We start from the raw sequence: 204,789 nt of genomic DNA, 5'->3' as shown, positions 1-204,789 counted from the left end.
TCCAATTCGTCCCATTCCCCTGCTCTTTCCCCATAGCCCTGTAAATTTTTTCCCTTCAAGTATTTATCCAATTCCCTTTTGAAAGTTACTGTTGAATTTGCTTCCACTGCCCTTTCTACAGTGCATTCCAGATCATTACAACTCGCTGCTTTTATATTTTAAAAAAATTTCCTCGTCTTGCCTCTGGCTCCTTTGCCGATCACCTTAAACACCTGGCCGATGTACAGTTAACTTTCAGGTTAGCAATCAAAATAGTCACGTATATATAAAAAAAATGTAAATATTTGGCTTCGTTCAGCTACAGCATCTGTTGGTCAGTGTGAGCTTTGGTACATTGGGACAGGAAATGTGTACAAGTTAAAGGCTAGTCCATTAGCAAAGGTGGGAAAGCAAAATAAAAAGTGGCTGTGATTGTTGGCCACTTGCTGAGATCATCCAGTCAATGTGAAGCTGTTAACGCAGATAAAAATGGGGGGGTGGGGGTGGGAGCTCTGCAAGTGCTGGAAATGTCAAGTTGGCACCTGAAGTTTCTGGTGTAGCCCTTCAGAATTCTATCGTAAGCAACTTGCCTATTTTTCACTGAGGGTCAGGCTCTCTCTTGTGTTCTCGCCATTATCTAGGACATCAGTAATTGTAACTAAGAGGCTGTGTGGGTGCTCTGCTCTCAAGCATCTGCCACTGTTGCTCTCAACCAGCTACGATATGCTGAGTGAAAGCTGCCCAAAGGTGGCTTTTCCTCCAATTCCTTCTTATGAAGAAGACCTTGTCTCCCCACAACAGTGTGATTAAGATTAAGGACTCTGTTGTTTCCCTCATTGGTACTAACTTTCACCACTCTTTTTTGTTTTGTTCCTTCCTATCTCTCTCCTACTTTCAAACCTGAACAAATTATTATTAATCATCATTTCGGTTTGCGTTTACAATGATCCCAGGTCACAAATAATCTTCTCCTGTAAAATACATTTTCTGTATATTCCATGTTCCTATGGTAATTTTCTTGGATTTTAACAATGCTGAAAATACTTTGAGGTATGGAAACAATGATGTTTTTAGGAAGTTGATTTTGCTCAACAGTTTATTAAATGACAGAAAGTAACTAAAGCAAACTACTGCAGATGCTAGAAATCTGAAATCTGAACAGAAAATGCTGGAAACACTCAGTGGGCCAGGCAGCATCTGTGGGGAGAGAGAAACAGTTAACGTTTCAGGTCGATGATCAACGGAACTGGAAGATGTTAGAGGTGAACAGCTTAGGCAGAGAAAAGGGGGCAGTAAAAGAATAAAAGGGAATGAACGGTCTGATGGGGCGGAGGGCTGGATTGATTAAATGACAAAAGTGGTAATGGTGTAAGGTGATAGAGACAAGTGTAGAAACAAAAGATGGGTCCAGAGGAGGTGTAAAATGTTTCAGCTGAATAGTAGAGGTGAGGGAAGTGTGGAACATCTGGCAAAATGGAGAGGGTTGCTGTGACCTGGGAACGTGGCAGGAGGAAGGCAGATAGACCCCAGGAGTGCAGACCACCCTGCCGACTGTGTACCAATAGGAGATCCACACCCCAAACACCAGCCTACAAATCCTCCAATCCCAGTGACTCTGGTACAGCCAACCTCTACTACCGACAGCTGCTGTTGTTAGACTCGATGTTAAGTGCCTAGTGGAAAGATGACGTGCTGTTCCTCAAGTTGTGTTAAGCTTCATTGGAACAGTGTAGGAGGCCAAGGACAGAGCGGTGAGAGTGGGATGGAGGATTAAAGTGGCAAGCGACTGGAAGGTCAGGCTCTCGCTTGCGGACTGAACATAAGAATTAGGAGCAGGTGTAGGCCATACGGCCCCTCGAGCCTGCTCTGCCATGCAATAAGATCATGGTTGATCTACCTCAACCCCACTTTCCCGCCAAATCCCCAGATCACTTGATTAGAGTCCAAAAATCTATCGCTCTCAGCCTTGAATATACTCAACGACTGAGCATTCACAGCCCTCTGGGGTACAGAATTCCAAAGATTCACAACGGGGATGTTCAGCAAAGCAATCACCCATGTCAGCTGCTGGAATCAAATCTTTAGCTTTGCAAATAGCCTAGATTTGCTTGTAAAGCTGTTGATAACAGGCAGCAACATTAAGATTAAGAATTGTGCTTATAATTAGTGGTCCCCTTATTAACAACTCTGTAAAATCTCAGTCTTTGTCAGTTGGCCTTTTAGAAAAGCTCCTTGCGCAAAGGAACAAATAATTATCTCCCAGCCTAGAGGTGCATGATTAATTTGCCTAGTACCAATGATTAATTTGTCCAGTACCACCTTCCCTTACTATGCCAGTGGCAGTTATAATTAGCACAAAACAAAATTGCCAACTTTTCGGCCTTAATTCTCATTAGTTTCTTAAACATTTTAAAATGTGTGTCTTTCTGCTGATATAAGGTGTTATGCATATTTACTGATGCACAGTCCAGTAAATGTGAGTGGTTTAATTTCAGTGTATATTGTCCAAGTAAACATTCACCAAGTGAGAGTCAAGAAACGTCTTCGGATTCCCGTAGTTTGAGGTTCATGAGTATATATTATAAAACAATGTACTTGTAATCAATTATATTCAACAGCTGCTTAGTGTATCTGAGTTTACAATAAAGATATGTTTGGATATATATATGAGGGATTATTGTTCTGATATAGGATCTTCATCCTATGCTCTGGAATTCCTAGCCTTAACCCCTCTGCCTTTCTATCTCCTCATCTCCCGCCTTTAAAACCCTCCTTAAAACCCACCTCTTTGACCAAGCTTTTGGTCACCCCTCCTAATTTGTCCTTCTTTGGCTTGGTGTCTGTTCTGCTTATGTCTCTGTGAGGTGCCTTGGGATGTTTTTGCCAGAAATTTGTCTCACAGCTTGGAGCTGAACCTCACATTCATATGAATATACAGGAAAAGACCAACTGGTACATCTAGCCTGTCCCAGTTGTGAAGTCTTGTGCATCACAATAACAGACACTTCCAACCCACCCAGAGCCAAGTAATCTGGGAGAGGTGAAAAACCAGATTAAAAACCCAGGCCAATTAGGAGGTGGCGGGGGGGGGGGGGGGGGAATCTGAAAAATTCCTCTTAGGTGATCAAAACTAGTCCTGGAGATCACATTGACCCTGATTTATATTACAGGTGACCCACCTCTTGTACGAGGTGATCTCTGCCCCAGCCAGAAACAAGTCCAGCTCTCCCTTGAAGGAATCCAATGAATCAGTGTTCACCACACAAGCCGGCAACTTGTCTCACAGGTCCATTATTGTCTAGGAAAAGAAGAACCACCTAATTCTGCCCTTACGTAACTTGTAAACATGACCCCTGATTCTCCCTAGCCTATTCAGTTGAATACCTCAGCACTTCACTCTACTGCAAGCCCACGGACAACCTCACGATGCTCCACTTTTCCAGCTTCCACCCTAACCACGTCAAAGAGGCCATCCCCTATGGACAGGCCCTGCGAATACACAGGATCTGCTCAGATGAGGAGGAACGCGATGGACACCTACAGACGCTGAAAGACGCCCTCGTAATAACGGGATATGACGCTCGACTCGTCGATCGACAGTTCCGACGGGCCACAGCGAAAAATCGCATAGACCTCCTCAGAAGACAAACACGGGACACAACCAACAGAGTACCCTTTGTCGTCCAGTACTTCCCCGGAGCGGAGAAACTACGCCATGTTCTTCGCAGCCTTCAACATGTCATCGATGACGACGAAAACCTCGCTAAGGCCATCCCCACGCCTCCACTACTCGCCTTCAAACAGCCACCTAACCTCAAACAAACCATCGTTCGCAGCAAATTACCTAGCTTTCAGGAGAACAGTGACCACGACACCACACAACCCTGCAACGGCAACCTCTGCAAGACATGCCAGATCATCGACACAGATACCACCATCACACGAGAGGACACCACCCACCAGGTACATGGTTCATACTCCTGTGACTCGGCCAATGTTGTCTACCTCATACGTTGCAGGAAAGGATGCCCCGGAGCATGGTACATTGGCGAGACCATGCAGACACTGCGACAACGGATGAACGGACACCGCGCAACAATCGCCAGACAGGAGGGTTCCCTCCCAGTCGGGAAACACTTCAGCAGTCAAGGACATTCAGCCACCGATCTTCGGGTCAGCGTTCTCCAAGGCGGCCTTCAAGACACACGACAACGCAAAATCGAACAGAAATTGATTGCCAAGTTCCGCACCCATGAGGATGGCCTCAACCAGGATCTTGGGTTCATGTCACGCTACATGTAACCCCACCTGACGTAGAGTCATCCAGACTCAAGTCGTAGTTGGCTTGTTCTCCATACACAGATGCGGCCGGACCTGCTGCGATTTCCAGCAAAAAAAAGGTTATCTATTTTCAACACAAACCCCAGCATCTGCTACATTTGACCCCTTGTGACCCCACCTCAGTATTCTTGGATTTAATGTTTCCCTGACTAACCTGTTTGAACACCATCCACTCCTTTGATTGCTGTGATTATCTCTCTGCCAAGGTGTGATAAAGAGCAGTTAGAAAGATTATCTGTAATCACCAGGCATTGTTCTCTGACTATATATGCTGTGCCTAAATGCATCTCTTCACTTCACCTGACGAAGGAGCAAAGCTCCGAAAGCTTGTGATTTCAAATAAAGCTGTTGGACTATAACCTGGTGTTGTGCGACTCCTTACATTTATCCAGTTGAAATAATTGGTCCACAAAAACACAATCTAATCCCTTCGTTATTTTATAAGCTTAAATCAAATTGCCCCCGAGTCTACGCTTTTCTAAAGTGTACAGACCCAGCTCTCTGAGCCTATCTGGGTAACTAAGATGTTATAAACTAAGAATTAATCTTGTGGCCCTACTCTGCATCCTTTCCAAAGCCTCAATATCCCCCATCATTTGAGGAGACCAAAACTGGACACAATATTCTAATTGAAGCCTAACCAAGGTTTTGTAAAAGGACAAAATGATGTATTTTGTTTTCTCGTGAATTGTTCTGTGAATACAACCTAGAACCCTGTTTGCTTTAGCTATAGCTTTGCGGCATTGGTCATTCAACTTTAGAGAGTGATGTACTATAACACCTGGATCTCTTTCTTTCACCATTGGCTTCAATTCTGCTCCCTGAAGTGTGTATGTATATTTAGCATTAGACCTGCCCATGGGCACAACACTACACTTTTCAAGGTCAAAACTCATTTGCCAAACACGGGCCCATTTCCTCAACACATCGAAATCTGCTTGCTGTAGTTGAGCATCCTCTACAGTCCTAACACTTGCACATAACTTTGTATTGTCCGCAAACTTGCGGATCATCCCCTGTAACACTTATGCCTAGGTTATTAATGAAAATAGTAAAGAGCAAAGTTTCTAACACCAATCCCTACCGGACACCACTGGTAACCAGTCTCCAAGCAGGTCCAAATCCATTGATAACAACTATCTGCCTGTGGGCATTCTGCCAATTCTCAATCCACTAATTCCACAAGATTCTATCTTGTAAAGAAGTGGTTTGGAAGGTGCATGTGATGTGAAAGAAGCCTTAACGTATGATGAGGACTTCTGAACCATGTTTGGACATATGTCTTCTACGCCACAAGCTTAAACTGTATTGGGACTTTGCTGTTACTAAATAAAGATGAAGATACCCAAGGTGTCCCTTCAATGCACTTTTGTGTGATTCCAACAAACTGTGCCCAAGTTACAAATGGCATCGACCAGACCAACTAAGTAACAATACGAATCAACAATTGAGACAGAAGTGCATTTGTAGATTCCAATCAATACTTTTGAGTTCCCCACTTGAGTTATGCGAATCCATAATATCACACTTGGGTGCACCCAGCACCATGTCTTACTGGTTAACCAATTGTTTAAGAAAGTGAGTGGGAGGCATTGGATCACCAGCTGGTCCTGCCAATCACACAACCTGCAAAATGGATTGAAAGAAGAAAGAACTTGCATTTATATAGCATCTTTCACATCCTCAGGATGTCCCAAAGTGCTCCACAGCCAATGAATTACTTTTGACGTGTAGTAACGGTTATAATGTAAGCAACCACAGCAGGCAATTTGCGCGCAGCAATGCCCCACAAACAGCAATGAATTGACAAGCAGATAATCTGTTTTGGTTGGTCACAGTTGAGGGGTAAAGGTTGGCCAGGACACCAGGAGAACCCCCTTGGTCTTCTTTGAATAATCCCATTGGACTTTTACATCCACCTGTTCACAACTCTTTCAGAAATATCAGGAACAGACGCTCCGAGACTGTTCCTTACAACGCTATACAACACATCACTGACAAAGACATTGGCTGCGATAAATGACAGGACAATCTTATCTAACTCCCCTTTTGAGGAAATAGATTCAGTAAGTTTTTTAAAATTTGTTCGAGAGATGTGGCTGATTCCCGAACCCTGAACCCATGTGAATTAGTTTCTCTCTTATCTACCTTCATGCCATCTCCAAGTTCAACCACCTCCTGCTCCCTTAACCCCATTCCCACTAAACTGTAGACCACTCAACTTCCCCTCCTGGTCCCCTTGCTAGCTGACATTGTAAATGGCTCCCTGTCCTGAGGCACTGTCACCCTCCCTTTCAAAACAGTCATTTCCCCCTCCTCAAAAAAAACACCCTCGACCTTTCTGCCCTTGTAAACTACTCCCCCATCACCAACCTCCCTTTCCTTTCCAAAGTCCTTGAATAGGTCACCTCTCAAATCCGTATCCATCTTTCCCGCAATTCCATGTTTGAATGTCCCCAATCAGGTTTCTGCCCCTTCCGCAACTCCCAAACGGCTCTAACCAAAGTTACAAACAACATTCTCTGTGACTATAACCTCATTGCACTATCCCCACCATGTCCTCCTCAACCTCTCTGCAGCCTTTGAAATGGTTGACCACACCATCCTCCTCCAACACCTCTCCTCCATTCTCCAGCTCATTTGGTTCCACTCTTACCTATCTGATTGTAGCCAGAGTATCTCCAGCAATGGCTTCTCTTCCCATCCCCGCACCATTACGTCCGGAGTTCCCCCAAAGATCTTTCTTTGGCCCCGTCTCTTCCTTATCTACATGCCCCTTGGTGACATCATCCACAGACATAAGGTCAGATTCCATATGTACACTGCTTCTGTGTTGTTTGCCATCCAGTCTTGGATGAGCTGCAATTTCCTCCAGTTAAACATTGGGAAGACCAAAGCCATGAACTTCAATACCCGCCACAAACTCCGTATGCTTGCCGCCGATTCCATACCACTCCTGAGCCTAGACTGTTTGCAACTTCAGCATCATATTTGACCCCAAGCTGAGCTTCCAAACCTATATCCTCTCCATCACAAAGACCACCTACTTCCACCTCTGTAACATCACCCACTTCCTTCCCTATCTCAGCCCACGTGCCGCTGAAACTCTCATCCATGCCTTTGTCACCTCTAGACTCGACTATTCCAATACATCCCATCCTCCACCCTCTGTATACTTCAGCTCATCCAAAACTCTGCTGCTCATATCCTATCCCGCAATAAGCCCCGCTCACCATCACTCTGTCCTTGCTGACGTACAATGGCTCCCAGTACTCCAATGCTTCAAATTTAAAATTCTCATCCTTGAGTTTAAATCCCTTCATGGCCTTGCCCCTTCCTATCTCTGTAACCATTTTAAGCCCTACAACTCCCCCCCAAAGTCTCCATTCCTCTGCCTCTGGCCTCTTGTGCAACCCCTGTCCCTTCGCCCCAGCATTGGCAGCTGTGCCTCCAGCCGCCTAGGTGCCATGTTCTTGAATTCTCTCCCTAAACCCCTCCGTCGCTCCACCTCCCTCTGCTCCATTTAAGACTTTGATCACCCCTCGTAAAATGTCTTCTTCTAGCTCAGTATGCATTTTCTTGATCATATCTCTGTGGAACACTTTGGGATATTTTTCTATGTTAAAAGTGATGTATAAATGCAACTGGTCATTGACTGCAACCACGATGAAGGAGCAGTGATTATATGTCCAAGACAGGATGGTGTGTGACTTGGATGTGATGGTGTTCCATCCACATTGTTGCTCTTGTCCTTTTATTTCCTCTATGTCCTTCAATGAATCTTCATCAGACCTAGGGTTGCCAACTCTGGTTGACCATATTCCTGGAGGTTTCATCACATGATCTCCCGCCTTCAACCACCCCGCCCAATCAAACAGCCTTTTTTCCCCAAATCCAATATTTTTGTAACAAATAAACGCAAAATGTTCAGAGAAAATGAATAAAAAACAGATGCCCCTATGATTTTTCTCCCTGGGTTGCTTGCAGCAGTGTCCAGAAGATTAATTTTTAATTCCTGCGGATTCCAGGATAAATCTTGGAGTGTTGGCAACCCTAATCGTACACCAACTATAGATCATAATGCAAGACTGGGCAATTTACTCCAAGTTTGAGGAACAGCACCTCATCTTTCGATTAGACACTTTACAATCGCCCCGCCTCGACAATGATCTCAACAACTTCAGATCATAACCGCCACTCCCATTTTTTCGGACAGCAGGTGCTGGTATAGGTTCTGATGCTGTTATTTACAGCTCCTCTTTTGTTTCTTTACTTGTCCCATCACCATTCTCCTCGCCTTGCACCATCATCTCTTTTGTCACTTAATCACTCCTGCCCTCCACCCCATCTCCGACCTTCTCTTTCGTTCTTTTCCTTCCCCTCCCCACTCCCCTTTTCCCTGGCTCTGTACATGCTTATAAACTGTTAAATCTCTAACTTCTTGCTGCTCTGCTGAAAGGTCATCAACCTGAAACATTAACTCTGTTTTTCTCTCCATCTGCTGAGTGTTTCCAGCATTTGGTCTTTTAATTCTGGCCAATTTAGTCCTCTGGTTTGGATGACCTGCAGGGGGCGCAGGTTTGCGGAGCCCGACAGGCGGCGATGCGGCCCGCCGGCCGATAGGTGGCGCTGCGGTCGAGCGTCGGCGACGCGCGTAATTTCCGCTCGGCCTGTGTTTACGGAAGTACGGGTGACGTGTCGGTGGCGCAGTGGTTTGTGGGTGTGGCGACGGGCGGCTCGGACTGCGAGTCGAGGCCTCGGCTCCCCTTGTTTACGGTGCCGGGAGCGGAGCGAGAGGCTCCCGGTCAATAAATACCGGTCCAAAATGAGGAAGATGTCCACCTCGTCGCCCGAAGCCGTGAAGAAGCTGCTGGAAAACATGCAGAGCGACCTGAGGAGCCTGTCCCTGGAGTGCAGGAAAAAATTCCCCCCCGTCAAAGAGGTGAGATTGGGGCAAGGGGCCTGGGCCTGGGGCAAGGGGGCCTGGGGCAAGGGGGCCTGGGGCAAGGGGGCCTGGGGAAGAGAGGGGGTGGCAAGAGGCCTGGGACAGGGGCTGGGGAAGGGAGGGGGTTGCTGGGGCAAGGGGCTGGGGCAGAGGGGCCTGGGATAGGGGCAGAGAGAGGGGGCAAGGGGCCTGGTGCAGGGCAAGGGGCGGGGGATCTGGTGCAGTGTGGGGGGTGGGCAAGAGGCTTGGGTCAAGGGGCGTGGGGGCAGGGGGGGGGTGGTGATGGTGTCTGGGGCAAGGGGCCTGGGGGCAGGGGGCACCTGAGAGAGAGAGAGACACCCCGCAGTAGCTGCAGGGAGAGCGGGAGGGAGTCCCCCCCCCCCCCCCTCCATGTATAAACTGCAGAGGGAGGGGGAGAGAGACCCCCCCCCCCCCATGTATAAACTGCAGAGGGAGGGGGAGAGAGACCCCCCCCCCCATGTATAAACTGCAGAGGGAGGGGGAGAGAGACCCCCCCCCCCATGTATAAACTGCAGAGGGAGGGGGAGAGAGACCCCCCCCCCCATGTATAAACTGCAGAGGGAGGGGGAGGGAGACCCCCCCCCCATGTATAAACTGCAGAGGGAGGGGGAGAGAGACCCCCCCCATGTATAAACTGCAGAGGGAGGGGGAGAGAGACCCCCCCCCCCATGTATAAACTGCAGAGGGAGGGGGAGAGAGACCCCCCCCCATGTATAAACTGCAGAGGGAGGGGGAGAGAGACCCCCCCCCATGTATAAACTGCAGAGGGAGGGGGAGAGAGACCCCCCCCATGTATAAACTGCAGAGGGAGGGGGAGAGAGACCCCCCCCCCATGTATAAACTGCAGAGGGAGGGGGAGAGAGACCCCCCCCCCATGTATAAACTGCAGAGGGAGGGGGAGAGAGACCCCCCCCCCCATGTATAAACTGCAGAGGGAGGGGGAGAGAGACCCCCCCCCCATGTATAAACTGCAGAGGGAGGGGGAGAGAGACCCCCCCCCCCCCCATGTATAAACTGCAGAGGGAGGGGGAGAGAGACCCCCCCCCCATGTATAAACTGCAGAGGGAGGGGGAGAGAGACCCCCCCCCCATGTATAAACTGCAGAGGGAGGGGGAGAGAGACCCCCCCCCCCCCCCCATGTATAAACTGCAGAGGGAGGGGGAGAGAGACCCCCCCCCCCCCCATGTATAAACTGCAGAGGGAGGGGGAGAGAGCCCCCCCCCCCTGTATAAACTGCAGAGGGAGGGGGAGAGAGCCCCCCCCCCCTGTATAAACTGCAGAGGGAGGGGGGAGAGAGACCCCCCCCCCTGTATAAACTGCAGAGGGAGGGGGAGAGAGACCCCCCCCCTGTATAAACTGCAGAGGGAGGGGGAGAGAGACCCTCCCCCCTGTATAAACTGCAGAGGGAGGGGGAGAGAGACCCTCCCCCCTGTATAAACTGCAGAGGGAGGGGGAGAGAGACCCTCCCCCCTGTATAAACTGCAGAGGGAGGGGGAGAGAGACCCCCCCCCCCCCTGTATAAACTGCAGAGGGAGGGGGAGAGAGACCCCCCCATGTATAAACTGCAGAGGGAGGGGGAGAGAGACCCCCCCCCCCCCCCTGCACAAACTGCAGAGATGGGGAGAGACCCCCCCCCCCTGCACAAACTAGCATAAGAGAGTCTGGTATGAGAGAGAGACACTGGTACAATACACCCCGAGCTCCTACACAGACTAATGAGGGGAGAGCCCCCGGACGAGAGTAACTACACCCCACAGATGAAAGAGACCCCTCATTCCTTCTGAGTTGTGCAGAGCAGGTTAAAAGATTAAAAACAGGTGATGAATTCGATTCTTGCCACGGTTGTAAATTGCTGCTTTCAGTGTTTGTGAATATGTTTTGAGTTGTAAAGTGTCCATTGCCTCTGCACTTTCTGAGCTCCCTTACAGAAGAGTTTAGCTACATTTTCAGTAGAAGTTGATTTTCTCGACAATTTAATTCTACAACGTGCCAGGTATTTATGTGTCAGTGATTGTACAGGTAGCTTTTGAATGGTGAACTGGTGTATCCGGTTGCACCCCACGTTGACTGTATAAATAGGTTGGGTGATTGACTATAGTGTAAGTGGTTCAGAGAATAAAATAACTAATCGGACGGCACGTGAAATGGCATACGTCCATTTGATCTGAATGCAGAGATCTATTATATTGATGACACTGAACAGTGGCAGAAGTACTGACACTTAGTTGATTAGTTGTGTTTGTATTCTTGGGGGGAAAAAAATTACACAATCCAAACCAGCTGGGGTTCCCTTGCTTTAATTGAGTTCAGTGTCACAGTAATTTGATAGCACACTAAGAAAGCTCCGGAACAGAATATTCAATGAATCTTTTCCATTATTGATAGAATGTGCAAGTGCTGTTATTAAAATATCAAAGTTTATGAGGGTCTGGAAAGCTGCACAACACACATCAGGACTTGCGTGGGCAATTTGTAAAATATCAGTCAGTTAAGAGTTGGTGCGATCATTGTCACCATTGGAATGGTGCTACTCGTTGATATTGTTTTGTTAGCTAATGCTCTTGAGAAGCACCTTGGGATGGTTTACTACATTAAAGACACTATATAAGTGTAAGTTGTTGATAGGCAAGCAGAGTCTCTGAGAGGCATTGCAGCTTGTACCTTAGTTAGTGTAGTAGTGTACATTTCATTGACAGTATTTGGATCATCAAATAACGTGTTCAAAATGACTGACCTGTTTGACACATTACAACGTGAGTTCGACATTTCCCTACAACAGTGACTACACTTGGGGGGGTGAAAAAGTGCATCATTGGCTGTAATGCACTTCGGGACTTCCTGAGGTCGTGAAAGGCGCTATATAAATGCATGTTCGTTCTTTTTTCTGGTAGCCTGGTAGAGACAAACTATAGTGCCTTCCCGTTGATGTGGAGACGTGGTTTGTGATCGGTTTTGGTTCGCCTTCGTGCAGTGGCTCCCCTGAGAAAGTTGAGTTTTACCATTCTTGGTTGAATCCATGAGGGGGAGGGGTCACCTGCTGCTCACTTTGTAACTTGAGTGAGGTTTACTGTGGGCTGCAGCATTTTATTTTAACTAAAGAAGGATGTTGTTAAGCGAGAGAAAGTTGCATCATCGTGCAAAGTAGAATTGCAGAAAAATATTTTGTCTCCATTGTCTGTTTATAATTGTGAAAATGTTAATCTGCATAGAAAATGTACTGTAATGTGATTCTGGGGGTCTGAATAAAATGATGTACATCTGACCATACTCGCTCAGACATTGCACTCCATAGCACCTTTTTAAAAACTAACTTTTGAGATATATTTTGATCTTTTAAAAATATTTAACAAGTGAATTAATTTTATTTCCTAAAGTAAACCAGGTAACTTTTAATATCATCCCCGCCGATATTTATCCCTCCAACCGCCATCACTAACTCAGATTAACTGATCATTAATTAACTCATTGCTGTTTGTGGGATCGTGCTGTGCGCAATTTGGCTGCCACCTTTCCGACATTACAACAGTGACTACAATTCAAAAAGTAGATAATTGGCTGTAAAGCGCATAGGGGGCACCTTGGAATTGTGAAAGGCGTTATATAAATGCACGTTAGTTCTTTCCTTATTTCAAAAGCGCACTGTAATAAGGAGTGCTATGTATAAACAATACCCTGGACAAGGCCAGAGGCACTTGAAAGTGATGGAATAACCCAGTGTCAGTGTGTTGGTAGAGATTTCCTGCATTCCCCAAAGAAGTGAGGGAACACTTGCTCCCCGCCCCCACTACTGACCATTTTTTTTTCAGGAAGGGGATTGATCTTTTGGCTGCATATTTGTGAGTAAGGCTGTTGAAGTGGTTTCCTGAACTGCCAGGAAATTATCTGTGGCCAGCACAAAATCTGGAGCAAGACTTGTTTGACACAGGCCCAAAAGCTGAATGGCCATCTGTGGGTTCAAAAGGAAACTGGAGGTGAGCACCAACTTGTCATTGACTCTCACCAGGATGATACCCATCACTTCACTCAGAGCAGTTGATCAAGACCCAAGGAGATCCAACATTCTCATAGATCTCTTTTGAGATCGAGAAATTGTCTTTAGGACCTGACCTGCTAAATCCCTCTTGAAACGTAATCTTTATACTCGGCATAAAGCCAGAACCATTCAACCACTTGTGATAGCAACAGCAGAGCTGGAAGCCTGAGCCCTGTGTCCATACTGTCCCATGCTGCCCAGAGGTAGAATCTGCTGAGTTCTCAACCCAGCTTATACACCAACTATAGTATCATTCCATTATACACCAGCTATAGTATCATTCCATTATACACCAGCTATAGTATCATTCCATTATACACCAGCTATAGTATCATTCCATTATACACCAGCTATAGTATCATTCCATTATACACCAGCTATAGTATCATTCCCTTATACGCCAGCTATAGTATCATTCCATTATACGCCAGCTATAGTATCATTCCATTATACGCCAGCTATAGTATCATTCCCTTATACGCCAGCTATAGTATCATTCCCTTATACGCCAGCTATAGTATCATTCCCTTATACGCCAGCTATAGTATCGTTCCATTATACGCCAGCTATAGTATCGTTCCCTTATACGCCAGCTATAGTATCTTTCCCTTATACGCCAGCTATAGTATCGTTCCATTATACGCCAGCTATAGTATCGTTCCATTATACGCCAGCTATAGTATCGTTCCCTTATACGCCAGCTATAGTATCTTTCCCTTATACGCCAGCTATAGTATCGTTCCCTTATACGCCAGCTATAGTATCATTCCCTTATACGCCAGCTATAGTATCATTCCCTTATACGCCAGCTATAGTATCATTCCCTTATACGCCAGCTATAGTATCGTTCCATTATACGCCAGCTATAGTATCGTTCCATTATACGCCAGCTATAGTATCGTTCCATTATCCGCCAGCTATAGTATCGTTCCATTATCCGCCAGCTATAGTATCGTTCCATTATCCGCCAGCTATAGTATCGTTCCATTATCCGCCAGCTATAGTATCGTTCCATTATCCGCCAGCTATAGTATCGTTCCATTATCCGCCAGCTATAGTATCGTTCCATTATCCGCCAGCTATAGTATCGTTCCATTATCCGCCAGCTATAGTATCGTTCCATTATCCGCCAGCTATAGTATCGTTCCATTATCCGCCAGCTATAGTATCGTTCCATTATCCGCCAGCTATAGTATCGTTCCATTATCCGCCAGCTATAGTATCGTTCCATTATCCGCCAGCTATAGTATCGTTCCATTATCCGCCAGCTATAGTATCGTTCCATTATCCGCCAGCTATAGTATCGTTCCATTATCCGCCAGCTATAGTATCGTTCCATTATCCGCCAGCTATAGTATCGTTCCATTATCCGCCAGCTATAGTATCGTTCCATTATCCGCCAGCTATAGTATCGTTCCATTATCCGCCAGCTATAGTATCGTTCCATTATCCGCCAGCTATAGTATCGTTCCATTATCCGCCAGCTATAGTATCGTTCCATTATCCGCCAACTATAGATCCTTAGATACCGGAGTGGTGCCAGAGGACTGGAGAATTGCAAATGTTATACCCTTGTTCAAAAGACGGTGTAAGGATAAACCCAGCAACTATAGGCCAGTCAGTTTAACCTAGGTGGTGGGTAAACTTTTAGAAACGATAATCCGGGACAGAATTAGCAGTCACTTGGACAGGTGTGGAATGATTAGGAAAAGCAGCATGGATTTGTTAAAGGCAAATCGTGTTTAACTAACTTGATAGTGTTTTTTGATGAGGTAACAGAGAGGGTCAATGAGGACAGTGCAGTTGATGTGGTGTATATGGACTTTCAAAAGGCGTTTGATAAAGTGCCACATAATAGGCTTGTCATCAAGATTGAAGCCCATGGAATAAAAGGGGCAGTAGCAGCATGGATACAGAATTGGCCAAGTAACAGGAAACAGAGTAGTGGAGAACGGCTCTTTTTTGGATTGGAGGGAGGTGTACATTGGTGTTCCTCGGGGGACGGTACTAGGACCACTGCTTGTCTTGATATATATTAATGACTTGGACTTGGGAGAACAGCGCACAATTTCCAACTTTGCAGATGACACAAAACTTGCGAGTGTAGTGAACAGTGAGAAGGATAGTGTTAGACTTCAAGAAGGCATAGACAGGCTGGGCGGACACGTGGTGGATGAAATTTAATGCAGAAAAATGCCAAGTGATACCTTTCGGTAGGAAGAATGAGGAGAAACAATATAAACTAAAGGGCACAATTCTAAAAGGGGTACAGGAACAGAGAGATCTGGGGGGTATATGTACACAAATCGTTGAAGGTTGGCAGAGCAGGTTGAGAAAGCAGTTAAAAAAGCATATGGGATCCTAGGATTTATAAATAGAGGCATAGAGTACAAAAACAAGGAAGTCATGATGAACCTTTATAAAACACTGGTTCGGCCACAACTATAGTGTTGTGTCCAATTCTGGGCACCGCACTTTAGGAAAGGTGTGAAGGCCTTGGAGAAGGTGCAGAAGAGATTTACTAGAATGATTCCAGGGATGAGGGACTTTAGTTATGTGGATGGACTGGAGAAGCTGGGGTTGTTCTCCTTGGAACAAAGAAGGTTGAGAGGAGATTTGATGGAAGTATTCAAAATCATGAAGGGTCTAGACAGAATAGATAGAGAGAAACTGTTCCCATTGGCGGAAGGGTCAAGAACCAGAGGACATAGATTTACGGTGATAGACAAAAGAATCAAAGGTAACATGAGGAAAAACTTTTTCACACAGCGAGTGGTTAGGATCTGGAATGCACTGCCAGAGGGGGTAGTAGAGGCAAATTCAATCATGGCTTTCAAAAGGGATCCGGATAAGAATTTGAAAGGAAAAAATTTGCAGGGCTACAGGGAAAGGGTGGGGGAGTGCGATTAGCTGGATTGCTCTTGCAGAGAGCCGGCACGGACTCGATGGGTTGAATGACCTCCTTCCATGCTATAACTAGTCTATGATTTTATTGTATCATTTCATTATACACCAGCTATAGTATCATTTCATCGCTTTTGAGTAAATTCTAATGCCATGCTGCCCACTTTCCTCCAGAAGTAATAAAGATACTTAAACCCACAGATCCGATTTTAGGAACATAGGAACAAGATTAGTCCATTCAGCCCCTCGAGTCTGTTCTGCCATTCAATTAGATCAAGGCTGATCTGTATCTTAACTCCATCTACCTGCCTTGGTTCCATAACCCTCAATACCCTTGCCTAACAAAAATCTCTCAATCTCAGATTTGACATTTTCAATTGACCCCCCATCCTCAACAGCTTTCTGGGGGAAGAGAGTTCCAGATTTCCAAATATCCTTTGTGTGATGAAGTGCTTCCTGACATCACCGCTGAACAGCCTAGCTCTAATTTTAAGGTTATGCCCCTTGTTCTGGATTCTCGCACCAGAGGAAATAGTTTCTCTCTACCTACTCTATCAAATTCTTTGATCATCTTAAACACCTCAATCAGGTCATCCCTTAATCTTCTATATTCAAAGAATACAAGCCTAGTCTATACAACCTATCATAATTTAACCCTTTTAGCCCAGGTGTCATTCTGGTGAATCTGCGTTGCATCCCTTCTAAGGCCAATATATCCTTCCTGAGGTGTGGTGCCCAGAACTGAATGCGGTTCTCCAGATGGGGTCTAACCAGAGCTCTGAACAGCTGTAACATAACTTCCAGCCCTCTTGAGATAAAGGCCAAAATTCCATTGGCTTTTCACATATTTTGTACCTGTCCTCCACCTTTTGCTCTCTGCATCTCCAGATTCTCTCTGAACTGAGATTCAGGAGATCGCAGCCATCCATCTACTAAACATGGGCTCCTCAGCCCATGATGCCATCAAGGCAAAAAGCAACATTACTTAATCCCCAGTCCCCAGGTAAATTGAGCAATCCTGGGATTGTCAAAATCATTCCTCGGACTTTCAGCAGCCATGGTTGTTTGAAGAGTAAATTCTGGCGATTGCATTTGGCGCTGTGTCCCTCAGATTTAAAGAATTAAAGATATATTGGCACCAAAAGCTGGAGTGTGGGTTCAAATGACTGGTCTTGGTACTGATGATGACATTGATTAAGTTAATACCAGCATTATTAATGCAAGAATGACTTGAGGAATAGACTCCTCAATCTATCTATAGACTCAACAATCGAAGTTGATGGACAGTCAAGCTCCAGAAGGAGGAGTCAAGCTACAGACTTAAAGGAGGCTTCTCTCCAGTCGCAGTGAAAGGGATGATTGTGGCCATCTTGCTGATTTTGAGCCCTTGCAGGGTTAGTAGAGGTTGAATGTGGTGTCGAGAATGACTTGCTTGCCCTGACAAAGACTGTAATTCTTTTTTAACCGATGTCTTGGCAGACAGTGCACGGTTAATCTAAACACAGGCCAGCAAAGCACCTGGCAGGAATGCCCTGGGGAGGAAGCTACATTTCTCAAACTGCAGCCATGCCAGTCTGCTACATTAGAAAGGATCAGACTGGAAAAAGACAGGAGGTCTTTCAATGTAGAATTTTTTGTTTACATTCAAGTCTATTTGATGGGTGAATGTGTAAACCTTTTTTTATTTTAGCATTGAAAAGTTCCAAGTTCTTTTTGTAGCTTTTTATTTTAACAGCCAAACCTCAACGGTGATTATTTTTTCCTACAGTAATTTGTCAAGTCAAACATTGTGAATTTTTAATTAATTTTTCAAGTTATGGTATTTTTAAAGAAATGGAATTATCTGGCTTCCCCAGTGACCTGTATTATTCAGTGTGTAACTTACTATTCAGGCCAGGAAGACCTAAGTCTGGTCCCCAATCTGTTGTTAGCCGATTTCAGCACTACAATTGGTCTCCATGCCCCTTGGGCTCAGGAAAAGAAAATCAGCCAGTGTTACTGCTTCTTACAGGTTTGTAACACTTGGGTGAGGATTGGATTAGGCTTGGATTTGATGCTTCCCGTAATTAATTTGCCAATGCCCATCGCCTCAGCTGTCAATGGTGAAGGGCAATTTGGATGAGGTATTGGTGGGGAACCAGAGCCTGAGGAGTTGTGCCTCCAGCACCTGGCTTTGCTTTCAAAAGAGGAAGGGAAAAGATTTGGTGGTGGGGGGGGGGGGGGAGGGGAAAGAGTCCATTAGAAACCTATGGTTACAACAACTTTTAAATAATTTCCAGGGGTTTAACAAATACCAAAATTTGAATTGAATGCCACTAATCCTGGATCATGTTGACATGGCAGCAGAATCAAACAAACTGCTGAACAGTTGCTTGGTATGAGTATTTATTTGGGGGCAAGGGCCTGACTAGACTTGCGAAAGTCACTTGGGATTTTTGAAAAGTCTTAAAAATACATACACGGGACTAAACCCAATAGTTTTTATGCGCTGAACTTGATGTGAATTAAAACAGCTCATCTCGCTCTTCAAATTCTACACTGCCCTTTGGGCTACTTTAAACTGACAGCTTTAAAGGATAACATATAGGAAGAGGGTCAGTGTTGGGCTCCTCTTTGTAACAGGCTTGCCTCTGAAGGATGTAATTAAATAAATGTGTACGTTTTCCCTCAGATGTAGTTGAACAGTGTGTACTGTTTCTGGTTTTAGTGCTTGCTTTAGCCACTATTTGTTTGCACCAAAATCCTGTTTTTTTGCCAGTGTTTTCCATTTCTATTTCTTTCAAGTAAAAGTGGGATTGGAGCAAAATTGGTTAAAACTGCAGCTGGGTTACTGACAGTGTTTTTGCTTTGAGTGATTCAGGGTTGCACCGAAGGGAGAAATTAGCTTCAGACTTTGCCAGAGAGCAGGGACAACCAGGATCTATAAGTGGCTTACAAAGTTTTTCCTTGTGAAAAATTTGGGCCTGTTGTCATTTCGAAGAAAGAGCTGGTGTAAACGGTGGGCACTATTAGGATATTTTACAAGTTTAATCAGTGTTATGGTCCACCATTTGGTCATGAGAGGGGGGTAGTTATTAGGCTTAACTGGAAACCCTGATTGTATATTTTGCTTTGCTGCTGCAGAGTGTGTAACCCAGCAGACACCATTATAGAGCTGTTCCAGTATAATTGCTTTTTGACACAACTCCTGCAGTTAATCACCTGGTAACTTTGTTTGACCTTGATCCAAAGTGATCCCAAACCACTGCTGTAACAGCGCCTAGGTTCCGTTATTGGACTGTTGGTATAGTTCGTGCAATAATTCTAGGAATCTAAATCTACAAAGCAGTAATGTGCAGAGTGAAAGCAGCAATGATGGCTGAAACTTGTCCATTGCCCAGTTACTTCTGAGCAATTTTCCTCTCATCGATGTTCTGTTTACTTGTTAAATGTTTAAGAAGTGCAGCAGTGAAGTAAAGATGGAAGATGTTGTGATGACTGAATGTATTGCTCTGTTCGACTGCTTATCATAAATGATCATTCACCATGTACTAAAGAAGAAAACCGTAATACATTGAATCCAGTATTATGAATTATTCAGATATTACATTCTTGGTCAATTTCCTGCACAGTTCAGCAGACATCCAGTAATGTGACCTCAATGCTGCAGATTAGATTCTCTTTAATATTTACGCATTAGCAAATAACTCAGTATCTCATCAAAAAGGCTGCACTAGACCCCAACGGTAGTGTCGGTGCAAAACAAAACCACTCTGCACAACTCTGTAGTGTAAATGCAGCTGAATAACTATGTGCACTTACATGTTAATCCACAAATCTCAGAAGCAGCTCTGATACAAATATGATTTTTACCAGTAAAAGTCAAAACAATACGAAGGAAAATAAAGTAAGCAGAAGGGAATTAAAGCAGTGAAACAATTGCACAGCTAAACAAACAACTAAAAAGCACAGGTTTATTTTTGCACCTCTCCACCTCTTGTGGAAAAGTGTGCCGACTCGGGCAGCTCTCTCTCAACTATGCTGTGATTAAGATCTCTAGCTAGAGAGAACATAGGCCCATATCCTGCCACTCTTGTGACACACCCAGTGTGCCTTGTCAAAAGTGCTGCTCTTTAAATCTCTTTTACAGTATGCAGATTCAGTAAGAGTAATAAATGGAGAAGCGCACTATTAAAGCAGGAGATTTTCTGTATTTTATTTCATTCTTTTTGGTAATCTGTACTTCGCTTCAAAGTTCAGAAGATAACCCGTGGCATACTGAGTGCCCTTATAAAGGGCTACATTTTCTATTGTACCATCAATGTGACAAAATGTCAATTTCTGCTGTTTAGTAGTTGGTGAAACGCGTAGAATCTTTAAAGTTTTGAAATTCACAGTGTTTGTGGATTAATTTAAATCGGTGTGGTCTCTAAGTTTGATGTTGTAAACCTGTTGGTTACTGATTTTTTTTAAACACAAATTCCAGTGCCAATAATGGGTAATTAGTGCATGAGCTAGCATTCTGAATGAGTTGGTAACAGTCCAAAGATTCACTGAGCGGTTGCTATGACTGGTTTTATGATGCTTCTGGCTGAAGTTTTTTTTTGTCAGTTATGCAGTTATTAACAGTGAAACCGTACAAGAACTATAATTAGTGTTAATTTTAAACCAGATTATAATCTGTCCGGGAGTCTTGTTTTCCAATAAAGCAATGAATGATTTTGTTTTGTCAAAATCATCCAATCAGTTAACACTATTTCAAGCCCACGTATCATAAACATAACTTTTTTTTAAAGCTATTGGTGTCTGCATGTTGCAGTTGGTTAGCACTCTGTCGTTTCACATATGGGATCTAGGTTTGAATCCATCCTGAATTGATGAAAAGTCTTCTGACCTGGCTCTTGGGGTCCTTTGTGAAATGTGTTTGGACAGTCTCAACCAAGTTCTTATTGGTTGTTGGCATGAAACTGCCCAAAATTTGGCCCAAGTTGGAAATGAGACAAGGGTGCAGTCGGAGGGAAAGGCACATTGTTGTGGCAGACCCTTGCGGAATTCTCTATTCCTCATCTATCCTGAATTGGCTCCCAGTCCGACAAGCCTCAATTTAAACATTTTCGTCCTTATTTTCAAATCCTTCCATGGCCTCCCCCCTTCCCTATCTCTGTAACCTCCTCCAGCCCTACAACCCTCCGAGATCTCTCCACTCCTCTAATCTTGCCTCTCGCGCCTCCCCGATTTCTGTCGTTCCACCATCGGCTGCCACGTCTTCAGCTGCTTGGGCCCTAAGCCCTGGAATTCCCTCCCTAAACTTCTCCACCTCTCTATCTATCTCTTCCTTTAAGACACTCCTTAAAACCTACCTCTTTCACCTGTCCTAATATCTCCTTATGTGGCTCGATGTCAAATTTTGTTTGATAATGCTCCTGTGAAGAGGCTTGGGATGCTTTTCTACATTAGAGGTGCTATATAAATGTAAGTTGTTGTTCCTGACCTGGGAGTGCTTGACAGTAACATTGGATGAGAAAAGTGTTCTGTTCCTCAGTACTGGCAACCCCTGCAATGATAAATAAAGAAATTAAGTCTTCCTCTATGTGACTGGTCAGATTGACAGAAGTAAGGAAAAATATGCCTTCATAGTCTTTTACTTTCCTCCAAGTATTTTAATTGTCAAATTGAGCAATTAAAGATGTTTCATAGAGTATGATGTCCTTCTATCCACCCAAAAGTCTTTGGATTTGATATTAAGCAAATACTATAAGTGTATTTATTATGGAAAAAAACCTCGATGTAAATTAAGGTACTACATGCTGGGAGTTTAAAAAAAATTGTCAAAGTAAATTTGATTGAGCTGTTTCTTCAGGTCCTTGCCCTATCTGTGTTTGATTTGTGCAGACATTCCTCCAACCAGTGGGCGAGGCTGCAACACTGATGAGAAACATTGGGAAAATGAACACAAGCGAATGTCAGCATTGTTGCACAGTAGCCAAAAAAAAAAGTATTGCAAAAATGAAACAGTTTTATGGGCATTTGCGGATGGGGAGTAAACGTAGACAACAGGGTTTCACCATCACCAGCCTTTTTGAAAAATCAAGGCATTAGGAAGAATTATTAACTTCAGTCAGTCAGAGAGATTTCAGCACAGTGAGGCCACTTGGCCCACTGTGCCTGTGATACCCTTACATTGCTCTCTTTTTAGATAAAAACAAGATAAGCAGAATACCTCATTGAGGGAGCTGGTATGGAGTGCACATATGCAGTTACAGTATTTTTAAGTTGCAGTTAATGAGGGTGCTGTCCTTCTGAATGGGATATTAAACAGAGACCTACTGTGGACACCAAATATCCCATTGCATTTTTCATTGAAGAGCAGAGTGTTTTCTTGGACCAACATTCCTTCCTTAGCCATCAGTATGAAAGCAGATCAACTAGTTAATTAAATAACAAAGAAAAAATTACAAATCCTGGAAATTTGAAATAAAAACAGAAAATGCCAGAAACACTCAGCAGATCAGGCAGCATCTGTGCTGGGAACGGACAATTTGATGTTTCAGGCGTGGGCCCTTCATCAGAAGTTCTGATGAAAGGTCTGCACCCGAAATATCAACTTGTTGGTTCTCTCCACAGATGCTACCTGACCTGCTCAGTGTTTCCAGCATTTTCTTTTTTTGTTTCTACTGGCTAATTTGATTGATGTTGGTATGTCTTGATGTGCGCAAAATGGCTACAGCTTTTGCCTATATAACAGTAGTTGCTGTACAACAACAACAATGTCCCAAGGCTCTTCACAGGAGCGCTATCAGACAAAATTTGACACCGTGCCACATAAGATATTAGGACAGGTGATCAAAAGCTTGGTCAAAGAGGTAGGTTTTAAGGAGCGTCTCAAAGGAGAAGAGAGAGGAATTCATTGTGTGTGAAGCACTTTGAGATGTTTGACTATAAGGACTACATGTTGTTTAAATGCAAGTTTTTCTTTTATGGCTTCCAGTAGCTGGGAAATTTGTAGGCCCAGCGAGTCCAAAATCGCTTTGCTGGCCTGTACTAACAGGCTAAGCCACTTGACCTGCCAGTGGCCAGAAAACATGGCCTCTTGCGTCCCAGGCAAATCCAATTCGTTTACGTTGCCATCGGGGCTGGTGACGTCATTGGAAACCAACTCTTTGGCACTGACACAGCCTTCAGAGGCAGGAAGACCACCTCATTTACTTTACCTTGGTACTGCATTCAGCTTGAAAGGGGTAAAATAAATGCACTACTAAAGCAAAAAAGAAACAAGTATTTGTTTTTGCTTGACCTCTTTTTGTATCCAAGCTCTTGCCAAGCATGCAGAAAAAACATTAAGCTGTATCATTTGACTCCATTGATGGCTTTAATTGGTAGGCACTGGGGCCATGTTTTCCCAATGCATGTTTTGGTTCTTCTCCCACATCAGCCAATTTATTCTTGGAGTTTAACCTCCATGTGTAAATACAGAGGTGCTGTGATCGGATATTGCTGCAGCTGTTGGCAGCACCACCTTAGTCTCCAAATGTAAATACCATGAGCGACTTGCCATCGGAGGTAGAGGTGCCCAAAATAACATGGACACTGGGAAGCTGAGATTGAAGTGCTCCTGCCCACTCCTGTACAGGCAGCAACCAGTTCTGGTGTTGCTGGCCGTAATAACCACCTTCAGCTATTGGTGCAAGTACTTTATCCAAAGAAATAGATGCAAACACCCAACTTTAGATTAACTATGTAAATAGTGATTTCTATAGCAGCACGATTGGGCGTCTTCATTGGAAGACAGCATCAAGAACCTTTTTTCCAATATAACTAGGCTAACTGGCTGTTCTGTGCAGTTACCAATAAGTGTCTGATCTAACCTACAAGGGAAGTTTATCCAGAGATCAAACTAGGTCCAGAAGCTATGAAAAACTTTTGAGTTGCATTTTACTGCATTACTTTGCAAAGTCAATCTTTTTCTGGGCACGCACAGAGTACGTTAATGAAACTGTTCATGTGCCTCGACATAGTCCTTGGAGGGAGTAGTAATTAATGGCACTCGAGTGCGGGAGGGAAATCATTTATGGGACTGTAATCCCAGTTGCATTGTTGACCTCATAAATACAGTTATGCATTGGTATAAATTAGCCAAATTTTGCGAAAGTAAAGGATTAACTGCCCTGTTAAAGGCAACTGTCTAATAATGGTTTTCCAAGCTAGCGCACTGGTGTGAGAGAAGCACAGTTGTATGGTTGGAAAGAGAAGGTGGCAAGTATCTGTATTTTTTTTTAGCTGATTAGTGTTGGAATGATTGTCCAGTGGGCTATCAAAATCTTTAACGTATACCCATGCAATATAGTGACCCTGCTATCCGTTCCTTGGATCTGATGACATATCATGTATCATTTCCAAATCAATTTGAGGTTTTAAATTGTTTCATAGACTATTGAGCGTGGAATCTGGATTTTACTTTTCTGGTGTGACTCACCTAAGGATGGTAACATTGCAAGTTCCATTGGCTAATGTAGAAATGTGCAGCAAAGACTGACCTTTTGCATCATCTGATATTATCCATATTTTGCATCTTATATAAAGTCAAATTGAAGGATCAGCAGGTATGCTTTTTGCAGTTGCCTGGCGCTGGTGCACTGCTGTTTTGTATTGAAGTTATTCAGTGTTTTGTATTGAAGTTATTCAGTGTATCAGTAAAATTCAGTTTGTAATGTGCATGAACTTAATTTTTGGAATATTTGCACCGTATGTTGCAGTAATCAATATCTAAAATATATTGAGTTTCAAGAAATTAACTCATATTTTGCCAATCATGTGTGAGATTATAGCTTTTTGTCTCATTACCTAGCTACTGAAAGAAATTGCAATACAATACTTGCATTTATATATCATCTAAAAGCACTTCAAACAAATTACTTTCTGAACTGCATTGATTGTTATGTAGTAAACACAGCAGCCATTCTGTTCCAGCAAAGTCTGTCAAATAATCATGAGATAGTTGAACAATCTATTTTTAGATGGCGTTGGTTGAGGAAAGACAGGACTTTGGGAGAATTCTTAACATCGCCATGGGATCTTAAATCTCTAGAACAGGCAGTTCGGACCTCTGTTTAATGTCATATACACAGGGTGACATCTCAGTCAATTCAGTATTCCCTTGCCATTGCACTGAAGTGTCAGCCTGGGTGATGCACTTAAGCCTTGGTATGGGACCCAAGCCCACAACCTTCTGACCTAGAGGTTGGTGTATTACCAACCGAGCCAAGCCGACAATTGAGTACTCTGGTCAGCAGCTACTTTTGATAGTGCTTTTGAGATGACAATCTTGCTGTTGCTGCTATCATTCTGTAAAGATATTAGTTGTGTGATAGGATTTGTAATGTATAGACCTATAGTTGGTGTCAGCTGATGAACTGCCTCAGGGTAGCTGATAGTACAGCACAGAGGGTTCCTTTACCCTAGAACCAGAAATTCTGAACAGTGATGATGAAATTACAGTCTCTGCAGAACAGTCTAATTTCAATGAAGCATTTAAGCAGTAGTTTAAAAGCAAGTTGTGTAGGATTTGATTGTGCGAATCTGACATAATCATACCATTTGACCAAATGCAGTTACAGTACCAGAATAACCTTTTCATAATTTTAATTAACCATACTACTGAGAATATTTTTGCATTCTATCTGTTCGTTCTTTATCCTCCTTCCGTGAAACGCATGAATGGCATGGCGGAAGAAAGGTGTACCTACACTATCCACACTGGAATGGGGAAAGTGAATGGCACTTCCAGATGATTTTTTTCCTTGTCCCTCCAAATCTTGCTGTTTCTCCCAATAACATGAAGACCAATGCTCTATTAATGTTCACCAGTTATAGATTAGAGTAAGTAGATTACATTTTCAGGAATTATAGTATCTCTTTAGGCTAGTAGCTGCTTAGCCAGTTTTGAAAGCATTTTATGTTGTGGCTTAAGTAGAAGAAGTGATTGTCTAAAATCCAGCATCTCGTGGCTTCATTGGGGATATGTCATTAATTTTTGTCTGTTATATTGGTTGTTCTTTAGATTAGCTGCACGTTCTTATATGGAATAATTTGAAAACATGGGTAGTCCACTAAGTTATCTGTTTTTAAATGAATCTTTTGAACTTATTTGTGGAAAGAGAATGAATGTCTTGAGTGCATTCTGTAAAACTGCAAAGATACTAGACGAATGAATGGCTGTGGTCTAAATCCACCGAAGCTGGATTGTGACTAACTCTTCCTTTTCTCATGCCAGCATAAGGACATTCTTTGAACTCAACTTCAAAACTTTGTAAAAGATCAAGTATCTGTGACACTCTTTGCATTAAGCCAAGCCTTGTCATTGGTTATACCAAGAAGAGATTTCTAGATGTAATTAAGTTATCTCTGACTTCAGGTTTCTTCACTGAGGCAAATATGAGAACCATGCAGCTATAGGAGTTGGTGTTTCCTTGTTCCCTTCTAGTCATCCAGCTCATGTGAGGAACTTGCTGTATGTATAAACCCACATTCTTCTTTTCCATAGTGGAGCATGTTGAAATGTCACCGACACTCCGTATTACGATGACGAACAACCCAAAGATAAACAACATAGGTGGGTGGGATTATCTAATGGACACATTGGTAGGGGATGACTTAAGCTGCAAATGCTATAAACTAATTTTCCTGTAAACGATCTATCATTTTTACAAGAAATTCCTTGGATTCTCTTACTATAAATTGGTTGAAGGAAAGTCGATCCTATTCCCTCCCCCATGTCAAGGAAAAATTGTACTAAGCCACTGCACAGTATTGTAGTATGATTATAGCAGGACATCCATGCTTTAAACAAATCAAACACTGTATTTTTAAAAGAGTTCAGTATTTCTGATACTCATTCAGGTGGACCTGCTGCTCGGTTATACTCTTGAATGCATGTATTCTCGGCTCCTATTTTTCTTCAAGCAGTCTACTATGGCAAATGATATCGTTGTCGGCAAAGAGTACTTGGGTTGTTTGTTTTGGAGATTCAGTCTTGGGTGCATTTGCAATAATCCTGTGGACTCTTCCAGGTTTCAATTTGAGGTCGCGAGTTATTTTGACCTTGCACATAATTTTAAAAATAACATTTGCATTACACTATATCAGTGGTGACTGACCTCAAAAGTCACTCAAAATTGTATTTGTTCAAGAACGATAAATATTTAGGCCCTTGTATGTTATACAATCCTGTGAGTGCCACTCAAAAAGTGCAGTCAGTTCCACAGACGTTTGGTCATTACATTGAATCATACGGCACAGAAACAGGCCATTCAGCCCATCAAGTCGCTATGCACCACCATACTCAAAGATGAAATAGAAAAACATCTAGAAACTGAAAATATAATAAAGAATAGTCAGCATGGATTTCAAAAGGGAAGACCATGCTCGACCAACCTTATTGATTTCTTTGAAGAAGTAACAAAGGGTAGACAAAGGTATATAATAGATGTAATATATTTGGATGTTCAAAAGATCTTCAAGGTACTGCATAGTAGACTCATGACTAAGGTCAGAGCATGTGGAGTCGGGATAAGTAGCAGAATGAATAGCAAGCTGGCTACAAAACAGAAAACATTAGGGTTAAAGGTAGTTACTCAGACTGGCAAAAGGTGGGAAGTGGCATTCTACAAGAATCGGTGCTGGGATCACTGTTTACCATTTACATAAACGATTTGGACTCGCGGATTGGAAATACAATTTCATCATTTGCGGACGACGTCAAAATGGGGGTATGGTTAATACTGAGGAGGACATTAATAAACTTGCAGAATGGGCGTGCAGTTGGCAAATGAATTTCAATATAGATAAGTGTGAGGTGGTACATGTTGGTAGGAAGAATGAGGCCACTTCTTGGAAAATAAGAGTCTAAATGGGGTAGAGGAGCAGAGGGATCTGCGGGTACAGATACACAAATCACTAAAAGTAGTGGCGCAGGTTAATAAGGCTATTAAAAAAAAGGTTATACCTATCGAGAAAGTTTGAACAGGCTGGGGCTCTTTTCTCTAGAAAAAAGACGACTGAGGGGTGACCTGATAGAGGTTTTTAAGATAATGAAAGGGTTTGATATAGTAGACATAGAGATGATGTTTCCATATGTGGGGGAGACCAGAACTAGGGGGCATAAATATAAGATAGTCACTAATAAACCCAATCGGGAATTCAGGAGAAACTTTTTACCCAGACAGTGGGTTAGAATGTGGAACTCGCTACCACAAGGAGTAGTTGAGGCGAATAGCATAGTTGCATTTAAGGGGACGCTAGATAAACACATAGGAATAGTAGGATATGGTGACTGGGTTAGATGAAGGGTGGGAGGAGGCTTGTGTGGAGCATAAACACCAGCATGGACCGGTTGGGCTGAATGGCATGTTTCTGTGCTGTATATTCTAGGTAGTCTAATTCCACTCTCCTGTTTGCTTCCTGTACCCTTTATTATTCTTTTATAATTACTTATGGACTCAGCTTCAACAATAGTTTACTATGGCATTCCACATTCTAAACACTGTGTAAAGAGATTTTTTTTTAACTATCCCCTTAATTCTTTTTTTGATTTTTTTTTTCCCTCTTGTTTCTGTCGCGTTGATCAACAGAAACATTTATGTTCAGAAATAACCGGTCAGTGTGAGAACCAGGCATCTGCGGCCCACCCCATTCCCATTCTGCAAGTTTATTAACATCCTCCTCTGTATTAACTATACCCCTGATTTGATGCCTTCTGCAAATTTTGAAATTGTTCTTCCAATTCCTGAGTCCAAATGTTTGGACAGAAAACAGAGAGTAGGGATAAATGGGTCATTCTCAGGTTGGCATGCTGTAACTAGCAGGGTGCGGCAAGGATTGGTGCTTGGGCCTCAGCTATTTACAATCTATATTAATGACTTAGATGAAGGGACCGAGTGCAATGTATCCAAGTTTGCTGACGATACAAACCTAGGTGGGAAAGTAAGCTGTGAGAAGGACATAGAGTCTGCAAAGGGATATAGACAGGTGAAGTGAGTGGGCAAGAAGGTGGCAGATGGAGTATAATGTGGGGAAATGTGAGATTATTCACTTTGGTCGAAAGAATAGAAAAGCAGAATATTTTTTAAATGGTGAGAAACTATTAAATGTTGGTGTTCAGAGAGACTTGTGTCTCTTGTCCTCGTACAACAAACACAAAAAGCTAGTATGCAGGTACAGCAAGCAATTAGGAAAGCAAATGGCATGTTGGCCTTTATTGCAATGGAGTTGGAGTACACAAGTAAGGAAGTCTTACTACAGTTGTACAGGGCATTGGTAAGACCTCACCCGGAGTACTGCATACAGTTTTGGTCTCCTTATCTAAGGAAGGATATACTTAGCTTGGAGGCGGAGCAACAAAGATTCACTAGATTAATTCCTGGGACGAGAGGGTTGTCCTGTGAGGTGAGGTTGAGTAGAATGGGCCTATACTCTCTGGAGTTTAGAAGAATGAGAAATGATCTCATTGAAACATATAAGATTGTGAGGGGGCTTGACAGGCTAGGAGCTGAGAAATCGTTTCCCCTGGCTGGAGAGTCTAGAACTAGGGGGCATAATCGCAAGATACGGGGTCGGCCATTCGAGGCCGCGATGAGGAGGAATTTCTTCACGCAGATGGTTGTGAATCTTTGGAATTCTGTACCCCAGAGGGCTGTGGATGCTGAGGCACTGAATATATTCAAGGTTGAGATGGATAGATTTTTGGACTCTAGGGGAATCGAGGGTTATAGGGATCAGGTGGGAAAGTGGAGTTGAGGTCGAAGATCAGCCGTGATCTGATTGAATGGCGGAGCAGGCTCGAGGGGCTGTATGGCCTACTCCTGCTCCTATTTCTTATGTACTCCAAATCTTTAAATTGCTGAACAAAACTAGTTTGAAACCCCAGGACTTGTGTAATGGTTAGAGCTCTCTGTGATCTAAATTGTTACAATTTTCATGAACATTAATCGTGGAACTCTGAAATAGCTTCAGCGTGTTTATAATTGTCATCTTTCCTTGATATTCAATTTGTCCAGATGCAGCAACACATCACCTAGAAAAGCCAATTCAGAGCCCATCAAGAATCTTCCAATTCAAGGTATTAGTTGCCCTTTTCTTCCATGAATACTTACACAGGATTGAGTAATTCAAAAAAAAATGAGCAATTCCTTTTCCTCATCTGAGGGGGATCTGCATTGCTGAGCTGCTCAGTCAGAATTTTGAGTTGGTACATCGGTTTCATTGTAGCTAAAAACACGATGTGCTTCCAATTCGGATGCATTTACAGCAGCTGCTCCTGACAAGGGATGCTTGAAACTGTTCCAGAGTGCTTTACAGGCAATGAAATACTTTTTGCAGTGTAGTCACTGTTGTAATGTAGGCAATGCGACACCCAATTTGTGCACAGTAAGGTCCCACAAACAGCAATGTGATAAATGACTAGATCATCTGTTTCAGTGATGTTGTTTGAAGGATGCTTATTGGCCAGGATACGGGTTGAACTCCCCTGCTCTTCTTCAGAATGATGCCGTGGGGTCTTTTATGTCCACCTGAGGGGGCAGACGGGGCCAATAAATCTAGGGTATTGTATTGTAATGTAGTGATTATGGCCTTGACTAGCAATGCAGAGGTCAGTAGTTCAAATCCCATCACGGAAAGTTGCGAAACTGAAAACTGCCAAATTGTCATAAAAACCCAACCAGGTTCCCTAATGTCCTTCAAAGAAAGGAACCTTCCACCTCCCCACATCTGGCCTACATGTGACTCCATTCCCAAACTACTCGTTTGCCTCTTAATGTCCTCAGGACATCTAGGCATGAGCAATAAATGCTGACTTGCCAGCGTCATCCACATCTCAAAAACAAATTTTTCAAAAAAGTATCCTGACATTAATGGTGTCCCCTCTGTAGCAATGGCAGAATGTTTCTAATAAGGCAGCTCAGCCTTCTGAATAGAGACATCATGGATTCCTTGATATCCGCACCCCGGGTTTACTTTTAATGACATAATAGTATCAGACACAATATGTGCAAACACTACGAGCTGAGGCATGTCTTGAGTAGCAAGAAAGTCGGCAGAACAAGACTTATGTATGCTCATCTCTGGATGTTTGAATGTAGTTGTGCTTCAATACTACTGCTTAGATCCAAGATCCAGTGTTCTACTGTGCGATGAGACAATTGCAAATCTGAAATTTGCCATCACAATTGACTGTTATCTGGGCATAGAATAGCTCTATTATCTTCAGCATTTAAGGTTGTTAGAAACCCTACAATCCATTATAGGCAACAGGTCATGGTAAATTATCTTGGCCTTGTTGCATAGCAGTCACCTGGTTTCACTTATCACTTTGGTGCTGTTCCTCTCTTGACACTACTACCTTCTGTCTTGTCCCCACTGCCCCCTCTCGGCCCCCCCACTTTTTAGAAAATCCCGCTCTACTTGTAAAGTCGCAGTCTTGCTTGCTCCTGTCCTCCTTATAAATATCAGTAACAATAACTGAATGTTGTTATAGCGCCTTTGATGTAGAACAATATCCCAAGGCACATCCCACAGTCATGAAGAAAAAGCAGACATCGAGCCAAATAAGAGATTAGGAAATGTGACCAACTGCTTGCTCAAAGAGGAGGGTTTTAAAGATGTAGAGAGGCAGAGGGGTTTAGGGAAGGAATTCCACAGAATGGAATCTAGGTGGCTGCAAGCACCGTCACCAGTGATGGGGTGAAGGGAAGGGGTTGCACATGAGGTAGGAGTTAGGGAGGGTTGTATTGCAGGAGAAGGTTACAGAAATAGATGGACGAGACCATTGGCATTTAAACACAAGGATTGGAACTTTAAATTCAAGCTGTTGGGTGAGTGGGAGCTAATGCACGTCAGTGAGGAAGGAATACAAGAACATAGGAATAGGAGTCGGTCGTTCAGCCCCTCAAGCCTGTTCCGCCATTCAATTCAATCATGGCTGATCTATATCTTAACTCCATCAACCCGCCTGGGTTCCGTAACCCTTAATACCCTTGCCTAACAAAAATCTACCAATCTAAGGATGATGGGTGAGTGAGATTTGGTGCAGGGTAGGATACAGGCAGCAGAGTTTTGGATGAGTTGAAGTTAATGGAGGATGGGAGGTCGGCTGTAGATTGTTGGAGTAATAGTCGGGTGATGACAAAGGCTTGAATGAAGGGTTTCAGCAGCAGATGGGCCGAAGCGGGGGCAGAGAGGTGCAAGATTACAGAGATGGAAGTAGGCAGTCTTTGTGATGGAGGGCGTTTGGGGTTGGTAGCTCCGTTTAGGATGGAACACTGTCAATCTCACTCCCTTCAAAATGCTGCTGTGCTGAAAGTGGCACTTCCCGCTTCCTGAGTGCGGGACATGTGATTGCAGCTGTCCCAACAGGGAGCTGTACTGCTGTCTTATCGTAAAATGTCATAGGGCCTCAAATGAGGAATGGAAGAGCTGTATTTAGATCACCAGCCATGTGTTGGTCACCACTAGATTGTTTCTGAATGTCTCAGTAGTGTAATGAGAGTAAAATTGCTTGAGTTTGACCTGCTGATCTGAGGGTCTATTTGAAAGAAAGAAAAACTTTAATTTCTATAATCCCTTATCACATCCTCATGTCAAGTGGGTTACATTTCAAATGTAATCACTGTTATGTTAGCAGGCAGTAACTATCAGAAACAAGTTTGTTGAAGCGGACTGTTACGGACCCTTGTAATCCTGATCCTTTAAAAATCAAGGGTTTGTTTTATCTTGCATCTGCTCCAGTCTCTTAATTATAGTCACGTCCTCAACATCTTCATTTTTTTCTTTTTCCAGTGGTTGTTATTAGAAACTAGAAAATGGAGATGGCCACCAGCTGCTGGTAATAATCCTCTGGCTCTGATGCTGCAAATTACATTGCGTAAAGGGAGGAGGAGAGCGCACGTGACCTTTGTGCAGCTGATTCCCTTTAAAGATCCAGTGCACTGGTGTTACTTTTCAGACCTTGGGATTCAGACATTTGGAGTAGAGGGTGCACTCTGTACGTGGCCGTTGCTATACTCGAATGCCTATTGATGATGAATGATCCAAAGGGTGTTGAATTGTACTGTTCCCTCATTTTGATGACCTCAACATTTAAGAAATTTCCTTTTTTTTTTGAAGAAGTAAATGCTATGTTTTATTCATTTGAGTTGATTTTTTTTCCCACACGAACAGCAATGAGATAAATGACCAGATAATCTGTTTTGTAGGTGTTGGTTGTGAGGTAAATGTTGGTCAGGCCACTGGGAGAACTCCCCTGCTGCTCTTCAAATTAGTGCCATGGGATCTTTTACATACACTTGAGAGGGCAGACGGGGTCATCCGAATGATGGCACCTCCGATAGTGCAGCACTCCCTCTACTGCACTGAAGTGTCAGCCTTGACAATGTGCTCAAGTCTCTGGAGTGGGGCTTAAGCCCACAACCTTCTGACTACGAGGCGAGGGTGTGACCAACTGAGCCAAGGTGAACGCCTTGAGGACTGTCATTAAAACAGCTGCTCGTGTATTCAGGGTTTGGTGCCAACCACGATTTGGTTTCGTGGAGGCATGCATTTGCTTCTAAAGTTCTTCACCTCCAACTGGTGAAACAGGTTCGACAGTGTATGGTGTGCATCATTGCTGTGGCCAGGAGTATAGTGGCAAAGCGCTCACTCTTTTGGTGAGTTGTGCAGTTCACCATGCTGTTTGCAGAGCAACTGCTACCTGCTGTTCACCCTGGGAGGATTCAAACTGGCGCTTGTCAGTTGTCAAATGATCAACTGGTGCCTACACCCTTTCGAGGGTCTCTGGGGTTGAAATGACTAAAGGTGACATGTCTGTTGATGGACGTTTGGAACTAAGTCAGTTCCTTGTAACAGACTTGGTAATCTGATATCTGATCTAGGCGGTGTGCAGCATGGTTGACAATCCTCGCTCATGGACCTTAAAAGGATAGATCTATCACTGAGGGTTGGAAGTCTTCCCACTCAGCTTCAGATAACCCTGCAAATTAATGCCCTCACTAATGGTCCTGCCAGGACAAGTAGTGTAAAGCTTACCAATGCATTGTGCTGAAGGGCTGCGTGGTTTCAGCTGCTTAATCTCCAGCAGTACCCTTATGCGCACTTGGGATCTGTAATGCTGGACTCTACCAATCTGTACCTAAGCCCCTCTGGACTGGGGTAATTGGAGTGTGCCCCTATGGGAAGAGAGTGTGCATTCCTTATCAAGCAGACAGAAACTCCACTTGTATTGATTTCTAAGTAGCTTGATTTAGCGCCATCTAAAAATGTTATGTTTCCATAGTAGGGTAAAAATAGATAGAGGAGGTACTTAAAAGATTGGCAGTACTCAAAGTAGAAAAGTCATCCAGTCCAGATGGGATGCATCCTAGGTTACTGAGAGAAATAAAGGTGGAAATTGCATAGGCTCTGGCCACAATCTTCTAATCTCCCTTCAATATGGGGGTGGTGCCGGAGGACTGGAGGATTGCAAATGTTACACCCCTGTTCAAGAAAGGGGAAAGGGTTAAACCCAGCAATTACAGGCTGATATCGGTGGTGGGGAAACTTTGAGACAATAATCCAGAACAAAATAAATTAGCACTTGGAAAAGTATGGGCTAATAAATGAAAGTCAGCACGGATTTGTTAAATCGTGTTTGACTAACTTGATTGAGTTCTTTGATGTAACAGAGAGGGTTGATGAGGGTAGTGTGGTGGTTGATGTGTATATGGACTTTCAAAAGGCATTTGATACAGTACCAAATATTAGACTTGTTAGCAAAATTACAGCCCATGGTATTAAAGGGACATTGGCTGCGTAGATATAAAATTGGCTAGGAAAACAAAGTAGTGGTGAATGGTTGTTTTTCAGACTGGAGGGAAGTATACAGTGGTGTTCCTCAGGGGTCAGTATTAGGACCATTGTTCTTTTTGATATATATTGATGACCTGGACTTGGGTATAGAGGGTATAATTTCAAAGTTTGCAGTAGTGGTAAACAATGTGGAGGATAGTAACAGACTTCAGGAGGACATAGACAGACTGGTGAAATGGGCAGACAGGTGGCAGATGAAATTTAACTGAGAAGTGTGAAGTGAAACATTTTGGTAGGAAGAATGAGGAGAGGCAATATAAACTAAATAGTACAATTTTAAAGGGGTACAGGAACAGAGAGACGGGGGGCGGGGGGGCTCATACACAAATCTTTGGTGGCAGGATAAGTTGAGAAGGCTGTTTTTAAAAAAAAAAAGCATATGGGATCCTGGGCTTGATTAATAGAGGCAGAGTACTAAAGCAAGGAAGCTATGCCAAACCTTTATAAAACACTGGTTAGGCCTCAGCTGGAGTATTGTGTTCATTTCTGGGCACCACACTTTAGGAAGGATGTCAAGACCTGAGGGAGGATGCAGAAGAGATTTACTTGAATGGTGTCAGGGATGTGGGACTTCAGTTATGTGAAGACTAGAGAAACTGAGGTTGTTCTCAGAACAGAGAAGGTTAAGGGACGATTTGATAGAGGTGTTCAAAATCATGAAAGGTTTAGACAGAGTAAGTAAGGAGAAACTGTTTCCAGTGGCAGAAGGGTCAGTAACCAGAGGACACAGATTTTAAGGCGATCGACAAAAGAGCCAGAGGCGACATGAGGAAACATTTTTTTACGCAGCAAGTTGTAATCTGGAATGCACTGCCTGAAAGGGTGGTGGAAGCAGATTCAATAGTAACGTTCAAAAGGGAATTGGACAAATACTTGAAGGAAAATAATTTACAGGACTATGGGTAAAGAGCAGGGGAATGGGACTAATTGGATAGCTCTTTCAAAGAGTTGACACAGGCACAATGGGCCGAATGGCCGCCTTTTGTGCTGTACCTACTATGAATTGGTCAGACGTACCCAATGCCACGACAGTGCTCAGAAGGTAACCCTATAGTGTAAAGTGGCAGTGAGTCCTGAAGATCAGAAGTTCAATCCCTGGTGTGTGCTGAGTTAACCAATCTCACCTGAGACAGTAGTTGGGGTACTACAGTTGTCTTCAGTGACAAAATTGGCTAGGGTTCCTGCTCCGAATCACTATCTAGTGATCCTTGCCTGAAACGTGTGCCAGTGGATATTAACGGAGGACAAAGTTAGACTCTCCTGTGTTGTCCTCTCTCTTCCCATCTCCTTTCCTTCACTCCCCCATCATCAAATGACCTGGCATCATTCTTTGTTTAGGGTCACACATGAGGGGCAATTTTCCAAGTACACGCTAGCAGCAGGGCACCTCATCTGCCAATAATGCATACCAGAAAATTGCAGGCACACTACCCACAGTTTTCCATCCAATTATGGCATTCCTTGCTGCCAACGTGTACTGAGAAAATGACCCTTGTAAAGTATGGCCACTTGGCTGAAGTGCCAGAAACCTTCCTCCCTTGTGGAGCTGGAATACAGAATGAATTAATCTCTTCAGGGAAGAAAAATATAAAATATCTTTTCTTGATCATTGATGAATTAGGTTGAAACAAAGGCACACGCACATATGCATTCTGAGTGGATTAAAAGCAAAATACTGTGGATGGTGGAAATCTGAAATAAAAACAGAAAATGCTAGAAAAGCTCAGCGAGTGAGGCAGCACCTGTGGAGAAAGAAACAGTTAACATTTCAGGCCAAAGACCTTTCATCAGAACTGGAAGTTCTGACGAAAGGTCTTCAACCTGAAACTTTAACTCTGTTTCTTTCTCCGCAGATGCTGCCTCACTTGCTGAGCTTTCCAGCATTTTCTGTTTTTATTTGAGTGGATTAAATGTTGTCCACTGTCAAATTTATGTCTGTGCATCTACTGATTAGTAAATAAAAAATGAATAATAGACCCTGTTATATTGGGCATGTGTTCTCAATACTCATTCGCACGTACGCATGTGTACTTCAGTGTTTTTCGTGCTTTTGCTGATAAAATGGTAAGATGAAAAGCAGAGTAAGTATTTTTTGGTCGTTGAGTGCTTTAGTTCCTTGGTCATTTGAATGGTGGTAGATGTTAAGTAAATATACACATGTGAAATATATTTATCTAAAGCCTTTTCAACTAAAATTTGTGCATTGGGCTAAAACAGTGTCGTCACAACTGTGGCTAGTCAGAAATTTCTATTGGCAATTCTTCAATTTTCCGTAAGTAGGTACATTAATTGCAAATGAAATGTTAACCTGGTCATACTGCCCAAGTACCTTTATCAGTGCTGCCACGACACCACGAGAAATGTACTGTATTTCTCTATACATAACACTGAAAAGGAACAACAGTACAAAATGGCTCACAAGGAAAATATTGCTGTTTACTTTTTCACATAACAAGTCTGACTTAATTTGGCTTTCATTGTGTCATTGCTGAAATGCTTGTGTGAATCACTGCAAAAAGCTCTGTCTTTGAGGAAGAACACTGGGATGTTTTCTTGAACACCACAGGACTCTTGTGTCAAATTCTTTTTCCTGCTGTTTATGTAAAATTAACCATTTTCTAAGTAAAAAGCAAAATACTGCAGATGCTAGCCATCTGAAACAAAAACAGAAAATGCTAGAAAACACACATTTTCTGTTGACCATTTTCCAGTTTAAGATTTGACAAGTTTTACATAACGATCACTTTTGTGATGTTTAAACTGTTTGAATAATGTGTGAAATTTTCCACAAGTTCTTAACTCTTGTGCCAAACACTCTGGAACCTGGCATCTTGTGGAGAATTGAGTAAACTTAACATTGGGGATTTTCCAGATGGGCAACACTCTGCCAACTTTCTGCTCATCTTTTTACTTTACTGTGGGCAAGGTTTGCATTAAAAGTAAGGTGAAACCGATTATTTGAAATAATGTTTAACTTGCAGTCATTATTTTGCAACCCGGTACTTTGGATCACAGCCTGTTAATAACCATTTATATCTGGAAATCTGACAATGATTAAGTAAACTGGCCACCAGGAAAGCAGCAAACTACACTTATCCGCTAGAGTCAAATTAAACGCATTTGTCTCGTACATCTGGGTGAAATGTGTGCACTTTTGATCTGTTGTAATTAACCATGGGTTAGCATGTTATGGGTTGATATGACACTTCTTTATAATCAGTTAAGAAATAGTTATTGGCCATAATAAATTATTTGAAGTAGTTAAATAATAAATGGTTCTGACATTTAAATATTTTTTGAAACATTTTAACAAGGCTAAACTGGAGAACAAATTGTTTGCGTGCCCAGACGCCTATATCATATTGGAATACACAGACTGCATTTTCAAACCTCAGCCAGTATTAGTTTCCCTGTGTGGGGCCCCCTGGATTAGTTTTATTTTCTATGGAGCCATTCATTTACTTACATCACCACTGACAGCCTGAGTGGAGCCATGAAATGTTGGGTTTTCCAGGAAGAGGGAATGGAAGGTAACATGATTTTCAATACTATTCACAGTCTGAGTTATTTATTGGAACTTTTTTTTAACTTGGGTGGAGTTGAGGGTGAGTCGCACTTCATACAGACCAGGTAAAGCTTTCCAAAGGAGGGCAAGGCAATTTTCTGTCATCTTGATAAGCAACCAACAGAAAGAGAATACACCGGTCAGTTCTGCGACATTATACTTAGCAGCTTCCATGCCTGGAGGTCTTGGATTGTGTAATTCAGGACTCTGCTGTATATTTTAATTTTTTGATGAATTTTATTTTTGGTTCAAGATATGGGATTCCAATGGTAGAGGGATACATTACCTAACGTACCTTATCTCATGCTAGCCATTCGTTTTACACAGAATCATGGAATGACACAGCACAGAAGGAGGCCATTTGGCCAATCGTACCTGTGCCGGCTCTTTGCAAGAGCAATCCAATTAGTCCCACTCCCCTACCCTTTCCCCATAGCCCTGCAAATGTTTCCTCTTATCAATATGTAACTATTCCACAATAATAAAAAAAAAAGTTGCCACCTATATTAGGCACACATTTTTCATGGTGTTGAAAATTAATCTTGTATATTTGTCTACTTGTGCCTTCTGGTTGAGGTGAAAATAGAGATTAAATTGACTTGAGTATTAGTAGGAAACTCGTGCTTTCAGATCGCAAGTAGCTCCATATTTTCAATTCCAATAGGTTTTCTTTAGAAGTTTTGTTTTCATTAATTACATTTTATTCTTTTTTTATACATTATCGGAAGTAACTTTATTGATCCGTTTAAGGGGGAGCAAGATAAACACATGAGGGAGAAAGGAATAAAAGGTTAGATTGATTGGGTTAGATGAAGAGATGTGGCTTGTGTGGAGCATAAACACTGGCATAGACCAATTGGACTGTGGTCTGATTCTGTGCTATAATTTCTATGTATTAACTCCAGGAATTGAAACACTTATCAAACTATCAGGAATTTTACAAAAGAGGCACACAGAAATGAATAAGAAAGAAAATAAATGTAAACTACTTGGTTGGGTCTATTTAAAAAAGGAGGGAGAGAGAAAACAGGTAACTACAGAACGGTTAGCCTAATAGTTGTAGGGAAAATGCTAGAGTCTATTATCAAGGATTTGATAACAGGACATTTAGAAAATATCAACGGGATTAAACAAAGACAACATGGATTTATGAAAGGGAAATCGTGTTCGACAAACCTACTGGAGTGTTTTGAGGATGTGACTGGTAGAATAGATAAGAGAGAACCCATGGATGTGGTGTATTTGGATTTTCAGAAGACCTTTGATAAAGTCCCACATAAGAGGTTAGTGTGCAAAATTAAAGCATATGGGATTGGGGGTAATATACTGGCATGGATTGAAAATTGGTTAACAGACAGGAAACAGAGTAGGAATAAACTGGTCTTTTTCGCGGTGGCAGGCGGTGACTAGTGGGGTACTGTGAGGATCGGTGCTTGGGCCACAGCTATTCACAATATATGTCGATGATTTGGATGAGGGAACCAAATGTAATATTTCCAAGTTTGCTGACGACACAAAACTAGGTGGGATTGTGAGTTGTGAGGAGGATACCAAGAGGCTTGAAGGCGATTTAGACAAGTTGAGTGAGTGGACAAATACATGGCAGATGCAGTATAATGTGGATAAATGTGAAGTTATCCATTTCGGAAGGAAAAACAGAATGGCAGAGTTTTATTTAAATGGTGATAGATTGGGAAATGTTGATGTGCAAAGAGACCTGGGTGTCTTTGTACACCAATCACTGAAAGCAAACATGCAGGTGCAGCAAGCAGTTAGGAAGGCAAATGGTATGTTGGTCTTCATTGCAAGAGGATTTGAGTACAGGAGCAAGGATGTCTTACTGCAGTTATACAGGGCCTTGGTGAGACCACACCTGGAGTATTGTGTGCAGTTTTGGTCTCCTTACCTAAGGAAGGATATACTTGCCATAGAGGGAGTGCAGCGAAGGTTCACCAGACTGATTCCTGTGATGGCAGGACTGTTGTATGAGATTGGGTCGACTAGGTCTGTATTCACTAGAATTTAGAAGAATGAGAGGGGATCTCATTGAAACGTATAAAATTCTGACAGGGCTAGACAAACTGGATGCAGGGAGGATGTTTCCCCTGGCTGGGGGGGGGGGGTCGGGTCTAAAATGAGGGGTCACAGTCTTAGGATATGGGGTAGGACATTTAGGACTGAGATGAGGAGAAATTTCTTCACTGAGGGTGGTGAACCTGTGGAATTCTCTACCACAGAAGGCTGTGGAGGTCAAGTCATTGAATAAATTTGAGGAGATAAATTTCTAGACACAAAAGGCATCAAGGTGTTGACCGGAAGTCACCGGTTAACGGTTTTGGCTTAGTACACAGAGGAAGAGTCAATTCTCTCTTAATTCTCAATCTGCTTTATTAACGTTATTAGATCATGTACATACCGCTTATACGTCTAGTTAGATATAGGCATGTAGTTTACAGCAGGTTATACAGGTTTATACTCAAACTAGGATTTAAACGCACACCCACTAAGTTTCTCTATTAATACTCCCCGAGTATTAGGCTTTAAACGCACACCCACTAGGTTTTCCTGACAACACTCCCAGAGTGGTCCCAGAATAGAAAGGATATTATATTACCCGGAAAGGAGAGACGCTGCTGGCCAGGCAATTCTCCCTCTTACTCCCGACGTCGTCTCCACGTCCCCGATGCAGTCTTTACGTCCCTGACGTAAGGTATTCACTTCCACGAGGGTTAGTCTCCCAGAGTCTCCTTCACAAACAAAGACACAAACACACACCAACAAAAACAAAAACACACACTGACTCTCTCTCTTGCTCACAAACAAAAAAAAACGCACACTGGGACCAAACCAGCAATTCCTCAGTTTTTATTCCCCAAGTCTGTCTTTTCGAACGATGCTGTCTTCTCCGGTTGGCTCAAAGTTGCTGGAGTGACCGATGTCATCCCCTGATTGGCTCTGTTCCAAGGGGTCAGGTAGCATCACCGTCCCTTTGTCTCTCTAAGAAGCGGAACGAATTCAAACCGGTTCTGGCCAGTTCAGACCAGTGACTGAACTCCAGGTCACCTCATTTCAAAAGGTCAGTGTCTTTGTTAGCACTTCGAATTCAGCTCAGCAGTCTTCTGCAGCCTCTGGCCAACAAAGGGGTATGGGGAGAGAGCGGGAATATGGCATTGATTTAGAGGATCCGCCATGATCATATTGAATGGCAGAGCAGGCTCGAAGGGCCGAATGGCCTGCTCCTGCTTCTATTTTTTTTATGTTTCAAAACAGAATCCCTGGTCTTTTGCAAAACTGGACTTTTCCTCCTTTTTGCTGACTGGACAGCTGTACACGCAATGGATTTTTTCCCCTGTGTAACAGCGGAGAGCTCTTTTAATTCGTTCATGGGATGTGGGCGTCGCTGGCGAGGCCGGCATTTATTGCCCATAGGAAAGTGGTGGTGAGCCGCCTTCTTGAACCGCTCAAGTCCGTCTGGTGAAGGTTCTCCCACAGTGCTGTTAGGAAGAGAGTTCCAGGATTTTGACCCAGCGACGATGAAGGAACGGCGATATATTTCCACGTCAGGATGGTGTATGACTTGGAGGGGAACGTGCAGATGGTGTTGTTCCCATGTATCTGCTGCTCTTGTTCTAGGTGGTAGAGGTTGCGGGTTTGGGAGGTGCTGTCGAAGAAGCCTTGGCGAGTTGCTGCAGTGCATCCTGTGGATGGTACACACTGCTGCCACAGTGCGCCGGTGGTGGAGGGAGTGAATGTTTAAGGTGGTGGATGGGGTGCTAATCAAGCGGGCTGCTTTGTCCTGGATGGTGTCGAGCTTCTTGAGTGTTGTTGGAGCTGCACTCATCCAGGCAAGTGGAGAGTATTCCATCACACTCCTGACTTGTGCCTTGTAGATGGTGGAAAGGCTTTGGGGAGTCAGGAGGTGAGTCACTCCCCGCAGAATACCCAGCCTCTGACCTGCTCTTGCACAGTATTTATACGGCTGGTCCAGTTAAGTTTCTGGTCAATGGTGACCCCCAGGATGTTGATGGTGGGGGATTCGGCAATGGTAATGCCGTTGAATGTCAAGGGGAGATGGTTAGACTCTCTCTTGTTGGAGATGGTCATTGCCTGGCACTTGTCTGGCGTGAATGTTACTTGCCACTTATCAGCCCAAGCTTGGATGTTGTCCAGGTCTTGCTGCATGCGGGCTTGGACTACTTCATTATTTGAGGGGTTGCGAATGAAACTGAACACTGTGCAATCATCAGCAAACATCCCCATTTCTGACCTCATGATGGAGGGAAGGTCATTGATGAAGCAGCTGAAGATGGTTGGGCCAAGGACACTGCCCTGAGGAACTCCTGCAGCAATGTCCTGGGGCTGACATGATTGGCCTCCAACAACCACTACCATCTTCCTTTGTGCTAGGTATGACTCCAGCCACTGGAGAGTTTTCCCCCTGATTCCCATTGACTTCAATTTTACTAGGGCTCCTTGGTGCCACACTCGGTCAAATACTGCCTTGATGTCAAGGGCAGTCATAAGAACATAAGAACATAAGAAATTGGAGCAGGAGTAGGCCAATCGGCCCCTCGAGCCTGCTCCGCCATTCAATAAGATCATGGCTGATCTGATCCCAACCACAAATCTAAAGAACACAAGAAGTCGGAGCAGGACCCGGCCACATAGCCCCTGGGCCCTCTCCGCCACCCACAGGGCATTGACCGATCCGAACTCAGCTTCATGTCCAATTTCCTGCCCGCTCCCCATAACCCCTAATTCCCTTTACTTCTAGGAAACTGTCTATTTCTGTTTTAAATTTATCTAATGATGTAGCTTCCACAGCTTCCTGGGGCAGCAAATTCCACAGACCTACCACCCTCTGAGTGAAGAAGTTTCTCCTCATCTCAGTTTTGAAAGAGCAGCCCCTTATTCTAACCCCTCAGTCACTCTCACCTCACCTCTGGAATTCAGCTCTTTTGTCCATGTTTGGACCAAGGCTGTAATGAGGTCTGGAGCTGAGTGGTCCTGGCGGAACCCAAACTGAACATCGATGAGCAGGTTATTGGTGAGTAAGTGCCGCTTGATAGCACTGTCGACGACACCTTCCATCATTTTGCTGATGATTGAGAGTAGACTGATGGGGTGGTAATTGGCCGGATTGGATTTGTCCTGCTTTTTGTGGACAGGACATACCTGGGCAGTTTTCCACATTGTCTGATAGATGCCAGTGTTGTAGCTGTACTGGAACAGCTTGGCTAGAGGCGCAGCTAGTTCTGGAGCACAAGTCTTCAGCACTACAGCCGGGATGTTGTCGGGGCCCATAGCCTTTGCTGTATCCAGTGCACTCAGCCGTTTCTTAATATCACCTGGAGTGAATCGAATTGGCTGAAGACTGGCTTCTGTGATGGTGGGGATATCGGGAGGAGGCAGAGATGGGTCGTCCACTCGGCACTTCTGGCTGAAGATGGTTGTAAACGCTTCAGACTTGTCTTTTGCACTCACGTGCTGGACTCCACCATCATTGAGGATGGAGATGTTTGCAGAGCCTCCTCCTCCCGTTAGTTGTTTAATTGTCCACCACCATTCACGACTGGACGTGGCAGGACTGCAGAGCTTTGATCTGATCTATTGGTTGTGGAGTCGCTTAGCTCTGTCTATAGCATGTTGCTTCTGCTGTTTAGTAAGAATGTAGTCCTGTGTTGTAGCTTTACCCAGCTTCACCTCCATCTGTTTCTCAGTAGCGAAGTGCATTGCTCGTTAATAATTTCAAAGAACTGGCTTTTAAGCTTAAGGAGAAACTGAAAGCTCTTTAAGGGTGCATTTGCACTCCAACTGCATCGTCGTCGGTGCAGAGTTGTTTTAAAGTCAATGCAGCCCAATGAATCTGGTGGCAGGACCTGGCCTGATACTGGAATGAAGCAGATTAAAACTTCCCGGAGAAGAGCCTCTCGCTTCTCTCCTTTTTGGAATCAGTTTGGGCCTTCAGACCCAATTTACTCTTCCATGTTTAGAGTTAATGGAAAGCCATTTCGACTAACTTCCAAAAAAAACATTTCTCCCTCTTCTGACCTCATTTCCTGAAAGCATTGATGGGGCTTAACTCTCCTCAATGGCTGACTGCCCTACCAACACTCACCTAGGGATCCATAGGTACCATCATTCCCCGGTACCAAGCCTAGATGTCCTTCATTTTTAAGCCCAGGCAGTGAATGTTATTTGGGGTTATTTGATTATTGTCAGCTTTGGGGAGGGGGGTCATGGTTCAGTGCATCCTGTCCTCACCTGATGTCTAAATGTTCGCATGACAGCAATTCATAAATAAAAATGTAAGTGGATATGAAATGCTACACATGTCAATAAGACAGTGTTTTTCTAAACAAACTAATAAGGATGTATTTTATAAATAGCCAACTGTAATAGATTGTAATTGCAGTTTATTAGCTGTTTGGTCATTTTGATGTTCACACACTAGAAATACAAAAGTTTATCTCTGGACTGTCTCGCTCCAAGTTCTATAAGGGAAACCAACTCCAATGTAAAAAGAAAAGGTAGATTCATTTTAAGAAACAGTTTTTAGCATTCTGATTCTCACATGCAACTTCAAAATCCTTGTCCTCATTTACTAATTTCTCTGCAGCCTCAACTCACCCTGTCTGTACAAGCTCCTCCAGCCCTACGTCCCAACTTGCTCTTCCGACTCCTTACTGTGTATGCCCTTCCCCACCACCCATTCCACTTCACCATTGGTGGCAAAGCCTTCAGTATTGGTCGTACATTCCAGAATTCTCTTTCTAAACCCCTCTGCATTGCCACATCTCTTTTTTTCCCCATTCTTGGGCGTTGTTGGTAAGGCCAGCATTTATTGCCTTGTACTGGGAGGCTTGCTAGGCCACTTGAGAGAGCTATTAAGAGTCAACCACATTGATATGGGACTGGAGTTAAATATAGGCCAGACTGAGTAATGTGGCAGGTTTCCTTCCCTAAAGGACATTAGTGAACCAGTTTTAGTCTCAAGTTGTTTTAATCACTGTGGTGGAGTAATTTAACTTTTTATGAAATGGCAGAGTGGGAAATGAATCCATCCCATTATAGATATGAGTGAGGTAATTTTTTTTTTTAAGTGTCCTAGAAATTGATTTTTTTTTAAAAAAAGACTTTATTAATCAGGGTGGGAAAAGCAGACCATTGCAACTGACAATGATTTAAAAACTCTTGAAATCCTTAGAATTCATAGTTACCCCTTTGCTTTATAGTGCCAGATATTTGAAGTAACTCTGAGGATCCAGTCTTTCCAACAAGAATAATGTATGCATTTCCACATAACTTTCAATATACAATTTCAATAAATTGTGTAACTGGTGAATCTGCATAAGTGCCTAGCTTTTGTCGAGGAAGTTAAATCAATAACATTGCATAAAATTGATCAAACCTAGTTGTCGTGCCGCCTAGAGTAGCTGTCTTAATAAGGAGTTTGTGTGATTCAGTAATGCCAATGGCCAGATAACTATACATCTGGAATATAATGAACTGGGCTTGTCATTGTTCACAGGAATAAAATTTGCTGGGAGATGGATCTAATTGTTCATCTAGAAGTAATTACAGTCGAAGAGAAAGTGATATTAAAAAGAAATCCTTCCTTGAAAATTACCTTCAAGAATTGTGACACTGAGTAATTATTAGCCCTAAACCTTCTGCCATACAATGTATAACATTTAATCTTTCTTTCCTTCTATGACATTAGGGCAAGTGCAGTGCTAATTTCCTTACTATGGAACAAGGAAGAAGGGTGTAGTGCACACGTTAGTAATGATGAACACATTAAGGAGTGTCAAAAGCAAAATATTGCGGATGCTGGAAATCTGAAATAAAAACAGAAAATGCTGGAAATATTCAGCAAGTCGGGCAACGCCAGTGGTGAAAGAGTGTTTCAAGTCGATGACCCTTCGTCACAACGGGAAGAAGTTGAAGATAAAACTTTTTTAAGCAAGTACAGAGCCAAGGAAAGAGGGGGGAGGAAAGGGGGAGGGGAAGAAAGAACAAAAGGGAAGGTCTGTGATGGGGTGAAGGGCAGGAGTGATTAAATGACAAATGGGATGATGGTGCAAGGCACGGAGGGTGGTAATGGGACATGTAAAGAATCAAAAGATGGGTCTAGAGGAGCTGTAAATGGCAACATCGGAACCATTACCAGCACTTGCTGTCCGAAAAAATGGGAGCAGTGGTTATGATCTGAAGTTATTGAAATCATTGAGTCCAGAAGGTTGTAAAGTGCCTAATCAATAGATGAGGTGCTGTTCCTCGAGCTTCCGTTGAGCTTGATTGGAACAGTGTAAGAGGCAGCAGACAGTGAGGTCAGAGCGAGAGTGGGACGGGGAATTAAAATGGCAAACGATCGGCAGGTCAGGATCACGCTTGCGGACTGAGCAGAGGTGTTCAGCAGAGCAATCACCCGATCTGCGTTTGGTCCCCCTGATGTAGAGGAGACCGCACTGTGAGCAATGAATACAGTATCCTAAATTGAAAGAAGTACAAGTAAATTGCTGTTTCACCTGGACCCCTCCAAACGACTATCTTCGACCCCCCCAAAACGACGATCTGGCTGGCTGTCGGGCGGGAAACCTACTGAAAAAAATTGAAAGACCTCCTTACATCAAAATTAAAGTTAAAATTTACCCCCTGAATACTGGGCAGAAATGTTGAGTATTTTTAAAAATCTGTGCTGAGCTAGGTTTGTTGAAGTGGACATTTGCCTTTTAAAGAAGAAAAGGCATGTTGTACATTTGAAGTGGCTTCTTCTGCCATGAGGCTTTAAAGTATCTTATTTGACCTTGTGCTGCATTTCTTCCTGTGATTGAAAAGAACTGAAAATGATTGCCTCTGGCTATTCCTGTATTGTGTGGAGTTGGAAGGCCACAGGTTCCTGTCTGAAATTTCTATCAAGGGATAGAGACCAAATGCTTTGTTTGAAAAGAAGATGCTCAACCAGTAGCACCTTTTCCTGGGCTCATGTGACTCCATCGGATCCAAGACTAGTCCAAAGTCGTGGCCTGCATTGCAATCAGTGGAAATGAATTTAAGTTAGATATTGCCCTTGTCTCAGCAGATTCATTCTGGGATCAGTGCTTGAACCTGCATTTTACATAGATCCATCCCACCCCTTCTCCACAGTTCTTTGGGAGGAGTTGTACTTCATATCAGTTGGCTTCTTGGGGCTTGAACACCATAGGATTTTATTTATACTGTACATTAAATACATTCTTTTTAATTGTGGCTTTTGATTTCAAAACTTATGTGATAAATATTGCATGGTCTTTGTTAGCCCATGTGGTTCCATTCCAATAATGTGCTATATTATTTTCAGCTCACATCATATGCTTGCATATCATATCTGGGAAGTCCACGTGCCTTGTTACAGCGTTTGTACAGCCTGATCAGTCACAGCATTGGTTTACACAGATGATCATCAGGCTCTCTTGTGATTGGTTGATTTATGTAACTATGAAGTCCAGCAATTTTTGTGATACCAGTCGACAAGTGAAACATCACAGAATGAGCTAAATTTCTTTGTTTTTCTATTTGAGATTAAGTTTCTAAATTGAATTGCACTCACTATGCTTCTGCAGTTGAGTTTTGCACTTTATCCAGCATGTTTAAAAAGAAAGAAGGAACTTGCATTTATATTGCGCCTTTCACGACCTCAGGACGTCCCAAAGCGTTTTACAGCCAATGAAGTACTTTTTGGAAATGTAGTCACTGTTGTAATGTAGGAAAGGTGGCAATCAATTTGCACACAGCAAGGTCCCACAAACAGCAATGAGATAATGACTAGATAATCTGTTTTTAGTGGTGATGGTTGAGGGATAAATATTGGCCAAGGAGATCTCCCCTGCGCTTCGAAATGACAAACCTGATTGAATCTTTTGAAGAGGTGACTAAAGTATTGGACGGGGGAATGTCAATGGATGTTATTTATATGGACTTCCAGAAGGCATTTGATAAGGTCCCACGTAAGAGACTGTTAGCTAATGTAGAAGCCCATGGAATCGAGGGAAAAGTGCGGACTTGGTTAGGAAGTTGGCTGAGCGAAAAGCGGCAGAGGGTAGGGATAATGGGTAGGTACTCACATTGGCAGGATGTGACTAGTGGAGTCCCACAGGGATCTGTCTTGGGGCCTCAATTATTCACAATATTTATTAACGACTTAGATGAAGGCATAGAAAGTCTCAGATCTAAGTTTGCCGATGACACAAAGATTGGTGGCATTGTAAGCAGTGTAGATGAAAACTTAAAATTACAAAGGGATATTGATAGATTAGATGAATGAGCAAAACTGTGGCAAATGGAATTCAATGTAGGCAAATGTGAGGTCATCCACTTTGGATCAAAAAAGGATAGAACAGGGTACTTTCTAAATGGTAATAAGTTAAAAACAGCGGATGTCCAAAGGGACTTAGGGGTACAGGTACATAGATGATTGAAGTGTCATGAACAGGTGCAGAAAATAATCAAGAAGGCTAATGGAATGCTGGCCTTTATATCTGGAGGACTAGAATACAAGGGGGCAGAAGTTATACTGCAGCTATACAAAACCCTGGTTAGACCGCACCTGGAGTACTGTGAGCAGTTCTGGACACCGCACCTTCGGAAGGACATATTGACCTTGGAGGGAGTGCAGCGTAGGTTTACTAGAATGATACCTGGACTTCAAGTGTTAAGTTACGAGAAGAGATTGCACAAATTGGGGTTGTATTCTCTAAAGTTTAGAAGGTTAAGGAGTGATCTCATCGAAGTTTACAAGATATTAAGGGGAACAGATAGGGTGGATAGAGAGAAACTATTTCCGCTGGTTGGTGATTCTAGAAGTAGGGGGCACAGTCTAAAAATTAGAGCCAGAACTTTCAGGAGCGAGATTAGAAAACATTTCTACACACAAAGGGTGGTAGAAGTTTGGAACTCTCTTCTGCAAACGGCAATTGATACTAGCTCAATTGCTAAATTTAGATCTGAAATAGATAGATTTTTGGCAACCAAAGGTATTAAGGGATATGAAGTTGGATCACAGATCAGCCATGATCTTATCAAATGGCGGAGCAGGCACGAGGGTCTGAATGGCCTACTCCTGGTCCTATGTTCCTATGAAATATTGCTATGGGATCTTTTGCATGCACCCAAGAGGGCACACTGGGCATCGGTTTAACATCTCATCCAAATGACAGAGTTTAAACACGTTTCTGTATTGAGGCAGCGATTCTGTTCAGGAATTGCAGGGTCTATATGCATCAGCTGAAGAGGCCTTGGAGGGAGGGAGGTGGAGTATCTGGGCAGAACAAAGCATCCATCTGCCCAGTGCTGACGTCCCTGACCGTCAGGAATGGGATTTCTTTGCAGCACCTTGCCACGGCATTCACTGTCCACAGGGCTCTGGGATGAAAGGGAAAGATGAACCCCTCTTTCTGTTCGTTGCACTTCAATTGATTTCGAATGATGTATTTTCTTAATTTACATTGTTGTTATATGCCTGCCCATTTTTGTTGGACTCGTAATAGGCCAGTCCCTAAAACTACTGGGATTTGCGATGGGACTCAAAGTGGGGGTAGAACCTTGGAGGATCCAGATTTTGCTTCCCCCCCACCCCCCCCACCCCCCCACCCCACTAACATTACCCTTCCCAGCCTCAGGAATTTCAGAGCCATTAATTTCCAATAAACTCCTCTGATAGTTGTGATAGTGTTTGAAACTCGTTGCATGAATATTGCAACACAAAATACATGGATCATCTGAAATGGTTTTACTAATAGCTACCTATTTTAATATTTCTGTCTTGTCTGATTTTACTAGGCTGCTGAATCAGGAATTGTGAAGATTAAAACTATAGCAGTTCGAAGCACGGATATTTTGGCAGGTAAGAAACTTGGCCTTTACAAAAGCATTTTTGCTAAAAGTTTGTAGCCCTAGACAGCAGTGATTGAGCTTGAGGGGCAGCTGGACTCACTGCAGAGCAGAAGGGAGATTGAATGTTTCCTGGATCGTATGTTCCAGGAGGTGGTCACCCCGCGGTCACAGAGTTCAGGATAGCAAGTGGGTGACCATCCAAAAGGGTAGGAAGAGGAATTACACTCAAACCAGTCCAGTGAGGGTGACGACACCTCGAAGGAGTGCAGTCCTGAGCATGGCACCATGAAGCAAAGGACTGCACAGGGGGCACAGTGAAGTGTAGAAATGCAGTAGTCATAGTCGATTCGATAGTCGGGGACAGACAGACGTTTCTGTGACCGCCGACGTGAGTCCCGAGTGATATGTTGCCTCCCTGGTGCCAGGGTAAAGGACATCATGGAGAGGGTGCAGGGCATTCTGCGGGGGGAAGGGGAACAACCAGCAATCGTGGTCCACGTGGGTACCGACGACACTGGGGAAAAAAAAGACATGAGGTCCTGCGATCAGAGTTTCAAAAGCTAGGGAGGAAGTTAAAAAGCAGGACCTCAACGTTGATAATCTCTGGATTATTCCCAGTGCCACGAGCTAGTGATTATAGGATTAGAATAAGACAAGGTTTAAGATGCGTTTACACACATGCACTCTAAACCTATGAAGCGTGGTAAATAAGGTCGGTGAGCTGCAGGCGCAAATAGCCACATGGGAATATGATGTGGTGGCGATAACGGAGACCTAGTTCAAAAAAGGGCAGGATTGGGTACTAAATATTTCTGGATACAAGGTGGTCAGGAAAGATAGGGGAGGAAAAAAAGGAGGGGGCGGGTGGCAGTATTGATTAATGAGAATATTGAAGTGCTGGAGAGAGTGGATGTCCTCTTGGGGTCAAGGACAGAATCGATTTGGTTAGAGTTAAGAAACAATAGAGGCGCCATTACACTACTGGGTCTATTCTATAGGCCACCAATTAGTGGGAAGCATATAGAGGAGCAAGAACTTTTGAGCAGTGATAATGGGGGACTTCAACCTTCCTAATATCGACTGGGGTAAGTAATAGTGTAAAGGGCAAAGAGAGGGAGGAATTTCTAAAGTACGTTCAGGAGAACTTTCTAGATCAGTACTTTTCTGGCCCAACGAGGAATGAGGCATTGCTGGATCTAGTTCTGGGAAATGAAATGGGCCAAGTGGAGCAAGAGTCAGTGGGGGAAAATTTAAGGAACAGCGATAATAGTATCATAAGGTTTAGATTAGTTATGGAAAAGGACAGTGAACAGTCTAGAGTAAAAATACTTAATTGGAGGAGGGCCAATTTCAGTGGGTTGAGAACAGATCTGGCCTGGGTAAATTGGAATCAAAGATTGGCAGGCAAAACTGTAATCGAATAATGGGCACCCTTTAAAGAGGAGATGGCTCGAGTACAGTCTAGGTACATTCCCACGAGGGGGAAAGGTAGGGCAACCTAAGCCAGAGCTCCCTGGATGATGAAAAATATAGAGTAAGATGAAGCAGGGAAAGGGGGCGTATGACAGATTTCAGGTTGATAATACAAGTGAGAACCAGGCTGAATATAGAAAGTACAGAGGAGAAGTGAAAAGGGAAATAAGAGGGACAAAGAGAGAGTATGAGAATAGACTGGCAGCCAAGATAAAAGGGAATCCAAAAGTCTTCTATAGGCATATGAATAGTAAATGGGTATTAAGAGGAGGGTTGGGGCCGATTAGGGACCAAAAAGAAGATCTACGTGTGGTGGCAGAGGGCGTGGCCGAGGTACTAAATGAGTACTTTGCATCTAGATTTACCAAGGAAGAAGATGCTGCCAAAGTCACAGTGAAAGGGGAGGTAGTTGAGATACTAGATGGGGTGAAAATTGATAGAGGAGGTACTACAAAGGCTGGATATGCTTAAAGTAGATAAGTCAGCTGGTCTGGATGGGATGCATCCTAGGTTGCTGAGGATGGAAATTGCGGAGGTGCTGGCCATAATCTTCCAATCCTTCTTAGATATTGCGGTGGTGCCAGAGGACTGGAGAATTGCAAATGTTACACCCTTGTTCAAAAAAGGGTGTAAGGATAAACCCAGCAACTATAGGCCAGTCAGTTTAACGTTGGTGGTGGGGAAGCTCTTAGAAACGATAATCTGGGACAAAATTAACAGTCACTTGGACAATTGTGGATTAATAAAGGAAAGCCAGCATGGATTTGTTAAAGGCAAATCATGTTTAACCAACTTGATTGAGTTTTTTGATGAGGTACCAGAGAAGGTTGATATTGTGTATATGGACTTTCAAAAGGTGTTTGATAAAGTGCCACATAATAGGCTTGTCAGCAAAATTGAAGCCCATGGAATAAAAGTGGCAGTGGCAGCATGGATATGAAATTGGCTAAGTGATAGGAAACAGAGTCGTGGTGAATGGTTGTTTTGCGGACTGAAGGAAGGTATACAGTAGAGTTCCCCAGGGGTCGGTACTAGGACTGCTGTTTTTTTATATATATATTAATGACTTGGACTTGAGTGTACAGGGCACAATTTCAAAATTTGCAGATGACACAAAACTTGGAAGTGTAATAAACAGTGAGGAGGATAGTAATAGACTTCAAGAGGCCATTGATAGGCTGGTGGAATGGGTGGAAACATGGCAGATTAAATTTAATGCAGAGAAGTGTGAAGTGATATATTTTGGCAGGAAGAATGAGGAGAGGCAATATAAACTAAAAGGTACAATTCTAAATGGGGTGCAGAAAGAGAGAGACCTGGAGGTATATGTGCACAAATCTTTGAAGGTGGCAGGATAGGTTGAGAACGCAGTTAAAAAAACATACTGGATCCTGGGCTTTATAAATGGAGGCATAAGAGTACAAAAGCAAGGAAGTTATGTTGAACTTTATAAAACACTGGTTCTGCCACAACTGGAGTATTGTGTCCAATTCTGGGCACTGCAATTTAGGAAGGATGTGAAGGCCTTGGAGAGAGTGCAGAAAAGATTTACTAGAATGGTTCCAGGGATGAGGGACTTCAGTTACCTGGAGAATCAGGGGTTGTTCTTCTTAGAGCAGAGTAGGTTGAGAGGAGATTTGATAGAAGTGATCAAAATCATGACTCGTTTAGATAAAGTAACTAAAGAGAAACTGTTCCCAATGGCGGAAGGGTCGAGAACCAGAAGACACAGATTTAAGGTGATTGGCAAAAGAACCAAAGGCGACGTGAGGAAAAACTTTTACACAGCGAGTAGTTATGATCTGGAATGCAATGCCTGAAAAAGGTGGTGGAAGCAGATTGAGTCGTGGCTTTCCAAAAGAAATTGGATAAATGTATTTGAAGTGAAAAAATTTGCAGCGCTCCAGGGGGGAAGAGCCGGGGAATGGGACTAACTGGATTGCTGTTACAAATTGCCGGCACAGGCTCGATGGGCCGAATGGCCTCCTTCTGTGCTGTAATGATTCTATGAAAGCAAGCAGGCAATGGTATGGAACTAGTTCTTCTGATATATAAATGAGGCACTGGAGAGTCCGGTGTGTTCGGACAAACCAGCTAGAATCTTAGCCCGTGAACAGTTTCTATAAGCACATCATCACAGTATAGATTTAAAATGGAATTTGAGAAGTTGTAAATAAAGTGAGCTACTGCTTATTACAGGTGTTTCTGTTGAAGTGCAATTGTTGACTCAGTTGTAACGAATGTAACTGATGTAGTTAGGATTTATAATACAGTCTGGACAGTCAATCCAACTCTAAATTAATGTTCATAAACTTCATAACTACAAACTTCTTTGAGTGACGTTCTTTTTGAATGATTCTGTTATCAGCCTTGAAAGAAAACAGCTCTGAAGTTATCCAGCCACTACTCATGGGATGTGGAACCAAGGAACCCAAGATTACCCAATTATGCTTGTCAGCAATTCAGAGGCTCATGTCTCATGAAGTGGTTTCTGAGGTATGCAGAAAATCAACTGTAGAAATAATTTGATGTTTAAATGGAGGTTGTTGGTTTATTGTTGCATTTGGTGGCTAGAGTCATTTTATGGTAACTCTTTGGCAACTTGTTTATATGGCATTTAAAAATAAGAAGTGCTGAAATTTCTTTGGGTCAGCTTGGGTGTCTGACTAGCGGAAACCCATCATTGGTGGGTGTCGGTGTTTGTGCTCCACACTAGTCTCCTCCCACCGTACTTCATCTCGTCCTATCATCATATCCTTCAATTCTTTTCTTCCTCCTGTACTTATTTAGTATCCCCTTAAATGCATCTATGCTATTCACCTCAACTACTCCCATGCGATAGTGAGTTCCACTCTTGAGTGAAGAAGTTTCTCCTGAATTCCTTATTGGATTTATTCATGACTATCTTATATTTATAGCCCCTAGTTTTGGGTACCCCACAAGTGGAAACCTGTTCAGTCTTTCACATAAGCTGTTTCCAGTCAAGTGATACGGACTGCCCACACTTATAGAGCGAAGGGTATGAGAGGGGACCGTGGATTAAAGAGAGGGGTGCAAGTTAGTTCGGACCAAGGCTTCTACCCTTGCAGATCACATAAATTAAGCCAGGCTGGCTAATGAGTACTGTGAACCAGCCTGACTCCGTTTTTGGATTAACAACCCTGCCTTAGAGGAGTGATTTCAGACATCCCATCTTGCCCTTCACCGCACTGCCTCCCACCCCCTGCACCCCCCCCCCCCCCCCCGACCCCCCCAAACAAGGAAGATAGTCACTAGATAGCAATTAGATAACTGAAAGCATGAGCTTGATCCTTCAGACAGCTGGACCCTTCAGATTTCCTTCTGAGCACCATGGTGAGCGGCACAACTCACTATAAAATGCTTGGAGTGTGTTGCCACCATTCTCCTGGCCACAGCATTACATATAATTTACAGCACAGAAACAGAACATTTGGCCCAACAGGTCCATACTGGTGTTTATGCTTCAAATGAGCCTCCTCCTTCCCTACTTCATACCTTATGAGCATATCCTTCTATTCCTTTCTCCCTCAGGTGTTTATCTAGCTTCCCCTTAAATGCATCTATGCTATTCGTCTCAACTACTCCTTGTGGTAGCGAGTTCCGCATTCTTACCACTCCATGGATAAACAAGTTTCTTCTGAATTCCCTATTGGATTTATTAGTGACTATCTTATATTTATGGCCCCTAGTTCTGGTCTCCCTCTCCTCCCCCCCCCACTCCCTCCCAAACATGTTTTTTGAACACATCTGATAGTCTGTCACCCTCAAAATGCAGGAATAGGATGCTGCTGATGGAACACTATCGATCTAAACGTGTGTGTGTGTGTGTGTGTGTGTGTGTCTGCATGTGTATATACACACCACTTGAGCATGTTATCTGAATCCCTCAGAATTTCATGTGCTCAACTGCACTCATACTTATCTCCAACCAAACATTACAAGATCACAAGATAATTGTGGATGAGGAAGGCTCATCTTAGTTCATCCATTCACAAAAACTCTACTGTCCCCCCCCCCCCCCCCCAAAATGTCAACTGTTTACCTCTGTGCAACACAACCAAGGTAGACATTTGATAAATGTTTGCATCCCTGGCCTCCAGGTAATGTAGCTGATGAGGATACTGAGGATTGGAATGAAGCAGCCATCATTTCAAACCTCAATCTCATCAGTTACATAATAGGCGTCTGTGTACACTTTGAGGGTAGGCGAATAACATTACTAAATGGTGGGAGGGCGACTAATTCGTCTTTATAATATTTCTTACATATATGTCTATCCGTCAGTATTCCTCTATCGTTAGTTAAATCTCTTTTTTTCCTCTTATGTTGCTGATTTTGGATTCTTAGTTCTGTTTTTCTAATTTTTGTTACTCGCCAATCGAGTAATCAAATCCTTTCTTCCAAAACACATTCCACAAAAAAATTCTAATCAGAGCAAAGAAAGAGTCTTCAGGTTACAACTACCATGACACTCACCATCCAGACTCAGACTGAAAGGAAAGCTTTTGAAAAATATTTGAAAAAGATAATTTTAAAAGGACATGGGGAAAGGGCATGGGAATGAGACTAAATGGGTACCTTTTTCAGAGAGCCAGCACAGTCATGTTGGGCTGCATTGCCTCTTTCTGTTCTGTAATAATCTGTGCTTCTGCAAGCCTTTGACTTTATTTCAGAAGCCTGCACCTGAAGATACTCTCCATGTGCTGCACTCCCAGGCTTATTTTTCTTTCTTTTGTAAACAAAATTTCTCCCCAACCCCAAGCCCCACTACCTACCCACCATAAACCTCAAGCCCCTCACTCCAAGCCTCAGCTCTGACCCCCCCCCCCCCCCCCCGGCCAGACTTGCCATCCCCATACTTGAACCTTCCAGACACACAGTTCAACTTTTTCCTCAGCCTACTTGCAACACTGCAGAAGATACATTAGTGCACTCAAAATGTGTTCCCAAACCCTTTGGGCAGAATCTAGCCTGAACCAACCCAGCTTGTGGGTGGAATCACCAGCAGATGGTCGTATGTCATCCCTGGCTGACAGTGGGTTCAAGTGTGTCTGTGAATGGATCTGCAGGTTAGCTCATACGGTATACCAGAAGCAGCACAGCCATCGAATTATATAATCTAAGTAAGGGGAGCATTTATTTCTTAATTTTTATCCCTGAACAGTGTTGTAATATTTCACTGACCAGTCTATCTGCTGTATCCACTATTACAGATTTCTGCCAGTATAGAGGTCCAGTTTTAACATTCTAAATTTTGCAGACTGTTCTTTTTATACATTGTCATAATTTCTTGTAAGTTATATATTCCACATTTTATGAACAATATGGAAAAGGTGAAAAGTACAAAACAGAAGGTGCTATAAAGCTTCTCTAATACAATTTTGAACCCTTTTACAGCCATTTTATCTCTGACCGTATTCTTTTGCTGAAAAGTTGTATTCGGCTACTCACTGGTTGGTATACGTTTTGACAGGGTGCTGCTGGGAATATCATTAACATGCTGTGGCAGTTGATGGAAAACGGACTGGAGGAACTCAAGCTGCTTCAAACGGTCCTTGTCCTTTTGACGACTAACACTGTGGTGCACGATGATTCCCTTGCTAAGGTAAGGCTTATAAAGAAAGTATCACACACACTTCAGCAGCACTCCGAAGAGTGCTTAATCATTTTTAATATTATCAAGTGATCAGACCTAAATACACCGGAACTAAAATCTTTGATATTGTTTGATATTAAAGTGCAGTGCATTGATATCTTTAGTCATAGCATATTCTTCTGCCTCTTGCGCATCCCTGATTTTAATCACTCCATCATTCTTCAGCTGTCTAGGCCCTAAGCTTTGGAATTCCCTCCCTAAACCTCTCCGCCTCTCTCCTCCTTTAAGTCGATCCTTAAAACCTATCTCTTTGACCAAGCTTTTAGTCACCTGTCCTAATATCATCTTATGTGGCTCGGTGTCAAATTTTGTTTGATAACGCTCCTGTGAAGCGTCTAAGGACGTTTCACTATGTTAAAGGTGCTATATAAATGTAAGTTGTCCTTGTTATCATGTTTGATTATAACCTTTGCAATTCAACTCATTTGAGTTCTCCTTGAGAGGTTTGACCGAAGAAACTCTTAATTTCCAAAGATCAACTATATGACGGTTTAATTATTAAGATACTGCATTTTATTTAGAGATAAAACTTGAATTTGGGAGCCAAATTTTTCAATATCCATATTGGTATGTGAGACCCAGTGTGTTGAAACTGGGGCGGTTTTTTTTTGAAGAGGAAGGAAGAAGAATTTGCCTTAACTGGAGGCAAAAGCAGGTGGAAGTTGGAAAACGTTCACCAGTTTACAAGTGAAAGTAATTCCATATGTGATCCTCACTTGAGAAGTTCTCGACCCAGAAAATGACAAGCCACAGTGATATTTACAAAAGGAAAGGTTGTGCCTTTTCGCCAGCAAATGTTTTGTGTCCTGCAATATAGCTTCTTTGTTTTCCCATTATCTCCTGGATTACCAGAAATGAAATCGGCATACCCGTGGGGGCTTCAAAGAGGAAGTTTGTAGTGTTTCTTTCCTCATTATGTTAGTGTAAAAGTCCTATTGCTGCTTTTTGGTGTCAACTTGCCATTTAAGATCGACCACTTGCCAAAACTGCTGTGGAACAATGATCCTTTTTTAAGTTTGCGTGTCATGAAGTGACAGATTGGCGACAAAGATCTCGTGATCCCACGTTTGCCTCGACTGTAGGCTGAAGTATGTGGAACTTGGGACAGTGCCCATCAGTTCATAACTGAAAATAACTCCACATGTGATCCTCACCTGGGAAGTTATTGACTCAGCATGGTGAGATACAGTTGACACTTGCAAGGGCTAAGGTTGTGTACTTTTGGTTTTAGATGTTCTCTGATTTGACAGATCATCTATCAGGTATGACACGTGCTGGGTAAAGCAAATTTCTGCTACTAGGTGTGTCGCTTGATCACCCAAGCAAACATTCTCAAGGTCCTGGGGACTCTGTTTTGCTGACAATCAGATCATGTCCAGTGACAGCAAAGGTTCCACGTTACCTTGTGCTGTCTTTGGATAGTAATAATTTCAATCAACTAGTTCCCTGATGAAGCGACTCTCCTGTGTACGACTATAATTGTGTGCCATTTTAGACAGTGCTATGGATTCGCCATTACTGCTGTAGAATCAGAGCTACCTTTTTCTTTGGTTTGACATCATATAGCAGCTATGATATTTATTTGTGAAGTTGGTATTCTAAATTAATCATGAGGATCAATCTTATAAGCAATGTAAACGAACAGCAAAAACAAATGTGATCGATTCACCCCACTCTATGAAGATTGGGATAAAATAAGGAAAAACTACCCAAGAGATCTTTCCCCCAGGATTGGGCTACTTTGCATTGTCACCAGAGCAGTTATGAAGGGAAGAATACCCAAAATGGTGAATGTCCATGAAGCCACAAAATCAGCGACACTTTCATATGTGTTAAGATGTATTTTTCCCCCAATAGTCTGTAGGCGAGTTCTTTGACGTACTTCTATTTTTCTTCTCTTTTATTATTTCTAAAGATCAGACTAATATTCATATATTTTCTTAAAAGAAAACTTGAATGCAAGTTAATCAAACTTAGCAAGAAATTTGTACCCTGAGAAATTTGTTTTAATATGATTGTCTCCATTCTGTATTTGTCAAGTAGGTACACGGGATTACTAGTTTTCATGAACAATTTGTAACTGGGTTAGGTGATGGTGGTTTTTGCATCCTTTGTGTGTAAATGCAAATGGTATTTAACATTTTTTGACTGTTGACATTGTGCAGGCAGTATATTTTTTTTATTTCTGCAAATCATTTAAGGTAGGAACCTCAACCCCCCTACTGCAGGATATATTATTGTAATAAACAGATTTGGGAATGGAAGTGAAGAAAATTTTTCCTTGATATATAGAATAGGCTACCAGCAAAAGCAGTTGAGTCTTACAGGATAAACTCCTTCTAAAAAGGAGCTGAATAAGGACCTTGTTGAAAATGGGACTGGTGGTTATAGGAGTAGGTGTAGACTGAGATTACTATGGGATACAATGGTTCCTGTCTTGCTGGAGAAGATGGAAATGTTCGCATGGAATGTAGCAGGCAGGGTGGAGATGTGAAGAGTGGAAATTCTGTATTTCATGATATAACTTTTGGGATTCATGGAGTATTCATGCAGAACATTGCCTCAAGGGATTAAGAGCGCATTAAGAATCTGAGACTGGTAGCTACAGAAATGGTTCCAGCTAGGTGATGCCTTTTTAGCTTGCTCTAGCTCCAAGCTAAACTGTCTCAGCCAACGTACTTATTTTCATACAACGATTGTCACTAAATGTTTCAGACCACAGGTGGGAACATCCACACTCCCAAACAACTGTGTAAGTTTATACAGTGCCCATGAACTGAGCCATCTTTAATTCTGATTTGATACTGCACGAGAGTCATATCCCATTGGCCTGAAGCCAATTGTGTGATCAAGCATTCCATGTTCTAATCCCTCTGCACAAATATTTTTTTTCTAACTTTGCCCTTTATTTCTCTAGTCATGTTAAACCTGAGTGTATGACCAACTTGCCAAACAATGGAAACAATCTTTCACTATTTACCCTCTTAAAATCCTTCAGAATTTTGAAAATCTCCCTTACATCCCCCCACCCCCCTTAACCTTCTCTGTGACAGTGGAGGGGGGAAAAAAATCAATTTTTAAAGCCTTTTTTTATAACTAATCTCTGATTCCTACTAACATTCTAGTGAATCTTTGCTGTCCCTTTTGGTTGACTCTACTATCCTTCCAAAAATGGGGTGCCCAGAATTGCATGCAGTAGTCCAACTGAGGCCTAACTAATGTTTTATACAAATTCTACATAACTTCCTTGCTTTTATATTCATTGCTTCCAAATATAAACTCCATAATCTCATTTGTCTTTGTTATAGCCTTTTCTATCCACATTCTCAACCTAATATTTGCAAAAGAAAATTATAGCAGTAGCTGCAGCTCATTGGAACTCTGCCAAAGAAAAAGGAAGAGAAATTAACTAATAGAAAGTTTACTATTTTTTATAAAATGATTTCCTTTTTGTTTTCTGCCCCATCCTGATAGAGGTGGGGGAAAGAAAGGGGATTGAAATTTTTAAATGATATTGACTACTGTACTTGAGAGAACTTAATATTCACCTTAATATAGGTGCTGTACTAGGTTTTTTTTGATGATTTTACTCATCACTTATGTTTCTCTCCCTTCCCCAACACCTTGCATCATTCCCTGTCTGAGGGGGTAAGTATTCTGTAACAAAATGCCAAGCGATAACAACAGCTTGCATTTATATAATGCCTTTAGAGTAGAACAAGGGACTTCACAGAGGTGTAATCAGACAAAAATGAACACCGAGCCAGAGAAGGGATAGGAATGGGGTTGAATAGGAGACCAAGGTTGGGAACAGTCTCGTTCAAAGTGGAACAGTGGCTAGGGAGGTGGTTGGAATCGGTAACAAGGGTAGTTGTGGCGGGAGCTGAAGAGGATGGCTTCAGTCTTAATGTTTAACTGGAGGAAATTGTGGCTCATCCAAGACTGGATGTTGGACAGGCAGTCCGAAGAGACAGAGGCAATGGAAGAATTAAGAGAGCTGGTGGAGATGGTAGAACTCGGTGTTTTCAGCATACATGTGGAAGCTGACTCCATGTCTTTGGATGATGATGCCATGGTGCAGCTTGTAAATGAGGAATTAGAGGGGGCCAAGGATAGATCTTGGGGTAATGTTGTGGCGATAAGAAAAGAAGCCATTGCTGGAGATGCTCTGGCTACAATTGGATAGGTAAGAGTGGAACCAGGAGAGGACAGTCCCGCTCAGCTAGTCAACGGGGGAGAGGCGTTGGAGGAGGATTGTGTGGTCACTGTGTCAAAGGCTGCAGAGGTCGAGAAGCAAAAATGCATCATGGACGCAATCACAGAGGATGTAATTTGTGACTTTGATTAGGGTTGCTTCAGTGCTGTGGCAGGGGTGAAGCCCTGGTTGGGGTAAACATGGAGTTGCAGGAAAGATGGATTTGGGAGGCGACAACACATTCAAAAACTTTGGAGAGGAAAGGGAGGTTGGAGATGGGGCAGTAGTTTGCAATGACAGAGGGGTCAAGGATAGATTTTTTTGTTGAGGAAGGTGATAGTAGTTTTGAAAGGAAGGGGAAAGTACCTGAAGTGGGGGCAACCATCTGCAATGTCAGGTAGGATGGGGGGGGGTCAGGAAGGGAAGTTGGACGATAAGCAGTTTGGTGAGAATGTGGTCAAGGGAGCAGGAGGTGGGTCTCATGGGCAAGATAAGCTGGCAGAGGGCATGAGGGGAGGTAGGAGAGAAACTAGAGAAAGACATTGGTTCAGGGCTAGGGCAGGGGGAAGCTTTGTCATGTTGAGCAAAGGGATGGGGAGACGCAACAGATGCAGCTGAACGGGTAGTCTCAATCTTAGTGACTAAACAGTCACTGAGCTTCTTGCTCATTAGTGGAGTTGAGGGTGGAGGGGACAAAGGAGAGGGGTTTCAGGAGACAATTGGTGGTAGACAAAAGAAGTTGGGGGTTATCTTTGCTTTCCAAGGTGATCCTGGAGTAGTGGGCGACTTTGGCAGAGAAGAGTGAGGCCCGACGGTGCTTGATATGGTCCAGCCAGATGCACAAGAATGTCTCAAATCTTTTCCCCTGGGGAAGTACTATGTTTCTGCTAATCATCACACCAAGCAGCATGGCAGAGATCAGGAAGTCACTGATGAACCACAGACATGCCCAGTCTCCTGCATTAGTACACCATTACATGATGCCATTGGTTGATCTCTTCACCGGACTTAGAACCATATTCATACGTCTGTTCTCTTCACATGGGTTCTTTTGAAAATGGTAGGTACTACTTGCAAGTTTGTAGGAAAAGATGTTGTAACTTCAAAAGTCATTGTGGGTTTTAACCATACTTGACAAATAATTTCCTTTTCTCATCCCTTGAAAGCTTACAAGGAGCTTATGGCACTGGAATGTGTGTTAATGAAAGTTCAGACTAAAACAGTAGCTTGAAAAATGTTACTGGCTTGTCACTAAATTAGAATAGGGGCGCATTTGCAATATTAGTTCCTTTCATTAAATTTTTATTAATAATATTTGTGTTGTCATCAAGGTGAGGGATGTTGGTGCTGGGGAATGGAACTGTTCCCATTTCAGGCACCTGGTGTCAGCATCAAGCACTCCCAGGTCAGGTATAGTGTAATCTAAAGCTTCTTCTACTCTACACACTAATAGTCTTCCTCAGCTTCAAACTCCTGCATCAGTGTGACATCTTTTTTCCATTTCCCACACTAATCATTGGCCTCTCTGGATGGCAAGTTAGGGACAGCTTTTTGTTCTGTAGGCCAAGCCCACAAGTTCACTGCACACAGGACTCTTGTAGCCAGCAGACAGATCACTCTTTCATCTCATTATTTGGAGCTAGATTTGAACGTAAATCTGAAAGCTGAAATGCTAGTGTCTAATCTCATTTTTTACGAATTGAATGAGCTGAAGGCTGCATATATTATATACCCCTAAAAAGGCCAGAGATAAAGATATCATTAGATTTTAAATAAACTGACATCATTGGTATATATGGATTTAAGCTTCTAATGTGTTAAATTTACACTGTCATTACGTTTTAATTAAATGAACACTTTTGTTTATTCTGTGTGTTTGCATATAATGTATTCCTTCTGCAGTAATTTTGACTACATTTTGAGCGATCTTCATAATCCTCTCTATACACATGTTTTCTCTGTGGAGTGTTTGGGAATTTTTCATTATTCATTGTCCTCTATCTGCTATTGGACCAATTAAATTTGTTGGAAGTTGATTTCCATCTTCTCTTCCTCCCCAGTCTATGCTGTCCAATAAACCTGCTCATTAATAATTTTAATAGCAAATGTAGCTCTGCCTGCCCACTTCTGTAAACTTGCCAAAATGAAAGCTGAAGAAGTACACACAAGAAATCAGTCATCGTCTGAAAAAAGAAAGCTACCATGACACTTTAGGTGTTCTGATGAAGGGTCATACTTGATGCATCTTTCTCTTTCAGATACTGACTCATCGGTACATTTCTTGCATTTTCTGTTTATTTTTCAGATTTCTAGCATTTGTGGTCTTCCCTTTTTAATCCAGTGGCTCTGAACTGTCAATTATAATTGCTCAGTCCATAAGTATTTTGGGTTTGCTGGTTCTTTTTAATGTTTTTTTTTAAACCTAATCTAGTTTCCATTTATCCTTTCAATACATAAGCCTCTTAGTAAGTCCACTCACCTAAACATTAGCCAGTAGAAACTTGTTCGCAATTTTTTGTTTGTTGTAAATAAGACAAGTTAACACGCGAGCAGTCTTCAGATACAGAATGCCCTTTTAAACTTTACAAATAAATTTTCTGTCATTCACCATCAGCAAAAATTATCTTCTATAAATTCCTGATTTTAAATAGTATTTTGAGAATTCCTGCAATAATGAGCATTCTTAAATGCCACCTATGTTGAAATTTGAATATCAAATCTTTTGATTGTCTGCCAGTAATGTCACTATTTAATGTAATAATTTTTATATATTTGGTACAGATCAGATTAACTTTTCCTCTGTACACTCAAAAGCTTCTTTTTCCAATTTCTTTCAGGCAATTGTACTCTGCTTTCGGCTACACTTTACCAAAGACAACATCACCAATAACACAGCAGCAGCTACCGTGCGGCAAGTGGTTACAGTTGTCTTTGAACGAATGGATGCTGAAGATGAACAACATAAAGGTGAGTTGAAGTATTTATACATTATAAATACACGCACCATGTATTTGGGCTTTGCAGCGCAAGGTTTCTTGCATGAAAAATACTCAAATTAGATACGAGAATGGAAATGGTGAACATCTGAATCAGCAGGACTGTGCACTCCTGTTGGATGATTACAAAATGGTTGCCACATATTTCCTACATATAAAATGGATGCTGTTGGTTGGTCGTATGTCTCCAAGGACGTTGCTGGTAAACTACAAACAGCACAGGCCATGAAAAGGAAATTTAACCTCACTGTTAGAATTAAGTTGAACAATTCCAAAGTTATTGATCACAGTATACAAAGTCAAAATATAGATAAATGTGTGAATTACAAGTTGCAGCATACTGTCGGGAAAGATGCATGGCAAGTGTAATCTTCTGGTGGAGTATCGGTAGAGCTTTTTTCACTTAACATTTATTCACTAGCAGTTGTACCTTATTTAACATTGCTCACATTAACCTTAAGTTTTAGTCTTCCTTGTGTTTAATCATTCAAGGTACTCCAGAGAAGAAGGTTTGCAAAAACTTGAGAGTCTCCTTAATATCTAGAAATTCCTAAGGCCCAAAATTTAATTCAAACCTTACATGCAGAAGTTAATTAAATTTTATACCCTCAACTAGCCAATCTTCATATAAATGGGGTGAAGTTTGGGAAGTTACCATGCCCAGAAAAGACACAGTGCTAGCCATTGAATCCTGCATTCCATATCTTCAGCACTGAGCACAAATAGTATGAGTATACTGTTCTCCTGCAATCAAGCACAATTTTTGACTTTAAGAAACATTGATTCCAAGGGAAGGCAGGGAAACACAGTTGCTTGGAGTATTTATTTAATTGCGGTCCTTTACCAATGTACTGTGTCTACCAACGTTTTTGTACAACTGACATGTACCATGTTACCATAGGAGAAATTTGCTGCTTAGCTCTCCCATTGGGGCTCGTAAACAGATGTAACATCTTGAACAGCCAATCAGAATTCTGAAACGTACTTGCATTGGCTGGTGATCAGTTATGTAGCACGATTTTGAATGTGACCAGAATTCATGAGCTGTGGAACTGCAATGTAAAACTAAATCTGTAACTAACACTTTAACATGTGCTGTCAGAGTTCCAAATTGGTTAGGATTTCAAATTATAGCTAACTAATAACTCTTCCTTTTTGTAATGGGGGCACACTGAAATTGTTGGTGAAAAGTAGGGCCAGGCTTTCTCGACCATTTCCACTATTGTCCAGATTTACCAATGAGCTTCTCTGCTTGTTTCTCCCATCATGGCTTAAATGTGATTACAATGCCAAGAATGTAAATGAAAGAGACCTTGGAGAAGTCTTTCTTGCCAAGTTATTGATTTGATTGTCTGAGCACTGAAGGTATTTTTTGGGCACTATCCAATTCTTTTGATTGTCGCCTTTTAGTTGAGGAATTAACCTCTTTGTAGAGGGTGATGCCATCAGCAAATAAAACTGAGCCAAGCATGCATCGCTGAGAGACCCCTTGCAGTAATGAAGACAAATGGTTATTTATCATTACTCAATAGAAAATAAGGAGAAAATTGTTATGTGGATATAAATTGCTTCTGAGTGGAGCTGCTTGTAGCTGTTTGAGATTAATTTCAGAAAAATGGCTTCCTATCAAGCCTAGTTACGTTTTCACATTTGGGAGAGGAGAATTGTGAAAGAGGAGGAAATCCTTTTTTTTCCCCAAATGGCCAAAACCTGGATTGGATTATTAAAGTCACTTTATTAAAGACACTTTTATTTGTTTATATTTACACATTGTTTTTCTTTTTTCCCCCATCTCTTTCAAAAGACTTTACCTAACTTGAAAAATAAATATATCCTAATGCACAGCAAAACCCAGCAGGGAGAGGTTTAAAAATTGCCTGCTCCCGATCTGTGTCTACACACACTAACTGTGTGGAACTCCACGCTGACTAAGAGACCTACTCCATGAGGATCTTTCTGCCTGATGTCAGTAGAATGCACAACTTCTCCATCTATTTCAGTCAAAGGTCTGTTGCCTAGGGTTCCTTTGTTGAATATTTGTAATCAGTAGGCCATGTTTCAAATCTAACACTGCAGCACACACTGGGTGTTAAGTACTTCATATTTAAACCGTTGGGGAGTATGCTGAGTTTTTCTTGAATTTCTCTATTTGTCCCTGCATCTCACATTGATTCTTTTATCCTTTGTTGTGTTTTTCTGCAGTAAATGATATTGAAAAGTACATCGAAACTACAACACAGAAACAGGCCATTCAGCCCAACTGGTCTATGTCTGCATTTATGCTCCACACGAGCCTCCTCCCTCCCGACTTCATGTAACTCTATCAGGATATCTTTCTATTCCTTTCTCCCTCATGTGCTTATCTAGCTTCCCCTTAAATGCATTTGCCTCGACTACGCCTTGTGGTAGCAAGTTCCACATTCTTACCACTCTTTGGGTAATGAAGTTTCTCCTGAATTCCCTTTTGGATTTATTAGTGACTATCTTATATTTATGACCTCTTGTTTTGGTCTCCGCCACAAGTGGAAACATTTTCTCTATGTCTACCCTATCATTATCTTAAAGACCTCCTATCAGGTCACCCCTCAGCCTTCTCTTTTTGAGAGAAAAGAGCCCCAGCCTGTTCAACCTTTCATGATAAGGGTATCCTCTCAGTTCTGGTATCATCCTTGTGAATCTTCTTTGCACCCTCTCCAATGCCTCTATATCCTTTCTATAATATGGAGACCAGAACTGTACACAATACTCCAAGTGTGGTCTAACCAAGATTCTATACAAGCTTAACGTAACTTCTTCGTTTTTCAATCCTATCCCTGTAGAAATGAACCCTAGTGCTTGATTTGCCTTTTTTTGGCCTTATTAACCTGCGTCGCTATTTTTAGTGATTTGTGTATCTGTACACCACCCCACCCCCCCAACCTCCAGATCCTTCTGCTCCTCTACCCCATTTAGACACTTATTTTCCAAGGAGCATGTGGCCTCCTTATTCACCACCTCACACTTAACAATATTGAAATTCATTTGCCAATTACATGCCCATTCTGCAAGTTTATTAATGTCCTCTTTCATTTTGATGCATTCTTCCTTTGTATTAACTACATCTCCCCACCCCCCCCCCATTTGGTGTCCACAAATTTTCAAATTTCTTTTTTCTTCAGACTTATGTTATCTTCCCCAGATCCCTCTTCCGCCCCCCCCTCCCCCCCCGTCCGTCTTACTAGTTTAAAGTCCTATTTATCCTTTCCGCTAGAACCCTGGTCCCATTCCGATTCAGGTGAAGCCTGTCGCAACGGTACAGCTCCTTCCTCTCCCAGTACTGCTGCCAGTGTCCCATGAAATGGAACCCCTCCTTCCCACCCCAGTCTTTCAGCCACACATTTACCTTCCTGATCTGTTTATCTCTATGCCAATTAGCACAAGGCTCATGTAGTAATCCTGAGATTATCACCTGTGAGATCCTGCTTTTTAATTTAGTTCCTAACTTGTGATATTCTCTTAGGGAACAAAAGGGAGGAAGTCCTGCTATGTCATTGGTTCCAACATGGACCACGACAATTAGATCTTCGCCCTCCCTTTCCAAGTTCCCCTCCAGTTGCTCAGAGACATCCTTTACCCTTGTACCAGGTGGGCAACATACCCTTCTGGACACTCGGTCGCGACTGCAGAGCATGCTATCTTATTTTATAGAATTCCCTATGACCACAACCTTTCTATCCATCTCCTCCTACACCTCTCTCTTCCACCCCTCACCCTGGACTGCCTCTTACTCCACGGTGCCATGGTTAGCATTCTGGCTGTCCTCCCTTATCCTCACAGGTGGAAAGTACGTTGTACCGTTGGATAGGACCAGTGTCTGTGGGACCTCTTTCTCTACCTCCCTTGGGCTCCTCTTACCCTGCTGAGCTATGTGTCGGAGTGGCTCTAACTCGCACTCTAGCTCAAGGACTCTGAGCTGCAGTGACTCGAGCCAGAGACATTTACTGCAGATATGGCAATCCAGGACAGTCTCACTGTTCAGAGACTCCCACATGCCACAGTCCTGACACACAGCCTGCTCGGTCATTTCTAGTTTTTATTGATTTATTAGTATTAATTTAATTCAAGAACTAATAGAAATGCTTAAGGTCTAGATTATATTTAGTAGATCGATTTTAGCTTGATTTTAAATTAATTAGTAATTAATTCTGAATAATTTATAAACTTCCATTACTTGAGTTGTTTGGAAAATGTACATGTCAGCTCATTGGGGGGTTGTAATTATGTTTCATTTTTTTTTTAAGAGGTTTTCCTTATAGTACCAGTGATTAGGACTTGCCCCTGATTTAAAAATTAGTATCATTGGAAATTTTGACCTAGACATTTAACAGTTCGGTAATAGCGTGTTCTGGTTGAATTCTCATTTAATGAAGATCAAGATTTCCAATTATTTCATTTGCTCCTTTTGCTCTAGAATCTGTGTAGGTCCTGAAGATTGATCTAAATAACATGGAAAGCTAGATAAGCTGCACTCCATTTTTCTCTCCTATGCGATGTCATGTTCAGTTTAATTTTGTTTATGACTTAGACTTTTACAGTTTATATAATATGTGCTAACCAACGCCCACTGGAACATTTAGTGCAAGTGGCTGGAGCAACAGAATAACATTGCAATCTTTTGGGGGCAAACACAATTGCATAAGATTTATCTCCAACTTACTATACGGATATGGTAGGGTTTGTATTTGAGCCATTTTCTTCTATGATGGTCTAATGTGTGCTCTACCTGGTCTGAAATTGCTCAGTTTGTAGAAGTGAAGAGCTGGGTTTCCAAACATAGGCTATCCGGCCTCCCTTGAAATGGTTAAACGATATTCCTTTTGTTTTCAGAGCTGTGTTCAATAGGCAAAAAGCATAACATTAATGCTGTGATTTTCAAAGTTGACTTTATTTCTAAAATCAAATATGTATCTTTTCCAAAAGATCTTGGTGGCGATACTTTCCCAGGGATAATCTTCTATTTTTTTTTTAAAAGTGTTGTTACATTTTCTCCTCTGCTACTGAAGATGGTGACTCGTGCTGATATAATGTTCTCTGGGTGCCAGCAGCTCTTCAGTATCCCATCCATTGTCCATTCTTAATGCATTGAGCTTAGACAGTGAGGACTAGGTTTTCTGGATCCCCCGCTTCTCCCGGTTGACTGGGGTGCAGCACTTCTGCCCTCCATGGAGATGCATGTTAACCTTAGCTGACTTGCCAGTCTGGATACTCATTGTCTTACTAACGACATGAGTCCCACTGAAAAGAGAGCAGAGCTTTGATGCAGCAGGTGTCTGAGGTTGGGGATGCTACCGATGACTGAGGAGTCCAGCAACCTCCGAGCTACCAGAGAAAAGGGACAGTGTTTTGTTACAGGATCCTACATTACTCATGGGGCCTGTGCAAGTCAGCGTACCCAGAGAGCTTGAACAGGCCATGGCTGCCAATTTTCTACCCCCTCCATCAACCGTTGAACGTTGGAAGCCTTGACCAAACAGGTGACCCTTGCATTAACCCTTATATGCAAATCTAAAAAATATAGTAGAGGCTGTATTTCCTATACGTGCATACTGTTTACATATGCCAACCTTATATGGGTGGTCACATTTTTTGCCAGTAGGGCTGGCCTTGGAAATGGAGTGGAGATGCACAAATATGTGAATGAAATTGGAGTACATGCCCCCACCTAACAGCTTGCTGCCTCTGCCCATGATGCCCAGATGTGCCGAAAAGTGGGCAGGGAGGGGGAAAGCCTAGGCCTTGGTGTCAGCAAGCTACTTTACCATAGGGGCTGTCACAGCCCAGCCCGATCATGTTCTCACCTGATATCCACATATACTTCTCAACGTGAGTTGCTGATTAACAATTGGGAACAAGGATCCCTGGCTGAGTCTTCCCTCCCTGGCTTGGGAACACTGATGCCAGTTGTGCTGTCGTCGCAATTATTTCAGCTGACATCACTTGACTTCATACGTACCAGGGACTGAACCTAGGACTTTTCTGGTATGTATGGTTCAGTAACATAACACATGATGCATTTACCCACTAAGCCATTACCAGACCACTTTTTTTTTAATCTATGGAAATTATACCAATACTTTGTCTGTTATTTAGAAACATAGAAAATCTCAATGCTGGAGAAGATTGTGGGTCCATATAGTCCACCTCCTTGCTGTCCTAACAATTATTTCTTCAGTAAATATAAAATTTAATTACAGCAAGTCTGACTTAAAAACACAAAAATCAATGACTTATTTCCCTGAAAACCATATTGAATGAATTCTTAGACATTGAGCAGATGTAAATTCCTTGGTGGGGGGGAGGAATGAATCTATTAAATACCGAAAACCCACATCTCAGTGAAGTGTTTTGACTTCAGCTTTGTTTATTTTAGACGGTGAAGGGCAGCCTGCTGTAGTCCAAGGAAATAGCAACAGAAGAACAATCAGCACACTGAGACCATGTGCAAAAGATGCATACATGCTCTTCCAGGTAGTTACTCCTTGCAGAGTATTTTGTATTGTTAAATCAGCCAGTGAGTTTCATCAGGTTTGGTCCTTTTTAAAGTCAGTTGCGTAGAATTCTGATTAACTTCGGTATCCTCTTTTGGTTTTATCCTCCTTTTTGTATTTTACTTTTTAAAAATATCTGCGTTTAAATGGATTGTGCCAGCAGCCTCATTGAAGAAACTGACTTGAAGGAGATATTGAGCCTGACACTGTGAGGGAGCTGAATCAACATCTGAGGAGGTAAAGACTTTACCTAGAGTGCTTCGATGATGCTTCATTTTCAGTTGTTTATGTTAATTCAGCTCAGTAACCCTTCCAATCCAGTTACCTCAGAGGTCACTGGCACTCTCCATTCAAAGGTCATTGATATCACTGGCATCTTTAAATAAAAATATTCACATTAACCAAATTAGACAGGAAAAAAACTGTTAATTCTTCAATGATGAATCTCTATTATCATTGTTAATGTGGTTTTATTCTGAGGTTATGTTATTGCAGGAGCTCTCCTTTGACATCATCTATCTAATTTATTTAATTTTCCAGGACTTATGCCAGTTGGTAAATGCAGATGCTCCGTACTGGTTGGTTGGAATGACGGAAATGACCCGAACTTTTGGATTGGAACTTCTTGAGTCTGTACTGAATGACTTTCCACGAGTGTTTTTACAAGTAAAGTGTTTGTGATATAACAGTTAAAACTTTTTTTGAGATCCCGTGCCTTTATTAAAGAGACAGATTCTCTGGCTTTATGCCTGGGGTAAGATCCGCTAACTCAGCACAGACCAGGACTTGAAGCTAGGCTGAATACCGTGCCTTGGAGGTCATTTAACCACTAAGCCATGAGGGACCTCGTGAATTTCATTTGTAGAAAGCTAAAGCATCCTCTAAATACCAGTTCAAAATCTGACCGTTTCGTTTGATGGTTTGACACCTGTTATGTAGCTAACTTCACCGTACTGTGACCTTTGATCCATTATCATTTATCTGCCAATAGCAGGGGACAGAATCTATTGCCAAATTTGCTGTCTGGTTCATCTGTCCCAGGATATAGTAGCCTGTAGCTAGGAAGCGGGGGTGGGGTGGGGTAGGGGGTTGGGTGTTCCAGATTTCCACTGCTCTTTGTGTGGGAAAAAATTCTTCCTGATTTCACTCCTAAGTGGCCTAGCTCTAATTTTAAAATTGTGCTCCCCTTGTTCTGCATTCCCCCACCAGAATATCTGTTTACTTGCTGTTTGAATGGTATGTATCTTGTTATCTTCTATTGGATAATTTGGGTGAAGTGTTTTGTTGGGGGGATAATGTTGTGTACAGACACAGATATGAAGTAGACCCTCTCCATAGTGTGGCTTCTGGACTAGTTCAAAAAGTGTTATCAAATCAAATGATTTATCTCCTGTAAAGTTAAGTGTTTCCCTTTATGTTCTGTTTTTCACCTATAAAAAAGGTGCAAATGCACTAACAAATTGTTTCCATCCTTTTCTTGTACTTACTTTTATTTCTAAATATCTGATTCTATAACATTTGCAACTTTCTGTTCACTTTCACATTAGCCTCTCTTCTTGATCTTTGCTTCTTGCTACTTTTTCTTTTTCTACTTGTCCTTCCTATGTGTTATTTTCTGATTCTATATCTCCATTTTTGCTGTTTTTCACTCTGCTTTTCTCACCTTTCCACCTCACCCACTCTTTGTCTTTTTATTTTTACATCCTCTGTCCTTTGATAAGCAGTGATGATGGTTGACTTTCCAAAATGATAGTTTACTTTCTCCAGGGCACTGTGGCCCTGAATCTCTCAAACTCTTAACACATTCGTCTGAAATTCCCCGTCTTCTATTTTAGGCGAAGCATTAACCTGTTTCAAATAAATGGGTTAATGTCTCTTAAAATAGTAGAGGGGAATTTCAGACGAACGTCCTGAACGTTGGGGGAAAAAAAGTAACTTGCATTTATATAGCACTTTTCCCAGCCTCAGGAAGTCCCACAGCACTTTACAAGCAATTAATTACTTTTCAAGTGTAGTCACTGTTATTATGTAGGCAAGTGTGGCAATTAGTTTATGTACAGCAAGATCCCACTAACAGCAATGAGATAAATGATTAGTTAATTTGTTGTGGTGTTGGTTGAGGGAGGAATGCTGGCCAGGCCAGAGGGAGAGCTCCCTACTCTTTGAATAGTGCTATGATATCTTTTATATCCATCTGAACAGACAAACAGGAACACTGTTTAACATCTCATGCGAAAGATGGCATCCTCCAACAACGGAACACACCCTCAGTGATGCACTGAAGTACATAATATCCCACAGCATAATTTCAGGAACTCTGTGATGTTGTTTATATTTTCTCTAAGAATCTCTGGCCATTTCAATAGTGTCCAACTTTGTTGGAAATCCCACAGATTGGGTGACTGGGTAATTCCTTACCTGTGCCTCCAGCAGGAAGCCGATAGTTAGTTGGGAACACTTTTTTTAAAAAAAACTTCAAATGTTACTTTGTAATAGAAGCAAATGTTCCCACAGATATTTGTAATTATTGTCATTGCCTTTTGTTTTAATATAATATATTTGCACTATATACCATCTTGTCACCCCAAAGCACTTCCTGTAATGAATTATTTTTGAAGTGCAATGACTTGTTCTGTAGGCAAACTGACCACAGGACTTCCCTGTGCTTTACCATTGCCCTAATGGTACATTGATTTTGCTCTGATAATGCCAGCTTGCATGCCTTGACTCTTGCTTTGTATTTTTTTCCCTTTCCCTACAGCACCAAGAGTTCAGTTTCCTGCTGAAGGAGAGGGTGTGCCCTTTGGTGATCAAGCTGTTTTCTCCCAATATCAAATTCAGACAGGGTACAAATATGCCATCTTCCCCAACTCCGGTTGAGAAACCATATTTTCCTATCTGTATGCGTCTTCTGCGAGTGGTGTCTGTTTTAATCAAGCACTTCTATAGTCTTCTGGTAAGAAATTAAGATTTTTTTCCCTGCTTTTTTAACTGTTGAATTAAAAAGGTTTTTCTAGAGGGTTTGTGCCAATATTGTGTTTAAATCTATTGCTAAAGAAAATGGATCCTTGAAATTCTCTCGGCTATTGGGAATACATCATCCATATTTGCACCGTTCTAGGCATCATTTGGCTAAGAATGTCTTTTTAAGTGTAGTTTACAAGTTCCACTGAAGTGATGCAAGAATAAAATTGTAAATAGATCTATTCATGCTTAATTAATGTGTGACCAGTTGACTTTTGTGTTGCTATAAATATTTGACCATCTTCATGTCGATCATTGGAGGGTGCTTCTGTTATACTGCACTGTTGTTTACATCTGACTTCCTGTTCAAAAATCACTGAATTGTTAATACTTCAAATTTTATATTAACATTTTCTCTCTGTATACAATGTTGTAGTGGACTATCATGTGTACTTGGGTTCAAGTGGTTTGTATAGTCCCATAAATAACAGATCCCAACAGACTGGCCAATGCAATTACAGGGACCAGTCCCATGCAAGGGGTAAGTTTGATTGCTGGGAAAACACGGTATAGGGAAATTTTTGAGTGGGAACCATTAAAATGTTGAGTGTGCAGAAAAGAAAACATTCTTTCAGGCTCTCTTATTTAATGCTTTAATTGTGTTATTCCTACATTGAAATTTAAATAATATGAAACTTTCATTATGTCGGCTGTTTTGTGAAGTAAGTAAGATTGCAAATGTGTAAGTTCTTTGTTAGGATTCCTAAAAGTCTCTTGGCTTACTCCCATATGAATTAAGCTCTGTGCCACTATCAGAACAACCGCACACATATATTCACTTAAAATGTGCAAAACCTTGGTGCAGTGAGTGTTAGCAGGCTGTTCGACTATTGGAGCAACAGAGCTGAGACCAAACCTGTTTCCAACCAGGGCACAGATGCACTTTCCAACAGGGATCACTAAAGAGTGGCCCGGAGAAGGAACCGTGATTGTTTTTTGCTCCCTCTCCCACCCTTGTGGCATTGAGGCTAATCGTAGTGCGTTAGAGGAGATGACAAACTCAGCAAAGACCAGGGATTGCATCGGAGACCTTATTGATCTGGACAACTTAGTATCACACCATATATTTATCCAATGAGTCACAGAAAGATGGGTAGAGGATTCACCTGACTCTAATGGAGCTTCCACTGGCACTAAGAAAAATTTGAATCAAGAGATAGCACTGAACGTCAGAAGCTCACCTGAAAAAGGTTTTTGACCTATTGTGTGATCAGTTGTACAGTATAGCAGTGTACAGTGACAATGCTCACATGGAGCATAAACACCGGCATTGACCTGTTGGGCCGAATGACCTGTTTCTGCACTGTACGTTCTATGTAATATGTCGGTCCTAGTTATGTAGTCTTCGGAACTACATTGCTTCTTGGTAACTCAGATTTTTACTTTATTCTTTACTGCATAATGAAAGTCCTGGTTACCAGCTACAGATGTTCTCCTGATAAACTGGCAAAAGTTTCACCATCTTTAATCCTTCAATTTGAGCTTAATAGACAATACACTGGAACAAAAGAAAAGTGGGGGTTTGAGAAAAGGTCACTCAGGCCATCAATATTCTTATCATTTTAATAACCTAACACTCGCACTGCAGCTGCATTTTGAATGTCCCTAATGTTTTTTGTCTTTCCTACCCACCCACCTCGCAAATTAATCCAAACATTCTTTGAGTAAAAAAATTCTGTCTAATGTCTGTTGTCTGTTTAAAAAAAAACAGAATTTGGAAAGTACTTTATTTACATAGTCAAAAAAAGATTTACCCAAACTGCTTGCTGATATATTGACCATTTTAATACTACTTTTTCATTTGGCTGTTCGATTCGGTCTTCCTAATGTTTCACTTTTATGTTTGCCAGGTAACAGAATGTGAGATTTTTTTGTCTTTGCTGGTCAAGTTTTTGGATGGTGATAAACCACAGTGGCTTCGAGCAGTTGCAGTAGAATGCATTCACCGACTTTGTATACAACCTCAGCTGCTACGGTAATCATCCCTTAACATTCTCTAAGTGATGTGTTTGATGTTTCATATTTAAATGCGAAGATTAAATAGTTTACATAAGTGAAGTTGCTTGTAAAGAATGCCGCTAAGAATGGCTTCAGCTTTTATTTTTTGACCTTGCATAGCTGAAGTTTATGATCCATTTTAACTTGTGGTAGAAGATATATAACCCCAAAACAGTCTTTGTTGACATTAGAGCTTTGTTTTTCCTTTCTCTATATGAATAAGGGCAAATGAGCAGTAAATAAAAGATATAGTTACCCACTAATAAATTAGTAAAATTGTGGAGCAATAATCCCTTTTGATATGGCTATCCTCGACCATTAATTGAGTTTGTTTTCCTACTGCTTTGAAATGAGGCTGAAGGGAAAAAAATGATTCTGTCGGCCTGAAAGAAGTGCACCTGATCTTGGAATAGTGTGTTTGCTGTGCTGGGGAGATCTATGGTGTCGGAAGACCCTATGTGGGGACACAGGAATAAAGTAATGGCATTAACTTTGGTATGATATCGAAAAGCTGTAGCATACTACACATTTGTGCCTTTCCACTTGTTTTGATTGAGACTTGTAATCATCTAGCATTCGGTTACTGAACTGTTACAAGAGTGATTTTTTTTTTCTGTACTTACACAACAGCGCTATAGGTACTATAAATTACAACAAAACTTCAAGTCTGAAAATTATGTCGAGTCCCACAGTATTTGAGGCCAGAATTGTATTTGCTTGCACCTACAGGTCTTTCTGCCAGTCATATGATATGAAGCAGCACTCAACAAAGGTCTTCAGAGATATTGTGAATGCACTGGGATCTTTTATACAAACTCTCTTTATTACTCCAAGCACCGGAAACAATCCAACTGCAAATACGCAGACTGGTATGGATATCTTTACTGTGGTGTTTCACTGGTTGGTGTGAAGACTGTACTATATGCTAAACGTTTCTGTAACCACCATCTTTGATTTTTAATACAAGATTCGTTTTGTGGCACTTAATTTTCGGGTCTCTGTTCGGAGAATTTTGGACCAAGCATTTGGGCAGCAAGAATGTAATGCAAGAGGATTTGAGGCTAGCAGCTTTATCAGGGTATTTTGAGGGAACCGTATACGGATATTGACCATTACCAGACTGGTAGATATTTAGAATTGTCACTGCATGCCAGATGGAAAAAATAGTGCTGACCTGATACATTTAATCATTTCAATAAAATGTATATTTGGCCAATTATTCACCTGGTACAGGCATGAATATTGGATTCCGCATAGATTAAACTATTCCTGTCCAGTTCTTCAAAAAAAAGTACTTACGTTGTGAGAAGGCCCTAATAGTGTAAACGTGTCCTTGGTGCCTGAACAGTAGATATATGTATTAGATGAAGACTAATTTGAATGAGTTGGGTTTCTTTTAGTGATGCCAAAATAGTAATGGACAAACACTAAACACACATTTAACTGCAATGTTGTACCACTTTGTGCTGGGGTAATGAATCAGAGCATTCAGTTAGTTACTGCAAATCTGTAGAAGCTTGTTAGTGGGAATCCATCCAGTGCAAGCACAATGTGCTCCTTATCCAGTCATTCTGTTAAGCAAACACCGCAAAGTGAATGGGAAATAAATGAGAAAATTCTCCTTTTTAAATGAATGGTCCTATTCAGAGTGTTCCCATTAACTGTACTGTAATACAATTTTCAAATAGCAAAAACATCTATTGGGACAGTCCTAAATATTTCCATTTTGTTCATTATGAGGCGTTAATAAATAAAATATATGCCAACTAAACCTTCATGCAAGACTTCACAGCACGGTCCTTTAGAAACTTCCAGAATTGTTTAGACAGAATGGGGTCGATTTTAGGATGGACGAGTGGGAGTGGGGAGGGCTTGTAAAATCGGGGAATCCCGGAGCAGGTCCAGAGCCCGGCTCTAACCCGCCTCCAATTCTGGGTTCCCCAGTGACGCGTTCGGGTGCGCGCGCAACTCCCGCACGTGGGACTCCCACCAGCAATTAAAGCCGGCGGGATGACAATTTAAATACTTACTTACCTAGTTGAGGTGCTTGACAGACCTCATTGACAGGAGATTTTGGCAGGGGTGCAATTTTCATGGATCCTCAGCGTGTTTCCCGTGCTGTGGGAAACACTCCCTGTTGGAGCAGACGTGTTTCAGTCAGCAGCCAGTGGAAGATGCAAAGGATTTTTTGACAGTTGGGGGGAATACCTCATTTATTGCAGCAGGGCACGCTGTCACTTCAGACAAAGTTTTGGCTGCAACACCTTTGTCTTTCCACTCAAAATTATTAATTTATACCCTAAACTCTGCTGTGCGAATACATTTACCTACTCTATGGACTCCCTCAAACTCACACCGTCAAGATGGGGGGGCGCCATGGCTGTATTCATCACTTCATCCGAGGACGAGCAACATCACCAGCCTCGCCAGGCATGCCGTCCATCTCCGCCACGTGGAGCTCCACAACACAGTGCTGCGCCACAGGCACCTGCACAAAATAGTCATGCAGCTACACGTACACCCATTGTAGGGTGACCCAATGGGTGGCATCAAGTGTGGGTGTTCATGGAGAACCTCCTGAAAGGGACTTATTGCAAAAGCCACTTAAGAATGGCCGAGAGGTGGCAGTAGTGGTGACAATATAATATTTAATGTGAGTTGAACCAAAATCAAATATAAATAAAAACCGTGACAAACCGTCAAACACCCTTATGCATCCCCTTTGTGCTCATGAAACCTTTGCCTTACGCTTCCTACTACTCATACGTGAAGCATCCACTGTGGCTGCAGCAGAAGTAGTGGCAGGTTGGGTGAGGGTGACCGTGAAAGAGATGCATCAGAGGGTGAGTATGAGACAGTGCCATGAGACTGTATGAGGATTGGGTTGAGTGGTCGTGGTGGGATAAGTACTGGGGAGGTGAGTAAGTGCAGGTAAGTTCAGGATGAGGTTTGACTGGATGTGAGGAGTGATGTGACAGAGTAGTGTTGGCAGTGCAGAAGGAGTTGTGGGGTGGGGGCGATGATGTGGAAGACGGAGTGTAGGAGACTGAGTAAGTGTGCTCACTTGGGCTGACCTAGTTTCGTCATTGAAGCACTTCCTGCACTGTATCCAGGTCCGGGATATGTTGCTGGTGCTGCTGACCTCCTCTGCCACCTCGAGCTAGGCCTTCTTGGTGGCAGAGGCAGGCCACTCCCTCCCTACTGCCGGGTACAAGATCTCCCTCCTCCTCCTCACCCCATCCAGTAAGACCTGGAGTGAGGCATCATTAAACCTGGGAGCAGCCTTTCCCCTTGGCTGCTCCATGCTGTAATTTTGGCTGTTTGTTGCAGGAGCAGCATTGGCGGACTGCCCCTTTAAATAGGGCTCCTCCAGCTGACAGCCTGTGATGCGGGTGTGCAGTCAGCCCACTGCGCAGGTTTCAAACCCAGAAGCCAAGGTAAGTGGCTTCAAGATACTCGCGATCGCGTGGGGAACCCACCGATTTTACTGGGGGGTTACCCATGCGCCCAGTCGACCCCCTGCTGCCAACCCGCCTCCCTGATAATATCTGGGCCAATATTTCTAGTTAATACATTGCAAATCTGTTTACACAGTTCTGTGGGAGGCTCCTCTGTGGCAGCAGCATGAAGTTCTATTGCAGTGATATCCTAAATATGATTGGAATTCATCATTGAGAAGACCATGGGTTCATGACATGTTACCACTGGGGGAACACTGCACACAAAATCCACGCTGCCTCTGACCAGTATTTTTTGCTGAAGGGAGGACTAAAAACATGACTAAGTGCATAAGTATTTTCCTTCAGAATGATATGGGAATTCAGTTCAAAAATTTACTACTCAAATCTGAGATACCATTTTTACGCTCCCCAGAAATTGCATTGTTGCATGGTGTATTGGTGTCTGTAAATCACTGGTTTTAGAGATGCTTAAAATTTTACACCTTTAACAAGCATTTGGTGATGTGCAGACACTTTCAAAACATTTATACCAACAACCACATGCAAAGATAGGAGTTGCCGTGGTAATTTAATTGATAAACATGCCATGCATATGGCATAATCTCTGCAGTTAAGTACGTGGGTCATGCACAGTTTGAAAGAAACACCTCCATATGGATTATCAATAGTCTAGATTCTTCATATTTGTTGAGCAGCATTGCTGAATCAGAAAATGGTATCTCTGAATTTCCTTTTTCCTTTCTTTCATTGCTTTTTACTGTTCTTCTGACCAAGCAACAAAGTCTTCCCCCGATACCTGCAATCGGTCCCTTTTTAAATTTACAGAAACAAAGTCTGTCTTCGGTATCCATTTCACCAAATTCCCCATTCTGCTTCCAGCGCAGCTGCTACAGAGTTTGACCATCTGCTTTTCTCTTCTAATTCCTTATCACTGGGTTGTAATTATCTATTGGGAAATATCAATAGGTGGTGCAGTTGAAACTCAATTTAAAATCCAGATTCTGTCCTTCCCCATTTCTACCGGGTGGGTTAGGTATCTGGTCAGACACCCATTTCACACCCCATCTGATTTTACGCTCCATTAACTTTTTAGATGTGGAGTAAAATCGGACGGCATATAAAACGGCCGTCTGACCGGAACATGCCTCGTTCCCGCTGGATGGCTTAGGTTAAAATCGGGGCTAGTGTGTTCAACTGGCACAAATTTTGGGAAACACTCACCATTTGAAGTTTTAAAAAAAACCAAACAATTTATTCATCACTCGTGGATTATTGGAATGCAACAGTTTCATCTACACTTCAAGGAAGCAATTTCTACAAAGTTGCCACGCACAATTTAGGAAAACAAAACCTGTACAAAGACTTCAGGCAGGTGTATTATTCTGGGCAGGAGATTAATGATAGTACAGATACATACCTAAGATAATGCGTTCAGAATGTTGATCTTGTGGTCCACTTTCGAGTAAGTTTGCTTTTGTTCTGCCTGTCCAATGTATTACGGTTAACTCTTGCTGTTCTTGCAGGCACGAGTGGAGTTGGCGGCCCTACTGCTGCACAGAACGGGGCAGGGATGAGTTCCACTGTGGGACTTACCCCACAACCGGCATTTGAATACAGAGGCACATGGATTCCAATTCTGAATATCTCTGTACATGGCACTGCTAAAGCAGCCTAGTGAGTACAAATTTAGTCATGTATTGATTGGCATCCAAAGACTTTGAACTGCAAACAATTTATTGGGGACCTGGTGACAATATATTGGAAAACTGATTCCAGAAAGATATCGTCAATGGTCTGGAAGAAACTTTGCTAGTCATCCTTCTTCATAGAATGGTCTCCTTCTGCACTGTAACCATTCGGCCCATCGAGTCCTTGTTGGGGAATGGTGTTGCATTGGAAAGCCACAAAATGAGAAGAAAAAATTAATATGCGGGAGGAAAACTTAAAACATTATTCTAGCTTTTAGATCTATGATTAGAAAAAATTTCAATCGCTCTATATAATTTTCAGCGATTTTGTTTGAAGGATTTGACCGTACTGGTTACTTAACCAAATCTAAGTGTGATTCAATTTGGCAGAAAATCAGTGGCCACATGTTCGCAAAGAAGTTTTTAGAAAAAAAAATGGTTCTCTGGTCTGTGGAGAAATGGGGCATGGAATTCATCTCGGCAGCCATGGGCTATATATCAAGTCTCAAACACCTACATCTTTAAGAAGTTGTATTCCTTAGTCTAATCCTGTAGATTGTGTAGTTTGAATGTTATTTTAAAGTGCAAGAAGCCTATTCGTAGTTTGCGCCCTTTGGCATTTTGTTACTTGATGAAAATATGGTGCATTATAGACATTAACAGACATGAAATTTGGCGTGTTGTAATGCAGGAATGTTCAAACTTTTTGTCTGTGGAAACGGAGTATAATTTTGAATTTTATGGTGCAAACCTATTCTTTCTCATTTAAAACATTTTCACAGTGGTCAAAAGTACTTGTGGACATCGGGTGAGGACAGGATTAGGCTCAGTTGCCAATTTTCACTGTCTAGATTGGCATGAAAAGTAGCCGCGTGGGTGAGCTACTGGAGGTCTGCCTGCATTCATTGAATTGTACCCAGCAAGAGTCACTGCTTCAGAATAGGAGGGGAGAAAATTGGCCAAAAAACCCCAAACCACTTATCTTTGTGCCAAATTGCATCAATGTTGAAAATGTTTGAGTTTCTGACTTCAGAAACGTATAAAATTCGGTGTTTTTTGACTCTAGTTTTCTTCATTTTCAACTCATTTTCAATCAAATTTTGTTTGATAATCGATCGTGGAGCGCTTTGGGCCGTTTTACTTCGTTAAAGGCGCTATATGAATGCAAGTTGGTGTAAATAACTGTAATGAAATTCACCTGTTTAATTTAGTGTTAGGGAAGTTGCTAATATTCAAAATATAAGTGACTAGAATCGATCAGTACCGTAATCTTACCAATTTATGTATGTTGTAGAATCTTACCTGGTGTCTGAAATGTACATGATTTTGAAAATAGTTCATTTATTTATTTGAACTATGCTTTAGCCTAGAAATGCTGGACAAAGTGGAGCCTCCTACTATTCCTGATGGCTATGCCATGTCTGTAGCATTCGGTTGTCTTCTGGACCTGGTTCGAGGTATAACTGCCATGATCGAAGCAGAGTTGGGGCGCGAAGAAATTGCTTCCCAACCTGGCATTGCAAAGCAGGCGACAGACCTGCAGCCTTCAGAGCAAAAAGAGAAGCCGGCCACGTCTGAAAAGGGGGCTGGTAATACACTTGGCTTTAATGCTAGATTTCTAATCCTTTAGTATCAACTTGTAACTATATTTTTACAGCTGGTTATCTTCATAACCTGTTTTCCAATGAAAAACAAGGTTATGTTTTACCTATATTACAGATGTAGCAGCAATATTCCCCTTTAGCTCTTCACCTATATTACAAATATCATAGCAGTATTTTAGCTCGTGTATTACAGATTTAGCAGTAGTATTTCTCTTAGATATTTATCTATCTTGCAGGTATAGCAGCAATATTCCTATTAGCTGTTTTACCTATACTTTATATATAGCATTGCTTCTGGCTAAAAACATACTCTCTCAGACATAATGGACCAAATCTTGCTGAAACAGGGTATCTGGTAGCAGGCGCTGTTAGTTAGACTTTTCCTGCACCCTTCAACTCGAATACAATTTGCACCGTAACTTGCTGGAAGCGAGGGCAATGGGGCATCTGGGACCTTAGTGGACGACGGGACCAGCTGTTTATCTCCTTAACCAGTGAGATTGAAGGACTGAGAAAGAAACAGAGGAACAACGGAGAAAGGGAGTGATTCAGAGCCAAATCAGGTACAGAAAGAGAAATAGAGAGAGGAAAAAAGATCGGATTGAGAGAGAGAGAGAGAGAGAGAAAAAAGAGACAGCAAGGAAAAGTAAGAAAAAAATTTGTAAAATTTGAAATTTTTTAAATATCTAAGAAGAATTTGCTACCTGCAGGAATGAGACTCATTAGTTTAAATAGTTCCCTTTCTGGGCTGGAGAGGTTGATTGGCATAGCATTAACAATTATCACGTTGTTAAAAGGGTACTCACGCTGTTAAGTACAAGCCCCAACTTTCTGCAGCGAGTTTAATGGGCAATTAATGTGAAAATCCAGCAAGTTCTTAAAATAACGGGGAGGTTGAGAGCGAGCTGCCGTTTGTGTGAAGCAAACGGCGGAGCGGCATAAATCTACCAGCAAGTTGTGGAGATTCCCAACTCCTAGCGTATCTTTTCTTTGCCCGAACTTGCTGGCCGATTTGCGCATTAATAACAGCGTATGTCATGAACTCGCAGTTATTTTTCCAGGAAAATTTGGCCCATTAATGCTCTCGTATTGCAATACTGTCAATTGTAGGGCCGCACAAAACTTGTTATTGAAATTATCAGGGAGCTTTTCGTCTTCTGTATTACTGTCCCAGTTTATAAGATATTTTGCTTTTCAAAAAGTGTCACTGTTCATTCATTTATATATGCAATTTTAGCAATGTTTTGGAATCTTTAGTCTCTTATTCCAGACATTGGTTAGCAAAAAATAAACCCAGAAAGAGTGGTAGTTTGGCATCAACGTTGCTTGTATCTTTATTCCGTCATCCTCTTCCTGCCTGTTAGCAGATACAGCTGCCATCAGCTTCCTCCAGCTATCTTAGTCTAGCAGGACTGCTTGTGCTTCCAGTTTCACCAGCCCAGTTTATTTTGCTCTTAAATTAGGGGCGGAGAAATCAATGTAAGAGCATTAACCAGTTGATTTTTTTTTAAAGTAGGTAGTTCCTGGTCTGTGCTGAGTTAGCTGATTTGAGCTAGGGTGGTCGCGGAGGGGAAACTCAACCAGTGTTCCAACTACTGATAGTTGTCAAGTAATCCTGCAGGATGTGTGTAGATGTTGGGTGAAGGCAGGGTCCAGCTCTGCTGTCTACTCCTGCACCCAAAAGTCAAATAGCCAGCACCACTGCCAAGCTTCACACATTTATTACTGCTTACACAAGCTACCAGAGGGCAATTGGTGCTAGAGGAATCATACCCTGACAAGAAATGAACACCTTTTGGAGGGGAGAAAAATGGTGAGAAGATTAAGCCAATACTTGGGGATTTTCATTAAATGTTCAAAAGAAGCAGCCCTTTGCTCCTGTGTTACTATGCTCAAATTGCCCTTCCTGCTTCTTGAACTGTTGCCAAAAACAAAGTCTCAACCGCTTTTCTCCCCTTGCCCCATGAAGTCTGCCCAAAACCAGCAAAATTCAGAATTCTTTACCTCAACAGTATTGTAAATGTAAAACAAGTTTTCCTAATTTCCCTTTGTGTTACTGCACCTTTCGTGTGTAGGTTTTAAATGACTTGATAAATCTGATGAATTGTGGAAAATTCAACTCCTGAAAATATTACCTGATGCAGATGTACACTTTCTAAATATTTCTTCCCAGTTTCTAGAGCTGTCTGGGAGGAGATGGTTGGTGCTTGTTGGTGTGGTCTACTTGCAGCTCTCTCACTCTTGCTGGATGCCAGGTAAATACAGATGGCTTTTTTTCCCCTATGTGGCTGTGCCTTCCTACTTACTATACTGAGCCAAAACTGACTTAAGGATTCATACCAACTCTCCACAAACTCTATTTGCAAAATCTGGCATTTTTGTGACTAAACTTTAAATATCTTGCAAATGCTGTATTTAGCTTTTGATTCCAAGCAAGAAAATAGGTAAATTCTGACAAGTACAAAAGAAACTTGTGAATAAATGTTAGAATTGGATCAGAACTTCTAGATGATGGGATAGAATATTAGAATCCTCTGTCTGGCTCAGAATTTTATGGGATTAAGTGTGCAATTATCCAAATTCCACTAACAAAAAAAAAACAAATGTTCATTTTTCATTTCCAATGGATAACGCTAATGGGGGAAATTACTTGCAACCCATTATTGTAAGGATTTTTCCAACCCCGTTCCATATCCCATTAATGATGCACTATGTGGGTTGCAAGGGACAGCAAAAGTCTGATGGACGTTATTACTTTCATTCAGCTGGTCAAAAAAAGTAAATATTTGGGAAAGATTTGATCTCTAAATTTGCATCAATTAATTACAATAGTTAATCTTTTAGTCACCATATCATTACGTACCAGTGGTATTGGATGTCCAGAATGTCAGTAAAAGAGAAATTGTGATCTGCAGTCGCACCTCTAGCTACACAGTGTATAATATATATATTTGGATATCTAAAAATGGTTGAATTCTGGTAAAAATGATTGTTCTAAACGGCTTAAGATTTATTCTTGTAATTTGGCATCTTCAGAACCTTATGATGTGAAGATCACTCCCAGGTATCCATTTATTTATATATTGTAATAACAAAATTCCTGATTTCCTGAACTGGTTTGTCAAGATTGTTCCTGATATTTGGATAATTTTGTTCCAGTAACTATTCTTATAAAGACTGATGTGTATGATGTAGTATTTTTATTTCAACTTGACATTTTTTGAAGAATTTGCCCTTATTTTAGTTGCATGTTTATCCACACCAAGGGTTAAAAATTTCCCTGGTTTGACTTCCAGGCTGTTCTTGGCTTAGACTTTGAGATTAGATTTGACTGAGAGAGTATACATACACTATATTTTTCAAAATCAGTTATCTGACCTTTGCGCATGTTTCCATTAACAAACTGGAGTGTGAAAAGGGAATAAAATCCCTGAAATTCCTCTGTTCTGTGGTTGAATAAATTGCACAAGTTGGGTGGGCGGTGGAGGATCTTGGGGCAGGGTCTGGTTCGAACAGGTCTTTCTTTACCTGTTTACGTTGATTTTAAAATTCTGCCAGAAGTGGGCGCTTCTTTCATCCGCTGTCTGTGCGGACTTCACTGAAAGAGGTGCGACTGGCTGGGTGACATTGTCAGAATTCCTGCCAATTTCCACCTCCACTGCCCCAACCACAGTGTATACTTGCATGCGTTCCTGGAGAAAGTGGGGTTAGTGAAATTACAACGGCCGGTTTTGCTACACAAATCAATTGCTCCATGGTTGATTTACCACATCAAATTCAAAATTAGAGCATTCAAAAATTTTAATATCCTTAGCCAGCCCACTTACATTGGAAAATATTGCAGCTGAGGCAGGTATTCCAGTTGTGTGAAAATGATATGGTTGCCTGCCCAGAATTTGCTAATGTCCCAATACCAGAATTTAGGGACAGGGTCAGGCGCACATCCATATAGCAGGCGAAAGTCCCACACTGACCCAGATCCGCACCTGGAAGCCCTCCAGAGGAATTTCAGGACTAAGATCTTTAAGTCGGCATACTTCATCCCTCATTGCTTTCAGCAGGATAGAGAATCTGTGCGTATCCCCTCATCTAACCGACAAGGTCACGTGTGTAGTTTTCTTTCGATTATTTCTCCTCTTCCTCTCCCCACACTCCATGTTCCTTTTCAATCTCCGAGGTCTTCTGTTCCAACTGTAGGCTGAGAGGGCCTGTGCAACACTAGTCTTCAACAGGCCACTGGAACAGATATGAAAGAATAGCTGTGCTTCATATAAAAAGAGCTTGCTCCACGGAATGCTACAAAAGTGTTACAGCTCTGTATGTTGATCTATAGCTTTATATAGATTATGGAAGGAACTTGTGCTTAGTTCTAACTATAGAGGTAACCCTTAACCTAGGGCAAGAATCTATTTAATGTTGCTGTATAAGATTTCTGAGGCATCTTGAACATGTATATAGCTCAATTACAGCCTCTAGTGGCAGAAGTTAAATATCACAGCATAGTATTAAGTACACATTACTGTTTGCTTCGTAAGTGGAATGGTTTTATAGTATTGAGCTTGTAGCAGTTTGTTCGCAAAAACCGTTGCCATTTGTATACACAATCTAAGGTTTTTTTAAACTGGCTGTAAATCTTTAAAAATTTTCACGTCATCATTTAGGAGCAGAATCAATCTTTCGAAAGTCTAGTTGTGATTGCTTGTTCACCGAGTGGCTGAATGGAATGTCGCACTGTCTTTTCACCTCTGGGACAAGGGTTTCCAATCCAACAGAGTGTTGAGATCTCTATGCTAGCTCTGAGGGGTTTGTGACAAACTGAATAGAACAAGCCCCAATAGAAAATTGCTACCCAGTGATCTCTGGTAAAAAGTGCACGAATGTGGACATTGGGTAAGGGTAGGATTAGGTGCGGGTGTGGTGTGCCGCATGATTGGATAATCTGTTGTACTCGGTGATGAAGCCCGCACGTGAAGATTGGCTATTTGGGCAAGTTATCAGTGGGCCTCTGGCACTTGTGGAACTGTAACCTGCATGAATCACTGTCCAGGAAGGGGTGGGGCGTAACACAAAATAAATCTGATAATTATACAAGCTTTAGAAAGGAAGTAAAAAAAAAATGAGGACTGGTAAGAGTGAGTATCAAAGACGACTGGAGGTCAACAAACAAAGCATCAGGCAACAAATTGATTTGGAAGTGTAGTCACTATTGTTAACACTAAACATCCATTGTTAACACTAAACACTCCCAGATAAGGTATCGGATGAATTAGATGCAGATTAAAGTTCCCTTTACTCTGCCGCAGCATTGCACCTCAGAAGACCACTCCTTACCAGACTAGTATGATATTTCCTGTTCCAATGTCAAACATCCTTGTGGTGTGCCTGTGAGGTTAAAAGATAGCTTTGAACCACCCAGTGTTTCCCCCAAGCACAACACCTAACTTTGCCTCCTTGTTGATGGGCCATTGCTCAGCGGCCTGAAGTGGATAGATTTTTGACAGTTCAACCTTTCTTCTTGCCTTTCATCCTCTTCTCGGGATAGTGATTCATCCTTGAGTGTGGTTCCAAGACAGGTTCTAGGTGTCCTTCCTCAAATGGCGATTCTTCACTAGATGAGCAAAAATTTCCTCCAACTAAATATTGGGCTGACCGAAGCCATTGTCATCAGTCCCTGCCACAGACTCCATTTCCTAACCACCAAGTTCATCCCTCTCCCTGGCCACTGTCTGAGGCTGAACCAGACCGTTCACAATCTTGGAGTCCTATGTGACCTTGAGATGAGCTTCCAACCACATATCTGCTCCATCACCAAGACCGCCTGCTTCCACCTCCGTAACATCACCTGTCCCTGTCTCCGCCTCAGCTCATCTACTGCTGAAACCCTCATCCATGCCTTTGTTACCTCTAGACTTGACTACTCCAATGCTTTCCTGGCCGGCCTTCCATCTTCCACCCTCCGTAAACTTAAGCTCATCCAAAACCCCGCTGCCCGCATCCTAACTTGTACTAAGTCCTGTTCACCCATCATCCCTGTGCTCTCTGACCTACATCGGCTCCCGGTCTGGTAACACCTCGATTTTAGAATTCTTATTGTTTTCAAATCCCTCCATTGCCTTGCCCTTCCCGATCTCTGTAAGCTCCTCCAGCTGTACAATCCTTCGAGATCTCTGCTCTCCTCCTATTCTTGCCTCTTGTGCATCCCTGATTTTAATCGCTCTACCATTGGTGGCTGTGCCGTCGGCTGCCTCGGCACTAATCTGTGGAATTCCCTTCATAAAGCTCTTCACCTGTCTACCTCTCACTTCTCCTTTCAGACGCTCCTTAAAACCTACCTCTCATCTGTCCTAAAATCTCCTTATGTGACTCGGTGTCATTTTTTTATTGGAAAATTGCTCCTTTAAGCGCCTTGGGAAGTATTTCTACATTAAAGGTGTTGTTGTGTGAGCCTAGACATTAAATGTTGACAGGTTTTACAATGAGATGTCATCCCCCAACTTAATACTCCTCCAAGATGGATTGTTGGCTGATGTTTCCCTTCCACAAGCTGGAGGTTCGGAGGCCGATTTAGCAACCCCCACCCCCACCCTCAATTGCTGCCCTGACTGATAGGATAACTCAGTACAGACGAGGGACCAAACCGTGGACCTTTCTGGTCTGTATGGCTCCGTGCAACACCTAGGAACATAGGGGTAGGCCATTCAGCCCCTCGAGCCTGCTCTGCCATTTGCTAAGATCATGGCTGATCTGTGATCTAACTCCATATACCTGCCTTTGGCCCATATCCCTTAATACCTTTGGTTGCCAAAAATCTATCTATCACAGATTTAAATTTAGCAATTGAGCTAATATCAATTGCCGTTTACGGAAGAGAGTTCCAAACTTCTACCACCCTTTGTGTGTAGAAATGTTTTCTAATCTCGCTCCTGAAAGGTCTGGTTCTAATTTTTAGACTGTGCCCTCTACTCCTAGAATCCCCAACCAGCGGAAATAGTTACTCTCTATCCACCCTATCTGTTCCCCTTAATATCTTATAAACTTCGATCAGATCACCCCTTAACCTTCTAAACTCTAGAGAATACAACCCCAATTTGTGTAATCTCTCCTCGTAACTTAACCCTTGAAATCCGGATATCATTCTAGTAAACCTACGCTGCACTCCCTCCAAGGCCAATGTGTCCTTCCGAAGGTGCGGTGCCCAGAACTGCTCTCAGTACTCCAGGTGCGGTCTAACCAGGGTTTTGTATAGCTGCAGCATAACTTCTGCCCCCTTGTACTCTAGTCCTCTAGATATCAAGGCCAGCATTCCATTTGCTTCATTGATTATTTTCTGCACCTGTTCATGACACTTCAATGATATATGTACCTGAACCCCTAAGCCCCTTTGGACATCCACTGTTTTTAACTTTTTACCATTTTAGAAAGTACCCTGTTCTATCCTTTTTTGATCCAAAGTGGATGACCTCACATTTGTCCACATTGAATTCCATTTGCCACAGTTTTGCCCATTCACCTAATCTATCAATATCGCTTTGTAATTTTATGTTTTCATCTGCACTGCTTACAATGCCACCAATCTTTGTGTTATCGGCAAACTTAGATATGAGACTTTCTATGTCTTCATCTAAGTCGTTAATAAATATTGTGAATAATTGAGGCCCCAAGACTGATCCCTGCGGGACTCCACTAGTCACATCCTGCCAATGTGAGTACCTACCCATTATCCCTACCCTCTGTCGCCTTTCGCTCAGCCAACCTCCTAACCAAGTCCGTACTTTTCCCTCGATTCCATGGGCTTCTATCTTAGCTAACAGTCTCTTATGTGGGACCTTATCAAATGCCTTCTGGAAGTCCATATAAATAACATCCATTGACATTCCCCTGTCCACTACTTCAGTCACCTCTTCAAAAAATTCAATCAGGTTTGTCAGGCACGACTACTTTCACAAATCCATGCTGGCTCTCTCTGATTAACTGAAAATTCTCAGTGTTCAGTCACCCTATCCTTAATTATAGACTCCAGCATTTTCCCCACAACAGATGTTAGGCTAACTGGACTATAATTCCCTGGTTTCCCCCTCTCTCCTTTCTTAAGAAGTGGAGTGACATGTGCAATTTTCCAATCTGGAGGGACAGTTCCTGAATCTAGAGAACTTCGAAAGATTATAGTTAGGGCATCTGCAATGTGCTCACCTACTTCCTTTAAAACCCTGGTCCTGGGGATTAGTCACTCTTTAGTGCTATTATTTTCTTCATTACTGTTGTTTTACTTATGTTAATTTTATCGAGTCCCTGTCCCCGATTCAGTATTAGTTTTCTTGGGATTTCCGGCATGCTATCCTCTTTTTCAACTGTAAATACTGACGCAAATTAATTGTTCAACATGTCCGCCATTTCCCCATTGTCAATGACAATATCCCCACTTTCAGTTTTTAAGGGGCCAACACTGCTCCTGACCACCCTCTTTTTCCTAATATAACTATAAAAGTTCTTCATATTGGTTTTGATATCCCTTGCAAGTTTCTTTTCATACTCTTTTTGTAGCTCTTACTATCTGTTTTGTGACCCTTTGTTGATCTTTGTATCTTTCCCATTCGCCAGGATCTGTGCCATTTTTTGCCTTTTTGTATGCCCTTTCCTTATGTCTTATGCTGTCCCTTGCCTTTTTAGTTGTCAACGGCTGGTTTTTTTGGCAAGTAGAGTTCTTGCCCCTTAGGGGTATAAACCGATTCTGTATCACGTTAAATGTTTCTTTAAACATTTCCCACTGATCATCAGTCGTTTTACCCATTAACAGATTTGCCCAGTTTACTGTGGACAGTCTCTGTCTCATCCCATTGAAGTCGGCCTCACCCAAGTCTAGAATCTTAGCAGCTAATTCACTTTTTTCTCTTTCAAACACTACATTGAACTCAATCATGTTATGATCGCTATTGGATAGATGTTCACGCACTGTTAAGCTGTTAACTAAATCTGGTTCATTACTCATTATTAAATCTAGTACGGCTTGGCTCCTTGTTGCCTCTAGGACATACTGCTGTAGAAAACTATCCCGAACACACTCAAATTCACTACCTTTCTGACAGTTGCTAGTCTGCTTTTCCCAATCTATGTGAAGGTTAAAGTCCCCCATTAAGACCACTATGCCTTTGTTACACACTTGTCTAATCTCTGCATTTATACAATCTTGCACTTCAGAGCTGCTGCCAGGGCTCCCATATACAACTCCCACTATAGTCTTAGATCCTTTCCTATTTCTCAATTCAACCCATAAGGTCTCTGTTGGCTGCTTACCTCTCGTTATATCCTCCTTTATCATTGAAGTGACTTCATCTCTAATCACTAAGGCTACTCCTCCCCCTCTTCCATTTTCCCTATCTCTCCTGTAGACCTTATAACCGGTATATTTAGTTCCCAATCCTGACCATCCTGCAGCCATGTCTCCGTAATAGCTATCATGTCATACCCTCCAATTTGAATTTGAACCTGTAGTTCATTTAATTTATTCCTTATACTCCGTGCATTTGTATATAGAACTCTTAGTTGGGCCACACACCCTAGCCTGACCTTCAGCTTTGATGCTGGGTTAATCGCCGTACGCCTTCTCCTTTTCACTTTATCTGTAGTGCCTAAAGTACACTTTCTTTCTGCTGCTCTACACTTTTCCCTTTCACTTGTTCTTGAACAACTGTTTGTACTATTTGTATTGTAAATTTCCCCTGGGTCTTCCCCTCTCTTGCTGCTCTCAACTTTACTCCCTTCTGACTCCCTGCTCAGGTTCCCATCCCCCTGCCACTCTAGTTTAAACCTTCCCCAACAGCACTAGCAAACATCCCCGCGAGGACATTGGTCCCGGTCCTGCTCGGGTGTAACCCATCACGCTTGTACAGGTCCCACCTTCCCCAGAACCAGTCCCAATGTCCCAGGAATCTAAATCCCTCCCTCCTACACCATCCCTATAGCCACGCGTTCATCCTGTCTATTCTCCTGTTCCTATACTCACTAGCACGTGGCACTGGTAGTAATCCTGAGATCAGTGGCACCTAGTGGCACCTTTGCTCTCTTGAGCCAGAAGAGGACCACAGAATCTAAGCAATTTTATATATCTTGTGTGAGACCAATACCCACGCTAATAATCAAAAGGTGCAAAGTGATCAATTTCACCTCTTTGTAGAATTGGTATAGAATGGTCTATTCAGAAAATATATGGAAGCACAAAACATATCTTCATTCACACTATTTTTCTTCAGTCCACATCCTCCCAAAACTGTAGGACTTTAGCTCAGCTTACCTTCTGGGCAAACCACGTTTTGAGCAAATAAATGAAAATGTTGTTTGCTATGCATTTGTTCTCCTGCTGCATTGCATAAACACAAGAACATAAGAAATAGGAGCAGGAGTAGGTCAATCGGCCCCTCGAGCCTGCTTCGCCATTCATTAAGATCATGGCTGATCTGATCCTAACCTCAAATCTAAATTCACGTCCAATTTCCTGCCCGCTCCCCGTAACCCCTAATTCCCTTTATTTCTAGGAAACTGTCTATTTCTGTTTTAAATTTATTTAATGATGTAGCTGAAGCTCCAGAACCTGTGCCATTCCAGCAGTCAGTTTCCCAAACTAAAAGTTGTTTGCTTTTCACATCACACTTCTCGGAGTAGAAATTGATAAGCATTACGCCCGTTTTTGGGCGCAAAGCATAGCAGTGGAACAGCCTGCACTGGTCACACAGCGCTGGGGGCGCAGACTAACTTCTAAGCCCATGTTTCTAAATGTTTGGGACAGTGTCTCCAGTCTCTCTTTAGGAGTAGGTTAGATTAATAGGCATTAGAGTATCAAACTTGTTTTTCTCGTCTGTCTTGGTTTTTGGGTTTAAGTTTCCTACGGTATTGACACCAGTTGGCATCATGCATCAAACCTCCAGAAATTATCCTAATAGTCTGTCCTCCTCTGGACAAGCATGCAAAAGCAAAAAAAGCAACAAATCCAATGTTCCCTAGACAGTCATACAGAAAGAAAATAACCCAGACATAAACAAGAGTATTAGCATACAAGGGCAATGGCAAAAATTGGAATTTTATACTCAGCACGGCGAATGTGTTTGACTGTTGTAGGATACATCCTTCGGCACTGAGCCATCTGCCAAATTGTCTGCATGAAAACAAGTGCGTTCATTGTTGGGACAGCATGACTGTACCAGCATCTTCAAACTTTGCTCCCTATCATCAATAAAAGTTGGATATAACATCTTTGCTGTATAGCGTATTAACTGTCCTACATCGAGTCCCAAATTGATGCTTAAAGAACATTGTTACATTGTTGTGAAGTAAAATGGCTGAAGGTTTAGAATACTATTTAAGTTTTTTGGTCTTGTGTACATTGTTGGGATTTGAAATTGTTCTCTACAATATTGAATACTTATATATGCGCAGTTTTTTTGAAAAAGGTTTTTTTTTTACAGCACTGATGAAACTGCCACGGAAAACATCTTGAAAGCCGAATTGACCATGGCTTCTCTCTGTGGCAAATTGAGTCTCGTTACGCCAAGAGATGCCTTCATCACTGCCATTTGCAAGGCTTCCCTGCCTCCACATTATGCACTGACTGTTCTGAATAGTAGTACTGGTGGTTTTCATAAAAGTGAGTAGCTTTCACATATTGCAGATTTTAGATTTTCATTTAATTGATAACGTCAAGATCAGAGTGTTTTTTTGTATTTTTAGAGAAAGGTTATAGCCAAATGACTTTCACATTGCTAAAGTTTACCTGAGGCCATATATTATACAGTGGTTTTGTTAGAAATGCAACTCCAGGCAGCATTATATGGAGTGAACTCCTGTTCTCACTCAACTCCTAGACAAAAGAGATTTTGGATTTTTCCTCCAATATATGGTGGTTTTCTTCTGAGAAAGATCAATGATATCTTTTGCAGTAAAGTAAGTCACCCTTCTTGTAATTATTATTGCTGTAGCTTTGTGTAGATATTGCTTAATTTGCTAGTTTTAAGGTACAGCGTTGAATTCAGTTAGTAAATGCACCCTGTTATGGTACTGAACCATATAGTCAAGAAAGGCCCCCTCTCTGCACTGAGGCAGTTGATACCAGCTAGGGTGGTGGTGGGGGCAGTACAGTTGGTCTCAGTATCCCTTGAGCAACATAAGAGTACAACACCATGCCATATGGCCCCTTGAGCCTGCTCTGCCATTCAATAAGATCATGGCTGATCTTCTACTTCAATTCCACTTTCTCGCCCTATCCCCATATCCCTAGATTCCCTTAGTGTCCAAAAATCTATCGATCTCAATCTTGAATATACTCGGTTATAGTCCAACAAATTTATTTTAAAATCACAAGCTTTCGGAGATTATCCCCATCGTCAGATGAATGAGTGACGAAGGGGATAATCTCCGAAAGCTTGTGATTTTAAAATAAATTTGTTGGACTATAACCTGGTGTTGTAAGATTCCTTACATTTGTCCACCCCAGTCCATCACCGGCATCTCCACATCTTGAATATACTAAACAACTGAGCATCCGCAGCCCTCTGGCATGGAGAAATCCAAAGATTCACAACCCTCTGAGTGAAGAAATTTTTCCTCATCTCGGTCCTAAGTGGACAACCCCTTATTTTGAGACTATGACCCCTGGTTCTAGACTCTCCAGCCAGGGGAAACAGTCTCTCAGCACCTACCCTGTCAGGCCCTCCAAGAATTTTATACGTTTCAATGAGATCACCTCTCGTCTAAACTCCAGAGAGTATAGGCCCATTCTACTTAATCTCTCCTCATAGGACAACCCTCTCATTCCAGGAATCATTCTAGTGAACCTTCGTTCCACCCCCTCTAAGGCAAGTATATCCTTCCTTGGGTAAGGAGACCAAGACTGTACACAGTATTCCAGGTGTGGTCTCACCAGACCCCTGTATAATTGCAGCAAGACTTCCTTACTCTTACATTCTAACCCCCTTACAATAAAGGCTAACGTACCATTTACCTTCCTAATTGCTTGCTGTACCTGGATGTTAATTTTCTGTGATTTGTGTACAAGGACACTGGCCCCTGGGAGAGTTGGGGAGAAAATTGAGGGAGGGAGCACACTGGCATCTGAGTGATATGACAAACTGGTAGTAAAATATTAGTATGACAAAATAATGTAAATATCAGCATTTGGTAGGAACACAATTCGATAAATTAGATTTCATTGAGAAGTATTGGGACTTGAGGGAAAAAAAAAGAGTTGGCTGTGAATGGAGACCACCAAAGATAGCTGGGTCCAGCTGTTTGAAACCATGTATAGTTGTGTTCATGTAGACATTGTCTTGTAGGAATCCAATTGTTTCAGGATTCCTGTGGCATATTTAAAGCCAAAACTCTATTTTCTCATTGAATTAAGAAGTTGTTGCAATGATGTTGCTTCTTCCCCTCCAGACATGCCCAGCTCAGTAGCCTTCATAAGAATGTAGCTAGATTTCATTATTATGAGCAGCATCTATGAAGGCTTTGTATTTAAATTTTACTGAACTTAGGTACAATGGAATAAATATGATCATGTTATAACAAAAGTGAGCCAAGAGTCTGAGTTTCCAAGTTTCCATAAAAGTTCATTAAAATGTTGCAATTTGCAAGACATGACTACAATTTGCCCTGTTTTCCCTCATGCTTGTTTAATCAATTTGGAAGATTTCACACAGACATGTTGCTGTTGTTTTAAAAAAAAACCCTGGGCTGTTCCAAACAATGTAAACTTCCTTCAGATAGATGGCATTACTCCACTGATGGATCAGTTGGTTTAGCACTGAGTCATACAGACCAGAAGGATCCCAGGGTTTGACCAGTCTTAGTTGGGGAAGCAGTACAGATACTGCAGTTGTTCTCATTCAACCTGGGTTAAGGTGGGGAAAATCATCCCGAGTTCTTGCTCACCACTATCCAGAGACCCTTGCTGGAGGTGCATGCTTCGGGGTGTTGGAGGGGGACAGGATTGAAGTTTTTAATGTAAAGCTTCTTGCTGTTGAATAGCCTCCTGACACACACTCACTAAAAGTTCATAATTGAATAATGATCACTTGGGTGAAGTTGCAGAGAACAGTCGCTGCCTGTGGGACCATACCCCCTGCAGGAGTTAATACCTTCAGGAGAGGAAGGGAGACAATTGTTGAAGAAAATATAAAAATAATTTTTTAGAAAGGTAAGATACCAAGATAACATCGGTTTAAACACTCAGTAAGTCAGATTATTTGACCTGTAGTAATATTTGTGAACGGTTTTGTGTTGAGGTAATTTTAGACAATTTCACATGTTTTGAAGATGCATGAGGTCCTTATTTCCCCTACATGCAATGTTTTCACCTTTTCTAGCATACTCCATTCAGGGTCAAAGTGTGCAGATGATCAGCCCATCGAGTGAATCACACCAGCAGGTGGTCGCAGTGGGTCAGCCGCTTACTACTCAGCCCCAAGGCACTGTTATGGTGAGGTATCTTTTTCTCGGTTTAAAGAAAAATTACTTTGGCACAGTACATTTCAGTCATTAATTTAACATAAATAAAACCTTTCTTCCTTTCCCTCTCAAGTTGACTGCAAAGAATATTCATTGCATGCGGACATTGTTAAATTTAGCTCATTGTCATGGATCGGTGCTTGGAACATCATGGCAGCTCGTTCTGGCCACTCTACAGGTACGGTAAACCTCTTAATTCACTTCATCATGTTTTAGAATAATTAGGTTTTTATTTCATTATGCATTGGCATTGTACTGCTCCTATTTGCTTCAGTGGCTATATTGTTTAATTTTTTGCTTAAAGTATATATGACATGTAAAAGTTACCATGATGTGCATCTAGGTGTGAGGCTCACTTGCCAATGCAAAACGATGTCCTTTGGATGAGACATTAAATCGAGGTGCCATGGTTAGAGGAATGTTAACGGCTCAACACTATTTGAAGAACGAAGAGTTTGCCTGTTGTCCCAGTCAATATTCTCACCTCAGCCAAAACCACCAAAAACATGTTAACTGGTTGTTATTTGTGGGATCTAGCTGTGGCCAAATTGGCTGCCATGTTTGCCTATGTAACCAGAGTCACTGTACTTCAAAATAATTCTTTACAAGGTAAATTCAGCAATCCCTTGCTCCCATTAAAGCAGGCTTTGCAGGCTCCCTGCTGGGAGCACTGAATTTATGTGAAGCACCCGAAGCATTTATGGGAAACATACAACAATTATCTAAATGCAAGTCTGTATTATATGCAAATAATGCTAATTTTAATCCATGCTAAACCACATACATGCAAGGCAAATAAAATAGTTCTGGATTCTACAGCTAGTTTGCTGTGGTTAAATATATATTCTGCATCTTATCTCCAAGATTTTGTTAGCAACATTGTGGAACTGTAATTCAGTGCAATTTGAATTACAGCTACCAGCCATCCAATTGTTCAACATTTTGAAAGCGTTCACTGTTCACACTGCAGGGCAAAGAGAATGTGTCCAATATAAGGATGTTTTTTCATGCAATTGAAAAAAAATTAAAATGAAGGCGGTAGCACTTAAACAGTTCCATACATGTAACAGGTTTGATTTAGAAGTACTGGACAATCAGGGACACAGATCTGCCCCACTGATGGGGTTGAATTGATTTGAGGTGCCTGATGAGAGAGGCGGGTGGCTTTATTCAAGAGATGTAAAATTGCTCAAAAGTTATAATGGGAAGATTAATGGTTAAGAAAGGTGGAGTGAGACACACATGCAGATTAAAAAGGGACTGTTAGTTTTAGAGGAAGTGGAGGAATCAGATGCAGGACTTTTTTTTACACAAAGTATTTGATATATATAGCAGCACCTAATGCACACATTATCTGTACTCTGTGACAGTCACAACCTTAGGGATTGTGATTTTGTCAGTATGTAAGTGGAAAGCTTTTTAGTGAGTTTAATGTTTACAACAATTAGCACATTATTGAGAGATGTAAAAATAGAAAGACATGAGAGTATAATGTTTCTTTATCTTCAACTCAAGGACAATTTGTGTGTAGCTTTAATTTTCTCAGAGTTTGAATGAGTTAATATTTTCCGTAGACTGGGTCATATTGCCACATTTCACAGACTTTTTATTGCAGGGTACGGCAACAAATTGCACCTCAAACAGCAGAATTTAAGTGCACTAATTTTGTGATGATTAGAAACTGACAGAAGTGTAATTTTTCGATCAAATTAGTTGGATAATAGTGTTCCTAGTCTTTGGGGAAATTGATTTTGAAAAGTCAATCTCTGTCACAGGATTGACCTAGTGCTTTGGTACACCAGTGTCGTCATTATACTAACCTGTTGGCATGAGTGAGATGCATTAAGTATTGAGCCTCAGATTCGCTGTACGTGTTGTGTGCGTTCGTGCACGTGCACACTGCTTTTGATTTCTGGAGCACCCGTGGTGTATGACCAGGTTATATTGGCTGCACATAGGTTATGACCATCGACAAACGTACAATTCAAGCTGATGCTGCTATGTAGGTATTTACTTTGAATTTCAATTTACCAATTTCTTTTCAAATGTCTCAGCAAAGTTTGTGTGAAGCCTTAGGATGCATAAAATATATTTTGGGTTAATATTTCCTGATTTACAATAAAATCTTTCCAGAAACAATTGTGTGGCTCCACAGTTATAATGTGGAGATGCCGGTGATGGACTGGGGTTGACAAATGTAAAGAATCTTACAACACCGGGTTACAGTCCAACAATTTTATTTGAAAATCACAAGCTTTCGGAGATTACCTCCTTCGTCAAGTGAGTGAGACGAAGGAGGTAATCTCTGAAAGCTTGTGATTTTCAAATAAAATTGTTGGACTGTAACCTGGTGTTGTAAGATTCTTTACATACCACAGTTATAGAGCATGATCACTTGGTTTATTGTTTACATTTTTTATCTTTGTGTTTGGTAATGTTATTAAGTAATAATTTAAATTTTGAGTTATTAAGGAACTGAATGAGACTTTCTTTTCCCCAGCATCTTGTATGGATTCTGGGTTTGAAGCCTGCGAGTGGGGGCGCTCTGAAACCCGGGAGAGCTGTTGAAGGACCCAGCACAGTAAGTAACAGGTTTTTTTTGTTTGAAATTTAAGTTCACCTAGATTTCAAATCACTTGCAGAAATAAAATGTTACAACAGAAGAACCAATATACATCTCTCATATATATGACGTGTGCAGCACTCCTTTCTTACCCTGTATGTAAAAAGCCCAACAAGATAGCGCTGCTGGATCTAGTAATGGGAAATGAACCAGAACAGATAAGAGAAGTAAGCTTAGGGGAACAGTTAGGCAATAGCGATCACAAAATAATATGGTTTAAGATAAAGATTGAGAAGGATGTAAATAAGACAAAGACCAAAGTAATAAATTGGAAAAAAGCTAATTTTATGGGGATGAGAATGGAACTAGGGAAAACATACTGGAAAAGTTTACTGACCCAGAAATAGAACAGCAATGGGAAACATTTTAAAACGGTGATCAATAAAGTCCAGGAGAAATATATCCCACCAAAAAGCAAGAACAAACTAGCCAGTAATGACACACCATGGATGAATAAAGAAATAAGGGCAAAATTGAAACTAAAGAAAAAGTCATACATAGATAAAAAAGGAGAGGGTGACAATGAAGAGGGTAATATGAAAAGGTTAGGAAAGAAGTCAAAAAAGCAATTAGGAAGGCAAAGAGAAACTACGAAATTAAATTATCACTGAATATAAAAAGAAATAGTAAAGCATTCTACAGACACATAAATAACAAAACAAAAATCAGGATACGGATAGGGCCACTAAGGGATACACACGATAAACTCACAGGTAATGACAGCGAAATGGCAGAAATATTAAGCGGGGAGACTAACATGGCGGACATGTCATTAGAATAAGAGATCAAAAAAGACATAAAGATGTTTAAGATAGAAAGGGGGAGATAATTGATAAACTAATCAAACTTCGAGAGGATAAAACCCCTGGTCCGGATGGATTGCATCTGCGCACATTAAAAGAAGTTAGGGAAGAGGTTGCAGAGGCACTATTCCATATATATAAACATTCATTAGAAAAGGAAGTAGTGCCAGAGAACTGGTGAACAGCTAATGTGATTCCTATATTTAAAAAGGGAGATAGAACAAGTCCAGGGAACTGTAGACCAATTAGCTTAATGTCGGTGGTAGGAAAGATAATGAAATCCTAACTCAAAGATGTAATAGAAAAACATCTAGAAACCAAAAATATAATAATGAATAGTCAGCTCGGATTTCAAAAGGGAAGGTCATGCTTGACCAACCTTACTGATTTCTTTGAAGAAATGGATAATGCAGTAGATGTAACATATTGGGATATTTAAAAGGCCTTCGATTAGGTACTGCATGGTAGACTCATGACTAAGGTCAGAGCCAATGGAGTTTGAAGATAGTTACTCAGACTGGCAAAAGGTGGGAAGTGGTATTCCACAAGGATCAGTGCTGGGACCATTGTTGCTTACCATTTACATAAATGATTTGGACTCCGGAATCGGAAGTACTATTTCAAAAGTTGCAGACGATGCCAAATTATGAGGTATCGTTAATACTGAGGAGGACTGCGACAAAATACAGGAAGACATTAATAAACTTGCAGAATGGATGTGTAATTGGCAAATTAATTTAAATATTGATAAGTGTGTGGTGGTACATTTTGGTAGGAAGAATAAGGATGCCACATACCCCTTGGAAAATACGAGTCTAAATGGGGTAGAGGAGCAAAGGGATCTTGGGGTGCAGATACACAAATCACTAGAAGTAGTGATGCAGATTAATAAGGCATTAATAAGGCATTAATAAAAAGCAAACCAAGCACTGGGGTTCATTTCTAAAGGGATAGAATTGAAAAGCAGAGAAGTTATGTTAAACTTGGTTAGACCATACTTGGAGTACTGCGAACAGTTCTCGCCTCCATATTATAAAAAGGATATAGAGACACTGGAGAAGGTGCAAAAAAGATTTACTAGGTTTAACCTATTAGGAAAGATTAAACAGGCTGGGTTCTTTTCCCTAGAAAAGAGCAGACTGGGGGGTGACCTGATGGAGGTTTCTAAGATTATGAAGGGGTTTGATAGGCTAGATGTAGAGAAGATGTTTCCACTTGTGGGGGAGACCAGAACTAGGGGCCATAAATATAAGATAGTCACTAATAAATCCAATAGGGAATTCGGGAGAAACTTCTTTACCCAGAGTGTGGTTCGAATGTGGAACTCGCTATCACAAGGAGTACTTGAGGCCACGAGCATAGATGCATTTAAGGGAAAACTGGATAAACACACGAGGGAGAAAGGAATAGAAGGATATGTTGATGGGGTTAGAGAAAGAAGGGTCACAGGAGGCTCGTGTGGAGCATAAACACCAGCCTGGACCTGTTGGGCTGAATGGCCTGTTTCTGTGCTGTACATTCTATGTAATTCTATGTTTTCAAGTATAAACAAAAGCCGTACTTCGATTTTTAAAACAATTTCAGTTTATAAACTATACTAATATTTAAAATGGATCCTTTATATGCATAAAATATCAATTGGAATTTAATGGCTTCAAGGGATTTTAAGAAATCTTGGGATTCAGAACATGATACAGAGCTACACTGCTGTCAGGCTTTTATAGCACTATGCGAGCTTGTTAGCCTTCCTTGTTCATGCTATATATTATTGTATAGCTAACTTATTTATGGTTTTAATCCTCTCTAGGTTTTGACCACTGCTGTCATGACTGATTTACCAGTGATTTCAAATATACTTTCAAGACTTTTCGAGAGTTCCCAGTGAGAATTGTCTCTTAATAAACAAAATTAGTCGTTTTATTATGGGATATTGCAAACAGTTTGGTAACTTGTGTTTTAAATCTTTTTTTAAAGGTATCTTGATGATGTATCGCTCCATCATTTGATAAATGCTCTGTGCTCTTTATCGGCTGAAGCCATGGATATGGCATTTTGGAACAACAAGGTACAAATAGAAAAATTCAATCGTTGCTGACTCATTGTGTTTATAGATACCATGCCCATTTTCAAATTCTAGTTTCAGTATATTGTAGCTGGAACTATTGAAAACACAATCTTTGGATAATGTACAGAATTATTTGAGGAGTGTTTTGTTGAACAAATCATGGACAAAAGATAGCTTCTGGAAACCTCAAGCTTGTGATAACTACTGTATAAACAATCAACTTTTTTAATGTTTCCACCATGGAGGTTTCTATTTTACTATAGTTTTCAGAACACATTGTAAATGTCTGACGGGGAGAGGAAATCATCAGTCGTATTTACAGAAAATTCAGGACCGCGATCACAAAGAAATAAGAGCAATCAAATTTTCATACAAACTTAGATTTTTTTTGCTGGACTCTTTATTTTAAACTTACTCTGAAATACTTTTTTTTTGTAATCCATAGTTTGCTGCCTCTTGCTAACTTTCACTGATCAAATTGACCCTGTAACTTGTACCCCCCCCCTCAAGTTTAGCATCTTTACCAGATATTCATTGATAGTTATATTAATGCGAAAGAGAATGTCACAGCTCTGATCATCACTAACTGCTAACAACAATATATTCATTTTATACCAACAGGTGACCATGTTCTGGCATTACAAAAATTGAGGGAGGAACCTGAATTATTACACTTCAAAGTATAGGAATACAGTCATATCTGAAGAACTATTTCTTTGACTTAATTCACATTTTCTTCTTAAGCACTAAATTCCAACTTTACTGTGTAATTTATAATGTTTAATTCAAACTATTGGACAATTCAAATTTTTTTAGTGCAAAAAATGACTGAATTATTAAGAGTAAACTATATCCCCAAAATAACACAGCCATAATTGTTACTTTAACTTCTGCAATTCTTTGGAATGGCATTGTTACAGTGAATTTAGTGGCGAAGCACTGAATATCGAGATGTTTAAAAGGGGGCCTCTGTTTTTACTGTCAAAGAAGTGGTTTTTCAGATACACCTGCCTGGAATACAGTTTGAGGATGTCCATTTCACTAACGTCCAAATATTTCACTGAATTACAAATTATTGCTATATGTGGAAGTTGATATCTGATTTATTCTTAGGAGCCGTCCCTATTTGCTGTCGCTAAGTTGCTAGAAACAGGATTGGTGAACATGCACCGTATTGAGATTCTCTGGAGACCATTAACAGGACACCTTCTGGAGGTAAACCTTTTAATTCTTTGTGTATTTATTGTAAACTGTGGAGTATAACTTAAGTCAGAGTTAGCATAGGTGTCAGCAAGCATCTGCTTCTCACTTGTACTTGGGTTTTTTATAATATTAATATGATGTGTAGCAGCAAGTAGCTTGAGCACCCAGTCCTGATTATATCAGAAAGTGGGGAGGAAGAATCCTATTAAAATTATATGTGTTAAAAACTAGGAGTATTGTTTATAAGCAGCACATTTGAAATCTGCTAAACACTTAACAGAAATAAGCCATGTTGTCCGTAAGATTTTTTTCCAAATGAACCATTTAAGAGCCTAGATCTAAAAGGATAGGATGATGGAATGGATTTGAACACTGTAATTTCACAACTGCTTTCATATACAACTGAACAAATAATATGAACATCCCACAAAGTAAAGAGAATTTGAGAAGTCATATTTCTACTTCCAGTGGATATGGTTCCACAAGGAATTACCCTGGAACTGGACTCTAATTGGGGGAAAAAGGCATCAAGAAGGATATGGGAACAAATTCAGTACCATTCTGATACAGTAAAGTGGTTCTCTAAGGCTCCAGTTGAGCCTTAATTTTGAGTTAGTGAGGGAGCGTTAACCGAGGTGGAAATGCCTGTTGCTATCATTGGTTGTTGAGAGGAAAATATTCATTATTGGATGCTCTATCTTTGCGAGCATAAAGTTTAAAGTTTGATCAAGATGAACATAACATTGATACAAGAGGTTCTATTATGCGGGAAAATGTGTTTTGGTGGCAGATGTAATATCCAAAGACTTTGTCCAGAATATGGTGGAATTTTTTTCTCTGGTTTTGTTTTTCATGATTATTCTGAAATAGTGAAAATCTTACCATTTTAAAAATTGCAAGAAGGTGGTAATGAATCTGTAAAGATAGTGGTTCTGACAAGTTAAGAATTGGAGCATTCATTAAAAAGTAATCCGCATAAAAGTTTCCTTCACATTGTTGCCAGGTGAAGCACTTAGAATTGTTGATCTTGCTGTGTTCCTTGTAACCTGTGTCAATTTCATGCTGTCCCTTTCTGTTTTCCTTCCTATCGCTTCCTCTTGTTGTCTTTTGCAGAAGGTAAGTCCTTCCCCATTATTTAAGCATCCTTGACGCAGTTTTTTTTCCCTAAGCCTTATACTTTAGTTATCATTGTAAACACATTTTCCTCTTTGTTCTACTAACAAATTCTTGTAATTCAATGTTTTAATTGTGCGCTACATTCAAGCAGTACAAATTTGTGCTGTTGGATAATTAATTCTTGGTGAAGGATGTAAATCTGGAATGGTGGTGTGATGAAGGGGGCCCTTTGGAGTACAGAGCTGAGGTGTTGCCATCTTGTGTTGTGGGAGTCGACTTCATTCTGATACTTGTTTAGAATTCAGCATCTCTCCCAGGCTTCCATGGAACATGGAACTACACTGAGGGATACTGGATCTATCCAGAGATGGGCCAATCTAAAGGATTGCAGAATAACAAAATATCTAGTGAAAGAAATATATACTTGAAAACAAGAAATTTGCATGACTATGGGGAAAGAGCAGAGGAGTGGGACTAATTGGATAGCTCTTCAAAGAACCAGCACAGCCACAATGGGCCAAATGGCCACCTTCTGTGCTTTAAGATTCTATGATAAGTTGGTTTTATGCTTTTGTTAAAGTAACATTAAGAGTAAGAAGGAACTTACATTTATGCAGCGCCTTTCACGTCCACAAGTCGTCCCATGTGCTTCACATCCAAAATAATTGCTTTTGAAGAGCAGTCACTTGTCATGCAGGCAGATGCCACCGCCAGTGTGTACACATCAAAGTTTTACAAGTAGCAAATGAATGCATTGTCAGATAATCTGTTTGTGGTGTTTGGTGAGGGATGAATGTTAGTCAGGACACTGAGGGAACTCCCCACTCTTTTTCAAAAAATGCCATGGAATCTTTCATGGCCAGCTGAATAGGCAGACGGTTTAACCTCTGTTCTGAAACACAGCACCTTCAACAGTGTAGCACTCCCTCAGTACTGCACGGATATCAGCCTAGATTATGTGCACAAGTCCTGGAATGGGACTCGAACCCACAATCTCAGAAGTGTGTGCTGCTACACTAAATCTGATACGGAGTCAATTTTGTACTGCAGCAATTTTATGATAAAGGATATCTCACTTGTCCAAGTAAATTTTAATGCTGAGTGTGGAAGGCCCATAGTTTGAGCAGGTGAGTGAAAGCACTCTTCACACTTGCCATCATAAGTGAGCTGTTCTGTGGAAATATAGTCCTAGCTTAACTTTTTTTTTAAAAAGAAAAAAAAAATCCCCGTTTCTCCACCACGTATCGCCCCTCCCTTCCCTCCTCACCTGATGTCCAGATGCTAGGACTTCCATCAGGCTTCACTGGATAGCATTTTGGAGAAGGGTTCTGCTGTATTTTTTCCCTCCCTAACCCAGGGGTGCTGAGAGCTGTTAGTGCCTTTACTGCTGTGCCAGCTGAGATCCACTAACTCAACACCAACTGTATATGGGACCTCCTTGTGCGGCTGAACTACTCATTGAATAAACTCACTGAGCAACCAGGGGAGCTCCAAACACAACCTTCAAGTGAATCTCCGGCATGTAGATCAGTATTGCATTTCAAAACTGCAAAATTAATAAACCTTCTGTTTGATAAAATCAAAGCCAGGCCATTCAGGAGAGAAGTTAGGAAACACTTCTGGTAGAAGTGTGGAACTCTTTCTCACTAAAAGCAGTAGGTGCTAGCTCATTAATAATTTTAAATCTGTGATCGATATATTTCTGCTAGTCAAGGGTATTAAGGGATATGGAGCCAAGGCGGGTAAATGGAGTTAGGATACAGATCAGCCATGATCTCGTTGAATGGTCGAGCAGGCTCGAGGGACTGGATGTATCAGTCCTGAGTGCTGATATTAAAACAAGTCTAATCGGGGACATTTCTTTTCACTTGACATTATAACTAATGAACTTCATAACCTTGTGTCAGAATGTCACTGGTGGCATTTAAACAGGTAATTAAATAGAGCAGATTGCATGGATGATTTCAGTGTTATTTCAGAGCAAAGGTGGGAATAACAGACCCTGCAGAAGTACTCCTGAAATATAATGATCCCTATGGCCTCCTTTTAAGCAGATCAGTATTAGAATGCACCTGCTGACTGTTGCATTCTATTCCATATATGTGAAATTATTTTTGTTCTTTCATTTGCTTGAAATATCATTTCAGTGGCCTGTAAAATCATCATTTACACTCCAAATAAATAGTATATTGTACAGGCCTGTTGTAAGTGTCATAGGCACGAGAGTGTTAAACTGGCATCAATTATTCAAATTAGGAAGTCATTTAAAGTTTTCAGTAAAGTGTGATTTGTGGAACATTGGTGCCTTCGGGATCTGGTTTGTAATCAGTGACCTTTTGTTCTGTATTTCCTTATGTGGCTCGGTATCAAATTTTGTTTGAAAATCATTCCTGTGAAGCGCCTTGGGACATTTTACTACATTAAAGGCGCTATATAAATGCAAGTTATTGTTGTGTGGAGGGATACTTGGCTGTATATGGTATTTTAGCTGCATGTGTCATCTAGAGTTGGAACAGCGAAGAAGGCTACCTAACCTGATACTGGAACTTGCATTAAGGGTAGATGTACACTCCAGGTTTAGTGTTGCTGCGGATTGGTTTCCACTTTATATCAATAATAATCTTGTCTAAAGTTGGGGTGGAGCAGAGTGTGACTCTTCCCCAGGGAGTCTTTCTCCGCTTTGCCCTGGTGTCAGGTTACGATGTGACTCCACATTCAGATTGCATTTACGCTAGTACTGTAGCATCAGTGAAAGTGACACTATCTTGCTCCGACATCACAGTTGTAATATGAATGCATCCTGATCACTCCTGAATTCAGGAAGTTATGCAGGTTCTTGAGTTTAATTTAAGTTTACTAATGAGCTTAAGAAGTCCTCCTGGGAATTTTCATGGTGACGTCAATTTGTGGTGGTTGTACAGTACAGTTAATAGTTTGTGTGATGATTGCTATTTTTGCAGATGCAAAATCTTACTTGGCACTGTGAAAATAACAAGAGATATACAGTGGGAGTGCTTTGCAATGTGTTCTTGCTGGCATGTTAGTGATATTCCATTAATTTAAGAGAAAGTTGCTTTTATTTTCAAATGCAACGAAGCATCCTAATAGCACATAGAAGAAACACGAGCTGTTAATCACTGTTATCAGATTTGAATGTGGGTGGTGGCTAACATTTTGAATTGGCAGTGAGAGGGGCCTGTTAGGAGGTTCCCGGTTTGCAAAGGTCTGTGTGGGGGAAGGGGTGGGGCGAGGAAATAGCGTGTGATGCAAAGACCTAAACCTTGAATTAGTTTTATAAATTTGATATCCTGCTGGTGGTGTGCATTCAAGATATCAAACTTTTGAAAACTATATTTTACTTGGAGATCCATTAGAATTTAAAAAGAAATTGCACTAACTTGTCATTGAGATAATAGTGTGTTCAAGGTTCTGCGTGTTTGTTTTCTTAAAATGTTTCGCTCGTGCTTTATACCTAAATGTTTTTTTTTGTATTTGATTGGCACCGCAGGTGTGCCAGCACCCAAATGCCAGGATGCGGGAGTGGGGAGCAGAAGCTGTGACCGCTCTGATAAAAGCCGGACTGTCTTTTAAACACGATCCACCGCTATCCCAAAATCAGGTTAGTTCAGCATGGGAAAGAGAAGGAATGGATTTTACAACCCATTCACTTAGAGCACTGCTATTGACTAGAGGACAGAAGAGGTGCATCTCGCTCCAGGCATCATGGCAATCTAATGTACGCTCATAGTGCCCTTGTTACATTCTTATTTATGGAAGAACAGAGTACCAATCAGGCCACCTCCTTGACTGAATCCCACAACAAATCCTTTCCCATTGTAAATTTGTCATTTCAACCAAATGTAATGAAGTACCACAAGTTGCACTAGAAAAAACCATTGTTGACTGAAAGGTTTTGAGACCTGGGGCAGATTGCAGAAGGTCTTGCTGTGCACATCCCTTATACCGGCAATGCATCATTAGCCTCAAAACTGCAGCTCTGTAATCTTTTATGGTTTTGTGATGATTGTCGAACATTCTTTGCCTTAAGGAGTCATTTCTGCACAAATTATTGTAGCTGATGGCCGAACCATACTTTCGAGTTGCTGAGCAAAAACATTTAAAGTACACAAATGCAAAATTAAAGACGATTCTGTGACCCATAAAATTTGCACCAGCCTTATTTGAATTCAGTTGATTTATAGCCAGCTTAAACTTGATGGCAGGAGAGGAGGAATATTTTCCAGACTAAGAACTGTGGAAATAAGTGAATCATTTACACCATCAATTTTACTGCGAATCTGCTGAAAATCTGTATCAAGTGATCAATGCACTGCTATTTTGTCTAAGTTGGGATTTTAACACATGAGCAGCTCGGATTTATATGGGTTTTGCCATTTGTGGTTTTCTGAAATGAATCAGTTGATAACACAGTGTGCTACTGAACCATACAGAGCAGAGACCCCCAAGTTCAATTCACCACCTGTGCTGAATTAGCTGATAGCAGTCCAGGTGGCAGCAGAGGCACTAAAATTGATCTCCGTGCTCCCTATGCTAGGAAGGGAAAAATCGGCTAGGGCCCCTGCTCTTGCTTTCTATCCAATGACCCCTGCTGGAAAATTTTCGTGTGTCGATATTGAGTGCGGTCAGAAGCGGCCTTGGCTGTGATTTCCCCCTACAGTCAAATAGCCTGCAACAGTCACTGTGTTAGCTCAAACATGACTATTTGGTTGAGATAGCTGAGGATACCCAACATTCCTGGAACTGTACATCAACATGAGCCACTGCTTTCAGGAGAAAACCTACTGAACTTGCTGTTCCTTTTTCTTTTGTATTTAAAATAAACTAACTTTTTTGGCCAGAGATGTTTGTTATTTTGTAATTGAAGCATAGTTATTAAGAAACTATAGAATTTCTGATGTTCTGAAAGCTGTATCCATCCATATTTTCTTTATTCTTCATCTGTAATTTTCTCTTAAAAAAAAATTAGGTTCCTTGACGAGGTCTTGTTTCTCGATGGCTTTTTGGCTTTGTTCCCTCTGATTTCACTTTTATATTTCCACACAGAGGCTACAGTTGCTGCTGCTGAACCCACTGAAGGAGTTGTCCAACATTGTGCACCCTGACATCCGACAGAAACAGTTGGAGTCCGTGCTCCAAATCCTGCAGAACGAAGGCGACAGCCTGGGGCCTGGCTGGCCACTGGTGCTGGGAGTCATAGGAGCAATCCGAAATGACCAGGGGTCAGTAGGGGCTGTTTTTTTTTCCTCTGTCTCTTCCCTTCCACACACCATAGTTGGGGTCTGTATCAGGATTCCCGCCCTTTGCAAATTTATATTTGCCCTGGGCCCTTTTCACTACCTCCTACGACTGCCTCCCACACTGTGTGCATACTTTGCTCAAGGGCATGTAATCGGTTGTGGTTTTGCTCCTGATGTTGGCCCACAAAGCTTTTCCTTTGCAAACTTCAAAACCTGTTTACATCTGTGTTTATAGCAACATATACCATGCATTTTATTTTTTTGCTGCATTTTATCAAATTTAATATTAAGTAACTTTTAATCTTGTGGAACAAACAGAACATACAATGTATGAAACTACAAGAATCAGATACAGATCTGCTAATTTAGAAAATGGGATTGTTGCATTAAGCAGAAAATATCCATTGCAAATTTAACTTGGATTTTTCAATGTATGCTTTATGCAGTTTTAATGTACTTTGGTATGTTATTGTACTGAAAAGAGCCAAGCTTTTGGTCACCCGTCCTATTGTCTGATTACACTCCTGTGAAGCACCTTGGGACTATATAAATGCAAGTTGTTGTTGAAAAAGATCGAGAAGCTGTTAATCTGTGACAAACGCTGTTTGTAATTACTCCTGTTTTACATCTGAAGCCAAAACTTGGCACTTACTTAACACAGTGTGAGACTGATTTATTACTTTCCGATCCATAGCACATGCACTGTCTCTAGAGGATGCATATGTAATTAAGGTACAAGTTTAATTAGGATGAGTTTTTCTCCTCGTCTTTTATTGTCATGAAATATTTTCCGGAGCGTTCTTCCTCCCCCACTGGTGATGGAATAATTTAATCTTGGGTAATGGATTTTTTTTTAACTCTTTGCAGGGAATCTCTAATCCGCACAGCATTCCAGTGCTTGCAGTTAGTGGTGACTGATTTTCTTCCCACAATGCCCAGCACCTGCCTTCAGATTGTTGTGGATGTAGCTGGCAGCTTTGGGCTTCAGAATCAAGAGCTGAATATCAGTTTGACGTCAATAGGGCTGCTGGTGAGTTGTAGTCATAAATAAGAACTTCATCCTACTACGTGGCTGCAAATGGCACACCAGAGAACCCTGTCAATGCATATAGTTTTTAAAGGCAGGACTCGGCCGCGTTGTGGGTTGCAACATGGCACTTCCACCCCTCTGATCTGAGTTTCAATGTAGCTAAAACATGGGGTCAAAAGTCTCCTCCCCAATGCCAATTCTTCGATGAAATGGGTTTGGTTAGGTGCAAGTCCACAACACAAGATTGTCTATAATTGAACATTCACTCAGATGTCATAAAGGATGGTTGGTGAGATGAAGCGTTAAGCACTTCTTCAATGAGAGGTTGGATTTAAGATGTATTGTGAAGCAGAGTGGATGGTTAGGATTAATCTGTATCTGGCCTTGGCTGACACCGGGTGCCAAAGGTGGAAATGTATTCCAATCCCCTGACATTCATCACATCAGTGAGTTCCAAAACTATTCATTTTTTTTTAAAATTACATAGGTGCTTTATTGTTTGTACTTGCTATTGATGGTACTGAAGCATAGAGTTACCTTTTCCTTTAAGCAGGAGTAATTGTTGTATTCTTTTCATAAAAACTTAAGAAATTAGGAGCAGGAGTAGGCCACATGGCCCCTCGAGCCTGCTCCACCATTTAATCAGATCATGGCTGACCTTCGACCTCAACTCCACTTTCCTGCCCGATCCCCATATCCTTTGATTCCCCTAGAGTCCAGAAATCTCTCCATCTCAGCCTTGAATATATTCAATGTCTCAGCATCCACAGCCTTCTAGGGTAGAAAATTCCATAGATTCACAACCCTCTGAGTGAAGAAATTCCTCCTCATCTCAGTCTTGAATGGCCGACAACTTATTGTGCGACGATGACCCCTAGTTCTAGACTCTCCAGCCAGGTGAAACAATCTCTCATCATCTACCCTGTCAAGCCCCCTAATAATCTTATATGTTTCAATGAGATCACCTCTCATTCTTCTAAACTCCAGAGACAATAGGCCCTTCTACTCAACCTCTCCTCATAGGACAACCCTCTCATCCCAGGAAGTAATCTAGTGAACCTTCGTTGTACTGCCTCCAAGGCAAGTATATCCTTCCTTAGATAAAGAGACCAAAACTGTACGCAGTACTCCGGATGAAGTCTCACTAAAGCCCTGTACAACTGAAGTAAGACTTCCTTACTCTTGTACTCCAACCCCCTTGCATTAAAGGCTAACATGCCATTTGTTTTCCTAATTGCTTGCTGTACCTGCATTCTGACTTGGGTGTCCTCATGCAAGAAACACAAAGTCTTTCTGAACACCAACATTTAATAGTTTCTCACCATTTTAAAAATATTCTGTTTTTCTATTCTTCCTACCAAAGTGAATAACCTCACATTTCTGTACATTATACTCCCATCTGTCACCTTGCCCACTCGCTTAATCTGTCTATAACCTTTTGCAGACTCTGATTCCTCCTCACAGCTTACTTTCCCACCTAGCTTTGTATCGTCAGCAAACTTGGATACATTACACTCGGTCCCTTCATCCAAGTCATTAATTGTAGACTGTAAATAGCTGAGGCCCAAGCACCGATACTTGCGGCATCCCACTAGTTACAGCCTGCCAACCTGAAAATGACCATGCTAATATATTACCCCCAACCTTGTGTAACAACCTTTTATATTTGTAAACAATTTTACAACACCAAGTTATAGTCCAGCAATTTTATTTTAAATTCACAAGCTTTCGGAGGCTTCCTCCTTCCTCAGGTGAACGATGTGAAAAGGAGGCTTCCTCCTTCCTCAGGTGAACGATTTCACATCGTTCACCTGAGGAAGGAGGAAGCCTCCGAAAGCTTGTGAATTTAAAATAAAATTGCTGGACTATAACTTGGTGTTGTAAAATTGTTTACAATTGTCAACCCCAGTCCATCACCGGCATCTCCACATCATGACTACCATCAACCTTTTATGTGGCACCTTATCAAATGCCTTTTGAAAATCCAAATGTACTACATCTACTGGTTCCCCTTTAACTACCCTGCTAGTTACTGCCTCCAAAAATTCTAATCAATTTGTCAAACATGATTTCCCTTTCATAAAACCATGTTGACTCTGCCTAATCATATGATTTTCTAAGTACCCTGTTACCACTTCCTTAATAATAGATTCCAGCATTTTCCTGACCGATGTCAGGCTAACTGGCATATAGTTCCCTGTTTTCTCTCTCCCTCCCTTCTTGAACATTTGTTACCTTCCAGTCCACTGGGACCGTTCCAAGATCTAGAGAATTTTGGAAGATCATAACCAATGCATCCGCTATCTCTGCAGCCACCCCTTTCAGAACCCTAGGATGTCGGCCATCAGGTTCAGGGGATGTGTTGGCTTTTAGTCCCATTGGTTTGTCCGGTACTTTTTCTTTTATTGATATTAATTATTTTAAGTTCCTCACTCTCATTTACCCCTTGGTTCCCCACTATTTTTGGTATGCTTTTTGTGTCTTCTACTGTGAACAGATTCAAAATATTTGTTTAACGCATCTGCCACTTCCTGATTTCCCCATTATAATTTCTCCTGTCTCAGCCTCTAAGGGACCAACGTTTATTTTTGCTACTCTCTCCCTTTTTACATACTTGTCGAGTGTTTAGTAACTTCATACTTCAAGTGTTTAGTAACATTGCGGTCTAGAAAATGTCTGGTTTAATGATTGCAGTTTAACATTTAATCACTTGTGTTGCAGCTGGCTGAAGTCTAAGCATGTAGCAGTCCTTGTTGCTTTTGATGGCCAGGATCTGTCAATTTGATTAGGTTTCATATTAACTGCTTCAGATACAGCTGAGAACAACCTACACTGGATATCTCTCAGTTTTGTTGATACCTGTCTCTATATGCCAGTCGCATTGCTGTTCCTTAAATAAATCTGTTGAAGATGAGCTTGCTATGGATTTAATTATGGCAGTTTTTTTAAAAGGATGTTGCTTATTCAATATTTACCTTCTGTTAACAACTTGGGGCATTGTTCTACTCCAAGATCTCACTGTAAACAAACTAGAATCTTTACAACTGATGGTCCGCACTGATTGTTTCCATGTTAGGATTTATATATCTATAACCTCTCTGCCTCTCTATCTCTCTCCTCCTTTTAAGAAGCTCCTTAAAACCTACCTCTTTGACCAAGGCTGTCCTAATACCTCCTTACGTGGCTCAGTGTGAAATTTTGTTTGCTAACACTCCTGTGAAGCGCCTTGGGATGTTTTACTACATTAAAGGCGCTATATAAATGCAAGTTGTTGTTGTATATCTATAATTTTTATATATATTTATATATAATTTATTTTAACCTTTGACATAAAAGGAGTTTTAGAATCTAGAGTTTAAGATCTCCGTCAAGCAGAAACTAAATGTATGATCACTTACTCTTTACCAATAAGCGTTTATAATATCCTTTCGTGTGCTTTCTTTCCAGTGGAACATTTCAGACTATTTTTTCCAACGAGGAGAGACCATCGAGAAGGAACTAGACAAGGAAGAAGCTATGCTGCAGAAGCAGGCAGAGGAAAAGGGAGTCCCTCTAAATCGGCCATTCCATCCTGCTCCACCATTTGACTGCCTCTGGCTGTGCCTTTACTCAAAGCTGGGAGAGCTGTGTGTGGATCCAAGGCCGGCTGTCCGAAAGAGTGCAGGGCAGACCTTGTTTTCTACAGTTGGTGCACATGGAACTTTACTGCAGCACGCGACCTGGCATACAGTATTGTGGAAGGTACTAGAAAAGCCAGAATATAATTGTGTGTACTGCGTAACATCGCAGACTGGGTGAACCTTCGCCCCAAGTAGGCTGAGTAGCAATTTCAGACCTGAGCCTCGAGCCATCCCAGCCTCAGCCCTAAGTCTTACACTTTCTCTATCCTGGGCCTCATGCTTTCCCTGCCCTCAGCTCCATACTTTGTTCCCTACCTGACTGTTCCCCTCCTTGCCATGCTAATTCATGCCGAGCTACTGTAAATATTCCCTACCTCTGTGCTGTGCACTCGGGCCCTCTGCTTCTCTCCTTGTCTTTGAGCTGCCTTATGACCTGGCCACTGTGATACTTTGGACTTAAGACCTGCTTCCAGGGAACCCCTGCTGAAATATCGCTACCTCTCTGCTCAGACCCATACTGAGACCCACTGGGTGCCCCTGGCCTTTCACTCGGGCCCCGCTGTCTTCCTGTTTCATGTCCTCACTGTTTTCCTAGCTTCAGGCCTTCATACCAGATGCTCCATGCCTTTGGGGTTCATCTACTTGTTAAATCAGATTTTATTAGATTGATAAATGTAAACCGCTGTGTGTTAGTTGAACTTTCTGTAAAAGTTGAGTTAATTTCCCAACTGAATGATCTGAACTGAGATTTGTGCCTATTGATGATTTTCAGTCTGTAATATTTTAACCGGAGAATATAAAATTCAAGAGGGAGGGAAAGACCATCTGAACCTTTGTTCTGTATGTGGTACTCTAAAGCCAAAAATTCAACTCCTAAATTTCACTCTCTGCCTGCATTCCAAGTTTCCTTTACTTTGCTTCTCCAATACAATGCCGCCCCACCCCACCAGCACCCTCTCAAGTCCCCACTACCTCATCCAGCCTCTAGACCCCAACACCTTCGTCATTCTTAATAAGATTCTTCTCCCTCTCTTTTTCTATTTTTTTTTAACTGCCTCTGATCCAAACTCCAACCTCAGTTTCCATCTCGCCTGCATGTTCAGCAGGTCTCAGGTGGCTTCTCTTCCTCAAACTCCTCACCCAGTCCCCCCCTCTGATGTGTAGGCTTTCATTTTGCTGTACGCTCCAAGTTGCAAATTCATAGGCGCAGCACAGGAGGAGGCCATTTCTACTTGTGCCGGCTCTTCGAAAAAGCTATCCAATTAGTCAGCATTTGACCGAGTGTGGCACCAAGGAGCCCGAGTAAAATTGAAGTCAATGGGAATCGGGGAAAACTCTCCAGTGGCTGGAGTCATACCTAGCACAAAGGAAGATGGTAGTGGTTGTTGGAGGCCAATCATCTCAGCCCCAGGACATTGCTGCAGGAGTTCCTCAGGGCAATGTCCTAGGCCCAACCATCTGCTGCTCCATCAGCGACCTTCCCTCCATCATAAGGTCAGAAATAGGGATGTTCCCTGATGATTGCACAGTGTTCAGTTCCATTCGCAACCCCTCAGATAACGAAGCAGTCCGTGCCCACATGCAGCAAGACCTGGACAACATCCAGGCTTGGGCTCATAAGTGGCAAGTAACATTCGCGCCAGACAAGTGCCAGGCAATGACCATCTCCAACAAGAGTGTGTCTAACCACCTCCCCTTGACATTCAGCGGCATTACCATCGCCGAATCCCCCACCATCAACATCCTGGGGGTCACCACTGACCAGAAACTTAACTGGACCAGTCACATAAATACTGTGGCTACAAGAGCAGGTCAAAGGCTGGGTATTCTGCGGCGAGTGACTCACCTCCTGACTCCCCAAAGCCTTTCCACCATCTGCAAGGCACAAGTCAGGAGTGTGATGGAATAATCTCCACTTACCTTGAGTGCAGCTACAACAACACTCAAGAAGCTCAACACCATCCAGGACAAAGCAGCCCGCTTGTTTGGCACCCCATCCACCACCCTAAACATTCATTCCTTTCACCACCAGCGCACTGTGGCTGCAGTGTGTACCATCCACAGGATGCACTGCAGCAACTCGCCAAGGCTTCTTCAACAGCACCTCCCAAACCTGCGACCTCTACCACCTAGAAGGACATGGGAACAACACCACCTGCATGTTCCCCTCCAAGTCACACACCATCCCGACTTGGAAATATATCGCCGTTCCTTCATCGTTGGTGGGTCAAAATCCTGGAACTCCCTTCCTAACAGCACTATGGGAGAACCTTCACCACACGGACTGCAGCAGTTCAAGAAGGGATGGGCAATAAATGCCGGCCTTGCCAGTGACTCCCACATCCCATGAATGGATTTTTTTTTAAAAAGTCCCATAGCCCTGTAATTTTTTTCCTTTCAAATATATATCTAATCTCCTTTCGAAAGTTACTATTGAATCTGCTTCCACCACCCTTTCAGGCAGCGCATTCCAGATCATTACAACTCACTGCGGGAAAAGAAACGTTTCTTCATGTCGCATCTGGCTCTTGCTGATCACCCTAAATCTTGTTCTCTGGTCACCAACCTGTCCGCTACTGGAAACAGTTTTTCCTTGTTTACTCTGTCAAACCATTCATGATTTTGAACACCTCTATCAGATCTCCCCTTAACCGTGTCTGTTCTAAGGAGAACAATCCCAGCTTCTCAAGTCTCTCCACAAAACTGAAGTCCCTCATCCCTGGTACCATTCTAGTAAATCTTTTTTGCATCCTCTCTAAGGCCTTGACATCTTTCCAAAATTGTGGTGCCCAGAATTGAACACAATACTCCAGCTGAGGCCTAACCAGTGTTTTATAAAAGTTTAGAATAACTTCCTTGCTGTTGTACTCTGCCTCTATTAATAAAGCCCAGGATCCCATATGCTTTTTTAACAGCCTTCTCAACTTGTCCTGCCACTTTCAAAGATTTGTGTATGTGCACCCCCAGGTCTCTCTGTTCCTGCACCCCCTTTAAAATTGTACGATTTAGTTTATATTGCCCCTCCTTATTCTTTCTACCAAAATGCATCACTTCACACTTCTCGACATTAAATTTCATCTGCCATGTGTCTGCCCATTTCACCAGTCTGTTTATGTCCTCCTGAAATCTGTTACCATCCTCCACATTGTTTACTACATTTCCGAGTTTCGTGTCATCTGCAAACTTTGAAATTATACCCTCTATACCCAAGTCCAGGTCATTAATATATAACAAAAAGTGCCGTGGTCCTAATTCTGACCCCTGGGGCACACCACTGTATTAATCCCTCCAGCCTGAAAACTAACCGTTTACCTTTACTTTCTGCTTTCTGTCCCTTAGCCAATTTTGTATCCATGCAGCCACTGTCCCTTTAATCCCATGGGCTTTAATTTTGCTAACAAGTCTATTATGTGGAACTTTATCAAATGCCTTTCGAAAGTTCATATACACATCAACCGCACTACCCCCATCAACCCTCTCCGTTGAGCCAATCAGTAAAGGAGGCTGTCTGAGAAGCACAGGGAGAGTGTAGAAGACATGCAGAAGAGAGAGGAGATAAAGAAAACAAGACATTTGCAGGAAAAAAAACGAGATAGTGACAAAGAGTCAGAAACAGAGGTGTACAGATACAACATTGGTTTTCACACACTTTCTCTCATTCAGAGAAAGAGAAAAAAATAGTGACAAACAGACAAATCATCTAGCATTCCAGCTGCCTGTTGGTGAGGGACCATGGCCAGGATGCTCAGTGTAAATTTGCCACTGGTCCTGAGAGTTGTGCTCTGGCTTTGTTAGTGGCAGACCCAGGGACGTGGTAATGTTGAGGATATCCACGTCCCAAAACAACACACACCAGAACAACCCATTGTCCAAACTGCCTAGCAATGTCAAACAGGTCAGAGATACCGTGGGTTTGGCAGTATGCCCTGGACATACTGTGACATAGAGGAAAGGGTTAGTTCACAGAAGAAATGTGGGAAAAGACATTTCACCCTCAAGCAATGTGACAAGATACCCTAATTTAACAACAATTCTGTGAAGTTGGAATTTGCTTGAAGAAAATTTGACTTTAGCTCCAGTAAAATTGAATGCATTTAAAATGAGTTGTGTCACATTCAATATCTAGCCTGAGAGGTGATCAATATAAATAATGCAAACTTATAAGTATGGTTTGCAGTGACATTTCTCGCATTGATTTCATTCTGATAGCAGACATTTGTACTAAATCCTGTTTGTTCTTGGTCCATATTAGGTTTTATTTCCCCTGTTGGATCGGGTTAGAGAATCATCCACTACAGCAGACAAAGAGAAGATCGAGTCTGGTGGTGGAAATATCCTTATTCATCATTCTAGAGACACTGCTGAGAAGCAATGGGCAGAGACATGGGTTTTAACATTGGCTGGGGTGGCTAGAATCTTTAACACCAGGAGATACTTACTACAATCTTTAGGTAATTTATTTTCCCTCAAAAATGTTGATCTCACTAAATACTTCAAAATTGTGCTTTTAAAATATGACGTTTTTAGTCTTCTGTTTCTAACAGTTGAAAACCTTGGAACCTCTAATATATTCTTTTAATTTGCTGCAGGAGACTTTTCCAAAGCTTGGGATGTGTTATTGGATCACATCCAGTCAGCTGCACTGAGCAAGAACAGCGAAGTTTCTCTGGCCGCTCTAAAGAGTTGTCAGGAAATTTTACAGATAGTGACCCCTGTAAAAGAGTGCGACAAGCCAGAAGGGCTTTCTGGAGTTAATATGCCGGTTTTTGTGGGGCCGCTGATTCCTCCAGGGCCACCTAGAGTCTTGTCCAGGACGGATTCAGTGGGAGAAAGGCTAGGAAAATACAACGGAGCCGAACTGAATGCAGCAGTAGATGAGATTGAGGATTCTGCCCTGTGGTGGGCTGCGTGGAACACCTGGTACACGATAGGTTCGGAGAGCACAAAGCCACCAGCCATCTGTGATAAACTGTTCTTTATTCCTAGTCAGCCATTCCTCACCGCACTTGTGCAGATCTTCCCAGCTCTGTACCAGCACATCAAGTCGGGCTTCATCATGGAGGACCTGGAGAAGTTGGGTAGAATACTGCACGGCGCTGTGTCAGTTCCAATCAGCTCGGATGCCTCCCCATTCATTCTTCCATCGTACACTGAAGCGGTACTGACTAGTCTACAAGAAGCAGTGCTGATAGCTCTAGACGTCCTACAGAAGGTATTAAGACTCTGTACACTATACAAAGTCACCATACTATTAATGGAGAGGAGTAGGTAGTAAAAACACAAGTTGTAGACCCGATGGACAAAAATATGAAAATATTATTCATGAACAGGTATCAAAACAGTACATGCTAGTTAATGAGCAAGTTTATATAAAGGCAAACCATTGTTTTAAATGGTTATAGACAAACCAAACGAATGGGCTGTAGGAACAGTTTAGATTGGGATTGTAGTTATTGGTTTAGCAGATGCAAATATTTCAAAGTAAAGAAGTGGTCAGAGCTTCACTAACAGATTGCTAACCGAGTACTCAAACCCTTTGTGATGAGTGAGGATTAGATGTTTCGTAAAACAATATAATAGCAGAATTGTTTGACTGGATTTTACATATTAATGCGCTATTATTGACATACAAAGAATACAGCGCTAAGCAGCTCAAGGGACCAGGTATGTTCTCATTGTATTACGTAATGCAAACTTGCTGTTAAATGGGTTTTAGTGACTTAAATGTGGCCACCTGGAACACATTACTGGTAATGTGTAACATTACATAAATTTATTTGAATGATGTTTGTTTAATAGGAGCAATTGGAAAAAGGAAATGATTTTCTCTCCATAGGGGTGGTTCCATTTGGAGGCTTCTACTGTATATGATGGGGAATTAGCCATGGACCAACAATCAATATACTAAAATACAAGAGCACTTGGTGCTAATGTGTAAATTCTCCAATTTAATTATGAAGTCCATTCTACTGAATGGATGAAGGTGGGTAGGTTATTAATGGAGATTGGGTCTTTTTAGCTTTTTTTTGCCGTCCATAAAGTAAAAATGTTTAATTTTTCAATTTGATTAATTGCTGCTTCGTAGAGTTCCCATATGTTTGCAGCTAGACAATGATGGGGTAGAGTTTCCGTTTTGGGCGCAATCAGCAAATTGGGTGCAAATTACACTTGAAATTGCACTGGTCAGGTCACAGTTCAAGTTTCTGCTAAAATGCATTTGCATAATTACAAAAGTAAAATCTTCCCATGAACCAGCGCACTCTGTCAGCGTTTATTTTTTCTTTCTTTGCATTAAAAAGTATTCCTTGATGTATTTGAGTGTTAACCTGGTGCAGTTTTTTTTTAGTACAGCTGAAAATGGTTTTATCACAAACAATAAGCATTTTTAATAAGTGTGTCTAGTCCTCCACCTGTGAGTAACCTGATTTTAAATCACTGAAAATGCCTTAAAAAAAATCATACTGAACCATTTACTAGATCCATTGGTGTACACTAATCATCAGTTTCTTAGTAAATTAAAAAATGTTAATATGTTATACTTTTTTTGTGAAGATAGTTTACCCAGTTGATTGACTTTAATTAACTAATGTTCAAATACTGGTATAACTTAAGTGAAATGTGTCTCTAGTGTAGGAAGTGTCAGCTCTTAAATAATTTTTAATTTGTATTTACTTTAAATTGCAAATCCATGGCATGAAAATTATTGGAAACAATTCTGAGGGACGGTATAAATCGTCATTTAGAAAGACACTGATTAATCAAGGACAGTCAGCATGGATTTGTTATGGGCAGGTCATGTTTGACTAATTTGATTGAATTTTTTGAGGAGGTAACAAGGAGGGTCGAAGAGGGTGTCGCGTTTGATGTAGTCTACGTGGATTTTAAGCAAGGCTTTTGACATGGCAGACTGGTCAGAAAAGTTAAAAATTCACTGGATCCAAGGGAAAGTGGCAAGTTGGATCCAAAATTGGCTGTGGCAGGAAGCAAAAGATAATGGTCGACGGGTATTTTTGTGACTGGAAGGCTGTTTCCAGTGGGGTTCCACAGGGTTTAGTACTAGGTCCCTTGCTTTTTGTGGTATAAATGATTTAGACTAAATGTAAGGGGCATGATTAAGAAGTTTGCAGATGATACAAAAATTGGCCATGTGATTGATAGTGAGGAGGAAAGCCATAGACTGCAGGAAGATATCAAAGGACTGGTCAGGTGGGCAGAAAAGTGGCAAATGGAATTCAATCCAGAGAAGTTTACGGTGATGCATTTGGGGAGGGCAAACAAGGCGAGGGAATACACAACAAATGGCAGGACACTGAGAGGTGTAAAGGAAGTGAGGGACCTTGGAGTGCATGTCCACAGATCCCTGAAGGTAGCAGGCAGGTAGATAAAGTGGTTAAGAAGGCATACGGGATACTTTCCTTTATTATCAGAGGCATAGACTATGAGAGCAGGGAGGTTATGCTAGAACTGTATAAAACATTAGTTAGACCACAGCTTGATTACTCCATACAGTTCTGGTCACCACATTACAGGACAGATGTTGATTGCACATTGGAACAGAGGAGACTGAGGGTTGATTTAATTGAGGTGTATAAAATTATGAGTGGCCTAGATAGAGTGGATAGGGAGGACCTATTTCCCTTAGCAGAGAGGTCAATAACCAGGGGCATAGATTTAAAGTGATTGGTAGAAAGATTAGAGGGGAGCTGAGGAAAAATGTTTTCACCCAGAGGGGGTAGGGGCCTGGAACTCACTGCCTGAAAGGGTGGTAGAGGCAGAAATCCTCAACTCATTAAAAAAATACTTGAATGTGCATTTGAAGTGCGGTAACCTACAGGGCTATGGACCAAATGCTGGAAAGTGGGATTAGGCTGGATAGCTCTTTTTCAGCTGGCACGGACACGATGGGCCAAATGGCCTCTTTCTGTGCCGTAACTTTCTATGATTCTATGAAAAGGGAGGCTTAAAATTGACCTGACGAGGCTGAACCTCACAAAATAAACAGCACACAGCAACCTCTTTATGATGTAATTCCAATTTCACATGAAAAGTCTGTTGAGCTTTTGCTCATGTTCATTTTATTTGAAATTAGTACCTAAGGTTGATAGTTCACAAAAAAAAGGATAAAATGCAGTAACTTTTGGTGAGGGTAATTTAACAGCACGAGTGCTACAGCTGCCCCCTCCCTATGATGGCTGAATGAGCTTATCCAATGAGTAGCTACGGTGTAAAGATTAGGAAGGTCCCAGGTTCAATCCCTGGTCTGTACCGAGTTAGCTGATCTCAGCTAGAACAGTGATTGAGGTTTTAGAATAGCCAGCCAACATTCACTGTCAGACATGAATTATAGCCGCTTGGATGCAGTGCCAGAAGGTGGTGTAGATGGAGCCAATACCTTCAGGAGAGGAGTGGAGGAGGACAAAAAAAACTAGTGAGGAAAGAACATGAATGTATTCTCCATGTGCTAAAAGGAGTGGGTAAGTTAGGGAAGGTGGAGTACTTTTATTGTAAATTACTTTGATCCTTATTATTTCCTATGGAGCCACATGTGGAGATTTCAAATGGTAGAAGTTACACATACAAGACAGAAGTTTAAATTTTTTTAAAGTCAGATTTTTTTTTTGTGGGGGAGGGAGCAGCAAGAACATTCCTGCACATTAATCCTTTAAACGTCATGCATTGTTGAGCTTTAAATATACATTGGCTTTAGTGATCAAGTTTTCAATTTCCCTAGTAAAGCAGATTCTTCACAAAGTAATCTCACCTGAACACTTTCACTGTAAATGAGATTTATTCTTTGTGGGTATGTGATCATTTAATGGCTCCAACAAAGTTACTCTGTCCAGCTAAAACACTTCAATGCAGAAGTGTAACATTTTTTGTTAGCTGGGCACTGTAGGGAGCACTGTATGTATTTTTTAAAACTCCAGAGAGAAAACAGAGCAACTTACCAGGGATGGGTAAAGAAGGAAAATTGCTTCATTTTGTTCTAGCAATGCTCATGAGGTAGGGATCCCTTTCCGTGAGCAAATGAGCAATCCTGAGCTGGTTTTCTAATTGAGATGGGTTAGTAAAGTCAACAGAACTGAACAAACACAAACTGATGCATGAAGTAAAATTTATTTTCTATCAAACCTTGTACAAGCTTTTTTTTTAAAAAAAGTCTCTAACACACAAGTGTAGTCTCCAATAATTCTACACGGCACTTGCCTACTGTTATTGGCCTAGTAATCCAGAGGCTTGGGCTAATAATTCAGAGAACGTGAGTTAGAATGTACGAACATAAGAAATAGGAGCAGGAGTAGGCCATACGGCCCCTCGTGCCATTCAGTAAGATCATGGCTGATCTTCGACCTTGACTCCACTTTCCCGCCGATCCTCACATCCTTTGATTCCCTTAGCCCAAAAATCTATCGATCTCCGTCTTGACGACTGAGCATCCACAGCCCTCAGGTAGAGAATTCCAAATATTCACGGTTCTCTGAGTGAAGAAATTCCTCCTCATCTCAGTCCTAAATGTACGACCCATTATCCTGAGATTATGTCCCCTAGTTCTAGACTCTCCAGCCAGGGGAAACATCCTCTCAGCATCAGGTTCTAAGAGACCCTGTCAAGCTCTCTTAGAATCTTATATGTTTCAATGAGATCACCTCTCATTCTTCTAAACAATAGTGAGTTCATATCGCACCATGGCAGTTTGAGATTTTGAATTCAGTTTATATAAAAAAAAAATCTAAAAATAAAAAGCTGCTATCAGTAAAATTGATCATGAATCTGTTGGATTGTCGTAATGTTCTTTAGGGAAGGAAACCTGCCATCCTTACCTGGGTCTGGCCTATGTGTCACACCAACATGGTTGATTTGTAACTTCTTTCTGAAGTGGCCTCGTAAGCCCCTCAGTTGAATCAAGCCGCTACAAAGAATTGCAGCAGTTCATGAAGGCAGCCCACACCACCTTCTCAAGGCTACTAGGGATGGGCAACACTTGCCAGTGATGCCTACGTCCCAAGAATGAATAATAAAAGACTTAAAACCACATTTTGAAAACGCACACACAAAATATGAAATCATGTCTGCTTTTCTGCTGACATCTTCCTAACTTGTTTCTTCCCCCATTTAGGCAATTTGCGTAGGACTGGAAGACATGCAGATCATGTACCCAGCGATCTTTGACCAGTTACTCTCATTTGTCGAATTCTCCTGCAAGGCACCAACATATGGAAAATTAGAAACAAAGAATATAGCAAATGCAAAGTTTAATCAGGTAATCGGGCAAATACTTTTCTTAAAACAACAAGCTTATCTTTTATAATTAGGAACACAATGTCATAGTAATAGATTTGTGTGGCTGCACATACTGTGTTACCGTGATTGTAACAATAAAATCCTCTATGGTTTATTTTTATTCTTCCATATGAAACGCTTGACCTTAGCTACATTTGTTGTATCAAAAGGGTTTTTGTATTTGGCTTTGAATCTGACATGGTTGAGTCTGAAAATGACCGTATTTATACCTCTGGAATTTTTCAGAACTAACAAAGGGCGGTGGGGGGGGGGGACAGCGCGGAAGATATATCCAGCCCGTAATCCAAAGAAATGAAGTTTTTTTTATAGCCTCCTGCAATGGGTTAGTAGATATATGCAGTGTCTAGTCAATACTAAATTGTGCAGGCCAGGAATTTCCCTGTTTTAATCTCTATTTTGTACTGAGTTGGCTGATCTCAGCTGAGAGGTGACTGAATACAATTGGACTTACATCAGGGAGGGGAATATTTGGCCAAGTGTTACTCTTGGGATCACTATCAGATGACTCCCATTGGAAAGTGCAGCTATGTGGACATTTGGTGGCATCTGAATCAGGTTTGCCTTAGTTAAATAGACCAGAATATACACTGTTTAGGCTCACATATAAAGAATGTTCACCTGGTCGAGTTACTTGGGAGGCTGCCTGCGCCCGTGAAATGGTGCTAAAGCAAAAGCCAAGGTGGCTTGAGGAGGGAACGAGTGGGGAATCTGGTGGCCATGTTTTAAGGCATGCAGCATTTGGAAGAGAAGCTCATGTGCCAGTTTGCTGGCTAGTAAGATTCTGTACTCTGAAATCATTTTGGGAGTGAAACCAAAAACTGACTGAGTTTCAGCCAACTTGGAGCTCTGGCACTGCTGGCCGAATTGGGTGGTTTTAGTTTTCTAAAGAGGTACCAGGTTCCAAAAATTAGCATCAAAATCTGTTGTGCTTTTAAAATACTAAATGTGGCATTAAGAAATATTACTACTGCCAGTTTTTTTTTTGAATGTGTGCTGAAGATAGTGCCAGATAATCAGTACTGCACCAATTTTTTTGCCAATCATGTGAATAACACTTCTTAGCATCAGGTGCGTGAACACCTCCACCTGTGTGCTACAAAAAACATACGGTAGCATTTTGTTGTGCTTTTGTTACCTAATTGTAAGCATTAATGCTTGAGACATTTAATTAGCAAGTTACTGTGGTATAAAGGAGAACAGGAATTTATTTTTTGCAATAATCATTACTAAAATTTTCAAGCAAAACTGTGTGGAAACAATCATGTACAACTTGCTGACAGAAGAAAGGGAAGACTTACTGACCTTACATGTAATCCAGTGGGGCAGTCAGTGGGTATTTCCTCTTCTCAAAAAAAAAAAATCTAAAAAAAAGCACCACCCATGTCAGAGAGGTTTTGCGCAACATTGCTCTTAGGCTTTTGCTGTTGACACACATTTAGATTTTCAATTCATAAATAAATCTACTTCCACTCCCCCCCCCCCCCCCCCCCCAGCCATCTTTACCTCTTTCCAGTTCAACTTTCACTTCATCCTGCTCATTTTCTGACACCACGGTCTCCATATTTTACCTTAAGTATGTGACTTAGGGAAGATATTCTCTAACGTATAGACCTGAAGGTCGCTCCCTCATATTAAAATTCTTGAGTAAAACACTGCCATTGTCCCAAAACAAGGCAACTAATCTTTTTGCCACCAGGGTGACTGAGCACCGTTCTCATGATCATCATCATATCAGATAAGTACAGCTGCCAAGATATGTACCCTGAAATCTACAGGAATTGTAAATTCCAAGACCCGTGAAAGAGCCAAAATGGCTAACTTTTAGGCAGTCTATAGGTATAGATGAACGAGATTCTCCTTCCTTTCATCAATGCGCTGATCCACCTGGTACTGTCACCCTAAGTTGACAGCCATGCTGTGCAAAACTCTTGGTTGAATTCTCCTGAATCTTCCTGAATGTCACACTTTTCAAGACTATAAATGTAGATTAAGCCAAATCATTTGCCACCCATGGTCTTTGTGTTTGCTGATCTATTTCCCATTAAGGCAAGCTTATTTTCATTACTCTACCTTTTTATTAAGATGCAACAAAGTCTGGTTTATCCATTACTCATTCAAGGAATGCTTCATATTTGAGATTCCTTGTGTTGTCTGTACCCTTTTTAAAAAAAAAATGGAACCTACATACTCTTGAAAGATGAATTGATAGCTATGATGAGAGTATTTTTACTGGAGTTATGGCATAAATAAAGCGTTTATTTGAACAATTCCCTCTTTCCTCCAATCTACAAACCTATCAAGTTTCCCTCCTAGTAATAAAATCCTCAGTGGGGAACGTAACAATTGTGTCAATACCAAAACCTTCCACAGCAACACGCAGGAGAACCTTGGGATTTCAGCTTGACAGAAGTGCAGTGACTTTAGGGCACGTTCCTCTGGTCCTTTACTCCTAGTCACAATTATTTATTCAGGTAATTTATCTGAAAGATCACATGTCACAGCTAAAAAGCTGAGTGAGCCAGGAAATTGATGTTAAAAAGCCATCTACTCAAATTATGGAAAATGTTTTAAGCAGAATTTAAACCCATCCATTTAATTTGAATTAAAGTACCAAAGTCTTCACCAAAATACAACTGTATTGCCTATACTTTTTTCAGCAAATATTCAACAAAATGACACTTGTTTACTCTTCTAAGTAGTTTGATAATGATTATGATCTTCTTTTGTCCCGTTTATGCTGCTTCTGTACGTGACGGATATATAATAGATTCAACTATTTGCTCCGGTAAGTTTTAAGCCTCCAGTAGGTTGTTTTTGACTTGACCCATTCAGACTAGCATTAGACTAGCCTAAACCGCATGGCAAACTACACTTCAGTATACTGTTAACGCAAATGATTTGCTTCCTCGTTTTTCTGACTTTTAAAGCTGCAGTGTCCCTTTTCTGATGATCTACTTGAATTTGATTTCATGAATTTGAAATCAAATTATGCAGTTAATTCTATGATGATTTGGGTGATCTGAATTCAACATTTAAATACAACGAAAAATGAATTTGAAAAGGAAAAAAGCCGTGCATATATGTTGAGACTACATAATTTTGTGCAGAACGGTTTTTCAGCTGCACTGTTTGTGTAATAGAACTCTGAAGAGCTATCTTCAACAAAAAAAAAGTAGAGTGGTTGTATATATTCATCTGCTGTTCCATTCAAGAGTTATAGACTCTACTCTGGAAGTCTCCCTTTAAAAGTTAACCCATTAATTTGCAGCAATGGGCTGCCTGCTATAAAAGCCATCTGGCTAGCAGGAAAGTGTAGACATTTCATATGAAAGACAAAGGATAGATCCTTCACAGGCAAGGTCAAGATGTTGGACTTCAATCCATTGGTTAGTAGGCTTCAGGCTGAAGATACTTGAGGCCACCCACCTTGAAACTTAATCAGGGATCGAATGGCAGTACCTGACTCGAATTGTATGAAAGTCCACTTCTGATTCTGCTTAGTTTCTTTAGAATTTATAGACAAATTAGTGATCTTTATTATCACCCTTCACCTCTGCCGTTCAGACTCACTTTCAAATTTTGTTGCATTTGCGATTATTCTCTCCCCTAGCCTCCAACCATTTTGGTGTTTTTGATGTCCCTTGGGGAATCCTCTTTCTAACTTGAACAGATTGAATCATGGCTATCTAATCTAGTATACAGTATTCGCTATTCATGGTATGGCTTCCACTACATCAAGAAGACCAAATGTAGATGAGGTAACCACTTTGCCCAACACCTCTTTTTGCCCCCAAGACCTCTCGCCGCTCTAACTCCCTCCCTTCCCATTCCCATTCTGACCTCTCCATCTTTACCCTGCTGCACTGTTCCAACCAAGCTCAACATAAGCTTCAGAAACAATGGGGGTAAATTTCTAATTCGCCACCTGGGTGTTAACCTGGCAGAGGAGATTGCCCACCCGTTGTAAAACCCGTCCGATTTTTTTTATTCCATTGAAATCAATGGAACAAAAATTGGTTAGATTCTATAAAGGGCCAGAGATCTGTTATGCCAGATCACTGTCCAGGTGGCAAAGTTAAAAATTATCTCCAGTATCTCATCTTTCTCCTGGACACACTGCAATCCTCTGGTCTGAACATTGACTTCATTAACTTCGAGAGTTAGCTGTAGCCTCCATTCATGTGATGTTGGATGGGACGATTGGTGTCTGGGGGAAAGGGGAGGTTGGTTGACAATTTAGGGTGTAAATCCTTTGTTAGTACAGGGAGAGCAGTTCTATGCATGTGGTGTTGGCCTGTTTTTCTCTGAGACTGAGGGGAAAAGTGTTTTGCTGGTATTTTCTGTTTTAATTTCAGACCTGCAGCATTTGCATGTTTTTTTTCTGTCTATTAAATTTCCTCCATTTTCTTGTTTGTATGTGTGGCTTTCTGCCATATCTGTTCACCCTCCTAACTATTTGCATATTCCTTTAATATCATCTAACGGTTTCCTACTAAACAATGTGTAAGTCATACAACCCATTAACTCCTCTAATTAGAAATCTGTTGACGTTTTCCCCTTCTCTACCTACCCCTTTATTTCTTTTTTTCCAATTTTACTAAAATGCCTGCTTATCTGCTGAAGAATATAGACCTGAACTGTTTAAATTATTTTTGCTCTTTTTACAGGTGCTCACTGCCAACATTTTCTGTTTTTATTTGATTTCCAGCATTTGCAGTTTTTCTTTTTTTTCTTCTTCAAGCATTTCTTTGACTGAAATTAAAAGCTACTTTCCCTTCATGATAATTGATAATCTCATAGAGTAAAGAATCCTATTTTGTTGCAGTCTCTCTTTAGTTGTGATTCCACCTTCCCACATTACTTCCTTGTGTTAAGCATTTTGAATGAAGTCTCAGCTGTTCAAGCCCAGGATCCCACATGCTTTTTTATTAATAGAGGCGTTGGGTACAAAAGCAAGGAAGTTATGCTAAACCTTTATAAAACACTGGTTAGGCCTCAGCTGGAGTATTGTGTTCAATTCTGGGCACCACACTTTAAGAAGGATGTCATGGCCTTAGGGTGTAGAAGAGCTTAACTGGAATGTTGCTAGGGATGAGGGACTTCAGTTATGTGGAGAGACTGGAGAAGCTGAGGTTGTTCTCAAAACAGAGGCGGTTAAGGGGAGATTTGATAAAGGTCTTCAAAATCGTGAAGGGTTTTGATAGAGTAAATAAGGAGAAGCTGTTTCCAGTGGTAGAAGGGACAGTAACCAGAAGATACAGATTTACGGTGATCGGCAGAAGAGCCAGAGGCGACATGAGAAAATATTTTTTTACGCAGCAAGTTGTAATGATCTAGAATGCACTGCCTGAAAGGGTGGTGGAAGCAGATTCAATAGTAACTTTCAAAAGGGAATTGGATAAATACTTGAAGGGAAAAAAATCGACAGGACTATGGGGAAAGAGCAGAGGAATGGGATTAATTGGATAGCTCTGTCAAAGAGCCGGCACAGGCACAATGGGCCGAGTGGCCTCCTCCTTTGCTGTACCTACTATGATACTATGAATACCATGGTCGTTGCCTGTCATGACATCAGAGCAAAGAGGAGTGAGAGTGCCTTGAGAAGCCAGTTCAGATCTTGCCATCCAATTTATACTCTACAAGCTTAGCATTGGTGAGATACTGAAGCAGCTTCACATTGATGCTAAACTTGTACTGCGAATGTACTGTTTGTTGGAGTGAGTGGAATCTGGCTTGTAATTGGCTAGTTATCATCAAGTTCACTGGTCTGCATGGCTTGTGGCAGCAAGAGATGCACTTTCTGTACCCTACCAAACCACCATAGTCTATCACTGGGCAGATGCCTTCATCAGTGACTGTAGACCCTTAAAAGTTGTATCTCTCATACAACTTGGAAAGTAATCACCAGGATCAATTTATTTGTTGTGATGATATAGCTACATGAACTATAATGCTTCTTCTAGCAGGTACAGAAATGGTATAAGTATACTAGAAATAGTTGAATGTAGGCAGATATTTATGGGATGTTCTATTTAGTACTTAATTTGGCAGCGAAGAACTGTGTTACTATACTTTCAGGATCAAATTTGAATCTCAACACAACCTACCTTACTAACTGCAAGGTATAAAAGTCTGAAGAACAGCGATACTGCAACTTTAAACTATTACGGTTCCCCTGCTTCAGTTGTACAAACCTGTTCTTTATTTTTCCACCTCTTCAGTGATCTGTGCATGTGAACCAGGAAAATTAAACTGATAACCAATTTCTCTTCACTACAAAGCAGCCTCCATATTGCAAGATTATTAGTATTTTCACTAACTTTTGAAATTTAAATGCCATAAACTGTGTTTCCTTGCAGGCGGAGTGGGTGGCTTTGAATTATGTACCATTTGCTGAAAAATCACTGGAAGTTGTTGTGGATTTGTATCAGAAGACAGCATGTCACAAAGCTGTGGTAAATGAAAAAGTCCTTCAGAAAATCATTAAGGTAATTTATGTTGAAGTACAGTAAAATGGTTTATAATGATTACTTTGTGGATTGACTTCGGATGTTCTATAATGAAGGTCTAAATCTGATTGATCTATTTTGAGGTTGACATTAACTGATCACTATAGATGGCTAGTTGCCTTTTAGGACTGGTTTCAGCTTGGTAGAATATTGTACAGTTTAATCAACTTGAAGTTTTCAGTGCTTTTATTAATGATTTTACAATTCTGTAAACTAATTTCATAGTTATTTGAATCCTAGCCTTTTGTGAAATATTCAAAACTTAGATGATCTCCATAGTTGTGGATTCATGATTATAGTGAACTTAAGTTTGAATCTGGAAGTGAATTCTGAGACAACTTTCTACCTCTTCAATAGGATGGTAGGACTGTGGCATGGTTTAATCCATAAAATTATTTTGCAGGTACTTTTCTGTTGCACATCTTTTCACACCATTAAAAAATAATGATTTCAGGCACTTGCTGTCACAAGAGTTTTTCATTCTGGCCTTTCACCTTTGGGACCTGAGTCTAGTAAAAACCAAAGGGATTATAGTCTCATCTCTCCCAGAATGAAGGGACTTGCATTAAGAGTTTGGACAGTCTCAGCCTAGTTCTTAGCTGCAACAGACACACAGTTCAAAATTGCCCACTGTTTTGCACAAACTGACACTGGCAGAAGGTTTCTTCTGTGCACTCTAAGGAAATTGTAAACCTGTTTACAAAGAATGAATTTTCTGATTTAGTTGCACATAGCACACAGAGGAAATCTCCCCGTGTTGGCAATCTCAGTCAGGGAGCCCATTAACTGGTGTGAGAAGTGTGAAAAATTACATGGAAACACCAGTTTTTTTTTAAGTTGGGACAAAGACACATTTATTGGGTCAGAATCGAGGGACTGTTGCTCTGCAGCAGGCTGTGGTGTACCTGACAGGATTGGGTTTCATGCTGACACTGGGTGGCCAGAGTGAAAAGGTATTTTGTTCCCCAGCACGGGCATGCTTCATGAATTTAAAATTGTAGTTTTGTTTGTAATAAGACAAGGATATGCTGGGTTTGCAACCTTAAATTCCTGTAGCAGTCTATTGGTGAGGATTACATTTAATCACAGAAGTCACCCCCCTCTCTCTCCTTTCTTTCATTAGACATTGAGGATACCACTCAGTCTGAAGTATGCCTGCCCATCTGAAACTACATGGAAAATGGCTGTTTCCTCTCTCCTTAAAGTGCTTTCTATTGGACTTCCGGTTGCTAGGCAGCATGCTTCTTCAAGAAAATTTGATACTATGTGGCCAGAACTATCCAACACATTTGAAGATTTTTTGTTTACTAAAAGGTGAGTGGAAAAATTTATCTAACATTATATGTATTCTGTTTCACAAATGTTGTTGTTCTAGTATCCTTAAGATTATTCCACATACAGCATGATGAATGTATTGCACAATGATTAAACATCTGAATGGACTGGAATGAGAAACATTTTGTCTGAACCTCACTTATCTGAATTGACTGGTTTTCTGAATCAGTTGGATCTCAGGATTGTCCCGTGTCAGCTTGGCTCATTTGGTAAGACTCTTGCCTCTGTGTGAGAAGGTTGTGGATCTTCAGCCACACTAATGACCGTGTAACCTAGGCTGACACTGCAGTGCATTTATTGAGGGAATCCTTCATTGTTGGAAGTGCCATCTTTTGGATGAAATGTTAAACTGACATTCTGTCTACCTGCTCAGGTGGATGTAAACGATCCCATGTCACTAGTCAAAAAAGAGAAGTTCTCCTGGTGCTCTTGCTAGCCAGCCAACCAACACCATGAAGATAGATTGTCTTGTCCTTCATTCATTTGCTTTTTGTGGGACCTTGCTATGTGCAAATATTTGCTGTGTTTGCTTGCATATCAACAGTAACTACCAAGAAATAATTTGTTGATTGTAAAGTATTTTGATGTGTCCTGAGGACGTAATGGGGAGTTATACAAGTGCAGGTTCTTGTTCTTTGTGTATGATAATTTAGTCATGCTGCATATCTGTTTTCTTGCTGAAAAAATATCGTCCAGGAATTAACATGCAGTCCTTACCTGAATTATTCATTCATCCAAACGTTTCCGAACTGTTTGGCGAAATGAGGTCCCATTGTGTTAATCAATTTACACTGAAGAACAACTCATTAAATAATGTATGGTTGCCAAATGAACACTACATTGTCACACTAATGATTTGGTTTTACAGCACACCCCCAGATAATCTCTCCATTCAAGAATTTGAGAAAAATGAGAACATAGATGTTGAAGTGAGTTTAAGTTGAGATTTTTTTTAAGTTATGCATGCTCAGCAAACATTGAACATTTTTAAAAATTGTCTTTGTAGATGCTTAAGAATACATGCATTGAACATAGTCCAGAGTATTTGTGAAATTATCATCCATTTTACTCGTGTTTAATTTGATACAATAATACACCGCACTACAATCGCTTTTTATTCTTTTTAGGTTGTGCAGCTTATTAGCACAGATATATTGCCATATGCGAACTTCATTCCAAAAGAATTTGTTGGCCAGATAATGACAATGCTAAACAAAGGTTCAATCCATTCTCAGTCAACCTCATTTACAGGTACGTCATATTGTTAATGTATTCAAAAGTTGGGCAGAAATGGATGAGAAGCTGGAGGAAAACTTGTGGGCAAACACAGTGCATCAGTAATTTGTGAAAAATGGTAACAATTTTATTTAAATAAGAAACCCATGTAATAGGAAAAGTGATGGTATAAGATCCTAATTTTAATATTCAGAATCAATAATTAGTGCTTGTCGTTGATTAAAAGGAAAATTTTCACTTAAAAAAAAAAGGAAGGCAGTAAAATCCAACTTTTGAGACCAACTCAATAGCGAAAGCTCATGTTTTTTTAAACATGCAATTTTATTAAACATTACATCACTGTCCTATATTAAGTCTGCTATATTAAGACCATTTCATTTTTGTCCTGTGGTGTACTGGAAAAGTTTAATTATATTAAGACAGCAACAAACTCTGAACAGATGTGTGCTCACGTAGATTGAAATTTTAGAACCATTGTGTGCTGTTGGAATTTTTTTGCAGCTTTTTATCGAAAGCTGTTTTACCTGCAGATATTTTCACTCAAGGATGTGTGGAAGTAAATATCTGCAAATTATATTAGTTGGTGTGTGGATAGAGATTGTTATAATGGAATATATGCAGGTGAAGCTTTTTTTAAAAAAAAAGCTACGGTGAAGCTTTTTTTTTAAAAAAAAGCTACATCAACACATCAGGCAACAAGTTTACAAGTTCTCAACTTCAAACACATGATATTTAACCCGAAATAACCCCGAGCTATCTGCATATACTCTCCAATACAAAGGCTGCCTACATCCACCTCGTGCCTGCCTCAACCTCTACCTGTCTGCTGCTGAAACCCTCATCCAGGCCTTTGTCACCTCCAGACTCAACTATTCCAATGCTCTCGTGGCCACCTCCCATCCTCCACCCTCAATGAACTTCAACTCATCGAAAACTCTGCTGCACATGTCCTATCCCTCACCAAGTCCATCTCACCGATCATCTTTGTCCTCGGTGACCCACATTGACTCCCGGTCCCACAATGCCTCAAATTTAAAATTCTCATCCTCATGTTTAAATCTCTTCATGGCCTTATCCCTCCCTATCTTTGTAACCTCCTCCAGCTCTACGTCCCACCAAGAACTCTACATTCCTCTGACTCTGGCCACCTGTGCATTCCCTACTCCCTTCGCCCCACCATTGGCAGCCATGCCATGAGCCATCAAGGCCCTACACTCTGGAATTCCCTCTCCACCTCTCTCTCCTTTAATACCCTCCTTAACACCCACCTCTTCGATGAAGCTTTTAGTCACCCCCCCCCCTAATATCTCCTCCTTTGAATTGGAGTCCTTTTTTGCCTTATTGTGCTTCCATGAAGCAGCTTGAGACCTTTATCTATGTTAAATGCACTATATAAATGCTAGTTAAAAATGGGCACAATTTATTCAAGAAATTCTATTATCCCCAAACTTATCTCTCTGAAAATCCACCAAACAAATCTCAGCGACTCATTGACTAACTGCTCTCAACAAATATGGGTCTACATGACACAAAAGAAACGCTTCAGAATAAAAAGAAACAATATTAAAACAAACTGCAACCCACAAAATACAAACTGCCAACAAAATAGTAATTATGCATTAGTGAAGCAGTAGAGGCACAGATTAACCCAGTCAAACCACTACAGAGCGATTCCGCAATAAAACCTCTGAGGCGCAGATTAACCCACAATAAAAGAAACCACTACAGAGAGAAAGCAACAACAAAAAACCTTCCAAGATACCAAGAACAAAGAGACAACAAACATTTTTGGATCAAACACCACATCATGAGAAAAGTACCCCATCAGGATACAGATGAGCACCTCAACCTATTAATAAAGGGATTAACTCCCTGCTGTCATAGTAAGTAATGGCAAGTGCGTAGATTAAATGTTACTTTTCAGAGAAAGCTTTATTTTTGCATTTTCTGCTTTTAAGTCTTTTTTAATACTTTAATATTTAGCATATTCTTGTTACTCCCACATGTCACCTAGAGGCAGAAGTTTTAAAATCAAGACACTGGTTTTATACATGGGCTTTGAAGGGTTTCTGTTTTTGTTCAGATTGACTGAATGTGGTACAAACATTTTAAAAATGTGTAGCAATTCCATAACACTTCACAATGTGGTTATAAGTTTATCAGGATTCAACTGTGTACCTGTATTTGGTATATACATAATCTATGTGTAGATTGGCATTATCTTCACAAGATAGAGATAAGAAAGTGCCAGTTGGCTTATCTTCTTTCATCCATTCAGAAAGACCCTAAATTCCCCCGAGAAAATTTTAATTCAGATTCCAGGAGACCAGCATCCATGGGTCTGCTCCTTGCATTTACACTGATAAACTGATACTAGTTCCCTTATCCTGGCAGCACTAGTATTTGTTTAGCATATGCAGACTCGGCATATAATTCCAGCCATTTTAGAACATAGTCATCATCCGGAATGCAGAGTTCGTAAGCCAACAGATAGCGCAGTTAGTGGACATAATTCAACGATGTGGGATATGGTTTGTATTTGTCCGCAAGGACATTTTTAATTGTCACAAAGGCCCCATGGGTGAAGATTTGAGGCATATTGTCCTTGTCCAGTTTAAAAATGATTTGAGAAGCATCAAACTAAGCAGTCCTAGCTGACTGGTCGGAGATAACATGTTGATTTATTGGAGCATCTGTCTAGTCTTTACACCAGCGAGTTGGTAAAGAAAAGTCAACAGTATCAGTGAAGATTGACCACTCTCGAAGAGAGTCGCGCTGTTGTGGGTAGAACAAACCAGAGTGAATTGGCAACATGATTTTGTCATGGAGTCTATTCACCAATTTTGCTACTGCATCTGAACAACGAAGATGTAGAGGAGCAATGTTGTAGAGGACTGGTAACCACAGAATAGGTCACAATGTGCCTGACACAAGATGCATAGCACGCAGTTCAGCATTCATCAGCTTAGTGTGCACTGAGCGAGCCCAAATGGGAGTGCAATATTCTGCATCTGAATAGCAGAGAGCAAGAGCAGATGAACGTGAAGTGGAGGGGTTTGCACCTCAAACACAGCCAGCAAGTTTGGCGATTAGGGTTATTTCGGGTTTTGACTTTCCCTGCAGGTCGAGGGTAACGCCCAAGTAAACAGGGTGAGCACCGTGTTTAAGAAGTTGACCATTTAGGATGACAGTGAGTTCACGAGGCACTAGCACTGTTCAATTGAAAGACGGAGGACAGTTTTTGTGGTACTTGATTGAAGACGCCATTTCAGGCATAAGTTTCATAGCATTAGTGAGTGGTTTCCAGGGTGGAAGAGTCACAAGGTTGAGCTGCAAAGGCATGTCATCAGCAGAGATGAATTTCTGCGATCTGGTCACAGGCAGGTCGTTCATGTACACATTAAAAAGGAGTGGTGCTATGATCCCTGAGGGAGGCCATTGATTTGGTATCTCCACAAGCTGGTGCAGTCAGCCATGTGTACTCTAAAACGCTGGGCCCGGAGCAGTAATTTAAAAATAAGCAGGTGGTCCAATATGGCAGCACTCTTGATATTTAATAGAAGCATGAAAAACTAAGTCTGCACCAGGATAAGGAAGCTTTATTTGGCAATGTAAACGCTGGGTGCTAACTTCCAAACTCCAAATGAATACAGGGCCAATTGGAAAGCAGCTGTAGCTTTTCACAGTCTCACTCCTCCTCCCCTCCCCCCACCTTTGTCTTCAAGAGGCTGTGGCAAATTGATGAAACGTGTTCACAGCCAGTATGCCTAGTTCTCTCCTTGGCTGGATACAGTGTTGGCTGGGCTACCAAAATGTTAAAGCAGAAATAATTTATGTAGCAATAAATAAAATTCTATGAGTGGAAAGTGAGCAGTGACTTTGAGGAGACTGCCTTCAATAAAATGTAAGGAATCTTACAACACCAGGTTTTGTCCAACTGTTTTATTTAAAAATCACAAGCTTTCGGAGGCTTTCTCCTTCGTCAGGTGAGCGAGTGTGGGATTCCATGGAAGGTTACCACATTTATATTCAGAGAACGCATTTATATTCAGTTCTCTGAATATAAATGCGGTCACCTTCCATGGAATCCCACACTCGCTCACCTGACGAAGGAGAAAGCCTCCGAAAGCTTGTGATTTTTAAATAAAACAGTTGGACTATAACCTGGTGTTGTAAGATTCCTTACATTTGTCAACCCCAGTCCATCACCGGCATCTCCACATCATGGTCAATAAAATGAATACTGATGGTTAGATTAACACAACTTCTCTACTTCTACAGAGGCAGAAATTGACATTCGAATGAGAGAGGAATTTTCCAAAGTCTGCTTTGAAACGCTGCTTCAGTTTTCCTTCAGTAATAAAGTGACAACTCCCCAGGAAGGGTATATTTCTCGAATGGCATTGTCGGTGCTCTTAAAGAGGTCACAGGATGTGTTGCATCGGTACATTGAAGACGAGAGGTTGAGTGGCAGATGTCCTCTCCCAAGGTTAGAATGATTTACTTTTGAATGCTGAAATTACTTGCATCTCATGATAAATATTTTGAATCAAAATATCCTGAATCTAAGACAGAGAATTTATGTGATTAGGAAATGTACATATTCCTAGCACCAGTGCTCAGTATAGGACACTATTCAACTTGAATTTTGGATGTGAAGGAGGTGCAGTCAAGATCTATTTTAAAGGAATACTCCAGCCTGCAAAAAAAAAATATTTAAAATTAAAACTACACCACCCTGAATGTCCTTTTTCACCATTTGAAGGTAGTCTTTACCATATGCTACATTTAGCCCCACTTTGTTCGTTATGCTCTTCTATAATTCTGTGTCATCTGTCTGATCTTTGTCCAGGTTATGCTGTCCTATAGTTATGCATAATCTGTCTAATGCAAGGTTGGCAAAGGATCATTGTAACCAGGATAAAAGTCCATCTTTCACATATTTTCTTCATCTTTTTGTAGTAATGTTCAACCCTAATAAATTAACCAAATCCAGCAATACAGGGCATTTCAAAAATGCTAATCTAAAGTATTGTTAAACGTCAAATGTTACTGTGCAACATTATTGAAATGCAGAAACCTCGTACACAAAATTTAAAGAGGAGAGTTGAACAGGTGTATGATTGCATTTGACAAAATGTTTCATCTGCTACCATATATACAATTGTCCTGCTCTATAAATGTACCCAGTAGAACTCCCTTAACAATGAACACTGCTACTGATGTGATCATAACTGAATCAATGAAAGCATCACATTGTACTGTAGTGTTACTCAGAACATATTTCAACACTGATCCTCAGAAATGTATTAAGAAATCCAAGCTAATGTGGGGAATAAGGAGAAGAACTGCATTTGCGACCAACGGTATTTGAAGTTTTAGTACATGCTACCTCAACTTTACTTAGTGGGAGTGAAATTGGTCCTCAGTAGTTCAAAATGTAGCAAATCAGCAGCCTGTTCCACATCGCACACTTTTTTTTTCCCCCAGTGATGTCAATGTTTTTGTGTTTTTCTAATTTAATTCAGCTAACTTTATATATTGAAATTGAGACAAGTAAAGAGACTGAATCTCCATATCTAGCACAATCGCAAAAGCTTGGTAATCTTAGGATGGAAAATGCAGGAAGTGGTCTTGCTGGTGCAGTGAGAATGTTCTCTGGTAGATGTACAAGTCTGTTAATAGGCCATTTCATTGGATGCCTACATTATCTGTAGGGACACTTGATTTCATCACTGATATAAAATGGATTTTTTTCCATTTCCTTAGCATTCTGTCACTAACTTCTGTGGTGTTTTAGTGTGAACTTTTGTGCTTATCAAAGTGAAGGATATTGGTGTTGGAAATGGAATACTTTACATTTTTGTCAGACATTGCACAGCTAGGGGCAGAGTAAAACTTCCTCCATCCTTTCCCAACAAATATGCCTAAGCCCCAACCTCAGAAGAACGCAACATAGCATTACATTTTTTGACTTTGCTCACCAGCCATTCATTGCCCGTCTGTGTGAGATTGCCAGTTATGCTGTGGGCTCACGCCGGATTGAAACTGCCCAATCTCGCACAGGAAGACAGTCAGCACATTGTGGGCTGGTTAAAGGGCAGCGTCTAATCCATTCTACCGCTGCAGCCCGTGTTATCTATCACTCTGGCCAGGATGAACTATTCTGGATTTTTTTTTACACAAGCAGTCTCCCATAAACTGGTTACAGGTTGGAGTTTATGTGAGATGAATTTATGTGGTGTGCATAACAGAACATCTGTTTAAGTCTTTACAAGAGAAAATGAGGCAATGTTGCCATCATGTGGCCAATGTTTAAAAAAACAGGAATGAATATTAATATTTTTGTATGATGTTGATATCTTATTTAAAGGAGTCAAGCACGTACACTTTTATCTAAATTTTTGTCTTTTTTAAATACAGGCAACGAGTGACAGAAATAGTTTTCGTTCTGAAAGCAATCAGTACTCTTATGGATTCGCTTAAGAAAACCAAGCCTGAAAATGGTAATTTTTTAAAAAATTTGTTCTCTAGATGTGTGCAGTGCAGAGAACGGCTATATTTATTGCCTATGACTTGCTAGGTCACTTTGGGGAGCATTAAGAGTCCACCATGTAGTGTGGACTGAGTCATGTGTACACTACATTGGGTGAGGTTGCTGGTTCCTTTTCCTGAAGGGTATTAGTGAACTAGTTGTGATTTTACAACAATCCAGCAGTTTTCATGGCCACTTTGTAGCTGATTTATGGAATTCAGTTCACAATTTACTAGGGTGGGATTTGAACTCATGACCTTGTTAGTATTTGCCACTCCTAAGACATCTTTCCCATGATAAATGAGCAGAAGAGCTTTAAAAAGTAGCATATTTTGCTTTCTTTACATTAAATATATCCAACAAAATTTGATTGCAAAATGGGAGGTTGGAAGGCAATACAAGCAATGCATATTACCCCTTAAACCTGTTCTTTTAAAATTGTCCTGATTCCACTGGCTGTTCATCCACTCAAATGTACTACATCTAAACTGCTGTTGCCCATTTTCTGTTTTTTTTAATCTCCACCATACTTCCTTCACACTTCGGATTATTTTGATTTGATTTTACTGCATTATTAACACTAACTGTGTTTGTCCCCATAAATTTAAGGCTTTTGTCTAGGCTGCATGTGATAATGAAACAAATAGTCTCTTCACAATTCTGCACAAATGTGTGTTTGTGGGAGTGTGTGAATATGTGTGCAATTTCATGATGAATCAATATCTGTGTATCAATTAGTACTGAAGAGCCTTTTAGCACAAGGTTCTTTCCAGCAGTAGAGAGAGAAATGTAGTACCTCAGTGCTTTGATAAAACAAGGAAAAATGGTTAACATTGTTAAAAAGGTTTCACAACAGCGTAGACCTGCCACAGTTGTAACTTATAAATGATCTGTGGAAGCCTGGTTTCTTTTCAAGTGTTCTATTATTTCAAGAACGGCAATATTCCTCCCAAACCCACCCGTATTGGTTATTATTCACTTTTCTCGCTTGCTGTGTTTTTTGGGGAAATCCTTTAGTTTTTATACATCTATAGAAGTGTGTGGGGCATTATTATGGAGAACCATTTGACTACATTACTGATCACGTGAACTAAATTATAAATGTTACCTTTTAAATAAAAGATATTGTCAGTTATGCTCATTAAATTCAGGCAGGATTGTGCAGTCATATAGAATCATACAGAACAGAAGACGACCATTTGGCCCAACTTGCCTGTGCTGGCTCTTTGAGGAGCCAATTGCTTTTTCCCCATAGCCCTGCAAATTTTTCCTTTTCAAGTATATATCCAATTCTTTTTTGAATGTTACTATTGAATCTGTTTCCACCACTCTTTCAGGCAGTGCATTCCAGATCAAAACAACTCAACATAAAGGTGAATTTTATAGAAAATATATTTGTTTCAGTTTTCCATAAATTGATTTTCCTTGCATCAGCTTTGAGTTCAATACTGAACTTAGACAAACCACTTCAGCCTTTTTGGGAGGTTTCAGCAAGCTGAAATGCAATCTGGCATAACATAAAGCTAAGCCAACTGAAAACTGACACAACTTTTAGACAAAATGTAGAAATATGCTGTTCAGTTGTTCGTACCTATAACTACAAACTTCAATAAAAAACATGAAGTTAGAGAATAAAGGATAAAGTTAACAAATACGCATTATTTTAAATCAGCTGTTTTAATGTATTGTTGTATGAAGGAGCATAAAGTTGCTTAGTGTTGCATTGAATGTGCCTTCCTAAGACTTTCAACCAGGCATAGAACTCTGGGAAGAAGTCTTCTAGAAGGCAGTCTGTGTGCAGGTACCTTAAAAATCAGTGTACAAGTGCCACTGGTGAATTACATCAGCCAGGTAACAGAAGATGCTTATCCTTGTGCATCAGTCACACCCTCCAGATCTGCACATCATTGAAGACATATCTGGAGGTGTGACTTGTGGACCAGCTTTTACAGTTACTGCCTCAATGTGATACTATGGAATTATATGTTCTACTGGTTTTCTGTTAGATTTGAGCCCAAAGATTTTTGGTGTTGAACTTTTGAAAAAAAATATTCAATGCTTTACTTTCTATTCTGTTTTTTCTCATTACAGTTGATACCAACACCTGGTCGCAGGTAATTGCTCTGTATCCAACACTAGTTGAATGTATTACCTGCACATCCTCTGAGGTTTGCTCAGCTTTGAAAGAGGCGTTAGTTCCATTTAAAGATTTCCTTCAGCCACCAATAGCCAAAGTGCAAAATGGAGAGTCCTGACAAATATGAGACTGCCACATCATCTGGTGTACTATTAAATGTCGATTCAGGCAGTTTGCTTGCCAGAGCACACTTCGGTAAAGGTCTGGAGCATCACTGAATGTAAAGATCTACATGTGCAGAGTGGATTAAGTAACAAACAGGGGCCTTGCTTGGAAGCATCTTACTGACCATTGGGGTTGTTTAAACATACATAGATTAAGACTCACTTACAAACTTGTATAGCTGCCCCACCATTTTTTTTAGTGAAGCTGACCAGTGGGTATGTTTTTAGTTAATCAACCTAAATCTGGTGGTGATATGAAAAGTGTTTGAAGGAGGGAGGGTATATGTACAGGTTGTGTTTAAAAAAAATATTGCTGATGTAATTAAAAAAAGATATATATTTGAGAAATAGGCTGGCATTTTGTGCACTTTTTACGGTACAAAAGTTGTGCACAGAGAACTATATGCAAGTGAGTACCATAACATTCCATGTCATGTGTGACCAGCCTTTCGAAGTAAAGGGAAATTATGTACTTGTGTGTAAAATAAATTGTCCACTTCTGTTAGAGTGTGACCTTTTTCTGTGATAGCTTGAAGGGGTTCTGGTGCTTCAGCACACTGATGCCAAGCAAAACTGTTAAATGTTAAGTTACTTCAGATGGTTTCTCTTTGCCAGTCCCTGCCTCCCCTTCATGTCAGTGTTAATATTATGGACATTACATCTGATCTGACAACTTTTTTTTTTAAAAAGTGTTTATTGGAAAATACTTGCCTATTGTGCTCTTATTGTGATGTCAACTTGACTACAACCCTTTCCCATTACAGCTGTGTATTGGTCACAATTTTGGTGCTCTGAATTAAAAGTAACATGTAAAAGGAGTGGTTTAACACTCCAACTTTCTAAGAATATCTTCCAAAAGGACGTAGGCTGAGATGCTGTAAATATGATTCAAACTACAGCATTTCTCCAGCTCCTGTGAGCTGTTCACCTTTTATAGACTGCAGTGGACCTAGCTGCTTCTGCAAAAATATACTTGCAGTTTTAAAAGCTTTTTGGTATAGTACTGTTGAAAATATCTTTTTTTTTGTGTGTGAAATAATATATAGGAAGAATTTTTACAATTAAAATTACTGTTGGACTTAATTACTGTTGAGTAATAGAGTCCAAATTCCATGCCCTAAGGAAATTGTGCAATCTATATTCCCCTTTAAGGCAGTTATTTCATTAATCATGCCAATAATCCACAATACTAATGTAATTTTTTAAAAGATACAACACTGTCATATCAGCAATTCCCTGAGGAAAAGTTTCCTACAACTGCCCTTTTAAGAGCATTTCAGGTCAAGGACCAAGTGTGTTCTTCCATCTTGCACCTTATTGTATCACTGTACTGTTTTCAGTTCCTTATCTTCCATCAGCAAAAGCCACATCTGCAGTGTTGTGATCAATGCAAATGAAAAAGGCTTTTTGGTCTGTAGTCATGATTTTCATTTGTTTCTGCAAAATCTTTCTGCCGCACTAGCTAGTTTAATAACACATTTTGGTTGCGGACAGCTGTTTCTATCACCTTGTCAAAACCTTGCCTAATGCTCAGCAAATCGTGTATTCCATGTCAGGAGAAAAGCCGTGAAGATGACCTGAAGCCACCTGTATCAATGGAAATGTAGTTGTTTGGCAGAGTTACGTCATTGCCCTAGCCTCTCGTTTATCCTGTAAGGGAAAACCAGTTACCCTATGCAGTATGAAATAAAATCAAAAATTGCTGGAAATGCATAGCAGGTCCTTAAGCATCTGGGGGAAAAAAACACAATGGGTTCATGTTTTGAGTAGGACTACATATGTGTTCTCCCCACCCATTATCCTCACGGTACAGTAGGAATCTCTCCTAAGATTTCAGTCTAAACTTGCGGAATGATAATTTCGGTGAGGTGCAGTTCTTCTGTGGGAAGGGGAGGTGGAAGGATTTTTTACCCTACTCTCCCAAAAACTCTTTATTGGATATGGGTGCGGGGTGCCTTCTGGTATTTTGTCCAAGTAGCCATTTTTAACGTGTAACCTAGATAGTGATTATTGTCAGGCTATTGTACCTGAACCCAATCTTGACCTCACCTGCTGCGCACTTTCCAGTGTAGGTCACTGCATCATAATCCTTGGCTGATTTTCCTCCTCTTGATCCAGGGGCACTGGAACCAACTGTAGCACTGCTACCACTGCCATAACTGAGATCAGCTAACTCAGCACAGACTGGACATCGGAGGTGTAAATTATTAGCTTTGAAGGGAGTTCATTATTGAAGTGCATTTGGATAGGTGTTCAATTTTTATAATTATTACTTGTATGTAAGCAGTGTTTGGTGCAGAGTTCAGGGTAACACTATCTGCATTTTTAAATTAGACACCGGGGGATGGCATGCAGAGAGCCCTCGTGATGTGTGTGTACTATGATATGTCAGTCATCATGGATCCTCAACAACCCCAGAGCAACACATTTGTACTAAGTGTTGTAAAATTGAGTTTTTGGAGCAGAGGATCTCTGTGCTCGACCAGCAATTGGCCACACTTCTCAGTGTCAGAGGGGATGAAGGGTTTCTGCATTGTATTCTCAAGAATGTGGACACCCAAGAGGCAATGCTAGATAGTTCAGGACACCAGGGATAGAATAGAAAGGGAGAAGTGGGTGATGATCCCCAAGAGCAGCAGAGGAAGACAGGACTCACGGATGCAGGAACCCTCTGGAAACTGGAACTGTCCAAAAGATAGTGTTGGATAAGTATGAGGTGGACAGTGACCCAGAGAGTGGTGGTACTGGAACATTATGGCACAAACAAGCAAGAGACTGTCCAAGGAGATGAGAGGCAGGTGGACTACAATAGGAGAGTGGTAGTAGTGGGAGATTCTATAGTCTGACATATATACAGCCTTGCAGTAACGACTTTCAAATGAGACGGTAAACTGAGGCCCTGTCTGCTCTCTTAGGTGGACGTAAAAGATTCCATGGCACTATTTCGAAGAGGAGCAGGGGCATTCTTCTCCGGTATCCTAGCCAACATTTATCCCTCAATCAACACCACTAAAACAGATTATTTGGTCATTATCACATTGCTGTTTGTGGGAGCTTGCTGTGCGCAAATTGGTTGCCGCATTTCTTACATTGTAACAGTGACTACACTTCAAAAATAAAAGTACTTAATTGGCTGTAAAGCACTTTGGGACGTCCTGAAGTCGTGAAAAGCGCTATATAAATGCAAGTCTTTCTTTTGTGACTAGGGGTCCTAAATGTTTTTTTTTAATCTCCCCGATGCCATGGTGAAGGACACTGCAGAACAGGCGGAAAACTTCTGGAAAGAGAAGGACGGCAGCCACACGTTGTCCATGTTGGAACCAATGACTGACAGAAGTATGCTTGAGGTCTCGCAAAGGGAGTTTAAAGAGATAGGCTCTAGATTGGAAAAAAACGACCTCAAGGGTGGTAACCTCTAGATTGCTTCCTGTGCCCCACAGGGGACAGGTTAAGGAGATGGATTGGGCAAGAGAATGCATGGCTGCAGGATGGGATTCACTGAATTGAAGCGATTTCTGGAAAAAAGGAAAACTATATTGAAGGAACGGTCTTAACCTAAATCAAAGTGGCACCAATGTCCTTGCAGGGAGGGTAAATGATGCAGTGGGAGAGGATTTAAACTATTTGGTAGAGAGTGGGGGAATCTTAAGTTTGGAACTAGCACAAGAGCAGAATTAATAACGCTGTTGGAATAAAAGCAGAAGGCTTAGCTGAAATAAATAGAGAAAATATCAGGAGAAAGGCAAATAAAGAGGCTAATGAGAGCTGAAAATGCTGTTGTAGATAGGGCAAGGGATATCAAAAAATTAAATGGGCAAACAAGGAAAAAGAATAAGGGTTAGTATTAATTGGAATGAATGCGAATGCACAAAGCATTCAAAACATTGCAGAATCAAAAGCATTAATAACTGGGCGGATATGATGCAGTAATAACAGATACGAGGCTTAGGTTTGTACAGGGTTGGGAACAATATTCCTGGTCATAACATTTTAAGAAGAAATAGGGAGGCAAAGTGTGAGTAAAGTATTCTATTACAATACTGGATACATTCAGGACATTCTAGGGTGTTACATTAAGATGGAATTCATGTGGATAGTTAAGAAATAGGAAGCAAAGTGGTACAATTCTTGGTGTGCATTACAAGCCACCAAGCAGTAGAGATGAGATAAAGAGAAGAACTACACACACTTTAGAGAGATATGTACAAACAACAGGGTAATAATGTTGAGTGATTTTAACTGAGTAAAGGTAATGTAAGTGATCAAAGTGGGAAATATTTTGTAGAATCTAGGACTACTTCCTACATCAGTATGTTTCTAGTCCAACAAAGAAAGAAACATTGCTTAATTAGGTTCCAGGAAATGAAGTGGGGCAAATAACTGATGAGAGTAGGAAAACAATTGAGAAATAGCAATTACAACATGTAAAAAAAAATTGGAAATATCTTGGAGTCGAAGATAAGGATCCTGGACTGGAAAAAGGCGAAATTTAGCAAAATAACGAGGGATGTGGCCCAAACTGACTGGACAGAAGAGTTAGCAAACGGGTCAAAAGAGCAGCAGTGGGAAATCTTCAAATGAGTTGAATAAAGTACAAAGTGAATATATTCCTATTAGACAAAAAGGGGGTGGATCAAAGAAAAGTTCTGTACTTGAAGGTAAATCAGTGTCAGAACAGTGGGAGGCATTCAAGGGAGAGATAGTGAGGGCTCAGAGCAAATATGTTTCCACAAAAAATGGGTGGGAATGCCAAATCTAGAGACCCCTGGATGACCAGGAGCATACAGGGTAAGATAAGGCAGAAAATAGAAGCTTATGTCAGACACCGAACGCTCAATACTGCAGAAAGCCTAGAGGAGTATAGAAAGTGCAGGGGTGAAATTAAAGATTAGGAAAGCAAAGAGAGGGCATGAAAAAATACTGGCAAGTAAAATCAAGGAAAACCCAAAGATGTTTTATAAATACATAAAGAGCAAGACGCTAACTAAGGAAAAAGTAGAGCCTATTAGGGACCAAAAAGGTAATCTACGTGTGGAGGCGGAAGATGTGGGTATAGTTCTTAATGAATACTTTGCATCTGTCTTCATAAAAGAGGGGGACGATGCAGACATTGTAGTTAAGGAAGTGGAATGTGAAATATTGGTTGGGATAAACATAGTGAAGGAGGAAATATTAAGGGGATTAGCATCTTTGAAAGTCGATAAATCACCAGGCCCGGATGAAATGTATCCCAGGCTGTTGAGAAGCAAGGGAGGAAATAGCAGAGGCTCTGACCATCATTTTCAAATCTTCTCTGGCTACAGGCGTGGTGCTGGAGGATTGAAGGTCTGCTAATGTACCATTGTTAAAAAGGGAGAAAAGGATAGACTGAGTAATTACAGGCCAGTCAGCCTTACCTCGGTGGTGGGCAAATTATTGGAAACAATTCTGAGGGACCGCATAAATCGTCATTTAGAAAGACACGCATTAATCAAGGATAGTTAGCATGAATTTGTTACAGGAACGTCATGTCTGACTAACTTGATTGACTCTCCTTGTTACCTCCTCAAAAAATTCAATGAGGGTAGCACGTTTGATGAAGTCTACATGGATTTTAGCAAGGCTTTTGACAAGGTCCCACATGGCAGACTGGTCAGAAAAGTAAAAGCCAAGGAAAAGTGGCAAGTTGGATCCAAAATTGGCTCAGTGGCAGGAAGCAAAGGGTAATGGTCGACGGATGTTTTTGTGACTGGAAGGCTGTTTCCAGTGGGGTTCAGGTCTAGGTCCCTTGCTTTTTGTGATATAAATGATTTAGACCTAAATGTAAGGGGCATGATTAATAAGTTTGCATATGATACAAAAATTGGCCATGTGATTGATAGTGAGGTGGAAAGCAGTACACTGCAGGAAGATAACTGGTCAGATGGGCAGAAAAAATCTGGAGAAGTGTGAGGTAATGTGTTTGGGGAGGGCAAACAATGCAAGGGAATACACAATAAATGGGAGGAGGATACTGAGAGGTTAGAGGAACAGAGGGACTGGAGTGCATATCCACTGATCCCTGAAGGTAGCAGGACAGGTGGCTAAGGTGGTTAAAAATGGATACTTTCCTTTATTAGTCAAGGCATAGAATATAACAGCAGGGAGGATACGCTAGAACTGTATAAAACACTAGTTAGGCCACAGCTTGAGTACTGCGTATAGTTCTAGTCACCACATTACAGGAAAGATGTGATTGCACTAGAGAGGGTGCAGAGGAGATTTATGAGGATGTTGCCAGGACTGAAGAGTTTCAGCTATGAGGAAAGATTGGCTAGGCTTGGGGTTGTTTTCTTTGGAACAGAAGAGGCTGAGGGGAGATTTAATTGAGGTGTATAAAATTATGAGGGGCCTAGATAGAGTGGATAGCAAGGACCTATTTCCCTTAGCGGAGGGGTCAGTGACCAGGGGGCATAGATTTAAAGTAATTGGTAGAAGGATTAGAGGGGAGCTGAGGAGAAATTTTTGCAGCCAGAGGGTGGTAAGGGTGGTAGAGGCACAAATCCTCAACGCATTTTAAAAAGTACATGGGTGTGCACTTGAAGTGCCATAAACTTACAAGGCTACGGACCAAGTGCTGGAAAGTGGGATTAAGCTGGATAGCTTTTTTTCAACTGGCACGGACATGATGGGCCGAATGGCCTCCTTCTGTGCCTTAACTTTCTATGATTCTATGTGGATTAATAGATCAAAACCATACTGAAACTTAAAAGGGAGGCATATGATAAAATTAGGGCTAACAATACTGAAGATAATCACAAGGAATATAGAAAGTGTAGTGGGGAGGTGAAAAGGCAGTTGAGAAGGGCTAAGAAGAAATGTGTAGAAGACTAGCAGATAATGTAAAATCAAATAGTAGGACCAAACAGGGATTAAGGAGGGAATCTAATTGTAGAGGATGAAGATATGGCAGAATATTAATTATTTTGCATTAGTTTTTACATATTACATAGAATGTAAGCACAGAAATAGGCCATTCAACCCAACAGGTCCACTCCGGTGTTCATGCTCCACACAAACCTCCTCTCCCTACTTTAACCCTATCAGCGGGGTTATGATGGTGGAAGTGAGAATGTAGATGTACCAGAGGTGGATATATAACAATTGTGGGAGAATACGGTAGAAAAGGAATTAGTTATGAAAAAATTAACAGAACTCGGGGTGGTTAAGTCCATGATTGCGTACATCCTAGCTGTTGAAAGAATTTGGAGAGGAGATAGAAGCTCTGGCTATGATCTTTCAATTCTCAAATATGCATATTGTGCTGTCGGACTGGAAAAACCTTTGTTCAAGAAGGGAGAAGGATAAACCGGGTTACTTATAGACCAGCCAATCTAACATCAGTTATGGGAAAACTCTTAAAAATCTATAATTAGAGATAAAGTTAATGAGCCGTTGGAAATGCATGGGTTAATGAAGAACAATTGTGGATTTGTTAAAGGCAAGTCATGTTTGACAAATTTAATTAGTTTTTGGATCAATCAGCAAATGGATGGATAATGGAAATGCTGTAGATGTAGTGTATATGGATTTTCAGAAGAGATTCTATTAGTGTCTCACACGAGGTTTGTTCGAAAATTTCAAACTGCCTGATATTTTGTGATGTCTCTTCCCCCATTTCCCCCCCCCCCCCAGCCCCCAGCGAATGTTCTTTCATCATGCACTTTATTTGATACATAAACATAGCAACAGGAGTAGGCCCTTCAGCTCTTCGAGCCTGTTCTGCTATTCACTTAGATCATGGCTGATCTGTATTTTAACTCCATTTACCCATCTTGGTTCCATATCCCTTCATACCCTTACCTAACAAAAATGTATCAATTTCAGTTTTGACCTCATCCATCAATCAGTAAATTTTCTTCCCTCCCCCCCCCCCAAAAAAAAAATTCACATACTTAACCCTAATCGCCTTTGTTCTGGATAAATTTAAACTATTTTTCTATCTTTTTCTACACTGTTAAGGTCCCTTTTTCAGCCTTGCTTTAATTTTTGTTTTCAATTTTGAGACACAGATGTCAAATTAGATCTTTCATTTCCTCTCTCCTCCACATTTATAGCATGGAAGTGCTGCTGTACATTGGTTTTCTGAATTTGCATGTTTTAAAATCACAAGCAACTGGACAATATATTTCAATACAGCTGAAGTTGCCAAAACAGAACCTGTTGGACTTATTTTAAGGTCCCCATTGAGAACCAGATGCCTAGATTCCTACAGCCCTGAGTGGTAACCATACCAGATCTTTACAAGTTTTATTCAGTATACAATTAATCTTGCATATAATTAACACTTACTTGCCACAGTATATATTTGTTACAATGTCAGGTTTGCTCAGTTGGTAGCACTCTTACCTTTGAGTTCAAGACCCACTCCAGGATCTGACACAATCTACACTGACACTTCAGTTCAGCACTGAGGGACTGCCTGCATTGACAATTTGGCTGAGATGTTAAACCAAGGCCCAGACTGTCTGTTCAGATAGACATAAAAGATCCCATGTTGCTTTTTTGAAGAAAACCAAAGTGTCCTGATCAGCATTCCTCCCTCAACTAATATCACAGAAACACACTAACTGGCCATTCGTGTGCTGTTTGTAGGACTTTGTTGTGCAAATTGGCTGTCTTGTATGCTGAAATAACAGTGATTATACATCAAAATTGACTGTGAAATGCTTTGGAATGGCACGGGCATATGAAAGGTGCTAAAGAAATCTACATTTGTTCTCTTCATTCACTGTGGGCTTGAGGTCCACCCCCATTCTCAATGCATGTTCAGTGAGTGGACCAAGGGTGTCCAAGCTATAGCCTCAAATCCTGAGTATTCAGACAGTAACACATTTCCTATTTGTGCACTGTTCATGTGCCATTGTTTTTCTTCACTTAAATTTTGAAAAAGCTTCACTACTGCTCTCATTAATTCCGGAATACAATGACTCAACAGCACTGAGAGGATCTTTCCAACCCATCAAGTCCACAAAATTGAAGTCTGAGAAATCAGCAAGGCAAGAGGTAACACACAAATCAGGCAACTGTGGAGAGTGGGGGCAGGACATGATACCTAGCACATTGGGAAGAACAGGTCAGAGAATGCCATATCACGGTGGGGGAACAGGGGTACAGCAAATGAGCTGGGAGAGCAGACTGGACCTGCAAATCAGAGGCAGAGTGTAGATTGTGGCCAGCTCGTTGGGAGAGAATGCAGATTGACAGAGGGTCATGGCAATACACCAATTTTAAGGGTATGACATCGTTAGAGATTATCTTGAAAAGATTGGTAACAGTCTGAAAATGTAAATTAGTATATTAAATGAATTATATGAGAAACTGAAATAGCAAAAAGAATCAAATTAATATAAATTATTGGGAAATTCTTCAAGCAGGATGATAAACTAAAAGAAAATTGCTTTCTTATTAAAAATAAACTTGCTTCGTTTGCAACTGAAAATTTTACATTCTAAAATACTTCATGAATTTGGTGTTTTGTAATATAATTGTTTATATATGGCCCCGAGGCTCCATACTATGCAACTAAGTGGGTCACTAAGATGAAAAGTTTGGACATTTCTGGATTAGACACTGCCTCAATGTATGGATAAGTATCAAACATTTTCCCTCACTTGTAACTGCACCAAGAGGAATTGTATACCATACCATCATCGCTGCATCAGTACAAACAGTTGAGTATTGTCCTTTTACTGTACCCTCTGTGATCAGACATTGTCCTTCTCTTAATGTAGCGCCAGGAATCGGACCCCGCTGCCCCGTCCTAATCCACGACATGCTCTGTTCAATATTTGTTCCCTCCTCAGTACATTGTGAAAGCTTGAAACACCCCTCACTACATGGCCAATATTGGGTGCGAGATCGCTGGAACTTGGGACTGATCCAATTCAAATTGTAACTATGGGATGCAGGTGCCACCACCAGGCTCCATGTTCAGTGCAGAGAAGAAAAAGAGCATTAGCATTGCTTGCCAGTATTTAATGTTTACTGTGGGTGTTTGCTGAGCCCCAGCAGTAAAGATAGGGGACAAGGTTCAGGTTTAACAAGTGACAGCTTTGAAAACTGATGCAAATGTCTCAAATTGCATGATGCCACATGCATATAATATTCTAAGTGGGTAATTCATTATGTGCAAGCAGTATATTACCGTTGCATAACAGAACGCAATTTGGGAACTCTGCCCATTATAGGTGTAGATCAGTTAAAAACAGATACGTAATTACAGTTAACCCCTCACCATTGAGTGATAATTTGCCAAAATGGGCCTTTAGGTTTTTAATCTCCAGTTTTGTCATAAAGTATCCAATTTCTTTGTTTTTTTTTAATTCTGCACATATTTCTGAATGTCAAAATGCTCACATGCTTTTAAAGGTCATACTGCTGAAGGTATTGTAAAATTTTCCAGTTTTTCCTGTAAAAGTTTGGAATGTTTTTAGCAAAATGTTCTAAAACTGCTGATGTCAGACTCACTATGACAAACAGATCGATTTGAATTTTAACACATTTTAATTGACAAAACAAAAAAAAAATCTTTTTAACCAAGATAAATATTCAAATTTTCAGCAGAGTACATTTCAAGGAAGACCCAGGTTTAATCCCTGTTTTGTCATTGTGCTATCAGTTGGATTCAGGCAGGGCAGCTGTGAGGCTACTGCCACTGGCCCCAGCATTCCTAAGCTAAGGAAAGGAAAAGTTAGCAGGGTTCTCTGAACTGATCATTACTTAGTAATCCCTGCTGAAAAGTGCATGCATGTTAGTCAGCTTTGGATGTGACTTTACCTCTGATGCTCTTCATTATTGAATAGCCTGTTGATACTTGCTGTCCAGGCTCATACAGGACGGATGGCCACTTGGTCAATGCACCAGATGATCCTCGCCAGCTATGAATCGCCACTTTCAGGAGAAGACCAGTAAGGAGAGGGGGAAGGGGGGGAAATTAGCATCGCGCCAACTCATTTTATTGATTTTGTTACGAGTTTCAGCTTAGCTACTTACATACAAAATCCTGGATTCAGCATATTGTACAATAGTGTGTACAGCAGCACTGAACCACATTCATTAATTGGTTTATTTCATTTTCAGTCATGAGGCTGTGAATACTTGAGATCCTACTATCCTGGAGCTAAATTGTGCCCTCATGGAGAGCAAACACTATGTAGTAAGCAAAACTTGTTGCTTGAGTGATTTAGACATATGCATGGTGGGAATAATATCTACATTTGCTATCAATACTAAATTACAGGGCATAGCAAACTATGAGGAAGGATGTGGGATACTGGGAAAGGACATAGGTTAGCAAAACTGACCATATGTGGCCAAAGCCATTGAATGAAGATAAATGTGACATTTTGGAAATCTACTCGAAACAGTAAAATTCTCAATGGAATGGAAGAACAGAAAATTTAGGGATCTAATGCACAATCTTTAAAGGCAGGAATGCAGGTGGAAAATGCCGTAAACTGATAAATTGGATTCAGGTTTTTTTTTGTACAGGCATTGAATACAAAAGCAAAGTGGTGATGCTGTATCTGTACAAGACATTGCTTAGCTACAGTTGGAGTACTACATGCAGTTTTGTGCAGCTGAACAGGTGGAGTGTAGATTACATAAGAACATAAGAAATAGGAGCAGGAGTAGGCCGTATGCCCCCTCAAGCCTGCTCCGCCATTCAATAAGATCATAGCTGATCTTTTACCTCAAGTCCACTTTCCTGTCTTATCCCCATATCCCTTGATTCCCTAAGTGTCCAAAAAGCTATCAATCTCAGTCTTGAATATACTCAACGACTGAGCATCCACAGTCCTCTGGGGTAGGGAATTCCAAAGATTCACAACCCTCTGAGCGAAGAAATTTTTCCTCATCTCAGTCCTAAATGGCCGACCCCTTATCTTGAGACTATGACCTCTAGTTCTAGACTCTTCAGCCAGGGGAAACAGCCTCTCAGCATCTACCCCGTCAAGTCCTCTAAGAATTTTATACGTTTCAATGAGATCACCTCATTCTTCTAAATCCCAGAGAATATAGACCCATTCTACTCAATCTCTCCTCATAGGACAACTCCCTCATCCCAGGAATCAATCAAGTGAACCTTTGTTGCACCCCCTCTAAGGCAAGTATATTCTTGCTTAGGTAAGGAGATGAAAACTGTACACAATGCTCCAGGTGAGGTCTCACCAGAGCCCTATATAATTGCAGCAAGACAGCATTACTATTATACTCCAACCCCCTTGCAATAAAGGTTAACATACTTATTTGCCTTCCTAATTGCTTGCTGTACCTGCAATGTTAATTTTCTGTGATTCGTGTACAAGGACACCCAAATCCCTCTAACTACCAACCTTTCTTAGTCTCTCACCTTTTTAAAAAAAATTCTGCTTTTCTATTCTTAACGGAGTGGATAAAATCACATTTCCCCACATTATACTCCATCTGCCCCCTTCTCGCCCACTCACTTAACCTGTCTATATCCCTTTGCAACCTCTTTGCATCCTCCTCAGAGTTTACTTTCCCACCTAGCTTTGTACCGTCTGCAAACTTGGATACATTACACTCTGTCCCCTCATCTAAGTCATTGATATATATTGTAAACAGCTGAGGCCCAAGCATTAATCCCCACTAGTAACAACCTGCTAACCTGAAAATGACCCGTTTATTCCTACTCTGTTTTCTGTCCATTAACCAATCCTCAATCCATGCTAATATATTTACCCCATCCCATGAGCTCTAATATTGTGTAACAACTTGTGTGGCACCTTATCGAAAGACTTTCAAATACACTACATCCACTGGTTCCCCCTTATCTATCCTGCTAGTTACAACCTCAAAAAAATCGAACAGATTTGACAAACGTAATTTACCTTTTCATAAAACTGTGTTGACTCTGCCTAATCATATTATGATTTTTCTAAGTGCCCTGTTACTACATCCTCAACAATAGATTCTAGCATTTTCCCTACTACTGATGTCAGACTAACTGGCCTATAGTTCCCTGTTTTCTCTCTCCCTCCTTTCTTGAATAGCAGGGTTACATTTGCTACCCTCCAATCCATGGGGAGCGTTCTAAAATCTAGGGAATTCTGGAAGATCAAAAACAATGCATCCACTATCTTTGCAGCCACCTCTTTTAAAATCCAAGGATGTAGGCCACCGGATCCAGGGGATTTGTCAGCTTTTAGTCCCATTAATTTCTCCAGTACTTTTTCTTTACTAATATTAATTACTTTAAGTCCCTCACTCTTATTAGACCCTTGGTTCCCCATTATTTCCGGTGTGTGTTTTGTGCCTTCTACTGTGAAGACAGTAACAAAATATTTGTTTAACATCTCTGCCATTTCCTTATTCCCCATTATAATTTCTCCTGCCTCTGCCTCTAAGGGACCCACGTTTACTTTTGCTAATCTCTTTCTTTTTACATACTTGTAGAAGCTCTTACAATCTGTTTTTATATTTCTTGCAAGTTTATTCTCATTCAATCAATTTCTTGGTCATCCCTTGCTGATTTCTAAAACCCACCCAATCTACAGGTTTACTACTCTTTTTGGCAACATTGTAAGCCTCTTCTTTTAATCTAATAATATCCTTAACTTCTCTAGTTAGCCATGGTTAGATCACTTTTCACGTGGAGTTTTTTATTCCTCGAGGGAATGTATGTTTGTTGAGAATTATGAATTATTTCTTTAAATGTTCGCCATTGTTTATCTACCGTCATATCTTTTAATCTAATTTCCCAATATACCTACGTAATTGGCTTTGTTTAAATTTAAGATCCTAGTTTTGGACTTAACTACATCAGTCTCAAACTCAATATGAAATTCTATCATATTATGTTCGCACTGCCCCAGAGGATCCTTAACTATAAGATTACTAATTAACCCTGTCTCATTACACAATACTAGATCTAAAGTAGCCTGTTCCCTAGTTGGTTCCTCAACATATTGTGCTAGAAAGCTATCTCAAATGCATTCCATGAACTCGTCCTCCAAACTACTTTTGCCAAATTGGTTTGCCCAGTCTATATGAAGATTAAAGTCCCCCACGATTATTGCATTACCCTTATTACATGCTCCTCTAATTTCCTGATTTATACTCTGTCCAACACCATAGCTACTGTAATGCGGCCTATAAACTACTCCCACCAGTGTTTTCTGTCCCTTGTTATTTCTATATCCTGATTTTCTGAGCTAAGATCCTTTCTCACTACTGCCTTTATCTCATCCTTTATTATCAGGGCTACCTCCCCCCGTTTTCCATTTTGCCTTATCTTTTCTGAAAGTCAAGTACCTTGGAATATTTAGTTCCCAACCTTGGTCACCCTGCAACCGCTTCTCAGTGATGGCTACTAAGTCAAAAACCCATTTATCTCTCTTTGTGCCATTAATTCATCTATCTTGTTACAAATTGATTGTAGATTGATTGGATGATATCAGGTTGAGAAGATAAGTTATGGTGGAAGACTTGAAAAACTAGGGCTGCATTCACCACAGAGATAGTAAGGGAGATCTCGAATGCATTCAAAATTTTGAGAAATTGTGAACAATAGAAGTTTAATCCACAGAAGGAGGCCGTTGGGCCCATTGTGCCTGTGCTGGCTCTTTATTAAAGCAATCCAAAACTAATCCTACTGTCCTACACTCTCCCCATGACCCTGTATCTCCCTTCCATTTATCTAATTTTCCTTTAAAAGTTGCAATGGTCTCTACCTCACCAATTCCCTGTGGCAAAATATGCCGTCCTCCAAAAGCCCTCTGCATAAAGGAATTTTTCCTAACCTTTCTCTCCACTCACTTAGTGACAATTTTAAATTGATGACACTGTCACTAACAACCCAACTAGGACTCCCCAAACACTCTTAAGAAAATCTCCATAATTTTAAAAATGTCTATTAAATCTCCACTTAGCCTTCTCTGCTGCAGTGGAAATAATCCTAGTATCTCTTGTCTCATAAATATAGTTTCCCATTCCTGGCATCATCCTATGGCTCTACGAACTCTATGACTTTAAAATTCTTTCTATGGTGGGGCACCCAAAACTGCGCACACTACTCCAACTGTGGCCTAACCAATGTTTTCTACAAATTTTTTATTACTCTTTACTCCTACTTTGTGCCCCTATTTATAAAACTCAAACTGCTGTTGGCCTTTTTTTAATGGATTAAACTAACTGCCCTGCACTTTCAGGAAATGATATATTTGAACCCCTAGGTCTCTATTCATCCACACCCTTCAACACCTTTCCAGAATTTTTCCTCCCAAAACATATTACCTCACACTAGTGAAAGGTTACTTCCTCTGGTCGATGAATCAGTAACAGGGGGGCATAAATCTAAGATTAGTTGGTTAGGAGAATTTTTTGCACAAGGCGTAATAATATGGAATACATTACAAGGGACTATTCATGCCAAGTCAATCATGGTACAGTCCTCACCATTTATAGTGGACGTGTTGGGGTCAACGCAATTAGCCCGCTATAAGTGTTGGATGGTGTATCATTTTTTAGAGACACCGAGAGAAGACAGGAACAGAGAAGGAAACAATCCCCGCGGTTATTAACAAAATTTAACATGGGTTTTCCCATGTTCCCAAATTACTGATTGAAGAATCGGGATCTGGGGAAATGGAGGAGGGACAGGATTTCTTAAAACTCTGCAGCAGTTATCGGTGATTGAGGCACGGGTGGGATACTAGTTCAGAACGGGTGATTGTTAACAATGAGAGAGACCATGGGCTCAAAACACAAGACACAGAATGATCATTGGAGGGATTTAAATACAAATATGATAATGAGGTGTGAAGAACAGTTATGTGGAAAGACTATAGAAGCTGGGGTTGTTCTCCTTAGAGCAGAGAAGGTTATGGGGAGAGTTAATAGAGGTGTTCAAAATCATGAGGGGTTTTGATAGAATAAATAAGGAGAAACTATTTCCAGTGGCAGGAAGGTCGGTAACCAGAGGCACAGATTTAAGGTGATTGGCAAAAGAACCAGAGGTGAGATGAGAATTTTTTTTACGCAGTTAGTTGTTATGATCTGGAATGCACTGCCTGAAAGGGTGATGGAAGCAGATTTAATAATGGCTTTCAAAAGGGAATTGGAGAAATACTTGGAAGGGGAAAAATTTGCAGGGCTATGGGAAAAGAGCAGGGGAATGGGACTAATTGGATAGCTTTTTCAAAGAGCCAACACAGGCACAATGGGCCAAATGGCCGCCTTCACTGCTGTATTGTTCTATGATTCTAGCTTATTGAACTGCTCGAAATAGCCAGCACGCTTAACGTCATAAGTGGCACCGTTGTAATTGACTCCAGTGGTACTGGCAAATGGTTAGCGCTATTTGCCTGATATATGCGGTTGCCCATGATAAGCATGGATGCTGTAAGTGGTGGGGACTGTACTTAAGAGGGAATTGGATAAACACTTGAAGAATAATATTAGTGGCTATTGGGAAAGACCAGGCAAATAGGATTAAAGTAAACAGGTCCAATGTGAAGCTAGCACCACCACAGGTACAATGGGCCAAATGGCTTCTGTGCCGAAATTACAGAACGGAAAAAAGTCTGCAGTAAGAAAAGCTCACTCGGTCCATCAAGCCAATATGTGATTTTCTATCATGGATTTCTTCCAACCACATGTTTTCCAGTAATGAACACTAAAGTTCCTTCCCCTATATCCCCATTAAAAAGATCAAACAGTACTGTTAATATCTCCATAACTCTCAATAACCCTTCAACAATTATCAATCCTGCTCCTTTTTAAAGAAGTCAATTTACCCCAGATCTCTGGGAATCTCTTCTACACGTCCACTATCCTGTGTGAAAGTTTTTTTTTCTAATCTCTGACTTTGCTCAAGGCTTGTGAATTTTGTACTTGTGTCCTGTGCTCACTGCCCAAGTCAAATAGCTTGCTTATTTCAACCTTAATCTATACTTTATTTAAAAAATGTGTATCATGTTTCCCGTCCGTCCTTTGTCTGGCAAAAATAAGTTTAGTTGCTTTAGCCTTTCTTCATCCCCAAGGTCTGGAATCATCTTGTCCTTTCCAATGCATCTGCATAATTGCTGAGGTAGGGTAACTAAAACTGCATGCATTTAGCCTCACCATTGATTTGTACAATGTCAATGTAATTTATTCTGACTTTAATACAATGTTTTCTAGATAATCCCAGCACCCAATTAGCTTTATTAATAATTATCACACTGCACAGTATGATCAGTATCACTCCCAAATCTTTATGGCTTCTGCTAGTGGTGTTTTTATTTTAGTTCCCATTTCTTTTTAAGTTTGTTTTGTTTGGAAACAAATTTGGGTGGGCCATCCCTCACTGAAATTTTATTGCTGTCTCTCTTTTAAGGTGAGGCACCTGTCAAATTCGATGGGGGCAGGCTTTGCCCATTCCCTGTCCTAACTTAGAATAGAACATATTCTGTTGCATTTTCATAAATGCACTACCTAATATTTATCCATGTAAAATAAACATTTGCTACATCTTAGCTCAACTACATAATTGGTCCAAGTCTCACTGCGGATAATCTCCATTCTACTTGTTACTTGCCCACGTAGCTTTGTCATGTCAGCAAATTTAATAATGCTATATATTACAGACACCCTGGTCCATCTCATTCACAAACAGGAGTTCAAGAACAGATCCCTATGGGTTCTTTTCCTCAGGTAGAGCATTTTCCATTTATCATCACCCTCTGTCTTCTGTTGATAAGCTAATTCTCGATCAATCAAGTGGCAAAGATTTATTTTATTGGTGCAGAATAACCTGTTACAAGAGAGTAGATTAAATACATCAATAGATTTACTTGCGCTAGTTATTTTCATCATTGTTTCATTGTTTGTACCACTGTTAACCCTTTATTTCTGTTCAGATAAGAATTGGTTAACTGGTGCAAGAGGCCTGACTCCTCATAAACCTGCAAGCTGATGTAAGGATTTATTATGGTCTCACTACATTTTGAGAAGTTTAAATTCAGTACCCTTCTGTTGATTGCATTTCCATGGCAATGTACGTTCTGTCCCTAGCCTTTCTGCAATGCAGTTTGTCTCTCCTATCCAGGTCAGAAGGTAAGATATGCAGTGGGTATGTGCACTGCTGACTAGAAAAGCTGTCTAAAAATGGCCAGGAATGAGAGAGTAGAAAACATTTCTGTGCCAGTTTAAGAGTTACAGACAGCAGGTTTATTTTCTCCTCTTGGTCTAGCTCTGGGAACCATATCAGTATATTAGCATTCCAGAGAGCAACATAGCTGCTAAATTGCCATTGATGTAGCTTTAATACAAATAAGCAAATTAAAGCAGTAAGATTTTGTACCAAACTGGAATATATGCTCAAGTGGTTTGTAAAATATGTGCTTCACAAGCCATTTTAAATGTTATAAATAGATGCTCCTGTGAGTTTGAAATGTTTTCAAAACTTACATTGTATATCCTGGAGATCACATGCAAACCAAAAGGACTGTATGTTCATTGATATGCAACCAGCTAGTGAAAGGGGACTCAGGAAAGCTGGACATTGAATATGGTGATTGTACAAGGCTGTGGAATCAGAGGTAGTGGATGTGGAAAGCTACAGCCAGTATCTTGATCAAGATGTGTACCTTATTTTACAGTTTGTTCTTCAGAAAAAAATGTATTCCTGGTAATAGTATTTGAGCTGGAAATGCTGTACAATTGAAAGATTTTAGCTGAACAGATTACATTTTAACATTTGAAAAATCAATAAGTTAAAAGTTATGGGTGAATACAGCAACTAAAACATTATTTCAATGAAGTGTCATGGCTAGTATAAATACCTAGCTCTGCAACTGATTAGAACTTTGCAAAACTATAAATTATTGTTGTGGATCCCTCTAAGTGTATGTGTCAGGGTCAGGGATTAGGATGTGGGAAAGGAACTTGCTCCCCACAATTTTGCCATTATTATTATTATAGTATGTCATTATAGATCCAGCTTAAATTGCTAACTCTGGTTAAAAATATTAACTAAAGTTTAAAATGTGAGGTCCCCACATCACTCCTGCATACCATAGGTTTTCAGTCCTACAGAGCGTAGATTTAGATCCCAGAGGGTCTGCAAGAATTTTCCGATTGCTAAACGTGTCATCAAATTCCTGTATTTAGTGACTTACTAGAATGTTATTTTTGTTGCTGCATATTAAAAACATTTCTGCAATGATGGCGCTGTTCTCCTTTGAGTAGCTGACGCTATCTTTCAGAGATTGTGTCATTGTTACTGGGCGTGGAGTGGAGGGGGAGGTGCCTTGGGATTGTGTCAATGTTTGTAGTCTACACACACACATAAACAAGTTTGAAAACGATTGCTGTACACTCAGTGGGACAGGGAAAGCCAAGCATAATAAAAGATGCAGTTTGTGTACATAGAGGTTTTCCTTGACCTCTATGTAAGACTAAAGTGGCGTAGTTTGCAAATATGGCTGCAAATATGTGATCTTTAGCTGTAGTGGATGTAAAACCAATGCTGTAAAATGCAACACTTAAAAAGAAAAAATTTGCAGGGCTATGGGGGAAGAGCAAGGGAGTGGGACTAATTGAATGGCTCTTTCAAAGAGCCAGCACAGGCACGATGGGCTGAATGGCCACCTCCTGTGCTGTATGATTCTATGATTTAGGCCCAACTAAAATAAGTCCCTGTACTGCTTAAGTTGAGGGTTTTCTACAAAATCATATTTAATTGTAATTGGTCATTGAGATTATTTAAATTTATAGCTATAACAACTTATTAAAATATTAATGCTGCTGATTCATTATAGTGCATGTATTGTAGAACCAAGCTAACTGGGAAATCCCTTTTAACATACCTTTTCTGCTAGAGCCACATGACCTGCTTTCCTGCAGACAAGCCATATTGCAATCTACTACATTAAATCTCACAACATGTGGGATTTCTGCCTGTTAGCCAGGAACTTTATTTTTACTTTGAAGAATTTTGAGTTTCCTTGGATCTTGCTTTTATGCTATGTCCACCAAACTAATGCAGTAACTTTGCATTAAAAGGAAACCGTTTTCTGCTGACAGTCATGACAGGTCTCATCAATACTTTCTCCTCAACCACAGTGTTGCCTGGTGTGAATTTTGTTAACGTTTTCTGGAATGGTTAAAATGACAACTGCAACCCTTAAATGAGAAACATTGGGGCTAGCAGAAGCAAGAAGCATCATCACAATTTGGGGGATGTAGGTCACCACACATTTGTCTTCCTCTCACATCCATTTTTCTAATATGAAAAACAATAGAAGCATCAGAGGACTCTGCAGCGGAGATTCCCCTAAGTAACAAACCCTGCTTTATCAGTGCTGATCTCAGTGAAGATTCACACTCGAGGTAAGAAACCTTCTCGAGGAAAGCACCTAACATACCAGACATTACTATGACTGTTTACAGCTTTCAGTACAGAGCCAGCTCGACACTGTGGTCTTGGCATCAGGACAGGCATCAGGTGCAGCACTCAGGAGTAAAAGCAGCAGTATCTATCCCCTAGGAATCATGCCAGATGGGTCTCTGAAACACCCCTCCTCTTATTTATGGGCACTCCATTACACTGTGCCAGACTCTCTGATTTATGCAGGTAATATGCAAAGTTAAATAAACATGCATTTCTATTGTGCTTGATCACATCAAAACATCTGAAATGCAGTGACTGTTGTTACATAAGCAAATCAGTAACTATATAGCACTCTCTGTATCCATGGGTTAAAGTGCCTATTGTACACTCTGAGCATCCTTCTCGCAGCATGTCAGGAACTTCCTATCTGGGAAATGACATATGCAAACTTGTGTCTTGCCACAAACTATCCTGTGTTTAATGCTCAGCAGGTTAGATATGGAGAGTCCATTTTACCTGGTGAAGGCATATTTTAAAAGTCAAATCAAAAAGAAATCGGCATTATATTGAACATGTCTTGAGTTTTCAGTTGGTTTTGTTTGTATTACATTTTTTATTGAATAATGCAAAAGGTTGTTTTTAAGGGTGGAATTTTAGAAAGGTTATTTCATTTGCTTTGATTTTAATTTAATTTTCTGTCATCTAATGTATGTTCTATAAAGAATTATAACATTAAAAACATTAACTTCTTATCCGACAGTATAAAATTCTCATGAATCTAATATCTTATGATTTGTTATGGTTGTCCCAGTGACAGATGCTGATCAGACATAACTTCTGCAGCAGCAAGAAAACCGAATTTATACAACAACTTGCATTCATTTAGTGCCTTTAAATGTCCCAAGGCACTTCACAAAATTTCACATCAAGCCACATAAGGAGGTATTAGGACAGATGACCAAAAGCTTGGTCAAAGAGGTAGGTTTTAAGGAGCGTCTTAAAGGAGGAGAGGTGGAGAGGTTTAGGGAGGGAATTCCAGAGCTTAGGCAGCTGAAGGCAAGGCTGCCAATGGTGGAGCGATTAAAATCGGGGATGCGCAAGAGGTGAGAATTGGAGGAGCGCAGAGATCTCGGAGAGGGCTGTAGGAGGTTACAGTGATAGGGAAGGGCGAGGCCATGGAGGGATTTGAAAACAAGGATGAGAATTTTAAAATCAAGGCATTGCCGGACCAGGAGCCAATGTAAGTCAGCGAGCACTGGTGGCGATGGGTGAACGGGACTTGGTGCGAGTTAGAATACGGGCAGCAGAGTTTTGGATGAGCTCAAGTTTATGGAGGGTGGAAGATGGGAGGCCGGCCAGGAGACCGTTGAAATAGTCCAGTCTGGAAGTAACAAAGGCATGGATGAGGATTTCAGCAGCAGATGAGCTGAGGCAGGGGCAGAGATGGACAATGTTACAAAAGTGGAAGTAGGTGGTCTTGGTGATGGAGCGGATATGTGGTTGGAAGCTCATGTCAGGGTCAAATAGGACACCAAGGTTGCGAATGGTCTGGTTCAGCCTCAGACAGTGGCCAGGGAGAGGGATGGAGTCGGTGGCTAGGGAATGGAGTTTGCAGCAGGGACCAAAGATGATGGCTTCAGTCTTCCCAATATTTAGTTGGAGGAAATTTTTGCTCATCCAATACTGTATGTCGGACAAGCAATGTGACAAATGAGAGACAGTGGAGTGGTCAAGGGCGGTGGTGGTGGTGAGGTAGAGCTGGGTGTCATCAGCGTACATATTGAATCTGACGTTATGTTTTCCGATGATGTTGCCGAGGGGCAGCAAGTAGATGAGAAATAGGAGGGGGTCAAGGATAGATCCTTGGGAGACTCTAGAGGTAACGGTGCAGGAGCAGGAAGAGAAGCCATTGCAGGTGATTCGCTGGCTACAACTGGGTAGATAAGAATGGAACAAGGCGAGTGCAGTCCCACCCAGCTGGACGACAGAGGAGAGACATTGGAGGAGGATGGTGTGGTCAACCGTGTCACAGGTAGAGAAGGATGAGGTGGGATAGTTTACCATTGTCACAGTCACATAAGATATCATTTGTGACTTTGATAGGGGCCATTTCAGTACTGTGGCAGGGGTGGAAAACTGATTGGAGGGATTCAAACATGGAGTTACGGGAAAGATGGGCACAGATTTGGGAGGCGACAACACGTTCAAGGACTATACATGGCAATGAATGGTCTCGCCCATTCAGGAACCATCATATCCAAACAGTATTTGATTATCTCCAGCTGTACTCGTTCTTATCCGTGTAGCTCTCGTCTTGTTCTAATCAGCTATTTATCTCTCCTTTTAGGAGTTTTAATTGACACCACTAGCTGCTTTATCTGGGGTTTCAAACCTTTGGGTGGAAAATTCCCTGTAAATATTAGCACACACTCGAGCTCTCGCCTTAACTTCTTACATAAAACAATATATATTCATAAACAACAGAAATAATGCTAGTAAATCCACAAAAGTACAGAAATCTGATAGGATCCCCATGAAACCATCGTAGATCATGTTTGAAAACCTATGGTCTATTCCACGTGCACAATTCTGTGTAGTTTTTTATAAAAAAGTAAATTTACATTCTTGCTTGTACTTTTTAGTTTTATGCTGTGTGTTCATAATGCAAGTTAAATAATTTGCTGTCACATATATATTCACGCAGCATTTTAAAACCTTTATTTTGTCACCTCTCAGTCCTCGTTTCTCCAATAAAAAGTTCAGTTTTGCAAGAGTTTTAATCTGCATCTTAATCTTGAAATTTCCCAGGCTGGCAGTTTTAAGTATACTGAACCAGTTCTTACTTTTTAAAGTTTTTAAACTTACATTGTGGCACTGAAACAACAAACTAAAATTGTAACAAATGTCAGAAGTAGCTTTATTAACTCCACATTACAAAAATAAAGTTCCAGGTTTGGTTCCCAACTTGTGCTGAGTTACCTGAGTTCAGCCTGGGTGACGCATTCCTGGGTCAGTGGGAGGAGAATCAATTCGGGTTTCCACAACTGATAACTATCCTGCAACAAATACACGTACGTGGATTTCAGGTGAAGACAGAATTGGGGCCCTGCAACTGAATAGGCGGCCAGCAATTTCAGGGCTCTCTCCCCCAGCAAGTCATCAATGTCTTCAGGAAATATGTTATTAAATACTGAGACTGAATGTGTTGAATGGACAAGTTCTCAAATCATACTCATGATTTTAAGCTATGTTGTGTAAGCATTATACATCTACTGTAACTTGTTAAAGCTATGCTTATTCTAACAATACTGTCAGTGGTTACAATGGTTTTTTGGGATAAATCATGTTTAGTAAGGGTCTTGTAACAGTAGCCATAGATGTATAAATCAAGTATTATGGAGGCTGCAAAAGATTTAATCTGGCTAATAATGTATTTTAGGCACTTCAAGTGCTTTCTATACTGAGACTGTGTACATGAGCACAGCTAGCATGGGACATGTTTTAAAGCATCTTTGCCTTTTTGGTTAGGCTAGTAGACAAACTGTTTTTATAATCCATTGGTAAAGGTAACTAATAACTGAGTTATGCACATCAGCAGGTTCCGGGGTTGATTTCCTTCGGTGCTGAGTTAGCTTGATCTCAGCCAGGAAGGCAGTCGGAGGAGGGAGGGGGTACAATTGGCTACACCATCCCTGGGTTAGCAAGGGGGAAATTAGGCAGGCTTTCCAGTTCTACTTGTTAGCTTGTGACCCCCTGCTATAAAATTGTACGTGTACACCATCATTACCTGGTAGTTAAAGAGCCTGTGAGTGCTAAGTATGATTACTTGATGGAGGCACAGAAGAGGATCAAACCTTAAGGAGAAAAATGGTGAAAAAGCACTTGCACAAAGGAATTCACTATGTTGTATATTTTATACTGTTAATCTATTTGTTCGTTTCACTCCAACAAGAATTTGGATGGCTGCATGACTCTTAATTGTTTTGTGCACTAATACCCAATTTTAATTCAGTTAAGGCTTTTTGAACTAATAGTGCTGCCATACTTGGCTCCAGCCACAAGACATAATTTACGGCTGCAAAAATGGCGCGCATTCTGCAGCTGGTCACGTGCCGGCCCGCGCGGTTTCTGAGGGGACGCCGCATGCAGATGAAGGGGGCGGGGCCGCGGCACGGCGCCTGATTGGCTGGCGAATGACGGGTGGCCGGGGAGAAAGGGAGAGGCCTACTCCGGGTCGCCAGACGTATAGAGACACACATATACAGAAAGGAGAGAGAGTGAGGCAGGCAGACGGACGGACAGATAGCGGCCGCGGGCATCCGCCTCTCCGATCTCCAGCTTCCCCTCCTCTCTCCTCCCCCAACCGCTAGCGAAAGCAGTCAGTCGGAGTCGCAGGCCTCGCAGGCAGGCTTACAGCCTTTCGGGTTGATTTTAGGTGACGGTGAGTTCGGTAGTAAAATGTGGCTCGTGTGTGTGTGGGGGGAAGGAGGGAGGAGGGGAAGAAGAGAGGGAGCGTTCGCTTCCCCACCCACCCACCCGGCCGGCCGGCCGGCCGCCATCATCCCTGACGCCCGCCCGCACGCACTCGGTCACGCTAACAAGCGGCGGGGGTTTTTTTTTCAACCCGATTTTTACCTCACAAGTTCGGTGGCGTCCCGCCGTCTGCCTTCGTTTCGTGCGGCTCGCGACGCCCGCTCTTTTTCTTTCTCCCCCCCCCCCCCCCCCCCTCTCGCGCTCCACACGCGGGGCGAGCTCGCGGCCGGGCACGTGTCCCGGGTGATGGAGCAGCGGCGGGCTCGCGCCCCGCAGTGCGCGGACTCTCGAGTGATGGTCGGTGGAAGCCGAGGACCTTCTCCTTCTCCCTCTCTCTCTCTCAGCAGGTTTTTTTCGGGTTATTACCGTCGATTTTTAATTCCGTCTTTTTTTTTGAAAAAAAATATATATTTTAAACAAAACGCACGAAGGGTGAGAGAGGGGGAAAGGCTGCGCGGTTTGCGGTTTCGGACCGCATTCCTTCTGAGGTACGGCTAGAAAATTGTTTGCAAATAATAATGACCTTAATTTTTTTTGGGGGGGGGGATTTTTATCGATGCACTTCTTCCCGGAGAAGAACACCAAAAAAAATCTCATCCTTTTTTCTTTTTTTTTTAATCCGCGTCCTTACTATGATTTGCTTTAATAAAAGTTGACAATAGCTGATTTACAAAGGGATTCCTTCAACGAGTGAGAAGCGAGGCCTGTTTTCATTGCGGTAATTGTATTCATTGCTCCATCAATACTTGTTTTATTTAATATATAATGTGTGTATATATATATAATGTATATATGTGTGTGTTTTTGCTTTGTGAATTCGCCGTGTCTTCTTTGAAATGAACCTTGTGCGTTTCAGGTCGCACACGGTGGACAATCAGTGCTGTCAGAAACTGGGCGGGTGTTGTCCTTGATGGGGGAAGACATTTGTCTGCTGCTGCTGAGAAGAGATGGGAGCTGCCTGGGTCTTTTTTTTTAAAAAAAAAACAAAAAGGAAAAATCATCTTGCCTGTCTGGTCACGAAGTCTTTTGATTTTCTTAACCAGTCCACTGGCTGAGGTAGTAGTTTGTGTTGTTGGAAGGGTCTGTGACACTGCCCAGTATGGAGATAACTGCGCAAGCTACTGCCTTGCTAGTGCTGGTCATAATCCGCGGAGACATTCTTGCATTTTTTTTCCCTCTTCAAAATAAAAAGATTTAATCTGTAATTTTATTTTTTGTCTGGATACTTATGTTTTTCACTTTAAAATTGAGATTGCACAGATATTTGCAACGTGGTTTGATTTTTAAAATGCAATTGATTTCAAGTTTAAATTTGCTATACATACAATATTTGGTTCAGTGTTTAGAGGCCTAAACTTGACCCTACATTATTATGTAAAATCCCAGTCATGGGATGAATTGGGTTCAAGATCTTAATTGGAGCATTAGTTTTGACTTTTTTTAGTCTGTTAACTTTTGCAGTTTAGATAAAATATTATGTATATCATGTAATTTATTTTAGCTTTAAAATGATATGGCTTTAAATGAAGATTATTTAGGTGATGGCAAACAAAAAAAAATCTTAACCAATGTAGAATGCTGCAAAGAGCAGAAGTGTTACTTTGGTTCAAGTATATTTCAGAAAAGGAATGTGTTTTGGGGAGAGGAAACAATCATTAAAAAATCCTTATTAGGATTTGTCATTTATTACACTGTTTGGACTGCTTCCCTTCCCCCAATTCAATATTTTAAATCAATGATTGTTTCTACCCGGCCTTGCCGTGCAGTAACAAAATCGACCACAATTCTGAGAGTAAGGGAGGGAACCAAACTAAATGGCAATTACATTGTCAGATGCTGTCATAATTCACTGTTGGCCTGGTCTGTGTTCAGACTGCAAAGTATGATTATCTCAAAATCTGATTTTGGTTTGCTGCTGTTAATAGTTTATTCCCTTGGGATTAAATATCTCCTCTGTATGAATCAACTGTTACATTTCCTATTTTTCTAATTAAACTGGTTTAAATAAATACTGTACAAGATGATACTTTTTGTGAAAAAGTTGATCTTCTCTGAAAAGTAGTTACACTCTAAAGAAACAATATGCCATTAGCATTAATAAAACTTCAGTTGCTTACAGTGCAGACCTGCGTGAACAGTTGCACCAGAAGCACGCCTGTTTCCCTGGCACAGGTGGCTGGGTTGGCGAGGGAGGTCAGATTGCCAACTATAGACAATGGGCCACCAGTCAAGTTGCATGAATGGCTGTGACCCACTTGCAGATCTTCACGGGCTGTGTGCAAATTTGACATACAATTCTGTGTTGAGGTATTCACCATTGCTGTCTATTGCGGTAAACACCTTTGCAAGTATCGTGCTCAGATTTGGATGATACGGTTGGAAGTATTGAAATTGAACACAAAGAAATGCATGCTAACTTTTTTGAAAAACGAATAGTGCATGACCTGAACAGGTATCAAAATGAATTCGTTTGACTTGGCTTGTAGGAGGAATGAGTGATCACAGTGGACACAATAGTCACTGGAGGGGGGAGTATTAGAGTGCTGTCATTGGGGGGGAGCAGATTGAAGCTGTAATGGGGAATTAAAAACAATTGCTTTGATCTAATCTTTGCCTACCCTCGACAGGGATGACATTTTGGAATCAGATCTTCAAGCAGCTATGCTATCCCTGTATGCAAAAGTACCACCAGTAGCTGTAATTTACCATGTTGCAAAGATTTACTTAAGATCCTCTTAAAATTCACATTTATTTATGAGTGGATAGAAAATGTTTAGGGAATGCCATGATCTGAATGAAATGGGAGGATCTCATGGTGATCTGTTAAGCACTGACATCATCCCCAAAGGCAACTTTCTTAAAGCATACTCAGATTTATGTGTCACAAAGTTGAAATCCTGAGGTTTACATTCAAATAATGGGTTATCTACATAGATTGCAATTTTAAAATGTAATAATCCCACAGTATACTTGTGCGGTTTAATTTTTAAAGGAAGGTGTATTCCCAACAGATACCTACTATATATTTTGTCAGGGATGTACCTGCACAGTGCTCTCTTCAGATTGACAAACAAAATAGTGAGCATAGCTCCAATTACTTAAGTGCAGCTTATGAAGCTGGATCAAGATAGGTATGGGGAAATGGTAGCTACAGGAAGCAGGAGTGCTGTTCTGCAGACAGCTACATTTTTAATTGGCACAATTGCAGTTTTAAGAATCCTATTGCCAGCTAAATCAATTGAGGAATCATCTCTGAAAATAAACTTTTGTATTGTATATAAAATACTGTAACATGAGGGCTTCATGAAATATATAACCTCTTCATACTTATAATTCACTGCAGTGCCACTTTTTAAAAATCTGGACTAGTTAGTTTTGGACGGGTAAATGACTAATGGTCACTTGGGCCAAGGTTTTGGAGGACGTCTGATCGTGATTTATACCCAGCGAGGAGTTGAAAGTTAATATTTTGAAAAATGTGGAGGGAAGAATCCTTGGTTGCTGATCATCTAAAATACATATATTTTCTTTATATAGATATTATTTAGAAAATTGTGCATATGTTCCAAAATCTGGGGTGGGGTTGTGAATTACTAGTGTTGCTATGGAAGAAAGTCTCCAGTGGGTAGAGTTCCAGTTTTGTGACTTAGGGAACTTTTTTTTCTGCACCTTTTCCAGCTCATCTGCATGCTTCCTGCAGTGAACTTCACACAATATTTCAGGCATAACCTGAACAATAATCTATCAAGTGGCAGGATTACCTCCTTTGATCTGTACTTTTTATATGACCTAGCATTCGATTTGCTTTCATGACAGTGCCAGACATTGGCTTGATGTTTTGAAGGATCCATCTATTATGACAGATCCTTTCCTGCTGTATGTCTATTTCCCTACTAATCCTATAATCCCTATGCTTATTTAGTATCCCTAAGTGCATGAATTTACACTTATCTACATTAAACTGTATCTGCCAATTACCTACCCAGCACTGAGATGAAGCTACCAACACCTTTCAGATTACTTATGAAAATGTTGAAACACATCACAGCCTTGCAGCCAAAGTACTTCCCATTTATACAGACTGTTTCCTATCATCTTGCCACCATTTGATCTATTTTAGTATGCAGCAAGCATTACTGTGCCTTCTAAAGAGCTTTACTAAAATCCAAGTAAACCACAAGAAAAAAAAGGTAGCAGGCTATACAGTTCCCATCACGTGCTCGTGCGCATCATTTGCAATTTCTTTTGTTAATTATTGGCAAGACTGACCACATATCGTGTCAAGACTTGCTGTTTGTAAGCCGCACACCTCGCCCTTATTCAAGTGGTGGAAAATTACTACAGTAGCTATGAAAGATATTTTTGTATGAATATATCAAAACAGTGCAGCACAAGATTTTTTCTAAGTTGATTCAAAACAGGAAAAACTTTTTTATTGAAGCAGCCATGTAAGATCATAAGATATAGGAGCAGGAGTAAGCCATACTGCCCCTCGAGCCTGCTCCGCCATTCAATCAGATCATGGCTGATCTTGGGCCTCAATTCCAATTTCCTGCTCGATCCCCATATCCCTTGATTTCCCTAGAGTCCAAAAATCTATCTATCTACGTTCTGAATATACTCAGCATCCACAGACCTCTGGGGTAGAGAATTCCATAGATTCACAACCCTCTGAGTGAAGAAATTCCTCCTCATCTCAGTCTTAAATGGTCAACCCCTTATACTGTGACTATGCCCCCTAGTTCTAGACTCTCCAGCCAGCGGAAACAACCTCTTAGCATCTACCCTGTCAAGCCCCCTCAGAATCTTACATGTTTGAATGAGAGCACCTCTCATTCTTCTAAACTCCAGGGAGCATAGGCCCATTCTACTCAACCTCTCTTCATAGGACAACCCTGTCATCCCAGGAATTAATCCAGTGAACCTTTGTTGCACTGCCTCTAAGGCAAGTCTATCCTTAGATAAGGAGACCAAAACTACGCTACTCCAGGTGAGGTCTCACCAAAACCTTTCACAATTGTAGCAAGACTTCCTTTCTCTTGTACTCCAACCCCCTTGTAATAAAGGCCAACATGCCATTTGCTTTCCTAATTGCTTGCTGTACCTGCATGCTAACTTTCTGCGTTTCTTGTACAAGGACACCCAAGTCTCTGAACACAACATTTACTAGTTCCTCACCATTTAAAAAAATTCTGTTTTTCTATTTTTCCTACCAAAGTGAATAACCTCATATTTCCCCACATAATACTCCCATCTGTCACCTTCTTGCCCACTCACTTAATCTGTCTATATCCCTTTGCAGACTCTGTGTCCTCCTCACAGCTTACTTTCCCACCTAGCTTTGTATCGTCAGCAAACTTGGATACATTACACTCGGTCCCTTCGTGTAAGTCATTAATACAGATTGTAAATAGCTGAGATCCAAGCACCAATCCTTGCGACACCTCACTGGTTATAGCCTGCCAACCTGAAAATGACCTGCTTATGTAGATTTTCTAGATACACACCTCTCACTTCTCCTCATGGTCTTGGGATTTCTAGGTTTTTTTGACTCCCACTGTACAGAGGTTGAATGAACATATTGTTCCCATCCCTTTCCTAACTCAACTGAACAAAATAATTATGCAGTCCTTACAACTGACAAGAAAGCTAGTACATGGAGGAGGGCTCAAGCAAGAATAACTTGGACTGGGTGATTGAGAACCGGGTAGTCTGTAAAGGTATTCTGCCCATCCAGAGTGCATTTTAGTTGGCCTGCTCTGTTGCCCAGTTGAGTGCTTGCTTACCCAGCCCAATGGCTTCTTGACCCATATTGACAATTTTTTGGCCTACCTGCTTGCTTATCCATCTCAGCATTTGCTGGCTCGCATTCTTGCTCACCCAGCCTGAGTGCCCCAGACCACAGTCCCATGAGTGTTGCAGAACCCCATGATTACTTCCAAATCCTATCCTCCCATTTCTTTCCAGAGTGATGCCCCCACACTCCAACCCCCTGCTTCATCCTAGCAGTAGTTACAACTCTCCAAACTGCCCATGTAGCAGCAGCCACTTCTCGCTCAGTGTTCACTCACTTCCATCTTTCTACATACCTTTTTTATATATTTCAAAATATACTTTATTTCATAGAATTTTAAGGATACACACTGTTCAATGTAAATATCACAATTCAAAACCAGTACATTCAAACCAAAACATTACAGATCGTACACAAAGCGATCTCATTATTGCAATTCAAACACAGTATTTCTTGTGACCCGTGGTGTACGATACAAGGTGGGGTGGCCTTTCCCTATAGAGCCATTGCATAGGTTGCACCTCACATCTTTTATTTCAAAATATACTTTATTCATAAAGTTGTTAAAGGTACATACAAGTCAAGTCGCACTTCAAACAATACAATACAGGTCATACAATTTGCAATGGTACATAGTACAATTCAACGGTCCCGGTACAATCAATAGAGTTATGCACCATACATTGTACATACAGTTCATGTCACCCTAGGGTGCCTCATTTCATTAGTCATTTACAGGTTACAGATACAGTACATTGCGTTACATTCATTTATCGTTTTACATTCTGCCCGAGGGTTTTTTTTTCCCTGATTCCAGCCCTTCGGTATACAATGGCGGGAGGGCTCTAAACGGTGGTCTTTCCCCATAGAGGCTTAGCGCAGGTTGCACCTCGCCTCAGTGCATTTCGCAGCACGTACCACTGGACCTTGGAGTGTGCCAGTCGGCAACACTCGTCCGTAGAAAAGTAAACGATTGAAGTGTCAACCTAGATTACATGCTCAAGTCCTGGAGTATGGCTTGGCAACCGTTTAGAGCCTTCCCACTATTGTATACCGAGGGACTGCAATCAGGGAAAAACCCCCTCGGGCAGAATGTAAAGTTCAAATTGATGTAATGTACCTGTAAGGAATCTATAATCAATAATCTGTATTGAGTGTAATGCAATGAGGCACCCTGGAGTGTCATGAACTGTAATTATGTACAATGTGTTCATTGAACTGTACTCGATGTAACCTGCAAATTGTATAATCTGTATTGTGTATGTTTGAAATGTGATATGACAACTGTATCGTATGTATTGCTGCAAATTTTATGAATAAAGTATATTTTTTGAAAAAAAATGGCTTGTACCTACACGCTTTTAACTCAGATGAGAATGCTACCACTGAGAAAAGGCTGAGATCTCACTTAACATTGTTTATAGTAAATAGCATGATGTCCTGTCTTATAAGGACTTTTATGCCATGTAATGCACAGTATTATTCTGTTAAAAGGAAATAGTGTCCCTTTAAGGCACCAGAGTCTAATTATCATTGTCACTACAGGATCAGGTTACTGAACTGAATCATTGTTTGGTCAAGGAACTTTGCAAGTTGTAAAGCACTTGTCATTTTTGACTTCCCAGGTCAGAAGCACTCAGTATTAAGTAACATCGCAGCGGTAGAGGGCGATGCGGGAATAGATGTTGGGGGGCGGAGCATTGTCGGGTGGGGCAGTCTTTACCAGGAGCCAGTCCCCTGGCCATGGCCAGCTGAGGTGAGCTGAAGAGGCCAACATCATCGAATAAGTGCACACGTTATGGGGGTGTGGGAGGTGAGATTTTGGAGAGCACAGGGGAGGGAGCCCAGCCTCTGATTTTAGAAACCTTTTATTTTTATAATTTTTTGTGAAAAAATCTGGATGGGTACTGGAGTTTTCGCCAAAAATATTTTGAGCAATTTGATTGGTTTGTATCTAATTGGTAGTTGTTGCTGACTGCCCATATTTGACCTTTAGATTTTTGAGCTTCACAATTGGTGGTTTTCATTCCAGCTTCTTACTTGCTGATTTGGTAGTTCAGTTGCGATTTGTTGTTGTTTTATGAATGTGAAATTTGAATTTATCAGGTGCAAGTTTAACAGTAATTTATATGCCTATAGACGGGCATAATGCCCAAAGAATGATGAGAAAACACGTTACCTGTACCATTTTAGTGAATTTCCCATGGCATTGCTTACTGCAAGAGAATATGCTGCTTTATAAGGACAGAAACATTATAGCAAATAAAACACAATGTGGTAGTCTGCCGCTAAAGTTCTGCTGCTGAAGTGTGGGTAGTGTCTCCCCTTAAATTACAAAGTCTAATTGATAAGAAAAGGGTGAATTCATGTGAAGGTTAATTGCAATTCAGGTTGGACATCAGAACTCAACTTTGTGGGAAACTCAATTAAGAGCCTGCAGATGTTGTGACTCCTGTACTTTGTGCTCCTGAGTTTTTCTGTGCATTGCAAATGGTTATCTTTAAGTGACACAGAAATTTGCATAAGGTGCTGCCTAATGTCTGAGGTACGAGAGACATCTTAAACGTGACAGACAGGAAGTGCATGCGTAGGTAAAGTTATAATATACACAGATTGGCCCACGTACACAAACTTTTTCATTAACAACTTTTGTGCTTTTTTTTTTACTTGTTACCCATAATTTATATTAAAAAGGTCTTAATTCCACTATGCATCTCACAAACCAGGCATCACACTTCAAAGTGATATTTACAGATGGAAAACAATCTTAAAAGAAGAAAAAAATCAGTCACTGACCTGCAGCCTGAAAATTACAGGCAGTTACAACTGCTGTGTGATTGACCATAGCAGTTTAGATGTAGCTAGTTAGCTGGATTTGCCTATTAAGAGCAGTGGCCGTAAAGTGACAGGCCAAATAAGCAGTCAAACATTACAACCATGCTTCAAATCCCAGACTACCCATGAACAACACCACAAAAGATCCACCAGTGGATTTTCAAATGTTTCAATATATTGCAGACCAGACAAAATGTGTGGATTTGAGAATAAATCTTCAATTATTCAGTATTCATGAAGAAACTGGTACCACTTGTTATGATTTAATCTTGAAACTGTTCGATTATTCCTTTTCAAAGCTCCGCCTACTGAAACATTTTTTTAAAAAATGTAGATACTAATTTGACTCCGGGTACCTGCTCGGAGTGGTGCAGAGGCAACGTGTCTAATTTGTACTACTGTCCAGCCTGGAGAAGCAGAGCTCTGTGCATATAACCAAGCATCCAGATGTAGAGATCCGCACACTAGAGTTGAAATGCCTAGTTAAACTTTTATGTTAAAAAAGAGAAGATGATGGTCAACTTTTCCCTAACAATTAGAATGTTTCAAACCTCCCAGATGGTCCAAACAATTGCCAGAGATCTTTGAATGTTGCTTTGCATTGGTTGCAGTTTTAGCGCAGTCAGTGCAAAGCCAATATGGTGTGAGGATACCTCTTTGACATGATCTGCTTGAAAAATGCAAAGTACCAATGATTCAGCAACCTTCTGTATAGTTATACCACAGATCTTGAAACCAAAATTACTTTGCATTGATGCAAAATATGTTATATAACTGGCTTATAGAGAATTCCATTTTCAAAGTAGGGTGGTAATAGTAGGGGATTCCATTTTCAAAATAGGGTGGTAATAGTAGGGGACTTTAACTTTCCCAACATTGACTGGGACAGCCATAGCATTAGGGGCTTGGATGGAGAGAAATTTGTTGAGTGTATTCAGGAGGAATTTCTCATTCAGTATGTGGATGGCCCAACTAGAGAGGGGGCAAAACTTGACCTCCTCTTGAGAAATAAGGAAGGGCAGGTGACAGAAGTGTTAGTGAGGGATCACTTTGGGACCAGTGATCATAATTCCATTAGTTTTAAGATAGCTATGGAGAAGGATAGGTCTGGCCCAAAAGTTAAAATTCTAAATTGGGGAAAGGCCAATTTTGATGGTATTAGACAGGAACTTTCAGAAGTTGATTGGGAGAGTCTGTTGGCAGGCAAAGGGACGTCTGGTAAGTGGGAGGCTTTCAAAAGTGTGTTAACCAGGGTTCAGGGTAAGCACATTCCTTATAAAGTGAAGGGCAAGGCTGCTAGAAGTAGGGAACCTTGGATGACTCGGGAGATTGAGGCCCTAGTCAAAAAGAAGAAGGAGGCATATGACATGCATAGGCAGCTGGGATCAAGTGGATCCCTTGAAGAGTATAGAGATTGCCGGAGTAGAGTTAAGAGAGAAATCAGGAGGGCAAAAAGGGGACATGAGATTGCTTTGGCAGATAAGGCAAAGGAGAATCCAAAGAGCTTCTACAAATACATAAAGGGCAAAAGAGTAACTAGGGAGAGAGTAGGGCCTCTTAAGGATCAACAAGGTCATCTATATGCGGAACCACAAGAGATGGGTGAGATCATGAATGAATATTTCACATCGGTATTTACGGTTGAGAAAGGCATGGATGTTAGGGAACTTGGGGAAATAAATAGTGATGTCTTGAGGAGTGTACATATTACAGAGAGGGAGGTGCTGGAAGTCTTAACGCGCATCAAGGTAGATAAATCTCCGGGACCTGATGAAATGTATCCCAGGACGTTATGGGAGGTTAGGGAGGAAATTGCGGGTCCCCTAGCAAAGATATTTGAATCATCGACAGCTACAGGTGAGGTGCCTGAAGATTGGAGGGTAGCAAATGTTGTGCCTTTGTTTAAGAAGGGCGGCAGGGAAAAGCCTGGGAACTACAGACCGGTGAGCCTGACATCTGTAGTGGGTAAGTTGTTAGAGGGTATTCTGAGGGACAGGATCTACAGGCATTTGGAGAGGCAGGGACTAATTAGGAACAGTCAGCATGGTTTTGTGAGAGGAAAATCATGTCTCACGAATTTGATTGAGTTTTTTGAAGGGGTAACCAAGAAGATAGATGAGGGCTGTGCAGTAGACGTGGTCTACATGGACTTCAGCAAAGCCTTTGACAAGGTACCGCATGGTAGGTTGTTATATAAGGTTAAATCTCATGGGATCCAAGGTGAGGTAGCCAATTGGATACAAAATTGGCTAGATGACAGAAGACAGAGGGTGGTTGTGGAGGGTTGTTTTTCAAACTGGATGCCTGTGTCCAGCGGTGTGCCTCAGGGATCGGTGCTGGGTCCGCTGTTATTTGTTATTTATATTAATGATTTGGATGAGAATTTAGGAGGCATGGTTAGTAAGTTTGCAGATGACACCAAGATTGGTGGCATTGTGGACAGTGAAGAAGGTTATCTAGGATTGCAACGGGATCTTGATAAATTGGGCCAGTGGGCCGATGAATGGCAGATGGAGTTTAATTTAGATAAATGTGAGGTGATGCATTTTGGTAGATCAAATCGGGCCAGGACCTACTCCGTTAATGGTAGGGCGTTGGGGAGAGTTATAGAACAAAGAGATCTAGGAGTACAGGTTCATAGCTCCTTGAAATTGGAGTCACAGGTGGATAGGGTGGTGAAGAAGGCATTCGGCATGCTTGGTGTCATTGGTCAGAACATTGAATGCAGGAGTTGGGATGTCTTGTTGAAGTTGTACAGGACATTGGTGAGGCCACACTTGGAGTACTGTGTACAGTTCTGGTCACCCTATTATAGAAAGGATATTATTAAACTAGAAAGAGTGCAGAAAAGATTTACTAGGATGCTACCGGGACTTGATGGTTTGACTTATAGGGAGAGGTTAGACAGACTGGGACTTTTTCCCCTGGAGAGTAGGAGGTTAAGGGGTGATCTTATAGAAGTCTATAAAATAATGAGGGGCATAGATAAGGTAGATAGTCAAAATCTTTTCCCAAAGGTAGGGGAGTCTATAACGAGGGGGCATAGATTTAAGGTGAGAGGGGAGAGATACAAAAGGGTCCAGAGGGGCAATTTTTTCACTCAAAGGGTGGTGAGTGTCTGGAACGAGCTGCCAGAGGCAGTAGTAGAGGCGGGTACAATTTTGTCTTTTAAAAAGCATTTGGACAGTTACATGGGTAAGATGGGTATAGAGGGATATGGGCCAAGTGCAGGAAATTGGGACTAGCTTAGTGGTATAAACTGGGCGACATGGACATGTTGGGCCGAAGGGCCTGTTTCCATGTTGTAACTTCTATGATTCTATGAAAGTCATGATTTCACAATGCTTCAATAAATGATTGTTCCAAAATTAGCACCGTTCATATGTTTTCAAATGAATTTATGTATTTATATGTTGCAGTTTTATGTGATGCTGTTACTACAGTTGCACTGTAGGCAAGCTGTTCCATCTTGGAGGATTAAGCTGATAAAATATTTCACAAATGTAAATAGAATTCGAGGAGAAAGTCACCGAGTAACTGTTGACTGATTATGCTTACATCTGGGTCTTCCAGACTGCTTGCTCTTCAGATGGCACCAGTGTCTCAACTGTGGTGAAATAAATCAGTCTCAAGCTATTAAATCCTTGGCAATAAATCAGAGTGTTGTTTTTATAGCCCCTTGTGAAAAATTCACTGGCTACCATTATTATCGCAGCTGCATAAAAGTGCAGCTTGACCAATTAAGCTAGTTGTGGCAGAATACACATTTTATTCCTGTTTTAAAAAAATCTCAGTCAATGTCGTTTTACATCATGCACAAAACATACCATAGCTCAACTCCATCCTGCCCACTCTTGTTTAAATTGCACACAGCTGCTTAAATTCTGCTGCATTGATTGCTTTGGTCCCCAGGTGCAGCTTCTCCATCTGCACTAGTCTGAGAGACTATTTACAGAAAAGGGGTAGGCTAGTGATTGCTGGGATGGAAAACTAATTTCTCAGCCTGGCTTTTATTCACCTGATATTAAAGATCCCTTCACTCATGTTGGGGGTTGCAGTGAGGTCCTGGATCTCTGCCAGACAACAAAAATTAGTGTCGGTGACAGATGGGCTGGTCCACCTTTCACCTATATTTATATGGGAAAGGAAACGTGTCAATTCCTAAAGGGGTGTTTGGAAGGCAGTGGGTGGGGAGAAGTTCAACAATGCCACCGTAATTGATCAAGAAAATAGACAGTTTTAAACATAAGAGTTTGGATTAATTAATAAATCTAGTAACTGTTGAAAGCAAAATGTGCCTACAAATTTAGATAAGACTTCCATTAAATCCAGAAGAGAGCAGTACAAAATGATAAATCACAAAAAGAGTGGGTGGTGTGGAGGGTGGTACTTAAGTTCTGGCATAACAATCAGGATGATGGTCATTATTTAGATGGCCATGTTATGAACAACGACGGACGGGAAAAGACCCTCTGGTCCATCCAGCCTGTCCCACACAATTGTGATATCTTGTGTATAACACAATAAATACACTCCCCACCTCACCCAAAACCATGTCATGTCCTGGAAGAGGGGCAAAACTAGATAAAAACCCAGGCCAATTTGGGGGGGATAAATCTGGGAAATTCTGCTCTGATCGAAACTAGTCCAGGAGATCACTCTGGCCCTGATAATTCTGTGCATTACCTGCCTTTTGCAAGAGGTGATCTCCGCCCCAGCCAGAAACAGGTCCAGCCCTCACTTGAAGGAATTCAGCGAATCGGTGTCCACCGCACGTGCCGGCAGCCTGTTCCAGTGGTGCACTATTCTCTGGGAAAAGACCCAACTCCTGACATGTAACCTAGATCTGGCCTTACACACCTTCAAATTGTGACCCCTGGTCCTCCCTAACTTATTTAATCTATTTAATTGGAACAAACTCAACACAAACAAAATCTATTCCCTTCATCATCTTATAAACCTCCGTCGGTCAGACTACACCTGAACCATGCTGGGACCAGAGTTCTAGCGAATCGAATAACTAGGGAGGTAGATAGGGCTTTAAACTAAATGGGGTTGGCGGGGGGGGGGAGAGGTTCCGGTGGAAAGAAATCTAGAATGTTAAAGAGAAAAGACAAGGAAGCAGTGCAGGAAAGTGATTGGGGTAAGGATAAGCAGATTGTGTCCAGAAGGGACAGAGCGTACAAACAAAAGAGTACACTAACAAATAGGGTCCGGGTAAGAAAAAATGGTAATAAGACAAATAGGGCCATAGTACAAAAAAATGTTAAGTTGTCTAAAATGTTAAAAAGACAAATCTAAAGGCACTGTATCTGAATGCACGAAGCATTCGTAATAAGATAGGCGAATTAACAGCACAAATAGTGATTACGGAGACATGGCTGCAGGGTGACCAAGGCTGGGAGCTGAATATCCAAAGGTATTTGATATTTAGGAAGGACAGGCAAAAAGGAAAAGGAGGTGGGGGCATTGTTAGTAAAGGATGAAATCAAAGCAATAGTGAGAAAAGATATTGGCTCAGAAAATCAAGATGTAGAATCAGTCTGGGTGGAGTTAAGAAGCACCAAAGGGCAGAAAACACTGGTGGGAGTTGTCCATAGGCCTCCAAACAGTACTGGTAATGTAGGGGATGGCATCAAACAGGAAATTAGAGATGCTTGTACTTCATGGGTGACTTTAATCTACATATAGACTGGCCAAACCAAATTAGCAATAATACTGTGGAGGATGAATTCCTGGAGTGTGTACGAGATGGTTTTTTAGACCAGTATGTTGAGGAGCCAACTGGGGAACAGGCTATCCTAGATTGGGTGTTGTGCAATGGGAAGGGGTTAATTAATAATCTTGTTGTGCGGTGTCCTTAGGGAAGAGTGACCATAACATGATAGAATTCTTCATTAAGATGGAAAGTCCAATCCGGAACTAGGGTCCTAAATCTAAACAAAGGCAACGACGAAGGTATGAGGAGTGAGTTGGCTATGATAGATTGGGAAGCTTCATTAAAAGGCATGACGGTGGATAGGCAATGGCTAATGTTTAAGGAACGAATGCATGAATTGCAACAGTTATACATTCCTTTCTGGCACAAAAACACAAAAGGAAAAATGGCCCAACCATGGCTAACAAAAGAAATTAAGGATAGTATTAGATCCAAAGAGGAGTCATATAAAGTTGTCAGAAAAAGTAGCAAGCCTGAGGATTGGGAGCAGTTTAGAATTCAGCAAAAAAGGACCAAGAGATTGATTAAGAGGGGAAAAATAGAGTATGAGAATAAACTTGCAAGGAACATAAAAGCGGACTGTAAAAGCTTCTACAAGTATGTAAAAAGAAAAAGATTAGTGAAGACAAATGTAGGTCCTTTACAGTCAGAAATGGGAGAATTTATAATGGGGAACAAGGAAATGGCAGAGCAATTAAACAAATACTTTGGTTCTGTCTTCACGGAAGAGGACACAAAAAGATGCCCAGAAATGCTAGGGAACCAAGGGTTTAGTGAGAAGGAGGAATTAAAGGAAATTAGTACTAATAAAAAAATAGTGCTGGAGAAATTAATGGGACTGAAAGCTGATAAATCCCTGCGGCCTGATAATCTGCATCCCAGAGTACTAAAAGAGGTAGCCGTGGAAATAGTGGATGCATAGGTTGTCATCTTCCAAAATTCTATAGATTATGGAACAGTTCCTACAGATTGGAAGGTGGCAAATATAACCCCACTATTTAAAAAAGGAGGGAGAGAGAAAACAGGGAACTACAGACTGGTTAGCCTAACATCAGTAGAAGGGAAAATGCTAGAGTCTATTATAAAGGATGTGATAACAGGACATTTAGAAAATATCAATGGGATTAGACAAAGTCAACATGGATTTGTGACAAACCTACTGGAGCTTTTTGAGGATGTAACTGGTAGAATAGATAAGGGAGAACCAGTGGATGTGGTTTATTTGGATTTTCAGAAGGCCTTTGATAAAGTCACACATAAGAGGTTAGCGTGCAAAATTAAAGCACATGAGATTGGGGGTAATATACTGGATGGATTGAAAATTGGTTAACAGACAGAAAACAGAGTGTGAGAATAAATGGATCTTTTTTGGGGTGGCAGGCGGTGACTAGTGGGGTACCACAGGGATCAGTGCTTGGGCCCCAGCTATTCACAATATATATCGATGATTTGGATGAGGGAACCAAATGTAACATTTCCAAGTTTGCTGATGACAGAAAACTAGGTGGGATTGTGAGTTGTGAGGAGGATGCAAAGAGGCTTGAAGGCGATTTAGACAAGTTGAGTGAGTGGGCAAATACATCGCAGAAGCAGTATAACGTGGATAAATATGAAGTTATCCACTTCGGAAGGAAAAACAGAAAGGCAGAGTATTATTTAAATGGTGAGAAATTGGGAAATGTTGATGTACAAATTTTTTTTTTTTTTTTTTTTTTTTTTTTGTTTGTTGTTTTTTTTGGTGATTTGTATATTCTGAGACCTGGCAGGTAACACCTGTCTGTCTGCACACTGATTGCCTTGGCAACGGGCAGTTGAAAAAACTGTCTGTTATCACCAGCATTGTTCTGTGAATTATAAATGCGACTTCATTTCGAGGACTTCATTTCCACATCGTTCACCTGAGGAAGGAGGTAGCCTCCGAAAGCTTGTGAATTTAAAATAAAATTGCTGGACTATAACTTGGTGTTGTAAAATTGTTTACAATTGTCAACCCCAGTCCATCACCGGCATCTCCACATCATGACTACCATCGACACCACAAACTGCCGGCTCACAGTGGAAAGGATATCCAAGAAGATCGCGCATTTAGACACAGACATCAAGTTTTTACAGAGCTGCAAGAAAGCAGACAAGATCCCGAAAGGACTACAGATCACGAACCCACTCAGGTCCACATACAACTCGGATTATGCTGAGAGACTCTGCCGCCGTACATCTCGCACACTCCGCAACCATCTCGTACACCAACTCTACAGCAGACGCCACAACCTCGAAACCAAGATAGAGTCCATACTCTCAACCTGTACTCAGGACACAGCAGACCAGCTACGTTATACCGCCAAACAGACGAGGCAACGGAACTACGCTGCCTACATGAAAACCAAGAGCAGGAAGCTTGAGAAACTCGGCATCACCACCAGCATCGACCAAGCTTCCCCTGGTACCACGGTTGCAACCACAGGGAAGTCTATCGTCAATTTGTCCGACCACACCCTTCAACCAGACGAAATCGAAGTTCTCAGCCGAGGGCTCAATTTCTGCCCCACTACCAAAATGGACCCCACTAGTCTCGCGGCGGACACAGAGGAATTCATCAGGAGAATGAGGCTCCGGGAATTCTACCACAAACCACAAAATTTCAGCAGCGAACCCAATGAGACAATCGACGATCCGGAACAGCAGACAGAGGGATCCGCGGTACAGCAACCGAAGAGGAAAGAGTCAAACTGGACTCCTCCAGAGGGTCACTGCCCTCAGCTGGACATGTATGCTCAAGCTGTCAGGAAATGCGTCAATGCCAGATTCATCAGCCGCACTCAGAAGACAGTCCAGAATGTCACCCGAGCACAACGCAACGCCATCAACGCTCTCAAGACCAACCGCAACATCGTCATCAAACCAGCGGACAAAGGAGGAGCCATAGTCATACAGAACAGAACGGACTATTGCAAAGAAGCATACCGACAACTGGACAACCAGGAACACTACAGACGGTTACCCGCAGACCCGACCAAAGAACACACCCACCAGCTCAACAAACTGATCAAGACCTTCGATCCAGACCTTCAAAGCATCCTACGCACTCTCATCCCACGTAATCCCCGCGTGGGAGACTTCTACTGCCTCCCAAAGATACACAAAGCCAACACACCTGGACGTCCTATCGTATCAGGCAACGGAACCCTGTGTGAGAACCTCTCTGGATACATCGAGGGCATCCTGAAACCCATCGTACAGGGAACCCCCAGCTTCTGTCGCGACACTACAGACTTCCTACAAAAACTCAGTACCCACGGACCAGTTGAACCAGGAACACTTCTCACCACGATGGACGTCTCGGCACTCTACACCAGTATCCCCCACGATGACGGCATCGCTGCGACAGCATCAATACTCAACACCAACAACAGCCAATCTCCGGACGCCATCCTACAACTCATCCGCTTCATCCTGGATCACAATGTCTTCACCTTCGATAACCAGTTCTTTACCCAAACACACGGAACAGCCATGGGGACCAAATTCGCACCCCAATACGCCAACATTTTCATGCACAAGTTCGAGCAGGACTTCTTCACTGCACAAGACCTCCAACCAACACTATACACCAGATACATCGACGACATTTTCTTTCTATGGACCCACGGCGAGGAATCACTGAAGAGACTACACGATAACATCAACAAGTTCCATCCCACCATCAAGCTCACCATGGACTACTCCTCAGAATCAGTTTCTTTCTTGGACACACGAATCTCCATCAAAGACGGGCACCTCAGCACCTCACTCTACCGCAAGCCCACGGACAACCTCACGATGCTCCACTTTTCCAGCTTCCACCCTAACCACGTCAAAGAGGCCATCCCCTATGGACAGGCCCTGCGAATACACAGGGTCTGCTCAGACGAGGAGGAACGCGATGGACACCTACAGACGCTGAAAGACGCCCTAGTAAGAACGGGATATGACGCTCGACTCATCGATCGACAGTTCCGACGGGCCACAGCAAAAAATCGCATAGACCTCCTCAGGAGACTAACACGGGACGCAACCAGCAGAGTACCCTTTGTCGTCCAGTACTTCCCCGGAGCGGAGAAACTACGCCATGTTCTCCGCAGCCTTCAACATGTCATCAATGACAACGAACACCTCGCTATGGCCATCCCCACACCTCCACTACTCGCCTTTAAACAGCCACCCAACCTCAAACAGACCATCGTTCGCAGCAAATTACCCAGCTTTCAAGAGAACAGCGTCCACGACACCACACAACCCTGCCGCGGTAACCTCTGCAAGACATGCCAGATCATCGACACAGATACCACCATCACACGAGAGGACACCACCCACCAGGTGCATGGTTCATACTCCTGTGACTCGGCCAACGTTGTCTACCTCATACGTTGCAGGAAAGGATGCCCCGGAGCATGGTACATTGGCGAGACCATGCAGACACTGCGACAACGGATGAACGGACACCGCGCAACAATCGCCAAACAGGAGGGTTCCCTCCCAGTCGGGGAACACTTCAGCAGTCAAGGACATTCAGCCACCGACCTTCGGGTAAGCGTACTCCAAGGCGGCCTTCGAGACACACGACAACGCAAAATCGTAGAGCAGAAATTGATAGCCAAGTTCCGCACCCATGAGGACGGCCTCAACCGGGATCTTGGGTTCATGTCACGCTACACGTTACCCCACCAGCGAACAAATGTTATCTGTTTTTAATATAACGGGTCAGTTGCTGTCTTTTCTATGTTTCTACCTCTCTATCTCTGTTTTTTTTTGTTTGTTGTTTTTTTTGGTGATTTGTATATTCTGAGACCTGGCAGGTAACACCTGTCTGTCTGCACACTGATTGCCTTGGCAACGGGCAGTTGAAAAAACTGTCTGTTATCACCAGCATTGTTCTGTGAATTATAAATGCGACTTCATTTCGAGGACTTCATTTCCACATCGTTCACCTGAGGAAGGAGGTAGCCTCCGAAAGCTTGTGAATTTAAAATAAAATTGCTGGACTATAACTTGGTGTTGTAAAATTGTTTACAGATGTACAAAGGGACCTGGGTGTCCTTGTATGCCAGTCACTGGAAGCAAATATGCAAGTGCAGCAAGCAGTTAGGAAGGCAAATGGTATGTTGGCCTTCATTGCAAGAGGATTTGAGTTTAGGAGCAAGGATGTCTTAATGCAGTTATACAGGGACTTGGTGAGACCACACCTGGAGTATTGTGTGCAGTTTTGGTCTCCTTACCTAAGAAAGGATATACTTGCCATAGAGGGAGTGCAGCGAAGGTTCACCAAACTGATTCCTGGAATGGCAGGACTGTCGTATGAGGAGAGATTGGGTCGACTAGGCCTGTATTCACTAGAGTTTAGAAGAATGAGAGGGGATCTCATTGAAACGTATAAAATTCTGACAGGGCTAGACAGACTGGATGCAGGGAGGATGTTTTCCCTGGCTGGGGGGTCCAGAACGAGGAGTCACAGTCTCAGGATACGGGGTAGGACATTTAGGACTGAGTTGAGGCGAAATTTCTTCACTCAGAGGGTGGTGAAATTGTGGAATTCTCTACCACAGAAGGCTGTGGAGGACAAGTCACTGAATATATTTAAGAAGGAGATAGATAGAGTTCTAGACACAGAAGGCATCAAGGGGTATGGGGAGAGAGCAGGAATATGGTATTGAGATAGAGGATCAGCCATGATCATATTGAATGGCGGAGCAGGCTCGAAGGGCCAAACGGCCTACTGCTGCTCCTATTTTCTATGTTTCTATCAGATCACCCCTAATTCTACGCTTCTCTAAAGTGTACAGTCCCAGCTCTTTTAGCCAATCTGATAACTAAGATGCTTTAAGCTGGGAATTAGTCCTTCTCTGCACCCTTTCCAAAGCCTCATTATGACCCACCCAAAACTGGACACTGTATTCCAAATGGGGCCTGACCAGGGTCTTGTGCATGGATTAAATAGTATGCTTTGTCTTATAGTCAGTTGTCCTATAAATGCACCCCAACACCCTATTTGCTCTAGCTATCACTTCACGGCATTGCTCATCTCTTTAGAAGTCTATGCACTAGAATGCCCAGATCTCTTTCTTTTTCTACCTGCTTTAATGCTTTTCCCTGAAGAGTGTCTGTACGTTGAGCATTTGCCCTGCCCACATGCATAACGCTGCACTTCTCCAAATTAAACATCATTTGCCAGTCAGGAGCCCAATCCCCCAACGCCTCAACCTCTGCCTGAAGCAGTCGAGCATTGTCTACAGTCCTAACACTCATACAGATCTTGGTATCATCTGCAAATTTGCAGATTGTGCCTCCAACATCTACACCTAGATCATTAATAAAAATAGCAAAGAGCAACGGTCCCAACACCGATCCCTGAGGGACACCATGGTGACCAATCTCCAAACAGATCCAAATCCAGCCAGTTCACAATCCAGCTCAATATATTACCACTTATACTAGAGGCTTCGATCTTGTAGAGAAGCCTCTTGTGTGGTACCTTGTCAAAAGCTTTTTGGAAGTCTAAGTAGACAATGTCTACTGGGCTTCCCTTATCCACCATCTTGGTGACTTCTTAAAAAAAGAATCAAATTTGTAAGACATGACCTTTTTTAAAGCCATGTTGGGTGTCCCTAATATGTCCCTCTCTATCCAAGTAACCATACATTACATCCCTACTGATACCTTCAAGCATCGTTCCTATTACTGATATCAAACTAATGGGCCGATAGTTACCCGGGTCCATCTTGTCTCCTTTTTTAAAGATGAGGACTACATTAGCCTCCTTCCAGTCTATGGGAACCGTCCCAGAGTGCAGTGAACAATTAAAAATATGGGCAAGAGACTTGCACAGCACATGTCCCATCTCCCTGAGGACCCTCGGATAGATATCATCTGGCCCAGCTGCTCTATCTATTTTCAGGTTCTTAGTTCTATCTAAAACAATGTTGACTTTTAAAAACGTATATAAATATGGTAGCTCACATATTGAGCAAAACCTAAATCTGCCATGCAAGTTTCAAACTTGATTTTGGCTACCTGTACCTTACTTCAGCCACATGGTTTTCAGACTTGTTACACTACCTTACCTGTTAAAAATCTAAATGCTAAATGCTCAATATCAGTATGTCAGTTCATTTTCTAAACATTATTTTTTTTCAAGACTGGGTATAGGTATTAATACTGTGTGGTGTTTATAGAGACAATATTTACCCACTATAGAACAATTTGATTGTGGATTTTGCTGTCATTGGGAAAGAGGATGCTAGGAAAATTTTTCTTTGGAAGCAGATATTGGCCAAGGCAGTAGAATTGTCCCTTTACTTTTGGTCAGGCGGTAGGACCTAATTTTAGTAATGTTTCCACAGTATTAGTGCTGGACTTCAAATCCCCCAACTAGAGACCGAACTCTCAGACATCTGGTACAAGAGCAATAATTTTATTCTCTGAGTGTGTTGGGGGAGAATATTTGTTTTAGTATCCATCTGTTTGTAAACCCCATCATTGAATTTTAGCCAAACCATGGATGTGATTTACAGAGAGGTCATGGAGGAAACCACACACACAGTTTGTTTGTGCCTGCAAACATTGAGTCATCACTATAGCTTAATTCCACTGGATTTTCTCCTTTTATCAGCCTCTGAATTCCTTTTGAAAATCAGCATCTTGAAAACCATCAGTACATCATAAACAACATTGTCTTGCAATTTGGCATCCCAATGACTTTAAAATACAAGAATTATTTCATCAAACTTTTTAAAAATTCATTCATGGGATGTGGGCGTCGCTGGCGAGGCCGGCATTTATTGCCCATCCCTAATTGCCCTTGAGAAGGTGGCGGTGAGCCGCCTTCTTGAATCGCTGCAGTCCGTGTGGTGAAGGTTCTCCCACAGTGCCGTTAGGAAGGGAGTTCCAGGATTTTGACCCAGCGATGATGAAGGAACGGCGATATATTTCCAAGTCGGGATGGTGTGTGACTTGGAGGGGAACGTGCAGGTGGTGTTGTTCCGACCAATAATTTTTGGTCAATAATTTTTCAAAAATGGTATTCCAGGAAATCACATGCATTCATATTTATTGATATTTAAAAACATTGAATCATAAAATAAAAATAATAAAATTGATATGCCTGTTTTATTTAATTTGGAAAGTTATTTTCCATCATTGTACGCTTGAAAAATGGAGCTATTGGAAATGCGAATCTGTGAAATATGATCTGTTAGCTGAAATAGCTTTAAACCAGTGTTGCTGCTACAAATTTGGGTCTGCCATAGGTACCTTCTCGGGTTCAGGGTTCAGTGATGTCAGTTGCTCCCATAGACGTCTTTTATGGGAGTTGACTCGCATTGCCCAGTATTGACCTGCACGATAGGATAAACTGAGCATGTAACAATAGTGCACCCTTTTGACCTGAACCAGATATTTGTGTCTTTTGCACATGTACTTCATCAATCTCTTCAAAGGCAGACCAAGCAAACACTAGGTGAGATAAAGAACGATATGAATTGTTACGCTGCTTTATTACACAACCGAACAGCCATTATGATCAGATTCACGTAATTCTTTCAATCCTTTCTGTGAAAGAATTAGTCAAAAGATCCTGAAATGTGACATTCGCCTTAAAGGGACCAGACATTCAAATGCCACTTCCTTATATCCCTCACCACCCATGTCCCCCAACCCCCCTTTCAACCTCACTTCCTCCTGCATTTGTCTCTGGAATATGATCTCTCTCCCCCACCTCCTCCCTTCCCCCAAGTCACTGCATTGCCAAACTCCCAATTGCCTAGACTTTGGCCTCCATTCAGCAAAATAATTCTGCAGCTTTTTATCTCCTCAACCACTCCCTCTCTTCCACCTTATTGTCTCCCATCCTGGTTACGTCCCCCATCTTTGCTCTCTCAAGTCCGAGGGGCACAGACTTGAGCGTATCTAGTGCACAACTAGTTTAGCCATCCATCACCAAACTTGGCTAGGCCATGTCAAGCACTATCGAGCCTCACTCTCCTCTGCTAAAATTGCTCGCTATTCCACGATCATCCTGGAGAGCAAAAATAACCACAATTTCTTTTCTTCAACACCAACCATCCTTATAAACCCCTTCCCCTGCCCTAGCAATGTTCCCATGTCTTTCTCTAATATCTCCCCTCATGCCCTTTCTGAACTCATCTTGTCCATGAGAACCACCTCCTGCTCCCTTGACTCCATGGCACCGTGGCTGCAGTGTGTACCATCTACAGGATGCACTGTAGCAACTCGCCAAGTCTCCTTCGACAGCACCTCCCAAACCCGCAACCTCTACCACCTAGAAGAACGAGGGCATCAGGCGCATGGGAATGCCATCCTGACTTGGAAATATATCGCCGTTCCTTCATCGCCGCTGGGTCAAAATCCTGGAACTCCCTACCTAACAGCACCGTGGGAGAACCTTCACCACACGGACTGCAGCAGTTCAAGAAGGCGCCCACCACCACCTTCTCAAGGGCAGTTAAGGATGGGCAACGATGCTCACATCCCATGAATGAACAAAAAAAAATTCCCACTAAATTGCTGACCACCCAACTTCCCTTCTTGACCCCCATGCTAGCTGACATTGTAAATGGTTCTTGCAACTCAGCAATGTCTCCCTCACTTTCAAAATCACTATTATCACACCCCTCCTCAAAAACCACTGTCGGCCCCTCTGTCCTTGCAAATTACCAACCCATTTCCAACCTCCCTTGCTTTCCCAAAGTCCTTTAACAAGTTGTCACCTCCCTAATCCGTACCTATCTTTCCAACTCCACATTTGAATCTTTCCAATCAGGTTTGTAGATTAATTCATAAAGATGAATTTAATGTTCAGAGATCACCAACCTTTAGAATAAAATATTGATGATATTAAGTATTTAGTAGGTTTTTCCATTATAACCTTCCACCTAATATTGCATAGGATCAATATGTGTTACTTTTTGGAATGGGGCCTTTAAACACGAATGCAAATCTGTTTGGCTTATCCTCATCTGAACTCAATGTGATTTTGGAGTTTAAATGCATAAACTACAAACCTACAAAGTCATCTGAACCCCAATATTGTTTTACAAGCAGCTATTATGTAGAGGATGTTAGACGACCATCAATGAATTATAAATCCAGTCAAGTAGTTTAGATGATATAAACTGCAAAGAGCCAATGCTGTCTTCGATTGAATTGTAGGTATAATTTTAATATGTACCAGATTGTATGTTTTGGTTAAACTGTTTTCCTTCCATTCTGGTGCTTACTTCATCTGATGCGGAGTTACTTGGTGATTTAATTTTGTACTTATGAAGGTGAAGGATGTCAATGCCCAGAAATGGAACACTTTCCTACTTCTGTATCTAGTGTCAGGATGAAACACTCCCAAGTCAGGTATGGTTCATCCACATGCAGAGTAAATCTCCCTCTGCTCTGTCTCGATGTGGAGATGCCGGTGATGGACTGGGGTGGACAAATGTAAGGAGTCACCTGACGAAGGAGCAAAGCTCCGAAAGCTTGTGATTTCAAATAAAGCTGTTGGACTATAACCTGGTGTTGTGCGACTCCTTACATTTGCTCTGTCTCAGCACTGCTCTAGGCTGAGTATTCAGACCCAGTAAAACCACCCACCCACCAGCTTAAAGACTGTTCACAACTGAAGGAAATGTCAGTGAATGTGTGGTTTTGTATCATTCCAAAGATGAGTATATCATGACAAGTGAAAGGTAGTCTCATAGCCAGTCATACAGAGCTGCAGACGAGAATCCAACTTGTTTGCCTATTGTTTTCTCTCCTTCCTCTTTGTTCTTGGAGGTCGTATTCCGCCGATATAATGCTATTTGATTAAGTGCAACACATCACTTCCTCGTTAGTATAGTGGTGAGTATCCCCGCCTGTCACGCGGGAGACCGGGGTTCAATTCCCCGACGGGGAGATTAGATTTTTAAAATGTAAATTAAAATTAAAAAAACGTGGAGAATTTCCATTTTTAAAACCTGCAGCTCAAAAATGTGTAGAGTTTGCACTTTTTTTAAGGCTTAGAGCTTAAAAATGTCGAGTTCTTTTGGCGTGTGCTTTGGTGATCAGCAGTAAAGTTTATTTTCCAGTTTCTTTCCTCTCAGACCTCTCAGACAAAGATTAACGACGGGCACCAACACAGGAAATCAAACGGTTTTCTATCGGTATCACAGTCGAGTTGTTACTCATCACTGACATCCCATTTTCGAACATTTACAAATGAACCTGAGCTCGGACCCATTATACATCAGCATTCCTCAAGCTCTTAGTCACTTTAAGGAAGGAGTCGCTTAAAGTGGCTGCGAGAGAACAGGTCGGATACTATCAGCAATGTGACCTGCTGCTGACCCGAGCTATATTCCTTCTGAGCTCCTGTTAGCCGAGGTTGGTCATAAGGGAGTTAAACTAGCCCGGGAGTAGGCTTGCAGAGACTATTGAGTTGACTTGTGGTGATAAATGCCATTCTGACCAAAAAACTCTGCAGGAGATAGGGAGACCTTCATCCTCCATACAGAAATTCACTGAACAGTCCAGCACTGGCATGGTATAGCACATGGCTATGGACAATATTGTGGCAAGATGTGAGTATTTTATCACAGTGAAACATCAAATTCTGGGTCGCAGTCGAGATGACCATCTGGAGCAAATCTCCTGTCTCAAAAGATATATATTCCTGGAGCCTACACGTAATGGTCAAACAAAGCTTCTTGTGGAAATTAGGATTGTGCCATATTTGAAGGAGCTGAAGGGAAATGTGCGGCTGGTTTTCTGATTTGCTTGACAAGTGAACGCCCAGACCACAGTGAAACACAACTCAAAATAGAGCTAACAATATGAGAGTTTTTTTTTTAAATCCAAAGGGGTAAAATACTAGTCTGGTGTATCCATCTTGCCTGAAGATTGTGCCTATAGTTTAATATCGCTAATGAGTCAAAAAAACAAAATAAAATAAAATAAACAAGTAATGTTCTGCTCCAACAATGACCAAATCAGTTATTCAATCAGTGATGCTGCGAACCCTCGTCAATCTCATGGAGCCACAAGGCTTTGTCAAAAAAAACTTATCAATTGTAGAGAGAGGGGTGACATTAGTACTGGATTAAGGAATGAGGCAGTATGAAAGGCAAAGGGATATAGACACCTGCCCCCCAACCCTTTAACCTTGTCGCTAGTTGTAAACTCGGTCATGGAGAAGACATGCGTGCAAGCCAAGTTTCCACAAGATCCCCGTAGCTCTTAACATTCAAAAACACGACAAACTAGAACGGCAAATAACATTTCCAGGTACCGAGTGGCTGATCTACCAGAGGTTCAGAAAATGGGATCCATCTCCTATCATTAGCTGTGGTAATCAAATTGTAACTGGGGACTGCTGGTGGCCAGAAGAGACTGTTGCAGCGAAACCAACAGATGATGCCAACGTTTAGCTGCTTGGATGGGATGTGGCACTTTGCTGCACTGAATATAATATGTTTAGTCTGAGCCCGGTGAAATCTGAATTGTTGATTGGCCAGTGTGGGATATGAAATTTACATGGGTGTTTTGAGTTTCAGATTAAAGGATATTGCTAGAGCAGTCTAGAAGGAGTTTAAATTGCAACTATTGTGCTATATCTGACCTGAGAATGCTAGATACTGACACTAGATTTAAAAGGATTCTATTCACCAGCATTAAACCTCCCTAGTAAGCACAGGAAAAGCACCAAATGTTAATGAAATGCATAGTTACTGCAATCAAACGGTTCAATCACTCCAAGGTTAGTATGCCACATGCTACTCGCAGTTCAGAATTCCCTGTATACTGCCCCACTAATGTTCATTAATCTCTGAATACCTTCTACTACACTGTGTAATCTTATATTTTCTCCAAGAGTGAAACCAATCAATTTATATTTATTTATGATCAGTTTAAGCTCAAGATTTGCATCTATTGGTTGAAGTTTTGAACATTTAACAGCTGGAGAAATTCCTCTGCCCCAATTCTGCAGCGTAAGTTGGACACAGGGCGACGATGAAGGCCATAATTCTGGTGAGACCCGGGAATGTATGGTCACTGCTCAGAATAATGCTGGGTGGAGATTTTGTGCAGGGTCCTGGGGTGGGTGCACCTGCTCTCCGTCTCTAAGATGACCCCTTAGGTCACAGAGGACGGCTGTGGAGAGGGAATTCCCACGCTGGCAATTTCCTCGGCTCCAGCCTCCATATCGCCGAGCAACCTAGGTGCTGGTATGAACCCAATGTACAGATCCACTCAGCAGCGCAATTCGTGCTCACCTGTCCAAACCTGGGTCCTGACCTGGAGCCTCGTTAAAATCCAGGCGCCATTATTCTTTTCGGCCCCCTTATAAAGAGCTGCAGTCAATAACATTTTTTTTGCAGGTGGGGCCAGTTTCCAAAATCGTGGCTTGCCAGTGCTGCTTTTTGCACCCTCTCGCCTCATCTGGCAGGCACCCAAGATCTGCCGATAGTGACATGATGACCTGCTAGCATGATTCTAATTAGGGGACCCTGCTCTGACCCTGGACACTCAAGCAGGGAGCAACTATCACTGGTGCTCACTCTGCCGCATTTCTGTGTACCTGAGGAATTTCAGTCCGTGTGGGATGAACCTGGACCCAAGTATCCATTGGAGAATTTTGATTTGTTCCAAAAAAATTATTTAACATCTTAAAATTGCATTGCACGTAATATTAAATAGGATTTCACAGTACTCATTGAGTCAATATATATTAATGACTTGGACTTGGGTGTACAGGGCACAGTTTCCAAACTTTCAGATGACACAAAACTTGCAAGTGTAGTGAACAGTGAGGAGGATAGTAATAGACTTGAAGAGGACATAGACAGGCTGGTGGAATGGACGGACGCGTGGTAGATGAAATTTAATGCAGAAAAATGCGAAGTGATACATTTCAGTAGGAAGAATGAGGAGAGGCAATATAAACTAGAAGGCACAATTCGAAAAGGGGTACAGGAACAGAGAGATCTGGGGATATATGTACACAAATCATTGAAGGTGGCAGGGCAGGTTGAGAAAGCAGTTAAAAAAGCATACAGGATCATGGACTTATAAATAGAGGCATAGAGTACAAAAACAAGGAAGTCATGTGAACCTTTACAAAACACTGGTTCGGCCACAGCTGGAGTATTGTGTCCAATTATGGGCATCGCACTTTAGGAAAGAATGTGAAGGCCTTAGAGAGGGTGCAGAAGAGATTTACTAGAATGATTCCAGGGATGAGGGACTTTAGTTACGTGGATAGACTGGAGAAGCTGGGGTTGTTCTCCTTGGAACAGAGAGGGTTGAGAGGAGATTTGATAGAGGTATTCAAAATCATGAAGGGTCTAGACAAAGTAGATAGAGAGAAACTGTTCCCATTAGCGGAAGGGTCATGAACCAGAGGACATAGATTTAAGGTGATTGGCAAAAGAACCAAAGGTGACATGAGGAAAAACATTTTCACACAGCGAGTGGTTAGGATCTGGAATGCACTGCCTGAGGGGATGGTGGAGGCAGATTCAATCATGGCTTTCAAAAGAGAACTGGATAAGTACTTGAATGGAAAAAATTTGGAGGGCTGTGGGGATAGGACGGGGGAGTGGACCTAGCTGGATTGCTCTTGCACTCGGTGGGCCGAATGGCCTCCTTCCTTGTTGTAACCTTTCTATGATTCTATTCTCCTCTATAATTCACATTTCTAAGGATTCTCGTCAAAATATTAAAATTTTCACCGAGGTCAGCAAAATTGTTCATAAGCATAGACTTGCTGTCAATCAAATTGGCAGCCATGGAACCCGTGCAGACAGTTGTAATGTTTTACTCACAACTGACGTGCAGAAGTATGCAAACTAGCTGGAGAGAGTTGGTTTAGATCCCTTGTTAGCCTACCAATATCTGATGCCTCCCCTCACCCACCCTTACTCACCATTCTACAGCAATGTAGCCTGCTAGACACCTCACATGAGTTGCAGGTATCATTGAATTTGCTCCAGTGCGTCTGTTGTGTCATTCAGCTATTGATGTCCCTAGCACTGATCTCTTTACCCACAGCTTGTATTTAAAGAGCTTAAACGTGTCTAAAACACCCAGACAATAGACGAATCACACCATTTATCTTCATGTTTTAAAATTTACAAAATTGCTCCAAAATTGTTTTTTTTTTCGAATTGCATTTTATAGTTGGATATTCTTCATTTTGGTTGTAATCATCCTTTTTGTAGTTGAAACTTCAAATGGTAAAAAGTAATTCTGGAGCAAGAAGTTATGCAATGAGATGTTTCTTGATGTGCTGCATTTTCTTTTTTAGTTTATGGATTACATGCCACATTTTTTCTTCCGGGTCATTACTGTGAACTGACTGTTGCCTGACTAACCAGATTATTTTTGACTGAGCTTGTAGTATAGCAGATACAGGCTGCAGTCACTTTAAGGCCACCATACAACATAATAGAAGTGACAGTAATTTATTGCGATTGTGAACATATTTCATTCAAGTACTGTTTATGAAGCTTAAATAGCCATAGGCTTTGACTGTCACTTATAGTTAAGTACAACTAGGGTACAAATCCTTGCCAAGGTCAAACCATTGTCAACAAGAGTGCTTTCTTAAAATATTCATTAGATAGTGAAAGAGATAAAACTGCAAGCATTTCTTCCTATTTGCCACAATTAAGCAGGTGTACTTTTTCTTAAAACATTCACTGAGTTTCACTGCTAATACACTAAATTTGACACTGCTTCCTTGTCACCTGCACTGCACAGATCCTGCTACAAAAGAGATTGGCAATGAGTAGCAATGTGTTTCTGAGTACACGTCTATGCTAGTCTGGTGATATTACGACTAATTTCAAGTAACTATTAGTCATTAATGCCAGTTAGATAAACAGGAACTGATAGTAATTCAGCCACGAGTAAATCTACCATCCCTTAAAATGTTCCACCTGATAATCTCTCTGATGTTCCTTACAACAGGAAAAAGTTCTTAATTGGCAGTTATTGGTTCTTGGTTCTGTTAAAAGCAGATTAGGGTCTCTTCCTATATAGTTTTGACCATGTAAAGGGAATTATTTCTCTTTGTGAGTTTCTCACGTTTTTCTTTGTTTTATAGAATTGCAATACTTACCGATTTTATCAGCACTAGATCAGGCATTGGCCCAGCATGATTACTCATTCCAACACTGGTTGACCCTATCTCAACCACTACCTGATGCCAGTTCCCAATTGTAAAATCAAAGTGAAATGCCATAGCATACAAGGCTACGGACCAAATGCTGGAATATGGGATTAGAGTAGACAGGGCTGATGGCCGGCGCGGACACGATGGGCCGAAGGGCCTCTATCCGTGCTGTATAACTCTATGACTCTATGACTCTATGAAATTTCACAGATCCTTTTCAGTGACTGACCCACATATACTGTTTTTCATCATCATATGATTTTTTTTGATTTTCAACCCCTCTCCGCCCCCCAGGAATCCCTGTCCCTCCTACTCTAGGACCATGGTACTGACCCAACCAGGGATATCCCCAGACTCAGATGTTGCCTGATGTATAGGGTGCTCCTAACTTCAGTTGAGTTCCTTAACAAAAGTGGCTATCAAGAAGAATTAAACAGACTTCCCCAACTTCTCTGGAGACAAAGTAGAGAATCACTGTCCATTCCTTTTTTCTATGTGGTGTTGTGGGGCTGATTCTGTGGTCCCATCGCTGCTCTTTATGCACCACTGGTATCCTGATCAGATCTCTCTTAAATTCACAAGGTCAGATGTTTAGAATATTTAAAGAGGCCACTTAAAGGTAAATGGCCATATAAATTGTCAAAAATTCTTCCAGCCTTTAGGTAGGCCAAAAATAACTTTTAAATAGTTGTCTGCCTTTCTAAAGACTATGGACCGGGAAGGGGAGGTGGGGTGCAGTGAGAAGTGGCAGGCCAGAAGGAAGGGAAGATGAATCCATTGTCAAAGCACAAAATGATGTCTATGGGCATGTGGCAGAGTGAAAAAGCACCTGACCCCTTGCCTGATGGCTGGTGAAGTGGTTGTACTGCTGCATCAAGTGGGTGCAAGGAGGCTTTGCCTTCTTTGGCACTCCGGGGCACTCTACCCACAAGATGGCACTGCACCTGCCAGGCTCAATACAGTATCTACAAGAACTGGAAACAGCTGCAGAGAGAACGTGGCTAGCTTTACGGAACCTGGCAAGGTAAGAGTACCCAACAATACCATGTACCAAGTAGACAATCCAAGATGGCATGCACAAAATGATGCCAGTTAACCTGTTCCACATTTACTGCTCATCCATGCTAAGGCCATATGCAAGCTTAAGTTCTTAAGATCTTATACACATCAGTATTTAAGCAGGGAAGCTTACAACTGAAAGCTTGCCACACTCACATGCTCCAAGGGCTTCACACATCAAACCATTGTAACATAAACAGGATCACTTATTGACGCCTAAGAAGGACTTCAGGTTGGGAATATGGTAGCCACAAGTGACCTTTTGTAATTTGGGAATTGCAGTGTTGTGGTGACATTGAGTAACCATGTTATGCTATTCAGTAGGAAAGATTAAAGTTCTAACTACACTTATGAAGGGATCAGCTACTGCTTGTATGAGCAGTACATTAGCTGATAGTGTTTGCCGGGAATGAACCACAGTCATACTTGTTGATGATAGTGGTGACTTTGCTACTGACTGTTGAGTCCGTATGTTACAGCTTAGCCTGAATGTGCCCTCGCTGCAGATGACAGATCTGCAACTGGCTTACTGCTGCCCCAGATTAAGCTAAGAAAGTTCTCCTTGATCACTGGCGAGTAACTGTGTCACGGTCTGCTAATGCGGTTTGGTGCTTGCTGGCTCGCCTCCTTTCATCCTGAACTACTTCAACCATGACATGTTGCATTTGAGGCACTCGAAAAACAAACTTAAGGAGTAAAAAAAAACAATTGGTCCCAAAAGTTTTTCTCTGAAAAAAATTATTAATAAACATTTTAGCAATATGGAAAACTGTCTAACAAAAAACATTGTAAGAAAAATGTAAAGCACACGTCACTTTAAAAGCAACTTCTGCCATTATGCTTTCATTGGTCCCATTTCAAATAAGTGCACAAATAAAAAAGAGCAAACCGGGGGCAAATCACACATAATTTTGCTAGGTATTCACAAATATTTTTGCCTGAAATCTGGGGTCTTAATGAGGATAAGCCATGTTCTGATGGACTCCATTGTGTTCCCTTGTGGCTGCAGGTTTACACAGCCACTCCCCTATTGCCGTCCAAACACAGACAGAATATGGTAAGACTCCCAGGGGAAAGTGGCAAACCAATATTTTAGCACTCTCAAGTGCTGCTCAACAGTAGATCTGCACGTTAGAACATGGGTGGCATTAACAGTGACCGGTTGAAAGTAGTAATTTTGGGAAGATTCCCTTCTGACAATTCTCTGTGGTCAAACTGTAAATGACTGTCCAAAGAATGATTATGATCTTGATACAAGCTGTGAAGGAAATCTTTCCCCCTTTGTGGGTTTCATTTTTAAACATTGAAGTCAGTTAATCAACTTCATCTTATCATTTGAAATCAAAAAGAAAGTGACAGTTAAGAGTTTGTAGTTTGCAGTTTACTGATCCCAAATTATTTTGCAATAGTACTGTGTATGCCCCAACCTCTCCACCTCAGCTGACAGTTGTTTATGTTCTGTTAAGACATTTTCTGTCTTTTTCTGGTTTCTTCCTTTGCTTGTCAAGGCTGTGTTTCTTCAAGTATGACCCTCTCATTCTAGATGATCTATTTATCATTCCTGCCACTGCTCCCTGGCCTGCTGCTGTTCATTCTGGTTTCATTTGATGGAGCCCTCTGATATGAGAGTGGGTCCTGTAGTCACAGACACTACCCTTAATGAATCTGGGCTTCCAATGGACTGCAGCACCAATGTTCCTAGCCTGCTAATCATCCATCTGCACCAACCACAACATTCTTTACAATGATGACCAAGAGCCCCCTTTTACCAAGAAAGAAGGTGTATCATCCACCACAAACTCAACTGGACCAGCCACACAAATACCATGGCTACTACAGCAGGTCAGAGGTTGGGTATTCTGTGGAGTTTGGCTCACCTCTTGATTCACCAACGGCTCTCCACTATGTACAAGACACAAGTCAGGAGTGTGAAGGAATACTCTCCGCTTGCCTGAAGGGGTGCAGCTGCAACAACAATTAAGAAGCTCTTCATCACATCCACATCATCCAGGACAAAGCTATCCATTTGATCGGCAGCCCATCCACCAGCTTAACCATTCACTCCCTCCACCACCGGTCCACCGTGACTGCAGTGTGTTCTATTTACAGGATGCACTGCAGCAACTCGCCAAGGCTTCTTCGGCAGCACGTCCCAAACCCACGACCTCTACCACCTAGGAGGACAAGGGCAGAAGGTGCATGGGAACACCATCACCTCCAAGTTCCCCTCAAAGTCACACACCATTCCGACTTGGACATATATCTCCGTTCCTTAACCGTTGCTGGGTCAAAATCATGGAATTCCCTATCGAACAGCACTGTGGGATCATCTTCACCACACGGATTGCAACGGTTCAAAAAGAAGGCCCACTACCACCTTCCCAAGGGCAACAAGGGATGGGCAATAAAATGTTAGCGACCTCCTTATCCCGCGAATGAAAAACAAATCGATCGCTTCACAAAGTATAACCTCTGTTATCACATAAAATGGTAGTATTTTTAAATTTCTCGATAACATAACATCAACTGCAATAATGGGTAAAATATTATAAGAAAGGAATGAACTTGCATTTATATAGTGCCTTTCACGACCTCAGGACGTCCCAAAGGACTTCACAGCCAATTAAGTACTTTTGAAGGGTAGTCCCTGTTGTATGTGCAGGGAAACTCGGCAGCCAATTTGCACACAGCAAGGTCCTTTAAACAGCAATGTGATAATGGCCAGATAATCTGTTTCAGTGATGTTGGTTGAGGGATATTGATCGTGACATTGAGGGACCTCCCTTGCTCTTCTTCGAAAAGTGTCACCTAACAGGGCAGACAAGGCCTCGGTTTAACATCTCATCCAAAAGGCGCCACCTCCGACAGTGCAGCACTCCCCCAGTACTGCACTGAAGTGTCAGCCTAGATTATGTGCTTAAGTCTCTGGAGGGCAGTTTGAACCCACGACCTGACTCAGGCAAGAGTGCTACTATGGACCCAAGGCTGACACCTAGATTTTTTTTACTCCAAAAGAACAGCTATGGTAAAACTGGTCATTTTATCAACTATACCACTGTTAATATTACTATAGTTATTCCCATCATACGAAGCATTTTGAGCAAAGCACAAAATATGAATGCATTGTTTTTTCAAATAGCATTCCTCAAAAGGAGGTTCTTACTATTAATATTTCACAAGCCCCAAATATTGTATCCAAGCATTTCGGGTCTTGAACTAAAGTGGATAAGCAAACACTCAAATATTTAAAAAAAATGTGAAAGTGCAAATATTATATTCCTGAGTAGTGAGTTATATCTCATCAGCATTGTGAAGAGTACTGCGAGCTTGTGGGAAAATTTTGCAATAGAGATCATTTAATTTTCCTTCTTACGGGTTAATCCTCCATATTTTTTGGGGGGAAAACTTTCTGTGAGCATCTGCGCTTTAGCATTGCATCTCAGAAAATTCATGTTTCACCCATTCTTTCCAACCACCAAGGAAATGTGGAACAGCCCACTGATACAACAGCAGATAAGGCCGCCTTCCTCCTGATTCCTGCCAGACTTTTGCGCTACCAGTGTGCAACATTGCATCCTGAGAGCACATAAGAAAGAACTTGCATTTATATAGCGCCTTTCATAATGTCCCAAAGTGCTTTATAGCCAACGAAGTACTGTTGTACTGTAAGAAATGTGGCAGGCAGCCAATATACGCACAGCAAGGTCCCACTAACATCAATGGGGAAAATGACCAGATAATCTGTTTTAATAATGTTGGTTGAGGCATAAATATTGGCCAGGATTTCCTGGTCTTGCTCTTTTTCAAATAGTGTCAGGATCTTTTACGTCCACTTGTGAGGGCAGGCAGAGCCTCGGTTTAAATGTGTCATCTGATAGACGGCACCTCTGACAGTGCAGCACCCCCTTGGTACACACCAGCCTAGATTATGTGCTCCAGTCACTAGAGTGGGGCTTGAACCCACAGCATTCTGACTTCGAGGTGAGAGTGCTACCCATTGAGCCAAGGCTGACATACTAGAATATCAGGTGCGGACGATTTTATGCCTTTTATACAATCTGCCTGATCTTTAATACATTGACATTAAATGAAAGGAAAATAGGGTAAGAGTTCCTCTGTGCCCCATATTCTGCTATGCACTCCTAGCAAGTTATGCTTTGTGCTGAAAGCGTAAAAGTGGAAAATTTACCCTAATCTGCCATCATCCGAAAATACGCCACCAGGATCCACACGTACGCTGATGACACCCAGCTCTACCTCACCACCACCTCTCTCGACCCCTCCACTGCCTCTGATTTGTCACGCTGCTTGTCCGACATCCAGTATTGGATGAGCAGAAATTTCCTCCAACCAAATATTGGGAAGACCAAAGTCATTGTCTTCGGTCCCCGCCATAAACTCTGTTCCCTAGCCACCGACTCCATCCCTCTCCACAGCCACCGACTCCATCCCTCTCCCTAGCCACTGTCTGAGGTTGAACCAGACCGTTCGCAACCTTGGCGTCCTATTTGACCCTGAGATGAGTTTCCAACCACATATCCACTCCATCACCAAGACCGCCTACTTCCACCTTCGTAACATCACCCCTGCCTCAGCTCATTTGTTGCTGACACCCTCATCCATTACTTTGTTACCTCTAGACTCGACTATTCCAATGTTCTCCTGGCCAGCCACCCACCTTGCACCCT

General features: G+C 41.4%; 1 protein-coding gene, 2 long non-coding RNA genes and 1 other non-coding gene across 10 annotated transcripts; 3 read left to right on the top strand and 1 right to left on the bottom strand.

Annotated features, from left to right (window-relative positions):
• Positions 1-9,035: 9,035 nt before the first annotated feature.
• On the top strand, positions 9,036-144,311 carry mon2 (MON2 homolog, regulator of endosome-to-Golgi trafficking). 6 transcript variants are annotated; one of them, XM_067999375.1, is made up of 35 exons: positions 9,036-9,262; positions 50,482-50,545; positions 54,377-54,504; positions 57,503-57,634; positions 64,718-64,847; positions 71,286-71,383; positions 71,944-72,069; positions 74,165-74,359; positions 76,278-76,402; positions 77,155-77,294; positions 81,410-81,560; positions 82,940-83,163; positions 85,352-85,433; positions 94,635-94,813; positions 97,530-97,642; positions 97,745-97,849; positions 100,172-100,252; positions 102,905-102,978; positions 103,072-103,162; positions 104,276-104,377; positions 108,990-109,100; positions 110,546-110,721; positions 111,607-111,769; positions 115,217-115,510; positions 119,642-119,840; positions 119,979-120,601; positions 125,507-125,650; positions 128,459-128,476; positions 132,051-132,179; positions 133,324-133,514; positions 134,404-134,464; positions 134,663-134,786; positions 139,053-139,260; positions 141,195-141,277; positions 143,398-144,311. In XM_067999375.1, exons 1-35 carry the CDS (start codon positions 9,146-9,148, stop codon positions 143,559-143,561), a joined length of 5,145 nt encoding a protein of 1,714 aa, XP_067855476.1. In that variant the 5' UTR covers positions 9,036-9,145; the 3' UTR covers positions 143,562-144,311. The 6 variants fall into 6 exon arrangements, with proteins under 6 accessions (XP_067855476.1, XP_067855475.1, XP_067855478.1 ...); XM_067999374.1 differs by having other exon boundaries at positions 71,271-71,383; XM_067999378.1 differs by lacking the exon at positions 9,036-9,262 and adding an exon at positions 24,370-24,455 and having other exon boundaries at positions 71,271-71,383.
• Positions 124,488-168,689, bottom strand: LOC137334590 (uncharacterized). Of its 2 annotated transcripts, XR_010966186.1 has the most exons (5): positions 168,602-168,689; positions 166,946-167,022; positions 154,405-154,518; positions 126,994-127,052; positions 124,488-125,586 (listed from the first exon to the last, which is right to left on the bottom strand). It is a non-coding gene; the product is annotated as an uncharacterized lncRNA (long non-coding RNA). The 2 variants fall into 2 exon arrangements; XR_010966185.1 differs by lacking the exon at positions 154,405-154,518.
• LOC137334589 (uncharacterized) lies at positions 168,140-170,523 on the top strand. The gene is made up of 2 exons (XR_010966184.1): positions 168,140-168,407; positions 169,356-170,523. It is a non-coding gene; the product is annotated as an uncharacterized lncRNA (long non-coding RNA).
• A 23,188-nt stretch (positions 170,524-193,711) lies between these two features.
• On the top strand, positions 193,712-193,783 carry trnad-guc (transfer RNA aspartic acid (anticodon GUC)). Its single transcript has one exon. It is a non-coding gene; the product is annotated as a tRNA-Asp (tRNA).
• Positions 193,784-204,789: the final 11,006 nt, after the last annotated feature.

The sequence above is a fragment of the Heptranchias perlo genome, chromosome 18 (genome assembly GCF_035084215.1).
Source record: "Heptranchias perlo isolate sHepPer1 chromosome 18, sHepPer1.hap1, whole genome shotgun sequence".
Classification (NCBI taxonomy): Eukaryota; Metazoa; Chordata; class Chondrichthyes; order Hexanchiformes; family Hexanchidae; genus Heptranchias; species Heptranchias perlo.
Note: the sequence above shows the minus strand (reverse complement) of the source record. Positions and strands in the feature narration are given on the sequence as shown.

What these genes read in the sequence shown, in the direction of transcription:
- mon2 (XM_067999374.1), top strand. Translation starts at nt 9,146, where the DNA reads ATGAGGAAGATGTCCACCTCGTCGCCCGAAGCCGTGAAGAAGCTGCTG. An exon ending in AAGCACGGATATTTTGGCAG is followed by an intron (nt 50,546 to 54,376) that starts GTAAGAAACTTG and finishes TTCTGTTATCAG; the next exon opens with CCTTGAAAGAAAACAGCTCT. An exon ending in TAACAGGACACCTTCTGGAG is followed by an intron (nt 104,378 to 108,989) that starts GTAAACCTTTTA and finishes TTGGCACCGCAG; the next exon opens with GTGTGCCAGCACCCAAATGC.